General features: G+C 44.4%; 1 protein-coding gene across 3 annotated transcripts; it reads right to left on the reverse strand.

Annotated features, from left to right (window-relative positions):
* Positions 1–33,331: 33,331 nt before the first annotated feature.
* On the reverse strand, positions 33,332–230,839 carry LOC143974486 (protein mono-ADP-ribosyltransferase PARP14-like). Of its 3 annotated transcripts, none has more exons than XM_077475944.1 (16): positions 230,590–230,839; positions 211,594–211,688; positions 169,875–169,911; positions 166,883–168,090; positions 150,520–150,777; positions 138,917–139,141; positions 130,693–130,759; positions 115,330–115,473; positions 102,969–103,028; positions 95,829–96,002; positions 82,321–82,515; positions 75,195–75,833; positions 60,237–60,370; positions 57,469–57,646; positions 44,740–45,061; positions 33,332–33,585 (listed from the first exon to the last, which is right to left on the reverse strand). In XM_077475944.1, exons 1-15 carry the CDS (start codon positions 230,759–230,761, stop codon positions 44,772–44,774), a joined length of 3,876 nt encoding a protein of 1,291 aa, XP_077332070.1. In that variant the 5' UTR covers positions 230,762–230,839; the 3' UTR covers positions 33,332–33,585; positions 44,740–44,771. The 3 variants fall into 3 exon arrangements, 2 of the variants coding, with proteins under 2 accessions (XP_077332070.1, XP_077332069.1); XR_013272233.1 differs by lacking the exon at positions 33,332–33,585 and adding an exon at positions 40,708–42,669 and having other exon boundaries at positions 42,705–45,061; XM_077475943.1 differs by lacking the exon at positions 33,332–33,585 and having other exon boundaries at positions 40,708–45,061.
* Positions 230,840–240,467: the final 9,628 nt, after the last annotated feature.

Raw genomic sequence — 240,467 nt, forward strand, 5'->3', positions numbered from 1 at the left:
TGGGAATGCATGCTGAGTTTCACATGTTGTTTCCATTAGAAGACTGTGAGCAAGCAAGTAAGTGTGTCCTATTACAGAAGAGACATAACTCCACGTAATGTTTTTCTATTTTTTTATATCTACGCACATATTTTTATAGATGCATTTGTAAAAAGTTAAATAGATGAGTCCCACTTACTAATGCAGAGTTTTTTGAAACGCATATTACTCGTTTTAGGCAGTGTCTGTATGATTGCTATATACGGTATAGTACTTGTGTCCTTCGGTGGACGTCCTGACAATTACTTTGTGTTCATGATGTACATATAGAGTAATGCAGTTCTGTGATACTCACATATTAATATTATTATATACATATGTTTCTCTACTGTGGTATTTTGATGCTTTTTATTCTCTACATTAATTTATTATTTATTTGATTATTATAATTTTTTTTGCGTTTTCCATATTTTCAATTCTTGATGTGTTTTGTTTCATCCCTAATGAAGGGGATTGTTTGGCCCCAGAAAAGTGTTGGATACTTGTATCTTCCTGTTGTTTTAATCATATCAACAATAAATGACGATGAACTAATAAGATGACTGTCTGGTGTTCTTTTTTTTTATTTCCCTTAAAATGATTGTAAAGTCTCTTTTTTTTTTTATAAACATGTTATACTTACCACCTCTGTGCCCAGATCCTCCTCTTCTCAGGTCCCTCTTCGCTGCCCCTGGCCCCTCCCTCCTGTCGAGTGCCCCCACAGCAAGCAGTTTGCTATGGGGGTAGGGTTGCCACCTGTACGGGAATGACCCAGACAGTCTGGGTTTTGATAGCTGTGCCCAGGGTTTCTCTCCTCCTGAAACCCGGACACAGCAGCATAGGCTCCAGCCAGTGTGGGAAGTGGGTGTTCATACCTCTAGCCCACCTGCAGCATAGCCCCCCACTCCTGTAGCTGAGACTGCGCTCCGTCCTGTGTCCCACCAGCATCCTGACCTCCCCCTGTCGCTGGATGCACACTCTCCAATAGCACCTGCCCTCCTGATGGCTCCTGTCCTGTGTGGCTTCAGTGGTGGGCGTTGCCCTCCATCCACCTCTCCCCCGCCAGTGTGACAATGCCGATCGGGAAATGTAGCCTGCCCTGAATGCGTTCTTTACTGCCAGCAGCAGCATGCTCCCCCCATTTCCCCCTCCTTCCCCTGCTCCAGAATGGCCAATTGATTTTTGGTAGTTTCATTGCCACTAGTGAATACTGACAGTGGTTAGTCGGTACCAGTCCAGTCCCCCTCGCCCCTGTCAATGCAACGCTAGCCTAATGAATCCTGAATGCTGCAGCTCTCTGTGCGCTCTCTTCCCCAGTACCAAGTCTGCCCCCTCCTCTCTGTCATTCCCCCCTCCTCTCTGTCAGCCCCCCTCCTTTCTGTCAGCTACCCCCTCCTCTCTGTCAGCCCCCCTCCTCCTCTCTGTCAGCCCCCCTCCTCCTCTCGGTCAGCTATCCCCCTCCTCTCTATCAGCTAACCCCCTCCTCTCTGTCAGATACCCCCCTCCTCTCTGTCAGCTACCCCCCTCCTCTCTGTCAGCCCCCTCCTCTCTGTCCACCCCCTCCTATGTCCACCCCCCTCCTCTGTCAGCCACACTGCTCTCTGTTGGCCCTCCTGCTAGGAGGCAATTGCGGAGAGGTTGGGTGAGCGGCTCAGGCTGCGGGTCCATCATGGACACACCGCCCGCATGCCTTGGAGCTGGGTGATGTCATCCAGCCACTGCCACCACCTAGAGGCCTCTACTGTCTCTTTCCCCTCACCTGCGGCAACTGGACTGGGTCAGTCCATGATGAGACAGTTGACATCAGTGTTTGCTCACAGGCATATTAGGTATCCACGAGGCCCTTGTGAGTCCAGGGCCTTAGGCGATCGCCTAATTTGCCTAATTAGAGAGCCGTCTCTGCCCCCTTCCCTCTGTCAGCTACCCCCCAAACAGCACGCACCTCCATTGGGGCTAATGTCCTGCAGCCAGTTCACACTGCACTGTCTGTCTGTGCGCTCTCTCTCTCCCACCCAGCCGCTGGCGCCGATTACGCCAGAAACAGTGAATAGAGGGCCACTGGACTGGTGTCCTAGCAACCAGGTATGCTTTTTCAGGAGAAAGCATGGTATTACAGACTCTGTCCCCTAACAGGCTTACACATATATTGCAGCGGCTCCTGGAAGGTAAGGTTTTTTTTTGTCTCTCTGTAATGGAGGTCTCTATTGGGGGGCACAGGCACTGTCTGATATTTAATCTGCTACTTTCCACTGCTCTTCTGACACCGTCCACTGCTCTACTGACACCGTCCACTGCCCTACTGACACCGTCCACTGCCCTACTGACCCTGTCCACTGCCCCACTGACACCGTCCACTGCCCCACCGACACCGCCCACTGCCCCACCGACACCGCCCACTGCCCCACCGACACCGTCCACTGCTCTACTGACACCATTCACTGCTCTACTGACACCGTCCACTGCTCTACTGACACCATCCACTGCCCTACTGGCTGACAGTGTCCACTTTTAAGGTAGGCTAGTTTCATATTTTAACTGACATTTCTTTTATTAATCGAATCATATTTTATGGGTACACAAATGCTTTTGTTTTATTTGACCATACCACTTTAAGTCCCCCCCCCCCACTCCTAATGCAATTTGGCCACAGACACTGTTCACAGTAGCACACCTCATTACAACTCTCTTTGGGTAACCCAAAAGGTGTCCCAGGTATATTACAATCCTATAGAGTGTACTAAAAAATTGCTGTGAGCCGTGAAAGTGTTCGGGTTTGGCTTGAAGAAAAGGTGGCAATCCAACCATGACACTACCTGCCTGGAGTTTGCATGTTCTCCCTGTGCCTGCCGTGGGTTTCCTCCAGGTACTCTGGTTTCCTCCCACAGTCCAAAGACATGCAGGTAGGTTAATTGGCTTCTGTCCAAAATTGGCCCTAGTATATGAATGGGGACCTTGGATTGTGGGCTCCTTGAAGGCAGGGACCGATGTAAGTGTGCAATGTACAGGGATAGGGAAAATTGTAGACACTCACTCAGGTTGAACTGGATGGACTGGTGTCTTTATTCAACCTTACTAACTATGAAACTATGAAACCCTATATGGGGGAAACCAAACCAAGCCACAGCTAAGTGACTTTGATTGACAGCTGTGGGAGCCAATGGCGATGCTGCTGTGTCTCTGGCAATCAGGAGGGAGAGTGCTGGATGGCCGAGGGACTTGTGGACATTGCTGGATAGAGATGGGGCTCAGGCAGGGCTGGCGCTCCCACTAAGCGAACGAGGCAGCCACCTAGGGCGCACTGCCGCATAGGGGCGCAGCTGATGCCCATGCCTCGCCTTACCCTGGTGTTCCCCATGCTCCCGGTAGGGCCGCTAATAGGGGGACCTGGACCGCAAGGAGATCAGTGCGGCGGGCGGGTGTTAAGAATTGCAGAGCTGTGTGTGACTTTAAATAAGTAGAAAAAAATGTGATGCGCTAATCTCAAGACTTTCGATAATCGCAGTGAACCACTAATGTGCAATTATAAAAGGTGCAACCATGCATAAATAAATCAGAGGATACCTCTGTGCATATAATAAAGTGCTAACTAGTGCATAGACCATAAAGTGACTCAATGTGCAAAAAACGCAAATTTAACATATAGACCAAAATACAAATATAAGATGTGGAAACGTATTACAATGTGTATATAATGGAGCAAAAACGGGTATAAATAAAAAGGGAAAAAATTATAAAATATTAAATCCAAGTGACCAGCGTGATTGAAGATATAAATGTCCCATACACAATCCAATCAAATCGTGCAATTCGGTAAACACACTAAATTAAACGTGCAACGTGCTGGGCAGTCAATCCATCCGTGATGATCCGTGCAGATAGTGTAAATACTATGCAATTACCTCACTGCTGTGGGTACACAGCAAAATTAATAATGGACACCAAGATGCTTGCAGGGACGGCTGTATAACCCAATCTTTAGGAGACTTCTCTAACTTCCTCATGGATGGTAGGTAAACTCAGGGGAATGGATTAGAGAGAACCGCCATAGTGTAGTAGTTTTTTAAAATGTATCAATTTTATTAAAAGATTAAGACTACTCACAAGTGAAGTAGAGATAGGCACATTTGACAGACAGCATAAAGCAAACCGGATATGGACGTCACTTCCGGGTTCCTACGCGTTACGTCGTGGAGACTTCAACTGGGATGTTTTCACAGGGTACAGGAAGTGACTTATAGGTGTACTGGGCGGGATTACGCCGCCTATTTCATTAGTATACCGCTGCGCCGCTGTATCAACCCAGTAATGCTAATGGGGGCGGGCCAATTCAAAATAGATGCACTAGGTAACCTCCCATCTAAAAGTATATAACATTAGTGGGCAGCAGCGCAAGGAGGGAGACAGATAAAGAGGCGGGAGGGACGGAACGAGCACTGTACTAGATTTAACTTACTAGGGAAATAGCCTAATGTTAAGTTATGTCAGCTGCAAATAGCGCCGTGTAATAAACTAGAGCGTGCTATCTATCACTCTGGTAGTATAAGGCGATAGAGCACGTCCGGCGGCCATTTTGTTGAAGATAATTTCAAAGTATGTGTGTGGCCATATTTTCGGTGGTCTAACAACCTCTAAGGCAATAGTTTTGTTTCAATTATGACTGAAAACGAAGTTTTATAAAGAAGAGATTTGAGACCACACCAAACACAAAACCAAAATAAATACTATTATATCCTAATAGCTCAGGGAGGATAGTAGTTAATAGGGAAAATTATAAAAATATCCACCTTGTATCTATAAATACAAGTACAAGAAGGTATGCATAGACAGCTGTATTTGTAAGACGGAGAACGATTTTTAAAATAAAATAAAATAATGTCCAAAAAAGGGGGTACTAGGCAAAATATATATACACAAAAGTGCATAATTTTATGGAAACACGGAAATGACGTACATATTCTGGATAATATCAAAACATAGCACATTGATTTAAAAACTTTAAGTAACTCTAAAATGCATAAAATCGTATACAGAATTTAGACCATAAATCTTAAAGCCATGGAAACTTGTTTTAAAAACACATGAGATTAAGATAAAAGTATATAAATGAGTCGCTTTAAAAGATATATAGATAGTAAAATTAAAAATAACAAAACAGAACCTAAAAGACCGTGGCACAAAATCGCATGTAAAAATATCATTGGGGGGCTAAAAATCGCTAATAAAGCAGTTCAAATCGAACTCTATATTCAATCCCCTGGGGGCAAAGGTATCAAGGGTATATATCCATTTGGACTCTATCTGACTCAGGGTCCTCACCTTGTGCCCTCCCCTCCAATGTTTGACATAGGGGACAATGCCCCAGAATTTTAAATGCTTGGGGTCTCTATTATGACGAATAGCGAAATGTTTAGAAACATTATGTTTATCGTACCCCTTCTGTATATTTTGTATGTGCTCTTTAAGTCGAGTTTTTAAAGGCCTTTTTGTGCGGCCTACGTATTGTAAGCCGCAGCTGCACTCTAAGACATAAACAGCGCCTACTGTGTTGCAGCAAATAAAATCTTTAACCTTGTGGGTATTGCCGGTACTTGTCGCTAAAAATTCGAAGACTTTATTTGGTTTACTCGCTCTCGTGCACGCCAGCCACCTTTTGCAGGGGTAGAAACCTTTCCCTGTGAAAAACGTGAAGTTATTCACGGGAGGATCGGGTATATTTTTGACTAACATGTCTCTGAGGCTCGGGGCGCATCTGTAAATAAACTTCGGTGTAGGGGGTAGAACTTCGTGTAAATCTTTGTCATTCAAAGATGTGCCAGTGTTTTTTGATTATTCTTTCTATGTTTTTATATTGGTTGTTATAATCCAAAATTATTGCTCCTTCTACACCTTTTTTATCTTTACGTTGTGTTTTCGTGTCTTTAAGGAGATATTGGCGGTCCATCTTTTCCACTTCTGATATTTTTTCTTGGATTACACACTTATCGTAGCCTTTCTCCTGAAATCTCTGTCCCATGGACTCGGCTTGTTCAAGGAACACTTCTTTTTTGCTGCAATTTCTCCGTAGGCGCATAAATTGCCCTTTAGGGATATTGAAGAGCCAGTTTTGGTGATGGCAGCTTGTCAACGGGAGATAGCTATTTTTATCTACACTTTTAAAGTGTGTCTTGGTTTCTATTCTCCCGTCCCTTTGTGAAATTAGTAAATCCAAAAAGACTATTTCCTTCTCATCCGAATTCCAGGTCAGTATTATATTCAAATTATTCTCATTTAGTTTTTGTTGGAACAAATTAAGACTGGCACTACTCCCTTTCCAAAGTATTAAAATATCGTCAATATAACGCCTATATAACACTAGTTCTTTAGGTGGGTTTGGAAATACTGCGTTCTCTTCCCATCTAGCCATAAATAAACCGGCAACGCTTGGGGCAAATTTAGCCCCCATGGCAACGCCTGTGGTTTGGTGATAGAACGTCCGGTTAAACCAAAAATAATTGTTTTTTAGACAAAAGTCGAGACATTTGACTAGGTATTTTCGTTGAGAGCAAATGAGGTCAGAGTAATTTCTCAAACCCCACTTAACGGCCTCGCATGCTTCATGATGGGGGATTATGGTATAGAGAGAAGTTACGTCTGCCGTAACCAACATAAAAGGGCCATCATGTATAAACTCTTCTAAAATCTGCAAAACGTGCTTGGTATCGCGAAGATAAGCCTTCGTCTTCTGTACTGTCGGCTGTAGAAAGTTATCTATATAGGATCCCATCCTTGAAGTAAGGGAGTCTATCCCGTTTACTATGGGCCTGGGTGGAGGGTTGGTCTTGTCCTTATGGATTTTAGGTAAATAATAGATAATTGGTGTTCTTGCTGCTTCTGGCATCAGGTATTGAGCTTCTTTTTTACTCAAAATTGCTTTTTTCAAACCCAGGTGTACTACAAGCTCAAGCTCCTTTCTTCCTCTGAAAATGGGATTTTTTGGTAAAATGGTATAAGTCTTAGTGTCACTCAGCAATTTTGCCATATTGTCGTTGTATTGCGTTTTGGACAAGACCACAATACCTCCGCCTTTGTCGGCTGGACGGATCACTATATCTTTCCGCTCACTGAGGCGTTTCATGCCACATCTCATATAGTTAGGTTCTGTATGTTTCTTAGTGTCAAGGTTTTTTAAATCTTCTACAACAATTTTCTTAAAAACGTCTACAAATTTATTATTGCCTATTTGGGGGTTAAAAACAGATTTATTCTTAAAAGTGCTATGTTTGATGTCATCAGATAGGGGGGCATGAGTAGTTCTAGGATTGCTCAAGAAATATTTTTTCATATTTAAGCCCCTTATGTACTTCTGAATGTTTACATAGGTCTCGAATTTGTTCAGATTCTTTTTAGGTGCAAACTTGAGGCCTTTGTCCAGTACTGCCAATTCTTCCGTTGTTAACGAGATACCACTCAAGTTGAATACTCCTTCTCCTTTTATTCTCTTTTTCGCTTGAGTTCTCGCTCCTGCTCTTCTTCCTCTCTTCTTTTTGGACTTAGTTCTCTGTCTCCCTGCACATCCCTCACCCTCGGAGGATGATGATCCGGGCCTTTCCCCCTCTCCCTTACATTGGCTTTTACATGCTGGAGGGAGAGGGACAGATCAGTGTGACAGGCAGCTTTTACATGCTGGAGGGAGAGGGACAGATCAGTGTGACAGGCAGCCAATAGCAATCCTCTTCTGAGACTGCTGATTTGCTCCGCCTCCCACCACCTTTTGTGGTTGGACTGGATGGGCTTGTGTCTTTTTTCAACCTGACTAACTATGTATCTATGTAACCTTCTTGGCCAATCAGTTTACTCAGCCCACCACATTTGACCAACAGATGCCAGTGGCCAGAGCAGGGATAGATGGAGAGGATCCGACCTACCTGAGCATGAAGAAGGTATGATCATGTCACAGGCTCACTGGTAATGCTGGCTGCAGAAGTCTAATCATCATCATCATCACCATTAGTGACTTCTCCTGTCATGTGTACTGAATAGGCAATGTTACACTGATCCAGGATCCCATATCTTCTCACACTTTTTCTTATCTTTGTATTTATTTAGACTGCACACAGGACAGGTTAATGATGATTAGACTTCTGAAAGATGGCTTCAACTTCAGCTGTATCTATAGAGCTATGTGTGTCTGATTCCCCATCAGTCATCCATGAGTAGTTTGTTCCTTGTTATCTTTGAAGGAATGAACTGGTCAGGCTGGCATCTTCACAGACCTGTTAACCATTTACTGTCCTGCTGTGCTTGATAATTGACTGTTATGCCCTGTCACACGGTTGGAATTTCTGACAGAAAATGTGCGATCGGATCCTGTTGTCGGAAAATCCGATCGTGTGTGGGCTCCATCAGACTTTTTCTGCCGGAATTGCCGACACACAAAGTATGAGAGCAGGATCTAAAATTTTCCGACAACTAAATCCGATCGTTTAAATTCTGATCGTGTGTAGACAATTCCGACAGACAAAGTGCCATGCATGCTCAGAATAAATTAAGTGACCACAGCTATTGGCTACTGGCCAGTTTATAGTCCCGACATATGTGTTGTACGTCACCTTGTTAAGAACGATCAGATTTTCCGACAACTTTGTCCGACCGTGTGTATGCAACATAAGTTGGGCACAAAATCCATCTAAAAAATCCAATGGATTTTGTTGTCGAAATGTCCAGGCATAGTAGGGAGTGAGGGAAAGTCTACCTAGACATGGTGGATAGTGAGGAATGGGGGGCTCAGGCATGGTGGGTGGTGAAGGATGGGGGGCTCAGGCATGGTGGGTGGTGAGAGAAGAGGGCTGCAAGTGCAGTGGGTATAAAGGCAAGGGAGGCGGCAGGCACAGTAGATAATGAGGATGCAGTGGGTGGTGATGGAAGGAGTGCCTAGGCACAAGTGGTGGTTAATTAGGGCAGGACTGTAGAGAACATTTTAATGTAGCATACAGGGCAAGGGGCTTCATAATCTAGGGCCCACCAAAATCCCCACCACCAGGCCCATGATGCTCTTAATCCAGCCCGAAGGACTAGGGTCACAAAGGTCGCACTTGCAATCAGGCCCTGGTGTTCCGTCACTAATATATTATTTTTTTAATGGCACACAGTGAAATAATTAAAAAATGCAATTAAAAACAAAACAAAAACACTGTGACAGGTTGTCACACAATACACACTGGGATCTGTAAACAAAGAGTGTATTGTGCTATTATTAAATGACGCCGCACAAAGCCATTTCAGTTTTTTGTTTGGGGGGGGGGGTGCAAGTAGCTGGTCTTGCCTAGGGTGCAAAACAGTCTAGCACTGGCCCTTGGCTCAGGTAAGCAATAGGGGGCTGAGGGGGGCTGCTGCATACAGAAGGTTTTTTAATGTAATGCATAGAATGTATTAAGATGAAAAACCTTTTGCCTTTACAAACACTTTACAAGGGCGTTCCGCCCGCTATTTTTTTTTTTTTAAGTCAGCAGCTACAAACACTGTAGTTGCTGACTTTTAATAAGGACATTTACTTGTCCAGCGAGCCTACGAAGACAGCCGCCCGAGGCCGATCCATCCATCGGATCGACTGCCGGCGCCTCCATCTTAACGAAGGGAAACAGGCAATGGAGCCTTGCAGCTTCACTGCCCATTTCCTACTGCGCATGCACGAGTCACGCGGCGCTTTGTGAATGGCCCCGTTGTTTTCTGGGACACACACATGTCCCAGAAGGAAACGGGGCTGCTCACCGAAGAGGAGGAAGCGCCACAGAATAGGAAGAGGCAGATTAGGAAGACTGCCTAGTAACAGCGGTTTCAGGTAAGTTAAAATATATTTATTTCTTTTTAATATATATATTTTTTATAGGTAAGAGTTTTAATGTCATTTTTTATTTTAGGGTGGCCCTCCACTTTAAATTAATAGTTCAGATTTAATCAGACACAGCCAGACAACTCAAAAAAAAAAATGAAAAAATAGGAGAGCGCCACTCAAATGCTTTAATCAGTAGTAGAACATAATAGTATAACTTACATGTATAATGCAAGGAACTGTACACAAACGGAAAGCTGTAGTCAAAAGCGTGTGTCCACAAGTTCATATTTCCCTGTTTTAATAACCACAAGATGCCGGGGGGGGGGGGGCGCTATGTCTCACATAGGAAAATGGAAACAGCGTGGAAACAGCGTGTGACGTCAGTGAATGGAGGAGAAACACAACGCATTTCAGAGCATGCGCGAGGTCCGTGGGGCACATGCACACTCCTTTCTCAAGTGTAGGAATAGGGGAGGATGGAAAGACGGCACTTAAATACTGCATCTTAATAGGGAATACAGCTGAATACATGGCAAGTGTGTAGAGCATAGATAAGACAAGGAAATTATTAATAATGATAATAGTACTAATTATGCTGCATATTCTACTAAAAATAAATAAATAAATGAAAGTGCATAGTAGATGATAATTAATAAAACAATAAAACAACGTCAGCATGGATGTGTGCCCTAAATACAGGAAAACCTGTATCAAAGAAACACTGGCACCAACCCATGCTGATCGGAAAAAAGGTATTTTCATATACAATCTATCAAGAACCAAATATCCAGGTCAGATCCACCTTCTCCATACAATTCAGTTTCTGGTGAGTTAGACTCAGAAGACTCTATTGAAAGCTCCATTAGTGTCCATGATTGTTGTATTGATCCCGAGGAACTTACCATTGACCCAGGTTGGGAATTATTTACACAACATTTTCAAACATCTCCCCCGGTCGTAAACACTGGTTTACAACCAAAATCATCTTTTTATCCTACTAAATCCAAGGGACAATATTTGGAGGCTTTTTATAGAGTGGTAACAGCTGACCTTCAAAAATGATGTCAACAATCAGCCAATAATCAGAAATATCGCTTTCACAATCTCACCTCTGGAGAAAAAACTTCACTCAAACAGTTTTGAGACAATCCAGTTCTTGTTATTAAACAAGCTGACGGGGGGGGGGGGGGGGGATTGTTATTCAGGATAGAACTACCTATGTGGCTGAGGCAACAAGGTTGCTTTCGAATACCAAGACATAAAAAAATTGCCCAATGATCCCCTGCCCTATTTTCGCATTGAAGCTGAGACCTTAATCCAAAAAGCCATTATAGATCAAATTATTGATAAAAAAGAGGCAGCTTTTTTGTGCAAAGATTTTTATAGTACGCCGTATTTTTACCATCTGCCTAAAGTGCACAAAGATGCATCCCACCCGCCTGGTAGACCAATTGTAGCATCTACGAATAGTGTCATCAGCGGGTTTTCATTATATATTGATTCCTTTTTGCAACCTCTGGCTCAGAATCTGGCGTCATATATATATACGGGATTCCATACACCTCTTGGACCTCTTGTCCCCATATACTTGGAATGAGAGCTACTCTTGGTTATCTCTTGACGTGAATTCTTTATACACGTTAATGCCACACAATGTAGGTCTATCAGCAGTACAGTATTTTCTGACCTTGGATCCCCAAGACAAGCCTCATTCATTATGGAGGCTACCGATTTCTGTCTTATTCACAATTATTTTCAATTTGAAGCTCAGTTCTACCTCTTACACCAACCTCACCATGGGTCTGTGGGAGAACCAATACATATGGAATAACAATCCTTTTGCTAAACATGGGGTGTTTTTTGGTCGATACATTGACGATATCATCATTATTTGGGATGGTACTCCATCCCAGGTTGACGATTTTGTCACTCACTGCAATGCCAATGACCTGGGTCTTTCTTTTTCCGCTGTCTGGTGCAAGGAAAGCTTAGCTTTTCTTGATCTCGAGCTCAATCATAAAGATGGCAACATTTTTACCCGTAATTATACTAAACCAACTTCAGGCAATTCGTATCTCCATTATGATAGTTGCCACGATCCTCTATGGGGGAATAACATCCCCAAAGGACAGTTCTGCAGGCTTAGACAGAACTTTACCAGGGACTGTGATTATATATCACAGAGCTCACTCCTTAAAGACAAGTTAATTGAAAATGGTTATCCCTTACAATTGATAGAACAGGCATATACTACCTTTCTTCCTGGTAGGAAACCCAAGGTTGCTAAACCTCTGAAGGAACCTGTTGTACGTTTCATTACAGGGTTTCACAGGCAATATAAAAAAATGGAACGTATTCTTGTGAAACATTGGAATATCTTAAAGCAGGATCCCCATTTGAGTTCTACTTTGAGTGATAGACCTAAAGTCACTTATAGGAGGGCCTCCACACATAAAATAGCACCCAGCAAGCTAAAATGTAAACGTGATACAAATCCCCTGTGTCTTATTCCACTCAAAGTGATGTATAGGTGCAATAAGCCCCTGTGAAAAACGTGCCGTCAATCATGGTAAAAATTTTTACCCATAAAGGAATAACTTACCAGTTTGATCAATTTCATAATTATGTTGTCTATTGTTTGACATGTCCATGTAAAATGTTATATGTAGGTCGCACCATTTGTCCACTTAGGCAACGGTTCGGTAAGCACCACCAGTTTGTGGAATTGGGTTGTGACAAACATAGTGTGCCGCGGCAGTTCTTAGAGTATCATGATCGCTCCACGGTGGGCCTCCGGGTGTGGGTCATTGAATCCATACCCTGTGGCCTTTCTGAGGCAGAAGGGCTTTCGAAATTATGTGAACACGAAACGTTCTGGATCTTTACCTTGGACACTCTTGCCCCTAATGGCCTCAAAGAGGAGCTTGAGGTACACACCATTCTTTAAGTCCGCATAATGTTTCAATGGATAATTCTCCACATACAACTATATCGGTTTACTTACACATACGTACATATTTCCTAGTTGTTATTTCATACATCCCTCGTATATATATCTTTTAGAGGTGTCTCTTGCTTAGGATCCCTCATACTTAGCTTTTTAATTTCTGATAAGTTTTTTAATATGATTTTTAAATTAATTTTAAACTATATTTGGATAGACCTTTTCATAGGTCTATTTTATTGCTGTTTTTTTCACCATGTCAGTGCATTTGATCTTGTCAGTGTGTTTGTTCGTGTATATATATGCATTTTTTACACATTTTTCATTTGTTATTTTTCTATCATATCTATTTTTATTTTTATTTTTTTATTTCTATATTTATTTATTTTTATTCTTACTCTTATTTTAATTTTTATTTTCATTCTGATAGTTTGTTTTTTTTGTTTCATATTGGTTAAACACTACCACTTTAACAATTGCAGCTTGATATCCTCCGTTTCCGATAAGCGTGGGTTTGTGCCGGTGTTTCTTTGATACAGGTTTTCCTGTATTTAGGGCACACATCCATGCTGACATTGTTTTATTGTTTTATTAATTATCATCTACTATGCACTTTTATTTATTTATTTATTTTTAGTAGAATATGCAGTGTAATTAGTACTATTATCATTAATAATTTCCTTGTCTTGTCTATGCTCTACACACTAGCCATGTATTCAGCTGTATTCCCTATTAAAGTGGTTGTATACTCTTTTTTGTAACTTTTACCTACAGGAAAGCCTATAATAAGGCTTACCTGTAGGTAAAAAAAATATCTCCTAAACCTGTACGGTATGACTGCAGCGGCGCATGCGCACGAGGGGATTCTCGGCCTGAAAATCCGGTAGTGGCCGGCGGCCGGAAAGAAATCTCCCGCGCTCATGCGCGGGAGTGACAATATCGCGGCTCCGGCCACTCACAGCGCCGGAGCCGCGATACCCGGAAGAAACGCAGAGGGAGCATGTCAGCTCCCTCGGCGTGGATCGTGCCAGATGTCGGGGCCTCGTTCTAAGATAAGTATTTCATAATGAGCTAGTATGCGGTGCATACTAGCTCATTATGCCTTTTGCTTTGCAGGTGTTAAAAAATAAAAAATAAAAATAGCGGGTTTACTACCGCTTTAAGATGTAGTATTTACGTGCCGTCTTTCCATCCTCCCCTATTCCTACACTTGAGAAAGGAGCGCGCATGTGCCCCACGGACCTCACGCATGCTCTGAAATGCATTATTTTTCTCCTCCATTCACTGACGTCACACGATGTCTCCACGAGCCGCTCTGCATTTTCCTATGTGAGACATAGCCGGGCTCCCCCCGGCGTCTTGCGGTTATTACAACAGGGAAATATGAACTTTTGCTCCTTGCATTATATATGTAAGTGATACTATTATGTTCTACTACCGATTAAAGCATTTTTAACTGAGTGGCACTCTCCGTGACAGTGCATGCATCTATTGCCTATCTATCAAGCAAGAACCAGTGATTGGACATTTCTTACATCCCAAGTACTTTTAACTTTTTCTGTTTGGCCTTATAATTACTTTATATTTATGCCATTAATGTTTTTTTTTCTCTTGCATACATTTTATTAATTGTTTAATCCCTAATCATTTTATTCCCATTGGTTTGCTGTGCGCCAGCACCCCCTGTTGTTGTTTTTCTACAGCCAGACAACTAGCTAGTAGGGATGAGGCCGATGTTCAAATCGAACGTAAGTGCAACGTCACATGGAAGGTGGCGGGGTCACCCGTTTACGTCACTGGGTGGCCTCGCCCTCCTCTATATAACAGCTGTCACCAAGAAGAAGTGTCTCTCGCAGGGAGCCTCTCATGGAAGCGGAGCTGTTGCAGCTTTTTTTTAATACTTTTTTTGGGTCGTCGGCAGCGTGAGATGGATTTACATCGCGGGACATTTTATTTTTTTATCTTTTAATAAAGGACTTGTCCCAAAGTGTCTCCTGTCTTTTTTAAAAATTTTTACACTTTTTTGTGAAATGGTAAGGGTACAATGTACCTGTTACCAATTCACATAGGGGGGAGGCTGGGATCTGAGGGTCCCCTTGCTAAAGGTCGCTTTCAAATTCTGATAAGCCCCCGCCTGCAGACCCCCACAACCACCGGGCAAAGGTTGTGGGGATGAGGCCCTTGTCCCCATCTACATGGGGACAAGATGTTTTGGGGGAATGCCCATGTTGAGGGCATGTGGCCTGGTATGGTGCACTCTCGCCCCCCCTTTTCCTGTGGTCTGCCAGGTTGCATGCTCGGATAAGGGTCTGGTATGGATCTTGGGGAGACCCCTACGCCATTTTTTTTTTAAATTTTGGTGCATGGTTCCCATTAATATCCATACCAGACCTAAAGGGCCTGGTATGGATTTTGGGGGGACCCCCACACAATTTAAAAAAAATATTGCTTTGGGGTTCCCCTTTAACATTTATACCAGACCCAAAGGGCCTGGTAATGGACTGGGGGGGGAGAACTCATGCCATTTTTTTTCAATGAGTTTTATCTATATTGCCAAGACCCAACAATTCATTACAGCTGCAATCAGTTTTAAATTACTTTTTTCCTTTAGAAATATCATTTTGTGAAGGGACTGTTCTAAACATGGGAAAACTGCGCCACTTTACAGGCATACTATAGACCCCCCCCCCAGGCAGGATATTTAAAGGAATATTTCATTTTTATTGTTTCACTTTAAGCATTATTAAAATCACTGCTTCCGAAAAACTGAAGTTTTTAAAACTTTTTTTTGCATTAATAAATGTCCCCTGGGACCGGACCCGAGTCCCCAAACTATTTTTATGACAATAACTTGAATATACGCCTTTAAAATGAGCACTTTTGATTTTTCATGTTCGTGTCCCATAGACTTTAGTGGTGTTTGCGTGTTCGTCCAAATTTTTTGCCTGTTTGCAAGTTCTGGTGAGAACCGAACAGGGGGATGTTCGGCTCATCCTTACTAGCTAGCCTCCAACTTTTTTTAGGAGACCAACAATGGTAGTCACTGTACATCCCTTATGGGCAGTGTTTTTTAAGCTCACATTTTCTGTTTTGCTACATAACAAATAATGAAATAATCAAAACTGGATCAAAAATGCATCAAAATGTCACACTATAAAATCACACTGAAAATCAGATCAAGTCACAGTTGCACAAGTGTGAACCTAGTGTTAGGTGTCCTATTTTAACAACAAAAGTATACAACATTCAATGTTTAACTGGATTTAGTTCCTTCTGGTCCCTTGAGAGCTTTCAGCATTGTTTTGACATTTTCATGTCCTGGTTTGAAAAAAGAGATCATGTTTTCCTTCCAAATTCTAAAAATGAATAATTAATAGGGTCTTTGCATTTTATACATTTATACATTATGTCCATTAAATAATCAACCATGGACTATGGCCTAATACTAAGACTAATATTAAACCTACCTTAAAATGACCTCCCATGCCAAGAGGTCAGATCTGGATGCTGCTTCCATCTTAATCCGTCTTGCTTCCAGGTTCACTGGCTCCGACTCTGTGACTGGCTGTAACCGCGATGATCGATCGCGCTGCCCATCACAGCAGAGGGCTCTGAAGAGCATATGCACCAGTAATGTCACTGGCTGCATGTAAACTAAATATCTCCTAAACAGTGCATGTTAGGAGATATTTAGATTACCTATAGGTAAGCCTTCCTATAGGTAAAAGGTCCCTTCTTAAGAGCTAAACTAGCCAGTGTATCCATTAAGTTATATATATATATATATATATATATATATATATATATATATATATATATATATATATATATATATACACACACTCACTTAACTGGTCTCAATAACACCCACAGGAAGCAGTGAGATCTGAGGCACTGACAAGGTCAAAGGTCCACTTTAGTGGTACAAAAACATGTATAAATCGTGTATGAATCAAAAAAAATGTAAATAAAAACTAGAGATGAGAATATGGCCCACTGCATACACAAACTAAGGAGAATATGTAAGAAAACAAATACAAGTATGGCCATACCACATGTGAAGGTGTTGCCAATAATATCTAACTCCTGTGCATTGTCCAAAGATGGGGAAAATTAAGATGTGGCCATGACTGGTGGATGAACAGTGCACTGTTTTGGTTGTGACACTGCCTTTTTGTTTTTGTTAGCATGGTCCCAGCACCTAGTGCTTGACTAATGGCTACATTCCAGCAGCCATTAGTCATGGCCACATCTCTGTGCATTCTACTGTTGAATGGTTTGCAGCTGACCCTGGCTTGTGTTCCATCAGCCACCATTTATGACCACAATAGGGTTGCCAGCTTTCAGTAAACTTACAGTTTGTAAAATCAGTAATTTTTACATCTGGCTCTTAATGTCTATTACGGACATGCAGAGTGTGGACAGTTGCAAAAATTACAGATTTTACAAAATGTTTGTAAATTTACTGAAAATTGGCAACCCTGGGCCACATCTTCATTTTTCGCCATTTTTAGACAGTGCACAGGTGTAAGATATTATTGGCATCACCTTCACATGAGGTAGGGCCATACTTATTTACAAACTTAGCTTGTGTATGCAGTGGGCCGTATTCTCATCTTTATTTTTTATTTAAATATATTTTTTGGATTCATTCATTGTTTGTATACCACTAAAGTGGATCTTTGACCACCTCAGTGCCTCAGACCTCACCACTTCCTGTGGGCGTTATTGAGACTAGTTGAGTGAGTATATATATTCCTTAACCACTTGCCGACCGCCGCACGACGATATACGTCGGCAGAATGGCACGGGCAGGCATAAGGGCGTATATGTAAGTCCCTGCCTTCCCGCGGGTGGGGGGCCCGATCGGGCCCCCCCGGTGCCTGCGGCGGTCGGCATTCGTTCGGGAGCGATCCCGGACGAGGGGACGGCCATTCATTCATGGCCACCCCCTCGCGATCGCTCCCAACGAATGAAAATCCTCCGTGACATCACTTCCTCTCCTGTAATGTAAACACAGGAGAGGAAGTGATGTATTCTCTCCTCCGTGTCGGTATTTTTCGTTCCGGCACCGAGGAGAGAGCATCGGTGAGTTGCACCAACACACCACACATATACACAGTAGATATATATATACAGTAGAACATGCCAGGCACACTCACACCCCCCCTTTACCCCCCGATTACCCCCCCAATTACCCCTGCCCCCCCAGTCACAGTGACACCAATTGCATTTTTTTTTTTTTTTTTTTGCATTGGTGTCATTTGTGACTGTAATAACTGTTAGGGCAGTTAGGGTTAGCCCCCTTTAGTTCTAATGTGCCCCCCTAACCCCCCCAATAAAGGTTTAACCCCGTGATCACCCCCCGTCGCAAGTGTCACTAAGGCTGGGTTCACATTGCAGCGGTTTATGAGAACGGATGTGATTCGCACCGCACTGCAGTGCAAATCACATCCGATCTCTGTGCGATTCGAGTTCAGCCATACAGATAGTATGGCTGAATTCGCATCACACCCGCCGCACCCGCCGCAAATTCGCACGGGACCCTTTTTTTGGTCCGCAGCAGAATCGGATCGCATGGGTGTTCACACCAAGCGATCCGAGTTTGCAGATTGCACTGCGATATGCGAACTGATCTGGGGGTGTCATTAACATTTCACTGACACTCCCAGCAGTTCGCATAGGGCAGTGTGAACTGCCGCCGGGAGGCATGCGATGCGGGAACCTGCCGCGGATTCGTGGCGTTCCCGCATTGCTCCAGTGTGAACCCAGCCTAATAAGCGGTCATTTTTCTGATCGCTGTATTAGTGTCACAGGTGACGCTAGTTAGGCAGGTAGGTATTTAGGTTCGCCGCAACTTTTTATAGCGCCAGGGACCCCCATATACTACTACCCCTGATTGCCCCCTAGTTAACCCTTTCACCAGTGATCACCATATAACTGTTACAGGTGACGCTGGTTGGTTAGTTATTTTTTTATAGTTTCAGGGCACCCGCCATTTATTACCTAATAAAGGTTTAACCCCTTGATCACCCGGCGGGTGTCATTTGTGACTGTAATAACTGTTAGGGCAGTTAGGGTTAGCCCCCTTTAGTTCTAAGGTACCCCCCTAACCCCCCCAATAAAGGTTTAACCCCGTGATCACCCCCCGTCGCCAGTGTCACTAAGGCTGGGTTCACATTGCAGCGGTTTGAGAACGGATGTGATTCGCACCGCACTGCAGTGCAAATCACATCCGATCTCTGTGCGATTCGAGTTCAGCCATACAGATAGTATGGCTGAATTCGTGTCGCACCCGCCGCACCCGCCGCAAACTCGCACGGGACCCTTTTTTTGGTCCGCAGCAGAATCGGATCGCATGGGTGTTCACACCATGCGATCCGAGTTTGCAGATCGCACTGCGATATGCGAACTGATCTGGGGGTGTCATTAACATTTCACTGACACTCCCAGCAGTTCGCATAGGGCAGTGTGAACTGCCGCCGGGAGGCATGCAATGCGGGAACCCGCCGCGGATTCGTGGCGTTCCTGCATCGCTCCAGTGTGAACCCAGCCTAATAAGCGATCATTTTTCTGATCGCTGTATTAGTGTCACAGGTGACGCTAGTTAGGCAGGTAGGTATTTAGGTTCGCTGCAGCTTTTTATAGCGCCAGGGACCCCCATATACTACCGCATAAAGCCCCCTGATTGCCCCCTAGTTAACCCTTTCACCAGTGATCACCATATAACGGTTACAGGTGACGCTGGTTGGTTAGTTATTTTTTTATAGTTTCAGGGCCCCCGCCATTTATTACCTAGTCCCACTGGTGTACCCCTAAATTTAGGGGTGTCTACTTTCCAAAATGGGGTCATTTGGGGGGGGGGGTTTGTGCCATCTTGGCATTTTATGGCCTTCAAAACTGTAACGCCCTTAGAAAGCCTGAAGGCGGTGCTTGGTTTTCGGGGCCCCGTATGCGGCTAGGCTCCCAAAAAGTCCCACATATGTGGTATCCCCGTACTCAGGAGAAGCAGCAGAATTTATTTTGGGGTGTCATTTCACATATGCCCATGGCATGCGTGAGCAATATATCATTTAGTGACAACTTTGTGAAAAAAATAAATAAATAAAAAAGTTTGTAATTTTCCCGCAACTTGGGGCAAAATATAAAATATTCCATGGACTCAACATGCCTCTCAGCAAATAGCTTGGGGTGTCTACTTTCTAAAATGGGGTCATTTGTGGGGGTTTTGTGCCATCTTGGCATTTTATGGCCTTCAAAACTGTAATAGGTAGTGAGGAGTGAAGTCAAATATTTACGCCCTTAGAAAACCTGAAGGCGGTTCTTGGCTTTCGGGGCCCCGTACGCGGCTAGGCTCCCAAAAAATCCCACACATGTGGTATCCCCGTACTCAGAAGAAGCAGCAGAATTTATTTTGGGGTGTCATTTCACATATGCCCATGGCATGTGTGAGCAATATATCATTTAGTGACAACTTTGTGAAAAAAAAATAAAAAAAAATTAAAGTTTGTAATTTTCCCGCAACTTGTGGCAAAATATAAAATATTCCATGGACTCAACATGCCTCTCAGCAAATAGCTTGGGGTGTCTACTTTCTAAAATGGGGTCATTTGTGGGGGTTTTGTGCCATCTTGGCATTTTATGGCCTTCAAAACTGTAATAGGTAGTGAGGAGTGAAGTCAAATATTTACGCCCTTAGAAAACCTGAAGGCGGTTCTTGGCTTTCGGGGCCCCGTACGCGGCTAGGCTCCCAAAAAATCCCACACATGTGGTATCCCCGTACTCAGGAGAAGCAGCAGAATTTATTTTGGGGTGTCATTTCACATATGCCCATGGCATGTGTGAGCAATATATCATTTAGTGACAACTTTGTGAAAAAAAAATAAAAATAAATTAAAGTTTGTAATTTCCCGCAACTTGTGGCAAAATATAAAATATTCCATGGACTCAACATGCCTCTCAGCAAATAGCTTGGGGTGTCTACTTTCTAAAATGGGGTCATTTGTGGGGGTTTTGTGCCATCTTGGCATTTTATGGCCTTCAAAACTGTAATAGGTAGTGAGGAGTGAAGTCAAATATTTACGCCCTTAGAAAACCTGAAGGCGGTTCTTGGCTTTCGGGGCCCCGTACGCGGCTAAGCTCCCAAAAAATCCCACACGTGTGGTATCCCCGTACTCAGGAGAAGCAGCAGAATTTATTTTGGGGTGTCATTTCACATATGCCCATAGCATGTGTGAGCAATATATCATTTAGTGACAACTTTGTGTAAAAAAAAAAAAAATATTTTTTTTTTTGTCATTATTCAATCGCTTGAGGCAAAAAAATAAAATATTCAATGGGCTCAACATGCCACTTATCAATTTCCTTAGGGGGTCTACTTTCCAAAATGGGGTCATTTGGGGGGGTTTTGTACTGCCCTGCCATTTTAGCACCTCAAGAAATGAGATAGGCAGTTGTAAACTAAAAGCTGCGTAAATTCCAGAAAACGTACCTTAGTTTGTAGATGTGACAACTTTTGCGCAAACCAATAAATATACAGTTATTGACTTTTTTTTTACCAAAGACATGTGGCTGAATACATTTTGGCCTAAATGTATGACTAAAATTGAGTTTATTGGATTTTTCTAATAACAAAAAGTAGAAAATATCTTTTTTTTTCAAAATTTGCGGTCTTTTTCCATTTATATCGCAAAAAATAAAAATCGCAGAGGCAATCAAATACCATCAAAAGAAAGCTCTATTTGTGGGAAGAAAAGGACGCAAATTTTGTTTGGGTACAACATTGCATGACCGCGCAATTACCAGTTAAAGCAGCGCAGTGCCAAATTGTAAAAAGACCTCTGGTCATTTACCAGCAAAATGGTCCGGTCTGAAAGTGGTTAATGAATATGCTGACTAGCTTAGCTCTGAAAAAGGGAGTACACCCCAGAAATGCGTCAGTAGCCGACCTAGCAGCGTTGCCTGTTTAGTCATGCGATTTCTGCACTACTACATGGTGTCTCATGGTTTTAATTCTTTTGTACCTTTTACTTATGTAAGTACCCATTTTTTTATCTTTCACATTTTTCTATATTAAATCTCTGGTAATGTACTAGGCGTTTGTGCCCTCTTGTGTGTTTTCTTTTTCCTTTTAAAGCATGTTCATCCCTAACTATCCATACTCGTGCCATTGTTTAAGTTACTTGATTGTTTTGGAATAATAAGTTGTTTAACTCTCTAGATATTTGACATTTTGTTTGTGTTTTTCTGTTTTTTTATATCTATACATATATTTTTTATAGATGCATTTTACTCTGTTGAATAATTAGTCCAAACGCACATAAGGAGAGAGCTTTTTGAAACATACTGTATATTACATTAGAAATAGGTTGTGCCTGTAATATGTGTATACATGTGCCCCCTGGTGGACATCCTAATAACTGCTTTATATTCATGATATACTGTGTATAAATATTGTAATTTAATTACAGTATTTGATACACACATGCTAATTATATACACATTTATACATTTTTGGGGTATTTTATTGATATATATGCTCTATATTAATTACATATTTTAGATTTTTTTATTTATTTATATAAACATCAAGTCTTTTTGTTTTATTTGTAAGATCTTGAAATGTGTTGGCAACCTTGTATCTTCCTGTTTTTGTTCTGTGTCTCAGTTAGAATTTAGATAACACATTAAGTAATAAATTAAACATCTCTTCATCTAAATATCTTTGTTGGGGGATAATTTGTTTATATTTAGATTTTATGTTTAAATTTGTTTATATTTAGATTTTATGGTTTTTTTTGTTTTGTTTTTTAACTAAGTCTGAATTTTGGGGATTTTGGTTAGGTTTACACTACATGGGTTTCCCAGTCCTTGCATTTGCATGGACGGGCACATCCAACTAATTTATTTGAATAGGCTGCTGTACCTATGGAAAGCACAAAAAAGGTCCCTGCACCATATACAAAATTGCAGCTGCAGGGAAACTGCATAGTGATATGAGGTTCCCAGCATGGGAAAACACGCTTTGGTTTCCAGGGCATAGAGGTGCCATTCATTTCTCCCCCGTGTGTCTGCCAACAACAGCACAGTTTTGATGCGGGTGCAGGAAAGAGTGCAATTACATGCAGTCCCATACCTGCATATAGTGTGAACCTATCCTTGAGGTTAATTATAATTATAAAGCAGCCATATTAGCATAGAAAAAAAACTGTAAAAGAAGCAGCATAAAGTGGTTCTAAAATCAAAAAGCTTTTTACCTTAATGCATTCCTTGTCCTTTCACAATGCCCCCCCCCCCCAAATACTTACCGCTGCTGCTGCAGCGCTGCTCCTCTCATTTCCTAGTGTGGTGGGAGCCATAGGCTCCTGCTGCTGTCATTCAAACTCTTGTGAGGAGGGAGGGGGTCTGGCTTAATGTCTCTGTGTATGTCTATACACAACCTGTTCACAGGAGACCACCAGGAGAGACACATACGCTGAATATCTCTATGCTTAAGTGTCTCCTTGTATACTAATTGGATGAAGGATATCTGTTTCTGAGACTGTCCTTGTGCATACGCCCAGGATAATGGCGATCTCCGATGGCCAAAATATTGTGTTTGATGCTGTTTTTAATTATATGGAGTGTGCCGCAAGCATCTGATTGCTGCAATTAGTCTCTGTATCCAAGTTACCCCTGAGGAAGGAGCTGCTCTCCAGGACTTAGACTGGGAGAGAATATTGGCATCAATGGGCACAGAACAGAAATGGGAATACTTCAAAAAGACTGTTTGTTTATTCCCATGGGCAATAAGTTTAAAAGGCTAAAACTAAAACCTATGTGGCTCATGGCCAAAGTTAAAAATGCTATAAACTATAAGAACTATAAGAAAAGAGCTTTTAAAAAAATATAAAAATGAAGGAACACTAGTGTCATTTACATGTTACAAAGAATATAACAGAATATGTAAAAAGGAAATCAAGGATGCAAAAATTCAAAACGAAAGACAGATTTCAAAATATAGTAGGACAAACCCCAAAAAATTCTTTAAAGATATTAATAGTAAAAAGGTCAAGTCTGAGCATGTAGATCCTTTACAAAATAAGCTAGAGTGGGTGACTGGGGACAAAGAGAAGGCTAATTTATTAAATACTTTCTTCAGCTTTGTGTATACAAAGGCGCATGGGGGAGCGCATGTCCATAATGGGGTTGGTAGTGACACAGCCCCAAATCCACAATGGCTCAAAAGTGATATGGTCCAGAAATATTTGGACCGAATAAAGGTGGATAAAGCACCTGGACCCGATGGCATCCACCCACGGATCCCAAAAGAATTGAGCTCTGTAATTTCAAAGCCATTGTATCTAATTTTTAGGGACTCATTAATGACAGGAATAGTACCACTGGATTGGCGCAGGGCCAATGTGGTGCCTATATTTAAAAAGGGAACAAAGTCTTTACCAAGTAACTATAAACCTGTTAGTTTAACTTCTATAGTTGGGAAGATACTGGAGAGATTAATAAACAACCACATAGACGAGTTCTTGCAGGAAAAAAATATTTTAAGCAACAGACAGCATGGATTCATGAAAGACAGGAGTTGTCAGACAAACCTGATTTCTTTTTATGAGGTGGTAAGTAAAACCTTGGACAGAGGGGTGGCGGTGGACGTGGTATACTTGGATTTTGCAAAAGCGTTCGATACAGTTCCGCACACACGGCTCATGTGTAAGGTAAAGTCTACAGGTTTGGAAATATCAGCTTGTAAATGGATAGAAAACTGGCTAAAAGACAGAATTCAGAGAGTAGTGGTTAATGATTCTTACTCTGAATGGTCTAAGGTTATGAGTGGTGTACCCCAAGGTTCAGTGCTGGGACCCTTACTTTTTAATATCTTTATAAATTATATTGAGTCTGAGATCAAAAGTAACATTCTGTCGTTGCAGATGACACCAAGCTATGCAGTTGAATAACCTCCTTCCAGGATGTCTCCAATTTACAAGCCAACCTCAATGCTCTGTGTAATTGGGCGACTATGTGGCAGATGAGGTTTAATGTTTATAAATGTAAAGTTATGCACTTGGGGCCTAAGAATATGCATGCATCATACATACTAAGGGGAGTACAACTGGGGGAGTTGAGAACTGGGGGAGTGGAGAAGGATGTGAGGGTTTTGGTAGATCATAAGCTCAATAATAGCATGCAATGCCAAGCTGCAGTTTCCAAATCGAGTCCTTTCTTGTATTAAGAGAGGTATGGACTTCAGAGAGAGAGATATAATTTTGCCCCTGTTCAAATCATTAGTAAGACCTCATCTGGAATATGCAGTTCAGTTTTGGGCACCAGTTCTCAAAAAAGGATATCGAGGAACTGGAGAAAGTGCAGAGAAGGGCAACCAAACTAATAAGAGGCATGGAGGAGCTCAGCTATCAGGAAAGATTAGAGGAACTGAATTTATTCTCTCTTGATAAGAGATTAAGGGGTGATATTATCAACATGTACAAATATATAAGGGGTCCATATAGTGAACTTGGTGTTGATTTATTCACTTTACAGTCAGCAAAGCGGACAAGGGAGCACTCTTTACGTCTGGAGGAAAAGAGATTTCATCTCCAAATATGGAAAGGTTTCTTCACAGTAAGCTGTGAAAATGTGGAATAGACTCCCTGCAGAGGTGGTTCTGGCCAGCTCAGTAGATTGCTTTAAGAAAGGCCTGGATTATGTCCTAAATGTACGTAATATAACTGGGTACTAACATTTATAGATAAAGTTTTTCCCCTGCTTTAGCAAATTGGATCATGCTCTGCTGGGGTTTTTCGCCTTCCTCTGGATCAACTGTGGGTATAGAATTGGGTATATTGGATTATTGTATGATATTATTATTATTATAATTTTAATTTTTTGTGGTTGAACTGGATGGATGTCTTTTTTCAACCTGACTAACTATGTAACTATCGCTTGTAGACTCTGAAACGCGTCAGTGAAGGATCAATTTTACTATCATCTACTTTCACTACTTGTAGTATCATTTATGGTTGACTCTATGATTTATGTCTTTACTCATGTATTTTCAATAAATGTTGACCTTTTCCTATTATACTATTTTGTGACTCTGTATAAGTGCCATTAATGTCCTACCCCAAGGGGAATCCTATTTTTCTCTATATAACAATCATTGCTATTTCTTTATTCTTTACTGTGTATGTCTATAGACACACACATCTCATCTCAGGAATAAGCACCCAGAGCAGGGAGAAGCAGAGAGCACTGGCAGGGGACTACAAAAAATGAGGTAAGGGACCGCTCTGCGTGATATCATTTCACAGAGCGGGTAAGTATTTTCATTTTAAGACAAAAAATACTTTAATATTACTTTAATCTTCACCTTTCCAGAGGGAATTGTAATACATTTTTGCTATTTTGGAGAGCTCTGGCCACTGATTTTTTTCAGCTCTGTCAGATATCTAGTTCCTCTCTGGGCCTTGTGGTTTCCCCTTGGTGACCCCCTTACATCTCTCCTGTATCCTACGACATAGCAGTGTTAGGTGTGACCTCAACAAGTCACCTATTTGTCAGGTTATGTTACCGTTTCCCAATTGTTAGTTAGAGTTCTTATCCAAGCAAAGAGACACGGAGATATTATTCAGTATTTCTGCTCAGAAGTCCGTCGTTAACTCTGACTGTCTCTGACTGACTCTGGCTCTGAGGCTTCTTTATTACATCTTTTATAGACAGAAAAGAGCAAACATCAGCAGTGTAAAAAAACAACATTTTCAAAGAAAAGACAATTCTCTGGGTGTTATCAGCTGATAAGACAATCTTCTGGGCGTAGACTGCTTTTTAGGGCTGATGCGGCCTCTTCTTGATGAGTATGTGACAATAGATGACGAATCCTTATTTTACAAAGAAGGATAGAAAAATACATGTATTTAGTAAGACATACGGTCAACCATTTTGTTTCAACATATACCTTAATCCTTACATTTCCCCCTTTGACATCACCCCTCCCTCTTGTCCTGGGTCCACCTGAACAAGTTCTAGTCGGCCTATATCCAGAGTACTCTCCCTGACCGCGAGTTGTCAGAGGGGTATACACCCATCCCCCTGGACAGTACCAACATCTAAAATTCAGGAAGAGTGGCTTTTCTGACAGATGGGTGATGTCAAGAAACTAAATCTACCTATCTTCACAAAAGTTCCATCTTTTCCGCATCATTTACCTTGGCTTTCTTGCAAAAGCACATGAGCAGTTTAAAGCATACATAAAAGAAAAATACGAATAAGAGCACCACTATAATCGTCATTGCTGCCTTCTTAACCCAAGAGAATAACCCTGAGAAACTAAAAGTTCCACCAAACGGATCCCAGTCGCGACCAATATTTCGGGCCTTCTCTTGTAAATTCTTTACTTCCGTACGGTGTTGTGCAATGATGTCATAATAGTCAGGTACCTCAATGCTGGTGTTATGTATCCAAGTACAGCACTCATAGTCCTCAGTAGTTTCACAGAGTCCTGTCAGTGCTGCACTCATACTTTCAATTGCTAATTCATGTAATTCTAATTGTTGTCTGATGGCTCTGGTCTCCAGATTTAACTTAGTAATGCCATCAGAGTTTTTCTCCAAAACATCATTAATAATTCCTGTATAGTTATTTAGTCTTTTCATTAAGTCTATACCCCATCCTGTCCAGGACGGGAACCAAGCCCATGCCATGTCCTTCTTCAGGAATATTTCTCTTTTACTACGATACCTGAGGGGATATCTAGGGTGCATGCTAGCTTCTAATAGGTGATCACCTCGTTCATCACCTACTACTCCCATTACTGGTACTAAACTTGCGAGGTAGCACCATCCCTGAGCTCTTCTAGGTATCCAAGTATAACATTTATCCTCACAACAGATGTATATATTGTTTCCTAGAGCTACTGATCTTGAACTGATATCATTTCTATAACGAGAGGTGTATCCATAGAGGGATAAGTTGGATACTAACCACCTAACATTATTATCCACAATGTTAGTGAGGAAGTCAGATAATGTCTGGTGTGTGCTGGAATTACTGGGGTAGAAGCTTCCATTTAATATGACAATGGACAAATTAAACTTGCTGTCTTGGCATTCTCCATTTCCTCCTGTTGTGTTCCCTAAGTTGAAACACCAATCAGGGAAAAAGGCGAGGCCATTTGACTTAAACATTACTGTCTCGCTGGTATTTGTTCTAATTATGTTAATGCTACTGTTAGCAAGATCAGTATAGTTTATAGGAACTGCCATCAGTGGTATACTTGCTGTGCTGGGGTGTAATTTGCTACAAATCCAACATTTCTCATATCCTGACTTCTGGGCATAAGCATATTTAAACTTCAGTAATAACATTTTTTTTAGAAAATCCTTCATCCTTGTGTATTTTATTCTGTGAGGTAACCAAACTATTAGCCAGGATTACTGAAACAATAAAAAGATACATGTTGTCATTTGCCAACTGGCTCCTTTTTACAATGAGAAGCGTGGATCCAGGTAGGTTTCCCTTCCAATTTCACTGAGGTTGCTGTAATCAATAGCACCTGGAAAGGACCTTCAAACCTTGGTTCCAGTGTCTTTCTGGTATGTTTCTTTACATACACATAGTCTCCTGGTTGTAGATCGTGAGTACCTGTGACAGAATTAGGGTCTGGAAGAGAAGAATACACACTCTTGTGGATTTTAGTCAGACGCTGTTGCAACTGTATTACATACGTAGTTAAACTATCACATTGTAATTGCATACTTTGAGGAAAATATAAACCTAATCTAGGTGCACTTCCAAACAGTATTTCATATGGGGATAACCCTGTTTTTCCTGTTGGAGTATACCTTATGGAGAACAAAGCTAAAGCTAGGCACTCAGGCCATGGTTTGTTCAACTCCTGCATAGCTTTTTGTATTTTCAGCTTGATTGTACCATTTACTCTTTCTACTGATCCTGAACTCTGTGGGTGGTAAGGAGTATGAAAACTTTGTTGAACCCCTAACATTGCCATCACATTTTGCATTATTTCTCCCGTGAAATGTGTCCCCCTATCTGATTCTATTGTTTCTGGGAGACCAAACCTAGGTATCAGCTCAGTAATCAGTTTCTTGGCGGTGGCTTTTGCCGTAGCTGATTTCACAGGATAACTTTCGGCCAGCCTGAAAATAGGCAGATGCACACGAGAACAAATTCAAAGGGGCCGCTCTTAGGCATTTGTATGTAGTCAATCTGCAGTCTCTGAAAGGGATATTGGGCCCGGACCTGATGTTTACGTGGGGTTTTCACTCTCTGTCCTGGGTTATTAATCAGACAGATTTGGCATGCAGCACAGTAGTTCCTTGCAGTACTACTGAATCCAGGGGCTAGCCATCCTTGGCTTACAATCCTATACATAGAATTGGAGCTGACATGAGTGGGTAAGTGGACAGCCGCTGCCATTGCGGGGTATAGAGAAGCGGGTAGACATATTTTGTCTCCTTCTCTCCATACATTGTCAAGGCCTGGTGCAGCTCCCTCCTTAACCCAACGGTCCTTCTCAATAGCCCCTGCTTGTTCCTGTAGTTCCATTAGCTGCTGCCATGTGGTTTCGGGCATACTCACCTGTACCGTGGCTAAGGTCTCAGGGCTTACTTCCCCTAGAGCTGCCTTCTTTGCAGTTAAATCTGCAAATGCGTTTCCTTTTGCCTCAGTTGTTTTTGCGCTCGTGTGTGCCGCTATCTTCATGATGGCTACTCTTATAACCTTTTGAAGATTGTTCAGGACTCTTTTGATTCCTTCACCATGTTTAACAGGTGTGCCTGCTGCTGTAAGGTAACCTCTAGCTTTCCATATGTGGCCATAATCATGTGCCACACCGTAGGCGTATGCGGAATCAGTGTAAATGTTCCCTTCTTGTCCCTCCAAGTGTTCTAGGGCTTTCTCTAGAGCGGTTAGTTCCGCTTCTTGTGCCGACATGTGTGCTGGTAGTGACTTTGCCTCAATTACCTGTGTGTCCGTTACCACAGCATAACCTGTGTGATATTTACCTTTGTCATCGGCAAATCTACTACCATCTATGTACAGTGTGTGTTCTGCATTTGCAATGGGTATGTCTGTGACATGTGGGAACCCCGTGGTTTCTTGTTCCATAAGTTGAAAACAATCGTGTTCATCAGATGTTATGTCCTGAAACGAAAGTGTGTCAGAATCCTGAGTATCTTGTGCTGTGTCTACACCATTATCATCATTACTCCCCCCTGTCAAATCTGTCTGTAATGGTAAAAGCTGTGCTAAGTTAAAAGAAGTGCATCGCTGAAAGGTAACATTGGGGGGTAGGAGCAAAGTGCATTGTAGACGCAGCTGCCTTGCCATTGATATGTGTTTTGGTTGGACCTGTGACAAGATGGCGTGTATGTCATGTGTGGTATGTACCACTACAGGATTGTCTAAGACAATTTCTGAGGATTTGTCAATGATAATTGACACTGCTGCAACTGCTCGTACACAGGACGGTGATCCTCTAGAGACAGGATCGAGAGCCGCCGAGAAGTATGCTACCGGCCTTTGTTTGATGTGTTGTTGTGCCAACACCCCTGTTGCGTGTCCCGTGATTTCAGCAATGTACAAATGAAATGTTTTGGTATAATCAGGGATCCCGATCGCAGGTGCCGAAATTAGTAACCTTTTTAAGGTGCTAAAAGATTCATGACCTGCTTCTGTGAGTACATAGGGTACTATTTTCAAGCAATCATATAATGGCTGCATCAGAGAACTGGCATGTGGTATCCATTGTCTACAATATGACACCATTCCCAGAAACATACGAAGTTGCTTAAAGTTGCGTGGGATATTCATTTGTCTTATGGCCTGGACTCGGTCTTCAGTGAGATGTCGAGTACCCTGGGATATACAGTGGCCCAAAAAGACAACCTTTTTCTGACATACCTGTAACTTAGTTCTATTCACCTTGCACCCTTTTTCAGCCAGGAATTGTAACAATGAGAGAGTGGCTTTTAAACAAGTATCGTTATCCGGACAACATAACAATAGGTCATCTACATATTGCAACAATACACAAGTGTCAGGCGGTAGCCATTCTCTATTTTTACTTTTTAAGGTTTAGTCAGTCAGTGGGGCATCGGACAAAAGACCGTCATAACCACTTATGGGTATGGTGTCACGGGATGTCATGTGTGGAGGGACTACTGAATCAGACAACAGACTGCGTGACGCTCCTGTGTCAACCAAACAAGGAATATGTTTACCTTCCACCTTCATCAACATGTGGAGCATTTTGTTCTCTGATTCAGCTAGGACTGGGGCAAGTCATGCGGTCGGATCGTCCCTATCATTGGTACGCCTCTGTCTGTAGTCCCTCGTGTCTCTGTCCGTGTTTCCTTCCTGTTCGTCTTTTATCCTTTTCCTACAGTCTCTTTTTATATGTCCCACCTTGTTGCAGTAATAACAGGTAAGAGGTTTACGGGAGGAATTCCCTCCTTCATTGACCCGGGCAACAGTGTTAACTCCCGGTGTCCTTCTGGGTTTAGTTTCTGCTAAATCAGCCTCTATGCCTTGTGCTTTCTGCAACAATGTTCCTCTGTCCCGTATGGCTCTCCATTCGGGAGTACATGCCTTCAGTTTGTCACCTATTTGGGTTACTAGTCCTTCCATAAACTGTCGATTGAAAGCCCTAATGGTGACGGGTAAGGCTAAATCTAGACCTTCGTCAGCCATCATGCTTTCCATGTTGAGGTAAAATTCTGTAACAGTCTGACCTGGGGCCTGTTTTATGGGCGCTGTCGAACCCCTTTCCTGCTGTTTCCCTTGGCAAAATTCTCGTAACTGAGCAATAATCAGGGGTCTAGAGTCTATATGACGAGGGTGTATTCCTGGTGGATCTGTCGCTGGATCCCCTTGTGGTCTATGTGGAGCAATTTCATTCATAAATTGATTAAACATCGTCAGTGTCATTTTATGTCTACACAAATCTTCCCCATCTTGCCAAGTTGCTTCATGTGTGTCTAGTAATTGTGTCACGAATCTACAGAATGCGGCAGGTTTTGCTACGGGATCAGGAGCATTCTGTATTAATGCCATAAGAGTGTCAGCCGACCAAGGTGTCCATGTCCTCAGAACGACTTGTCGGGTCACTGTAGGTGGCTGTCCTGCTTGACCCGCATTTGGATTATTTACTTGTATTACCCTAGTCCGACTATGGACTGGAGCTACGGGCTCTGGTCTTTGAGCGCCGCAATGCACACATTCCTGTGCCCAGTCTGTGTTCTGGATACCGCATACTCGGCATACCCATCCTCTTCCTCTTAAGGAAGGATAAAGTTTTGGTCTTTCATTACCTGGTGTGGTAGTGTTATAAGGAGGTGGAGTATCTCCCGTATTAACCCTATCGCCGGGAGCAGAAGGAAGACTTTTGTGTCGGACCTTCATATCCCATCCACCCTTTTCCTGACAATACTCCCATCCCTCCTCTTCAGCCCTGTTGGAAACCTTAATTAAACATTGTATTTGTGATACCCATCTGTTCTGCAATATCTCTCCCTGTCTGTCTTTCTTTATTTCTTCCCAACCTTCTACACTTAATCCATTTTCTCCATCCATCCCCAATTTCTTGAGAATCCTATTTGTGCCCTGTGCCTTATCCTTCCCATACAACATTGTAATTATGTCTTTAACAGCATAACATTTCTGAGATTCCTCCTGGGGTTTACCATGTGTCTGGCCCATTTTGACAGTCCTGCCTAGGTGGCGTTTGGATCACTTACTAAGTGTCTCGTTGCCTTCTCCTCCTAGGGTGCCAAAATTCTAAAAACCTCTCCTGGATGAGATCGAATTACTTTATATGCTAGCCAACTGACAAATATTATGACCAGACTGACAGCTACAACATATACAAGCATTCCCTTTTGGTGGCCAAACACATATGACTAGGTCTCCGGGACTTTGTGGAGACCTTATTTCCGTCCCATTACCATGGAATCTCTCAGCATTCGTTTCTTATTCCTGCTTTATCGAGGCAGTCAGGACTTATACTTTCAACCCGTTTTTAGGCTCATGAATCAAAAAGCGTATATCAAACTTAAGTGTCGGACCCCCAAAGTACTCTTACGAGTTAAGGGCGCATTCCGTTACCCATTGGGATGATATATGTTTCAATTCACACCATACAAACAGGGCTTATCTCATTCACAACAGACAGATGACAAGTAGACAGACAAGAAACAACGGTAACATAAGCAAAAATATTAAGTTCAAGACCCGCTTACTACAGAGGTTGGTGTTTACCTGAAGAACAATTCAGACAGATCAGGTGGGCACAAATCTAAGAAGCACAGAGTTTATAAGAAAATAAAGCTTTTCTTACCTGCGCAGGATTTGTCTGTGGTTCTTGATGTGCCCGACCATTTCGTTCCGTCCTTATGTTCGTTCGCCTCTTGTAGTTTCTTCAGCGAGTCCCTATTCGCGGCGCCAGAAATGTTAGGTGTGACCTCAACAAGTCACCTATTTGTCAGGTTATGTTACCGTTTCCCAATTGTTAGTTAGAGTTCTTATCCAAGCAAAGAGACACGGAGATATTATTCAGTATTTCTGCTCAGAAGTCCGTCGTTAACTCTGACTGTCTCTGACTGACTCTGGCTCTGAGGCTTCTTTATTACATCTTTTATAGACAGAAAAGAGCAAACATCAGCAGTGTAAAAAAACAACATTTTCAAAGAAAAGACAATTCTCCGGGTGTTATCAGCTGATAAGACAATCTTCTGGGCGTAGACTGCTTTTTAGGGCTGATGCGGCCTCTTCTTGATGAGTACGTGACAATAGATGACGAATCCTTATTTTACAAAGAAGGATAGAAAAATACATGTATTTAGTAAGACATACGGTCAACCATTTTGTTTCAACATATACCTTAATCCTTACAGCAGTCAGCAGGAGAAACCACTGCACCCATGTCCCATAACTGTTGCTGTCTAAAATGCTAGTGGAGATTTGAGCAGTATTAAACCCAAAATCAAACATTTATTATATTGCAGCTTACTGATTCTTCAATGTGATGGCTGTATTCGTTTTATTTTTTAGGCTTTCTTTCTGTTCAATCAGCCAGCAAGTCTGTTGTTTTTCAAAAGCATAAGCTCTCCAGCAGAATATATCAGTTTCCAGAGATAAAACCACTTAACACTGGCAGGGGTGATTAAAATGATCATCTTTTATTTATTCATGCAAAACCTTTATCCCAAAAGGAAAAAAAAAATGTTTGCTGCAATTGTTTATAAAGTGTGAGCTGGAGTGTGGCTTCAGTTTGCTAATGTATCTAAATCTGCTAATACATTTAACGTTACCCTCTTCCTCCCTAAGACTAAAAATACTGCTGTCTGCTGTGTCTCCTGTTCTTATTCATCCAGAGTTTTGTCTCACTAATGCCACGTACACACAACCGGACTTTTTGACAGCAAAGGTCCGACGGAACGAGCCCGTCGGACAATTCGATCATGTGTGGGCTCCATTGGACCTTTGCTTGCCAAAAATCTGGCGGACTTTAGAAATAGAACATGTTTTACATTTTCCCACCGGAACTCCGCCGGACCGAGAAATTTGTTTGTGTGTATGCTAGTCCGACAGACAAAAACTGACGTTAGGGCAGCTATTGGCTACTGGCTATGAACTTCCTTATTCTAGTCCGGTCGTACTTCATCACGTTGGAATCCTTCGGACTTTGGTGTGATTGTGTGTGGCCAAACCGTTCATTTCGAAAGTCCGTCGAAACTCCGCCGAAAGTCCGCTGGACCTAGTCTGTCGAAAAGTCCGCTCGTGTGTACGTAGCATAATACTTGGGTGTATTGCTGGCCAGATCATCAGGGAAAAAAGCAAGTAAACAAACAAAAAATAAATAAAACTGATGCAGCCACCACTTCTAATTGGTAAGCTGCAATATATTACATTTTGGGTTTTGGGTTTAATACTGCTTGAGGTTTACCAAAGCTTCCCTCCCAAACATAAGTCTGTAAGGAAGGAAGAGCTGGTGGCATCATTCTCAGTGCTATTGTAGACATGGACCATGTGCCTGCTCCAATGCTTCTTTTTCTCTGTAGATAGGATCCCCAGCATATTAAGAAGAGTTTGGTCCTGAATCTTTCTCTTGGGGATCACTCTCAAGAGTGACGTAAGAGCTGGGCTAATTCCAACTCAACGTGACTGAAGTCCGCAACTGCATCACTTTGCCTGGCTACAGAACTTTTTTCATTCTATATAGCTTTCAGACTTTTCCTATCCCTTCATCTGGGGCATTCCAATCTTGAGCCTTGCTCTGGTACACTGTCCGCAACATGTGTTTATGCATTCTGGAGAGGCTTTGATCTTAGAGACATAAGGGGTGAGGAGCCACAGAACTAGTTCTGTGTTGGTCCCCACTATCATTGTACTTCTATTGGCTCCTGGAGGTCGAGAACACATGATTGCCAGAGTGTCAGAAGCATCAGGTTGTCCTACCACCGATGGGTCGAATTCAAGCTTGCTGTGTGACTGTTTAAACACCCACAAATTTACGTGTGAATGAGCTGGAAGGATGCTGCTGCTGCTGAATGCAACTAAGGCCTCATTTACAAGTGCAGCAGGCAATATTGCTGCTCTGAAAAGTGATCTCTGTGTGCTTGACAGGTGGTGAGGAGGAGATATTTATTTTCATACATTAGGGGACACAAAGCCATAGTACTTACTATGTGGGTTATAGGGCCACTGATAGGTGATGGACACTGGCACGCCCTAAGGCAAGAAGTGTACTCCCTATATAAACCCTCCCACTACTGGGAGTCCTCAGTTTTTTCACCAGTGTCTAAGTTGTTGGTCACGAGTAAAGATGTGCTGAGCTCCACGGGCTAGCCATGCTGACTGGATCTGTTCAGATGTCCTTTCATGGGCTAAAGAAATGGTACCCGGGCCTCCTGTCTGAAGAAACAAGGTTTTTCTTGCAAATGCTTTTCTTTTTAGAGAGCTGGACCCTGGGATCCAGTACATTTTGGTAGTGAGGCCATAAAGTTTTACTGGCAGGGTGCTGTTGCAGGTCCAGGATTGTGGGTAACCTCTAGGTTCCTCTGTTCCTGAAGGTTTCGGAGCCCACCGTGAAGGGTGAAGATTGGGTTTATCTCAGATAACCCTGCAGCGAGGAAAGGTAAGTGGAGATTTTTTATGAATTTCTCCTTTTAAGTTATAATGTTGTCATGCCTATGTGTCACCACTGGGGGCTGTATTGAGCACTCACCACCTGATGCTGGAAACAGCGCTGTGTTAGAAGACTTCATTTCTCCTCTCCTCCAGCCACAACAAGCAGAGCCTCCAGTAAGAAAGGGGGGACTGGTTCTTCTCCTGCGCCCCCAATGTTGCAATCTTCCCCTTTGGGGGACCTATATGCCAAAAGCATTCTCTTTTTTGAAAGAAAAATACGACAGACCGCGCGGCCACTCAGCGGTAGTTTATGCCCCCCCAGCCGCCATGTCAGCTGTTTGCAAGGCGCCTGAAGCCGCTGCTCGCGTGGGAAAACACGTTCTTTTGAAAGATGGGGGGAGCCATCATTAGCGCGGGGGGCTGGGCTAACGGCGTCAGACGCCTGCCACAAGTGGAGGAAGTTGTTAAAGCACTGTGTGTGAAGCTGCTGCTGGTCATGAAGGGACACATGAACTGGAGATTGGCTTACTTCAGGTTGGTGACACAGGCATTTCTTCCTTTGACACATTATTACTTTACCAGGCTAGGTATTAATAGCAACTTATAGCGCTGAACTATAACCTAGCAATGTACATTCTTTTTGGTAGTGCCTCGGCTTTTGTGCTTCAGGCTATGAGTGGAAAAGGGACTAGGAACTCCTCTAAAGGGTTCTAAAGGGGTCAATAGTTTCACAATAAACTAAGTCCATTTCCAAAAGAATGTCATCCTCCTCTGAGCCCTTGTACACATGGTCGGACATTCTGACAACCAAATCCGTTGGATTTTGTCTGACGGATTTTGTCCAAAACTGTGGCATACACACGGTCGGACAAAGTTGTCGGAAAATCCGATTGTCCATAACGTGATGACGTTATTTCATTATGACAGGACTACATTCAGGCTAGTAGCCAATAGCTTTGGTCTAGGAATTTGATCTGAGCATGCGTGGCACTTTGTCCGTCGGAGTAGGCTACACATGATCGGAGTATGTCCGATCGGAGCATTTTGTCGGAAAATTTTACGGACAAGTTGGAAAACTTGGTCCTTCGGATACTCCGACAGAAACAGTCCGATGGAGACCACACACAGTCGGATTATCTGACAAAACGGTCCTATAGGACACATTCCGTCGGAATCTCCGACCATGTGTACAAGGGCTGAGAGTGATGCGGCCAGTTGCAACTGCACTAGACACTTCAGTCCCTGTATATATCACACAAGAGGTTTTTTCTCTTCTACCATTTGTAATTTGGAAAAGAAGATTGATGCTATGATATCTCTCCATAGTGGGTCTAATCATAGCAGATCCACATCCAGTGCTCAGGACCCTCTTATTGAGGTGCAAGGGGCAGGGGATCAGGAAGATCTTCCAAAAGATTTGGAAGATACTAATATATCCTCTTCTGAGGATACTAATATAGAGGGAGTAGCATCACAAGACAGGTTGCTTGTGCACTGTCTTACTAGTTTGGTTCAAATCTTTTTTTGCTGCCTGCAGCACAAGCTCTTGATGAACCCACCTCTGCTTTGGGATCATTTAAACCTCCCCATCTGGGGATGTCTTTCCCATTCATTCATGGCTAAAGAAGCTTATGTATTCTGAATGGGAACATCCAGATAAACAATATTATCCTCCTAAGAAATTCTCCACAGTTTATCCTATGGAAGAGGATTTCTATAAGAAATGGATGCTGCAATTGCCTCAGTGAACAAAAGTCTCACTTGTCTGGTGGATAATGCGCTGATGTTAAATGATCCAACAGATAAAAAGTTGTAACTTCTTTCCAAAAGCAATATGTCTTTAGCAAGTTCAGTAGCGCAGCCGGTTCTTGCAGCAATTGGTGTATCTCAGTCCATTAGGAACAGTTTGTGGAGATACTTGAGATTAGTGTATCAGGCGCACTATGTTTTCCAGATGCCCCCTGACAAGGACCCCTTCCCATATTGAAGGTATGTGTCCGGATATAGTTTAGAATGGATGCAGACCATCCATGCTGCATGCCTGGATAAGGCGTTGGTATGGACTTTTTTTTTTTGAGACCTCCCATACAAATCATACCAGACTCCTATCTATCAAAAGCGTGTCAGGGATGTGCTGGCCATAGTGCAGCTGAAGCTCCTAGGCAGACATGCATGCGCAAATGTACATCTGCAGGTCCCCGTCTTGCCAGGCATAGGCTAACACATATGCGCGGAAACATTAAATTTGCGCACAAATTATCCATTAATGCTTGTACCAAATGGCCTATATAAGGGCAGAAGCTGCAATAGTGCATTGCTGTCTGATCTGCAGCTTTACCCTATATACCTGTACCTGTGATCTCTGTTTGATCCCTGTGTTTGATCCGGCTTATCCTGACCTCGGCTTGCCTTAAATACTTTGTTATATTTTCTATCTGTCTTATATCCTGTTGCCAACCTCTGCCTGCACCTTGACCATTCTCTGCCTGCTGTTTATGCTAATACCTGATCCTTTGTTGCTAACCTGGCTTGTCTGGCTCTGCATCCAGTTATCCGTCTGTCCTGCTCTGCATAGTGCATGGTTATGCTGTCCTACATCTGCTGTGTGTCTGAATCTGCTGTTCTTGTTGCCATCAGCTGCTTCAGCCATCCAGCCCAGCTCAAGTGACACACCTGCCACATACTTCTGCAACCAACGGTAGATCTTGCAGGCACTCTTACCTCACCACGCTCTCGTGGCCACTGTCGCAACTCCAGTGGTCCTTGAGCTGGGGCTGTGCGAGAGGTCCCCCTCTACACGTCAGGCTTTGCTACAAGGTACGTGACAAAGGGTCTGGTATAGATGTTGAGGGGAATCCCCAGACCACTTTGTTTCCAAACAGAATTAACCAGCCAGGGAATATCATTCATTTTTTGTTAATGTCACTTTTCCTTTAGTATAACATACAGGTGTCCCACTTCACAAGCAGGTCTGAACAGTATTAAAAAAAAATGTTTTGCATTGGTACATGTTCTCAATGGCTGGGCCCAGCTACCCATGCCTTTTTTTTCCTCCCAAGAGCTTGCAAATTGTCCTTGTAAAAAATTACAGGGGTTGGCCCCCATGGACTTCAGTGGGGTTTATCGCTATGTTCGGGGTTCACAAATAATTAAAAATTTGTCAAACATCAAGCAAATTTAATTTTTCTCTGTTCACGCATCAGTATTAATGAACATGCAAATAGTATACCCTTAGATACTCTCTCTTTTTACATATCTATAGACTGACCTATCAGCAAGATGTGTTTAGAATGCACAGCTCTGCTACTTACACATACCCTGAAAACCTAGGGGAATTATTACATTACACCAGAGTGTAAAGAGATCTTTCCCACAGTTCATGGGGTATTCTTCAGACCTCTTCCATTCATTCTCAATCTCCTGCACTCTTTCATTACTCTTCTATAACTCCATCAATGCCTGCTTTCTTTACTAGCAATGATCCTCTTCCATCCACGACTAATCTTCTTCCCTTTGTGATCACTCCCCCTACATTCGATCCATACTTTCTCTCCTTTTCACTAGGATTAATCTCCTCCAATTCCATCTATACTTAACCTTCTATCTGGTCATTCTTTCACTATAACAAAATTACTACAAAAATAAACAAAATAGAAAATATGCCCACCCTATAAACGATTATGTTTAGAAACTACAACACATTTAAAGTGGTACATGGTTTAGCAGATATTTGCCAAAATACAGGCACTGCTGTCTACGGGGCACTGAGCGTGTCGCTGTCAACGGCAATATGTCGCGAGTGGCGACTCCCATGCGTATGTGCGGGAGTGACGTCATTGTGGCTTTGTCGAATGACAGCGGCGGAGCAGCGAGACCCACCGAGAAGATGGATGCTTCAGACTACAGGGGACAGCGGTGACCTCGCTGGCTCCTGTGTCAGGTAAGTGACACATAATGGACTACTATGCGATGCATAGTAGTCTATTATGCTTTACCTTTGCAGGGAATCAAAGAGGAAGTAAACCGATCAGGGTTTACTTCCTCTTTAAAGGTTATTGTTAAATGACAGCATGAATAGCATGTTCAATCTTTTTATGCAACGGGATTCTATCGCATGTGTATTTTCTTCTACAGATTGCCTTAGATTGTCCAACAGGAAAAGGCAAGAGAAAAAGTGCAGAAATCTATTAAATCAATGGAGGGAGAAGAGGATTGAAAATAATAAAAAGAGAGAAAAAAATAAATAGATCAAAAATTATCTAAAAAAAAAGATTATATATATATATATATATATACACACATATATATATACATACATACATATATATATACATACATATATATACATACATATATTTATATATATATATTTATATATATATATATATATATATATATATATATATATATATATATATATATAGTACTCAAGTGTGCCTGTCTTGTGGAAAGCACATTTCTTTGCAAATTTAGATAGGACTGAGATATACAGTATTTAATCGGTAGAAGGGGGAACATGACCCAACCAAACTATGTGCCCAGCTTTTCAATATTGTTTTTTATATATTTAATTACATTTTTCCAATCTTCACTACAAGAAAGTGTTATTTAGAGAGAATATTTTTTTGACATATTCACATGAAATTGTGTCTTTAATGGGTTGCTGTTATGTATAACGCTAAAATAAAATCAAACCCTATTTCTGCAATCATTTCCTATCAACTTGAACCCTGCTATTGCATTGACTGTGTACATTTGTGACATTTGTGAAATAAGCTATAGAAAGCAGTAATAATTATTTCTGAGATCTGGAACTTTATTTAAATGCCATTAAACAGAACCATTGCATCACTTTTACATTGCTTAGACAAAATTGCCCTTAGGTCCCGTTCACACCTGAGTGATTTTCTGCTTGAAGATTGTAGCTCTAAAAATGTTTAACAAGCCGAATCCATTCATTTCAATGGCCCCTGTTCACATATGAGCATTTTTTTGGCAGATTACAAGCGTTTTTGGTCCCATAGACTTCAATAGAAACGCCTTACATGAGCTCTTTACGAGCGTAGTTTCTTTTCTGCTCAAACAGCGGCACTACATCGTTAATTTCCTCTCCCTTTCCTCCCCCTAGTGCTTTCTATTGGCTAAACAAAAATGCCTGAAGCTGTGAAATGCTTGTTATACACTTCTAAAACGCTTTAAAAACACTTATAAAAAGCTTATAAAAAGCTGCAAAAATGCTTCAACCACTTGCCGACCAGGACAAGCAGATATACTATGGCAGGTTGGCAGTGCTACCTGTATGGAGGCTCGAGCAGGCACAGTTGAGGGCAGGCGCACGCCCCCGGTGGCATGCTATTGCTCTCGCTGCACGCTGCGGGATCGTGCCCGCGAGTCGGGCGGACTCAATGTTCCCCGGTGACCCACGATCGCCTAGTACAGTGGCAGAACGGGGATCTGCCAGTGTAAACAAGGCAGATCCCTGTTCTGACAGGGGACATGTCAGAGATCTTCTGTTCCCAGTGATCGGGAACCGCAATCTCTGTCATGTCCCAGTGAGCCCATCCCCCTACAGTTAGAACACACCCAGGGAACAAACTTAACCCCTAGTGTTAACCCCTTCCCTGCCAGTGTCATATTTACATTGATCAGCACATTTTTATAGCACTGATCAATGTAATAATGTCAATGGTCCCCAAAAAGTGTCATTTTGGGTCAGATTTTTCCACCACAATGTCGTAGTCCCGCTAAAAATCGCAGATCGCCGCCATTACTAGTAAAAACAATTAAAAAATAAAAGCCTCTAAATCTATGCCATAGTTTGAACTTTTGCGCAAACCAATCAATATATACTATACCTATTGCAATTTTTTTTTTTTTACAAAAATATGTCAAAGAAAATATATTGGCCTAAACTGATGAATAAATGTTTTTTTATTTATTTTTTGGGGATTTATATTATAGCAAAAAGTAAAAAAAAAAAAAAATTTCAAAATTGTCGCTCTTTGTTTGTTTATAGTGCAAAAAATAAAAACCGCAGAGGTGATCAAATACCACCAAAAGAAAGCTCTATTTACGGGAAAAAAAGGATGTAGCGTATTTATCGGCGTATAACACGCAATTTTTTTTTCACCTTAAAATCAGGGGGAAATTGCGGGTGCGTGTTTTACGCCGATCCCCCGCGATTTCCGCACGATTTTTGGGATCTGGGCGGCATGCAGCTGCCTTTGGCCCTTCTCGCGGCTTTCGGCCGTACTCGGCGGCTTTCGGCAGCCTCGGCTGTACTCGGCGGCTTTCGGCCCTTCTCGCGGCTTTTGCCCGCCTTTGGCCCTTCTCGGCGGCCGAAAACCACAGAGAAGGGCCTAGAGCGCCCGAAAGCTGCCGAGTACCGCCGAGTACGGCCGAGGCGGCCGAAATCCGCCGAAAACTTCCGGGCGCCGCCAAGATACACAGGACATGTCGGCAACGCCATTTTTAAAAACAAAAGCTGACTCACTGAGGGAACAACGATACACAAGGCTGCAATGACGGACAAACTGCATGATGGACAGGCTGCATGACAAGGCTGCATGATGGACAGGCTGCATGATGGACAGGCTGCAATGACAAGGCTGCAATGATGGACAGGCTGCATGACAAGGCTGCAAATGACACTGACAAGGCTTCAGATGGACACTGATAAGGCTGCATTGATGGACATTTAAATGTAAGGTTTTTTTCCTTAAATTTCCCTCCTAAAAGTTTTTTTCCTTAAAATTCCCTTCTAAACTTGGGGTGCGTGTTATACGACGGCACGTGTTATACGCCGATAAATACGGTAAATTTTGTTTGGGTACAACGCAATTGTCAGTTAAAGTGATGCAGTGCCGTATCGCAAAAAAAGGCCTGATCATCAGAGGGCAAATCCTTCCAGGGCTGAAGTGGTTAAAAAAATGCCAGAAAAACACCAGTAAATTCCCACACTCAAATGTGAATGGAACCTTAACCATAATATAGAATACAAAGAATCAACAATACTGTTTACATATATAAGTTTACATCTAATTTCTTGTATAGACATGTGCATGATGAAAAAATGTGTCTAGTTTCATTTTGATTTGTTAATCTAGTTATTTTGTTTAGTTCAATTCGGTTGATCCGTTCAACTCGTATTCGGAATTTATATTTGGAATTTTCTAATTTTCTTATTCTTTTATCTCCAAATAACGAAAAATTTGTCTGAATATTCATTTGGAACTAAACAAACTGCACATGTCTAGGAATGAAATACAAAAGAAACCACCATAACCATAACATTTGAAAACAAAGCATTTTAATGATATGAGGATAATGAACAAAGAATTTATCTAGTTGAGGGTGTTCTTTCACTCAAACAAAACATTTAGTCAAGTCAGTTCTGGGCAAAGTGCAAAATGGGTCCCCAAGGAATTCCCTTAATTTGCAGGGATTGTCTCTGACTTCCTGTTTATATGGGACAGGAAGTGAAGGGGAATCTCTGCAAATCACACAATTCATATTGTTATTGAATGTTATTAAAAATTACCTTCCTTTTCAATCTACAGCCGATGTAATTTTCTGAAAATGAAATGTAATATGGCTACCTGGAGGCTTTCTGTACACAGATGATATATAGCATGCCCCCAGAAACAGTCTGGCTTGTGTGATTGGCTCACTGATTTTCCCAGAAGTCTACACTAAGTCTGACCATAAATTATACAATTTTCTTCTACAATTTTAGATTTAACAAAACCATATAATATGAGGTCAAACCTAAACCCTTTCAATGTGTATGCAAACAGGCAGGCCCTTGACCTACATAGCTAGAGGTAAATCTAAAGGTAATTTAATAAGAAAATTGTATAATGTATGGCCAGACTAATTCTGGTCATACACTATACGAAAAATCGTCCGTAATTCGGTCATTTAGACAGTTTGTTCATTTTTAGACCAGTTAATGGGCACAAAACTGATAATCGTTGGGACATTGAGCCGAAAAAACTAAGGACAAGTTTGGAAATGTTCTGCCGAAGGAACGATAAATTGAAAGGTTAATGTGTTTCCCGTCCGAACTGTCTGCACTAGGTATATGTAAAAAAATGAACAAAAAATGCATTCATTTATGTCCGCTGAACAATCATTACATGATGGCACTATCGTTTGCGCTCACGGCCGAATGTTAGTTTTTCGAAAATGGGTTCGGCCAATTTTTCATGTATGGCCAGCATAAGATACGAGTCAGATTTTAAGCACCCCCTGCAATAAAAATGTCATTTTTGATGTGATACTCCCAATAAGAACAGGGATGCAGGCTCAGCAGCTTTCCTCATTAGTGCCCTGCAGGTGCACAGCTGATTGATAATTATGAAACCACTCCCATTAGATTCACTTTCCCACATGGACACAGAGGAACAAACAGTAATTTCTTCAGAATGAAAAAAGTTAGGAATCTGCAACAAAGTTTGTTAAAATCCTTGTGATGTACATAGATCACCCAGAGGAGAATGTTTTTTTCTCAACAAAAGTGGAGTTACTCTTTAAAGCGAAGAGTAAACCACATAGATATTATTACTTTGTGACACAATGAAATCTCAATGAAATACATTTAAAATAAATCTGACATTTCCCATCACATTCCTTCTCTATTGATTTGTTCCCCACTCCTTGGTCTACTGAAGGATTGTTGAATTCAGGGGTTAAAGGTTAGAAAAAAGTGAGAAGTATAAAAGTATACCATTGTAAAATGTCTACCTTTAGAGAAACCAAAGATCACACTGTGCTAAAGAAACAAGAGGCATCCTTTTAATGCGGCCACATATTGTCAGGAACCTACCTTTTTATTTTTAAAGGTCTACTTAAATATGTTTATTTAAAGGTAATGAGGTACTCTGGATATGCTTGGTCATCATGAAACACAACAAACATAGCTGGTTTGTTTTGGTCATCTGTTAAGCTGTCGTAGACATCAAAAGTATAATTGGCTTGGCAGCGGGGTGCGGTCCTCATACCACTTTGCCCTTTTGTATGCTTACCAACTAGCACTTTTGTTAGATACATAAATCTCTCTCCAGTGTTTGGATCTGGGGGAGAGTATTGCTGTTGAGCTGAATAACTAGCATCCACAGCAAAATATACTCCATTTCCATAGCGAGCAGCTGCAAAAATAAAAAAATAAACACAAAAAAAGCATTATTTAGATTAGAAATTAGAAAAGTTTTTGTCAGAAATAAGCAATGGGATTAAGCTCTGCGGTCATTTGTCGCAAGATGTCAAGGCAACAATCTCATTCATGCTTCCTTTACCAAATTGTTGCCTGAAACAAGATTATTGCCATAATGGGAACGTGTTCGGATAGAACATGCCATTACTTACTAGATTTTAAAGACTCTTCAAATCGTTAGAGTAAAGGCCATACATTATCCAATTTTCTTTGTCAATTTCCTTTAGATTTACCTTCAACTATGTAGTGCAAGGGCCTGCCAGGTTCCATACAAATTGAAGGTGTTTAGGTTTGGTCACATAGTATAAAGTTTTGGTAAATCTAAAGGAAAATTGAACAAGAAATTTGTATAATGAATGGGCATCCTAACAAGGGATGTTATAGTCCCGACAAAGCCTGTTAGTTACTAAATTCTTAGGAAATGCCTTTTGAGCCCCTTAAATATGCTGCCATTTCCTAAGAAAACCACTTGCCAACTGTGTCAGATATACTGTGGCACAATGGTTCTCTTGAGCGAAATCTTGTATGGGTACATCCTAACCATTTTTGGCATACAGAGAGAGAGCGCGCATGGCCAGCGGGCACAATTACCACTGGCCATGCATAATCTCATGCACGAGCGCCAGCACGGGGATTTGTGTGTGTAAATAAATCCCTGTGCTGTCAAAAGAGAGGAGCCATATCGTTTGTTCCTATTAAGTAGGAAAAATGAAATGTCTCCTCTCCTAGTCACTCCCATCCCCACACAGTTAGAACACACTGAGGGAACACACGGTTAACCCCCTGATCGCCCCTAGTGTTAACCCCTTCCCTGCCAGTGACATTTACACAGTAATCAGTGTTTTTTTATAGCACTAATCGCTGTATAAATGCCAATGGTCCCAAAAAAGTGTCAAAAGTCTCCCATGTGTATGTCGCAATACTGCTAAAAATCACAAATCACAGCAAAAACCAATCAATATTCGCTTATTGCGTTTTTTTGTTTTTTTATCAAAAATATGTAGAAGAATATATATTGCCCTAAACTGAAGAAATGTGTTTTTTAAAAAAACCTTTTGGGGGTATTTATTATAGCAAAATGTAAAAAATATCAAATTTTTTTGTTTATAGCGCAAAAAATAAAAACCACAAAGGTGATTAAATAACACCAAAAGAAAGCTCTATTTGTGGGAAAAAAAGGATGCAAATTTTGTTTGGGTACAGCGTCAAACGATTGTAATTGTCAGTTAAAGTGACACAGTGACAAATTGTAAAAAGTGCTCTGGTCAGGAAGGGGGTAAAATCTTTCGGGGCTGAAGCGGTTAATAATAAACTTTTATATAGACATACACTATATGAATCATGTGCTTCTGTAATTGCTAATATTTGAAAATGCTGCTCCACGTTAATGATCATAGCACACTGAACAAGCTGCCTATGTTTGGAAAGATCCTACACTCTTTTAGGATACTTAAAGCGGAGTTCCACTCAAAAGTGGAACTTCCGCTTATCTCCCCCCGATGCCATATTTGGCACCTTTCAGGGGAAAGGGGGGGATAAATACCTGTTTTTGACAGGCCGCAGCGCAATCTCTCGGAAGTTCAGCTCCTTCCGCCGCCGCACCAATTAGAAAGCGTACCACGCTTCGCGGATGCACAGTAGGGAACCGACTGTGAAGCTGAAAGGCTTCACTGTTGTGTTCCCTTACCAGACAGACAATCCAAAGATCGGCCGGAGTGCTGACATTGCGGGTTCCTTGGACAGGTAAGTGTTCATATATTAAAAGTCAGCAACTACAGTATTTGGAGCTGCTGACTTTTAATTTTTCGTGGGGGGGCTGGACCCCCTATTTAATTTAAGTTTTAAAAACGGTAATTTTTTCAGGAGAAGTGATTATAATAATGCTTAAAGTGAAACGATAAAAGTGAAATATTCCTTTAAATTTCAACACCTGGGGGTGTCTATAGTATGCCTGTAAAGTGGCGCATGTTTCGAACAGTCCGAGAGCAAAATTACATTTCTAAGGCCCCTTTCACACTGGATTAGGGGCGGCGTTGGCGGTAAAGCACCGCTATTTTTACCGTCATATTTTACCGTCATATTTGCGGACGTATTTGGCCACTAGTGGGGCACTTTTAACCCCCTCTAGCAGACGAAAAAGGATTAAAACCACCCGCAAAGCCTTGCTGCCCCATTGATTTCAACGGGCAGGAGCGGTGGAGGACCAGTATACACACCGCTCCTTCACCGCTCCAAAGATGCTGCTAGCAGGACATTTTTTACTGTCCTGCCAGTGCACCGCTCCAGTATAAAAGCCCTCGGCTTTCACACTGGAGTGAAGGAAGCGGCTCTTTCAGGGTGCTTTGCAGGCACTATTTTTAGCGCTGTAGCACCTGCAAAGTACACCAGTGTGAAAGGGGTCTAAAGGAAAAAAAGTAATTTAAAACTACTCGCAGCTATAGTGAATTGTCGGGCCCATGGAGGCAGGTCGGTCCCTTTTTTTTTCTTTTTTGGGTACATTGGCGGAGCAAGAGAAGAATAAGAAGACTTTGTGGGGAGTTTTTTTTTTTAATAAAGGACTTATCCCAAGCCATGTCATGTCATTTTTACCATTTTCACACTTTTTTTGTGAAACGATAGGGGTACATTTGTACCCCGTTACCAAACCAGATGACCAGGAGCTGTTTCTAAATTGTTTGAAAAAGACTAAAATCAGACTATAGAGTCTCTTTGCGATGCAATAACGTCACATTAAAAGCACTAAGAGAGTAGTGATGGACGAACTTCCGACGGGACGTTTCGCGAACGCGAAACGCGAACGGGCACAAACGTTCGCGAAAACGACCGTTCGCCGCGGGCTCCATTGACTTCAATGGGAGGCGAATTTCGCAAACCTTTAGGTCGAATTTGCGGCCACGGGGTAATTATTAGGGGGTAGCACGTAGTCCCACCACCTGGACAATAGCATAATACATGTATGAGGTGAATTTGGGATCGATAACTACAAGCATTTTTTTTTTATTTGGGAAATTGTTCTGACAATTCAGGACTATGGAGCTAATGAAGGCAATGGAGGAGAGGGAAGGTCAGGGACCAGGGTAGGCAAACAAGAGGGTGCAGGAGATACAGAGCACTGACAGCAGCACCGTAATACAGAGCACTGACATCAGCACCGTGACATACAGCGCTGACAGCAGCTCCGTGACATACAGCGCTGACAGCAGCTCCGTGACATACAGCGCTGACAGCAGCTCCGTGACATACAGCGCTGACAGCAGCACCGTGACATACAGCGCTGACAGCAGCTCCGTGACATACAGCGCTGACAGCAGCTCCGTGACATACAGCGCTGACAGCAGCTCCGTGACATACAGCGCTGACAGCAGCTCCGTGACATACAGCGCTGACAGCAGCTCCGTGACATACAGCGCTGACAGCAGCTCCGTGACATACAGCGCTGACAGCAGCTCCGTGACATACAGCGCTGACAGCAGCTCCGTGACATACAGCGCTGACAGCAGCTCCGTGACATACAGCGCTGACAGCAGCTCCGTGACATACAGCGCTGACAGCAGCTCCGTGACATACAGCGCTGACAGCAGCTCCGTGACATACAGCGCTGACAGCAGCACCGTAAGCAGCCCCAGGAGGAAGTCAGCACAGCACAGGGATGGTGTGATCCCCTCATAATAAGAACCCCCAGGAGGAAGTCAGCACAGCACAGGGATGGTGTGATCCCCTCATAATAAGAACACCCAGGAGGAAGTCAGCACAGCACAGGGATGGTGGGAACCCCTCATAATAAGCAGCCCCAGTAGAAATATGACACCGCTCAACCTCTTCAAAGAGGAGGGTAGGGGCATATAGTACGGTGTGCTTTTTTGGGTCAGGGAAGTGAGCCAAATGAATTAAGAAGGTCTGTGTGCTTGATTCCAAAAATTGTTTATAGACATATACATGGTCTACTGATCACATGTGTTGAATTCCTCCGAGATCCATGCCTCATTCATTTTTAGAAATGTGAGGTAGTTAACACTGTGGTGAGCTAGGCGAGTACGCTTATCGGTCACAATCCCCCCTGCTGCGCTGAACGTCCTTTCGGACAGGACACTGGATGAGGGGCAAGCCAACAGTTCGATTGCAAATTGGGCAAGCTCTGGCCAGAGGTCAAGCCTGCCCACCCAGTAGTCTAGGGGTTCATCACTCCTCAGAGCGTCCACATCGGCCGTTAACCCAATGTAGTCGGACACCTGACGGTCTAGGCGTTCCCTGATGCTGGATCCGGATGACACCTGTCGATGGGTCGGCTGAAAGAATGACCTCATATCCGAAGTCACCAACACATCTTCAAACCGGCCTCTTCTTGCAGGCGCTGTTGGATTGGTACCCGCAAATCCTTCTCTGGGAGTGGGAATTGCTCCTCTGCCAGCGCACGCAAAAGCAGAATGCAGCATTTCTCGAAGCAAGGCCTGGAAGTGCTGCATTCTGACAGCCCTCTGCGACGGCGGTAACATTTCCGCCATTTTGTGTTTGTACCGGGGGTCTAAGTACGTTGCCACCCAGTACTGGTCCTTGACCCTCATGCTTTTTATACGGGGGTCCCTATTAAAACACTGGAGCATGAAGGCCCCCATTTGCACTAAAGTGGAAGCGGTGTGGTGGCCTGGCTCCTGCTCATCATCCAGGATAATGTCGTCCTCTTCATTCTCCTCTCCCCATCCTCGCACAACAGGGATCCCAGAAAGGTTTAAAGCATGCTCTTCTTGCTCCTGCTCATCCGCCCCGGCACCATCCTCCTCTGACTCCTCATCAGACTCCTGTTGTTGACTTGTCTCAGATAGAGTAGCCCCCCCTGGGAATTCATCCAGCATTGCGACTTCCTCATCTTCCCGCTCCTGCTCCTCCACAGCCTGATCAATGACACGACGCAATGCACGCTCCAGAAAGAAGGCATAAGGTACCATGTCACTGATGGCGCCATGGCTGCGACTGACCAGTTTGGTGATCTCCTCAAATGGCCGCAGAAGTCTGCATGTGTCGCGCATGAGCAGCCACTGGCGCGGTGAAAAAAAACCCAGCTCCCCAGAACCGTTTCTTTCGCAGAGTTCATACAGGTAGACGTTAACTGCACGTTTCTGCTGGAGCAGCCTATCAAGCATATAGAAGGTTGAGTTCCATCGCGTCGGGCAATCGCAAATAAGACGTCTGACCGGCAGATGGTGTCGCCGCTGAATGTCAGCAAGGCGAGCCATGGCCGTGTAAGATCTTCTGAAATGGGCCGAGATTTTCCTTGCCTGCCGCAAGATGTCCTGGACCCCAGGGTATTTGACAAGGAATCGCTGCACGACCAAGTTTAAGACGTGTGCCATGCACGGCACGTGCGTGATTTTGCCCTGTTTCAATGCGCTAAGCAGATTGGCACCGTTGTCACACACCACTTTACCAACTGTCAAATTGAGCGGTGTTAGCCACTCATCTGCCTGTGAACGCAAAGCTGAAAGGAGTGCCGGGCCAGTGTGGCTCTTTGCTTCCAGGCACAACAGACGCAGCACGGCATGGCAACGTCTCACCTGGCATGTGGAATAGGTTCTGGGGAGCTTGGGCGGTGCAGTGGAAGAGACGCTAGCAGCGGAAAAGGAGGAGGCAGCTGAGGAGGAGAGGGAGGAGGATGGAGTAGGAGGAGGAGAAGAAGAGTCAGGCCTGCATGCAATCCGTGGCGGTAAAACCAAATCTACACGGGTGCCACGGGTTACATGCTTGACGGCCGTCAGAAGGTTCACCCAGTGGGCAGTAAAACTGATATACCTTCCCTGCCCGTGTTTGCTAGACCACGTGTCTGTGGTCAGATGTATCTTGGCACCGACACTGTGTGCCAGAGATACATTCACTTGCCGCTGAACATGGCCATATAGCTCTGGGATGCCCTTCTCTGAGAAATACTTCCTTCCTGGGACCTTCCATTGTGGTGTTCCAATGGCCACAAATTTGCGAAAGGCCTCCGAGTCCACCAGTTTATATGGCAGTAGTTGGCGGGCTATGAGTTCTGACAAGCCAGCCGCCAACCGTTGGGCAAGAGGGTTATCCGGCGTCATCATTTTTTTACGCTCAAACATTAGGCCCACGGAAGCCTGCCTTTTTGCAGAAAAATGTGAGCTTGGCGTGATGGAAGGTGGAGTGGAGGACAATTGTGAGGAGAGAGGAGAAGGAGAAGTAGAAGACGAGGCTGGACGGTGAGAGCCTGCAGTGTGGCTTTGTGTGTTCCGTTGCTCCCACTGGGCTCGGTGATGGCTGCTCATGTGCCTTCTTAAGGCGGTCGTCCCTAGGTGAGTATTGGGCTTACCGCGACTAACGCGTTGACTGCAAAGATTGCAGATGGCAACGCTATTGTCAGCAGCGGACACGTTAAAAAAAGCCCACACTGCGGAGCCATGTGCCGGTGTCCTGGGAGCGCCAGATGTGACCGTACATGGTCGATGACTCGCTCCTGATACATTTGCAGTCTGCTTTGTCCCTGCTGTGCAATGTAAGTCATTGCTGCTTCTCCTCCCTATCTGCTGGTCCATATCTCCCTCTGAACTCCCCTCCTCTTCCTCTCTTGTGGGCACCCACGTGACATCACTAGACACGTCATCATCAACGTCACCTTCCCCACCGCTATAAGTAGAGTAGGCAGCAACACCGGGGACCAACCTCCTCCTTGGGCTGATCTGGGTACTGGCGTCAGACTGCTGAGTAGCGCTTGTTGCTACCTCCTCTTCCTGATCCAATACCAAGAGTGGCTGCGCATCAGAAATGTCCTCTTGATATGGATCGGAAAATAATTCCAGTGACTCAAGCGGAAGGTATGTGGTGGTGGTGGTGGTGGTCGTGTTGTTGGTGGTAGTGTCTTTGGGGGTGCACATAGCAGAGAGTGAAGAAGAGGGTGCAGATCGAGAGGATGAGGAGGGTGCAGAAGAGTAAGGCTGAGCGAGCCACTCAACCAAGTCTGGTGCATCCTTTAAAGTAATTGAACGCACCTTCTGCAACTTCCCACTTTGGCTCAAGCCTGTTGCTCCTGCCCTACCCCTACCACCCCTGCGGAAGGGCCTGCCTCTTCCTCTGCATGTCATTTTTTAAATGACCCTGTGACAAAACTCTTAGTCCCTATACCGCTGAAGGACTGCTGCAGTATAGGTGAGCGGTCAGCAGTGGTGCACGTCAACCCTATCTATTGTGGACCTATAGCGGTCCTTACAGAACAGCAGACTGTACCGCACTCAAGCCTATGTACCGTAGCACCCTATACCAAGTTACCAGTCCTTATAAGAACTTTTGTGGACCAAGCAGGTTGTGTGTTAGTGATTAGCAGACTGTACGTCAGTCCCTATACCAATGAAGGACTGCTGCAGTATAGGGCAGCGGTCAGCAGTAGTGCACGGCAACCCTATGTATTGTGGACCGATAGCGGTCCTTACAGAACAGCAGACTGTAACGCACTCAGGCCTATGTACCGTAGCACCCTATACCAAGTTACCAGTCCTTATAAGAACTTTTGTGGACCAAGCAGGTTGTGTGTTAGTGATTAGCAGACTGTACGTCAGTCCCTATACCAATGAAGGACTGCTGCAGTATAGGGCAGCGGTCAGCAGTAGTGCACGGCAACCCTATGTATTGTGGACCGATAGCGGTCCTTACAGAACAGCAGACTGTACTGCACTCAGGCCTATGTACCGTAGCACCCTATACCAAGTTACCAGTCCTTATAAGAACTTTTGTGGAACAAGCAGGTTGTGTGTTAGTGATTAGCAGACTGTACGTCAGTCCCTATACCGCTGAAGGACTGCTGCAGTATAGGTGAGCGGTCAGCAGTGGTGCACGTCAACCCTATCTATTGTGGACCGATAGCGGTCCTTACAGAACAGCAGACTGTAACGCACTCAGGCCTATGTACCGTAGCACCCTATACCAAGTTACCAGTCCTTATAAGAACTTTTGTGGACCAAGCAGGTTGTGTGTTAGTGATTAGCAGACTGTACGTCAGTCCCTATACCAATGAAGGACTGCTGCAGTATAGGGCAGCGGTCAGCAGTAGTGCACGGCAACCCTATGTATTGTGGACCGATAGCGGTCCTTACAGAACAGCAGACTGTACTGCACTCAGGCCTATGTACCGTAGCACCCTATACCAAGTTACCAGTCCTTATAAGAACTTTTGTGGAACAAGCAGGTTGTGTGTTAGTGATTAGCAGACTGTACGTCAGTCCCTATACCGCTGAAGGACTGCTGCAGTATAGGTGAGCGGTCAGCAGTGGTGCACGTCAACCCTATCTATTGTGGACCGATAGCGGTCCTTACAGAACAGCAGACTGTAACGCACTCAGGCCTATGTACCGTAGCACCCTATACCAAGTTACCAGTCCTTATAAGAACTTTTGTGGACCAAGCAGGTTGTGTGTTAGTGATTAGCAGACTGTACGTCAGTCCCTATACCAATGAAGGACTGCTGCAGTATAGGGCAGCGGTCAGCAGTAGTGCACGGCAACCCTATGTATTGTGGACCGATAGCGGTCCTTACAGAACAGCAGACTGTAACGCACTCAGGCCTATGTACCGTAGCACCCTATACCAAGTTACCAGTCCTTATAAGAACTTTTGTGGACCAAGCAGGTTGTGTGTTAGTGATTAGCAGACTGTACGTCAGTCCCTATACCAATGAAGGACTGCTGCAGTATAGGGCAGCGGTCAGCAGTAGTGCACGGCAACCCTATGTATTGTGGACCGATAGCGGTCCTTACAGAACAGCAGACTGTAACGCACTCAGGCCTATGTACCGTAGCACCCTATACCAAGTTACCAGTCCTTATAAGAACTTTTGTGGACCAAGCAGGTTGTGTATTAGTGTTTAGCAGACTGTACGTCAGTCCCTATACCGCTGAAGGACTGCTGCAGTATAGGGCAGCGGTCAGCAGTAGTGCACGGCAACCCTATGTATTGTGGACCGATAGCGGTCCTTACAGAACAGCAGACTGTACTGCACTCAGGCCTATGTACCGTAGCACCCTATACCAAGTTACCAGTCCTTATAAGAACTTTTGTGGAACAAGCAGGTTGTGTGTTAGTGATTAGCAGACTGTACGTCAGTCCCTATACCGCTGAAGGACTGCTGCAGTATAGGTGAGCGGTCAGCAGTGGTGCACGTCAACCCTATCTATTGTGGACCGATAGCGGTCCTTACAGAACAGCAGACTGTAACGCACTCAGGCCTATGTACCGTAGCACCCTATACCAAGTTACCAGTCCTTATAAGAACTTTTGTGGACCAAGCAGGTTGTGTGTTAGTGATTAGCAGACTGTACGTCAGTCCCTATACCAATGAAGGACTGCTGCAGTATAGGGCAGCGGTCAGCAGTAGTGCACGGCAACCCTATGTATTGTGGACCGATAGCGGTCCTTACAGAACAGCAGACTGTAACGCACTCAGGCCTATGTACCGTAGCACCCTATACCAAGTTACCAGTCCTTATAAGAACTTTTGTGGACCAAGCAGGTTGTGTGTTAGTGATTAGCAGACTGTACGTCAGTCCCTATACCAATGAAGGACTGCTGCAGTATAGGGCAGCGGTCAGCAGTAGTGCACGGCAACCCTATGTATTGTGGACCGATAGCGGTCCTTACAGAACAGCAGACTGTAACGCACTCAGGCCTATGTACCGTAGCACCCTATACCAAGTTACCAGTCCTTATAAGAACTTTTGTGGACCAAGCAGGTTGTGTGTTAGTGATTAGCAGACTGTACGTCAGTCCCTATACCAATGAAGGACTGCTGCAGTATAGGGCAGCGGTCAGCAGTAGTGCACGGCAACCCTATGTATTGTGGACCGATAGCGGTCCTTACAGAACAGCAGACTGTACTGCACTCAGGCCTATGTACCGTAGCACCCTATACCAAGTTACCAGTCCTTATAAGAACTTTTGTGGACCAAGCAGGTTGTGTGTTAGTGATTAGCAGACTGTACGTCAGTCCCTATACCAATGAAGGACTGCTGCAGTATAGGGCAGCGGTCAGCAGTAGTGCACGGCAACCCTATGTATTGTGGACCGATAGCGGTCCTTACAGAACAGCAGACTGTACTGCACTCAGGCCTATGTACCGTAGCACCCTATACCAAGTTACCAGTCCTTATAAGAACTTTTGTGGACCAAGCAGGTTGTGTGTTAGTGATTAGCAGACTGTACGTCAGTCCCTATACCAATGAAGGACTGCTGCAGTATAGGGCAGCGGTCAGCAGTAGTGCACGGCAACCCTATGTATTGTGGACCGATAGCGGTCCTTACAGAACAGCAGACTGTAACGCACTCAGGCCTATGTACCGTAGCACCCTATACCAAGTTACCAGTCCTTATAAGAACTTTTGTGGAACAAGCAGGTTGTGTGTTAGTGATTAGCAGACTGTACGTCAGTCCCTATACCGCTGAAGGACTGCTGCAGTATAGGTGAGCGGTCAGCAGTGGTGCACGTCAACCCTATCTATTGTGGACCGATAGTGGTCCTTACAGAACAGCAGACTGTACCGCACTCAAGCCTATGTACCGTAGCACCCTATACCAAGTTACCAGTCCTTATAAGAACTTTTGTGGACCAAGCAGGTTGTGTATTAGTGTTTAGCAGACTGTACGTCAGTCCCTATACCGCTGAAGGACTGCTGCAGTATAGGGCAGCGGTCAGCAGTAGTGCACGGCAACCCTATGTATTGTGGACCGATAGCGGTCCTTACAGAACAGCAGACTGTAACGCACTCAGGCCTATGTACCGTAGCACCCTATACCAAGTTACCAGTCCTTATAAGAACTTTTGTGGACCAAGCAGGTTGTGTGTTAGTGATTAGCAGACTGTACGTCAGTCCCTATACCAATGAAGGACTGCTGCAGTATAGGGCAGCGGTCAGCAGTAGTGCACGGCAACCCTATGTATTGTGGACCGATAGCGGTCCTTACAGAACAGCAGACTGTAACGCACTCAGGCCTATGTACCGTAGCACCCTATACCAAGTTACCAGTCCTTATAAGAACTTTTGTGGACCAAGCAGGTTGTGTGTTAGTGATTAGCAGACTGTACGTCAGTCCCTATACCAATGAAGGACTGCTGCAGTATAGGGCAGCGGTCAGCAGTAGTGCACGGCAACCCTATGTATTGTGGACCGATAGCGGTCCTTACAGAACAGCAGACTGTACTGCACTCAGGCCTATGTACCGTAGCACCCTATACCAAGTTACCAGTCCTTATAAGAACTTTTGTGGACCAAGCAGGTTGTGTATTAGTGTTTAGCAGACTGTGCGTCAGTCCCTATACCGCTGAAGGACTGCTGCAGTATAGGGCAGCGGTCAGCAGTAGTGCACGGCAACCCTATGTATTGTGGACCGATAGCGGTCCTTACAGAACAGCAGACTGTACCGCACCCAAGCCTATGTACCGTAGCACCCTAGACAGACCAAGTTACCAGTCCTGATAAAGAGCTTTGTGGAACAAGTGAGTTGTGAATGATTAGCAGACTGCAGCAGAAGGGCAGCAGTCAAGTATAATATTCTTTCTATATTTGGAAGAAAGAATATTATACGTGTACAAGCCTATTACCGTACCACTGATACCAGTCCTGAAAAGAACCTTTGTGGAACTAATAGTAACAGCAAGTCTTTAAAATTATCCTCACTGCCTGACACACTGCTTCCTGCCTGTCCCTATACAAATTGGCAAAAAAGAGTAGGCTGGAACGATTAGCTGGAACAGCTCTTTTGTGGACCTGATAGTAACAGCTAATGATGATGATGATGATGATGATGAAGAAAGACTAATCTGGCTGAGCTGTCCCTAAAATAGCAGCATACAGCGCTCTGTCCCTTTATCTAAACTGACAAAAGAAACTCAGGCTGCTGACCTAACACCTATACCAGTCCTGAAAAGAACTTTTGTGTACCAAATAGCTAGCGTTTTCTCTGTCCCTACTCCACACAGGATCCTTTCCCTACAGTGACAGAAGAAAGAATGTAAAATGGCCACCGGATCGGGTGTATTTATAGGTTAGGGGGAATGTCCAAGTGTCCATGAGCTGTCATGTCTCAATTGGTTGTCCTGTAACACATGATAAACGTGTCACGAAAGGTTAAAGTTCTTGTATACATTAAACACGTAAGTCCGCCGGGGCGAACGACGGAAAAAGGCGTTCGAACCCGCGGACGGCGAAAGTCGGAAATTCGCCGCGAAACGACCGCCGGGCGAACCGTTCGGCCATCACTATAAGAGAGATCAAGGATGGCTTGTTTTAGTACTCTTTTGATATATGACATCTATATGTAAAACATAAGTATTAGTCTGAAAATGCTTCTTACCATGCTGACCCGCAAAACTCCTGTTAAAACCACTGTAGTTAATAGACTGACAGTTCTGTGGTTCAGTGCCATGGAATAGATAACGCTCATTAACACCATCAGGCCCATTCTTCATGATCATGAATTCTTTCCTCATTTCGTAAGCTATGTGTTGATACTTGTTCTGTATCCTCTCAATCTGACAAAGAATTTGTTTAAAAAAATGTTTTACTTGGAAACGTTTTTTGAAGCATACTTTTTGGCATAATCTTTTTCCATAAACTCTTTATTAAGACTTCACATTTCCGCAATACAACATATAAGCAAAAAAAAATATATACATTGAGGGGTAGTACATCAAATCTTCAACAGATAACGTGATCACAATGTATACGTAGGCATGAGAAGTACATATGGTCTGGTATAAACTAGTCACCAGAAAATAACACTGGAAATAGAAAAACAGTAGCTGAACATAATGAGGGAAAAAAGAAAACACAGAAATAGGGAGTGAAAAAAGACTCAAGCTCCAATGTAATTTCTGCTTGTATATCTTTAGGTCCAGCTAGGTAATAGATCTACACAAATTGCTTCTCGAGAAATCAAGCTGGCTATAGCTATCAAAATGGTTCCCCCTTGCCTATCATGCAAGGGAAGAGTAAGCCACTGGTAGTAAAAGGATGTGTCCCAGGGGTGAAGAACAGGAACAATAAGGCGCGTTGCACAAAAGTCTTTATTAGACCCTACACTGAAGAAAGCAATAAGAGAACTGAATCAGGGTAAGATAACAGCTGGAAGAGGAGTAAGAAGGAAAGGGTAGAGACAAATAAAACATTGTGGAAAATAACAAAAGAGGCCACCCATCACTCCCCACCACTTGTCCCCACTTCATTCCTGGACTGTCCAAGTGTGCACAACGAGAGTAGGGAAGCCGTGGAAAAGAGCTAGGTCAGATCACAAAGCTAGTCTATCACGTGTGCCAAACCCTAAGGGTCCTCAGTCTAATAGGGACACAGTCGCGCACCCTACTTAGTGAAGGCAACCAGGGCACACATTTCTTTTAGTAAGCCATTGAAAGAGACCAATTTATTGTTACTTTTGAAAATACACCATTAACTATGTTAACCCTTGAAAATGTATTATTGGTTAACATGAAATAATATTCTGCTTGCCACTGAAAGTAAAGAAAACGAATCATGTAAAAAGGTTCATCAGGTTACATTGCACAAACCTGTAAAAATTAACTCTCCAGCCAATAATGTATAAAGAGAAGATACTGAGCCAACTGAAACTATTTAATACAAACTGATTTAGGTAAAATTAAGTTTAAAAATATTTTTTGTTTGATAAAAAAAAAAAAAGATCCATGCGGCTAAAGAGAATGCAAAGTGGTTTGTCCCTTGTTTAACGCATTTTATGCATTTTATAGTTGTTTACTGCTTTGAATAATCTGAGTAGTCTGGATAGTTAGATCTGCTGTTCACATGCATTAACAAAACAACATTGATAGAATCACACATCTCACCTCTTTAAATGCAGGCCTTTCTGTTCAGAACAAACAACATTTAAAGGTCACTGTAAACATCCTTATTCCTTCAATTATTTCCTAAGGCAGGCTATAGATGGTGCGAATTTTCACGATTCTCCAATCAACACAGATAGTACTGACATGGGAATCACTCCAGGCGAACCATTGTCTGCTCCCGGCGGGGGGGGGGGGGGGGGGGAGTTGTCCCTATCGGAAGAAGGCAATGATTATTGCTAGCAGCTATAGCAGCCACTAGCGATAATCGCAAGTGAATCCCGCAGGCTGGTTGTACCCAAAGTGATCGATTGGTCACATTGGTACATTTAGCCTACCCTCCCACGGTTTGAATCGTGGCCGGTTCCTGCTGAATTGACTGAGATTCTAAACGACTATGGCTGGCCTAACCCTAAACACTTATGGCACCCTTACTTTTGTCCCTTTTTGAACCTTAATCGTTAAAGCCCCCCCCCCCATAAAAAAGACGTTAAGGCTGGGTTCACCCTGCAGAATACTCCAGCTCACAGCAGGGGTCTGGTTCGTCCCCATTCACCATTTCAGGTCCGATTTCAGCCTGAATTTTTGGCTGAATTTGGATTTGAAATTGACAAAAAGACGCACAGGACTCCTGTGCAATTCGCACTGGAGCTGCTGTGGAGATGTGTGATCCAGCTCCATAGAGAGCCAGTCACAATCTCCTGTTATGCGAATTGGATTCGGGGAGACCCACATCCAATTTGCCACAGTGTGAACCCAGCCTTAATATTAGGAAACTTACCTGTCCAGGGATCTCACAATGTTGGCACCCCAGTTGATTTTTAGATCGGCTCTCAGGTGCTGCTGCTGCCACCATTCGTGGTAAGGGAAACCGACAGTGAAGCCTTTCAGCTTCACAGGCGGTTCCCTACTGTGCATGCGCAAATTGCATTGCACATTCTATCTGTCCCAGCAGCGGGGGGGGGGGGGGAGAAGGAGAGGGTGAAACTTCCAAGAGACGTCGCCGCTGCGCAGTCTCCCTGTCAAAAAAAAAGTACCGGTACCTGTTCCCTCCTCCCCCCTGAAAGTTTCCGGAAGGGGGGGGAGCAGATAAGCGTAAGTTCTACTTTTGGATGGTACTCCACTTTAACCTACCTACTAACTGAAAAGTTTAGTTACCCCTTCCTTTTTTTTTCCATATCGAATTTCACCAGTAATTCACTAAAATAAATGAATGGATTCAGTAAATTTGCAATGTTGAATAAATATGAGTGGTTAACATTGTTACCTTCACAATAGGTGTTTGGACAGTTCTGCTGTAAAGGTCTTTAACCTTGTTATATTCCTCAGAGTTTTGAGCCAATTGCACTGCCTTAAGCAACAGTCCACTCATGTCATCCCAATGCTCAGGCAGATTGGTTTCTGAAAGCAAGAAAGATCTATTAATATGTTTCATGTGTAAGAAATGAATGCTACCGTTCGAGCCTTCATTTTTTTTTTATTGTATTTGCTTGTTTTATTATTTAATTTGCTAGGTAACTGCATTGAGTACAGTAAACTGATATTCCCACCACTTTTGCCCCCAATGAGTGTAATTGTTTTTTACTAAAATATTAGTTGTGGTTACTTCTCTTCACAGGCCTGCTTAAAGACCATTTCTAGGTAAAACGTAACGCCTTAATTTGTGTGTGGGGGACAAAAAATTCAGCGCTGCAGATGTGCCTACTAGCCCCTCACGGTTCCCTTGTGCTAATATATCACCTTCATACTCTCTTCTCAGAGGACCCTAACATAGGAAGTGTCCACTCAATGCAGGCAATGAAAGTGAAACCCAAAGAAAGACCTACCTCCTGTACATGGAGTAAAAGAGAAAATTCTGGACCTAAATATCATGCAGATGCAGATTTAGGAAATGGCAGCTATAGCAGCCACTAGACAGAGCCCCTGCAGCCACACTGTTTTTGAATTGTGACAACGGGTGAGGGGAGAAGATCAGGGGCATACGGGCAGGTGTATTATTGTAACATGTTACACCCTAAGTATGGGTGTAACATTTTACAAAGGTGTGAACCATTTTACAAAGGTGTATCCTTTAGCCTCATGTACACTGCTGCTGTTACACGGACGTTTATGAGCAGATGGGCATTTTTTTCAGTTGCCCCTGAACTCTCCTCTGTTATCTTATCAGTACTTGTACACAGGGTCATTTATAGTGGTTTCTAGGCAGTTGAGTTTAGAAGCATTTTTCGAAAATCAATAAAATGCATTCAGAACGGATGTTCCGAGGCATTTGAAACACCAAATGCCTGTAACAGCTTGTAAACGCGCGTGAACGGCATAACTTGCATTTAGCCGCGTTTTGTTTACAGGCTTTTTTCATTTTTGACTGTGCAAAAAAAAGCTTTTAAATGTAAACGCAGCTAAACGTGGCATGTAAACGCAGCAAAAACTGACATTTTTAACCACTTGGCGCCCACACTACCTCTATTGACGTCATGGGCTTTCAGTGGTTATATCTAAATGATGCCTGAGGCCACAGACATCATTCAGATATTGCCGTTTTCAGCCGGCGATTCCCTGCACCATAAGAATGATCATAGTGGCTGTTCCGCTGCTTGATCGTTCTTACGGGCGGCGGGAGGGGACGCCCCCCCCCTCCCGCCGCCCTCCGGTGCTTCTACCAACTCACCGTTTCCATCGGTGAGTCAGTCACAGGATCCGCCAGCCCCAGCAAGTAATCATAGAGATTTCCGGTGGACTAGATTGTCCCCGGAGTCTCTATGATCGCTCGGAGGCCGGGCGCGATGTTATAATGTCACGCCCGGCCTCGGTATTCAAATTAACGGCGCCGATCTGGCTAGGAAGCCAGGATCATTTTTTTTTTGTTTTTTTCTTTATTCTTCCCAGCCTAGAGGTGAGATATGGGGTCTTATTGACCCCATATCTCACTGTAAATAGGTCCGATCGTGCCATATTCCTATTACAAGGGATGTTTTCATTCCTTGTAATAGGAATAAAAGTCATCAATTTTTATTTTTTTTAAGTGTAAAACTAAAAAAATAAAAATAAAATTAACAATAATAAAAAAAAAAATTTAAAGTGCCCCTGTCCCCGTGAGCTCGCACACAGAAGCGAACGCATACATAAGTCCTTCCCACATATGAAAACGGTGTTCAAACCACACATGTGAGGTATCGCCGCGAACGTTAGAGCGAGAGCAATAATTCTAGTCCTAGACCTCCTCTGTAACCCAAAATATGTAACCAGTAAAAACATTTTAAACGTCGCCTATGGGGATTTTTAAATTCCAAAGTTTGGCGCCATTCCACGAGCGCGTGCAATTTTGAAGCGTGACATGTTGGGTATATATTTACTCAGTGTATCCTCCTCTTTCCCATTATGCAAAAAAATTGGGCTAATTTCACTGTTTTTTTTTTTTAAGCATGAAACAGTTTTTTTTCTGAAAAAAACGTGTTAGAAAAATTGCTGCACAAATACCGTGTGAGATAAAAAGTTGCAACGAGCGCCATTGTATTCTCTAGGGTCTTTGCTAAAAAAACATATATAATGTTTTGGGGTTCTATGTAATTTTCTAGCAAAAAAATTAGGAACTTTACATGTAGGAGAGAAATGTCAGAATTGGCCTGGATGCGAAGTGGTTAAACTGTCAAGTTAAATCATTCAGGAGAGGTTTTAAAACATCCCATGTACATTAAGCCTTAAACTGCTTAAAATGAATGTGACAAGACATAAACAGGGGAGATGCCTTGTTTATTTCTTTTTGAAAGGTGCAAGCTCCAGAGTTCTCCTTCTTATCATTGAGGGCAGTTCACACCACATGCAATCCAGTGTGTTTATTTTTCTGCATTAAAAATGCATGGACAATGGGTTACATAGATTCAGATGGTATAGTTCTGACCATTGCAGTGTGATCTAGTCCAGTCAACAAAAGAAGAACATGCTGCATTTTTTTTTCAATGGAACTGTAAGGCCGCGTACACACGCGCGGACTGTTGGCCCAACCTTGTCCGCTGAACAGTGTTTGGCCGGACAGTCCGCTCGTGTGTGGGCTTTCAGCGGACAGTTTCAGCGGACAGTTGGACGGACAAGGTTTTACGGAAATTCCGAAAAACTGTCCGCTGAAACCTTGTTTCAACGAACAGTCCGCCCGTGTGTAGGCTTGTTCGTCAAACTAAGTTCCGCGCATGCTCAGAAAGGATTTTCAAGCCGAAAGTTATAATGCAGTGTATAGGACGTCGTATTTTGCGTCCCGTCGTACGTGCCGTTCACGTCATCGCGCACGGTTTCAGCAAACTGTTCGTTCGTCGTGTGTGGCCATGTCCGTCCATGCTAAGTTTGAGCGGACTGTTCGCTCAAACTGTTGGACGGACAAAGTTGGGCCAACAGTCCGCGCGTGTGTACGCGGCCTAAGAAGTCACAAAGAATCGCATGACAAAGGAAATCACATTGTTTTCAATGGTGTCCTGTGATTTCAGCCCCATAGACTTCTATGTTAACTCATAGGAGTCGCATCAACATTAGATAAGAAGCTATTTCTATTAGTAAGATACGATTTTTTTTTTTGATTTTTTTTAAACCCTCTCTTCTCCTCTCAGGTCATTTTTGCTGCCTAAAAACTCCCATGCAAAGCACATTTCATTCACACGCGAGCATAACAGAAAAAGGTGTTCCCCAATCTCACATTTTTTGCGCTTTTTTCATGCGTAAATGCTGGTTGCACATAAGGCAGCCCATTCCCTTGAATGGGCTACCCCACGTGTGAAAAAAGCCCATAAGGGGCTCTAGAACATTTTTGGTCATGGAGGGTTGCATGTTTTTTCAGTGCACATTTTGGCATGATTGGAGCGTTTGGTCCGTGTATGGTCACACGCACACACGTGAGTAGTGTGGAGAGACGGATCCGGCAACTTCCCACACTGGCATCATCCGGCGTGTGGGCGTGGATGTTGGGGCTCATAAAGGCGCATTGAATGACTGCAAGGGTGGCGGCCCCTTCTTGGGGGTACATAGCTTTTGAAGCAGTTCACGGTTTGTCACCCTTGCTTTGGTGGGATTTGTTTGAAGTCACATGCCCATGGGCTCTATTGATGTTTGTATGTATCTTTTATGCACATATATGTTTTTTCAGGGGTCTCATTTCTGCTAAGATACCCTTATTCTGGAAATATTCACAGCACAACCCCCAACTACAAGCAAAAGATTGATATCTGCGAGGTGACCGTGAACCTGGCCTCTGTTTTTAAACCCCGGGTTTCTTTACAGGATGTTCAAGCACATTAGTTTGGTTTCTGCAACACAGACAACTATAGATATCTATCTTTACATTTAATACTCCTTCCCTCCTTTACCATTACTTTCTTCATCTTTTCTTTTCCTTTTTCTTTCCCTTTCTTTTTTCTTCCCCTTTCCCATTTCCCCTTTCTTTTTTCCCCTTTTCCTTCTTTTTTTGTTCTCCCTTCTCCCTCCCCCTGTCTTCCTTTCTTTTCTTAATATTCCTAGGTTCTCTACTGTTATGGAATATCTACTTATTGTGTACAGTTTTAAGAGTGCTTTTAGTGTCCGCTGTGGAGGGGATTACCTTCGGGTGCCTTTGCCATGCTGCATTCACCACCCACTGGGTTTTCTGGGTTAGCAATGTATGCTTCTAAAAAAAACCCTAATCTATCTGCTACCTACCAATTTTGTTTGTTGTTTTTTATTCCTCACTTTTGTTATTGTGTAATTGTTACAGCCGATTGAATATAAGATTATTATTATTAAAATGATTTACTATTTTGTAGATGACATTGATGGTGGACTCCTCCTGAGGAAGCGTACAGACCGCAAAACATGTAGAGGACCATGTCAAGGTCTACTACATTTGGTATTCACAGTATCTATCGGGGACTATTGATCCTGTGAAACCAATGATGCATGGCTGTAACCATTGTTTTTAGAAATTTTGAGCTTGTATGCTACTTTTTTTCAAAAAAATAATTCTATTAATAAAATATAAAATTTTATCTGAACTACTATCAAATCCTTGGGTACCAAGATAGTCCATTTTTATATTTTTGGCCACAGGCATGATTTAGGGTAGCCCTAGGCTTCCCTTTCCATTATTGATCACTTGTGGATGATGGCACCCTACCCTATGAAAGATCACCCTTTCTGAGGCACACCTTTTTACAGTTACGCTCAGGGGTGAATGCAATGTGCTTGGAAGTTTTGAGGCACCAAGGATGACCTGGGAGGAGAGGCATGGGTTAACCACTTACCTTCTGCGCACTTTTACCCCCTTCCTGCCCAGGCAAATTTTCAGCTTTCAGCACTGTTACACTTTAAATTACAATTGTGCAGTCATGCAACACTGTATCCATATAGAACTTTTATCCTTTTTTTTCACACAAATAGTGGTTGTATTTATTCACCATGGGGTTTTTTGTTTATTGCTAAACAAATGAAAAAAAGACTGAAAATGTTAAAAAAAATTATAAATTTTATAGTTTGTTAACATTTTGAAAACAGGTAATAATTTTCCTTCACTGATGGGCACTGATGAGGCTGCACTGATGGGCACTGATGAGGAGGCACTAATGAGGCAGCAATGATAGGTGGCACTGAAGAGCACTGACAACTGATGAGGAGGCACTGATTGGCAGCACTGGTGGGCAATGGTGGGACTTCACTGATAATCAGGACACTGATAATCAGTGCCGATGTCCCTTTAACATAAGCCAATTATCAGCTTTCTTCTTTTCTCCTCACACTGCCAGCATGAGGAAAGAAAAGCTGATAACCGACTTGTGTTTACATCCTGTGATCAGCTATTACTGGCTGAGAGCTGATCACACGATAAAGGGCCAATGTGACTGGCCCTTTACTTCGATTTATGGTCAGCTGAGTCCGGGGGACTCTGCGATCGCAGAGCATGCCGCCCGCAAGCTGCAGGGGGTGCGCATGCAGAGCAATCATGGGGGGATGTCTATGAACACCCCCCCCCCCCCCCGGCAAACTAAGCCCGCGCTGTAGCCATATTTCTGCTATAATGTGGGCATGTGTGGCCTGTGCTGCCATTTTTATTTTGTAAGCCAATTTTAATATGCAAGATTTTTTTTAAATGAATGCGCAAAAAGCTTTTGACATTACTACACCATGGACGACCTTCCTTTTTTTCTTTTGCCTTTGACATCATGGATTTTGGAGCTATTTCCATTAGGACAAGAGACTGCGGAGACCAGGAGCTACTGCAGTGACCCCCTGGACATTTGAAAAGAATTTAAGTTACCACCTGAACGGCTATCGATGCACCACTAGACCCGTTTTGGGTCAACCTTTAAGGTAAGAGGCTGGTACCACTGGGGGAGGATTCTGCCAAGTGTATATGTGATTTCCTTATACTTTAAAAGTGGACTCCCACACCTGCCCTTTTCCCCCTCATCCCTAATTGTCCATATAGGAAAATACTTATCCAGGAAAAATAAGAGACAGAACATTGGTTCTAATCAACTTGGATTATTAGGTCTCTTTTAGATTGCACTTTATTATTTGTACAAGGCATTGCACTTTATGAATGGTGCAACTTAATATTAGAGTATTAACTTACCATCCTTGTATTGATATATTGGACTATTCACACTAATTTTTGGACTGCACTTTACTAGTACTGCACTTTATTTGAATTTTTGGAATATTATTATCAAGACTTCTATTATTACGTTTTTTGTATTATTACGATTATTGCACTTTAATTTTAGGTTTATTTGGATCACTTTGTGTGAAGTTATCAGAACTTTCTTGAATACCATTTATCACTATTTATGGATATGCTTAATCCCTGTTGAGACTTGGTTTAGACATATCTTAATTTATTCAATGTTTTGCTTTGTTGGCTTTTAATTAGTGCTACTTCATTTTGTATACACTTATCTCAATGATATCCTCATATTTTCCAAGTCCCTGGAGAGCCACCACACAGATGTCTGTCGTGTGCTTCAGAAACGAATGCTGTGTACACACGGTCGGACTTTCCGGGAAAGAAAAAGTCTGACGGAATAATTTCATCAGATATTCCAATCGTGTGTGGGCTTCAGCTGACTTTTTTTCGAAAATTCTGACGGACCTAGAAATAGAACATGTTTTAAATCTTTCCGACGGAATAAATTTCTTATTCGGGAAAACTGTTCGTTTGTATGCTGTCCATATGGACCAAAAACGACGCAAGGGCAGCTATTGGCTACTGCCCATTGAACTTCCTTTTCCTAGTCCCGTTGTACATGTTGTACGTCGCCGCATTCTAAACGATTGGACTTAGGTGTGATCGTGTGTAGACAAGTCCATTTCAGCAGAACTCAGGTGGAAAAACTGTCAGAGTTTATTCTGACGGAAAACCGGTCGTGTGTACGCTGCATAATAGAAAACAATCTTATTGTAAACCGGAGAAGTGCGAGTTCCATCGTGAACAGGTTAAATGGCTGGGCTATGTTATTTCCATTGCTGGTTTTGCGATGGACCCACAGAACCTTTCGGCAGTCCTACAGTGGCCCTGACGCATGGGTCCTCTAAAGCGTTTCCTGGGCTTTGCCAACTATCATCGGAAGTTTATCCGTATCTTCTCGTCTCTGGTCAAGCCCTTGACTGATATGACCAGAAAGCTGGTCTACGGAGTCCATTAAGGCCTTTGAGAGTCTCAAGGCTGCCTTGTTTTCTGCTCCTGTGTTGGCAAATCCTGATCCTATGTTGCCTTTTATCCTAGAAGTTGATTCTTTTGAGACTGTAGTTGGCACCCTTCTGTTTCAACGTCATAACTCTGAGAGCGCTATGCATCTCGAGATTACGAGATTGGTGACAGAGAGCTGTTGGCGATCATTTTAGCCCTGAAAGAATGGAGACATCTCCTTGAAGGTACCACTGTGCCAGTTCTTATTCTTACTGACCATAAGAATCTCAAATTTTTGTCTGAGGCTAAGCGCCTCTCTCCCAGAAGGGCGCGATGGGCTCTTTTCTTGATGAGTTTTAAATACATTGTCTCATTCTTACCCGGTACTAAGAATGTAAGGGCTGATGCCTTGTCACGTCAATTTTCCTCCACTTCCAAGTTGGAGTCAGTTCTGGTTCCTGTGATTTCTCCTGATCGTATTCTGGCTACAGTTTGCACGAGTTTTACTTCTCCTTTCGGTGACAAAATTCTTGCTGCTCAGGTCCATGCTCCTCCCGAGAAACCTTGTGACCGCTGCTTTGTCCCAGAGAGTCTCTGTACGGCAGTGGTCCCCAACCTTTTTGGCACCGGGGACCGGTTGCATGGAAGAAAATTGTGGCAAGGCCCGGGGTGGCGGAGGTTAGGGATGGCACGCGAGGGGTAAGCAATTTTTCGCGGGCAATTTGTCAGCGCATTATTTCTTTATTACTGTTATTACATTGTAGTATTAAATGAAATTTTTCAACTCACCATAATGCAGAATCAGTGGGAGCCCTGAGCGTGTCACTTGCCATGTCGCCTGCCACCATAGTTACATAGTAATGTTGAATAAAGACACCAGTCCATCCAGATGTAGTAAAGCCGCCACAGATGAAGGCAGGGCCCCCACAGAAGAAGTTAGCTCCCCCAATAGATGAAGGTAGCCCCCCCAAAGATGAAGGTAGCCCCCCCAATAGATAAAGGTAGCCCCCCCCACAGATGAAGGTAGCCCCCCCACAGATGAAGGTAGCCCCCCAATAGATGAAGGTAGCCTCCCCAATAGATGAAGGTAGCCCCCCCACAGATGAAGGTAGCCCCCCCACAGATGAAGGTAGCCCCCTCACAGATGAAGGTAGCCCCCCCACAGATGAAGGTAGCCCCCTCACATATGAAATTAGTGCCCCCACTAGGCCCTGCACACTCCATGCACACAGGTGACCCACTCCCAGTCAGTCCCCACTCACACTGACCCTATCACTGGTAGTGTTGTCATACTCGCCCCCCCCCCCCCCCCCCCGCGCACCTCTCCTCCAGAGCTCAGTCATGTTGGTGAGTGTTCAGTGATGAGGGCTGAGGATTAGCAGCAGGTAAGTATATGGAGGGATCAGAGGGGAGGGGGTGGCTCCCTGCTCTCCAGGAAGAAGTGTGCACTGGTCTCCTCTCAGCTCTAGCCACCCTCAGCCCCGTTACCAAGGGACACCAGTGGCTTCCCTGCTACTGTGGGCTGTCCTGGAGGTGATGGTGTGCCTCACCTTCCCCTATGACAGAAAGACGTAGTGAGGCCAGTGAGGAGGGGGCACGTTCATTCACATCGTACGGGGAGTGTCCGTGTGAGAGACAAAGGGAGGGTCCACTGTGCATAACAAACACAGCGCTCAGCAACAGACAACACTAACTGCTGTGTACAGGAGGTGAAGGGAGAGTACGTGACCACACTGAGCAATGGAATGCGCGCTTCACTCTCACCATCCCCGACATTGTTCATCCACTCCGAGGAACTTCACATTCTACAGCTGGCCGCCGGGCTCTCTCATGCCACCCGTCCGCACCCACGGCCCGGCTGCAGAAGAGCCACGGCCCGGTAGTGGGCCGCGGCCCGGGGGTTGATGACCCCTGCTGTACGGCATGCTCCAGACTTACCATTCTCCCAAGGCAGCTGGCCATCCTGGAAAGAATCAACTCATTTGGGCCATTTCCCACAATTCTGGTGGCCTAGTCTAAGGGCTGATGTAACTGCCTTCGTAGCTGCCTGTTCCATGTGTGCTTGGAGTAAGACTCCACGACACCTTCCAGTGGGCCTCCTACAACCCATAGCCAATGGAGAGAGGCCCTGGACCCACCTGTTTATGGATTTCATTGTGGAGTTACCCATCTCCAAAGGCAACACTGTTATCCTTATGGTGGTTGACAGGTTCTCAATGATGCGTCATTGTATTCCACTTAAGAAGCTGCCCACTTCTAAGGAACTGGCTTCCATTTTTTTGTTCGGGAGAACTTTCGCTTACACGGGCTACTCAAGGTGATTATCTCGGACAGGGGTAGTCAGTTTGTCTCCCGGTTCTGGCGAGCCTTTTGTGCACAGTTGGGAATTCAGCTTGCTTTCTTCTCTGCGTATCACCCGCAGTCTAATGGGGCTGCAGAATGAGCCAATCAGTCCTTGGAGCAATTCCTGCATTGCTATATTTCTGACCATCACAACAACTGGTCAGACCTATTACCATGGGCTGAGTTTGCTCACAACAGTGCCTTGAATTCTACTTCCCGATTGTCTCAGTTTATTGTCTCAGTTCACGCCTCGATTTATTGGGTCTTTCCGTATCCTTCGCAGGATTAACCGAGTGGCTTACGCGTTGGACCTTCCTCCTAGTATCCGCATCTCAAATGTGTTTCATGTCTCCTTATTGAAACTGTTGGTCTGCAACCGCTTTACCACCTCGGTGCCACGTCCTCATCCAATACAGGTTGAGAGCCATGAGGAGTATGAGGTAAAATCCACTGTTGACTCCCTTAGGTTCTGTGGGCACATACAGTACCTGGTGCATTGGAGAGGTTACGGTCCGGAGGAACGCTCCTGGGTCTCATCCTCGCACGTACATTCTCCTGCACTTTTCCGTGATTTCCATAAATGTTTTCCCCTCAAGCCTGGTGGTCCTCCGAGGGGGAGGGGTTGTTGAGGATGGGGGTACTGTCAGGGCTGCCTCAGCCCTTGCTTCTCTGAGCTGGCCGCTCAGTTGTCAGCTAATTGCCAGCTCTCATCTCTCTCCACAGTTGACCAGCTGTTGTGGATCTTCTCGCCTACTTAAAGATCTCCAGCTCACTTCATTCCTGCCTTTGCCTTGGTCACATCACAAGAAACCATCTTCTGCGTTCCTGTTTAAAGACTGGCTTTGCTGACATCCCTTCTGGCCGCTTATCCTGCTTGCTGTTCCTCTGCTTGGATCCCTGACTTCTGGCTTGGCTGATTACCCAATCTGGTTACTGAACTCTGGCTAGGCGGATTATCTGATCTGGCTACTGAACTCTGGCTTGGCGGATTATCCGATCTGGCTACTGAACTCTGGCTTGACTGACTACCCAATCCAGTTACTGGACTCTGGCTATGCTTTGACTACGCTTACTCTATTTACCTATACAGTATTAATAAACAAGTGTGATTTTACTGTACTTTTGTCTCGGTCTGATCCATGGTTTCTGACACACTGTGACTGGCCAGAAAAGATCAAAGATAAGATAATTGCAGGCTTCATTTTACAAAAAAAATCATATCCACCCCCATGTATAGGTTATACTCATGCACACATTTTGGCTTCTGGATGGGGCCTCTTCTTCTCTGCAGTTCCACCAAGGTGTTATCATGCATTGTGGAAAGGAAGTAGACATCTCTTTTTTTTATCTCTCCAATTCAGCGCTAGTACCTCTTCAGTCCGCATACTGGCCATTTCCCCCTGTTTCAATTTCTTGGCGACCAATCTCTGTAGGAAGCCATTGCGGTTGGTCCGTGCTGTCCCACAGGCCACAGACCTCTTTTGGTACAAATGGCGGAAAAGTGGGAGACTAATGTAGAAATTGTCTACATATAGGTGGTAACCTTTCCCAAGAAATGGTTCAATCAGCTGCCAGACAATTTTGCCACTTGTTCCCATGTAGGTAGGGCATCCAGGGGGGTTTAGCTGTCTGTCTTTTCCCTCATAAATGATAAAGTCATATGTAACCCTTGGCCCTGTCACACGCCTTATAAAATTTTACCCCACATCTGAAGTGTGAAGTGTACTAGTGTGAAGGTGAAGTGTACTAGGGATTCATCTACACAAATATTTATATCAGGGGTAAACATCTGCTTAAAGCTGGCGCAAAAAAAATTGATTAGGGGCCAAATTTTAAAAACATCATAACTGGGGTGATTTTGAGGTGGGTATTGGGCAATGTTATTGAAATGTAAAAATCTCATAATCCATCTCGTAACGGGTTCTAGGCATCATTGACAAATAGACTGGCATGTGGTAGATTGGGTAGACCAGTAGGCATGGAGTTATTTTTTTTTTTTGTCAGCCCCATGTTGAGGATTAGGCCAGGGAAAATGTTTAATTCTTCCACAGTGAGGGGTTTCCAAACAAAATGACAGGCATATGAAGAATTTGGATTGTTGGCTATATGTTGGCTGGCTTGCTCCACAATGTAATTTAGGAGATCATCAGTAAAAAATAAGTGAAAATAGTAAATTGGGGTTACATTTTCTGACTGTATCTGAGGGCCTGGCTGGGCTGTAAAAAGGGGAATTTCAGGTTCTACTGACATATCGGGAAGCCATGTTGGATACAGTAGAACATCTGGGAGGCTAGTACGGGCCCTGCCTCATTGATTGGTTGCTCTGTTGCTAGCATCTGGCCTATCCTCTAGGAAGGTTGCAGAACTGCTGGTGGATGCCTGCCTATCCCGGAGTGCTGCACTGCTGGTGAATGCCCTGGAGTTCTGCACTGCTGGTGGATGCCTGCATATCATCCTGGAGTGCTGTTCTGCTGGTGGATGCCTGCTGGTGGATGCCTGCTGGTGGATGCCTTGGAGTGCTGCGCTGCTGTTGGATGTCTGCGCCTGCTCATATCTCCCGATTCTCCTTGTTAGAATTCTATCTTCCTCAGTTTCCATCTTGGAGCCACTGCTTTCCACTGGCTCATAGTCGCTATCCGAGTCTGATGGAGAGAGTTCCCCGCTACTCTCGTCCGACATACTCTGGAGTATCTGGAGAGCCTCCTTGGTATTTTAGAATCTTTTGGTCATGTTGGCGGGCAGATGTGCCAGATGGCAGGCAGATGTGCCAGATGGTGGGTGGCAGATGTGTTAGATGGCAGGCGGCAGATGTGCCAGATGGCGGGCGGCCATGGCAGATGGTGGGTAGCTAGATGTGCCTGATGTTGGCGGGCAGATGTGCCTGATGTTGGCGGGCATATGTGTCTGATGTTGGCGGGCAGATGTGACAGATGGCGGGCAGCAGATGTGCCAGATGTTAGCGGGCAGATGTACCTGATGATGGCGGGCAGATGTGCCTGATGATGGCTGGCAGATGTGCCAGCTGTTGATAGGCAGATGTTCACTGTATGACAGGTGTTTTCACTGTTTTGAGGACACCGTGTTTTGGGGGACACTAGCTGGGTGATCAGTGTGTAAACAGCAGACAAACAGCTAAAAACTCACTGATCTCCCAGCTGCAGCACAGATCTCTCTTCCTCTCCTTACTGACAGGCTCTGTGTGAGGAGAGGAAGAGATGAGAGCAGTTACAACCACTCTCTATTTACATTAAATGACAACTGTGACTGGACACAGTCGCCATGTCATCAGGAGGGCCAATCACATTGCACTCTGGTCTTATTATTATTATAAAAGATTTATAAAGCGCCAACAGTTTGCGCAGCGCTTTACAACATGGTGCACTTACAATACAAATCAATACAGGAGGGATCAGAGATCAATCTGTCTTGTACTACTCTCTTGTCTCTGGGGCATGATCCCCTGTGATTAGACACAGCCATAATGCGGATCAGGAGGGCAAATCACAGTGCCCTCCTGCTGTTTCCGAGATGCGGAGTGTCTGGGGGACACGCACGCATCGGGATTACGCCTGCACCAACCCTGCTCCCTCTGAAGGACGTTCAGGAACTTCCAGTCAGAAGGAGTAAGTTCCCACCTGGCCATTTATGTGCAGTGGCTGGGTGGGAAGTGGTTAACCAGTGCTCTGCTGGACACTGATGGAAGTCAAAAGACTGCTCTAACTGCTGATGAGAAAAGGTATTTAGCAGTTTATATGTACTAAAATTATTGCATCTCCATGTTTTGTGTGCTGTGGGAGACCAGATATAGTTGTAGTGCCCCCCTGGATCTACTGGGAGCAGAAAGGTACCTCCAGATACAGGGAGTGGACTTGCATACACCACAGGGCTGGGATCATGGCTATAATGGGAAGTTTGAACAGAATATAGGCACCAGTCACTTTAGGTATTTTTCAATGCTTTAATTAGAACTTGATAAAGATTGTAGGAAAGGGGTTGAGGGAAGGCTTCAGATACCATTTTTGGCAGATCACTTACAGACTCCTTGAATCAGAGGACCTGGGTAGGTCTCTCACACAGACCTAGCAACCAGTAAGTACCTGGATAAGCCTCTCTCACAGACCTAGCAGCCAGTAGATGCCTGGATAAGTCACTCTCACAAACTTACCAGACAGGAGCATGTTACCTTGATTGGATTGTAGAACAGCTTGACAGTACCAGAACTTTTAAGCCGACTCGGCGTTACTGTAAGGGCAATTAGATATAGGTGTGTCCTCCAAATGAGTTACTAGGCCCTTCTGAGAGACCAGCCTTCATCCTGGTCAAGAGTAGTAGGCCCCAGATAGGATTCTGGACCTACTGCAGAAGATGCAGCGATACAGCCTCAGGCCAGAAGGGCCCCAAGGTAAGAACTGACTAGAACACATGGCATCTGTACAATAAATACCCCTTCCCAGAATGCACAGCGGCCAGGGACCTTCTACTGGGCTGTTTCCAGAAAAAGAATATTCATTACAACTCAACCTAGTTGTAATTCTCACACTGTCCCGTGGTACCAGTGACACCTACTGGAAACAGTGGGGAATGCACAACCTAGTCAAGTTTAGAACAGAACCAAATAAACTATGTACAATCAATCTGAGCTGTTTGCAGCTCAGCCAAAAACAAAGTTTACACTATAGCCCCTTATCAGTGGCCATCAGTGCCACCTTATCTGTGCCCATCAGTACTGCCTTATCTGTCCCTTCAGTGCTGCCTTATCTGTGCCTATTAGTGCCCATCAGTGCAGCCTATCAGTGCCCACCAGTTCATCCTATCATTGCCCACCAATGCAGCCTATCATTGCCCACCAGTGCAGCCTCATCAGTGCATATCAAAGAAGGAGAAAAACTACCTGTTTTCAAAATTTTCTAACAAACTATGAAACAGCTGTGATTATATACCAGCAAAAGAAAGCTCTATTTGTGTGAAAAAAATGCTAAACATTTTATTTGGGTACAGTGTTGTATGACCGTGCAATTGCCAATTCAAAGTGCATCAATGCTGAAAGCTGAAAAATTGTCTGGGCAGGAGGGGGTTTAAGTGCCCAGTAAGCAAGTGGTTAAGGTGAAAAGAGCATATCACTATAAGTCACACACCACTATGTACAGTATACATATTGACAAAAGCCTTTACAATCAGAAGTAAAATTTAAAAGGAATAAAATAAATGTACTATAATTATAAACCTATGGTTCAAAAAACGTACCATTTTTTAAGTCTTGTCGAATAACTTTGACTTCTGGGCTATCCACCTCAAGTGTTGCTGTCATTTTCTCCAGATTAACCTTTGCTTGTTTGCCATTATCAAGTGTTACTGTTACAACTCCTGTCTTTGCAGTCTGGTATCTATTTTCTAGTAACTGGTTAGCTTCAAGACTAAATGGGTAGGAATCCTCGTCATCTGTATAGCCCCACTGGACCAGAAGCCCAGATTGTTCCGTAGTCACCTTTTGAAGCCTTTCACTTATAATGGTGGTAAGCTTGCTTTGTACCTTCAATGCCACTTCAAGAATATCCTTTTCACAGCCATTTAGGAAAATGCAGTTTTGCAGTTTGTCTAATATCATATTTACTTCAGGTTTTTCATTCACCACTGAGAAGACTTCCTGAATCTCTTTCAGGGAAAATGTTTTCAGAAGCGCTTGTTCAATTATCTCCTCCTTGTATTGTTTATCGAATTCTTCTTTAAGACGCTGTTGTATTTCATTAACATTGTCCAGATTATCTGTCACAATAACCAACAAGGTTGGAGGAGGTGCAGGAACAGGATGCTGAAAAACTGTTATATCATGTATAGCATCGCATCCAGGAAGCCACAACTGTTTTAATCGAGAACTGAGCAGATCTAGAAATAAGATACAGGGAAATAAAATAAATACATAGTGGTTTGAGTGAACCCTCTCTTTTTTTTTTTTTTATAAATGCAAGGTCTGCCAATGTGTCTGCCCCCACCTCATGTTAACCAAACACTGCATTTCAGAAATAAAATTTTAAAAAACACACTGAAAACAGATTTCATGGTAAAGGCAGAGAGACTCTGCAGCTGTCCCTGCTGTGCCAAAATCGGGACACAGCCTGGGACAAAGCCAGCATGGGACAGCTTGCGTAATAAAGGAACTGTTGGCAAGTATATAGAATTGATCCCTTTACAGAGCGGCTGGAAGGAGAAAGCTGGCAGCGCTGCAGGGGGTTCCACAGGAGTCACAAGACTGAACAACCATCCCTCCTGCTCGCCAGGTGCTTAGATCCCTCTGTTGGACTGATGGAGCTCAGGCCTGGGACAGAAGAGCCAGCTGTACTGCCTTATCAGCGGCCCTGGCAGAGACTATTCCTATACTGTATCTATACTACATACACGTTAACTGGGAATGTTGTTAAGTGCACCAACGCTCTGAAAGGACCCCAATGATAGCCGGCAGAAGAACATCTTACATTTTATTCTACAGGGTCCCTGCTTTCAGAAAATGTATCATTGTTTGGTAGTTAAAAGGAAAAGTATGGCCAAAGCTCTTTTGGCCATAATTGTCCTATGGATCACAGCACTTTGTTCTGCACTCTGATTCAGATTCAGCCGACAGCAGGTCAGCAGACATCATGAAGCTGTTCCAGGCTCCACAGGGATTCTGACAATGTCTGGACCTGCCCAGATGCCTGACTGGCATTTGGCTTAGTCTCTCAGTACACCACTAAGAGACTGAGACAGCCGCTTCTGCCTCCTGCACAGCCTGGCACTCCAGTGAGCCCCAGGGGGAGAGCAGAAAGCCCTTCTCTTCTCATGGAAGACCGAGAACTGAGTGATCAGTGGTCTTTATTCACATAGTTCTCTGTGTAGAGGTGGCGGAGGACAGATGCAGCATTGGATGGATGCTGCACCCACTTAGGTGAATATGAATCCCCTTCTGCATTTTCAGAAGGCGAGGTCCGCAATGGCAGTCAAGAAATGCACTTGTTCAAATGTAAAAGTGTGACCTTACAGTACAAAGGACATATTGATGAATTTAAAATTGTATTAAACCTTAAAAAGAAAACTATAATGTACTGCAGTGTGTATAAAAGGGGCTCCTGCGCTCTATGACAAAAAAGTGGAAGATAGCAAAAGGAATGTTCTAGCAGGAGCAGCAAGCACTCTATGAGTGAACTCTCAATATTAAAGAAAAAAAGGGGAAAGGGTGTGTTGCGCTTCCTAAATACCAACAAAAACGATTACAATAACTATAAAACACATAATATTAAAAAACTTATAAATACTTCTTAAAGTGTTCTGTGAGCAGCACTTAAAACTTAAAAGGGTGTATTACATTGAACATCTAATGTATAGTGTTCTTATGTATTATTCCTGTGTTTTAAAAGTAAGCAAAACAGTGCTTGAGACCATAGGGTGCATAAATTAAATAAACATCTGTGATATCACTACAACTAAGTAATAAAAAGAAGTATATGTAATAATCTAAGTGATCAAAATCATATAAAAAACTATAAACACATAAAATCGGTGATCTAAAACGTGTAGAGAAAACAGAGGAATGTCCCAATTACATTCCTTAGTGAAAGAAACAAAATAGCAGCAAAAACGTGAATTTCAATAAAGTGTCCCATACACAGTTCAATCATGCAACTTTCAGATGTGATTTCACAACCGCAAAAAAAGGTGCAATGTGCCAGGGCAACTCTCCTCCAATGGTGTTCCGTGCCGGTTATACTAAACAATTACCTCACAGCTGCAAGGTATGCAGCAGAACAACTAATGTTGCAGGGAAGACTCAGGGGGGTCAGCAGGGCTGTGGATGGGGGCTTCTGACAGTGCCGTTCTCCCTTGTAGTTGTGGCCAGTGTAACAATGCTCAAAACAACAGGTAAAGGAGATCCTCCATAGTGTAGTATTTCAATCAAATATTTTATTAAAAATAGCTAAAATTACTCACATAGAAGAACGAATAAACGAGCACACAGCTTAACAGATCTGAGCGATTTCCTCAGGTACAAACGTCACTTCCGGTCTCCTACGCGTTACATCACGTATGGACTTCAACTGGGATAATTATGAGAGGAACAGAAGTTGCAACTACTAAAGGGTGTCCTGGCCCTAAACCCTCTCTCCTACTGTTCTGTTCAAGAGAAAATAAATCTCTTTGCATTCAAGAAGTGTCTGGCGCCCATGAATATACATTGCACTACACCCACCATGCCTTGTAACCCAATCTACATAGAAGGATGTCAGCTGTCCCTAACTCTGGAGGTAACTATTAAGCCCAAAGAGGCCCGGGACGTTGCTACATGTACTGTACATTAGGAGCTTTGGCAAAAAAAAATCCCAAAAGCGCCTAACTCAATTATTAGGAGCTATTAGCGTACATGAAGACTAAGCTGAACTCCAGCTAACACTTTATAAGCCGTTACAGCAACAGTTTTTCTTCTTTTAGTACAAAAGTTTTTTTATAAATTAAGAAAAGCTGACCATAGTTAGCATCCATCTCAGGGGTAAATGGTTTGTCTCAACCCTCTGTTACTTTATCTGGTCAACTTGGTCTGTTAAAATAAGTTGAAAAACAAACTAACTGGCTGGATCCCCAGATGAAAATAAAGGGATAAAGCCACCACAGGATTGGTAAACTTCATTTTACAATTTATTTTTTGTTTTGGGATTTACTTTCAATCTTTTTATTTGATATAACCAGGTATGATAATAAAAAAAAAAAAAGAACATTGAGACATGAGCAGAATAAATCAATCTTGAGGTTGACATGTACATGTTTCGCATTACTAGTGGCAAAGATAACTATCTTAAATGTCAACTAGAAGGGTAAAACCGTCATATTAAAAGTAAACGTACAACTGGATCTATTATTGAGAGACAAAACAATCCCCCTTTATGGGAGTTTTCACCAAAATCCCAGTTGGTTCCTCACAACTAGATGAGATCCTGCTCAGGATTCTCAAATACCTGTCCCAAAAAATTACTTTCTAAAATAATAAGGAGAGGTAACCTTGCAATAAGGGCCCGAAGAGGAAAAAAAGGAAGGATAGTCCTTAAAAAAGAGTAAGAAAAAGAATAGATGAGTTTAGTAGGTATTAAGCATCATGGTTTCTTTCTGGATAGACAATAGCATGAGGGGTTACAGGGGCTGGTTGATGTATATCCTGCACTGTTCCCACACTGTCTCAAATGCTTTGTTGTCTGTCTTCTCCTGGACCATTATCCATGAGATCTTTTGTTTGGCAGCTGCAAATGACACCGATTGTTTCTTCCATGCTCAGGCCAAGGTCATCTTGGCCCCTAACAATATAAAGTGAGTGAGTTTTAGAAGATGTTTCGAGCCTCCAATTGGCTTGCTATTAAGCAATGCAATCTCTGGTGTTTTAGGAATTGCAAGGCCAGTGACCTTGCGCAACAAACAGAATCTATTCCAGTAGCCCCTAATGCATTGACATTCCCACCAGGTTTGGAAGAGAGAACCAAAATAGCCACATCCCCTGAAACATGGAGGGGAAGCCTGGTTAAATTATTACCAGTCGGGAGGGGACACGGTACCATTGCGTGAACAACTTCACACTTGCTTCCATTTAGTAGGTATCCAGGTCAGGTAGTCTATAGTGTGCCCAGGGACCAAATGCCTCTCCATATTCACCCAGTCTGGTCTATGTCCTTTAGAATAAATGATAGAAAATTGGGCTGCTTGATAATATTGGCAGAAGTGAGGGACTTCCAGTCCCCCTTGATATAGTACAGCTTCTATATAGGACACTTTTAGGGCATATGGAATTCCTTGCATACCTAAATAAAGCCAATTACCTTGGATTGATATTTCTGGAGGTGAGATTTCTGGAGGGGAATTGGAAAGGGAGCAGAATAGATATAGTATCCTGGGTAGTATGGTCATTTTAATTGATGGAACCCTCCCTAGCCAGGAGATGTCCCACTTTGCTCAGTTAGATAAGTCGTTTACCAGTTTTTTTGTAGAGGGGGGGTAGTTGGCATTATTGAGCTTGTCAATACTAGCTGCCAGATTGAGGCCCAGGTATGGAATAGATGTAGTACTCCAATTAAATGAAAAGCTGTTTTGTATGCGTTCCACCAATGAGGCCGGGGTATAGACACTCAGCGCCATGGATTTAGCAATGTTCACATAAAGGCCAGAGATTTTCCCAAGGAGTTTGAAAATGTTTGGGGTTGATATGAGGGGCGAAGTAATAAAAGAAGCAAGTCATCCGCAAAAAGTGCACATTTGTGGGTGTGGGGGCCACATCTTACTCCATGGATACTCTGATTAGACCTTATCGCTATGGCCAGGGTTTCTATTGTGATGGCAAATATTATGGGCGATAAGGGGGTATCCTTGTCGAGTTCCTTTTGAGATTGGGAAGAATTCTGAGAAGTGACCAAGCAATTTAACTTGGGGCACTTGGGTTAGAATAAAGTGCCCTCAGAAGCTCCATGAAATGCAGCCCAAACCCCCATCTATCAAGCAATTCGAACAGATATGGCCATTCTACTGTGTCATAGGCTTTCTGCAGGTATACTGAGAGCAAGAATCCTTCCTGATTATTGCCTCCATTGCAATTCGCTATCAAAATTGAAATAACGTTCACCGCTCTGCGTATTTGATCCAGGCCCTGTCTTCCAGGGATGAAGCCCACTTGATTCTTATGGATATAGTTCCCAATAAGGGCTGACAGTCTGTTAGCCATGGTTTTAGTCAAACTTTTAGGATCATTGTTGATCAAGGAAATGGGTCTATAGTTGCTAATACTGTACCTGAGCTATCTTTTCCTGGTTTGGGAATGACTGATATGTAGGCCATTTTAACTGCAGTATCAAGTTTAGAACCCGCCCGGAGAGAATTAAAGAAACAAGTCAAACACGATAAGAGTGAGGATCCAAAGGTCTTATAATATTCTGTGGAAAACCAATCAGGTCCTGGCGCAGATCCCTTCTTAAGATATTTAATAACCTCAAAGACTTCAGCTTCACCTATGGGTTTTTCAAGGTCTGCCCTGTGATCCCTTTTCAATTTGGGGATGGGAATGTCATTCAAGAAATCAGAGGATGGACTCCATTGTTTGTCCTGTAAAGTTTAGAATAAAAATCGTGGAACTCAGTCATAATCCTATGTGGATTCTGCGTGAGTATCCCTATGGAGGAAAGCACTTTTGGGAAGGAGAAGGACCTGGGGCATCAGCCTGGCAGCCAACCTGGGGCCTATTTTATCCTTGTGGAGGTATAATCTCACATCCGACCATCTAAGGTTTTTTCCGCCTGCTTGATGAGAGCCAAGTTTAGGGACAAGCAACTGGATTCCAAAAGCGCTCGGGATGTAGGAGTGGGATTTCCTCTATGGTCCTTGGAAAGTTTATATAACTCTTGTTCCAACTTTACTATATTGGCCTTTCTTTCTCGTTTGAGTTTGGAGGCTAGTTGGATGAGCTTGCCCCCAATGACAGCCTTGTGGGCCACCCAAAGTGTTTCAGGAGAGATTACTTGGGTGGCACAGTGGTGAAGTGGTTAGCACTCTCGCCCAACACTGTAAAGAGGGTTGCTGGTTCGAATCCCAACTGCGACACTACCTGCCTGGAGTTTGCATGTTCTCCCTGTGCCTGCGTGGGTTTCCTCCAAGTACCACGCTCCAAAGACATGCAGGTAGGTTAATTGGCTTCTGTCCAAAATTGGCCCTAGTATATGAATGGGGATTGTGGAATCCTTGAGGGTAGGGGCCGATGTGAGTGTGTAATGTACAGGGATAGGGACAACTGTAGACACTCAATCAGGTTGGACTGGTGTCTTTATTCAACCTTACTAATAAGTAACTTTTTTTTTTTTTTTTTACGTAACTTTCTTTTTCCATTGAGGTACAGTGAACCCGGTTGCTTAATAGTGACTCATTTAGGAGCATTGGAACATTTCTTCATAGTCCTGAGAATTCATAATTAGCATTAGGACCATTGAGTGATCTGATAGTGGGAGACTGATGAATGATCTGGTAACCGTTGGAATTGCCATGGCGATATGGTACATTTTTGCGTAGGTTTGGTGTGGCGTTGATTGGTTGGGGATTAAATACCACTTCTAATTTTAATTTTTAATAAAAGGAAAATTTTTAGGAATGCATATCTTCTGACTGGGACAGAGTTGTAGATTTTAAAATACTATATACTGTAGCTATAAATATATGACCTTTAAGGCTTTTTCTTTCTTTGTATCTTTTATTTTTTTTTTTCAAAACTGCATTAGGAAAAGGAATTGATAACATATTAGTACTTCTAATAATAATAATAATAATTCTAATAATGTCTAATAAGTGTTTGCTGAGGCCTAAGACCTAGCATTCTGTAACTCACCTACTGGCTTCCAAGAGTCTCCTGACGCAAATCTAAAATGTTTCCTCAACTGTGCGCGGAATATGTGGTAGATGTGTGGGCGACTTGTAACCAGACGAACACAAGTCAAAGAATTTGTGTTTCTAGTCCTGGCAAATAAGGCTATTGCATTCACAAAATAGTTTGCCACTTCAAATGGATTAAATCCACATTCACCTACAAGAAAAAGAAAAGAAAACAAGAGACCTATTGTTCAGGTTCAAATGAAACTATTTGTATACTTTGTTTCCCATTTAAATACACAATTTCCTCTCACAGCAAGCAGCAGGTTAAATAAACTTAAACATTACTTAAAATAGAAATATACTGTATATTTGATAGCAAGCACACACTCATATATTTGTGAGCACTTTCTTTTCTCAACTTGGGATTACAGTGGTACCTTTAAAGTCCATTAACCTTTCCCCGTTTTACCTGCAGCTCTGCGCTTATGACCTTGGGGCCTGCGGCAGAGTACTCTTATGTGAGAGGTTGCAGAAGCCTGGGTGTAGATAACATCATGGAGCATGTCCGACTGGGCAGAACTACAGAAGGAACGTTTGCAAAGTGCAGCATTATACTAATATGTATCACCCTCTAGTGTGCTCATAAGAAAATGTTCAAACGTCACTTCCACCCATAGCTCTTAAAGGGACTTTTTTATTTTATTTTTAAATGACAACATTTTATTTAGTTATTTATTTTTTATTGCATTTTAGTGTAAATATGAGAGCTGAGGTCTTTTTGACCCCAGATCTCATATTTAAGAAGTGCTGCATTTTTTCTATTAGGGATGTTTACATTCCTTGTAATAGGAATTCAAGTGACACAATTTTCATTTTTTTTAAGAACAGTATAAAAAATAAATAAAATAAAAGGTAAAATAAACAAGGGAAAAAAAAAAAAACATTTAAACGTGCCCTGTCCCAACGAGCTTGTATGAAGAAGCGAACACATACGTGAGTAGCGCCCGCATATAAAAACTGTGTTCAAACCACATATGTGAGGTATCGCCGCGAAGAGGCTCGGTCCTTAAGTAGTTAATCTCACTTTTTGTAAGGTCATCTCTATATTCATCTGTATCTCAGTGCCCATTTACCTGAGACCATAGAAAGTTTAAAGTTCAAATTCATACCTGTTGATTAGAAATGGGTGAACTTTTGCTCGGCCCCAACTTTGCCGTTCGCGAACATTCAAATTTGCGGGTAGATCAGCAGGATGTTCGCCCGCCGAGCACCCCATAATGCACTGTGCACTTGCACCTGACCACTGGCACAGATTGGAGTAAGTGATGATTACTTTCTCCAATCACGGCTCAGTACTCATAGTCCCACCCATGCTATAAAAGGTAACTTCCCATAGCCAGCTCTTGTAGTGTGTTGCAGTGGAGATAGACAGAGCAGGTTTTCTACTAGCAGTTGGCATATTCACTGTTCACTTATTGTGATTTTGAGTGTATAGTGTGTGAGAATAGTGCATCAGTGTAGTCTGTTAGTGTAGTACAATGTTTAACACAGCTTTACATAACATTTAACTCTGAGTGTTTTGTGTTTAGTATAGTGTGTCAGTGTAGTATTAGTGTAGTGCAGTGTTTAACGCAGTATTACATAACATTTAGTGCTGTATACAGAGCTGCTGTATACCCTCTTTTATTTTTATTTTTTCATCCGTGCCTACCCCCTTTTTCTTAAATTGTCAGTTTTTCTGACTGTAAAGCTGGTGTTCCCCTTTATGTTTTTTTTATTGTTTTTGTATAGTTTTTACATTTATGTCAGTCCTTAATTTAAAGTAAAGTACACCAAGCACCACTTTTCTTTGAATATAGTGTATCCAATTACACATTTCCCAGTATCTATTAAATTTAGGTAATAAGTGCCGCCATCATGTCCGGGAGGCCAGCAAGGAGAGGCAGATGTTCCTATGCCACTATGAGGGGGCCATAAGCGTCTGTGTCCACAGGCAAAGGTGGATGTGGTCCGTCCTCAGGCAGGGCACCTTTGTCTCTGTTTTAGTGATGTTACCTGTACTATCTAGCCACAGCATGCAGAGGAGGTGATGGACTGGCTTACTAAACCATCCTCATCCTCTATCACCCAAGATAGCACTAGTGTACAGTCCACCTCAGCTGCCAGAGCAGCTTATACTGCCTCTGTGTCCACAGCTCCTGCCATAGCTCCAGCATCATGCATAGAGGAGTCATCTAATTTATTTGAACACAGCGTCAGCCACTTGCTTCTTGAGAATGCACAGATATTACTTGATACTGATGTCAGTTCTGAGGTAGAGGAAGGGACTAATATGAGACTACAGAGAAGGTAGAACACTGATAAACAACAAATTGGCAATCAAGTTCCCCAGCCACAGCATATTGTCAAGTTGGCTCCAGCGATGATGAGGATTGAGGGGATGCTGATGAGGTCACTAACATGACATGGGTGCCAGATAGCGCAGAGGAGGAGAGTGAGGGGGAGAATCAACCCCAACGAGGCAAGATGTCCTCAAGAGACAGGCATCATGGAAGAGTAGAGAGCAGCCCCCCCATTCCATCAGATTGTGAAGCTGTTATCTCCCGACCCACTTCTCAGAGCTCAGCTGTGTGGGCCTTTTTTTTAGCACATGTACAGCTGACTGTACTGTTGCAATTTGCAATCTCTGCCGCAAGCAGATCAAGCATGGCAAAAACACCAGCTGTTTGGTTACCACATGCTTGACAAGGCATTTAACCTCCCATCACTCAGCCCATTGGCAACAGCACCTGAGAGCCACACACAAGCAACACAATTCTTCTCCTTCTCACCTCTCATGTCTAACCCTGTCATATCTCATGACCTCTCAGCAGCCTCCACTCACAGGGATGATGGTATAGCAAAGGATGTCACAGGTCCTTGCAGGACATCTTCCAGCAGCACACCACCTAAGCTGTAGCTGATAGCAGGCAAATTTCTCTGTCCCAGCTACTGCAGCGCAAAAAAAATAAAAATACACTCCTTTCCACTCACTTGCCCAGTGTCTAAATTCCAGCTTGTCAAAATCGCTGCCTTTACAACTCCTACCTTTCCGTGTGGTGGATTCTGACCCTTCTGTGAATTTGCACAATGTGCTGTACCACCATGGCAGGTTCTCAGTTGCCATTTCTTTGCATGCAAAGCCATTCCGTCTCTGTACCATCACGCGGAAAGCCACATTTTAACATCGTCGGGCAAGGCAGTAAGTCGCAAGGTCTACCTTACTGCTGATTCGTGGTCCAGTAAGCATGGTCAGGAACTATATATTTCATTGACAGCACACTGGGTAACTCTACTTGCAACTAGGAAGGATGCAGGACAGGGATCAGTGCTGGAGCTTATTTTTGTAGCCACGTCTCCATACAGCTGGTGATGATGATGGTGAGATCTGTCAGCTCCACCCCCATCCTCTCCCTCCTCCTCCATCTCCATGTTCTCCTCTGCTGGATTGTCCTATGAACCACAAGTACCCCCTAAGCGTTCGAGGAGCCATTCAATGAGTCAGGCTAAAAGATTCCCATGCAGTGCTTCAGCTGGTCTGTCTAGGGGACAAGAGCCACACAGGAGCAGAGATTCTTTCAGCTCTGCAGGGCAGGCTCAGAGGTGGTCCATGCCATGGTAGCTTGAGCCAGGAATGGTGGTGTGCGATAATGGCACTAACCTTCTCTCCATCCTTCGAAAGGGAAGGTTGATACATGTGGCACATGTCCTCAGTTTGGTTGTGCAGAGTTTCTTAAACATGTACCCAGGTGTGCAAGATCTTCTAAAGCAGGCCAGAAGAGTTTTTAGCCATTTCAGGCGGTCATAAACAGCCAGTGTTCGGTTGGCTGAAATTCAGCGGGAATTCCACCTGCCTGTAAACTGCGTGATTTGTGACATGCCCACCAGGTGGAACTCAACTTTGGCAATGCTGCAGTGGCTGCATATGCAACAGAGTGCTGTCAACGAGTACCTGTTTGAGTACAGCACAAGGGCAGGCTCAGGGCACCTCTGCTCTCTTTTCCCCACGCCAATGGCTGCTGATAAATGATGCATGCACTGTACTGTCACCATCTGAGGAGGCGACATGGATGGTGAGCCGTGACAATGCGTGCATCAGTGATACAATCCCTGTTGTGTTCCTGCTGGGGCATGCTCTGCGTGGCATTATGGTCAGGAAACTTGAGGCAGAGCAGAAGAAGAGGAGGACTTCCTTTCCTCTCAAGGCCTGCTTTATGCAAACACCATTCTTGCGACACCACAGAACATACAAGAGGAGAGGGAGGAAGAGAATGATTCTGTCAGTTTTGGAGGCATAGAAGCAAAGGAAGACCTACTTCAAACCTTACGAGATGGTTTTCAGTCCTCAGAAATCTGGGGAGTAGTACGTGGCTCAGAGAAGGCCATTCCAGATACTGTAATCCTTAGTGACACCCCGAGGAATCTACTTCTCATGACTCTGCAAACTTGCGGTGCATGGGCTCCCTTATTTTTCAAATCCTGTGAAAGAACCCGGGAATTTGGAGCATCAAGGATAAGGATCATTATTGGTTGGCAACCCTCCTTGAATACTGTTACTTGGGGCAAGTCTTTGAACTCATCCAGCACTTGCAGAGGAAGCATATGGTGAAATGTGCTTCAGGACTAGGAGTTTATGTAACACCTTTTCAGACTCTTGTGGGTTACAGTCTCATGGAAAAGCTAGTTTTGAGGCTTCTGTTGGTTAAAAAAGGAGTGGTAGAGGAGGGGGCCGTCTCAGTGATGCATTTTTTAAAACATTTTTAGTCCTCAGCGCCCAGGGCTGTCAGCTTTAAGATCCCAATGGCAACCTCTGCATCATATAGTGCCTTGCAAAAGTATTCACCCCCTTGGCTTTTTACCTATTTTGTTACATTACAGACTTTAGTTCAATGTTTTTTTAATCTGAATTATATGTGATGGATCAGAATACAATAGTCCAAGTTGGTGTAGTAAAATTAGAAAAATATATACATACAACTATGTTTCACAAATAAAAAAAATCATAATTGACATGTGCGTATGAATTCATCTCCTTTGTTATGAAGCCCATAAAAAGCTCTGGTGTAACCAATTACCTTCAGAAGTCACATAATTTGTGAAATTATGTCCACCTATGTGCAAGCTAAGTGTCACATGATCTGTCATTACATATACACCCCTTTCTGAAAGGCCCCAGAGGCTGCAACACCTAAGCAAGAGGCACCACTAACCAAACACTGCCATGAAGACCAAGGAACTCTCCAGACAAGTAAGGGACAATGTTGTTGAGAAGTACAAGTCAGGGTTAGGTTATAAAAAAATATTCAAATCTTTGATGATCCCTAGGAGCACCATCAAATCTGTTATAACCAAATGGAAAGAACATGGCACAACAGCAAGCCTGCCAAGAGACGGCTGCACACGAAAACTCACGTACCGGGCAAAGAGGGCATTAATCAGAGAGGCAGCACAGAGACCTAAGGTAACCCTCGAGGAGCTGCAGAGTTCCACAGCAGAGACTGGAGTATCTGTATATAGGACGACAATAAGCCGTATGCTCCATAGAGTTGGGCTTTATGGCAGAGTGGCCAGAAGAAAGCCATTATTTCCAGCAAAAGACAAAATGGCACGTTTTGAGTTCAAGAAAAGGCACGTGGGACACTCCCAAAATGTATGGAGGAAGGTGCTTTGGTCTGATGAGAGTAAAATTTAACTTTTTTGGCCATCAAAGAAAACGCTATGTCTGGTGCAAACCCAATACATCACATCACTGAAAGAACACCATCCCCAGCATCATGCTGTGGGGATGTTTTTCAGCAGTCGGGACTGGGAAACTGGTCAGAGTTAAGGGAAAGATGTATGGTGCTAAATACAGGGATATTCTTGAGCAAAACCTGTACCACTCTGTGTGTGTGATTTGAGGCTAGGATGGAAGTTCACCTTCCAGCAGGACAATGATCACAAACACACTGCTAAAGCAACACTTGAGTGGTTTAAGGGGAAACATGTAAATGTGTTGGAATTGCCTAGTCAAAGCCCAGACCTCAATCCAACAGAAAATCTGTGGTCAGACTTAAAGATTGTTGTTCGCAAGCGCAAACCATCCAACATGAAGGAGCTGGAGCAAGGAGCAAAAATCCCAGTGGTAAGATGTGGCAAGCTCATACAGACTTATGCAAAGCGACTTGGAGCTGTGATAGCTGCAAAAGGTGGCTCTACAAAGTATTGACTTTAGCGGGGTGAATAGTTATGCACATTAACTTTTTCTGTTGTTCTGTCCTATTTGTTGTTTGCTTCACAATAAAAAATAAAACATCTTCAAAAGTTGTGGACATGTTCTCTAAATTAAATGATGCAAATCCTCAAACAATCCATGTTAATTACAGGTTGTGAGGCAACAATCACAAAAAAATGCCAAGGGGGTGAATACTTTTGCAATGCACTGTAGTGAAAGATTATCTAGGGGCAAAAACAGATATGGAGAACTTTCCAGTAAACGATCCACTGGGTTTCTAGGTCATGAGAATAGACCACTGGTCAGAACTTGCCCAGTATGCAATTGAGCTGCTGGGTTGCCCTGCATCCAGCGTGCTTTCTGAACAGGGATTCAGTGTTGCAAGAGGATTTGTGACAGATAAAAGAGCATGTCTGTCCACAGATTCCATTAGCCAGCTGACATATGTAAAAATGAATCAGTCCTGGTAGATTAGCAGCAGCTATCAAGTGATGCCAATGTCACAGATTACGTTTTATTGGGATCTCAAGTCTCTGCAAGACAGTCTAGATTGCCTAGCTTTGTGGGTGTTGATTTTACCTTGAAGAAATTTTTTAGTATAGAGCACAATTAACACCAAATGACCAATTTTTCCACACCTGTTTGACAGGTGCATCAAATTTCTAGTTTTTACAGCAAAGCCAATTCTTGCTTTCACCAACAGTACCTCTAGAAGGTTACGGGGTTAAAGCACCACCAAAACCCAAAGACCAATATTTCCGCACCTGTTACTTCTATCCAAAGTCTATGAAAGAGACACCAGACTTTATTTTTAAAAAAAAATGTTAATCTTGGCCTAAGTGTACTATAATTTGGCTTCTTCACATAAGGCTTGCTTACTGTGGTGCAAGACTGTTATTTCCATCCAAAGTCGGCCAAAGAGACGCCAGAATTTATCCCCAAAATCTCTAATCTTGTTCCGAGTGCACTAAATTGTGGCCTCATCATACAGACTAGAAAAATGGACTTCATGTTTTAAAGAGGATCTCCTACGTGGATTATATAGGTATTTATTTGCGATGTATACCAATTGTTTATTAACCTTGTTACTATGCAATGTTTGATGTATATTCTGCTTACAGCAGATTATCTCTAGTATATTACAGTACATTATATATGGATATATATTTATGTTTGTCTTCCTTTTCATAATAGATAAAAAACCTTCTGAAGAAGACCCCCGAGAGGGTCGAAACGCGTAAAGGGTCCATATTATCCATCTTTTATTGCAATTATAGTTACAACAGGGTTTAAGTGTTATAAACTTTGTATGCATATGTAATACTGTATATTTTTATTCATATAGTGGAGCCCAGTCCTTGACCACTGTGTCGCCTGTTTAATCCTCTTTTTTATTAAATAAAACATTTATATTACTAATTATCTGCTTTATGTCGGCACTTATTATACATATCTACTAGCATTCACAGGTAATATATGCTGTAAAAAACCCCACTCTGGGGATATCTTTTCTTTTTTTTTTCATCATACAGACTGGCCCCCCAAGCCATTGTTTACTAAATAAAGAAAGCTTGAAGAGAAAATCAGTTAAAATGCAATTTACTTTTCTTTATAAATGTCAGTTTTGCTGCAGCAGATTTTGTGCTTTGCTGAAGCAGGTTTTGTGCAGACGTGCCACTTTACAGGCACTATATTTAAAGCGGTTGTATAGTCTATTTTTTTACTTTTACCTACAGGTAAGCCTTATTATAGTAAAAAAAAAAAAAATATCTCCTAAACCTGTACGGTTTAGGAGATATTCCCCATGCAATGAGCCACTGACTGCAGTAGCGCATGCGCACAGGGGATTCTCGGCTGAAAGCCCGGCAGATGCCGGACCTTGCAGGAAACAAGTCTGACGACATCTCGGCTCCAGCACTGGGAGTGGCCGGAAAAGACACGCTGAGGCAACATGTCATCTCCCTCAGCGTGGACCAGGTGAGTTACTGACGCCACGTTCTAAGGTGAGTATTTCATAATGAGCTAGTATGCGGTGCACACTAGCTCATTATGCCTTTTGCCTTACAGGGGTATTAAAAAAAAGTGTCAGTGGGTATACAACCGCTTTAAAGGAATTTTTAATTTTTATTGTTTGACTTTAAGCATCATTAAAATCACTCCTCCTTTAAGAAGATATTTTTTTTTCATTGGTACATGACCCCTAGGGCACTACCTCAGCTCCTATACCCTTTTAATAACTTGCATATAAGCCTTCAAAATGGAAACTTTTGATTTTTCATATTTGGGTCCCATAAACGCTTTCGATGTTCGAGAGTTCAGGCACGAACTGAACCGGGGGGTGTTCGGCCCATCTCTACTCTTGATTATTTGAGAAATTTAGAACCGTTTTGAGTCTTCTTCACTCTAGTTGTGTTATCCCAAAGAGTCAAAGTATTCCTCCAAGTTCTTATCTTGGATTACAGAATAATTTGTGTTTATGTTGTGGAGATAGACGGGTGGGAGGGCTTGAGTGGGAAAATTGCTGAGATGTACTGTATGTTTCTGTCTTTTTTTTTTCCCTTGACATACTTTACTTGCTTCTATAGTATGTCCTGCAGGCAGCCTGTGACATTCGCCCCTTAGCGTGACTGGACCACACCCCTGCCTTTTTGAAGAGGGAGGTGAAGTACATTTATCGTAGCCCCATAACCATGTAAAGGGTAAATCCACTTTCATGAAAATGAAATATAGCAAATAATAACAAATATTATAGCATATACAATTGTTACAGAAATCATATTGTCATTTAATGGTAATAAAAATGACCTTTTCCTTTCCATAAATTCAGTAAGTCGATGCAATATGGCTCCTGGAGGCATATTGTGTACACAGAAATGTAATTTCCTGCTTGTGTAAAGAACTCTGCACTAAGGCCAGCCATAGACAGAGCAAATTTCCTGTGGTTGCAGGAAAGAAATTAGCTTGTTTTCCCCCATCAACACACAGTGTTGACAGGGGAATACCTCCAGGGGAGCCATTGTGTTCTCTTGGCAGCTGTGGTTTTCCCATGGCTTTGGTAAATTTAGCCAAGGTATACATGAAGCCTAAAAGTGAAGCAGCTGCATATAATAAATTAGTCACTCCCATTCTACTAGGGTGGCACAGTGGTGTAGTGGGTAGTACTCTTGCCTAGCAGTAGAAAGGGTTGCTGGTTTGAATCCCAAGCACGACACTACCTGTCAGAGTTTGCATGTTCTCCCTGTGCCTGTGTGGGTTTCCTCTGGGTACTCCAGTTTCCTCCCACACTCCAAAGATATGCTGGTAGGTTAATTGACTTCTGTCCAAAATTGGCCCTAGTATATGAATATGAGTTAGGGACCTTGGATTGTGGGCTCCTTGAGGGTAGGGTGCGATGTATGTGTGGAGTGCTGTGTAAATTAATGGCGGTATATGGGTACCTTAATTAAATAGGGATAATTGTGGACATGCACCCACACTCACTCAGGTTGAGCTATATGGACTGGTGTCTTTATTCAACCTTACTAACTATGTAACTATTCAGAATCCACTGTACAATGTACATTGATCACCCAAAAGGAGAATGTATTTTTCTCCACAAAAGTAGAGTTACTCTTTAGTAAAAGCAGGAATTTATTCAGGTGTTTAGAAGGATTTTCTTTCAATAGTGTGTCATTTACATGCATTTCTCTTTTCCCACAATTTCTGACGGAGAGGGGCAGGGAGGGGCAAACAAGATGCTGTGCAATAAGCAGGGGATTAACATTGGGGCTTGTGGAGCTGAATCTCCAGGCCCCACCTCCAATATAGGCCCATGCCGGTGGCTTATAAATATCTGTGTGCCTTCTTGAAGGAAGAGGAGCCCTCTGTGCCCTGCACACATGGAGGAGACAAGTGTTAGGCACTGCAGCCAAGGCTCTTCTCTGCAGATGTCTGACTCCTATCACAGGATCTGTTCCACTCACACAGATCCTCTGTGTCTGGGAGCTGTCTGGGGGAGGGGCGCTGATGTTCTCCTCACCAGCAGGAGCCCGGGAGGAAGGACGTCTCCTATGATGTTGACATAAGGTTAGTACATTTGTTATGGTGGTGTTGTGTAATTATTGTGCTAGGGGACACAGTGCTGCTTCCCCCCATGTCATGTGCTCTCTTGTGCCCAGTGCCCCCCATGTAATGTGCTCTCTTGTACCCAGTGCCCATCATGTCATGTGCTCTCTTGTGCCCAGTGCCCCCCATGTAATGTGCTCTCTTGTACCCAGTGCCCACCATGTCGTGCTGTGCATTGCAGTGCCCACAATGCAATGTGCTATGCCCACCATGGCATGTGCTGTGTAATGCAGTGCCCACAATGTCGTGCAGTACCCACCATGTCATGTGCAGGCCCACCATGTCATGCTGTGCCCACCATGTCATGTCATGTGCATTGCAGTGCCCCATGTAATGTGCTGTACCCAGTATGTCATTTGCTGTGCATTGCAGTGCTCACTATGTAATGTGCAGTGACCACCATGTCATGTGCTGTACATTGCAGTGCCCACCATGTAATGTGCTGTGCATTGCATTGCTTTTCATGTGATGTGCAGTGCCCACTATGTCGTGCTGTGCCTTGCAGTGCCCACCATGTCATGTGCAGTACCCACCATGTCATGCTGTGCCCACCATGTCATGTCATGTGCATTTCTGTGCCCACCCTGCCATGTGTTGTGCTCAGCATGTAGTGTGTTGTGCCCACTGTGTAATGTGCTGTGCTGTTCAGCAGTGCCCACCATGTAATATACTGTTCCTAACATGTAATGTGCAGTTGCATTGCCCACCATGAAATGCGCTATGCCATGCGGTGCCCACCATGTAATGTGCTGTGCCATGCAGTGCCCACCATGTAATGCACTGTGTCATGCAGTGCCCACCATGTTATGTGCAGTGCCCACCATGTAAATTGCTGTGCAGTGCCCACCATGTCATGTGATGTGTTGTGCCCACCATCTCAGGTGCTGCGCCATGCAGTGCCTACCATGTAATGTGCTGTACCCACCATGTAATGTGCTGTACATTGTCCACCATGGCATGTGTCGTGCAGTACCTACAATGGAATGTGCTGTGCAGTGCCCACTATGCCATGTGCAGTACCCAACATATAATATGCTGTGCCCACCATATAATGTACAGTGCCCACTTGTAATGTGAAGTGCCCACCATGTAATGTGCTCAGCTGTGCCCACCGTGTCATGTGCTCACCTTGTGCATGTTCTGTGTTGTGCCCACTATGCAATGTGCTGTGTTGTGCAGTACCAACCATGTTATGTGCTGTGCCCACCATATAATGTACTGTGCCTACCTTGTAATGTGCTGTATTGGGCAGTGCCAACCATGTAATGTGCTGTGCCCACTATGTAATTTGCTGTGCTTTGCCCACCATTAAATGTGCTGTATCCATGTATCCACCATGTAATGTGTTGTGCCAACTATGTAATGTACTGTGCTATTCCCCCCCCTTCCCCCCCGTGTAATGTACTATGCTGTGCTGTGCTGCCCCCCCACAGACTCACCCACTCACTCTCACCCCCGTCTCTTTTACTCCTTCACGCCCTCTATCTCTCATCCCCTCTCTTTCACCCTGTTCTCTCTCTCGCCCCCTTCAATCCCCTCTTTCCCACCACTCTCTCTATCTTTCACCCTCTCTCTTGTCCTCTCTCTCTTTCACCTCCTTTCTCTCTCTTTTCCCCTTCCTCTCATCCCCTCTCTTTCAGCCCCCATCTCTTTTTCACCCCTCCCCCCCCCCCCCCGGTCTCTCTTTAATTTAATTTAACAAAAAAAAATAGCATTTTCATTTTATTTATTTTCATAAAAAGGCCCACCAAAATCCTTAGCACCAGGCCCATGATGCTCTTAATCTGTCCCTGGCAATATGCTGTGCATTCACCCAATGCCCTCCTTATCAACCAATAATATCAACAGTTGTTAGGATGCCAGTGACTGGTCTACATAGTGCCCAAGTTTGTAATGCTGCACAATAAAAACCTGTTGGCTTTGTGTAACAAAAAAGCTTGATACATTCAGGGCAATTTTTAGGCATTTTGCCAAGGCACCCCTGAAGAACCCAGAAGGCACCCTGGTTGAGAAAGGCTGCTCTAGGGGAGCAGAGAGTGACTGCATGCATAAAGATACAAACTGAAATGTTATGATGTCCTCTATTCATGAACTAATATTATTTTTTATGGTAGCCATTTTATTTCAATTGTATATATTTTATTTGTAACTATGCCTCGTGCTCCGCCTTTAATTGGTTTACCTAACCAATTAGTCTACATGTCAAAGCAGTTCTGTTTTAGAGTTGAGAAGGACAATACTTTTATATTTGCTGCTTCAAGTGTTTTTCTGGAACTTGCAGTAGTGACTGCAAATGCATACATGAGTAATAAAGAAATCAAGTAAATTAGAGAAGTTCACATCTGATAGGACATTAGAAATATAGATAAGACATCAGAAACGTATGATCATATTATTTTGAAACATCACATTTAATTTACATATTACTAGAGACCTCAGACCAACAGCATAGCAAAACATTTCACAGTAATGGACCTTAGTCCATATATAACTTTGATAAATGGCCACTGCTCCAACATATTATGCTGTGCTGTTGGCCTGTGCTTGATCTGTAATATTAATTAAAAAACATATATTCAATATAAGCTATATTTTCACTACTTTATCAAATGAATCCAACTAGATCTGAACGTGCCTCTATCTAAAACCTAACCACAGCAGATAAAGCTGGCTTTACCATATTGTTTGTTTTGTATTAACATAATATTTTTTAATGCTTTTATCTTAGTGGCGGTTCACACTAGTGCGATGCGAGAACCCTGCGAATCAACTGCGGGTTCCCACATCGCACTTGACATGCACGGCAGTTCACACTGCCATATGCGATCTCATGGGGAGTGTCATTATATGTTAACGACACCCCCATTTCAGCTCGCATATCGCACTGCGAAATGGCAGTTCGGACATGAATCGGATCGCATATGTGTGAACACACATGCGATCCGATTCTGGTCCGAACAGAAAAAAGGGTCCTGTGCGTGTTTGGACCGAATGCAGTGCGATATCAGCCATACTATCTGTATGGCTGACATCACACCCGCACAGACATCGCATGTAATGTGAACAGCCATGCGCTGCGAATTACATGCAATGTCTGGCATCGCGCTAGTGTGAACCGGCACTTAATTAGAAAAATACAATGCCCATGCATCCAAATTATCTCTTACCTGTGCCAATGGCGGGAATGGCAACAGATTTTAGACCCACATTTTCGCTCTGAAGTAAGATATCTGTTACAAGTTTAGGAATGTTCTCAACGTTGTTTTTACAATTACAGTGTAGAATCCACTTGCAGGGTAGATCTCCAGGTCCTGTCATAACAATTTCTTTTCTTGTAGCACCTAAAGATTGTAAAATCAAGCGTAAAATTGTTAGATGTCCCTAACGGGGGCACAGACAACAATAAAGACCATGTTCTAATATCAAAATTTTTATAAAAAAAAAAGAAAAAAAAAAGCATTCTCTATGAATGGAGAAGGCAAGACCATTCAATCATCTACCTGTCCTCCATTCTTAGATTGATTGATTGTTTTTCATTCATAGAAGCTATAGGAACAAAGTAAGAGGTGTTAAGGACAGGACTCACCAAGGTGTCCCACGCCAACTCTACAGTGAGAACTGAGTGAACAAACACCACTGATCAATCTTCTCCCCCTCCGCTCTGAGCAGGGTGCTGGGACTATCAGTCTCCAGCTCTCTGCTCCTCCAGTGCTCACTGGAGTGCTGGGCTGTGGAGGGGGTCGTGGTGGTGGGGGGGCTGGCTAAGGTGCTCATGGAGTTAAATTGTCTGGTGCCGAACTATCAGAGTGGGCACTGACCTAAGTCACATAGGCTTTTCTAGGTTACTAGTTGTTAATTAGCTTACTGTTTAACCACTTGCCTACTGGGCACTTAAACCCCCCTCCTGCCCAGACCAATTTTCAACTTTCGCTGCTCTCACATTTTGAATGGCAATTACTCAGTCATGTAATACTGTACCCAAATTATTTTTTTTCCTTTATTTCATACAAATAGAGCTTTCTTTTGGTGGTATTTGATTACCTCTGGGTTTTTTATTTTTTGCGCTATAAATTAAAAAAGACCAAACATTTTGAAAAAAAAAAAACATTTTTCTTTGTTTTCTGTGATAACATTTTGCTAATTATTAATTTTTTCTTCATAGATTTTGGCCACAATTTATCATATCTTTGGTAAAAATAATCCAAATTAGTGGATATTATTTGGTCTTTGTGAAAGAGTCTACAAGCTGTGGTGCAAATCATACAAAATTGATCACACCTGATTTACTGGTGGCCTATATCATTTCTTGCGACCCTAACAAAGCCAGGAAAGTACGAATACCCCCAAATGACCCCTTTTTTGAAAGTAGACATTCCAAGGTATTTAGTTAAGATGCATGATGAGGTTTTTGATGTTGTCATTTTTTTCCCACAATTCTTTTTTCCACAAAATTGTCATTGTAATAGGTTATTTCTCTCACATGGCATGTGTATACCACAAATGGCCCCACAAAATGCATTCTGCTACTCCTCCTTACTATTATGATACCACATGTGTGGGACTTTTTCACAGTCTAGCCACATAGAGAGTCTCAACATACGGGGAGCACCATCATGTGATCTAGGAGCATAAATTACACATCTAACTTGTTGACTACCTATTACACTTTTGAAGGTCCTGAAGCAGCAGGTCAATGACACATGACACTGATGTGGCACTGATGACAGATGGCACCGATACGTGGCACTGATGGCACGTGACACTGATGTGGCACTGATAACAGATGCCACTAATACATGGCACTGATGACACGTGACACTGATGACAGATGGCACTAATATTTGTCACTGATTACACGTGACACTGATGTGGCACTGATGACATGTGACACTGATAACAGATGGCACGGGACACTGACAGGTGGCACTGATGACAGATGGCACTGATACGTGCCACTGAAGACAAGTGACACTGATAACAGATGGAACGTGACACTGACAGGTGGTACTGGGGACAGGTGGTACTGGGGACAGATGGCACTGGAGACAGGTGGCACTGGAGACAGATTGCACTGATAGGTGGCACTGGGGACAGATGGCACTGACAGGTGACACTGGGGACAGATGGCACTGATAGGTGGCACTGGGTACAGATGCCACTGATAGGTAGCACTGGGGACAGTTGGCACTGACAGGTGGCACTGGGACAGATGGCACTGATAGGTAGCACTGGGGACAGTTGGCACTGATAGGTGGCACCGGGACCGATGGTAATGATAGGTGGTACTGAGGACAAATGACACTGACAGGTGGAACTGGGGACAGATGGCACTGACAGGTGGCACTGGGGATAGATGACTGTGACAGGTGGCACTGATAAGTACTGTGGGCAATGTTTTCACTCACTATTTAGCACAGGAGGAAGAGCCGGCAATGAGAGATGATCTCATCTGTTTACTTGTACACTCCGATCGAGTGCTAAATGGCTGCTGTGATTGGCCATTTAGCAAGATCTGTGATTGGCTGCATCCAAGGGACACGGCCAACAAAGATTTCCCACAATGCACACCCGCAGCGGCATGCAGGGAGGAAGTAAACGGACGCCCTCCCGGCAATTGAGCGCCGTGCTATAGACGTCTTTAGTCTATAGCGTGGGCGCCAAGTGGTTACTTAGTTTACTGTTTGTTTATGTTGGCTGTTCATTAGATGTACTGATGGTATTACTGTTTACAATTTGCATTGTTTAGGAGAATGTGATCAAGCTCTTACCTGAATTTGTGTGGTATATGTTCTGTGTGAATTTACAATAAGTCAGTTCCAGTTTGCACCTAAGCTAGTGTTGTCTAGTTCTTGGGTGCAATGCTCCACTATAATACCTAGTTCCTGGTTCCAGAGTGAAGGAAGCTGTATCTTGGCGGAAGCACCCAAGCGGGGTGTCAGGTGGTTCATCACAGGTATGTTTTTCTCAATTTACTTTATTCTATTGTAAGGCTCTCATGATGCCTCCAAACTTCTAAGCAGGAGCAGGTGGGAACATGGCTTGTGGATATTTGGGGAACAAGTATGAGGAAATGTGCTTAACATCTACTCTCCCATCTATTCTGATTGCATAGAGCCTATAGAACACCAGCTCAACTACATCATTGTGGAAGAAGAGATTCCTCGTTATGTCCAAAATGTGAAAGAGACACCGGGGATTTACTCCCCATGTTTTGTAGATGCCAGAAACTGTTTTGCTTTTGGCCAGATATTCTTGATGCTATATCTCTTGTGTATATTACTGCATTCCTTTGAGACCCTATTATTTGCTTACTGGGAGTTCCAGATGATGAAACCCTTAGAGCCCATTCACACAGGGGCAACACGACTTGTAGGCGACTTGAGTCAGGCAACTTGGACACGACTTGAGTTAAGATCACAGCACGAATTGGGACGACTTCAAAACGACTTGTGATGACTTCAAGCCCGACTTGGGACGACTTACAAGTCGCCCCAGGCCAGGCGACTTTTGCCGAGGCCAAGCAGAGAATGAGCTCAAGGGGGAACTCCACGGCAAATTTCTGAAAAAAATTTGGCGTGGGTTCCCCCTCCGAGAGCATACCAGGCCCTTAGGTCTGGTATGGATTCCAAGGGGAACCCCCTACGCCGAAAAAACGGCGTGGGGGTCCCCCCCAGATCCACACCAGACCCTTATCCGAGCACGCTACCCGGCCGGCCAGGAAAGGGGGTGGGGACGAGCGGGCGGCCCCCCCCTCCTGAGCCGTACCAGGCCGCGTGCCCTCAACATGGGGGGGGGGGTGCCTTGGGGGAGGGGGGGCGTGCGGCCCCCCCACCCCAAAGCACCTTGTCCCCATGTCGATGAGGACAAGGGCCTCTTCCCGACAACCCTGGCCGTTGGTTGTCGGGGTCTGCGGGCGGGGGGCTTATCGGAATCCGGGAGCCCCCTTTAATAAGGGGGCCCCCGGATACCGGCCCCCCACCCTATGTGAATGAGTATGGGGTACAATGTACCCCTACCCATTCACCTGTGGAAAAAAAGTACAAAAAAAAAACACAACACAGGGAAAAAATATTTTATTGCACAGCTCCGGGGGTCTTCCGTCTTCGGGGGTCTTCTCGCCCGACTCCTCCGCTATCTTCTTGTAGCTCTTTTACTAGCGGAGGAGTCCGGCTTTCTTCCTCCCCGCCGCCGGCCTCTTCTCCCGACTTCGGGGGTCTTGTCCCCCTCTTCGGTTCTTCTGCCGGGCCACCGCGCCTTCTTATAGCTCTTTTGCAGGCGGTGGCCCGGTCTTCTGTCGTCGCCGCCGCCGCCGCCGCCTTCCGTTCTTCTTCTTCTTCTTCTCCAGGAGATGTTGACACGACGCTCTCTCCGGCCGGAATGCCAGAGCCGCCCTGCGCTGCCACTTATATAGGGACAATGGGGCGGTGTCACATGGGTTGATGTCACATGGGTTGGTCACATGGGTTGATGTCACATGGTAAGGGGGCGGGGTCACCATGTGACATCAACCCATGTGACCAACCCATGTGACATCAACCCATGTGACACCGCCCCATTGTCCCTATATAAGTGGCAGCGCAGGGCGGCTCTGGCATTCCGGCCGGAGAGAGCGTCGTGTCAACATCTCCTGGAGAAGAAGAAGAAGAAGAACGGAAGGCGGCGGCGGCGGCGGCGGCGACGACAGAAGACCGGGCCACCGCCTGCAAAAGAGCTATAAGAAGGCGCGGTGGCCCGGCAGAAGAACCGAAGAGGGGGACAAGACCCCCGAAGTCGGGAGAAGAGGCCGGCGGCGGGGAGGAAGAAAGCCGGACTCCTCCGCTAGTAAAAGAGCTACAAGAAGATAGCGGAGGAGTCCGGCGAGAAGACCCCCGAAGACGGAAGACCCCCGGAGCTGTGCAATAAAATATTTTTTCCCTGTGTTGTGTTTTTTTTTGTACTTTTTTTCCACAGGTGAATGGGTAGGGGTACATTGTACCCCATACTCATTCACATAGGGTGGGGGGCCGGTATCCGGGGGCCCCCTTATTAAAGGGGGCTCCCGGATTCCGATAAGCCCCCTGCCCGCAGACCCCGACAACCAACGGCCAGGGTTGTCGGGAAGAGGCCCTTGTCCTCATCGACATGGGGACAAGGTGCTTTGGGGTGGGGGGGCCGCACGCCCCCCCTCCCCCAAGGCACCCCCCCATGTTGAGGGCACGCGGCCTGGTACGGCTCAGGAGGGGGGGGCCGCCCGCTCGTCCCCACCCCCTTTCCTGGCCGGCCGGGTAGCGTGCTCGGATAAGGGTCTGGTGTGGATCTGGGGGGGACCCCCACGCCGTTTTTTCGGCGTAGGGGGTTCCCCTTGGAATCCATACCAGACCTAAGGGCCTGGTATGCTCTCGGAGGGGGAACCCACGCCAAATTTTTTTCAGAAATTTGCCGTGGAGTTCCCCCTTCAGAGCTGATAATTCTGTCAAAGTCGCCTCCGTATAAACGGAGATCCGACTTGGAGGCGATCTCCATTTAAATCAATGGGTACCGGTCGCCTACAAGTCGGATAGAAGTAGTACAGGAACCTTTTCTGAAGTCGGAGCGACTTCAGTAGTGTGCATTAAGACGGCTCTCATTCACTTACATTGCTTTTTAAATGTTGTCCGACCTGAGGCGACCTGAGGCGACTAGGGGCGACCTGAAGTCGGATCAGGAGTTGCCCCTGTGTGAATGGGCTCTTACTCTCCAGATACATGTTGTTGTTCTTGGGCTACTTTGTATTGAACATAAACATATTGCTTGCTTCTCCTCTCGTGTCCTCACCAAAAAATATTGGGTTGATCAAGTGAATTGTGTTCTTATACAAAAGAAACAAATTTATCAGCATAGGAATGCAATGCGGAAATTCTATTTCATGTGGCAAAACTGGCTGGATACACTGAGTCTGGCCCCAACCCAGGGCTCAAGTCCTGCAGGAACGCATGGGAACGGAGTTCATGTACTTTTTCCACAACAGGAACTCAGTTCCTGTTAGCAGCTGTGTCCTGCAAGACTTTGAAGTATTTGAGCTGTGTGGCAGGTGTTACACCAGCAGCTGCCGACACAGCTCGCAATAGTAAGTGCCGCACACCTAACCATTCAGACATTGCCAGTAGGGGGCCCCATGACAGCTTCCGCTTCGATCTACCTGTCAATCACATCTAGCTGACGGGTAGATCAGGTCTAGGTCTAGCTGATGGGTAGATGAGCTATTCTGCTCACAGGATATGCAGGGAGAGAGGTGAGCTGAGGGAGGAACATCAGTTTGGGGTGGTAAGCTGAGCACAATAGCTGGCAAAGTTTAATGCCAGGAGGGAAGTTTATGTGGAAATATGTGAAGGGTTGGAATAGCAGCGAGTGTGTGTTGGAGCCCTGCAGAGTTTGCAGCCCCCCCAAGCTAACATACATCTCCTAAGCAGAAATACATCACTATCTCCCCAAGCATTCTGTCCAGGAAAAGTGCAGTTAATTTATGACCTTTCCGTTTAACCCTGTGTTATCCAAACTCTGTTCAATGGAAAGTGTAAACTCACCACATAAACACTCTATACAAAATAAAATTACCCAATAAAGTTCAGAACACGATGTTCACATTTGCATGGAAGCACAATTGAATGAATGCTGATTATTCAGAGAATTACCGTATTTATGTTTAATGAGGATTGTTTTTTTTTATGTACTAACAGTTAAGCTTCATACACACAATACAAAAATTGGATGAAAAATACCACTTTTGAAGCATTCGTGCATATGAGCGTATCATTTTTTTTTTTTGGTGGGGGAGTGGATCTTGGGTGGGAGTTCCCACACTTTTTTCCCCAGGACTTGACCCCTGCCCCAACCCCATTAGTACTTGATAGGCTTCTACAGATGTGAAATCTCAAAGGTTAAGTGACTATGGAAGTTAGTGATAGGACAGGTGCCACATGACCTGATTCTCTATTCTTGCTTGGAAAAACATATAGGATCATATTCATGTGCTTACTTTAGTGTTTCTTGACATAGTCCAGCCACGGCTAGGGGCTAATTTTTTGTGTTTTTTTTTTTACCTGTTATTTTTCTGGTTCCATGTTGTCACGGTGCTTTTGGATTAATACAGTATATGTTTGTGTGATATCTCATGTCAAAGGACTCTGTAACTGGAATTGTAAACTCATTTTACTGCTGATTGATTCTGTTTGCACCACTCTTGTATTTTCAATAAAACTTTTTCTTGATATAAAATAAAAGTACACCTGCACAGAAAAAGTGCTTATGTGCTTACTTTACTTGGCAGATTGTTGTCATTTTGCACTTACCATCTTTAGCTTCTTGAACAATACTTTGTCCTGCTGCTGTAAATATAGCATGAGCCACAGCTGTAAAATACACAAAATTAAGTATATTATTTATTTTATTATTTAATAGTTTCATAGTTTGAAAAAAGATACAAGTCCATCTAGTTCAACCAATAAAAAAACACAAACACATACACATAGAAAACATCCAAAATAATCTCTTTCTCTCGCTCTCTCTCTCTCTCTGGAGCCTATGCCTTTTTTAATACAGAAAAGTATTTTGCTAGCCCCTATATCATTTAAAAATAAGTTTAAAAAAAATACGGCTCCCAATATATAGTCTTGGGGTATACCGTTAACCACTTCAGCCCTGAAAGGATTTACCCCCTTCCTGACCAGAGCACTTTTAGCAATTCGGCACTGTGTCGATTTAACTAACAATTGCGCGGTCGTGTGACGTGGCTCTCAAACAAAATTGACGTCCTTTTTTTTTCCCCACAAATAGGGCGTTCTTTTGGTGGTATTTTATCACCCCGGCGGTTTTTATTTTTTGCGCTATAAATGAAAAAAGAGCGCCAATTTTGAAAAAAAACACATTATTTTTTTACTTTTTGCTATAATAAATATCCCCCAAAAATATATAAAAAAACTTTTTTTTCCCTCAGTTTAGGCAGATGCGTATTCTTCTATTTTTGGTTAAAAAAAAATCGCAATTGATTGGTTTGCGCAAAAGTTATAGTGTCTACAAAATAGGGAATATTTTATAGCATTTTTATTAATATTTTTTTTTTACTGGTAATGGCGGCGATCAGCATTTTTTATCGTGACTGCGACATTATGGCGGACACGTCGGACAATTTTGACACATTTTTGGGACCATTGGCATTAATACAGTGATCATTCCTATAAAATTGCATTGATTACTGTAAAAATTTCACTGGCAGTGAAGGGGTTAACCACTAGGGGGCAGGGAGGGGTTAAGTGTGTCCTAGGGGAGTAGGGATGAGCTTCGTGTTCGAGTCGAAGGTACGTTCGACTCGAACATTGGCTGTTCGTCCGTTCGGCGAAATCCGAACATTTTGGTCCGTTCGTGTCAAATTCGCGTGGCGCTCACGGCCCACAATGCACTGCGATGGCGCAGTGCATTGCTGGCTCATGATTGGCCAAGCATGCACTGTGACCCCGCATGCTTGGCCAATCGCAGCGCCAGCAGCGAGGAGAGCCATGATTGGCCACAGGCAGGATGCCTGTGGCCAATCATAGCTCAGGCTGTGTAGTGCACGCCCCACACTATATAAGGCTGCCATTGCGGCGGCCTCGTGTAGTGTGTTGGCGTCTGAAGCAGTGGGTGTTCTGTGTACCTTTAACACAGTACACACCGATCGTTTTCGGCTGATTTCCTATCTTGCTGTTGTGTAGTGGCTATTGACCGCAGTATACACCACTATATTCACCTCACCTATATAGCTAGTGATCTATCTTTAATAATAGAGCTTGCAGTCAGTAGTGTTAGGAGCTTGTGCGTGCTGTCTGCGTGCTCTGTACCCAGTACATACTGCTATATCCACCTACATGGCTGTTCTCTATTTGAGCCCAATTGCCATCTGCAGGAGTTATTGGAAGTTGTGTGTGCCTCCAGCACAGCACAGTATACATCTGTATATACCCCTTTATCTCTGGTGTTCTATAAAAAAGGCATCTGCAGGAGTTAGTGGGTGTTGTGTGCCTCCAGCACAGCACAGTATACACCGCGATATTCACCTCACCTATATAGCTAGTGATCTATCTTTAATAATAGAGCTTGCAGTCAGTAGTGTTAGGAGCTTGTGCGTGCTGTCTGCGTGCTCTGTACCCAGTACATACCGCTATATCCACCTACATAGCTGTTCTCTATTTGAGCCCACTTGCCATCTGCAGGAGTTATTGGAAGTTGTGTGTGCCTCCAGCACAGCACAGTATACATCTGTATATACCCCTTTATCTCTGCTGTTTTCTGGTTATTGTCTGCGTGCCCTGACCGCAGTATACACCGCGATATTCACCTCACCTATATAGCTAGTGATCTATCTTTAATAATAGAGCTTGCAGTCAGTAGTGTTAGGAGATAGTGTGTGCTGTCTGCGTGCTCTGTACCCAGTACATACCGCTATATCCACCTACATAGCTGTTCTCTATTTGAGCCCACTTGCCATCTGCAGGAGTTATAGGAAGTTGTGTGTGCCTCCAGCACAGCACAGTATACATCTGTATATACCCCTTTATCTCTGGTGTTCTATAAAAAAGGCATCTGCAGGAGTTAGTGGGTGTTGTGTGCCTCCAGCACAATATAAACTACCCAACTGCTGTTTTACCCAACTCCCTTCAGGCCATTACCATGTCTGGAAGGCCAGCAAGGAGAGGCAGACAGGCGCGAGCCGATAAAAGAGGGCAAGCAGGCTCTGTGTCTAGAGACAACAGTGCTGGTCGTGGACGCGGTGCATTGTCATCAGCACGTGGCCATGGGACATGCTTGTCCTTCTTTTCGGCAGCTGGACATGTTGAACCGCAACATGCCAACGACTTGGTAGAGTGGATGACCAAGCTCTCTTCATCCTCCTCATCCTCTCTCACCCAGTCTCAGGGTAGTAGCAAAGCAGCTGCCAACGCATCGTCTTCCCTCCTCTCAATGTCATCATCAGTGACTCCTTCCCTAGACCCACCACGTCCTCCTGAGGAGTCTCCTGAACTCTTTGAGCACAGTGTTGGGTACATGCTCCAGGAGGATGCCCAGTGTTTTGTGGGCTCTGATGATGACACTCAGCTAGAGGAAGGCAGTAGCGTGAGCGCAGAGAGAGGGGATGCTCAAGAAGGACAGCAATCTGGCAGTCATGTTCCACAAGCTGCAGCATACTGCCAGGTTTGCTACAGCGATGAAGAGGGAGGGGATGATGAGGGCACTGACTCCACGTGGGTGCCTGGAAGGAGGGAGGAGGAGGAGGAGGAGGAGGCACATGTCCAACGAGGCAGGATGCCCTCAGGGGGCCAGCTTAGGGGCAGCACACCGACTGAATCACACCGCAGAGCTCCGCCTGTGCAGAGCGCTGCCTCTGCGCGTTATTCTAAAAGTTCTTTGGTGTGGGCCTTTTTTGAGACAAGTGCATCAGATCGCACCACTGCTATTTGCAACATATGTCTCAAGCGTATCTCACGTGGCCAAAACATCAGCCGCTTGGGCACCACATGCTTGACCAGACATATGTTGACCTGCCATGCAGCTCGTTGGCAAGCGTACCCCAAAGACCCACACCAAAGAACAAAGCGGACCTCTCCTTGCTCCTCATCAGCTGGCATCTCCAACCCCACTAGACCTTCAGTCCTCTCTGAAACCTGCTCTGAGAGGAATGAAGGTGTAGAATTAGGTGTGTCACAGCCAAGTGCTTCCGGGAACTCTGCTAGCGGTACACCCACGTCCGATTATAGCAGGCAAATGTCCCTGCCCCAGCTGCTGGACCGGCGGAAGAAGTTTACTCCCAGCCATCCACATGCCCAGCGGTTGAATGCTAGCTTGGCTAAATTGCTAGCACTTCAACTGCTGCCTTTTCAGTTGGTAGACTCTGCCCCCTTCCGTGAGTTTGTACAATGTGCGGTTCCTCAGTGGCAGGTCCCCAAACGCCACTTTTTCTCACGGAAGGCGATTCCGGCTCTCTACCGGCATGTGGAAGGCAATGTCCTTGCCTCGCTGGACAGGGCGGTCAGCGGTAAGGTGCATATTACCGCTGACTCATGGTCCAGCAGGCATGGACAGGGACGTTACCTGTCTTTCACGGCCCATTGGGTCACTCTTCTGGCTGCTGGGAAGGATGCAGGACAAGGTGCAGTAGTGTTGGAGGTTGTTCCGCCACCACGCCTCCAGAATGCTACTATTGGTTGTGACACACCTCTCTCCTCCACCCCCTCCTCTTCTTCTTCCTCCATGGCCTCTTCCAGTGCTCTGTCCTCAGAACCAGCGGTGCTCCGTAGGCGTTCCAGGGGCTACGCAAGTACACAGGCAAAACGATGCCATGCCGTGCTTGCGCTGGTTTGTTTGGGGGACAGGAGCCACACTGGGGCGGATGTTTTGTCAGCTCTGCAGGGGCAGGCCGAGAGGTGGTTGACGCCACGCCAGCTTAAGCCAGGAATAGTGGTTTGCGACAATGGCACCAACTTCCTCTCCGCCCTCCGACAGGGACAACTGACCCATGTGCCCTGTGTAGCTCACGTCCTTAACCTGGTGGTGCAGCGGTTCTTGGGCAGGTACCCCGGCTTACAGGATGTCCTGAAGCAGGCCAGGAAAGTCTGTGTGCATTTCCGCCGATCATTTAATGCCTGTGCTCGGCTGGCTGAGCTCCAAAAGGAGTTGAACCTGCCCAAGAACCGCCTTATATGTGACATGCCCACCAGATGGAACTCAACATTGGCCATGCTGCAGCGGCTGCACACGCAGCAGAGGGCCATCAATGAGTACCTGTGCGACTACGGCACCAGGACAGGGTCAGGGGAGCTTGGTTTTTTCTCACCGCGCCAGTGGGGCATGATCAGGGATGCATGCACTGTCCTGTCACCGTTTGAGGAGGCCACAAGGATGGTGAGCAGTGACAGTGCATGCATCAGTGACACTGTACCTCTTGTCCATCTCTTGAAGCATACGCTGCGTGGAATAATGGACAGGGCACTTGAGGCAGAACAGAGACAGGAAGAGGAGGACTTCCTTGTCTCTCAAGGCCCCCTTTATCCAGACAGTGTTCCTGCTGTGCCACCCATCACACAGGAAGAGGATGAGGAGGAGGAAGAGGAGGAGGAGGATGATTGTGTCAGCATGGAGGTGGAGGCTGGCACTCGGCATCAGCAGCAGCAGCAGCAGTCTTGTAGGGATGATTTACAGTCCCAAGAAACACGTGGACTTGTACGTGGCTGGGAGGAGGTAGCTGCGGATCATGTTGTCCTTAGTGACCCAGAGGACTCCGGACCGAATGCCTCAGCTAACCTACGCTGCATGGCCTCCCTGATCCTGCAAAGCCTGCGGAAGGATCCTCGTATTCTTCGGATCAAGGAGAGGGACCATTACTGGCTGGCCACTCTCCTTGATCCACGGTACAAGGGTAAGGTTGCCGACCTTATCTTGCCATCGCAGAGGGAGCAGAGGATGAGACATCTCCGGGAGGCCTTGCAGAAAGGTCTGTGCAACGCGTTCCCAGAGACTGGGAGGTTACAAACTCCTGGTCCTGGACAACGTGTTGCTGAGGCATCGGTCAGAAGGAGCGGTGGAGAAGGTGGCCGTCTGACTGATGCTTTCAGACAATTTTTTAGTCCGCAGCCCCAAGGTATGATCGGTTCCAGCACCCATCGCCAGCGTCTGATTTACATGGTGCAGGAATACCTAGGGGCAAGGTCAGACTTGGACACCTTTCCCACCGAAAATCCTCTGGCTTACTGGGTCTTGAGGATGGATCACTGGCCAGAGCTTGCACAGTATGCAATTGAGCTACTGGCCTGTCCTGCATCCAGCGTTCTTTCGGAACGCACCTTCAGTGCTGCTGGTGGCTTTGTTACCGATCACAGGGTGCGCCTGTCCACCGAATCAGTTGATCGACTGACCTTCATCAAGATGAATCAGTCTTGGATCACCCACAGCTACCAAGCACCTGAAGCTGATGTAACCGAATAATTTTTTTTTAAATGCCACATCCCTTCAAGACTGCCTATGCTGATGCTGAGTGACTGTCCTGTTATGTTGATTGTCTATCCTCTTTCTCCTCCGCTGATATGTTGGAAGAACATTTTTGGTTCTGGGTGATGCCAGCAGCCCAATTTTTCTGCCCCTGTTTAACAGGGGCGTTTAATTACAATTTTTGATGCAATGCTTTGCAGCAGGGCTAATTCCTGCAATAAAACTAGAGTATATGGCAGAGGTTGCAGTGTGGTGGCACCAGCACCAGTGCCTAAGGCCCAATTTTTCTGCCCCTGTTTAACAGGGGCGTTTAATTACAATTTTTGATGCAATGCTTTGCAGCAGGGCTAATTCCTGCAATAAAACTAGAGTATATGGCAGAGGTTGCAGTGTAGTGGCACCAGTGCCTAAGGCCCAATTTTTCTGCCGTTTAACAGGGGCGTTTAATTAAAAATTTTGATGCAATGCTTTGCAGCAGGGCTAATTCCTGCAATAAAACTAGAGTATATGGCAGAGGTTGCAGTGTGGTGGCACCAGCACCAGTGCCTAAGGCCCAATTTTTCTGCCCCTGTTTAACAGGGGCGTTTAAGTACAATTTTTGATGCAATGCTTTGCAGCAGGGCTAATTCCTGCAATAAAACTAGAGTATATGGCAGAGGTTGCAGTGTGGTGGCACCAGCACCAGTGCCTAAGGCCCAATTTTTCTGCCCCTGTTTAACAGGGACATGTAATTACAATTCTTGATATAATATTTCACAGGAGGGCCCCTTCCTGTGCCCACCCAGAGTAACGGTGAGGACTTATAGTGTTGTGGCACCAGCACCACAACCACCAAAGGTCAATTTTTCTACCACTGTTCAACAATGGCATGTAATTACAATTCTTGATATAATCGTTCACAGCAGGGCGCTCCAGCGCCCACCAAGAGTCACTTTGAGGGCTTACAATGTTGTGGCAAAACCAACACCTTGTTCCGCCATTTCTGCAGAGCATATAGGGCAGGCCCCTACTTTCAAACATCCAATTTACAAACATCTCCTACTTGCAAACGGAAGGAGACAACAGCAAGTGAGATGAAAAAAGATTGACGACAAAACAAATTATACAGGACTGGAGCTACACTTTAAAAATGTACCAGTTGAAAATTACAAACAGATTCAACTTAACACAACAAACCTACACAGTCCCTGTCTTGTTTGCACCGCCTGTATACTGCTGTTCTGAGTATATAGGTCCTGGGGGCCACACACATTTCCTTTTTTAATATGGGTACGGGGTTCCCCTTAATATGCGAACAAGACCCAAATAGGCTGGTAATGGGCAGGGAGGGCTACCCATGCCATTTTTCTCAATGATTTTCAACCATATTGCAGGAACCAGATATAACATTAAAACCGCAAGCAGTTTTAAATGGTGTTATTTCCGTTAAATGTCATTTTGTGCAGGGACTGTTCTAAACACGGGAAACACGTGGCACCTCACAGGCATACTACAGACACCCCACAGGCACCATATTTAAAGGAATATTTCACTTTTTATTTTTCACTTTAATCGTCATTAAAATCAGTGCTCCCGCCAAAACGGCCGTTTTTAAAACTTTTTTTTGCATTGACCCATGTCCCCTGGGGCAGGAGCCAGGTCCCCAAACCCTTTTTAGGACAGTATCTTGCATATTAGCCGTTAAAATTAGCACTTTTCATTTCGAACGTTCGAGTCCCATAGACTTCAATGGGGTTCTAACGTTCGTTCGAATTTGGGGTCCGTTCGAAAGTTCTGGTGCGAACCGAACCGGGCGGTGTTCGGCTCATCCCTATAGGGGAGTATTTCTAACTGTCTGGGGGATGGGCTGTGTGTGACGTGACACTGATCGCTGCTCCTGATGACAGGGAGCAGACGATCAGTGTCCGGTCATTAGGCAGAATGGGGAGATGCTGTTTACATCGTTCTTGGGTCCAGCGGGCACAGTCACGGAGCTCGGGGCAAGTGAGCGTGTGCAGGCTCATGGCGGTAAATTCAAAGTAACGTGCGGGTACGTTACTTTGCCCAGCCGTGCCATTCTGCCGATGTATATATGCCGACAGTAGTCGGCAAGTGGTTAAACTTAGGCTATTCAGAGTATGAATCATTAATCACTACTCTCTGAATACTGTCTTTTTAGATCTTTTCTATCAAACTGAAGTTTCTAAGCCCGTAGACTTTAATTTACACTTTAGCCATGTATAGGGAACTATGTCAAATGCTTTGGCAAAATCAAAGTATACTATGTCTACACTGTTTTTAGCTTTTTTGCACAATTGTCATTTGATATTGTGTTTTTAGCATTGAGTGTTTTAATATGTTTTTTGCTTACTACCTCATAAAAAGAAATTAGATGTGTTTGACTACTTTGATCTTTCATGGATTCATGCTGTTTGTTGCTTAAAATATTATTCTCTAGCTAAATGTTTTCTATATGGTCCTTTATTAAAGTGGAGGGCCACCCTGAAAAACAAAAATACATTAAAATTTAGCAAAAAATCAGTAAAAAAAAAATGAAACATTTTTTTTTTAAACTTACCAGAAATGCCTGTTGCTAGGCATATCGTCCTAATCTGCCTCTTCCTCCTCCGCGGTGATCTTCGCTCTTCTCTCCTCCGTGCGGCGTCTTCTGGGTAATGGGGCGCTGTGTGTTCTGGGAACTGTGTGTCCCATAACACAGCGCGCCCCATTCACAAAGCGCTGCGCGACTCGCACATGCGCAGTAGGAAACGGGCAGTGAAGCCACAGGGCTCCACTGCCTGTTTCCCTTCGTTGAAATGGCGGCGGCGGGACCCGAGGGACGGGTCAGCCTCGGGCGACTGACATCGCGGGCGCCCTGGAAAGGTAAGTATACTTATTAAAAGTCAGCAGCTACAGTGTATGCAGCTGCTGACTTTTAAAATTTTTTTTTTAAAGCTGGCCCTCCTCTTTAACTTTTAAGTATCTTCTCGACTATAGAAGCTAAACTAAATATTCTGTAGTTAGTTGGTAAAAGCTTTGATTCTTTGTTAAATATAGGCATCACATTGGCTTTCTGCAATTTCTGTGATACCATGCTTGTCATTAAAGTGTCTCAATATAATATTATTATACTGTCATCCAACAGCCAACTCAACTCTGCTTTATACAGTATCTCACAAAAGTGAGTACACCCTCACATTTTTGTAAAAAATGTATTAAATCTTTTCATGTGACAACACTGAAGCAATTACACTTTGCTACAATGTAAAGTAGTGAGTGTACAGCTTGTATAACAGTGTATATTTGCTGTCTCTTCAAAATAACTCAACACACAGCCATTAATGTTTAAACCACTGGCAACAAAAGTGAGTACACCCCTGTGAATTGGGCCCAATTAGCCATTTTCCGTCCCCGATGTCATGTGACTCATTAGGCTTACAAGGTCTGAATGGGGAGCAGTTGTGTTAAATTTGGTGTTATGTCTCTCACTCTCGCATACTGGTCACTGGAATTTCAACATGGCACTTCATGGCAAAGAATTCTCTGAGGATCTGAAAAAAAGAATTGTTGCTCTACATAAAGATTACCTAGGCTATAAAAAGATTGCCAAGACCCTGAAGCTGAGCTGCAGCATGGTGGCCAAGACCATACAGCGGTTTAACAGGACAGGTTCCACTCAGAACAGGCCTTGTCATGGTCGACCAAAGGGGTTGAATGCATGTGCTCAGCATCATATGCTGGGGTTGGGAAATAGACGTATGAGTGCTGCCAGCATTGCTGCAGAGGTTGAAGGGTTGGGGGGTCAGCCACTCACTACTCAGACCATACGCCACACACTGCATCAAATTAGTCTGCATGGCTGTTGTCCCAGAAGGATTACTGGAACCATGTCCTGTAGTCTGATGAGACCAAGATAAACTGATTTGGTTCAGATAGTGTCGAGCATATGTGGTGGCAAACAGGTGAGGAGTACAAAGACAAGTGTGTTTTGCCTACAGTCAAGCATGGTGGTGGGAGTGTCATGGTCTGGGGCTGCATGAGTGCTGCCGCCACTGGGGAGCTACAGTTCATTGAGGGAACCATGAATGCCAACATGGACTGTGACACACTGAAGCAGAGCATGATCCCCTCCCTTCAGAGATTGGGCCGCAGGGCAGTATTCCAACATAAAAACCCCAAACACACCTCCAAGATGACCACTGCCTTGCTAAAGAAGCTGAGGATAGAGGTGATGGACTGACCTCCAGACCTAAACCCTACTGAGCATCTGTGGGGCATCCTCAAACGGAAGGTGGAGGAGCGCGAGGTCTCTAACATCCACCAGCTCCATGGTGTCATCATGGAGGAGGGAAAGAGGACTCCAATGGCAACCTGTGAAACCCTGGTGAACTCCATGCCCAAGAGGGTTAAGGCAAGTGCTGGAAAATAATGGTGGCCACACAAAATATTAAAACTTTGGTCCCAATTTGGACATTTTTACTTAGGGGTGTACTTTTTTTGCCAGTGGTTTACATTACTGGCTGTGTGTCGAGTTACTTTGAGGGGACAGCAAATTGACACTGTTATACAAGCTGTACACTCACTACTTTACATTTTAGCAAAGTGTAATTTCTTCAGTGTTGTCACATGAAAAGATATAATAAAATATCTACAACAATGTGAGGGGTGTACTCACTTTTGTGAGATACTGTATACCTATACCCTGAAATCTTCATGCTGTTAATTCAGATAACTAGATTTTTTTGTAAAACTGGAAGCTGCTATTGGGATTAAAAAAAAAAAAAAAACAATGGTAAAAATAAGCTACATGAATGATTTAAATGAACTCAAACCGGCTTCTAAAATTGCTAGTGGTTCATTGATTGGAGTAAAAATTGATAGCTTAACATATTATACAAGTGGTTTCCTATGGTCTAAGCTTTACAAGCAACATGTAATTAATGATCACATACATTGGGGGCATTGTGCAATCATGGTCATTTGTGTGCGATTTGTTGCTGCTTGATCTGTTTGTTCAGTGAGTTTCTAAGAATCACCCATGTAGTCCTAGTCTGAACTGCTGAACTTGGCTGGATTTATGGCCCATACAGACCAAGGAAACCTTGTTGGTGTGCTGTGAGGTCATGCATTGTGAATGACACTCCAATACAACTATCAAATGCACCTGTACGCACACTGTAACAAGCAATAATGCATATGTGTTGTGGCATGTTGTGCTCGTCCAATACACCTATCTATTCAGGAGATGTCAGGATGCCATTTAGGGTGTTCCAGCTCTTCTCCTCCGCTCATCCCCACTTATCCCCACTCACCCCTTCCCATGTGACAGTAGGTGGGGAAGCCTCTTTCCGCACCCTCTGTCACTGATCAGCTGTACTGGGCTCTGCTCAATTGGCAGGATCTTTAATTCACAGGAATCCAGGAATTAATAAACTATAAGTCCAGTCTGCTGGCTTGTAGTTATCAATGAACTATGAGGGCGCTGATGAGCACCCTTGTAGTTTATTGACACTTCCTCCAACTTTCAAACAGCCCATACAGATGTATGAGCAAAAAAACTGTAAAACTGAGTAAGTGTCTGCAGGAGTCTCATATTGCACCGAGATCCAGCGGTCATCGGTGCAATGCTTTGCAGGCTCCTGGGTGAAAAATGATAAATGCACATTATTTTTCTGCAAAAATATATGCATTTTTAAAAAATTTCCTAAAAGGTGTATTATCACTTAAATTTACCATGTACACAGATTCTCAGGTATTTAAAAGAGAAGTATGGGACTTTTTTTTTCATCCCATATTCATATTTACCTAAGTGGATGCAGCGTCGGACCGATGCCGCATCTGTCCCCCGTCGCCTCTTCACTGGGAACCGAGCCACCGAACACCGCCGATGGCTCGGTTTCCTCACCTCACTGAAAGACTGAGATTGCCATCGGTCCTGGCACCTGGCGGATCCAAACTTTTAGAGTTGGGATGACGCTGTGCCTGTATTGATCTTAGTGACATAAGCAGAGAGCGGACTTCAGACCGTTCTCTGCTGAAAATGGGTCACAGGAGTGAAAAACGAATTGCACTCCTCTGACCCATAGGAGAAGCCCAGCCAAATGAGCTCAGGCTGGACTTCTCCTTTAAGCTATCAGAGGCCTAATGTTTTGCCAAATCTTTTAATATAGAAACTGAGATGAGCAAGTTCTGCATCATTTAGTTATTAAATATAAAAACAAAATTTAGAAGGAATGCAAATACATATTTAAACCTCCTTTTTTACTATAAAGAATAATGACACTATTTTAAGAGCCCTTTCACATTGAGCCATGGGCCTCTTTACCGTCGTTTTAGCGGCGCTATTTGGCCGCTAGTGGGGCGCTTTTAACCCCCGCTAGCAGCCGAAGAAAGGGTTAAAAGCGCCCCGCTAGTAGCCGCTTTCCAGGCGCTTTGGCAGTGGTGGGTGGAGGGGAGGTGGAGGAGTGGTGTATACACCGCTCCTCCACCGCTCTGAAGATGCTGCTTGCAGGACTTTTTCTAACGTCCTACAAATGCACCGCCTCAGTGTGAAAGCACTCGGCGCTGCAGGGGAGGCGTTTTTCAGACGCTTCAGCCCTTTAGCGCCTGAAAAATGCCTCAGTGTGAAAGGGGTCTAAGGGTGCCGTTTTATTCTTGGGAGCCTTTATACAAGAAATTGTACAGATAAATTATTTTGCTTTAAAAATGATAACTCACATTCTCTGCTCCACTGACTGAAGTTGGTGGAGTTCACAACAGCATCGGTTCTTTCTTTTGTAATATCATTGTATATTACATCTATTGACATATTCCCTGCTTTCTCTCGATGGCACTGACCAAAAGATATGTTGTTAAAGGAACCTGTCGGTAAAGGGAATAATGTTTTATCTATGCTTTGTTTGCCATACCGTTATTTTTTAAAGAATAACTTGTGATGTAATCTGAATAAATAATAATCTTACAAACAAATAAAATTTACAAGTAGAAAGTGCGTTATTGACATGGACATTTCAGTTTCTGAGTACAGACAAAATAAGCATCAAATAGTTGAGTTGAAATCTATGTATACAGTCTTGGAAAAATATTCACATCCCTTTAAATGTTCCACATTTTGTCATGTTACAACCAAAAATGTAAATGTATTTTATTGGGATTTTATGTGATAGACAAACACAAAGTGGCACAGAATTGTGAAGTGGAAGGAAAATTATAAATGGTTTTAATTTATTTTTTTACAAATAAATATCTGAAATGTGTGGCGTGCATTTGTATTCATCCCCCTTTAGTCTGATACCCCTAACTAAAATCTAGTGGAACCAATTGCCTTCAGAAGTCACCTAATTAGTAAATTTAGTCCACTTGTGTGTAATTTAATCCCAATATAAATACAGCTGGTCTGTGAAGCCCTCAGAGTTTTTTTTTAGAGAACCTTAGTGAACAAATGGCATCATGAAGGCCAAGGAACAAACCAGGCAGGTCAGGGATAAAGTTTTGGAGAAGTTTAAAGCAGGTTTAGGTTATAAAAAAAACTATCCCAAGCTTTGAACATCTCACAGAGCATTGTTCAATCCATCTCCAGAAAATTGAAAGAGTATGGCACAATTGCAAGCCTACCAAGACATGGCCGTCTATCTAAACTGGCAGGCTGGGCAAGGAGAGCATTCCTCAGACAAGCAGGAGGTAACTTTGAAGGAGCTGGAGAGATCACAGCTCAGGTGGGAGAATCTGTCCACAGGACAATTATTAGTCGTGCAATCCACAAATCTGGCCTTTGTGGCAAGAGTGGCAAGAAAAAAGTCATTGTTGAAAGAAAGCCATAAGAAGTCCCATTTGCAGTTTGCAAGAAGCCATGTGGGAGACACAGCAAACTTGTGGAAGAAGGTGCTCTGGTCAGATGAGCTAAAATTTATTTTTTTTGGCCTAAAAGCAAAATGCTATGTGTGGCAGAAAACTAACACTGCACATCACCCTGAACACACCATGAAACATGGTGGTGGCAGTATCTTGTTGAAGGCATGCTTTTCTTCAGCAGGGACAGGGAAGCTGGTCAGAGTTGATGGGAAGATTAATGGAGCCAAATACACTGCAATCTTAGAAGAAGACTTATTAGAGTCTGCAAAAGACTTGAGACTGGGGCTGAGGTTCACCTTCCAGCAGGACAACGACCCTAAACATACAGCCAGAGCTACAATGGAATGGTTTAGATCAGGGGTAGGCAACCTTAAAGAGGTGGAGATCTACCTTAAAAATACGGAAGAAGTCAAAGATCACTGGGCATAGCGTCGCTCAGTGTTGCCTCCTCACACCTGATTTAAAGCTCTAATTGCCATACTACCATGTCGCAATCACATGCATTGCACAGCAATCATAGGTTTCAATAAGGTGGTGAGGAGACAACATATCACCATCTTACTACTTATAAACACACAGATCACTTTTCAGAGGAGCAACAGTGCCTGCTGCACTTATGAATGAGCACTTAGTTGCATTCGGCAGCGGCACCCTTAGGGCTTGTTCACATTTTAAGTTGGGGGGGGGGGGGGTAAAACAGCAAGATATAATAGAAATCTATGGCTAAGTACAGAAAACCTGCAGGAAAGCTGCAGGTACACTACAGCTACAGGTGGGGGTAAACTGCAGCACATCAGTGTGAAAGCAGCCCTATACTATTATGCCCAGTGTATTGCTTCACATTGTATTGCCCAGTGTATTGCTTCACACTGTCCTGAAAATCTACAATTCATTGTAATTGATACTAATGTTATCTTTTTGTAACTTAAATATTGATACAGTTGCATGTTGACCTGCCCAGAAGAAGCAGACAAGAAGTCTGCGAAACACGTCGGCTTACTGTACATACAAGCATCTCTCAAGCTTTTATGGACTGAGTATCATTTTTGGTCAACTTTGTATATGGCCTAGTGCTACCATTGATTAAATTTGTATATTGTGTATAATTTGTAATAAATTCATATTTTATTATCATCCATTGTGTATGTACTTACCTCAGAGACAGGGACATTTCTGGGAAAGTCCCATCACCTCATAGGGGAATGGTACTCTCTCTAATTTTGTTTTAACTACCTTTTCAGGGCAGTGGATATGACAATCTGTCCCTAGAATTAATCCAACAACCTACTTTTATATATAGACTTTCAGCTGTAATTGCAGTGAGAGGCGGTTCTACAAAGTATTGATTTAGGGGAGCTGAATACAAATGCACGCCACACTTTTCACATATTCATTTGAAAAATAAAATTTGAAAACGTTTATCATTTTCCTTCCACTTCACAATTATGTGCTACTTTGTGTCGGTCTATCACATAACATCCCAATAAAATCTATTTATGTTTTTGGTTGTATAATGACAAAATGTGGAAAATTTTGAAGGGGTGTGAATACTTTTTCAAGGCACTGTAAAAAATTTACTTTGCGAATGTCTAAGCATTTGTGCAAAATTGACAAATAATAAGCATAACGTTTGTAATGTGTGTAATGCCAGTTTCTATTTGTTGCTTTTGTTGCACTTTACAGACCAGCAGAGAAACTGGACTAACACGATAAGCTAAGAACATTCGAACCAGAAAGGAAAAAACATGAGGGATACCTCTGCACTGTGTAAAAATCTATGGAAATGCCAATGGCCAAATGAATGGGTGTTTGACCAAGCAATCCTGCAGCTGCAGTATGAAGTAAAACGTTTAGCATTGCTACCACTGCTAAATGGTACCGCGTCCTGCTCAGGCCTCCTGGTTGTTATGGTGTTTTGTGAAAAACCCACACTTTTATTTTATTTTATTTTTTATTTTTTGTGGAGTCCCTCTTAAAATCCATACCAGACCTAAAGGGCCTCATATGAATTTTGTGGGGATGCAGTTTTTTTTGTACACGTTTCCTGCCCCTTTGTTACATTCACCTGTCAGCCATGAATCCTCAGCTGACAGCTGAATGTGCCAGGTGCAGATGCGATTCTGGTTGTAAAGAGCCCCCAGTAGGAAGCTGTCACATTTAGCAAAGGTACTTGTACCACTGTTAACTGTATCACTTTCCACTGCAGCTGGAAGTTTTCTCAGCCAATACCCATTCCTATAGGATTGTATCATTTTTTCTTTTATTGGTTGTGGCTTTTTTCAGCCAGACTAATTATGTAACTATTCATACAGTCATTCTCACAGGAATCTCCATAGACTGTTTACATGAGGCAAAGGTCTCTCTCAGTCTATATCCTCTTCTGGTTGAATTTTGTTAGCCTTATAGTACAGGGGGTCCCCGAGTTATGAACCTCTGACTTGCGAACAACTCCTACTTACGAACGGCAGGTGGCGCCGGTGGGCACATCGGAAAACACGGGGAAAACATCGGAAAACGGCCTTGGAAAACAGCGGAAAACATCGGAAAAGCCGTTCTGCACATGTGTGTCCGAATTACGAACAAATCTGATTTGCAACTTGGGGACCCCCTGTATTAGACTTTTTTCTCTATTGGTTGAATGGTCTTTAACTCTTCTGGTCCACTTAAAGTGTTATCAGAGGCTTGTTTATTTTTTAAGTAACAAACATGTCATACTCATTGGTTTTGCACAGAGCAGTACTGAGCCCCCTGTTCTTGGGTCCTGCCTCCTGTCGAGTGCCCCCAGAGCAAACCGCTTGCACCTGAGCTGCTGCTCTGCATGTCTGATCACGCACAGAGCCATGGCTCAGCCTTGTCCCCTCTCTCTCCTCACTGACAGTAGGAGCCCAATAGCTCCTGCTTCTGCCTCAGCCAATGAGGAGTGAGAGTCCCCGGAGAGCAGAGGCTCTCGTACACATCGTGGGATCAAGAGGGGGCCCAGGTAATTATTGAGGGGGCTGGGGGGTTGCTGCACACAGGTTTTTACCTTCATGCATAGAATGCATGAAGGTAAAAAACCTTCAGCCTTTAGAACCACTGTAAGGCTATTTTATCTTATGAACAGTAAGGAACATGGCTTTTTTTCTGGTGGAATTTGCTGGAACACTGTTCCTTCACCTATGCCAGACACAAACATGGAAGCAGGCACGAATGGGAGACTGCATAAGCCAGCGATCGTATATAGTCCTGGCTGCAGCAAAAGAGAGAGAGAGAAAAAAAAAGAGCTGTACAGCCTTTCTTGGTAAAGTTTTCATGCAGGATGGGGTTTTGTTAATGCTGCTTTGGATGTGAGTCTGTGAGTGTCTCTAAACTGGAAAGGATTGTCTCTATGCTGGATATGATATGGGCCTGCCTCTTTGCTGGTCATGGGGCTGTCTGCTGAATATGGAGCTGTCTATTTGCTGGTTATTGTAGTTGTCTCATTGTTGGTTATGGGGCTGTCTATTTGCTAGAGATGAGGCTCTGTATTTGCTGGAGCCAGTTCACATATCTCTGTTGCGGCTGCGGAGCGGATTTCACAGAGGTCCCTGTGCGTCTTTGGCTCCCCCCCCAGATTCGTCCCTGAAATGGAAAACAGGGACGCACAGAACCCCTGCTGTGAGTCGCATGCGGCTTAGATGTGAACCCAGCCTCAGACCTGGCAGTCTGAGGGCTACGAGGAGGTATTTAATACTTCTTAGCCAGTACATCTATGTTATGGAGTGTCCAGTTTATTTAATCTATTAAACTGAACATTGCTGTGCAATAGGAAATGTTAATATAGTAGATAATGATGCACTGTGTGGTCTTCGTGTGTAACCTGTGGTTGTACACCCAGCTTAGTTACTCAATCAGTTTCTGGGATTCCAAGTTAATTAGATATGACTTTCACTCTGTTGACATCTGTTGGGAAACAACAGGTTTTTGGTGTCAAAGTTGCTCACCTATACCTCTGCACTCTGTGTGTTACTCACCTCTAACCCCTGCATCACTTACTCTTGAAAAAGAGCAGGTAGGCTTACATTTTATTTAACCATATACCTTATGCCACGTACACACAATCGGAATTTCGGCCAGCAAAAGACAGATGAGAGCTTTTCATCGGAAAATGCGACCGTGTGTATGCTCCATAAGAATTTAGCTGGCTGAATTCCCGCCAGCAAAAATTTGAGAGCATGTTCTCAATTTTTCCGATGGAAAAACTTTTTATCGGAAATTCCAATGGTGTGTATGCAATTCCCACATGCAAAAACTCATGCATGCTCAGATTCAACTATGAGACGGAAGCTATTGGCTACTGGGTATTGAACTTCCTTTTTCTAGTCCCTATGTGTTGTATGTCACCGCGTTCCGATCGTGTGTATGCGGCATTAAAGATCCCCCCTCTGTTACTGAAATTGGGCCATGCCCACGATTTTTCACTGTGTGTAATACCTAATTTCTCTACTTAAGCTGGGTACACACTGTCCAAAAATCAGCTAGTTCAGCAGGAACCGATCAGTGTGTACAGCAGTCTGACGGAAGCTGGTCTAATAACTGGCTTTTTTTGAAGGGACATGTTGGAAAACCAGCACCTGATCAGCACTCGCAGCCAATGGTTAATCAGTGTACTGTGGGGGGGGGGGTGGGGGGTCTGTCAGACTCAGAATACAATACCACAGCTGGGGAGAGCGCCGCACCAGCGTTGGTTGTGTTAGTACTGTGATCTGTCAGTTTTTTCTGTTCAACTCGCTGAGGGATACCTTGAACATCAGCCTCTTGTTTTAAAAATCTGTAACCAATTGTTTGAAAACATATGAAAATGTTTGTCATTTTTTTGGGTGTGGCTACTGTGACGGTATGTGAGGTAAGATGAGAGAGAGAGAGAGAGAGAGAGAGAGAGAGAGAGAGAGAGAGAGAGAGAGAGAGAGAGAGAGAGAGAGAGAGAGAGAGAGAGAGAGAGAGAGAGAAGAGAGAGAGAGAGAGAGAGAGAGAGAGAGAGAGAGAGAGAGAGAGAGAGAGAGAGAGAGAGAGAGAGAGAGAGAGAGAGAGAGAGAGAGAGAGAGAGAGAGAGAGAGAGAGAGAGAGAGAGAGAGAGAGAGAGAGAGAGAGAGAGAGAGAGAGAGAGAGAGAGAGAGAGAGAGAGAGAGAGAGAGAGCTCTGGCTGTTGGACTAAAAAAAGGTTGCTTTTCCAATATATTTTGTGGGTGACGGGGACCAGCTCTGCACTGTATAGAGAGGAGATTATTTTTTTAGTTAGCGCCGGACGGCAAGGATTTAATTTACTGTTTGTTTTGTTTTTACTTTGCAAAACCTCCTGCAAATAAACCTGGCATCTGCCAGATTTTTAAGAAAGTGCCTGTTTTGCTGATGTTGAGAGAGTCGCTGTCCGCCAGGGATGGCCAAAAGAGCAGTGGGCGGGTCTGTTGGCCCCATTTCTAACAGAAGAACCCCAAAAGGCATATTTTTCTAGAACAAGATAAAGCCCAGGACTATAAGATTCTAAAGACAGAGATACTTGCACGTTTGGTGTGATCGGGTAAATGGAATCACCATTTATTTATAAACAATTTTGTCATGATTATCAAAAGCATGTATTCTGATTAAGCAAGTGTATTTGTTGCAAATGTTCAGGATGTGTGTGGATAGCTGTCTTGATTGTGTCCAAGTGCCGTTCACACCTCCAGCTGTGAAGGGGCATTTTCCCAGAGAGCTTTGGAAGTGATGTCTAGGTGCCAAATGACCATCTGTTTATCAATGTAAATACAATTACAACTTGATTAGGCCTTTAAAGAGACTCACAAGACCCCCACCCGCTTTTAGAATTGTATGTTTTAAGGCTCCCAGCCTCAGAAGAGCAATTACTTCACCATGTCTACTGTATATGCTTGCTCCCCTGCCTATGGCTAAAAACTATAGGCTTGAATATTAAATACATCTTTTTGAATGTGGTTCAGCAGTCAACATGTTATTGGAATCCCCTAAGTTCTGGGATTTCCCTATCAGGTGTCACCATGGCAGTCCAGGCCCAGCGAGTGCATCAGTGGTCCTTCTCCAGCAGAAAGCTGCCCCGTTCTCAAATGTTTGGCCTGGTCCACCTAATCAGGAAGTGGTTGCAGCCCTTGAGAAGCCAAGTGGGTAATGGACCAGTGCCTGCGTTGCCCTGAGGAAGTGGGTTGGACAGGGGGACCCCAAAACTGCGGACTTGGTGAACCCATCTACGCCCCACTTCGGTTTGTCTAGGGGTGCAAGATCTCCCAGCGGTTCTGGTAAGACTGTTTTAGGGTTCGAAAGCTTGGGGAAATTTGATAAGACTGTTGTTACAGATGAGGCTGGCCAAAGAACAGTCCAAAGACTGGCCAAAGAAGCCAGGAAGGTCTTTGGGACTGTTAAGAGGACTGGTGGTAGAGCTTATACGATGTTTTCCTTGCCTTGGATTAGGGCATATTGCTGCAAACTGTCCTATAAATGACAAACCAATGCAATGCGATTATGCTTATATGAAAAAACGCATTTCTCTGTTTGCACAGGTCACATGTACTGCATCGTGTCAAAGTCGCATTGAAAAACAGATGTGTGTTATTTCAGTGGATGGAAAGCCACTGACAGCCCTGCTAACTCTGTTAGTGCGGTGACCCTAGTCAGGAACAATTGTTATAAACCCCACAAAACTACACCCCAGTACTATTGGGGTAATTTGCATCCATGGGGACACACAGGACTACCAGAAAGCTGTGGTTGAGGTTGATACCCCCTGGGGTAGCCTAACACATTCAGTGGGGGTGGTACCTTCACTGCTTCATGAAGTTTTAGTGGGGAGAGATTTTACCCATTTTGGAGATTATGGGAGAGCAAAGGGAGGCTGGTAGATAGAGCTCCCCCTGCTGGGGAAGCACGGAAACTTTCAACGGAACCCTTTTTGCCGAAAGGAAGGGGGTGCTGTTGGTGGGATTGAGGAAGCTGGAGATCCTCTTCTTTTCCATCTGGGGAGCCAGAGGACATGGAAGCTAGCTCCCCGTTCGAGGGTAACGAGCAGGAGAACACCTCTGACCCTGACAAGGAGAGTAGCCAGAATGTGCTACCCGACTTAGAGGTCAGGAGAGAAGATTTCTGTACCGAGCAACTGCGAGATGCCACCCTCATGAGAGCCAGGGAAAACGTTAAGATGTTGGATGGGGAACCCGTAGATCCTGACTGGGGGGTGTCTTTCAATTAAAAACTTATTTTATCAAGTGGTAAAACGTGGAGAGGAAGAGATAGAACAGCTACTGGTTCCCAAACCCTTCCGCAGGGTGGTGCTATACATGGCCCATGGCCATGTAATGGGGGGACATCTCGGTATCGAAAAAAACAGGGAGAGAATCACCCAGAGATTTTTCTTGCCCAGGTTGCATGCAGATGTCAAGGGGTACTGCAAATCGTGCCCCGAATGCCAAATGTTGGCACCGTCGCCCCATTTTCGCAGCCCTCTTGTCCCTCTACCAATAATCGAGGTCCCATTTGAGAGGATTGTCATGGACCTGGTGGGGCCGGTTGTGAAATATGCCTGGGGTCACCAGCATATTCTGGTGATCCTAGACTATGCAACGAGCTATCCTGAGGCCATACCCTTGTGCAACACCTCCACTAAGACTATCGCCAAAGAATTGGTTCAGGTGTTTAGTCGAGTGGGGATCCCAAAAGAGATCTTAACCGATCAAGGTACCCCATATATGTCCAGGGTTACCAAGGAACTGTGTAGATTATACAAAATCTCCCATCTCCGTACCTCTGTCTACCACCCCCAAATGGATGGTCTGGTCAAAAGGTTTGATAAAACTTTGAAAAGTATGCTGAAAAAAGTGGTCGACAAAGATGGGAGAAACTGGGATTTTTTGCTACCATATCTCATGTTTGCCATACGAGAGGTTCCGCAGGCATCCACAGGCTATTCCCCCTTTGAGCTTTTGTATGGTAGACATCCCAGGGAGCTGCTACATGTCGCCATGGGAAGCATGGGAAACATGGGAAGGTGAGGACACCCCATATAGAAGCATCATAGAGCATGTCTCCTTGATGCAGGATCGAATCGCAGCTGTCTGGCCCCTGGTGCAAGAACATATAGAGCGAGCCCAGGAGGCCCAGAGGAGGGTCTATGACCGGGGTGACAAGGTCCATTTTTTCAGCCCCAGGGACAGAGTGTTAGTACTGGTTCCCATGGTGAAAAGTAAGTTCCTAGCCAAGTGGCAGGGTCCCTTTGAGGTTGTTGAAAGGGTGGGGGAGGTAAACTACAAAGTCTGCCAGCCAGGGAAAAGGAAGGCGCACCAAATTTACCACGTGAATCTCTTAAAGCCCTGGAAGGACAGAGAGACTTTACTGGCCACGTCCACGCCTCTAATAGACCGGGTACCAGTGACACCTGACGTCCCCATAACGGATAGGGTATACTGTCACAGAACAGGGATGGGGAGGATTACCCAGTTGTATACCTGAGCCGGAAGCTGAACAAGTAAGAAAAGAACTATGCAACCGTAGAAAAGGAGTCTCGCCATTGAATGGGCCTTAGACTCCCTGAGGTATTACCTACTGGGGAGGTAATTTCAACTGGTCCCCGACCATGCTCCCTTAAAGTGAATGTGTGACAACAGGGAGAAAAATGGCTGTGTGACAAGGTGGTTCCTGGCTTTACAGCCCTTTCGGTCTATGGTGGAACACAGGCTAGGAAAGTTCCAAAACAATGCAGATGCCCTCTCTTGCGTGCGCTGTATGGTTGGGTCAAGTGCTCAGCCATAGGGGCTTGAGCAGAGGGGGAGGATATGTGAAGGTATGCGAGGTGATATACACGATAATTGGTACATTTCACCTCACATTTGTGCCATTGTAAGGGACTAAACCAAAATCCGGCCAGGTTTTTCCAGCCTCTGTGGCAGGCTGGGTTCCGGTCTGGATGTTCAAGTCCACTGGAGTCCACAGTCAGCTGGACTTTAACCACTTGCTTACTGGGCACTTAAACCCCCCTCAGTCCCAGACCAATTTTCAGCTTTCAGTGCTGATGCACTTTGAATGACAATTGCGCGGGCATACAACACTGTACCCAAATTAAATTTTTATCATTTTTTTCCCACAAATAGAGCTTTCTTTTGGTGGTATTTAATTACAGCTCGGAGTTTTATTTTTTGCTAAACAAACAAAAAAAGATGCAAAAAAAAAAAAAATCATGTTTAATAGTTTGTTATAAAATTTTGCAAACAGGTCATTTTTCTCCTTCATTGAAGTGCGCTGATGAGGCGGCACTGATAGGGTGTACTGGTGGGCACTGATGGGCTGCATTGGTGGGCACTGATGGGCTGCATTGGTGGGCACTGATGGGCTGCATTGGTGGGCACTGATGGGCTGCATTGGTGGGCACTGATGGGCTGCATTGGTGGGCACTGATGGGCTGCATTGGTGGGCACTGATAGGCTGCATTGGTGGGCACTGATAGGCTGCACTGGTGGGCACTGATAGGCATAGTTAAGGCGGCACTAATAGGCACAGATAAGGAGGCACCGATGGGCACAGATAAGGCGGCACTGATGGGCAAAGATGGGCACAGATAAGATGGCACGGATGGGTGGCACAGATGGGTGGCACGGATGGGTGGCACGGATGGGTACTGATAGGTACCACTGATAGATGGGACTGATGGGCACTGATAGGTGGCACTGATAGGTGGCTCTGATAGGTGGCACTGCTGGGCACTGATGGGCGGCACTGCTGGGCACTGGTAGATGACACTGATGGGCACGGATATGTGGCACTGGGGTGCAGCACATTTGTTAAGGGAGATTGTGGGCACTGCTGGGTGGCACTGTGGGCACTGCTGGGTGGCACTGCTGGGTGGCACTGTGGGCACTGCTGGGTGGCACTGTGGGCACTGCTGGGTGGCACTGACGGGGGGCACTTACTTTTTATTAATGTGGCACTGGCAAGGGGCAGGTGGGCACTGGCAGGTGGGCACTAGCAGGGCTGGCCGTGATCGGGACTGATGCCGGCTTTTTTTTTTCTCCTCGCGCTGACAGCGAGAGGAGGAATAATAGCCGATTACCGGCTCCTTTATATCACATGATCAGCTGTCATTGGCTGACAGCTGATCACGAGATAGGGATCGACCCCTTGCACGGATCGGTGATCAGGCGAGTCTCGTAGACTCGCTGATCACAGAGCGCGCCGCTCGCGCCCCTCAGGGGGCGCGCAGGCCACTCGTGCTTGGGACTACGTCAATAGACGTAGTCCCGGAAAAGGGTCTCAAGTGGTTAAATATCCAGCACAGCAGTGGCTGATTTTGGAGACTCAGGAAGGAACCAGAGAGAGAGAGAGGAAGGAGCTCTGGCTGTTGGACTAAAAAAGGTTTGCTTTTCCGTATATTTTGTGGGGGACGGGGACCAGTCCCGCACTGTATAGAGAGGAGACTATTTGTTTAGTTAGTGCTGGACAGAAAGCATTTAATTTACTGTTTGTTTGTTTTTACTTTGCAAACCTCCTGCAAATAAACCTGGCATCTGCCAGATTTTTAAGAAAGTGCCTGTTTTGCTGACTGTCATTCAGGAAAGGTGATCCCCACAAGCTAATTCCCCCACACTACAAATAGGGACATGATTTTTAGTCAGTGGGATCTCCTCCTTGAGGGTAGGGACTGATGTGAATGTACAATATATATGTAAAGTGCTACGTAAAATTTGTCAGTGCTATAGAAGTACCTGTAACAAATAAACAAATATGCCAACCCTGACCTTGTAAAACAACCCATTCAGTTCAAAATAGAAGTGAAAGGCAAAACAATTATGTATACATATAGAAATGGAAAAAATATATATTTATACATTTTTATATATATTTATTGATCACATAATCACTGTTCTCAGCTGCATAAGCTCGGGTAGGAGAAGCAGTACCACACTGAACTTCCTAGTGAATGCCTGTGTAGGGTGGTGGGGGGGTAGTCAGGATGAGTCTGACCACGGTGTGTTCTCCTGCTTAGTTTGGTCACCTGAGGAACTGGCAGGAACACCAGGGAATTCACACAAAGGAAACAAAACAAAGAGAACAGGATACTTTTTCATATAAGTACATGGTACAGCAGCCCATATCAGGAATATAAATGTTTGGCTTTACATATTCTTTAACAAAGGGACTGGATGTAACTAGACATGTGATACCAGAGCCGGTGCTGGGCTATTTTGCACCCTAGGCAAGACCAGCTACTTGCGCCCCCCCCCCCCCCCCCACCAAAATAAATAAATAAATGAAAATGAAAAGTACAATTTAAAAAAAAGTAGAAAATATTAAAACATCTAAATATAAAACTGCCAGTGTGACAGGTGATGGTGGAGGGCAGTGTGACAGGTGATGGTGGAGGGCAGTGTGACAGGTGATGGTGGTGGAGGGCAGTGTGACAGGTGATGGTGGTGGAGGGCAGTGTGACAGGTGGTGGTGGTGGAGGGCAGTGTGACAGGTGATGGTGGTGGAGGGCAGTGTGACAGGTGATGGTGGTGGAGGGCAGTGTGACAGGTGATGGTGGTGGAGGGCAGTGTGACAGGTGATGGTGGTGGAGGGCAGTGTGACAGGTGATGGTGGTGGAGGGCAGTGTGACAGGTGATGGTGGTGGAGGGCAGTGTGACAGGTGATGGTGGTGGAGGGCAGTGTGACAGGTGATGGTGGTGGAGGGCAATGTGACAGGTGATGGTGGTGGAGGGCAGTGTGACAGGTAGAAGAACTTCACTCACTGTATTGGATGTTAGTGTCAGCTTCTCAAGAGGCAGGCATGTTGCATGGAATCCTAGCTCAGCAATAAACAGCCCGTCAGAGCAGCCAATCATGGAGTCATATGCTTGTGGATACACGACCAATCAATAGCAGGGGCGGACGTTCCGTGTGGTGGTGGGCGTGGCCAATAGCTACCAGTGTACTTTTCTGTCCCAGAGCTCAAGTCAGGGTCGAGTAGAGGCAGGAGGGTGCCTGTGAATGTATTGTGACCTGTTAAGTGTTCCTGCCCCGGGGCGGGACGGGACGGGACGGCCTTCCCCGTTATTAGAATGGGATTCCCACACTTCTCTCGCTCCTCCCATTCAGAAAACAATGAGAAACGGCCCGAAGTGAAGGCAGATGGGAGGGGGAGCGGAGCGCCCACAAACATGCCGCTCTCTGTGTGTGTGAGTGGAGCTGACGCGGCCGGCCGTGCTAGTGTGCTGTCATTGCGCAAAGTAGGGAAACCAGTGGTCCTGGCTGCGCCCTAGGCGGCAGTGCGCCCTAGGCGGTTGCCTACTCTGCCTAGTGGTAGCACCGGCCCTGTGTGATACAATCTGTTGCTGACTTCCTTTTTGACTATGGATTATAACTGTTCACTTCGAGATATGTAACACCCTCTAGTGTGTGCTAGATGTAAGATGGGTTTTTGCTGTATAGGTTTGTTAGTGTAGGAAAATTTAGTTCAGCTCAGTGCTAAGCCTGAGTTGTAAATCTGGGTCAGGTTTCAATGAGTGAGGGCTGGATGACTCTTCCTCACAGCTCTTCTGGTGCCTCCCCCTGGTCTAGCAAGAAGGTTGTTGAAACTTCCAGAGCTGGGTGAGGAGAGGTGAGGAGGGGCTGTTTGGAATATTTATGATTGCCTCAGCCAATCCCCAGTAGGGGGCTGGCAGGGGGCAAGTCTTACCTCATAAATAGGCTTGATCCATGCCAGCAAGGGCAGTCAGGTGGAAGATGGAGATGTAGTGCCGTGGAGACTGTTGGGGGGCCTTCGGGGTAACCCCTAGTCTGGGGGGGGGTGACCTTGGACTGGGGCTCGGCTCCTGGTAGGATCCTGCCATAACACATCGAGGAAGCCCTTCCTGGAGGCACGGCAGCAAGTGTGAGGTCAGTGTGAGTACAACAGCCCTACTGGGAACTTGCAAGGTAGGAGACTCCCACATGTATCCAGTTCACCCTGAAGACAGCGTTGTGCCAAGTCTTCATCCCTTCCCTGGGAGATCTCCTGACAGGCGGGTGGGCTGGTGAAGAGTCAGCAGGGTGTGAGTCGGTCTGGAGCAGTGTTTCTCAACTCCAGTCCTCAAGGCGCACCAACAGGTCATGTTTTCAGGATTTCCCTTCAGAGGACTGTGGAGGAAAGTTAGTCTGGACAGTTAGTGAAAGGGGCAGATGCAGCCAGGTGGGTTGGCAGTGCCTGAAGAGGTGATGCTGGGACCAGTAGCCACAGGAGGAGTAATACAAGCTGATCACTGTAATTTGGTACACTATAAGGGGCTTTGAGTTCCTGCCTGCAAAGGGCCATTGCTAAAACTTGACTGTGCCTGTCAGATCCACAACTGTATATACTGTATATAATTTTTTTAAACCGTTTAACCACTTGCCCCCTAGAAGATTTACCCCCCTTCATGACCAGGCCATTTTTTGCGATACAGAGTTACTTCAACTGACAATTGCGCGGTCATTCAACTCCTTCAACCTCCTTATTTTTTGCGCTATAAACAAAAAAAAGGCCACAATTTTGAAAAACAAAATATTCCTTACTTTCTGCTATAAAAACACATCCAATAAAAAAATAGAAAAAAATCAAATTTCTTCATCAATTTAGGCCAATATGTATTCTGCTACATATTTATAGTAAAAAAAACAAAAAAACAACAAAAGTATATATTGATTGGTTTGTACAAAAGTTATAGCGTCTCTATGGGATATTTTCATTTATTTATTTATTTTGTGTTACTATTAATGATGGAGATTAGTGGCTTATAGCAGGACTGCAATATTGTGGCGGACAAATCGGACATTGATCAACACTTTTTGGGGACCAGTCACACTAATACAGTGGTCAGTGCTTAAAAATATGCACTGTCACTGTACTAATGACACTAGCTGGGAACGGATTAATATCAGGGGCAAGAAAAGGTGTTAAATGTGTTCCTAGCCAGTGCTTGTGTACTGTGGGTGCGGTGCTTTTACTAAGGGAAGGCAAAGAACAATGTCCCTGCTTTACAGGAACACTGGATCAATGCCTTCCCTACTGACAGAACGTCAATCTGCCATCTTACATAGGCAGATCGCATGTGTAACGAACAAATGTCAAGTACCGGCTAACATTGAGTATAGTATCAATAGTACCCATCCATTTAAAAAAAAAAAAAATACCGCTTTCTTTGTTTTTCTACCTCTCTACAAATGTTTTATACATTGTACCCTGCCAAAATACTTATTAAAATTAATTTGACAAAAGATTACCTCCATTTTCATTGCACAAAATCAGTCGGTCTCCCAAATTCATGTCCAGCAGAGTCTCTCTGTAGATCTAATATAATAAAGAAGCATTCATTTGTTTATCATAACAGTGCTATATCACAGTTCAAAAATAATAATAAGTATTCTTTATTCTTCAAATACCAGTGGATTTAAATGCAATGTGCTCTACTAATTTCCTGGCATTTTAGATTGGAGCAAAAGGTTGACATTTATATTGTGCTATATATACACACATATATATATTAATTTTCGATATACAGTATCATGGAATGCACCCTGCACAGGTGTGAGCAGGGCTCACATGGAGACGAGTTTCTGTGGCAAAGCATATTGGCCCCTTTTCAGATGGAGCAGAATCCGTCAAAGCAGGTCCATCTGCTCAGTGGGGGTTCTTTTCACTCATCCACACTCAGCAGGTGGATGACAGGTCCGTGTCCTGTGCACAGCAGCTGTCGAACAGTGCCACCCTTTGATGGATGCTGTCCGCGGCATCACAAACATTAAAAACATTGAAACCAGAGCAAGGAAAAGAAAACCTATATGAAACACAACATAGAAATACCTGCCTGGAAGCCTCCCTTGGTTACACCGGATGGGGCATTGCTCGCTGGCCAACTCTATTTCAACATCAGAGTGGTCATCCACTAGGGATTATTCAATGGCCTCAGGTGTCTTGGTGATATCATGGGTAGGCATGGTTGGGACATTCAGGTTCTCAGTCCCCTCCAGCAGCTGGTTGCTCAGATCAGGTCACACCTTCTGGGCCAATGAGGTCCGTCAGTGTTGCTTCTAGGGGCAGTTGGGACTTTGTATATCAGAGACTGATTTGAGGAGCCAGGGTCCTCCCAGTCGGCCAACAGACTCAAGGGAGAATCTCTGCCCAGTACACAGAGTCTTACATGTTCCAATTTCATGTTGGCTTCGGGGCCCTCAGACACAACGTCATACACAGGGGATGGAGGAAATGGTTGCACTTCCACTCAATATAAGGTGGTCTCCCACTAGGGCTCCAGCTTACTTCCGCCCTTGAATCTTGGATTTTTCACTAACACTTGGTCCTGCTCCCTCATTGGGACCTGCCAGTACCCACTAGCCAAGTCCAAGATGGAAAAGTAATGTGCCTGGCCTAGTGCCATGAGTGATTACTACCCTTGGTAGTGAGTAGACATATCACTAGGTATAGGCATTGAGCTTGCAATAGTCCACATGGAAGCGCAAATTGCTGTCCTTCTTTTACACCAGGACAACGGAGGTGGCCCACGGACTGTGGCTCTCCATGATTATCCCAGTTTGCAACATATTGTGGATCAAGTCTTTGACCTCTTGGCAAAAGGCAGGTGGTATGTGCTGGTATCTCTTCTGAATAGGGGATGTACTCCCTGTATGTATCAAATAGTCTATGGCTGTGGTGCAACCATAATTGTCAGGGCCAGCAGAAAAGATGCACAGGTGTGTCTACAACAGCTGATGATGGAGGGGGTGCTGGTGGGGAAGTTGGTACTCCTGGAAGGGTATGGTCAACTGCTCCAGCAACTGTTGGTACTGTTAAGAGGTCATGGCGGAATGCAGGTCCCAAGTTGATTAGCTGAATTAGCCCCCTACCCTGATGAACTTTGGATAAGGTGCGAGCCATCAAATATTCTCTTAGAACCTCCAAGGTCTTTGTTAGTCCCCACCATGACCATGGTCCCTTGTCACTTTTTGTGAGCCCTACAGGCAGAGACCAGACTACTTCTTGAAGAGGGGCTAGCAATAGTTTCTTCTTTGGGTGAGTACATACAATGCCTACTCGCTTGGTCTGTTGCTAAGCCAGGCAGTCCGCAGACCACGGCCCCATTAGGACTGATTCACTTGTTCGACTTCTGCCAATAAATGGGGTAAGTCCAAGTTTTTCAAGACATTCATGCCCAGGGTTATAGGTATCAAGGAAACAACCATGGGCGACCATGACCCCCACCTGTTCCACCTTGTGGTTGAATATTTGCACCTTAACCCAGGTGACTCCTTTTGGTATGATGGGCAAATTGTCAGCAGCCTGCAAGGACAACCATGATGAGTCCAATTGGCCCCAAACCCTTGAACATAAAAGTCCTATTCCCTGATGGTACCTTTGGATCCACTGTCAATTAAGCAAAGGACCAGCTGACCTTTCGAGTACATGACAAGCAGAGTTGGCAGCGGGTGACATAACGTGACAGGACGTAAAGCTGCATACAGGGGAGGAGCTTATGCACGGACGTCACCCACTGCCAACTCTGCTTGTTATGTACTCGATCTGAGGTTGTGCTACTGCCTAATTGTTTTTTATTATTTTGCGCATATGAGCGCCAGATCCTTGTCCTGTTTTTAGACTTTTTTTAATTTTGAATAAAACCTCATGGGGTGCACTTAGAGTGTGTCCTTATATCTTTTCATATCTGTTGGGGCGGCTTCCATTTTTCCATTACTTACCACTGCTGACCTGGAAGCTCACATCTCTGGATCCCCCTGCTGGGCGGCCATTCCATTTGGTTGGATCGAGAATCTCTGAAGCAGCACCAGGAGTTACCATCATCCCTGTGGGGATACATGCACATGCACGTTTGACCTTCTGTTCGCAGAGGTCCGCCGTATCGGGTAAGCGCAGTCTGGTCTATCTGGAGGTCACTGTCACCCATTTAACATGTGGAGTTCACATGCTATTCTCTATCATGAGGAATCTTGATATCAATTCATCTGGATGTGAATTGGACTTTATTATTGCCTCTTGTTTTGTTTGATCTATTGTGCTGCACTTACGACCTTTTTTATAATATGTAAGATAAGAATTTTTCTATGAAAGAAGCTGAGGATGTAAGCATTGTAAAAATTCTGTTCTGAGGCAACACCTGGGAATCATATGGTGTACTAGAATACCAGAAGGTGCCTGAAAGTCACTTTTTTGGGGTAAATTGATGTTCAGAAACACATTTTTGGATTCCAAGTTAAATATATTAATATACCTAAGGGTATTTTGATATTGCAGCTAATTATGAATTGGCACCTTAAAGTGAACCTGGACTTTTAAGTATTTACATATTCTTAACAAGCAGTAAATGAATCTTAAAAATTGCCAGAATAAGCAATAACTGTCATCCCTTCTGTTATCAAGATCTAAAGTACTGTGCGTCCATTTTTTGAAATTCTAGTCCTAAATACCTTTCCTATGTAGCGATGTCCCAGGGCCCCTGAGGCCTAATGGTGACCTCCAGAGTTAGGGACAGCTGACATCCTTCTATGTAGAGTGGGTTACGAAACATTATGGGTGTAGCAAGGTAGATTCATGGGTGCCAGACACTTCTTGAATGCAAAGAGATTTATTTTCTCTTGAACAGAACTGTGGGCGAGAGGATTAAGGCCAGGACACCCTTAGGTAGTTGCAATGTTAATTAGCAGACTCTGAGACTTCTATAGGTAGACAGCCATGCAGGGAAAGGCACCCAGCCAGCACCATATCCGCATGTGTAGACTCACCATCTCCTATGGCAATGAACTTGAACAGTTTCTAACAAAGGTTGCAATTAACTCTTTCACTTCCTCCACAATCTCCCTTTTAGATCTTCATTCAACTGAGCTCCCAGTCTATCACTTGGACCCACTGATCCACTGCCACTGGATCTTCTGAGCTCTTCCAATCTTCTCACTAAGTATCTTCCTCGAGAAGCACCAACGTCTCCCTGCTGGGTCCCTAGCTTGGCAATCACAGATACTCCTCTAGCGCCACCTCACTGGCCTGCTCGGTCCCTGGCTTGGCACAAAAGACTGCTTTGCAGTCTGGCTGGGTCCCTGGCTTGACACATGCTGAAGCTTCCCAATTCTTCACCATCACCGGTTGGTGAGAATACTGCTCTGGTTCTTGCAACAGGTACTCATGGTGATCCCTGGTAACAAGGTGGATGGTTCCCTAGTGGTGACAGCTTCCCCTCTACCGCCGACCATGAAGGGTTCTCCAGCCAGCAGAACCGGCATTTTTGGTTGGACTGCAAGCCAGAGTCCCAACCTGTGCTGCTCTCTTGCTTCTGGATAGGCCCTCAGACAGCCTAACAGCCAGATTTCCCCAGGATAAGCCTCAGGCTCTAGCCTAGCCGCCCAGGGCAATACAACACACATCCACCCAGACAGCCATCCAGGTGGCACAGAACCCCGATCACCTGACCTCACTCAAATAGGCTCTCCCAGCAGGCCAAGGGACCCAAGAAGATCCGCGCCCATTGGCTAAAATACCCCATCTATTCCTAATCTGTCCTTGCAATGCACTTGTCTTATCTAATGCCACCAGATACCTGGCCATCTAGTGACAGAAGAGAGAAGTGCAGCAATTCTAGAATTAGGGTGGAATCAATTGATCTCCTATCAATTGGCCAAGGCAACTATAGGGTGCTACACCTAAATACATTTTCTCTGTTCTGTCACATGTCCTCCTCCGCTCTCCTTCCCCAATTTAAGGAGAGCTGTGAGAGGGGTTGAGATTCCCCTCTGATGTCAACTGGCCAGCAGAGGGAGGCCACCTGACTGCACAGTGGTGCTGTGCAAAAAGGTATTTAGGATTTGAATGGAAAAAAACAGATGTGTATTACTTTATATCTTGATAAAACAAATGGGAAGGGGAAATATTTATAAATGTTATTTTCAAGCCACAGGGAAGAACAGCAGGAGGGGAGGGGCAGAGAGGAGAACTCTATAACACACAGGCTTTGGAATTGACAGGGAGAGACTCAGAGCAGAGAGTGGGATGATGGAGGCATGTAAACTCACCACGTGTCATGGATCAACAGCCATGATTACTTTGGTCAGCACACACAGGGGGACACAGGAACAGGCAGGATCAACCAGGTATTTTAGAGCATAGAAAGAGACAAAGTACACTGCACAAGCACTATGCTATAGATCATGCCCTAAAGGAACAGAAGCATGTGTTTTTTTTCTCTTTAGGGTTACAACCACTCTAATCCTCTAAGCACTCCTGTGCCTCTGCTGTGAACTTTAAGTGGTTGCAAAGGCTACAGATTTTTTACCTTCATACATTCTACGCATGAAGGTAAAAAACCTTCTGGTTCCAGGCCCATCCCGATCTAGTGATGCACACGGGAGCAGCAGTTCTCCCTGCCCTCTCCATCCTCATGGCTGAGACACAGCAGTAGGAGCCATTGGAGGAGGGAGCAGAGGGTGGGTCTGAGCTGTCTTATGGACACACCGAGGCGGCTTGGGACTGAGCATGCACAAGTGCTCCCATAGCAAGCAGCTTGCTATTGGGGTATTCGGAAAGTAGCAGGGGCCAAGAGCACCAGCAGGGAACCTGAGAAGAGGAGGACTGGAGCTGCTCTGTGCAAAATCACTGCATAGAGCAGGTAAGTATAGTATGTTTGCCATTTAAAACAATGATAAATATAAGCCTTTAATATCACTTTAAGGTGGGATTGTTTATCTTTTCTGTGTTTACATTGGAAGGCTGCCAAGTCACTGCTGGAAATGGGGAGAAGAGTGAGCTGAGCTTCTGAAAGAACTTCAAAGTTGTTAGTGCTTGTGCTGTGAATTTTCCTATAACCTGCAGCCACAAGGAAGGCTTGTTTTAACTCTCTTGCTTCCAGGCCCTGCTCTCTAATTTTAACCTTTGGTGGTTGGACCCTTTTTGCCATTCATTTCTTTTTCACATTTCACTTTTTTTTTACTTACAGCTTTGAACGTTTTTAAAATACCCCCAAACCATACCTTTTTTGAAGGCATATGACCCACAGATAAAAAGATGGAGCTGCTAACTTGGCATCGCTCAATATTTGAGCGAAACAAAACAATTTTTTATATAAAAAATACCTTCAAATTATTCTTAACATACACAAACACAACATAACTTATAAAACTCCTGCTAAAGCAAAAACCTTTATTAAGGTAATAAATATTTGACATTTTTAAATTCTGGCTTTTTGTGAAATTGTGAAAATGAAAAGTTCACAACTGTAAATAGGAAACTTGTGTCACAAATCTAGAGGTAGCTTCACAACTATGCATTGTGGTAAAGCCCAATCTACAGTGCTATTATTCTTTTTATGTATTTTATGGTTTGTTCTTTGTTTTGTTTTTTTAACAAGTACTGTCACCAGGGGACTAATCAAGGAAAAATCAGAGTTCTAAACAGACCCTAATGTTTGATTTTGGAGTTGTGAAAAGGGATAGAGGGCAAACAAAGTACACGTTCTCCTTCTCCCCTGCTGTCCATCACTTACTACCATGAGAGTGCTCACTACTGAGCACTTATGTGTTCATTCGCAAATTGAGACGTTTACCAACCTCCACACTCACTATCTTGAATACATCTGATCCTCCCCGCTATGTGCCCATAATACAGTCCCCTCTACAACTTGCAGTCTCTGATAGTACAGGCAGAGGGAGAGCAGTGATCATTGGAGGGCACACAGGAAGCATCATATTGCAAAGGGGTTCAGATTGTGGATACACAGCAGGGAGCTGAAAGGCACAGTCACACGCAAAGCAGCAGTGGCAGGATGAAAATGAGGAGCGGGCTTATATTTGCTTAAAAGGACTGAAATCAGTGGCTTCTCAGCAGCTAATCACAGCTACTCATTATTGAGCAGAGTTTAGGGGACCCTTCTGCTATAAGTTCAAAGTGACTGAAGTGATCATGTGCTTATAGTGTAAGAGAATGCAATGGTTACTGAGCTGGCCAGCTGCTTCTGTAACCCTTTTGCCGCTGACAGTGAAATACTTAAATTATTAACTGCTTCATCAAATAGCCTGGTCACATGTTTACTTAAAGCGGGGTTCCACCCTAAAGTGGAACCTCCGCTGATCGGAACCCTCCCCCCCTCCGGTGTCACAATTGGCACCTTTCAGGGGGGAGGGGGGTGGAGATACCTGTCAAAGACAGGTATTTACACCCACTTCCGGGCATAGACTCCCGTGGGAGTCTACGCCATTTCCTGTCCTGCCACGCTGTCTGCTGGGGGACACACGGGTCTCAGAGACAGCGCAGAGAATTCCTATTGTGCTGCGCGACTCGCGCATGCACAGTAGGGAACCGGGAAGTGAAGCTGATTCGCTTCACTTCCTGATTCCCTCACCTAGAATGGTGACGGCAGCAGCCGAGAGCCGAGCGATCGATCGGCTTCGGCTCCTGGCATCGCTGAAACCCGGGACAGGTGAGTGTCCATTTATTAAAAGTCAGCAGCTGTAGTATTTATAGCTGCTGGCTTTTAATATTTTTTTTTTTTAGGTGTAATCCCTCTTTAATTGTTTATTATATAATTGTTGTGTTCTGTTTACTTCATCTAGTAAGAATTGTTCATAATTACCATCCTCAAGTTTTTCCATACAATTATAAATGATATGCTCTAATGCCCTGTACACACGACCGGACTTTCCAGCAGAAAAGGTCCGACGGAATCATTCTGTCGGACATTCCTATCGTGTGTGGGCTTCTTTGGACTTTTTCTTTCTAAAATTCTGACGGAACTAGAAATAGAACATGTTTCAAACCAGTTCCTATCGAGAAAAAAAGCTTGTCTGTATGCTGTTCTGACAGACCAAAAACGATGCAAGGGCAACGATTGGCTACTAGCTATTGAATTTCCTTTTTCTAGTCCAGCCGTATTTCATCGCGTTCTAAACGATCAGACTTTGGTGTGATCGTGTGTAGGCAAGTCAGTTTCAGCGGAACTCCGTCGAAAAGTCCTTCGGAGTTCAGTCCGATGAGAAGTCTGCTCTTGTATACGTGGCATAAGAGTAGAAGGCATTGAACTAGTTGGATGTCCACTGATTAATTGCAGACATTTATGAATTTTCATAACGGCTAATTTTCTTTGACTCTTAATTCCATTTATATATTTGATGCTTTCCTTCTTGCTTCTTTCATATTTCATATATCAGTGATTATTTCTATGTGCCACTTTTGACAGTTATGTAGCTTTATTTTTTCATGTACTGTATTTCGAATATCAATAACACTGACTCTTTGCTTTAGACTGTTACACAAAAAATACATTATGTACATAGATTTTTCAAGTTGCAATATTCTCTGCAATAATAAACATTTCTAGTAAAGCGTTACTTAGCCCTTATGCTGTAGTTATGGACTATATGATATTTTATGCATTCTACACCAAAGTAACTGATATTTTATATACTTCTAAAGCAGATTTCCTGACTCTGAAAGTTAGAATTCCCATATACTTACAATATAAGGAACCTGATATTCCCAGGGAAATACAATCTCAATTTTCTGTAAACTATGATTTTGTGCACCTTCCACAAACAATTTTATTTCTTCTCCAATCAGTTTTGCTGCTGTTTCTTCGGGAACTTTCAGTTTCAGCCCAGGTCCTATAACTGACATTGTAAGTGAACTCCAATTCTTAGAGTTACAAATCTCAAGCAGTTTCTTAATCCCTTTCTTCAAAGCCTACAAAAAAAGCAGGAAGCAAATTGAAATAGTAGAAATAAACTTTTCATTATATTGGCAGAATCTTATAAAAGAGATCAGATACATGCATCCCAACCTTTTGATAACAGACAGGGGATACCCATTAGCAAAAGTTTGTAGCCAAAAAGCAAACCCCTGTTAACACTGAGAATTAATACACAAAAATTATTGGTTAAACCTACGCATGATTTTTATTTACCAATTTTTTATTTTTTTACCAATTCTATTTATGTATACTTTATAAACATAAAATTCAATCGGCGCAAACAATCACTCTTATAGAAAAATATTGCCAGCTGAACATTGAAGGATTTTTCACACAGCCCCATGACAGTATATACAAGCAAACATAGTGCAACGCAAATTATAAAATACAAATGTAAAGCTACTAGTGTTAAAATTGTAACATCACAATTGTTTGTGAGCCACTGACTGGGATGGATGTGTGAGGAGAGAGCTCTCGCTGGTTCGGGAGATGACCCGCAGCTGTAGCCGATATCCCGTCCCTCCTAAGTTCCCCCCGGGAGACTTAACACTATGATCGAGGAGGAAGCTTGGCGGATGACTGATAATCATATGGCTGAAACGAGGCTTACTTGGCAGTGATCGGGAGTGGGGTCCCGAGGCTGCGGGAGGCTGTGCTGGTCACCCCTTGTGCGCTGGGAGTCAGGGGTCTGTGGAGACGGATTCGGGCGGAAGAGGGATCCTCGAGGAGACGCCGTTACCATGGCTACACGGAGAGAGCGGACGGCACTAGGCAACGAGGCTGCCCGAGGATACTCCGGAGACCTGACGAGATCTGCTGAGGAATAGACAAACTCAGCTGAAAAGGCAAAGACAATAGCTGAATGCAGTACAAGATCAGCCGATCCCCGCTGAGCTCTGTGTATCCCGTGGAAGACACATAGGCGTGAGAGAGCAGGATTTTCAAAAGTAGAAAAATTAAGGAGGCTGTTTAAAATTAACTGAAATACTACAGCTCCTGGAAAAGTGGTGAGTGGAGAACAATAAGTTACCTGAAAGGGGTGCACTGTAAAATATTGAAGAGACATTAGAAGTATGTGGTAAATTATAGACCATATTAAGTGCACTTATTATCGAACATTTCAATGGTTCCTTGATTGAGAGCTGAATTTTAAATTGGCGATAATAATAACAGGAGGCAGGAGGAGGGGAAACTAGAGGGCAAAGGGTAGAAGAAGGTGAGAAGAAAGGTGTTTTTTTTTTTTTTTTAAATAAGTATGAGGTAAAGATTTAATTGTAATAACATAATATATATACATATAGAGTAGCACAGTGAATTTGAGGTAGATATGGAGGTAAAACATTAATGGCTAAATTACTAATGTACCAGGGTGCTTTAAATGATATGATAAAAAGTGTTTTTTTTTAGTTTTTTTTTTGGAAAGATGTTAGATACGGCAAAAGAGGACGTAATACAAAATAACAGATTGTAAATTAATTGAGGCGTGGTATTCACTTTATAGAATAAATGTGGTTAAAGTTTTATAATGATCACAAGAAAACTAGAGTATTAAATATAAAGGATTATGATAGTAAGGTTATACTAAAAATGGAGATGCATTGATATATAGGTGATCAGGGTTTTTTTTTTGGTGAAGAAAAGGTGTAAGATATAGCACACGAGGACAAAATACAAAATAGTAGGTTGTAAACAATAATATATGTGTGTTATTCACTTTACTGATTAATGTTTATAATGATTACGAGAAAATGAGGGTATTATGGAATATAATTTTAAATGCAATGGATTATCATAGCAAATGTTACTCTAAAAATGGAAATGTATTGTTACACAGGCGATCAGTGGGGTGGTGGGTGTTTTTTTTTTTTTTTTCTCTTTTCTTCGTGGAAGAAGTAAGAATAAGGATGAAGGGGGGAGGAAAGGGAAGAGAAATTCCCCTATTTTTTAAAAGGGGAAAAAAAGAGAAAAATTGTTTGTTTTTTTTTCTCTTCTCTGTCTCTCTTCCCCGCCTTGTCCCCCTTCCCCGATATATATTAATATTAAAGAAAAAAGGGAGTGACATACCTGGACTGGAGACACGTTCTATCCCAGGAGGGTCTTTCATAGGGAACTTACAATGTAAGTTTAGACTCGAAGGAGTCAATTTAGGGAGGGTGAGAGAATGAGTGAATGAGCAAGTTGAGTGTCGGAAAGAAAGGGGTTTTGAATAGTGCTTAAGGGTATTAGTGTGTAAAGGGGTATTCCCCCTTTTTTTTCTCTTCTTTTCTCTCTCTCTTCCTCTCTTGTCCTCATCTATGGGTACAGTTAAGATCTGCTCCTTCAATGTTAAAGGGTTAAATAATGCAACAAAAAGATCACAAATCCTACACGTTTTACATAAACAAGGTGTAGGGATTATCTTCCTCCAGGAGATGCATTTATGTTCAGATCACATACCAAGAATTCAGAATAGTTGTTTTCCTACATGGTTTCATGATACATATATTTATTCTAAATCTAGAGGGGTCTCTATAGCAATACATAAATGAATACCTCATCAGGTTATAGAAAATGGATAAACAAGGATTGCAGGGCAATATCGTTAACATTAAATATATATGGTAAAAATTATACATTTATTAATATATTTTTGCCTAATATAGACCAGATAAAGATGGGTATCCATTTATTGAAAGAACTTATGGATAAGGCCGAAGGGTATACCATAGTTGGGGGTGACTTTAATTTTGTTTTTGATCATGATATGGATACTACTGCACTATCAGGATCTCATAGGAATACAGATAAAAAATATTTTTTTAGAAGTACTTGGAAAATATCAATTAGTGGACATATGGAAAATATTACATCCAGGAGAGAAGGACTATACGTTCCACTCAAAAGTCCACAATACATACCATAGATTAGATAATTTTTTGATACATTCATGTGCGGTTGCTACAGTTTCTTCCTCAGAGATAGGTACTTTTCTTTGGTCGGACCATGCCTCTATCTTTCTTGAGATTGATATATTAAAAAATCATATATCCAGAGGTACATGGAAATCAAAAGATAATTTATTGTATGATGAACCATGTATCTCTGAGATACAATCAGCAATAAAGAATGTTATACAAGACCATATAAATGATAATACATCATCTCCCAATCAATGGGAAACGTTAAAGTGTATTGTGAGAGGCTCCTTGGAGAAAGGAAATAAAGTAAGATTGCTTCAACAACAAATTGCAGAATTAGAAAAGCAACATAAACAGATTCCAGAAAGGGAGACTTTAATGATATTAATGGATAAGCGATTAGAATTATGTACAATATTAAATGAAAAAACATTAATAAGGGATAAGGGACAAAAATCGTACCTTGCACTATCAGCAGGGTAACAAACCTGGTAAATTATTAGCTAGAGCTCTACGTCAACAAAAAAATACCACAGCTATTGTCAAAATTAAAACAGAAACGGGGGACATGATACGAATCAGAAGCTATATTGAAAGAATGTCATATTTATTAAATAATTATTTATTTCATAAATAATAGAACGCAATCCTGAAGTATTTCGGAATAATATAAGGCAATATATAGAAGATACAGCTATAACAACTTTAACACAAATGGAAATAGAGCAATTAGAAAATGAGTTTTCTGAAACAGAAATTCGGAAAATAATCGATACATTAAAAATAGGCAAAAGCCCAGGACCGGTGTCAGGTCCCCTGAGACCAGGTCACAGATGCACTCCGTAGGGGTCGGAACTGCACCGCTAGGTAGTGGGCCTTAGGACTGACTGCTGTGGATTGTACCCAGGGAGATTCAGGACACAGGTCTACTGGATCACTAACACAGATCCCAGTAGGAGCTAGAGCATAGATTCCCCAGGGTGTGGAGTCTTAAAACCAGCAGGTGTTCACCAGAGCCTCCAGTGGTGAGGATGGAATTCGCTGCAGTTTGGCTCCAGATCGCAGCCTCTAGGGTCTCACAGCTCACACTCACGGTAGACTACAGGAGAAGGAAGCAGCAGGCTGGAACAACAAGGATAGTAAGGGGATAAGGCAGAGGTCAGGGCAACTAGCAGACAGGAACAACAGAGTACACGCCAAAGGTTCAGGGTCACAGGCAGACAGGGATGGTCGGGGACATGCCAAATGTCAAGGTCATAAGCAGACAGGAATCATTGAGAACAAACGCCAAGGTCGGTAACAGAGACAAACATAGAGCACACGGCAAGCAGAAAACAGGAAGCCAAACACACAATGGATACACAATGGTTGATCAGCACCGCTGGCTTGCAGTGCACAGGTTAATATAGGGTTCCCTGATAGGGCTTGGGGTGGAGCCATGCTTAGAGGAAAGGTTATAAAAACCACCAGGTGGAAGTGGCTGGCTTCTTAGTCTGAACACATGAGGAGAGGTAAGCAAACAGAGGAAGATTACTGCATAACTATGACAGCCGGATGGTTTCACTCCTTGTTTTTATAAAATATTTAAAGATCTGTTAGTTCCAATTATGAAACGCACATTTAACTCAGTGTCCCTATTCCAACCATTTGTTCAGCAGAGTATGCAGGCATATATCTCACTAGTACCTAAACCGGAGAAAGATCACACATTATGCTGGAATTATCGGCCAATTTCGCTGGCAAATATCGATCTTCGAATATATTCAAAAATTATCGTGAATAGATTGACAATATACGCCTTGACCAGGTGGGATTTATAGAAGGCCGAGAAGCACAAGGTAATACTCTGAAGACCGTGACACTGATAGAATATGTGCAGAGGAACGCCATCCCATCCTGTATTCTCGCAATTGATGCAGAGAAGACTTTTGACAGGGTGGGATGGCGATTCTTTGAGGAGGTGCTGAGACAATGGGGGGGGGTGGGACCAGTATTAATGGAAAAGATAATGGTTTTATATCGGAACCCAACTGCTAAAATAAGAGCAAATGGGGAGACATTGGAAATTGTCACAATAATAAATGGAACTCGGCAGGGCTGCCCCCTGTCTCCAATATTGTACGTGCTAGCCACGGAAAACACCTAATAGTGATTTGGAATAATAAAGACATACATGGAATAAAAGTAAATATTGAGGAATATAAAACATCAGCTTATGCTGATGATTTGTTATTGTATATTACGAATCCAATCATGAATACCAAATCTAATACAGGAGTTTAAGCGTTTTACTGAGCTTAGCAATTTTAAAGTTAATTATCATAAAACTGAAGCTCTCAAAAAGCATGGTTGAATATCTGACGGAGAATATCTGGAGCCAGATGAGGTCGTGCTGACGAAACACGTAGGAAGTGGCCATAGGACGCACACTCTCCACAACTAGCTGCAGCGGCCGGCGGATGCTTTTATTCTTTGGCAATTTTACATTTTATGTAATGTAAGTAATTTTCTAATATAATAAACTTCTTGTGGAAACTGTTTACACTATGAATACTCCTCTTTTTCATTGAGAGCTCAAGTGAGATATTCCCAGCTGATGATAAACGAACCTCCCAGAGAAACACCAGACAGCGACACAGGGGCTTACACTGTGGAGGCGATCCTACCCCTGCAGGGGCAGGGCATCTGGTGAGGGCAATACCCGTATTTTGCACTGGAAACACGCATCGGGGAGCTCTTTTATTAGCGGTTACACATCTCCTGCACAAGTCACTTTAATATTCTTTGGGACTTTTAATTGGACTACTATTAGCATTTTTTGCACTAATAATAATCACATGTATATTGGCTGTTTGGTAGACAGCCTCACCTTTTTTATTATATGCACTTATGTATAAGATTTCTGTTGTGCGATTTCAAAGTGGTATATATTTATATGCACGTATATTGATAGTATTTTTTTTGTTTGTTTGTTCTTCTCCCATCACATTTGGTAATATTGCACCAAAATTCAACTTCAATTATAGGAGACTTTACACTTTGAGATTTTTTTATCTGTACTTTTCATTTTCTATTTCTCATTTTACTTCTTGATTTAAGCATAATATACAAATTAAGCTATAAGGAGCACAATGTCATTCAAAGTTTGTGATTGTTTATGCCTTAAAGGTATAGCGCCAATTCCGATCTTTCCTTCAAAAAATATTTTGAATTTTTTACGCAAAGCCATAGGGAACTTTATATGGGCAGGTAAAACCGCCAGGATAAAGAGGGAAACTTTGATAAGGCTAAAAAGAGATGGGGGCATGGCCCTCCCGGATTTGTCGCTGTATTTAAGATCGGCGTTGGTAGTCAGGATAGTGGATTGGTTTCATAATAAAGAAAGTAAACAATGGGTGAAACTCGAGGAGGAAATTGTGGGAACTGCCTTAACATCACTTCCATGGATAAAAAAGAGAATAGGCCCCCAAAAGAAGAGATGCCGCTTCTAGTGGGATTGACACTGAAAGTATGGGACGGACTGTTAAGACAAGGAATAGGGTCCACTACGTGGGCCCAATGACACCTTTGTTTGATAATCCTGACTTCCCGCCAGCTAGAGAGGCGAACACCTTTCTAAAATGGCAGAGGGGAAAGGCAATAAGGATTATACAGACAATGGAGGAAGATAGGCTTCCCCGGTTTGAAACTTTAGGTAGCGAATATGATAAAAAATGGATGCAATATAGGCAACTGCAGGAATATCTCACTGCCCTGGAAAAAAGGGGGGCACTAAATAGAGAGCCGACAGCACTGGAACTATTATTTTTGCAAGAACAGAAACCAACACATAACTTATCTAATGTATACATATATTTAATATCCAATAATAAAGAAGATGAGCTGAGTTATATCAAAAAATGGGAAAAAGAATTAGGGATAGTTATCCCCAAAGAAAAATGGGACAAGGCAATAACACTAACACATAAGATGCCGGTTACTAGTAAACATCAAGAAAGGAATTATAAACTATTAGTGAGATGGTATAGATGTCCAAAAGATTTATATAGTATTAATCCAGAAAACGATGATACCTGTTGGAGATGCCAAGCTGAGATAGGTACAATGTCACACATTTAGTATTTTTGTCCCAAGATCCAGAGGTTCTGGAAGAAGATTTATAAAATATATCGGGATATGACAGGGATCAATATACAACCAGATTTAAATATTTCTATATTGTCTATGATCCCAGGATCAGTAAAGAGTATAAAGAAAGGGATATTTAAACATTTTATAACAACAGCAAGAACAGTTATAGCAAGAAAGTGGAAAAAGGAGATAGCCCCTTCAATAGATGAATGGATAATAGAGATGGACAGGATGTGTTTCCTGGAGGAAAGAATGTTAACTGAAACAGGTTCGGAGGAGCGGGTAAATTCAACATGGCAAAAATGGGATGAATATAAAAAAACACCACTGTTATTATACATAATCTAGAAAACAACCCGGATGGAGAAGGGGGAGGAGAGTTGGGGAAGAGAAGAGGAGAGGAAAGGGAGGGAGGGGAGAACGGGAGGGGGATAAAGCTTCCCGCCTTTTTTTTTTTTTTTTTGCATGTGTGTAAAGGTATGAATGGGGATAGATTAGTAGAAGGAAAGGTGTATAGATATGGTAATAGATAATTCTGTAATATGAAAAATGATTTGATAATACTTGATATTTTGTGATATGGATTTGTAATTGTTGGATGGATAAAAAAGTAAAAAAATGTTTTGTTAAATAAAGATATAAAAAAAAAAAAAAAAAATTATAACATCACAATAAATACTGTGAACATACAGTATGTCACAAAGGTGAGTATACTCCTCATATTTTTGTAAATATTTTATTTTATCTTTTCACCTTTAGCACTGAAAAAATGACACTTTGCTACAATGTAAAGTCGTGGGTGTACAGCTTGTATAACAGTGTAAATTTTCTGTCCCCTTAAAATTCAACACACAGCCATTAATGCCTAAACCACTGGCAACAAAGTGATTACCCCCCTAAGTGAAAAGTGAAATTAGCCATTTTCTCTCCCTGGTGTCATGTTACTAGTTAGTGTAACAAGGTATCAGGTGTGAATAGGAAGCAGGTGTGTTTAAATTTGGTGTTATCGCTCTCACTCTCCGTACACGTTACGTTTAATGGGACTTCATCACATTACTTGTATGGGAGGAGGAGCCACATCTAATGACGTCACCCATTGCTATCCTTTGGTGCCAAAGGGAGATTGGCGCTTGCTTTGTTTTGTTACATACTGAGAGGATCGTTTGTGAGTGTTTTACCTTTTAATAAACGTGTGCACTTTTAAACAGCAGAGAGCAGCTACATATATTATTTTTCCATATGTATCTGGGATCGAGCTGTTATTCCGGAACCCTTGATGCTTCACATATTATTCCCCCATATGGAACAAGTGTTATTGATCTGTTGGTAATTCCGAGATCCATTATTTGAGGTGAGTGTGCTAATTGTCTGCGGGTGAAGGGATTTACCACCTGGAGTACCATTTTACATCTGATTTCTCTTCATTACATGTGGAATCCTTCTAGCTCATTGCAGGACTTTTGGGCTATATTTTGGACTTTTATTTTGCTGTTTTATATGTTCACAGTATTTATTGTGATGTTATAATTTTGACAGTATTAGTTTTACATTTATCTTTTATAATTTGCGCTGTACTGTGTTTGCTTGTATATTTCTTTATACTGGCTTTTGAAATGTACAAATGCAACCATTTGGGAATTTTATGAAAGGTTTAGCACTGTAAACACTTTTTTTAAAAGCTAAGTTGTGCATTTTATACAGGTGTATTTATATATAGCAGACCAAAATGGGGGACAAATGAGGAGGAAAGAGGGACAGTCTCGGCAAATCAGAAACAGTTGGGAGCTATGCAAACAGTGTACAGTACACTTTCTTTGATCTCTGACTTGTGGAATTGTGGAATTTCTACAGTCCAACAATTACTATATCAAAGCCAGATTTGTAGTAGTAGCAAGTCAAGAACAATGACAGGCAAGCTACATACATTTAAAAAAAGCTACTTGTAGTCTGACCTTAAGCATATCTTATATCTATATCCTACATATCTGAGTAGGACAGAGAGCCAATTACTGGAAAAGGAGGATAAAGAATCTGAAAAAAACATGTCTACAGACATGCACGCACTATACTTACACAAAAGAGACATTTTACATTTTTGCAGCTGTAGAACATCTTGGCTGTTTGCAGAGTGGAATGATAATTAAAACATATTTTCTAACAACCTAGTATACGTATGTCATATTAAACCATAGCCTGTACAGCAATTATATATGCCATACATTTTTTAAAAGTGGAGACTTTATAACCAAACCTGCCTTCATGATGGCAGAGATAATTTATTAAGCATGGATGAGAACAGGACCGCCATCAGGGGGGTACAGCTATCACAAGTGTAAGGGGCCCCCTGTGCACAGTATCTGATGGCTGTGTGGGTTCCTGTGCGTGGGTCCTGGGTCCTTGGTGGCTGTGCGGGGTCCCTGGTCCTTGTGCTAGGTCTCTGGTGGCTGTGCAGGGTCACTGGTGGTTGTGCGGGGCCCCTAGTGGTTGTGCGGGGTTCTTGGTGGCTGCGCAGGGCCCCTGGTGGCTGTGGGGGGTCCCTGGTGTCTGCGCAGGGCCCCTGGTGGCTGTGTGGGGTGCCTGGTGTCTGCGCAGGGCCCCTGGTCCCCGGTGGTTGTGTGAGGACTCTGGTGGCTTTGCAGGATCTCTGGGCTGTGCGGGGCCTCTGGTGGCTGTGCAGGGTCCCTGGTCCCTGTGTGGGGTCTCTGGTGGCTGTGCAGGGTCCCTGTGCGGGGTCTCTGGTGGCTGTGCGAGGGTCCCTGGTCCCTGTGCAGGGTCTCTGGTGGCTGTGTGGGGTCCCTGGCCCCTGTGCGGGGTCTCTGGTGGCTGTGCAGGGTCCCTGGTCCCTGTGCGGGGTCTCTGGTGGCTGTGTGGGGTCCTGGGTCCTTGGTCCCTGTGTGGGGTCCATGGTAGCGTTATATACAGGTGTATGTGGGGGGCTGACATACATACAGGTGTGTGCGTGGGGGGGCTGACATATATACAGGATTGAGGGGGGGCTGAGTGCATACAGGGGAGATGGCCAGTGAGCGGATTTGGTAGGATGGCCCACTGGGCAAGCCCTGGGGAATGTTGGTGGTCAGGCTGGGGGGGGGGCCCAAAGCTATGTAAGGGGCCCAACAATTTCTGATGGCTGCCCTAGATGAGAATATTGCAAACATTCCCTTTAAGTGGCCAGAACTTTTGCTGGCTTATAACTCATGTCCTGGGACTGGGAGTATGCTATAGGCCCCCTAACCTAAGGGAGGAGGGGAAAACGGACCTCCTATCACAATTTGTATGAGCAGCAAGGATGGGAAGTGTTATCATAATGGGGGGGTTTAATTATCCAGATATAGACTGGGCAGAGGGAACCACACATTCGTCTAAGGCTCGCCAGTTCCTAAATGTCTTGCAGGACAATTTCATGGGTCAGATGGTACACGCACCAACTAGAAATAAAGCGTTACTAGATCTACTGATTATCAACAATACAGACCTGATCACAGACGTGAAAATAGGGGGCAATTTAGGAAACTGCAATCACAGGTCAATTAGCTTCAGTATAAATCACACAAATAGGTAACATAAGGGAAATGGATTGAACTGAGATCACAAACAATGTTATTAGCCTTCCCGCTAATCTTATTTAAACTACAAACCCCTATCTCTTATGTATTAAAGATATTTATAGCAAACCTAGAGCCCAAAGGCTTTAATTTATTGGGCTTTACTGCCACAGTGAATGGGACCCAATTATAAATAAAATGCAACACATTTTAGTACATGATTACACATAAAAAATTGACAAAATTGAATTAACCGCTTGCGGACCAGCCGCCGCAGTTTTAATGTGGCAGGTTGGCGCCACTGCGCGAAATCACGTTATTGTACGTGATCTCGTGAGGTCCATATAGCAGGTGCGCATGCGTGTGCCCGCCGCAAGCTCCATGAGTCCTCTGTGGGTCCAGTGGACTTCCCGTGGGAAGAACTGGGAAATATTCCCCCATGCTGCCTAGTGACAGGACACTGATCACCGCTCCCTGTAATCGGGAGCGGTGATCAGTGTCGTGTCACACATAGCCCCTCCCCCCACAGATGAATGGCACGGGTATGCCGTTCCTTCTGCATGATACCACAGATGAACGGCACGGGTATGCCGTTCCTTCTGCATGAGGCCACTGGCTACTGATTACTAGAATATCTCCTAAACGGTGCACATTTAGGAGATATTCATTTAACTTTTAGGTAAGCTTTATTATAGGCTTACCTGTAGGTAAGAATAGAGTGTTTACTACCACTTTAACAGCTACTGGAACCAGGAGTTCAAGATATAATATTACAATGATCATATTTGTAGAGCTTACTGCAATTGATGATGATCCATTTGGTCCATCCCATGGGAGGCAAACGATGAAGATTACAATTTTACAGTTTAGAGGGTAGTTGTTTCCAGGAATTGGTAGTTGAAAAATGCTTCCAGGTTCAAGAGTTTTACGATCATTAAGAGCATTCATAAATAGATTTTTGAACCGATCACCTCCCTTCAGTTGCAGATTTTTAGTAACATTCAAAGCTTCGAGAACCGGATTATTAGATACTAAAGGCGCAACCAGCACATCAGCCTGAAAATCAAATACAAAGGATCTATAAATATTTCTGGCATTGTCACCCTGAATGGAATGTAAAGTAATTATAAATGAAAGTCATTTGAAAAGCACAATTTTTTATTTTTTAAAATAACATGTATGTTTTTCTTACTTGCTTTGTGCAATGGCTTGCAAAGAGCAGCTCCGGTCCTCCTCTTCTTGAGTCCCCCGCCGATGCTCCTGGCCCATTGTGCATGTTCCCTCCTAAGCCCCTGTACACACGGTCGGCGATTCTGCCAACCAAATCCGTCGGATTTTGCCCGTCAGATTTAGTCCAACGGATTGTGTCCGAAACTGTTGCATACACACGGTCGGGCCAAGTTGGGGAAAAATCCGATCTTTCAGAACGTGATGACGTAATTTCATTACGATGGGATTACATTCAGGCTAGTAGCCAATAGCTTTGATGTAGGAATTTGATCTGAGCATGCGTGGCACTTGGTCCGATCAAAATGCTATACACATGATCGGATTAGGTCCGACCAGCCCAGTTGGTCGGGAAATATTTCCAACATGTTGGAAAATTGGGTCGGACGGAGATTCGGACGGAATCAGTCCTATGAATACCACACACATTCGGATTATCTGACGACACGGTCCGATAAGACGCATTCCGACAGATTCTCCGACCGTGTGTACAGGGCTTAAGCCAGCTCTGTATGTCTATTGACACACAGAGCGTGGCTCGGCCCTGCCCCCTCTCTCCTTACTTTCTGTGATTGATAGCAGTGGGGGCCAATAGCTGTTCAATGAAAAGCGAGAGCCTCTACTCTCGTGCACATAGCCAGATAGAGTTTGGGCTCAGGTAAGTATGGGGGAGAGGGGGAAACTGCATGCAGAAAGGTTTTTTTTTCCCTTAGTTAAGCTGGACAGGTACTTATCCTTGCATTCTCTGACAGTTTTTCGCCTGATGCGCTTAATCCTAGAGGATCCCCTTCTTTTGGATTATGCTGAGCATAATGAAGGTGCTGTTATATTTTAATCACTTACTAACCCTGGGTGAAAAAATAGCCAGAACACCCCCTTCCTTCCATACATATAATCAATGTCAGTTTAACAGATTATGTACCCATCTGTGTTGTAGGAGCACTAATAGTGTCTCCCTTATGAATGAAAGTGGTAAATTATGAAGCTCTAAGAAAATAATTCCCTCTCATTCTCATTTTAGTTCGTTTTTATCTTTTATTTATTTTTATTTTTTTCATTAGTAGGAAAGCATTTTTTGTTTTTATTTGTTTTGTTAATTTTTGTAGGATTACATAAAACGTTTTTACAAAAAAAAATATTTATGTAATTTGTAAATAATTTTGTCAAACTTTTTGGTATTTCTATCAGATTCTGAATTAAAGACCATGGTCACCATGACCACTAGTGAGCGGAATCTAGCAGCGGAACACAAAAAACAATACCAATCTGACAAAGTCTCTAACCACTCCACATTCTTTCCAAAAGAAAATGTTTTCGCTTTACACACACTTTATAATTTCATCCAACACAGTAAAACTGTGTCCGTGCATATACAGTGGGAAAAATATTTATTTGATCCCCTGCAAATTTTGTAAGTTTGCCCACTTACAAAGAATTGAAGGGTCTGTCGTTTTTATCATAGGTGTATTTTAAATGATAGAGACAGAATATTAACCAAAATCCAGAAAAAAACACGATACAAATGTTATAAATTGAGTTGCAGTTCAGTAAGTAAAATAAGTATTTGATCCCCAAACAAAACATGACTTAGTACTTGGTGGAGGAACCCTTGTTGGCAAGCACAGAGGTAAGAGCTTTCTTGTAGTTGGTTACCAAGTTTGCACACATCTCAGGAGGGATTTTGGTCCACTCTTTTTTACAGATCTTCTCTAAATCCTTAGGGCTTCTTAGCTGTCTCTTGACAACTTAAAGTTTCAGCTCCTTTCATACATTTTCTATAGGATTAAGGTCTGGAGACTGACTAGGGCACTCCATGACCTTAATGTGCTTCTTCTTGAGCCACTCCTTTGTTGCCAGTATGTTTTGGGTCATTGTCATGCTGGACGACCCATCCACAACCCATCTTTAATGTTCTGGCTAAGGGAAGAGGGGTCTCATCCAAGACTTTTAAATACATGGCCCCATCCTTTGGCCCTTCAATGCGCCAAATTCAACCTGTACATTAGCAGAGAAAAAACCCCAAAGCATAATGTTTCCATTTTCGTGCTTCACTGATGCATGATGCTCTTAGGGTGATAGACAGCATTTTTCTTCCTTCAAACATGGCGATTGGAGTTAATGCCAAAGAGCTCAATTTTGGTCTCACCTGACAACAGCACTTTCTCCCAATCCTTCTCTGACTCATTTAGATGTTCATTGTCATGACTGCCTTCTTGAAGAGGGGGAATCACCGTATTTGGAGGAAGAAAAATGCTGACTGACTATGACCCTAAAAACACCGTTCCTACAGTCAAGCATGTAGGTGGAAACATGCTTTGAAGCTGTTTCTTTGTTAAAGGTACAGGCCAACTTTGCCACATTGAGGGGCCAATGGATGGGGCCATGTATTGAAATATTTTGGAAGAGAACCTTCTTCCCTCAGCCAGAACACTGAAGGTGGGTCATAAATGGGTATGACAATGACCCAAAACATACTGCCAAGGCAACAAAATAAAAAAAAATGTATGGAGAGAGATGAAACTTTGAGTTGCCAAGTGACAGTCAAAAAAACCTTAAGGATTTAGAGAAGGTCTGTAAAGAAGAGTGGACCAAAGTCCCTCCTGAGATGTGTGCAAACTTAGTCACCAACTACAAGAAATGTCTTACCTATGTGCTTGCCAATAGAGATGGACGAACTTCCGGCGGGACGTTTCGCGAACGCGAACCGCAAACGCAGCCAAAAGTTTGTGAACCACAAAGTTTGAGGCAGGCCCCATTGACTTCAATGGCAGGCGAACTTTAAAAACCTACAGGTCATATTTTCAGCCACAAAATACTTACTAGCTGTGCACACATAGTCCCACCACATGGCCACTGGCATAACACATGTATGAAGTGAATCTGGGATCGACAACTACAAGCATTCTTTTTTTATCTGTGAAATTTTGACAATTCAGGACCCAGGAGCGCATGAAGGCAATGGAGGAGAGCAAAGGTCAGGGTAGGCTATGAAGAGGGTGCAGGAGATGATCACCAGCACCGTGATAGAGAGCATTGACACCAGCACCGTGATAGAGTGCATTGACACCAGCACCGTGAGAGCACTGACACCAGCACCGTGATAGAGTGCACTGACACCAGCACCGTGAGAGCACTGACACCAGCTCCATGATAGAGTGCACTGACACCAGCACCGTGATATAGAGCACTGAAACCAGCACCGTGATAGAGTGCACTGACACCAGCACTGTGATAGAGTGCACTGACACCAGCACCGTGATAGAGTGCACTGACACCAGCACCGTGATAGAGTGCACTGACACCAGCACCATGATAGAGTGCACTGGCACCAGCACCGTGATATAGAGCACTGACACCAGCACCGTGATATAGAGCACTGAGACCAGCCCCGTGATAGAGTGCACTGACACCAGCACCATGAAAGCACCATGAAAGCACTGACACCAGCACTGTGATATACTGCACTGACACCAGCACCGTGATATAGAGCACTGACACCAGCACTGTGATAAAGTGCACTGACACCAGCACCATGATAGAGTGCACTGGCACCAGCACCGTGATATAGAGCACTGACACCAGCACCATGATATATAGCACTGACACCAGCACCGTGATAAAGAGCACTGACACCAGCACTGATACCAGCAACTCGCTGCTGGGCCCCAAAAATATGACACTGCTCAACCTCTTCAAACAGGAGGGTACAGACATATAGTACGGTGTGCTTTTTTTGTACGAGGAAGTGAGCCAAATGTAGAAAAAAGGTCTGTGTGCTGATTAAATAAATCGTTTATAGGGATATACATGGTCTACTGGTCACATGTGTTGAATTCCTCCGAGATCCATGCCTCATTCATTTTTATAAACGTGAGGTAGTCAACACTGTCGTGAGCTAGGCGAGTGCGCTTATCGGTCACGATCCCCCCTGCTGCGCTGAACGTCCTTTCGGACAGGACACTGGATGAGGGGCAAGCCAACAGTTCCATTGCAAATTGGGCAAGCTCTGGCCAGAGGTCAAGCCTGCCCACCCAGTAGTCCAGGGGTTCATCACTCCTCAGAGCGTCCACATCGGCTGTTAACCCGATGTAGTCGGACACCTGTTGGTCTAGGCCAGGGGTGTCCAAACTTTTTTCAAAGAGGGACAGATTTGATGAAGCGAACATGCACGAGGGCCAACCATTAAAATTCTGTCTGCGTGTTCGTTCAAGCGCTAATACACTGCCCAGCAAGAATTATCTTGCCTCTGCTCTTTAGGGGTACCATTGGCTCTTAATGGTACCCCACACATTGGAAAATGTGGGGTGCTTTTGGTGCAGTTCAATAAAAAAAAAAAAGATTGGGGACTTCTTTCCCTGCATTTTTGTGGGTAGGGAAGCCCATTGGAATGAATGAGCTTCCCTACACGCAGCCACACAGATGTGAACCAAGGGCTTGTTCACATGTCAGGTTGGAGGGGCAGTAAAACTGCATGGTTAAGCCGTTTTTTTTTTTTTTCCACAAAAAGATTTTTATTCGTACATAACACAAACAGGTACACAGCACATTACAAGGACAAACAAAAGCAGCGTCCTTAATTTTGCGGTACAGTGACAAGGTCTATAGACATTTGTACATAGCTGATTAAGCAAGAACAGGTAGAATACGGAATGTACTGAATCTAAAAAGTCAGGTAACAGAAAAAACAAACATATGAACTACCATCAATTGCATAAATCCAAGAGGCTTTGAGCTAACAGCAATGTGCGGGTAGGAAACATTGAGCAGGAGAACCCCTCCCCCATCGGGCCCTTCCAAGGACCGACTAGGATCAGGGGGCCCGCCTTTAGGAGTATTAAGAAATAAAAGACATAGAAAGCCTCCTAATATCTTTGGTATACAGAGGTGGGGAACCTCCATGTTAGGTAGTGTGCCAATGGGATATGGTCTATGCATGAGGGGCGAAAGAAAGGAATAAAGAAAGGATGAAATTAGGGGGGTGGGTACGGAAGGGAAGGAAGGGCCAGAAGGGGCCGAAATAGGGCTAAGGGGGGATGGAGAAGGAACAGAGGGGGGATTGAGGGGGTAGGGGGGGGAAGGTCGCTCCTCTCCCCAACCCCAGCCCACCAGACAGCGAACACCAGAAATCATCTTGGGTGATTAATATGGAAAACACGACTTGTATCTGTCCGTGGACTTAAAGTGCGTCCAGCATGCCCAGGTGGCGGAAAATTTCTGCGTGCGATCATGAGAAATAGAAATTAGCTCTTCAATCTCTTCAATTTTAGCAACTTTTGTCAACCAGTCTCTGACAGTAGGAATCTGGGAGGAGCGCCAAAGCGCAGGGATGCAAAGTCTTGCTGCATTGACCATATGCATGGCCAAGGACTTGTGGTATGCCCGTCTGGAAAGAGAGGTGTGGTGAAGGAGGTACTGCCCAGCAGTGAAATCTAGTGTGTAAGTGGTGACATGTGCTATTATGGAATGTACCTCCTTCCAAAATGGTTGGAGCTTAGCGCAATCCCACCATATGTGGAGCATAGATCCTTCGCCCTGGTTACATCTCCAACAGACATTTGGGACTGAGGGAGAGAATTTATGAAGTCGGGAGGGGGTCCTGTACCATTTTGTTAATATTTTATAGCCGTTTTCTTGAATAGCAACATTCATTGATCCTTTATGTGCGTATGTGGAGATGGCACTCCAGTCTTCCTCTGTAAACTGTAAATTTAGGTCTCTACCCCATGATGCTTTGGAGGATTCCGTCTGTGGGGATCCCGTTTTGTCCTGTAGAATAGAGTAAAGTAGGGATATGAGGTGTCTTTGTGGCGTGGCCTGGGCGTGAAGGGATTCGAATGGGGTAAGTCGTCTTGTCCAGTCGTCTGAGTGGGGCTTGGAAGTGAAAAAATGCACCAATTGTCTGTAAGTCCAGAAAGGAAAGTCCCCCGTGCGAGACATGGCTTTAAGGGCGTCATAGGATTGAAGTCGTCCTCTGTGGAAAAATTGTTGTGCTAGGATATCGGCATGTGGCCATTCTCTTGAAAGGAACGTTGCCGATTCCCCGGGCAAAAAATCCGGGTTTCCCCTCAGAGGTGTCAAAGGGCCTAGGTACGAGGAGATCTGGTGGGAGGTTACCGCTTTCTTGAAAGCTAGCAGGGATGCATGGATGAGCGGGTGCGTCTTGGTTAAGCCGTTTTTATCACCCCCAACTTTTCCCCCTTTAGCTGCAGAGGGAACAGCTGGGAGTGTACACATGATATGGCTGCAGCTGGAGGTATACCCAGGGTGAATGGGCCTGCACTGCAACTACCCCGCAACTGTATGGATTGCACAGTTGCGGTATAGTGATGCTGCATTTACGGGCTTAAAACCGGTGGTGAGGAGGCAACATAATGCCTCTTTACCACCTTTCAAATGCCTCTGAAAAGCGATCTGTGCATGGATTGCTTTGCCGAGGAACAGCAGTCCTGGCTGCTATCACACACAAGCCTTACAAAAGCAGTTCTGATGGTACAGGAATGGGGGGTGGTCTGGATTAAAAGTAACATACATACAGACACATGCAGACAAATGCATGCATACATACATACAGACACACAGACATACATACATACATACAGACATACAGACACATGGCCACACACATGAATAAAACTTTTAAAACAAATCTAGCTTGCAGCATAGTACAGTACCTTTCCAGCTTCCTCATTCAGCTGGGTACTGCACTGTAGGGGGAAGCAGAGAGCACAGCACACTCCTCTGCACTTTACTTTCACTTTTGGGGCTGGGGAGCTTCTCACAGTGCTGATGTACAGCTCGGCCGGGGATTGCTCATCTGACAGCCCTGATAGCCAGGCGGGCCGTTCAAAACCGGGCCGCGGGCCAGACTTTGGACATGCCTGGTCTAGGCATTCCCTGATGCTGGATCTGGATGAGACCTGTCGATGGGTCGGCTGAAAGAATGACCTCATATCAGAAGTCACCAACACATCTTCAAACCGGCCTCTTCTTGCAGGCACTGTTGCATTGGTACCCGCAACTCTTTCTCTGGGAGTGGGAATTCCTCCTCTGCCAGCGCACGCAAAAGCAGAATGCAGCATTTCTCTAAGCAAGGCTTGGAAATGCTCCATTCTGACAGCCCTCTGTGACAGTGGTAACATTTCCACGATTTTGTGTTTGTACCTGGCGGTCTAAGTATGTTGCCACCCAGTACTGGTCCTTGACCTTTATGCTTTTTATACGGGGGTCCCTGTTAAAACACTGGAGCATGAAACCCCCCATTTGCACTAAACTGGAAGCGGTGTGGTGGCCTGGCTCCTGCTCATCATCCAGGATAATGTCATCCTGCTCGTTCTCCTCTCCCTATCCACGCACAACAACAGGGATCCCAGAAAGGTTTAAAGCATGCTCTTCTTGCTCCTCCTCCTCCGCCCTGGCACCATCCTCCTCTGACTCCTCTTCAGACTCCTGTTATTGACTTGTTTCAGATAGAGTAGCCCCCCCTGGGAATTCATCCAGCATTGCGACTTCCTCATCTTCCCGCTCCTGCTCCTCCACGGCTTGATCAATGACACGATGCAATGCACGCTCCATAAAGAAGGCATAAGGTACCATGTCACTGATAGCGACATGGCTGCGACTGACCAGTTTGACCATCACATGTCTGCAGAAGTCTGCATGCATCGCGCATGAGCAACCACTGGTGCGGTGAAAAAAAAACAACTCCCCAGAACCTGTTCTGCCGCAGAGTTCGTGTAGGTAGACGTTAACTGCACGTTTCTGCTGGAGCAGCCTATCAAGCATATAGAAGGTTGAGTTCCATCGCGTCGGACAATCGCAAATAAAACGTCTGACCGGCAGATTGTATCGCCGCTGAATGTCAGCAAGGCGAGCCATGGCCATGTAAGATCTTCTGAAATGGGCCGAGATTTTCCTTGCCTGCCGCAAGATGTCCTGGACCCCAGGGTATTTGACAACGAATCGCTGCATGGCCAAGTTTAAGACGTGCGCCATGCATGGTAATTTTGCCCTGTTTCAATGCGCTAAGCAGATTGGCACTGTTGTCCCACACTACTTTACCAATTGTTAAATTGAGCGGTGTTAGCCACTGATCTGCCTGTGAACGCAAAGTTGAAAGGAGTGCAGGGCAAGTGTGGCTCTTGGCTTCCAGGCACAACAGACGCAGCACAGCATGGCAACGTCTCACCTGGCATGTAGTAGGTTCTGGGGAGCTTGGGCGGCGCAGCGGAAGAGACGCTAGCAGCGGAAAAGGAGGAGTCAGCCAAGGAGGAGGGGGAGGAGGATGGAGTAGGAGGAGGAGGAGAAGAAGAGCCAGGCCTGCATGCAATCCATGGTGGTAAAACCAAATATACACAGGTGCCACAGGTTACATGCTTGACGGCCGTCAGAAGGTTCACCCAGTGGGCAGTAAAAGTGATATACCTTCCCTGCCTGTGTTTGCTAGACCACGTGTCTGTGGTCAGCTGTATCTTAGAACCGACACTGTTTGCCAAAGATACATTCACTTGCCGCTGAACATGGCCATATAGCTCTGGGATGCCCTTCTGTGAGAAATACTTCCTTCCTGGGACCTTCCATTGTGGTGTTCCAATGGCCACAAATTTTTGTAAAGGCCTCCGAGTCCACCAGTTTATATGGCAGTAGTTGACGGGCTATCAGTTCTGACAAGCCAGCCGTCAACCATTGGGCAAGAGGGTTATCTGGCGTCATCATTTTTTTACGCTCGAACATTTGGCCCACGGAAGCCTACATTTTTGCAGAAAAACGTGAGGATGGCGTGATGGAAGGTGGAGTGGAGGACAATTGTGAGGAGAGAGGAGAAGGAGAAGATGAGGCTGGACGGTGAGAGCCTGGAGTGTGGCTTTGTGTGTTCCATTGCTCCCACTGGGCTCGGTGATGGCAGCTCATGTGCCTTCTTAAGGCGGTCGTCCCTAGGTGAGTGTTGAGCTTACCGCGACTTATGCGTTGACTGCGAAGATTGCAGATGGCAACACTATTGTCAGCAGCGGGCACGTTAAAAAAAAGCCCACACTGCGGAGCCATGTGTCGGCGTCCTGGGAGCGGCAGATGTGACCGTGCATGGTTGATGCCTCGCTCCTGATACATTCGCAGTCTGCTTTGTCCCTTCTGTGCAATCTAAGTTCTTTCTGTTTCTCCTCCCTATCTGCTGGTCCATATCTCCCTCTGAACTCCCCTCCTCTTCCTCTCTTGTGGGCACCCACGTGACATCACTAGACACGTCGTCATCAAAGTCACCTTCCCCACCGCTATAATTAGAGATCTCGAAGTAGGCAGCAACAGCGGGGACCAACCTCCTCCTTGGGCTGATCTGGGTACTGTCGTCAGACTCCTGAGTGGCGTTTGTTTCTACCTCCTCTTCCTGATCCAATGCCAAGAGTGGCTGCGCATCGGAAATGTCTTGATATGGATCGGAAAATAATTCCTGTGACTCAAGCGGAAGGTATATGGTGGTGGTGGTGTTGGTGGTAGTGTCTTTGGGGGTGCACATAGCAGAGAGTGAAGAAGAGGGTGCAGATCGAGAGGATGAGGAGGGTGCAGAAGAGTAAGGCTGAGTGAGCCACTCAACCAAGTCTGGTGCGTCCTTTGACGTAATCGCACGCACCTTCTGCAATTTGCCACTTTGGCTCAAGCCTGTTGCTCCTGCCCTACCCCTACCACCCCTGCGGAAGGGCCTGCCTCTTCCTCTGTCTGTCATTTTTTAAATGACCCTGTGGCAAAAGTCTCTAGAGAAGTGCAGTATGTATGTGGAAGAAGGTATATAACACCCTGCTTCAATCTAGAGCTGCCACGACGCGTCGATGTAATCGACTACGTCGACTAAGAAAATTCGTCGGCGTGCGTAAATGGCGTCGACGCATCACGCACGTGTCATCTCGCGGGTAAATGGCGGTAAATGGCGGTAATGGCGGCGGCAGCTGCTGCTCCTGCTTCCACTCCCACTCCCGGGAATGGGGAAAAAAGTTCCGGTGCAGCACGAAAATCCAGACCACGACTTTCAAAGGTATGGGAATTCTTTAAACAGAGGCCAGATAAAATGGTCCTTTGTTCCCTCTGCAAAACCGAACTGGCGTACCACGGCAGCACTACTGCGATGCACGAGCACCTCAGAAGAAAACATCCTGGCGCACTATGGCCTCAAACGGACGAGCCATCTTTGTAAGTACTTACTACTTACTTACTAGTATTTTGTTCATTTTGGGAGTAATTTGTGGTCAATATTTATTAATATATTATTGCTCATGCTGCTACTGCTAGTAAGTAAGATACATCATTATTAGTGCATGCTCAGGGGCCAGGGGTATTTGTTGCTGTGCTGCTTTGCTAATTTCTTTTTAGTGGCCATCTCATGTTTTTTTTTAATGTTTCACATTCACAAGGCACTTTTTGCACTGCAGCCGTCTTGCTGATCTGGGGATCCCTCAGGGCATGGTTTGACAACTTCCTGCAATGTATGAGCTGAGAGAAGAGATGCCATGCTTTTCTTCCAATACACAGAGCAGCAACAATATAATATTAATTTAATTGCAGACAGACATTTACTACACTACCCGTGCCCTCTTTTAAATATGCAGTACAAGTACATTATTAGCAGCATTGAGCATTCATGTTGGTTAAACTTGGTTCAGGTTCCTAAATGTTAATTATTATTGTGTCTTTTTTTTTCTCAGGAAGAGGCAAAGCTGTGTACAGGAGTTCTTCTTCCATAAAAAGGATGTCACTGTTTGCTCACCCCAAATGGCCGTTGCATATACCAATAGCATACTCAACATGATTGTAAAAGATATGAGACCAATTTCCATTGTAGACGGTCAAGGATTTCGTGAGATGATCAACACGTTTTACCCAGGATACACACTTCCCTCCAGGTCCCATTTCACTAAGCTGATGGAGAAGAAATATGAGGAGAATTTTGAAAGATTGAAAGCATCATTCAAAGATGTGAAATCAAAAATAGCTCTCACCACAGACGCATGGACCAGCATTGCCACAGAGGCATACTTGGGTGTCACATGCCACTTCATCAATGAAGACTGGAATCTTACATCGTACAATCTGACCACTATGCCACTTGAAGATCGGCACACAGCTGAAAACATTGCTAACTGGGTGGAAAAAGCAGCTGAAAAGTTTGAGATATTCATGGCCAATGTAAATGTAGTTGTCCATGATAACGCTGCAAATGTTGTCGCTGCTCTGTGTATTTTGGAAGAAAAGCATGGAATCTCTTCTCTCAGGTGTGCTGGTCATACATTGCAGTTAGTTGTCAACCATGCCCTGAGGGATCCCCAGATCAGCAAGACCCTGAGGGCTGCAAAGTGCCTTGTGGAACATTTAAAAAAAAAGTGAGCTGGCCACTACAAAGCTTAAAGCAAAGCAGCAACAAATGGGTACCCCTGAGCACACACTAATAAATGATGTATCCGTAAGATGGAACAGTACTTTACACATGATCAGCCGCCTGCTTGAACAGAGGTGGCCTGTGACTGCAACTCTTTCCGATCCTGATGTCACACCACGAGGGAAGCGCTTCCTAGATTTAAAACATGATCAGTGGAGCTTACTTGAGGAAGTGGAACAAGTCCTGAAGCCATTTGAGTGTGCTACTGTTTTCTTGAGTGGAGAGTCCTATGTGACTGCTTCTGCTCTACCTCCTCTGGTAAAGGGCCTCCAGAAATCCATACAGAGCACAATTTGCGAGACAGCAGCAGTTAAAGCTTTCCAAAGTGTTGCTGCACAGGAGATGACATCAAGATGGGAGCGGGAAACTAAATTCAGAGATGATGGTGGAGAAAATATATGTCTTATTGCAGCAGCCCTGGACCCCAGATTCCGCAAACTAAAATTCCTGCCAGCAGAGGACAGTTTAAAAGTTCACCTCAAGGTCCAAGCTCTTGCTCTTGAAGTGAAAAGAAGATATGAGGAAGAGCAAACGCAACATCGATGTGAGGAACAACGGTCAACCAGTGCAGACATGACATTTTCTGAGAAGAGGCAAGTGTCTCTGTTAGACACTTTGCTCGGTTCTTCAGATTCAGATGACCACCACAGTAATGGCGAGGATGACACTGGTCACATCCAAGATCAAGAAACCCACAGTGAAGTTGTGCGGAATGAGATACACATGTATTTCAGTGAGCAGGCTATTCTATAAAGGAAGAAAATCCGCTGAAATGGTGGAAGGAAAATGAAAAGAGGTTTCCCATCTTGGCCATGCTGGCAAAGAGTTACTTGTCTGTGCCTGCAACATCAACCCCATCTGAAAGGCTTTTCTCAGTTGCTGGCAACATTGTGACTAAAAAAAGAGCAAGCCTAACATCAGAGCATGTTGATATGCTAACCTTCCTCCATTGCAATGCTAAAATATAGCATTGTAATGGAGGAAGTAACACAGGCCCCCATACTTTTGCACTTGTCATGACTGTGTTGTGTTCTTGTTGGGCTGTATTAGTGTATTTATGTTGAGATGGCTCATGGCTGCCTTCAGTGTTGTATTGGCCATATTTTTGCACAGCCACAGTGTTGAGCAGTGCTTTTGGTGGGCTTGGTTCCTCCATGCTTCCTTCCTTGAAAACTATTACCTCCTCAGGTATGTTTTACATTACAATTAAAGTAACACACCACAAAAATACTGCTCAATCAGCACTCTGACTCTACAATAACACTATATATTCAATCATCAATGATTACAATTACATAGTGTTATTGTATGTTGACCAGCATTTTTGTGGTGTTAAACAACACTTTAGGTCAAGAGGCATAATGCCATATAAATTCTGCCTAACACTTTGCAAAAGATGCATTCTGAAGGCATGTGTGGTTGAGGAGTAGTAAGGTAAGGTTACCCAGCACAATGCCTTCTGAATTCATCTTTTGCAAAGTGTTAGGCAGAATTTATATGGCATTTTCATGCCTCATGCCCTAAAGCGTTACGTTTTATTTTTGGGAACTTGTGTTTTTGCACAGTGTTGAGCAGCAGTTCAGACTTCAGACTCAGAGCAGCAGTGCTTTTGTTGGATATGGCTCCTTCTTGAAAACTATGTTACCTCCTCAGGTATGTTTTACATTACAATTAAAGTAACACACCACAAAAATACTGCTCAATCAGCACTCTGACTCTACAATAACACTATGTATTCAATCATCAATGATTACAATTACATAGTGTTATTGTATGTTGACCAGCATTTTTGTGGTGTTAAACAACAACACTTTAGGTCAAGAGGCATAATGCCATATAAATTCTGCCTAACACTTTGCAAAATATGCATTCTGGTCTGAAGGCATTATGTGCGGTTGAGTAGTAAGGTTAGTTAGTACCACACATTGTTGCACATGCACAATGCCTTCTGAATGCATCTTTTGCAAAGTGTTAGGCAGAATTTATATGGCATTTTCATGCCTCATGCCCTAAAGCGTTACCTTGTATTTTTTGCCACTTGTGTTTTTTTTGCAAACACAGTGTTGAGCAGCAGTTCAGACTCAAGCAGCAGTGCTTTTGTGGATATGGCTCCGCCTCCTTCTTGAAAACTATGTTACCTCCTCAGGTATGTTTTGCATTAGAATTAAAGTAACACGACACATAAATACTGCTCAATCAGCACTCTCTACAATAACACTATGTATTTAATTAAATCAAAGATGATTACAATACATAGTGTTATTGTATGTTGACCAGCATTTTTGTGGTGTTAAACAATAACACTTTAGGTCAAGAGGCATAATGCCATATAAATTCTGCCTAACACTTTGCAAAAGATGCATTCTGAAGGCATTATGTGTGGTTGAGTAGTAAGGTAACACACAATGCCTTCAGAATGCATCTTTTGCAAAGTGTTAGGCAGAATTTATATGGAATTTTCATGCCTCATGCCCTAAAGCATTACCTTTTTATTTTTGGGCACTTTATTTTGGTATATTATGTCTTTCATGTGTTTTGTACACACTACACAGTGTTGAGCATGAGCAGCAGTGCAGAGCAGCAGTGCTTTTGTAGCATTTTTATATGGCATTTTTTTTAATGCTTCAGGCTCTGAATTAATGGCAATGGCATAACCATTATTCGTGCCTGATGCTAAAGTGTTGTTTACATTTTATTTTTGGCACTTTTTTATACTGTAAAAACTTTACCACATTGAAGTACTTTTTGGAAAAAATTTAATAAAAGTTGAAATATTATATTTAGAAGTTGTACGTATCATTTTTTTGTAAAGTTATCCAAAGGTTTATTATCTAATCACAAAAAGAACACACTAGATTCATTAAAAAAAAAATAAAAAATAATCGGATAGTCGTTGACTAATCGAAAAAATAATCGATAGATTAGTCGACAGACAAATTAATCGTTAGTTGCAGCTCTACTTCAATCTGTCGTTTTTGGGGGCCACTGGTCTATCACACCAGTTATAATACTTTTTTTTTTATTGCGTTTGTCACTCTTTGTAGTATTGCTGCAGAACCGCTCAGCAAGCACAATGCTGCACAGTGGAAATGCACTATACTATGCTTTCTATATGTGCAAGTATTTTATACATGTATTACACACCTATATACTGCACACCAAATAGTACACCTATACCAGTTCTTAAAAGGACCTTTGTGGACCTAGTAGCTAGTGATTTACAGACTGTCCCTCAGTCCCTACACTGATAAAACACTGCTGCAGAATAGGGCAGCAGTCAGCAGCAGTGAACCACAACCCTATATATTGTACACCTATACCAGTCCTTACAAGGACCTTTGTGGACCTAGTAGCTAGTGATTTGCAGACTGTCCCTCAGTCCCTACACTGATAAAAGACAGCAGCAGAATCGGGCAGTAGTCAAGTATAATATTCTTTCTATATTTGGAAGAAAATATATTATATGTGTACAACCCTATATACTGTACACCTATACCAGTCCTTAAAAGGACCTTTGTGTACCTAATAGTAATAGCTAGTGATTAAACTGACTGTCCCTGCTCCACACAGCGTCCTGTCCCTACACTGACAAAAGACAGCTGCAGAATCAGTCAGCAGTGCACTCAGCAATCACCAGCCCAGCAGTGCACCAGAATCCTATATACTGTATACCTATACCAGTCCTTAAAAGGACCTTTGCGGACCTAATAGTAATAGCTAGCTAGTGATTAAACTGACTGTCCCTGCTGCACACAGTGTCCTGTCCCTACACTGACAAAAGACAGGCTGCTGCAATCACCAGCACAGCAGTGCACTGAACCCTATATACTGTACTACACCTATACCAGTCCTTAAAAGGACTTTTGTGGACCTAATAGCTAGCAATTTGTGTCACTACAGTCTCTCCCTGCTCCACACAGCATCATGTCCCTAAACTGATATAAGACAGAATGTAAAATGGCCGCCAGATCAGGTCTATTTATAAGGTAGGGGGAATGTCCAATTGTCCATGTGCTGAAATGTCTCAGTTGGCTGTCCTGTACCCCATGATGGATGTGTCATCATGGGTCAAAGTTCTTTCACACTGTAAACACATATGTGCAAACAGCGGCAATAGTCCGCCGATCAGGCGAATCGCGAAAACGCAAAATTCGCCGCAAACCGACCGCCGGGCGAACAGTTCGGCCATCCCTACTTGGCAACAAGGGTTTTTACACCAAGTACTAAGTCATGCTTTGCTTGGCGATCAAATACTTATTTTACTTACTGAACTGCAACTCAATTTATAACCTTTGTATTATGTGTTTTTTTTCCTGGATTTTTGGTTGATATTCTGTCTCTATCATTTAAAATACATCATGATAAAAATGATAGACCCTTCATTTCTTTTTAAGTAGGCAAACCTACAAAATCTGCAGGGGATCAAATAATTATTTTCCCCACTGTAAGTATAGTAAGGTACATACCTACAGTCTGTGCCCTGGCTTATAAATAAAAGCATTATATTTGACTTACCTTTTTATTCTCAAGTTTCCCATGACTCAGTACAAGCTGGACCACTGAAGGTTTATTTTCTTTTGTTTTTGTCTGTGTCTTGGCTGTCCCATAATTTTCTGCTTGTGGTGTTTCCCCATCACAAGATGCATCTCCTGTCAGCTTTACTTCTTCACTTTGGTTTACATCTTCTGTACATCCAAGTGCATTCTGATCATTGCCAGCACCCTCTCCTCTGTGATCCCCATTTTCAGAGTCACAAACAAAGATGCGACATTTGAAAGTGTCCTGAAATGAATCTAGTATTTGCTTTCCTTCCTTTTTAAAAAAAGATGCTGCTCCATGTTTGGTAATACATAGATTATTTACATGTATCTTCTGAATAAATTCTTGAAGAGTAGCTTTACATTTGGTCACTTCATCTTGTGGACCAATCAAAGTCACAGTCTGTCCCGGAGGCTCTGAAACCTGAATGGTAACTGCCAATTGGTCACCTTCAAAGCTTGTTAGCAAATTCTCTATATTTTCTACAACTATGCGGTGTTCTAGATCAACCTCCTCTTTGATAAAGGCTTTCTGCCATAAATAGTGCTTACAGGCCTTGCTTCCTTCCTCTACTGCCTTAGTCAAACCCACTAAAGATAAGGTGTGACCTTTGCTATCACTATCCCCTTGCAGAACAACCTGAATATCTCCAGAACTATTTAAGTTGTCCAATAAATGTTTCCAGGCTTCCTGTGAGATAACCTGCTTTTCTCCTGATGCAATGCGAATAGTATCCACTTTAAGACTTTGTTGTAAAGTAATTTCAGCTTGGTCAAGTAGAGTATCAGAAGATGCATATATACGTAAACCCCTTAAAATATCTAGAAATGCAAGGCCTTCAAATATCTTTTTGGATATTTCTACACTATCCGAACAGAGAAGAAAACCTCCTATAGCTGGGGAGACATCAACTTTGCGTTCTCTGACTGTGGCAATCATATTTTTGATTTGAACACGTGCCTGTATTAAATCACCATGCCCAGTTAACTTTAACATCTTGTTTTCACAATAAATTTTTAAGGATGAAAAAGATGTGCAAATTTCATTTGAAATTCTGTCTTTTATGACTGCATACTGAAAATTGCTGTCTAGGGGAATAATAGTACTCTGCTCTAGTGGTATGTTTTCTGAAGAATCTTCGGGTATGCTGGCAGCTGCAAAACCATCCCCATCTTGAAGAATGTCTAATAAATATAAAAAAATAAAATAAAAAAATAAATAACATATCTAGAAACACATACTGACTGTTCATAAAATGTGGTTTGGCCTACTATCAAATGTTTATATTCAGTTTCTAATCTAAAATATTGTTATAATGTTGACAGCCTTCTGACTATACAAGATCATTATTTTGAGCAAAACCACATTTTTAATTTTAATTTTCTGTACAAATGTGCTTTGTGTTTGCTGACAGAAGGTATGAAACTACAGAGTTCAATAACTTTATTTACAACACTGCAAGAAGATTCACAGAATAGCAGCTATTCAGAGATCTTTCAAACAGAGTAACACAGGAACGTTATGGAAAAAGCTTCTACTTTACTCGTTAAGGACCATATGGCAACAGCAGCTTAAAGTGGCACTAGTAAGAACTAGCTGAATTTGTAACCCATTTCGGTAATGTTACCAAGGCTGGCAAAAATGCCCGCCTAATGGAACTGCCACTAGAAAAGTGCCCTTAGGTATTATTGAATCCCCCCCCAAGAGTGCATCTAAGATGCAAGGGCTTTCAGGCCCAGACAGAAGTAATTGAGAGGCTTGTTAAATGCTATTTAGCATAATTGTTAATTTGGACACATTCATGTACCTAATGGGTTGACTTTAAATACATGTTGATAGCTATTGTAAAGCATTATGGTACCATTTATTTTGCCAAATGCACTTTAACCTCTTGATGCTGAAGTAACACATATATGAGTTACCTCACTGCACTGTCTAATTGGGCAACTAAGTGGCAAATGAGGTTTAATGTTGATAAATGTAAAGATATGCACTTGGGGGCTAAGAATATGCATGTATCATACATACTAGGGGGAGTAAAACTGGGGGAATCCATAGTGGAGAAGGATCTGGGGGTTTTGGTAGATCATAAGATCAATAATAGCATGCAATGCCAAGCTGTGGTTTCCAAAGCAACTAAAGTTCTTTCTTGAATTAAAAAGAGAGGTATGGACTCTAGAGAGAGAGATATAATTTTGCCCCTGTACAAATCATTAGTAAGACCTCATCTGGAATATGCAGTTAAGTTTTGGGCACCAATTCTCATAAAGGATATCAGGGAACTGGAGAAAGGTGCAGAGAAGGGCAACACAACTGATAAGAGGCCATATAGTGAATTGCTGTTGAGTTATCATCACAGAGAGCAAGGGAGCACCCTTTACATCTAGAGCAAAAAAGATTTAATCTCCAAATACGGAAAGTTTTCTTCACAATAAAAGCTGTGAAAATGTGGAAGAATCTCTGCAGAGATGGTTTTGGCAAGCTCCATAGAGTGCTTTAAAAAAGGCTTGAATTCTTTCCTTATTGTACATAATATAACTGGGTAGTGACATTTATAGGTAAAGTTGATCCAGAGAAAATGCCTCTGCCTCCCGGGGATCAGGGATGATTTTTTCCCCTGCTGTAGTAAATTGGAGCATGCTTTGCGGGGGGTTTTCGCCTTCTTCTGGATCAACTGTGGGTGAAGGATTGTGTATATAGGATTGTATGATTGATATATATATATATATATATATATATATATATATATATATATATATATATATATATATATATTTACTTTTTTATTTTTTCTTAGCTGACAACACTATGTCCACAATAAAGCAAGCTCTATCACATGAACAAGAAAAGTCAGTATTACTTGTCATAAATGTCAACTTAACAGCATTAATTCAGCTTGAAAGTATGAAATCACTGTTTGATCCACACATATTTCAGTAAGGTGGTAGTCAACATATTGTGTACTTACTAGACTGCTCTTCTGTAGATTGTGATGGCAAGTTTGTCTGTGGGGAAAAAAAGTATTACTGTTGTAAAATATTGCTGTTTGTTCAGTTACTCAGCAGTATCAATCAATTACTACAATGTGTCCCCCATTTTCTTCAGCATGTGTTTATTTGTAATGACAATGAGTTGCCCAGAGTATAGAACCCCTTGCAGCCACACACAGTACTATTGATGAAAGCCACTTTTGCAAATACCAACTTTAAATGAAGCATAATGTTCGGAAATGCCCAAACAGCAATTTGCTGTGAATTTTTCAAGCACCCATAATGCTTTCTAGTGTCTACATCCTTTAACCCTAGCTAGCAAATTTAGAAAAGTCAATAATTGGGGACATTGTGTGTTGGTATATGTATATCTAACTATATATATATATTCCCCTCTTTTTTGGGGTTTACTATTAATGAGGTGTGGAGGTGGGATGGATAAAAAAATATATAAATTTTTTTTTTAAAATAAAGCCTCTTTTTTTATACACAAAGGCCTGTCCAGGTGGTTATATATATAAAATTTAAACTGCTCCTTTTTTTTTGTAATTGGGGAAATTATGAAATAAGTAATTGGGGAAATAAATAATTTAACCTCCTCACTATTAAACAGGGGGCTCAAAGCGGTCTTGGTGTCAGCAAATGTAAGGTGCAGTAGTAAGAAGATGGGGAGAACTGACAAAACACTTAGGGAGTGCTGTTCCTTACTTCTGTCATTTGCAGTCTTGTGGACTTGTGTTGACTTGACATAAGAAATCTGCTTTTTTACCACAAGGCTTAAAATAGTGGGATTTTGTTCACAGGAGTGGTATTTTAGGGTTTTTATTTCCTTTTGTGGGTATTTTGTTTATGTTGATAGGGCCTTTCTGAACTTTGGAGTGCATGTCCATCTGTTCTTGGAGCTGCCTTTTGTTGACAGCACTGCGCTTCTTAATTTTAAAGGAAAATAAATTTTAAAGAAAAAAAAATTTAAATGCAAAAACAGCATGCACCTGATGTTATTTCCTCTTCCCCTTGACTTTACCATTAAGGTCATCGACACAACCATTGCTCTCTCCACAAACGTCAAGGTGCTGGGTGTAATCTGAGACTCTGACCCCACATCCAATTATTGGCTACATCTTGTCGCCTCAACCTCCGCAACATTTTCAGAATTTGCCCCTTCCTGAGTAATGATACCACAAAAAAAATGTATTCACTCTTTGGTTATTTTTTGCCTACTACTGCAACTCTCTCCTCACTGGCCCTCCTCCACACAGGCTATCCCCCTTTCAGTCTACTATGAATGCTGCTCCTAGACAATAAACCTTACTAACTGATCCATGACTGCTTCTCCTCTCTGCCAATCCCTTCACTGGCTTCCCCCTCTTCGGCGGTCTTGCCGGGCCTCCGCTTTCTTCTTCCAGCTCTTTTACTAGCAGTGGCCCGGTCTTCTGTGGCCACCACCGCCGCCTTCTCTTCTTCTTCCTTGAGATGTTGACTCGACGTTCTCTCTGGCCGCAATGACAGGGACGCATTGTGCGGTGACTTATATAGGGACAAGGGGCGGGGTCACCGGGTTACCCCACCCCCTTATGATGTCACAGTCCCACTAGTAAAAGAGCTGGAAGAAGAAAGCGGAGGCCCGGCAAGAAGAACCGAAGAGGGGGACAAGACCCCCGAAGTCAGAAGAAGAGGCAGCGGCGACAGAAGACTGGGCCACCGCTAGTAAAAGAGCTATAAGAAGATAGCGGAGGCCTGGCAAGAAGAACCAAAGAGGGGAACAAGACCCCGAAGTCGGAAGAAGACCTCCGGACGGCGGCGGCGATGAAGAAAGCCGGGCTTCTCCGCTAGTAAAAGAGCTAGCAGAAGATAGCGGAGGATTCCGGCGAGAAGACCCCCCAAGACGGAAGACCACCGGAGCTGTCCAATAAATTATTTTAAAAACATGTGTTTGTGGTTTTTTCTTTACACTTTTTTCACCAGGTGAATGGGTAGGGGTACATGGTACCCCAATACTCATTCACATAGGGTGAGGGCCGGTATCTGGGAGCCTCCTTATTAAAGGGGGCTCCCAGATTCCAATAAGCCCCCCGCAGACCCCGAGAACCAACGGCCAGGGTTGTCGGGAAGAGGCCCTTGTCCTCATCAACATGGGGACATGGTGCTTTGGGGTGGGGGTGCCGCAGGGCCCCCCTTGCCCAAAGCATCCCCCCAATGTTGAGGGCACGCGGCCTGGTACGGCTCAGGAGGGGGGCGCTCGCTCATCCCCACCCCCTTTCCTGACTGGCCAGGCTGCATGCTCAGATAAGGGTCTGATATAGACTTAGGGGGGACTTCCACTGTGTTTTTTTAGTGTAGGGCTTCCCCTTTAAGTCCATAGCAGATGATGGGGCTAGCGAGGTGTCAATCTCGCCAATGGAGGCAGCGACATTGACCTCCTTAGCTAGTCCAGTCTACCTGGAGCTGGGTTCAAAATGAACAGACTTTTCTCCATGTGTGGGCAAGTCCATTCATTTCAAAATTCCGGCGGACTCCCGCCATAGTCTGGCGATTTGTCCCCCGGAAAAGACCGGTCGTGTGTGGGCAGGTCCGCTCGTTTGGAAAGTCCGGCGGTTTGTCCGCCGGATAGTCCGATTGTGTGTACGCGGCATAAGGAGCAGCTGGTAGTGAGATCAAAGGTCTAATAATGTGTTAAAGCAAATCACATGACTACTGCTCCTCTCCAATCAACAGTGTGTTCAATTAAAGTGAGGTGATTGGTTACAAATTGTCAACAGATGTGTAGATAACAAATGAGAAGAAAATAGTCTAGCTATAATACAACACTTGAGATACAAAACATACAAAGACTATCTTGACACTGATCGGGTAAATGGAATTACCATTTATTTATCAAACATTTAGTTATTATTTTCAAAACATGTATTTTGATTAAGCAGATAAACTTGTTACAAAGGCCCAGGATTTATGTAGAAGCTGTTTGTGTTTGTGGTCAAATGCCATTCACACTGTCACGCTGTGAAAAGGAATTTTCCCAGAGAACTCTGGAAGGGATGTATAGGTGCTAAATGACCATCTGTTTATCAATGTAAATAACCAACAAATTGATTAGGACTTCAAAAGAGTCAAGGTGCCAAGTTGCCAAGGTGCCACCCCCTTCAGAATGTATAAATTGTATCACAGGGTTCTCTGTCATTTCACAGCAATTATTTCACCATGTACTGTATACGTTTACTCCCCTGCCTATGGCTGAAACTATAGGCTTGAATATTAATTACATCTTGTTGAATGTGGTTCAGCAGTAGGGATGAGCCGGACACCCCCGGTTAATTTCGCACCAGAACTTTCGAATGGACAGAAAATTTGTACGAACTTTAGAACCCCATTGAAGTCTATGGGACTCGAACGTTCGAAATTAAAAGTGCTAATTTTAATGGCTAATATGCAAGATACTGTCCTAAAAAGGGTTTGGGGACCTGGCTCCTGCCCCAGGGGACATGGGTCAATGCCTAAAATGTTTTTAAAAATGGCCGTTTTGGCGGGAGCACTGATTTTAATGACGATTAAAGTGGAAAAAATAAGTGAAATATTCCTTTAAATATCGTGCCTGGGGGGTGTCTATAGTATGCCTGTGAAGTACCACGTGTTTCCCGTGTTTAGAACAGTCCCTGCACAAAATGACATTTAACGGAAATAACGTCATTTAAAACTGCTTGCGGTTTTAATGTTATATCTAGTTCCTGCAATATGGATGAAAATCATTGAGAAAAATGGCATGGGTAGCCCCCCCTGCCCATTACCAGCCCCCATGTACGGATATTAAGGGGAACCCCGTACCCATATTAAAAAAAGGAAATACGTGTGGCCCCCAGGCCCTATATACTTAGAACAGCAGTATACAGGCGGTGCAAACAAGACAGGGACTGTGTAGGTTTGTTGTGTTAAGTTGAATCTGTTTGTAATTTTCAACTGGTACATTTTTAAAGTGTAGCTCCAGTCAAAAAATCTATTTTTAAGCTTTTTGGAAAACATAGGGAAGGGTTATCACCCCTGTATAATTTTTTTGCCGTCCATCTTTTTTCATCTCACTTCCTGTTGTCTCCTTCTGTTTGTAAATAGGAGACGTTTGTAAGTTGGATGTTTGAAAGTAGGGGCCTGCCCTATATGCTCTACAGAAATGGCGGAACAAGGTGTTGGTGTTGCCACAACATTGTAAGCCCTCAAAGTGACTCTTGGTGGGCGCTGGAGCACCCTGCTGTGAACAATTATATCAAGAATTGTAATTACATGCCATTGTTGAACAGTGGTAGAAAAATTGGGCCTTTGGTGGTTGTGGTGCTGGTGCTGGTGCCACAACACTATAAGTCCTCACAGTTACTCTCGGTCGGCACAGGAACGGGCCCTGCTGTGAAATATTATATCAAGAATTGTAATTACATGCCCTTGTTAAACAGGGGCTGAAAAATTGGGCCTTAGGCACTGGTGCTGGTGCCACGACACTACAACCTCTCCCATATACTCTAGTTGTGGTGCAGGAATGAGCCCTGCTACAAAGCATTGCATCAAAAATTGTAATTAAACACCCCTGTTAAACAAGGGCTGAAAAATTGGGCTGGTGGCACTGGTGCTGGTGCCACGACACTGCAACCTCTCCCATATACTCTATGTCATGAAAATCGCATGAAGAGATTGTCCTCCAGGTCTTCTGATTTACGATCGTCGCGGGTACGCACGATCGTACGAACGCCCTTACGTTCGTACACAGGTGCGTGTGCGCGGGCACGTGCGCGGTCGCGTGCGTGCGTCCGTGTTGGCGCCAAACGGCCTATTTAAACTAGCCTCTTGCCAATAGTCTTTGCTGTCTGCTCTACAGCGTTATACCTGTGAGACCTGATCCGTAGTGTTTGTTCCTGTTTGACCCGGCTTACCTGTGACCCATCTGCTATCTGCCTGCACCCGACCCCGGCTTGTTGTGACGATTCTCCTGCCTGCTCCCTTGTACTTCGCTTCCAGTCTGATATCTGACCCGGCTTGCTTTGACCATCCGTCTGCTTAAGGTGAACCTGCTCATATTGAACTGTGTCATCTGCTACAAATAACCTGCTTGTATTGAACTGTTCACCTGCTGCAAGTGCCTGCTCATATTGAACTGTTTACCTACTGCAAGTACCTGCCTATATTGAACTGTGTCATCTGCTACAAGTAACCTGCTTGTATTGAACTGTTCACCTGTTGCAAGTGCCTGCTTATATTGAACTGTTTACCTACTGCAAGTACCTGCCTATATTGAACTGTGTCATCTGCTACAAGTAACCTGCTTGTATTGAACTGTTCACCGGCTGCAAGTGCCCACTTCCCTGCACTGCTTTTCATCTGCTGCAAGTTACCTGTTCCATTGAACCGTGTTTTCTGCTGTTAATTACCTGCTGTTCCATTCGCTGTGATTACCTGCTCCACTGAACTTCACCTACCCATTCTACTCATCTGTTGATCCTGCCAGGCACCTGTACCCCTCCTTACTCCTGTGTTCCCTGTTACATTGCCAGGAGACCGGTAGTAGGAGTCGTAAGGGAGGCCTCTTTCCGCAATCCGGGCTCGCTACTAGAAGGTACGTGACAGTAGCAGACAGCCAATGTCTGAGCCCGAGCGGGGAGCCTCCGCCATGGAAGAACTTTGTCAACACCTGGCAGGACTTTCTGAGGCAGTTAAGGGCCTTCAGCAAGGCTACACCCGGCTGGAAGAACGGGTAATTGCTCTTTCCAACCCCTCCGGATCCTTGGGGGCCCCTCAACCATCAGTTTCTGCAGCTGAAGCAGGTCCAGCACCTACAGTTGTGATGTTACCACCAGAACCTAAAGTTCCCACACCCGAGCGATTTTCTGGGAATTGCAGTGGCTTCAGGGCCTTCCGCAACTCCTGCGAATTATATTTCGCCCTCCAACCATGGACCTTCTCTTTAGAGGCTACCAAGGTGGGTTTTGTGGTATCTTTACTCTCTGGAGACCCCCAGACCTGGGCCCACCGCCTGTTAGAACAGAAGGACGCAGCGTTGGCTAATCTTACTACCTTTTTTGATACAATGGCTCAATTATACGAAGATCCCCAACTTTCAGCAACTGCAGAAACTGCCTTGCGGACCCTCCAGCAGGGACGAAGGGCGGTGGAAGATTATGTGGCCGAGTTCAGGCGATGGGGCGCGGATACGGACTTGAATGATGCTGCCCTCCGTCATCAGTTCCGCATGGGACTCTCTGATTCTTTGAAGGATGAGCTTGCTAGAGTCGGTGTTCCACAGACCTTAAACGCACAAATTGACTTGGCGATACAGATCGATCGTCGTCTGAGAGAGAGGAGAGCTGAGAGGGCCACTGGTTTCTCTCGTCCAACCTGGATGCTTCCAAAGGCCCCAAGCCATTTACATCCAGCACCTGCCGCCCGACTCACGTCTGACACACCTGAGCCTATACAACTTGGAGTCTTGCGGCCATCTCTTACCCCCGAAGAACGTCAACGTCGGTGGAATAACAATTTATGTTTCTATTGCGGGGAATCTGGACATTACGTCAGGAACTGTCCTATTAAACTTTGTAAGTGTCCATCCATGCCTCCTGATCTCCCAGACTCTTTAATAAAGTTTTCATCTCACCTTATCATTTCTGTCTCCTTTCAGTTCCCAGGAAAGACTTTACAGACACCCGCCATTATTGATTCCGGGGCATGCAGCTGTTTTATGGATTCATCCTTTGCTGCCCAACATCAGATTCCTCTCCTACCTAAGACCCGTGGACTCTCTATTCATTTGGCTGATGGCTCTGCTATTAAATCTGGTCCTGTAACTCGAGAAACTGCACCTCTACCTACTGTTATCTCTGGTTCGCATCAAGAACTTCTCCGGATGGACATTATCACCTCCCCTCTTTTTCCTGTAATCCTTGGGATGCCCTGGCTACAGGCCCACAATCCAACCATAAATTGGGCTACAGGAGAAATTACCTTTTCTTCACCTTATTGCCAGAAGTTCTGTGGTTCATCCGGTTTTCTGAGACCAGCAACTTTATTATCTATTGACTCAGAGATCGATTTACGTCAAGCCATTCCCGAAGTCTACCATGAATTCCTGGACGTGTTCAGTAAACAAAAGGCAGAGGTGCTCCCGCCCCACCGAGCTTATGACTGCCCCATTGAGTTACTTCCTGGAGCCAAAATTCCGTTTGGAAGGGTTTTCCCCTTAACAGAGGAGAGGAGAGGAGAAACTCAAAGAATACCTCGAAGAAAATTTAAAGAAGGGGTTCATTCGCCCGTCTACGTCCCCAGCAGGTGCAGGTATTTTTTTTGTCGAGAAAAAGGACCACACTCTCCGACCCTGTGGGGACTACCGTGAATTAAACAACATCACTATAAAGAACCGGTACCCTCTCCCTCTATTTCCAGAGTTATTCCAAAGACTGGGAACTGCTACGGTTTTCACTAAACTCGATCTCCGCGGGGCTTACAACTTGATCCGTATCAAGGCCGGAGATGAGTGGAAGACTGCTTTCCGTACCCGATTCGGACACTTCGAGTATTTGGTGATGCCCTTCGGTTTGTGTAATGCTCCCGCCACCTTCCAATACTTTATCAATGATGTGCTCCGGGACTTTCTGGACTTATTCGCTGTCGTTTACTTAGATGATATTTTGATTTTTTCTTCCTCCCTTGAAGCCCATCGCAAGCACGTCAAAAGCGTGTTGGGTCGGCTCCGCCAACACGGACTATATGCAAAAGCAGACAAGTGTTTGTTCGAACAGGAAAGTACAGTGGTGTGAAAAAGTGTTTGCCCCCTTCCTCATTTCCTGTTCCTTTGCATGTTTGTCACACTTAAGTGTTTCGGAACATCAAACCAATTTAAACAATAGTCAAGGACAACACAAGTAAACACAAAATGCAATTTGTAAATGAAGGTGTTTTTTTATTAAAGGTGAAAAAAAATCCAAACCATCATGGCCCTGTGTGAAAAAGTGATTGCCCCCCTTGTTAAAACATACTATAACTGTGGTTGTCCACACCTGAGTTCAATTTCTCTAGCCACACCCAGGCCTGATTATTGCCACACCTGTTCACAATCAAGGCATCACTTAAATAGGAGCTGCTTGACACAGTAAGGTCCACCAGAAGATCCTTAAAAGCTACACATCATGCCGAGACCCAAAGAAATTCAGGAACAATTGAGAAAGAAAGTAATTGAGATCTATCAGTCTGGAAAGGGTTATAAAGCCATTTCCAAAGCTTTGGGAATCCAGCGAACCACAGTGAGAGCCATTATCCACAAATGGCGAAGACATGGAACAGTGGTGAACCTTCCCAGGAGTGGCCGGCCGCCCAAAAAGACCCCAAGAGCGCAGCGACGACTCATCCAAGAGGTCTCAAAAGACCCCACAACAACGTCCAAGAAACTGCAGGCCTCACTTGCCTCAGTTAAGGTCAGCGTTCATGCCTCCACCATCAGGAAAAGACTGGGCAAAAATGGTCTGCATGGCAGAGTTCCAAGGAGAAAACCACTGCTGAGCAAAAAGAACATCAAAGCTCATCTCAATTTCTCCACAACACATCTTGATGATCCCCAAGACTTTTGGGACAACATTCTGTGGACCGATGAGACAAAAGTGGAACTCTTTGGAAGGTGTGTGTCCAAGTATATCTTGCGTAGAAGGAACACTGCATTTCATAAAAAGAACATTATACCAACAGTAAAATATGGTGGTGGTAGTGTGATGGTCTGGGGCTGTTTTGCTGCTTCAGGACCTGGAAGACTTGCCGTGATAAAAGGAACTATGAATTCTGCTGTCTACCAAGAGATCCTGAAGGAGAATGTCCGACCATCTGTTCGTGTACTCAAGCTGAAACGAACTTGGGCTCTGCAGCAGGACAATGATCCTAAACACACCAGCAAGTCCACCACCGAATGGCTGAAGAAAAACAAAATGAAGACTTTGGAGTGGCCTAGCCAAAGTCCTGACCTGAATCCTATTGAGATGTTGTGGTATGACCTTAAAAAGGCTGTTCATGCTCGAAAACCCTCTAATGTAACTGAATTAGGACAATTCTGCAAAGATGAGTGGGCCAAAATTCCTCCAGGACGCTGTAAAAGCCTCATTGCACGTTATCGCAAACACTTGGTTGCAGTTGTTGCTGCTAAGGGTGGCCCAACCAGTTATTAGGTTTAGGGGGCAATCACTTTTTCACACAGGGCCATGATGGTTTGGATTTTTTTTCACCTTTAATAATAAACACCTTCATTTACAAATTGCATTTTGTGTTTACTTGTGTTGTCCTTGACTATTGTTTAAATTGGTTTGATGTTCCGAAACACTTAAGTGTGACAAACATGCAAAGGAACAGGAAATGAGGAAGGGGGCAAACACTTTTTCACACCACTGTATACCATTCTTGGGGCTGATCATTTCTAGTAAGGGTATAAAAATGGACCCCCAGAAGATTGCTGCGATTTTGGACTGGCCGACTCCTGTAGACAGGAAAGGAATCCAACGTTTTATTGGATTCGCCAACTTCTATCGCAAGTTTATTAAAGGTTTTTCAGCTATTGTTGCACCCATCACACAACTAACTAGACAAGGAACCCGTTTTCATTGGACCTCTGAAGCTCAAAAAGCATTCGAGACTCTCAAGGGACTTTTCACCTCCGCTCCTATTTTAAGACATCCAGATTCCTCCCTGCCATTTGTTTTAGAAGTGGATGCATCCGAAATCGCCGTAGGAGCTATATTATCCCAAAGACAAGGAACTAAGGCCTTGCTTCATCCTGTGGCTTTCTTTTCGCGTAAGTTATCAGCAGCCGAGAAAAATTACGATGTTGGAGACCGGGAGCTGCTGGCGATTAAATCTGCATTAGAAGAATGGCGTTATTTGTTCGAAGGAGCTTCTCATCCAATTCTAATATTTACCGATCACAAAAACCTGGAGTACTTAAGATCTGCAAAAAGACTAAAACCAAGACAAGCCAGGTGGGCACTCTTCTTCTCCCGGTTCTCTTTCCATGTGACGTATCGCCCAGGGTCTAAGAATATAAAACCAGATGCCTTGTCACGGATGTTCCACAAGTCCCAGGAAAATTCTCCTCCAGATACCATTCTCGCTCCTGGGAATTTCCTTCTGCTTCAGGAAGATCTTCTTTCCCGGCTTAGACAAGCCTCCATGGGACAAATACCTTTTTCAGAACCAGAACTACAAACCAGGGGTGGGTTACTGTGGTATAAAGACAAGATCTACATCCCCGAAACTCTGCGGGTATCTGTTCTAGAGCTGTGTCATGACCACGCACTCGCCGGACATTTTGGTATCACTAGAACCATTGATTTGGTACAACGTACTTTTTGGTGGCCTCAGTTACGGGAGGATTGCAGGAAATACGTGAACACCTGCACTACGTGCATTAGAAGTAAGAACTGTAAAACTAAGGCCTGGGGCCTCCTTAAACCGTTGTCTGTTCCGGACAGGCCATGGAAAATGCTGTCTCTAGACTTCATTGTTGAATTGCTTCCGGCAGACGATCATACCACTATCTTTGTGGTGGTCGATCGTCTGTCAAAGATGGCACATTTTATTCCCATGAAGGGTACCCCTTCAGCCTCTGAAACTGCACAAGTGTTTATCAAGGAAATAATTAGGCTCCATGGGGTACCAGCCAATATAGTTTCGGATCGAGGAGTACAGTTCACCTCTCGATTCTGGAAGTCCCTCTGCAAGGCCTTGAATATTGAGCTATCTTTCTCATCCGCCTATCATCCTCAGTCCAATGGGCAGACTGAGAGGACGAACCAAACTCTCGAACAATATTTACGCTGTTTTTCCTCTTTTGCACAAGATGATTGGATCTCCCTGCTTCCAGTAGCTGAATTTGCGTATAATAATTCTCTCCATTCCGCCACCAAACAGACACCCTTTTTTGCCAATTATGGCTTCCACCCTTCATTTTTACCCAACTCCCTTCCTGAATGTTCAGTACCAGAGGTCCAGGAAAAGATGAACTTTTTCTCAACCAACAACAAACTTCTGCAAGAAACAATGACTAGAACTCAAGAGCACAACAAGGCAACTTTTGACAAGAAGAGACGAAGGGAGTTAGTACTGGTACCTGGTGATTTGGTGTGGCTATCCACGTTAAACTTGAAGATGGCGTGTCCTTCAAGGAAACTAGGTCCCAAGTTTTTAGGACCTTTCTCAGTCAAAAGGAAGATTAACGAAGTTGCTTTTGAACTAGAACTTCCAGACACACTAAAGTTTCATCCAGTATTCCATGTATCCTTATTGAAACCTTTCACCCCCAATCCATTTCCTAACCGAAAAACCACTCCTCCTGATCCGATCTTGGTTGATGGTGAAGAAGAATTTGAAATAGAAGCCATCCTAAAATTCAGAAGAAGAGGAAACCAGAACCAGTTCTTAATCAAATGGAAAGGATATGGCCCTGAAGAGAACTCCTGGGAGCCCGAGGACAACATTCATGCGAAAAACTTGATTCAATCCTTTAAAAGGGCCCATCCGGAAAAGTTTGCCCGAAAGGGCATCCGGAGGCTGCCCCTTGGGAGGGGGCAATGTCATGAAAATCGCATGAAGAGATTGTCCTCCAGGTCTTCTGATTTACGATCGTCGCGGGTACGCATGATCGTACGAACGCCCTTACGTTGGTACACAGGTGCGTGTGCGCGGTCGCATGCGTGCGCCCATGTTGGCGCCAAACGGCCTATTTAAACTAGCCTCTTGCCAATAGTCTTTGCTGTCTGCTCTACAGCGTTATACCTGTGAGACCTGATCCGTAGTGTTTGTTCCTGTTTGACCCGGCTTACCTGTGACCCATCTGCTATCTGCCTGCACCCGACCCCGGCTTGTTGTGACGATTCTCCTGCCTGCTCCCTTGTACTTCGCTTCCAGTCTGATATCTGACCCGGCTTGCTTTGACCATCCGTCTGCTTAAGGTGAACCTGCTCATATTGAACTGTGTCATCTGCTACAAATAACCTGCTTGTATTGAACTGTTCACCTGCTGCAAGTGCCTGCTCATATTGAACTGTTTACCTACTGCAAGTACCTGCCTATATTAAACTGTGTCATCTGCTACAAGTAACCTGCTTGTATTGAACTGTTCACCTGCTGCAAGTGCCTGCTTATATTGAACTGTTTACCTACTGCAAGTACCTGCCTATATTGAACTGTGTCATCTGCTACAAGTAACCTGCTTGTATTGAACTGTTCACCAGCTGCAAGTGCCCACTTCCCTGCACTGCTTTTCATCTGCTGCAAGTTACCTGTTCCATTGAACCGTGTTTTCTGCTGTTAATTACCTGCTGTTCCATTCGCTGTGATTACCTGCTCCACTGAACTTCACCTACCCATTCTACTCATCTGTTGATCCTGCCAGGCACCTGTACCCCTCCTTACTCCTGTGTTCCCTGTTACATTGCCAGGAGACCGGTAGTGGGAGTCGTAAGGGAGGCCTCTTTCCGCAATCCGGGCTCGCTACTAGAAGGTACGTGACACTCTAGTTGTAGTGCAGGAATGAGCCCGGCTGCAAAGCATTGCATCAAAAATTGTAATTAAACGCCCCTGTTAAACAGGGGCTGAAAAATTGGGCTGGTGGCATCACCCAAAACCAAAAATGTTCTTCCAACATATCAGCAGAGGAGGAAGAGGATAGACAATCAACATAACAGGACAGTCACTCAGCATCAGCATAGGCAGTCTTGAAGGGATGTGATATTTAAAAAAAAAATTATTCGGTTACATCAGCTTCAGGTGCTTGGTAGCTGTGGGTGATCCAAGACTGATTCATCTTGGTGAAGGTCAGTCGATCAACTGAGTCGGTGGACAGGCGCACCCTGTGATCGGTAACAAAGCCAACAGCAGCACTGAAGGTGCGTTCCGAAAGAACGCTGGATGCAGGACAGGCCAGTAGCTCAATTGCATACTGTGCAAGCTCTGGCCAGTGATCCATCCTCAAGACCCAGTAAGCCAGAGGATTTTCGGTGGGGAAGGTGTCCAAGTCTGACCTTGCCCCTAGGTATTCCTGCACCATGTAAATCAGACGCTGGCAATGGTTGCTGGAACCGATCATACCTTGGGGCTGCGGACTAAAAAATTGTCTGAATGCATCGGTCAGACAGCCAACTTCTCCACCGCTCCTTCTGACCAATGCCTCAGCAACACGTTGTCCAGGACCAGGAGTTTGTAACCTCCTAGTCTCTGGGAACGCGTTGCACAGACCTTTCTGCAAGGCCTCCCAGAGATGTCTCATCCTCTGCTCCCTCTGCAATGGCAAGATAAGGTCAGCAACCTTACCCTTGTACCGTGAATCAAGGAGAGTGGCCAGCCAGTAATGGTCCCTCTCCTTGATCCGAAGAATATGAGGATCCTTCCGCAGGCTTTGCATGATCAGGGAGGCCATGTAGCGTAGGTTAGCTGAAGCATTCGGTCCGGAGTTCTCTGGGTCACTAAGGACAACATGATCCGCAGCTACCTCCTCCCAGCCACGTACAAGTCCACAGGTTCCTTGGGACTGTAAATCATCCCTACAAGACTGCTGCTGCTGCTGATGCTGAGTGCCAGCCTCCACCTCCATGCTGACACAATCCTCCTCCTCCTCACCCTCTTCCTGTGTGATGGATGGCACATCAGGAACACTGTCTGGATAAAGGGGGCCTTGATAGGCAAGGAAGTCCTCCTCTTCCTGCCTCTGTTCTGCCTCAAGTGCCCTGTCCATTATTCCACGCAGCGTATGCTCCAAGAGGTGGACAAGGGGTACAGTGTCACTGATGCATGCACTGTCACTGCTCACCATCCTTGTGGCCTCCTCAAATGGTGACAGGACAGTGCATGCATCCCTGATCACGCCCCACTGGCGTGGTGAGAAAAAACTGAGCTCCCCTGACCCTGTCCTGGTGCCGTAGTTGGACAGGTACTCATTGATGGCCCTCTGCTGCATGTGCAGCCGCTGCAGCATGGCCAACGTTCAATTCCACCTGCTTGCTTGCTTCAGGACATCTTCAGGACATCCTGTAAGCCCGGGTACCTGCTCAAGAACCGCTGCACCACCAGGTTAAGGACGTGAGCCACACAGGGCACATGGGTCAGTTGTCCCTGTCGGAGGGCGGAGAGGAGGTTGGTGCCATTGTCGCAAACCACCATTCCTGGCTTAAGCTGGCGTGGCGTAAACCACCTGCAGAGCTGACAAAACATCTGCCCCAGTGTGGCTCCTGTCCCCCAAACAAACCAGCGCAAGCATGGCATGGCATCGTTTTGCCTGCGTACTTGCATAGCCCCTGGAACGCCTACGGAGCACCGCTGGTTCTGAGGACAGAGCACTGGAAGAGGCCATGGAGGAAGAAGAAGAGGAGGGGGTGGAGGAGAGAGGTGTGTCACAACCAATAGTAGCATTTTGGAGTAGCATTTTGGAGGCGTGGTGGCGGAACAACCTCCAACACTACTGCACATTGTCCTGCATCCTTCCCAGCTGCCAGAAGAGTGACCCAATGGGCCGTGAAAGACAGGTAACATCCCTATCCATGCCTGCTGGACCATAAGTCAGTGGAAATATGCACCTTACCGCTGACTGCCCTGTCCAGCGAGGCAAGGACATTGCCTTCCACATGCCAATAGAGAGCTGGAATCGCCTACCGTGAGAAAAAGTGGCATTTGGGGACCTGCCACTGAGGAACCGCACATTGTACAAACTCACAGAAGGGGGCCGAGTCTACCAACTGAAAAGGCAGCAGTTGAAGTGCTAGCAATTTAGCCAAGCTAGCATTCAACCGCTGGGCATGTGGATGGCTGGGAGTGAACTTCTTTCGGCGGTCCAGCAGCTGGGGCAGGGACATTTGCCTGCTATAATCGGACGTGGGTGTACTGCTAGCAGAGTGCCCGGAAGCACTTGGCTGTGACACACCTAATTCTACACCTTCATTCCTCTCAGAGCAGGTTTCAGAGAGGACTGAAGGTCTAGTGGGGTTGGAGATCCCAGCTGATGAGGAGCAAGGAGAGGTCCGCTTTGTTCTTTGTTGTGGGTCTTTGAGGTACGCTTGCCAACGAGCTGCATGGCAGGTCAACATATGTCTGGTCAAGCATGTGGTGCCCAAGCGGCTGATGTTTTGGCCACGCGAGATACGCTTGAGACTTATGTTGCAAATAGCAGCGGTGCGATCTGATGCACTCGTCTCAAAAAAGGCCCACACCAAAGAACTTTTATAATAACGCGCAGAGGCAGTGCCCTGAACAAGCGGAGCTCTGCGGTGTGATTCAGTCGGTGTGCTGCCCCTAAGCTGGCCCCCGGAGGGCATCCTGCCTAGTTGGACATGTGCCTCCTCCTCCTCCTCCTCTCTCCTACCAGGCACCCACGTGGAGTCAGTGCCCTCATCATCCCCTCCCTCTTCATCGCTGGAGCAAACCTGGCAGTATGCTGCAGCTTGTGGAACATGACTGCCAGATTGCTGTCCTTCTTGAGCATTCCCTCTCTCTGCGCTCAAGCTACTGCCTTCCTCTAGCTGAGTATCATCATCAGAGCCTACAAAACACTGGGCATCCTCCTGGAGCATGTACCCAACACTGTGCTCAAAGAGTTCAGGAGACTCCTCAGGAGGACGTGGTGGGTCTAGGAAAGGAGTCACTGATGATGACATTGAGAGGAGGGAAGACGATGTGTTGGCAGCTGCTTTGCTAGTACTCTGAGCCTGGGTGAGAGAGGATGAGAAGGATGAAGAGGGCTTGGTCATCAACTCTACCAAGTCTTCGGCATGTTGCGGCTCAACATGTCCAGCTGCCGAAAAGAAGGACAAGCGTGTCCCATGGTCACGTGCTGATGATGACGATGCACCACGTCCACGACCAGCATTGTTGTCTCTAGACACAGAGCCTGCTTGCCATCTTTTATCGGCTCGCGCCTGTCTGCCTCTCCTTGCTGGCCTTCCAGACGTGGTAATGGCCTGAAGGGAGATGGGAAAACCAGCAATTGGGTAGTGTATATTGTGCTGGAGGCACACTCAGCACCCACTGCTGCAGATGGCAGATGGCTCAATTAGAGAAGAGCTATGTAGGTGGATATAACGGTGTATTCTGCGGTCAGGGCACGCAGACAGCACGCACAATCTCCTACAGCTGACTGCAAGCTCTATTTAAAAAGAGCAAAATAGCTAGCTATAACCCCTTCCCGCTGAGCGTACGCAGATCTGCGTACTCGGCTTCCGGGGGGCATCCCGGTACCGTTTTTTACAGCGGGCGATTGGCTTTCCAGCCATAACAACCGATGCGGCTAAAAGCCGCTCGGCTGTTATACCGGAGGAGCGGGAGGGGACGTCCCCCCCTCCCGCCGCCTCTCGCCGCTGTTACCGGTGCTCCCGCTCGATCGGGAGCACCGATTAGCGATCCGTCGGCTCTGGCTGCTGGGGAGGAACTGGAACGAAGCCGTAATCGGCTTCGTTCCAGTCTCCTCATCGTAAACACGGAAGCGACGTCATGACGTCACTTCCCGTTTACTCGGCTGCCAATGGCGCCGGTTTTAAAAAAATATCCGGTATTCAGAATCGCCGTTTTCGGCGATCTGAATACATTGAAGTGTAAAGGAGGGGTGGGGGGTCTTTTAGACCCCCGATCCCTCCATAAAGAGTACCTGTCACCACCTATTACTGTCACAAGGGATGTTTACATTCCTTGTGACAGCAATAAAAGTGATCAAATTTTTTTTTTTTTTTTAAACAATTTAGTCATTTTAAAATAAATAAAATAAATAAAAAAATAAAATAAAAAATGTTCAAAGCGCCCGCCGTCCCCGCGAGCTCGCGAAGCAAAGAAAACGCATACGGAAGTCGCGCCCGCGTATGTAAACGGTGTTCAAATCACACATGTGAGGTATCGCCGCGATCGTCAGAGTGAGAGCAATAATTCTAGCAGTAGACCTCCTCTGTAACGCTAACTTGGTAACCGTAAAAAATGTTTAAAGCGTCGCCTATTGAGATTTTTAGGTACCGTACTTTGTCGTCAATCTACAAGTGCGCGCAATTATAAAGTGTGACATGTTTGGTATCTATTTACTCGGCGTAACATTATCTTTCACATTACGCCAAAAAATTGGGCTAATTTTACTGTTTTTTTTTTTTTTTATTCATGAAAGTGTCCCTTTTCCCAAAAAGTTGCATTTAAAACACCACTGCGCAAATACCGTGTGACATAAAATATTGCAACAATCGCCGTTTTATTCTCTAGAGCCTCTGCTAAAAAAATATATATAATGTTTGGGGGTTCCAAGTAATTTTGTAGCAAAAAATATGGATTTTAACTTGTAAACACCAAATTCCAAAAATAGGCTTAGTCATGAAAGAGATATAGATGGATATAGCGGTGTATTCTGCGGTCAGGGCACGCAGACAGCACGCACAATCTCCTACAGCTGACTGCAAGCTCTATTTAAAAAGAGCAATATAGCTAGCTATATAGGTGGATATAACGGTGTATTCTGCGGTCAGGGCACGCAGACAGCACGCACAATTTCCTACAGCTGACTGCAAGCTCTATTTAAAAAGAGCAAGATAGCTAGCTATATAGGTGGATATAGCGGTGTATTCTGCGGTCAGGGCACACAGACAGCATGCACAATCTCCTACAGCTGACTGCAAGCTCTATTTAAAAAGAGCAAGATAGCTAGCTATATAGGTGGATATAACGGTGTATTCTGCGGTCAGGGCACGCAGACAGCACACACAATCTCCTACAGCTGACTGCAAGCTCTATTTAAAAAGAGCAATATAGCTAGCTATATAGGTGGATATAGCGGTGTATTCTGCAGTCAGGGCACGCAGAAAGCACGCACAATCTCCTACAGCTGACTGCGAACTCTATTTAAAAAGAGCAAGATAGCTAGCTATATAGGTGGATATAACAGTGTATTCTGCAGTCAGGGCACGCAGACAGCACGCACAATCTCCTACAGCTGACTCCAAGCTCTATTTAAAAAGAGCAAGATGTCTAGCAATATAGGTGGATATAATGGTGTATACTGCACTACAGAAGAGCAAGAACGCAAAATTGGCCGATAACGAATGGTGTATACTGTGTTGAAGGTACACAGAACACCCACTAACTCCTACAGACGCCAACACACTACACAAGGCCGCCGCGCAGCCTTATATAGTGTGGGGCGTGTACTACACAGCCTGAGCTATGATTGGTCACAGGCATCCTGCCTGTGGCCAATCATGGCTCTCCTCGCTGCCGGCGATGTGATTGGCCAAGCATGCGGGGTCACAGTGCATGCTTGGCCAATCATGAGCCAGCAATGCACTGCGATGGTGCAGTGCATTGTGGGCCGTGAGCGCCACACGAATTTGGCACGAACGGCCCATAACGTTCGGTATTCTCTGAACAGCCGATGTTCGAGTCGAACGTATGTTTGACTCGAACACGAAGCTCATCCCTATTCAGCAGTCAAAATGTTATTGGAATCCCCTAAGTTCTGGGATTTCCCTATCAATTGGTCCTTCGCAGCCAGCAATGATAACTCTACAGACATCGCAAAGAAATGGAACAACACCAGCTGGGAATTCACTTCTGCTGGTGAAGGTAAGCTAACTTTTTGCTTACTGTGACTTTCCCTTGTGCTGTGCCTATTTCTGTAAGTTGCTGTCATGGAGTACTCTTTCCAAGAACCTTGACTGTTGTATTTTTTATTTTTATGTTTCTTTTTACTTTCAATGCTATCTATACTTATTACTGTCCTTGCGTGAGTATGTTCTGTGTGAATGGCTTGCCCTATTTCAGGTGCAATGTGTGCTTAGCTAGGATTTCTGCAGTTCCTATGTCTGGGTGACTGGCATGGTCAGAAATCAGATCTTTGGACTTAAGTTATCATTCATAGGCTGTGGCTGATAAGGTACTATGTGTGGTAAGGCCCTGGTTTATTGCTGAGGGTGACAACTAGTGATGGACGAACTTCCGACGGGACGTTTCGCGAACGCGAAACGCGAACGGACACAAACGTTCGCGAAAACGACCGTTCGCCGCGGGCTCCATTGACTTCAATGGGAGGCGAATTTCGCAAACCTTTAGGTCGAATTTGCGGCCACGGGGTAATTATTAGGGGGTAGCACGTAGTCCCACCACCTGGACAATAGCATAATACATGTATGAGGTGAATTTGGGATCGATAACTACAAGCATTTTTTTTTTATTTGGGAAATTGTTCTGACAATTCAGGACTATGGAGCTAATGAAGGCAATGGAGGAGAGGGAAGGTCAGGGACCAGGGTAGGCAAACAAGAGGGTGCAGGAGATACAGAGCACTGACAGCAGCACCGTAATACAGAGCACTGACATCAGCACCGTGACATACAGCGCTGACAGCAGCTCCGTGACATACAGCGCTGACAGCAGCTCCGTGACATACAGCGCTGACAGCAGCTCCGTGACATACAGCGCTGACAGCAGCTCCGTGACATACAGCGCTGACAGCAGCTCCGTGACATACAGCGCTGACAGCAGCACCGTGACATACAGCGCTGACAGCAGCTCCGTGACATACAGCGCTGACAGCAGCTCCGTGACATACAGCGCTGACAGCAGCTCCGTGACATACAGCACTGACAGCAGCTCCGTGACATACAGCGCTGACAGCAGCTCCGTGACATACAGCGCTGACAGCAGCACCGTGACATACAGCGCTGACAGCAGCTCCGTGACATACAGCGCTGACAGCAGCTCCGTGACATACAGCGCTGACAGCAGCTCCGTGACATACAGCACTGACAGCAGCTCCATGACATACAGCGCTGACAGCAGCTCCGTGACATACAGCGCTGACAGCAGCACCGTGACATACAGCGCTGACAGCAGCTCCGTGACATACAGCGCTGACAGCAGCTCCGTGACATACAGCGCTGACAGCAGCTCCGTGACATACAGCGCTGACAGCAGCTCCGTGACATACAGCGCTGACAGCAGCTCCGTGACATACAGCGCTGACAGCAGCTCCGTGACATACAGCGCTGACAGCAGCTCCGTGACATACAGCGCTGACAGCAGCTCCGTGACATACAGCGCTGACAGCAGCACCGTAAGCAGCCCCAGGAGGAAGTCAGCACAGCACAGGGATGGTGTGATCCCCTCATAATAAGAACCCCCAGGAGGAAGTCAGCACAGCACAGGGATGGTGGGAGCCCCTCATAATAAGAACACCCAGGAGGAAGTCAGCACAGCACAGGGATGGTGGGAACCCCTCATAATAAGCAGCCCCAGTAGAAATATGACACCGCTCAACCTCTTCAAAGAGGAGGGTAGGGGCATATAGTACGGTGTGCTTTTTTGGGTCAGGGAAGTGAGCCAAATGAATTAAGAAGGTCTGTGTGCTTGATTCCAAAAATTGTTTATAGACATATACATGGTCTACTGATCACATGTGTTGAATTCCTCCGAGATCCATGCCTCATTCATTTTTAGAAATGTGAGGTAGTTAACACTGTCGTGAGCTAGGCGAGTACGCTTATCGGTCACAATCCCCCCTGCTGCGCTGAACGTCCTTTCGGACAGGACACTGGATGAGGGGCAAGCCAACAGTTCGATTGCAATTTGGGCAAGCTCTGGCCAGAGGTCAAGCCTGCCCACCCAGTAGTCTAGGGGTTCATCACTCCTCAGAGCGTCCACATCGGCCGTTAACCCAATGTAGTCGGACACCTGACGGTCTAGGCGTTCCCTGATGCTGGATCCGGATGACACCTGTCGATGGGTCGGCTGAAAGAATGACCTCATATCCGAAGTCACCAACACATCTTCAAACCGGCCTCTTCTTGCAGGCGCTGTTGGATTGGTACCCGCAAATCCTTCTCTGGGAGTGGGAATTGCTCCTCTGCCAGCGCACGCAAAAGCAGAATGCAGCATTTCTCGAAGCAAGGCCTGGAAGTGCTGCATTCTGACAGCCCTCTGCGACGGCGGTAACATTTCCGCCATTTTGTGTTTGTACCGGGGATCTAAGTACGTTGCCACCCAGTACTGGTCCTTGACCCTCATGCTTTTTATACGGGGGTCCCTATTAAAACACTGGAGCATGAAGGCCCCCATTTGCACTCAAGCGGAAGGTATGTGGTGGTGGTGGTGTTGTTGGTGGTAGTGTCTTTGGGGGTGCACATAGCAGAGAGTGAAGAAGAGGGTGCAGATCGAGAGGATGAGGAGGGTGCAGAAGAATAAGGCTGAGTGAGCCACTCAACCAAGTCTGGTGCGTCCTTTAAAGTAATTGAACGCACCTTCTGCAACTTCCCACTTTGGCTCAAGGCTGTTGCTCCTGCCCTACCCCTACCACCCCTGCGGAAGGGCCTGCCTCTTCCTCTGCCTGTCATTTTTTAAATCACCCTGTGACAAAACTCTTAGTCCCTATACCGCTGAAGGACTGCTGCAGTATAGGGCAGCGGTCAGCAGTAGTGCACGTCAACCCTATGTATTGTGGACCGATAGCGGTCCTTACAGAACAGCAGACTGTACTGCACTCAGGCCTATGTACCGTAGCACCCTATACCAAGTTACCAGTCCTTATAAAAACTTTTGTGGACCAAGCAGGTTGTGTGTTAGTGTTTAGCAGACTGTGCGTCAGTCCCTATACCGCTGAAGGACTGCTGCAGTATAGGGCAGCGGTCAGCAGTAGTGCACGGCAACCCTATGTATTGTGGACCGATAGCGGTCCTTACAGAACAGCAGACTGTAACGCACTCAGGCCTATGTACCGTAGCACCCTATACCAAGTTACCAGTCCTTATAAGAACTTTTGTGGACCAAGCAGGTTGTGTGTTAGTGATTAGCAGACTGTACGTCAGTCCCTATACCAATGAAGGACTGCTGCAGTATAGGGCAGCGGTCAGCAGTAGTGCACGGCAACCCTATGTATTGTGGACCGATAGCGGTCCTTACAGAACAGCAGACTGTACTGCACTCAGGCCTATGTACCGTAGCACCCTATACCAAGTTACCAGTCCTTATAAAAACTTTTGTGGACCAAGCAGGTTGTGTGTTAGTGTTTAGCAGACTGTGCGTCAGTCCCTATACCGCTGAAGGACTGCTGCAGTATAGGGCAGCGGTCAGCAGTAGTGCACGGCAACCCTATGTATTGTGGACCGATAGCGGTCCTTACAGAACAGCAGACTGTAACGCACTCAGGCCTATGTACCGTAGCACCCTATACCAAGTTACCAGTCCTTATAAGAACTTTTGTGGACCAAGCAGGTTGTGTGTTAGTGATTAGCAGACTGTACGTCAGTCCCTATACCAATGAAGGACTGCTGCAGTATAGGGCAGCGGTCAGCAGTAGTGCACGGCAACCCTATGTATTGTGGACCGATAGCGGTCCTTACAGAACAGCAGACTGTACTGCACTCAGGCCTATGTACCGTAGCACCCTATACCAAGTTACCAGTCCTTATAAAAACTTTTGTGGACCAAGCAGGTTGTGTGTTAGTGTTTAGCAGACTGTGCGTCAGTCCCTATACCGCTGAAGGACTGCTGCAGTATAGGGCAGCGGTCAGCAGTAGTGCACGGCAACCCTATGTATTGTGGACCGATAGCGGTCCTTACAGAACAGCAGACTGTAACGCACTCAGGCCTATGTACCGTAGCACCCTATACCAAGTTACCAGTCCTTATAAGAACTTTTGTGGACCAAGCAGGTTGTGTGTTAGTGATTAGCAGACTGTACGTCAGTCCCTATACCAATGAAGGACTGCTGCAGTATAGGGCAGCGGTCAGCAGTAGTGCACGGCAACCCTATGTATTGTGGACCGATAGCGGTCCTTACAGAACAGCAGACTGTACTGCACTCAGGCCTATGTACCGTAGCACCCTATACCAAGTTACCAGTCCTTATAAGAACTTTTGTGGACCAAGCAGGTTGTGTATTAGTGTTTAGCAGACTGTGCGTCAGTCCCTATACCGCTGAAGGACTGCTGCAGTATAGGGCAGCGGTCAGCAGTAGTGCACGGCAACCCTATGTATTGTGGACCGATAGCAGTCCTTACAGAACAGCAGACTGTACTGCACTCAGGCCTATGTACCGTAGCACCCTATACCAAGTTACCAGTCCTTATAAGAACTTTTGTGGACCAAGCAGGTTGTGTGTTAGTGTTTAGCAGACTGTGCGTCAGTCCCTATACCGCTGAAGGACTGCTGCAGTATAGGGCAGCGGTCAGCAGTAGTGCACGTCAACCCTATGTATTGTGGACCGATAGCGGTCCTTACAGAACAGCAGACTGTAACGCACTCAGGCCTATGTACCGTAGCACCCTATACCAAGTTACCAGTCCTTATAAGAACTTTTGTGGACCAAGCAGGTTGTGTATTAGTGTTTAGCAGACTGTGCGTCAGTCCCTATACCGCTGAAGGACTGCTGCAGTATAGGGCAGCGGTCAGCAGTAGTGCACGGCAACCCTATGTATTGTGGACCGATAGCGGTCCTTACAGAACAGCAGACTGTACCGCACCCAAGCCTATGTACCGTAGCACCCTAGACAGACCAAGTTACCAGTCCTGATAAAGAGCTTTGTGGAACAAGTGAGTTGTGAATGATTAGCAGACTGCAGCAGAAGGGCAGCAGTCAAGTATAATATTCTTTCTATATTTGGAAGAAAGAATATTATACGTGTACAAGCCTATTACCGTACCACTGATACCAGTCCTGAAAAGAACCTTTGTGGAACTAATAGTAACAGCAAGTCTTTAAAATTATCCTCACTGCCTGACACACTGCTTCCTGCCTGTCCCTATACAAATTGGCAAAAAAGAGTAGGCTGGAACGATTAGCTGGAACAGCTCTTTTGTGGACCTGATAGTAACAGCTAATGATGATGATGATGATGATGATGAAGAAAGACTAATCTGGCTGAGCTGTCCCTAAAATAGCAGCATACAGCGCTCTGTCCCTTTATCTAAACTGACAAAAGAAACTCAGGCTGCTGACCTAACACCTATACCAGTCCTGAAAAGAACTTTTGTGTACCAAATAGCTAGCGTTTTCTCTGTCCCTACTCCACACAGGATCCTTTCCCTACAGTGACAGAAGAAAGAATGTAAAATGGCCACCGGATCGGGTGTATTTATAGGTTAGGGGGAATGTCCAAGTGTCCATGAGCTGTCATGTCTCAATTGGTTGTCCTGTAACACATGATAAACGTGTCACGAAAGGTTAAAGTTCTTGTATACATTAAACACGTAAGTCCGCCGGGGCGAACGACGGAAAAAGGCGTTCGAACCCGCGGACGGCGAAAGTCGGAAATTCGCCGCGAAACGACCGCCGGGCGAAACGTTCGTCCATCACTAGTGACAACTGCTTGAAGCCTTAGTACCAATTTTGAATGAAATTTGGTTTTCCTTTTCTCTTTTGCGTAGTTCTCCATAAAACTACACAATGAGCAGAAGTACTATCTCTCCTATTCTGCATAGTGCCTATAAACTGATGTGGAAGACTTTAGGGAAGCAGAACTGTCAGATTCTATACTCTAGAATTTCTTATTACTGTACTGACTGTACAATTTGTTGGAATATGTGATGCTGTGTGTGCTGCATGAGTGGCTTGTCTAAGGGAGTGCATTTTACATTTTTGGTCTGTTTTAATCTTTCTAGGTGACCCCATTCAGTTTGTGTAACTGAACCCCTATTCAGTTGTGCGCCTGTCATGTGTGCTGCCATGTATCTTGCATATAAGTGGACTGTTTCTATTTAGAAAGGAGTGTGTTTTTACATCTTAAATCCAGAGTTTCCTTTTTAGCAGTTTTGGTCATAATAAAAAAAATAAAAGTAATGAATGTATTACTACATGTATGTCAGTGTTACTACATTAAGTGTTAAGATTATTATTAAGATTTTAAATTAGACCTGTCACATATAGTCAGCTTTTCTGCAGATCTGTCTCCTCTATTCCCAAAGATCAGCAAGTATGCTGGCATTACATAGTAGGTGAGGTTGAAAAAGACACACAACTCCATCAAGTCCAACCTATGTGTGCGATTAATGTATTGGTATTGCCATTTAGTTCCAATGCTTTAACTTATAAGGTCTGCGGTTGTATCTTGTCCCACAAAACTTGTTTTAAGACTAGATTAGACCTCCTGTTAATTGAATTAGCTACATGCCCAGCCAGTACTACCTTTTCAAGCAGAAGTAGATTGCCTTAGGCTTTGAATAATAATGTATCAAGCAAGTCTGCCTTTGTGTCTACAAGTCTATTTTAAGCTAGTTTCCTGTTCGGTGACACCATGCAACTTCACTACTGTTATAGATTCCTGTGTGACTGTTTACATGGCTAGTAAAATTTCTAGCTGTCTTATGTGTCTTTGTGTATCTGTCCCCAATGTCTGTCTGTCAGCTACTCCCTACTGTTTAGTGATCCCAGCACATCAGCGTTGCAAGGGATTCTCATTTGTCCATTGGCCATTAGTTCTAGGTATCTGCCTGTCTGGGTGAGTAAGGGGACTGCAACCAGGGAACTGTTTGCAGCACAAACCAACCATCAAGAGCTCTGGAGAAGGCAAGGCAATTCCTTAGACTCTGCGCCTCGGCCCTTTCAAGGGCCCTCACCTGCGTTCTCCCCAGATAGTACCATTGGGTATCCTTCTTGCCTTAGAATCCTTCTACACATCAACTGTATCTTGTGTACCTGACTTCCTGTGAACCTTGAACCCCAGTACTGCACTATACTCCTGTCATTCTTGTAAATCCTGTATTCTGTGCTCTCTCGTCTATGTTCCTGTAGGATCACTGATCCAAGCCATACGTGATAGGCCCCCCTCTGAGAAGCCTATTGTTCATAATAAATGAATGTTGAATTCAGGATAGTCTACACAGTTTTGTTTAAATTACATTTGAATAATTTGAATAATATTTTATATATAATAATAATATTTTATGTTAATATGAGAATGGTTTCTCCTTGTATTAAGACGTTTTTCTTTTCTTCTAGATATTATTACCTCTAGAACATAGATTTACTTCAGCAGTAAAAAACTCAACGGCTTTATGGGCATTTTTGTTAATGATCTAATGTTGGACTAACAATCTGACATCATCTTCAAAAATATCCTCCCTCATTCCTTGGCTTTATGATATCAGTCACAAACAGCATTGATGGAAAAGAGTGCTTTCAAAAGTTTTTTAGATGTCTGAAGAACTTTGACACTTATCATGTCAGCTGTCTAAAAAAATCAAAACTCAGTAATTGCAAAAAGATCTGCACACCTACTGGAAGTTTCTTGTCATGTGGACTGCGATAGTCCTGAAGAAAAGAAGATTATGTATGAACAGTGTATGCCTTCTTAAGGTGCTACAGTGGAGTCTTAGGGACTAGCTGTCAAAGTTACAGAGGAGGAATCAACTAAAGACTTGGCGTTCAAACATTGTTAGACCCATGTGTAATTTTTATTTTAGACATTTTTGTACTTTTAGATTTTGGTTTAGCCTTGACAAAGCAAAATTAAATTTTTCTGCAGAAGTAAATTTGGTTCATAAATTAGGAGGAATATGAACTAGAAAAATAGATTTTTAAACTAAGATTAGGCAGTTGGAGGGAGATGTTGGAATTTAGAAACGATTGATAGGAATTGGAATTGTATCTGCTTTTTTTTAAAATGCCATTTATGTTATGTTTTGTTAGTTATGTGGTCAATTTTTAATTTGACAAAGAGATGGGATTGATTGGTAAATGGAATCGCCATTTATTTATCAAACATTTAGTTATGATTACCAAAACATGTATTTTAATTAAGCAGATATACAGTGGAGCAAAAAAGTATTTAGTCGGCCACCAATTGTGCAAGTTTTTCCACTTAAAAAGATGAGAGAGGCCTGTAATTGTCATCATAGGTATACCTCAACTATTAGAGACAAAATGTGGAAATAAATTCAGACAATCACATTGTCTGATTTTTGAAAGAATTTATTTGCAAATTATGGTGGAAAATAAGTATTTTGTCAATATCAAAAGTTCATCTCAATACTTTGTTATATATCCTTTTTTGGCAATGACAGATGTCAAACGTTTTCTGTAAAGCCGCGTACACACGGGGCGGACTGTCTGGCCAACTTAGTCCATCAGACAATCTGACGGACAGTCCGTCATACTTTCGAATGAACGGACTTGACTACACACACCACTTTTTGAGCGGACTAATACGGCGTACTAAGTCCGCCATACTATCCGCCCTACTTTTGAAATGAACGGACTCGCCCACATACGCGGAGGAAAGTCCGCTCATTTCGAGCACGTCTCCAGGTAGGCGGGGCCCGCGAAGGAGACGTCGCTGACCCCGCCGCCTGGAATGGACTTAAAGGGGAACCCCAACACCGGAAAAAATCGCGCGGCCCTCCCACCCCAAAGCACCTTGTCCCCATGTTGATGAGGACAAGGGCCTCTTCCCGACAACCCTGGCCGTTGGTTGTCGGGGTCTGCGGGCGGGGGGCTTATCGGAATCCGGGAGCCCCCTTTAATAAGGGGGCCCCCGGATACCGGCCCCCCACCCTATGTGAATGAGTATGGGGTACAATGTACCCCTACCCATTCACCTGTAAAATAAAAGTACCAAAAAAAACACAACACACGAGATAAAATACTTTATTGCACAGCTCCGGGGGTCTTCCATCTTCGGGGGTCTTCTCGCCGGACTCCTCCGCTATCTTCTTGTAGCTCTTTTGCTAGCGGAGGAGTCCTTCTTTCTTCCTCGCCGCCGGCCTCTTCTCCCGACTTCGCGCGCCTTCTTATAGCTCTTTTACAGGCGGTGGCCCGGTCTTCTGTCGCCGCCGCCGCCTTCCGTTCTTCTTCTTCTTCTTCTTCTTCTCCAGGAGATGTTGCCTCGACAATCTCTCCGGCCGGAATGCCAGGGACGCACTGCACGGCCACTTATATAGGGACAAGGGGCGGTATCACATGGCTTTATGTCACATGGGTTGGTCACATGGGTTGATGTCACATGGGGACTATGACATCGTAAGGGGGCGGGGTCACCATGTGACACCAACCCATGTGACATAAAGCCATGTGACACCGCCCCTTGTCCCTATATAAGTGGCCGCGCAGTGCGTCCCTGGCATTCCGGCCGGAGAGATCTTCGAGGCAACATCTCCTGGAGAAGAAGAAGAAGAAGAAGAACGGAAGGCGGCGGCGACAGAAGACCGGGCCACCGCCTGTAAAAGAGCTATAAGAAGGCGCGGTGGCCCGGCAGAAGAACCGAAGAGGGGGACAAGACCCCCGAAGTCGGGAGAAAAGGAAGAAAGCCAGACTCCTCCACTAGCAAAAGAGCTACAAGAAGATAGCGGAGGAGTCCGGCGAGAAGACCCCCGAAGACGGAAGACCCCCAGAGCTGTGCAATAAAGTATTTTATCTCGTGTGTTGTGTTTTTTTTGGTACTTTTATTTTACAGGTGAATGGGTAGGGGTACATTATACCCCATACTCATTCACATAGGGTGGGGGGCCGGTATCCGGGGGCCCCCTTATTAAGAGGGGGCTCCCGGATTCCGATAAGCCCCCCCGCCCGCAGACCCCAACAACCAACGGCTAGGGTTGTCGGGAAGAGGCCCTTGTCCTCATCAACATGGGGACAAGGTGCTTTGGGGTGGGGGGGCTGCGCGGCCCCCCTTCCCCAAGGCACCCCCCCATGTTGAGGGCACGCGGCCTGGTACGGCTCAGGAGGGGGGGCGCTCGCTCGCCCCCCTTTCCTGGCCGGCCGGGTAGCTGCTCGGACAAGGGTCTGTTGTGGACTTGGGGGGGACCCCCACGCCGATTTTTTTCGGCGTTGGGGTTCCCCTTTAAGTCCGTACCAGGCGGCGGGGCCAGCGACGTCTCCTTCGCGGGCCCCGCCTACCTGGATACCCGCTCGAAATGAGCGGACTTTTCTCCGGGCGGGAAAAGTCCGCTCATTTCAAAAGTACGGCGGACTGGCACACACACGGGCGGATTGTCCGCCGAAATGCGAGTCCGATGGACAGTATTACGGAAATTCCGAAATACTTAGTCCGCCAGACTGCACGCTGAAAATGTCCGCTGAAGCCCACACACGAGAGGACTGTCCGCTGAAATGTGTTTCGGTGGACTAAGTAGGCCAGACAGTCCGCCCGTGTGTACGCGGCTTAAGTCTTCACAAGGTTGTCACACACTGTTGCTGGCATGTTGGCCCATTCCTCCATGCAGATCTCCTCTAGAACAGTGATGTTTTGGGGCTGTCGCTGGGCAACACAGACTTTCAACTCCTTCCAAAGGTTTTCTATGGGGTTGAGATCTGGAGACTGGCTGGGCCACTCCAGGACCTTGAATTGCTTCTTATGAAGCCACTCCTTTGTTGCCCGGGTGGTGTGTTTGGGATCATTGTCATGCTGAAAGACCCAGCCACGTTTCATCTTTAATGCCCTTGCGAATGGGAGGAGGTTTGCACTCAAAATCTCATGACACATGGCCCCATTCATTCTTTCATGTACACAGGTCAGTCGTCCTGTTCCCTTTGCAGAGAAACAGCCCCAAAGTATGATGTTGCCACCCCCATGCTTCACAGTAGGTATGGTGTTCTTTGGTTGCAACTCACCATTCTCTCTCCTCCAAACACGACAAGTTGTGTTTCTACCAAGCAGTTCTACTTTGGTTTCATGTGACCATACGACAGTCTCCCAGTCCTCTTCTGGATCATCCAAATGCTCTCTAGCAAACCTTAGATGGGCCCGGACATGTACTGGCTTAAGCAGGGGGACACGTCTGGCACTGCAGGATATAAGTTCCTGGCGGCGTAATGTGTTACTGATGGTAGTCCCAGCTCTCTGCAGGTCAATTACTAGGTCCCCCCGTGTGGTTCTGGGATTTTTGCTCACCGTTCTTGCGATAATTTTGACCCCACGGGGTGAGATCTTGCGTGGAGCTCCAGATCAAGGGAGATTATCAGTGGTCTTGGATGTCTTCCATTTTCTAATTATTGCTCTGTACGATTATTTTTTATTTTATTTGTACGATTACTTTTTATTTTATTGTACGATTATTTTTTATTTTATTTGTTTTTAAGGTTGAACTGGATGGACTCGTGTCTTTTTTCAACCTGACTTACTATGTAACTCCCACAGATGATTTCTTCACACCAAGCTGCTTGCCTATTGCAGAGTCAGTCTTCCCAGCCTGTTGCAGGTCTACAATTTTGTTTCTGGTGTCCTTCAACAGCTCTTTGGTCTTCACCATAATGGAGTCTGGAGTGTGACTGAGGTTGTGGACAGGTGTCTTTTATACTGATAACAAGTTCAAACAGGTGCCATTGATACAGGTAATGAGTGGAGGACAGAGGAGCCTTTTAACCACTTCAGCCCCGGACCAATAAACACCTTAAGGACCAGAGGTCTTTTTCCAATTTCGCACTGCGCTGCTTTAACTGGTAATTGCGCGGTCATGCAATATTGCACCCAAACGAAATTTGCGTCCTTTTCTTCCCACAAATAGAGCTTTCTTTTGATGGTATTTGATTGCCTCTGCGATTTTTTTTTTTTGCGATATAAATGGAAAAAGAGCGAAAATTTTGAAAAAAAAAGATATTTTCTTCTTTTTGTTATAAGAAAAATCGAATAAACTAAATTTTAGTCATACATTGAGGGCAAAATTTATTCAGCCACATGTCTTTAGTAAAAAAAATGTCAATAAGCGTATATTTTTTGGTTTGCGCAAAAGTTATAGCGTCTACAAACTAGAGTACATTTTCTGGAATTTACACAGCTTTTAATTTATGACTGCCGATCTCATTTCTTGAGGTGCTAAAATGGCAGGGCAGTACAAATATCCCCCCCCCAAATGACCCCATTTTGGAAAGTAGACACCCCAAGGAAATTGCTGATGGGTATGTTGAGCCCATTGAATATTTATTTTTTTTGTCCTAAGGGATTGAATAATGACAAAAAAAAAAAAAAAAAATTATTTTTACAAAAAGTTGTCACTAAATGATATATTGCTCACACATGCCATAGTTATATGTGGAATTGCACCCCAAAATATATTCCGCTACGTCTCCCGAGTATGGGGATACCACATGTGTGGGACTTTTTGGGAGTCTAGTCGCGCACGGCACCCCGAAAACCAATCACCACCTTCAGGATTTCTAAGGGTGCAAATTTTTGATTTAACTCCTCACTACCTATCACAGTTTCGAAGGCCATAAAATGCCAAAATAGCACAAAACCCCCCAAAATGACCCCATTTTGGAAAGTAGACACCCCAAGCTATTTACTGAGAGGCATGTTGAGTCCATGGAATATTTTATATTTTGCCACAAGTTGCGGGAATATTACAAACTTTTTTTTTTTTTTGCACAAAGTTGTCACTAAATGATATATTGCTCACACATGCTATGGGCATATGTGAAATGACACCCCAAAATACATTCTGCTGCTTCTCCTGAGTACGGGGATACCACATGTGTGGGACTTTTTGGGAGTCTAGTCGCGCACGGCACCCCGAAAACCAATCACCACCTTCAGGATTTCTAAGGGTGCAAATTTTTGATTTAACTCCTCACTACCTATCACAGTTTCGAAGGCCATAAAATGCCAAAATAGCACAAAACCCCCCCAAATGACCCCATTTTGGAAAGTAGACACCCCAAGCTATTTACTGAGAGGCATGTTGAGTCCATGGAATATTTTATATTTTGCCAAAAGTTGCGGGAAGATTACAAACTTTTTTTTTTTTTTGCACAAAGTTGTCACTAAATGATATATTGCTCACACATGCCATAGTTATATGTGGAATTGCACCCCAAAATATATTCCGCTACTTCTCCCGAGTATGGGGATACCACATGTGTGGGACTTTTTGGGAGTCTAGTCGCGCACGGCACCCCGAAAACCAATCACCACCTTCAGGATTTCTAAGGGTGCAAATTTTTGATTTAACTCCTCACTACCTATCACAGTTTCGAAGGCCATAAAATGCCAAAATAGCACAAAACCCCCCAAAATGACCCCATTTTGGAAAGTAGACACCCCAAGCTATTTACTGAAGGCATGTTGAGTCCATGGAATATTTTATATTTTGCCACAAGTTGCGGGAATATTACAAACTTTTTTTTTTTTGCACAAAGTTGTCACTAAATGATATATTGCTCACACATGCTATGGGCATATGTGAAATGACACCCCAAAATACATTCTGCTGCTTCTCCTGAGTACGGGGATACCACATGTGTGGGACTTTTTGGGAGTCTAGTCGCGCACGGCACCCCGAAAACCAATCACCACCTTCAGGATTTCTAAGGGTGCAAATTTTTGATTTAACTCCTCACTACCTATCACAGTTTCGAAGGCCATAAAATGCCAAAATAGCACAAAACCCCCCAAATGACCCCATTTTGGAAAGTAGACACCCCAAGCTATTTACTGAGAGGCATGTTGAGTCCATGGAATATTTTATATTTTGCCAAAAGTTGCGGGAAGATTACAAACTTTTTTTTTTTTTGCACAAAGTTGTCACTAAATGATATATTGCTCACACATGCTATGGGCAGAAGTCAAATTACACCCCAAAATAAATTCTGCTGCTTCTCCCGAGTACGGGGATACCACATGTGGGGGACTTTTTGGGAGCCTAGCCACGTACGGGACCCCGAAAACCAAGCACTGCCTTCCGGATTTAAATATAAAATGCTACCAAAAAACCTGTTAGCGATGGCAGGGATCAGGCCTGACTCTGCGATCGCTGCAGTTATGTGTTTAGTGTTTTGTAAGTGACAGTGATCGATCGATACTGCACTTGGGTGGGCTGGGCAGAGGGGCAAAACGCAGGTGCTAGCAGGTATCTGGGCTGATCCCGCTAACAATGCGTTTTTTTGGAACCCTAAACTGCTGGGGACGCTAGTATAGATCTGATCAGATCAGATATTGATCTGTTCAGATTCTATAGCACTACGGGAGGTGTATGCTTTGCGTGTGGGTGTTAGCGGTACTGGCACTAACCTAGCGCTGCCTGGGGCGACGCAGACCCTGACCCTAAAACCTAATTGATATCACCCGCCGGGTGATCAGGGGGTTAAACCTTTATTGGGTAATAAATGGTGGGTGCCCTGATGCTATAAAAAACAAACTAACCAGAGTCACCCGTAACACTTATACGGTGATCAGTGGTGAAAGTGTTAACTAGGGGCAATCAGGGGGTTCAAATTTTTATTAGGTAGTATATGGGGGTCCCTGGCGCTATATAAAAACCTGACGGGGAACCTAAATAACTAACTGGCTAACCAGCGTCACCAGTGACACTTATACTGTGATCGCTGGTGAAAGGGGGTGAAAGGGTTAACTAGCAGCAATCAGGGGGTTAAAACCATTATTGGGTAGTATATCGGGGTACCTAGCGCTATAAAAACCTGGCGGTGAACCTAAAAAAATAACTAGCTACCTAGCGACACTAGCGACACTGATGCAGCGATCAGAAAAATGATCGCTTAGTGACACTGGCAAAAGGGGGTGAAAGGGTTAACTAGCGGCAATCAGGGGGTTAAAACCATTATTGGGTAGTATATCGGGGTACCTAGCGCTATAAAAACCTGGCGGTGAACCTAAAAAAATAACTAGCTACCTAGCGACACATGCAGCGATCAGAAAAATGATCGCTTAGTGACACTGGCAAAAGGGGGTGAAAGGGTTAACTAGCGGCAATCAGGGGGTTAAAACCATTATTGGGTAGTATATCGGGGTACCTAGCGCTATAAAAACCTGGCGGTGAACCTAAAAAAATAACTAGCTACCTAGCGACACATGCAGCGATCAGAAAAATGATCGCTTAGTGACACTGGCAAAAGGGGGTAAAAGGGTTAACTAGCGGCAATCAGGGGGTTAAAACCATTATTGGGTAGTATATCGGGGTACCTAGCGCTATAAAAACCTGGCGGTGAACCTAAAAAAATAACTAGCTACCTAGCGACACTAGCGACACTGATGCAGCGATCAGAAAAATGATCGGTTAGTGACACTGGCAAAAGGGGGTGAAAGGGTTAACTAGCGGCAATCAGGGGGTTAAAACCATTATTGGGTAGTATATCGGGGTACCTAGCGCTATAAAAACCTGGCGGTGAACCTAAAAAAATAACTAGCTACCTAGCGACACATGCAGCGATCAGAAAAATGATCGCTTAGTGACACTGGCAAAAGGGGGTGAAAGGGTTAACTAGCGGCAATCAGGGGGTTAAAAACATTATTGGGTAGTATATCGGGGTACCTAGCGATATAAAAACCTGGCGGTGAACCTAAAAAAATAACTAGCTACCTAGCGACACATGCAGCGATCAGAAAAATGATCGCTTAGTGACACTGGCAAAAGGGGGTGAAAGGGTTAACTCTAGGGGCAATCAGGGGGTTAAATCTTTATTGGGGGGTGATAGGGGGCTACCCTGGACCTAACACTAACTGTCCTGACAGTTTTTACTGTCACAACTGACACTGAATGCATTGATCAGTAAAGAAATGATCAATGCAATCAGTGACACTGTGACTGGGGGGGGGGAGGGGGGGCGGGGGGCGATCGGGGGGGGTTTGTGTGCCTGTGTGTACCTACATGTCAGTGTAGTGTTGGTGCACACTTACTATTAGTCTTCTCCTCGTAGTCCGGTCAAAAAGACCGCCCCGAGGAGAATGACATCACTTCCTCCTTCCTGTGTAAACAATACACAGTGGGAGGAAGCTTCTCATTGGCCAGGAGCGATCCAGAGGGGGTGGCCGAAAACCAACGGCCATCCCCTCATCACGGAGCGCTCCTGGAGCGAACCGGACCGCCGTATCCAACGGGAGGGGGTCCGATCGGACCCCCCACCCGCTGGAAGGCAATCACGTACATCTACGTGATTGTGCCTGCCTGTGCCATTGTGCTGACGTACATTGGCAATACGGCGGTCCTGAAGTGGTTAAAGAAGAAGATACAGGTCTGAGAGAGCCAGAAATCTTGCTTGATTGTAGGTGACCAAATACTTATTTTCCACCATAATTTGCAAATAAATTCTTTCAAAAATCAGACAATGTGATTGTCTGGATTTGTTTCCACATTTTGTCTCTCATAGTTGAGGTATACCTATGATGACAATTACAGGCCTTTCTCATCTTTCTAAGGGGGGGAACTTGCACAATTGGTGACTGACTAAATACTTTTGTGCCCCACTGTACTTGTTACAAAGGCCCAGGATGTATGTAGAAGCTGTTTATGTTTGTGGTCAAATGCCATTTACACCTCCAGCTGTGAAAAGCCATTTTCTCAGAGAACTCTGGAAGTGATGTATAGGTGCTACATGGCCATCTGTTTATCAATGTAAGCTACAAAATGTATTTCCTGAGAAAATGCGTGGGAATGCTGAATTGCCCCCCACTTCAGAATGTATAAATTGTACCACAGCGTTCTCTGTCATTTCAGAGCAATTATTTCACCATGTACTGTTTAAGTTTGCTCCCCTGCCTATGGCCAAAACTATAGGCTTGAATATTAAATACATCTTGTTGAATGTGGTTCATGTATAGATTAAAGAATCATATTGCTTGATGTGAAATATAAAGACTATACATAAAAGATGTGCACATTCAGGGCCGGCTCACACTACTGTGTGGTGCGAGATCACATGCGATTCGCACCACACTGCAAATCACATGCGATGTCCATGTGATGCAACTCCAGCCACACAAATAGCATGGCTAAATCGCATCCTATTCAGAACTAAACTCGCACAGGACCCATGCAATCCGATTTGTGCCCGAACAGACAGCTCACAGTTTGACACGCAAGCTGAAATGGGGGTGTCACTAACAATTTATTGACACTCCCCAGCAGTTCACATATGCCAGTGTGAACTGCCATGCGAGTCGGTGCGATGCAGGAACCCGCAGTAGATTCGCAGGGCTCCCGCATCACAGCAGTGTGAACTGGGCCCCAAAGTGTATCACAAGCAATGAGCATAATACAATATCCATTGCTCTAGGACTTTTTTAAACTTTGTCTATTGGTGTGTGGGAGGACACCTCAGCTTGGACTCCCTGACTGTAAACTTCCAAAGTAAGACTTTGTTTCCCACAGTTCTGAGCCATACAATCTTTGACCAAACCACAAAATAAAGCTTTGGACCCTTTTGAGAAATCCTTGATGTGCTGATGATATTCCTTCACACTGTACAGAATGGGGAACCTCTGCGGTGCAATCCACTCCTGTTGCTATGGGAGAAAGACTGCTGGCAACATCCCCCTTAATGCTAGAGGCCGTGCCACCTAGAAGAGGTACATAATATCGACAGGCTGCTTGTTACACTTCTGTTACTCTTGGCAACTTCTTTTGTCTTCTTCTTTTTGTCTTCACATTACTCTACTCCATACTGATGTCTTCATACTCCAATGTGTACTTTTAACTGTGTGTGTGTGCCGGTTACTTACAAAACACCCCATTCAGTAACTTCAGACCAGGCAAGGACAACTTTTTAATATGCTTTACTTAGGAAAGATGCAAGTACACATTTCACAGTACAGCATTATTATTTCCTATTCCCAAACTATAACTACAGGCTTGTGTGTTGGCCCAGCATACGTGAATTGATGCAGTCCAGCAAGAATAAGTCTTTCAGAGGCATTTCATTTTTGGTATCTAAAGGCCAAAGCCCGAGTTAAGTCTCTGTTACAAACCATGACTAGCGACATTCTCCTACTCCTGTGGGTCTTTTTATCCATCTACATCCCTCACGGGCCTCACAACCCAAGATTGCACTGGAACTCCTTGTTTTTTCTCTCTCTTGTGGGCTTTCTCCTACAGAGCTGATGACGACTCCCCAGGGGGGACTCTCTGCGGTCGAACCACTGGCCCAATTCATATCACACAGGGCAAGTGGGCCACACTCAGCCAGGATCCCACCAAAAAGCCTAAAAGACTGGGCAAAGTATTAACCCCAGCCATCCCTGTCAGGACAGCGCCCACTGACTGTGTCAGCCTGCTTACAATGTGAGCCCCAGAAGCTTCTTGTAAACCTAGTCCTTTTGGGGAACACCTTCTCAGTTCAAGTTTAATGGGTTTAATGGGTTTACCATTAGGGATATCAGGTCATAGGGCTGCCACGCATACCCAGATCTATGACCCCCAAACTCAAACATGCCTGCAGCCAAAGACCCTGACAGACAAATACTGTAATAGGAAGAGTTGTCATGGACTGATCTCTGCAATCCCTATCTGTAAAAGGGGTAGAGTCATGGAGATCCCCAGACTGTATATCAACTAGCTTAAATGGGGCTACATTAAGGCCTGGTTCACACCTATGCAGGTTGCAGTTTGCATATTCCAGGTGCATTTTGCATTTTTCAATACACGGTTTGATCTATTGAAGTCTATGGAACCAAAAAACTGAAAAAAGCCCCTGGCCCTTTCAATAAAATGCACAGATGTGAATGTGACAAATAGGAAACCATGTTAAATGGACCATGTAAAGTGATTTGATTTTTAAAATGAAATCCGGGGACATAGTTTACCATTTCCCAATTTAAAAAAAAATATTTAATAAGTATATTTTCCTCAAATGATATATGTAGTGTATGTGTTTATGGGATGATTGTATGATATATATATATATATATATATATATATATATATATATATATAATTTCTCAAATTTCGTCCATGAGATTAAAAAAAATGATACCCAAAGATAACCAAATGTTAAGAAGATAAGATAGAGAAAATACTTTTCAATTAATATTTTGTATTTTATTCTTTTTATGTTCAGGGGTGCACTATGTACAGAGTGCAGAGTTCCGGGGTGTGATTTGTGCAGAGTCCAGGGGTGTGCTTTGTACAGAATTCAGGGGTGCGCTACGTACAAAGTTTAGGGGTGTGCTATGTACAGAGTGTAGAGTTCAATGGTGCGCAATGTCAGTGCAGTGGGTGAGGGAAATAACTGAAACCGATCTTTTGTGGCTCTCACTGCAGCAGCTGCAGCAGGAGATGTTAGCTTTTAGCTGTTGTAGTGAGAGCCATAAAAGATCAGTTTCAGTCAGGACTTTTTTCTCAGAGACTAGGGACGGTACTTATATCCCCCTCCCCCTTCCCCCAAAGAAACCATCTATTGCTCACCACTGCACACCTCTTTAAAGACAGGAGTTGTCAGACAAACCTGATTTCTTTTTATGAGGTGGTAAGTAAAACCTTGGACAGAGGGGTGGCGGTGGACGTGATATATTTGGATTTTGCAAAAGCATTCGATACTGTTCCGCACACACGGCTCATGTGTAAGGTAAAGTCTACAGGTTTGGAAACATCAGTTTGTAGATGGATAGAAAACTGGCTAAAAGACGAGTAGTGGTTAATGATTCTTACTCTGAATGGTCTAAGGTTATGAGTGGTGTACCCCAAGGTTCAGTGCTGGGACCCTTACTTTTTAATATCTTTATAAATGATATTGGGTCTGGGATCAAGAGTAACATTTCCGTCTTTGCAGATGACACCAAGCTATGTGGTGCAATAACGTCCTTACAGGATGTCACCAATTTACAAGCAGACCTCAATGCTCTGTCTAATTGGGCGACTATGTGGCAGATGAGGTTTAATGTTGAGAAATGTAAGGTTATGCACTTGGGGGCTAAGAATATGCATGCATCATACACGCTAGGGGGAGTACAACTGGGGGAATCCATAGTGGAGAAGGATCTGGGGGTTTTGGTAGATCATAAGCTCAATAATAGCATGCAATGCCAAGCTGCGGTTTCCAAAGCGAGCAAAGTCCTTTCTTGTATTAAGAGAGGTATGTACTCCAGAGAGAGAGATATCATTTTGCCCCTGTTCAAATCATTAGTAAGACCTCATCTGGAATATGCCGTTCAGTTTTGGGCACCAGTTCTCAAAAAGGATATCGGGGAACTGGAGAAAGTGCAGAGAAGGGCAACCAAACTGATAAGAGGCATGGAGCAACTCAGCTATGAGGAAAGATTAGAGGAACTGAATTTATTCACTCTTGATAAGAGGAGATTAAGGGGGGATTTGATCAACATGTACAAATATATAAGGGGGTCCATATAGGGAACTTGGTGTCGAGTTATTCACTTTAAAGTCAACAAAGAGGACAAGGGGGCACTCTTTACGTCTAGAGGAGAAGAGATTTCATCTCCAAATACGGAAAGGTTTCTTCACAGTAAGAGCTGTGAAAATGTGGAATAGACTCCCTGCAGAGGTGGTTATGGCCAGCTCAGTGGATTGCTTTAAGAAAGGCCTGGATTATTTCCTAAGTGTACGTAATATAACTGGGTACTAAAATTTATAGGTAAAGTTGATCCGGGGAAAATCCGATTGCCTCTCGGGGGATCAGGAAGGAATTTTTTCCCCTGCTTTAGCAAATTGGATCATGCTCTGCTGGTTTTTTTTTGCCTTCCTCTGGATCAACTGTGGGTATAGAATTGGGTATATGGGCTGGTATATGTATGTGTGTATATATGTGTATGTATATGTATGTATATATATATATATATATACATATATATAATATATATATATATATATATATATATATATATATATATATATATATATATATATATATATATATATATGTATGTATATATATATATTTATATGTGTGTATATATATATATATTTATATGTGTATATATGTATATATATGTATAGTATATTTTATATTATTTATTTTTATTTATTTTTTTTGGTTGAACTGGATGGACTTGTGTCTTTTTTCAACCTGACTAACTATGTAACTATGTAACTATGTAACTTACCTCTGCACCTACCCCTTCAATAATCACCTCTGTACCCCTGATCCACAGCTCATCTATGGTCCCCCATCCACAGCTCACCTTTTCTCCACCAGTCCACAGCTCACCTCTTTGCCCCCAGTGCACAGCTCCCCTCTTGTCCACCACTCCCCTTTTCTCCTCCAGGCCACAGCTTCCCTCTTGTCCCCCAGTCCACAGCTCCCCTCTTGTCCCCCAGTTCACAGCTCCCTTCTTGTCCCCCAGTCCACAACTCCCTTCTTGTCCCCCAGTCCACAGCTCCCCTCTTGTCTCCCAGTCCACAGCTCCCCTCTTGTCTCCCAGCCCACAGCTCCCCTCTTGTCCCCCAGTCCACAGCTCTCTTTTTCTTCTTTAGTCCACAGCTCCCCTCTAGTCCACCATTCCACTGCTCCCCTTTTCTCCCCCAGTCCACAGCTCCCCTTTTTCTCCTCCAGTCTACAACTCCCCTCTTCTCCCACAGTCCAGAATTCCCCTCTCCTCCCCCAGTCAACAACTCCCCTCTTATCACGCAGTCCACAGTTCCCCTCTTGTCTCAAAGTCCACAGCTCCCCTCTTTTCCTCCAGTCTACAACTCCCCTCTTCTCCCACAGTCCAGAATTCCCCTCTCCTCCCCCAGTCAACAACTCCCCTCTTGTCCACCAGTCCACAGCTCCTCTTTTCTCCTCCAGTCGACAGCTCCCCTATTTCTCCTCCAGTCCACAGTTCCCCTCTTGTCCCCCAGTCCACAGTTCCCCTCTCCTCCCACAGTCGCCAGTCCAACTGTGCACTACTGTCCACAGTTCACAGTTTACCTTAGCAGCTTCAACAAACCTGTAAACAACCCACCTCTGCATCTGCAGTCCACGTTTTACACCCTCAGTCAACAACTAACCTTTGCATCCGACACTACAGCTTATCCCTGTCCCCCCTCCACATTTCACTTCTACACCCCCATATCTATAACTTACCCCAATCCACAGCTCTTTTCAACACCCCATCTTTATCTCTACACATCCTGCCCTCCCCACCCATCACCAATGAACAACACCTCCAAACTCCTCATAATTGTTTCTCTGCACAACCCACCCACCCCCCCCCCCATTCTCTCGAAAACTCTTACCTCTGCAAAAATAACAATCCCCCATTAAGCCCCCCACCACTTTCAGCTCCGCACAACACCCCCAACCCACCTTTTCCCTCATAGCTCTTGCCTGTCCAACCCTCCCCCCCAGCTCTTACCTATTCACAATCCTCCTCCCTAATCCACAGCTCTCACCTCTTTACAAATCCACCCACCCCTAGCTGTCACCGCTGCAGTACACCTCCAACCTCCCCACATCTGCCCATTTCTCTGCAAAACCACCCCCCAATGCTTCCCTTTGCAGCTCTCTCACAGCTTCACAGTGATGCAGCCGCTGTGATACATGTCTGACAGGTGGGGACAAAAGTCGAGGACACCCATCAACACATGCCCTGCCCGATACCCAGAGCTAGTACACAGAAGCAAGTAGAGGAAGTGGTGAGCAGTGCAAAAACTTCCTCTACCGCTGTGTCAGTTTGCAGAGGACAGAGCTGTCAGACGTTCTAGATAAAAATAATTTTTACTGGCAATTTATCCAAAACGAACTCTGCCACAGTAAATGTTTACCTTGCTAATTAAACAAAATCTGCAAAGGATATGTACTAATGTTTTAATCAGCAAGGCATACTTTCCTGTGGCAGGGTGAGCTTTGGACAAATTCTCAGATTTTTTTTCAGTTATTTTCTTTTTCTCAGTTGGCAAGCACCCAAATTTAAGTGGAAATCCATTAAGTGATCCTTGATAAAGCAGGATGAATAAAAATCTCAATCAATTTTATAAATTGTTCAAGCAATATGCTATATGTTTGTCTCTTTACCTTGGTTTCAGGGACAGCTATATTTTCCTGCAGATACCAATTAGATTTTCTAGTAAAATTTTAAGTAAAAAGTACTATACCTTTTCCTGATTGCCATCTGCTTCCATTGTGAAATCTATCACTTCCCCACAAAAGTCTTTCTTGTGATCTGCATAATTTAGGACTCTCTCCATCACTATCATGCAAACAAAAAGGTATAGTCAATATACAATGATGATTTTTTTTTTTTTTCACCAACAGTCTCAATTAGTCTGGCATTAATTACTCTACCACACTGGATACCCTGGATTTCCTTCAGATATTTCCTGTATTTTGCATTTCACTGAGTGCAAGATTTTAGGCTTACCAAGATGCTTTGGAGAAATGTATGACAGAAGGGAAGGTGATTAATGTAATATATTTATTCTACTACTCAATTAGTACAACTGTTCTTTGTAATAGAGTATAATTCTATTCAATATATTTTAAAGCTAAATTATAGGTATGTATATTTTTGTATAGTTACAAAAGTCCAGGATCAATGTAAGTATGTATGTGTAGCAGCTGCCCTGCATCTCCCGTGGCCATGCCAAGCTGACTCTCACTAAGACCCCTTTCACATGGGGCCGGGGGGCGGTGCCGGTGGTAAAAGCTGCGATTTTTAGCAGTGCTTCACCACCAACTTCTTGCCGTTATGCAGCCACTAGTGAGGCGCTTTTATCCACCCGCTAGCAGCCGAGAAAGAGTTAAAACCACTGCAAAGTGCTGCTGCAGCAGCGCTATGTTGGCGGTATAGCCACGCTGCCCCACTGATTTCAATGGGTAGGAGCGGTGAAGGAGCGGTGCATACACTGCTCCTTCACCCTCCAAAGATGCTGCTAGCAAGACTTTTTTTTACCATCCTGCCAGCGCACTACTCCAGCGCCAAAGCCCTCTGCACTTTCAGGGCACTTTGCAGGTGCTATTTTTAGTGCTGTAGCGCCTGCAAAGCACCCCAGTGTGAAAGGGGTCTTAAGGGGTCTTAATTTCCCCCTTTCTCTCCTCTTCTCACTGTGCAGAGAGACTCCCACACACAGCTGCTCACTCTGCATCCTCCCCTGCTTCCTCATTAGCAGGGAGAAGGGAGACAATACACAGCCACCTGAACTGCACCAACACATTGTGCAACATGTAGTCCCTAACACAATCGGTCCAGTGGTTTCCTGTGGGAACAGGACTACACATTCTCTGGCAAGGAGATAAGTGAGGACTCCATGTTTTCTGACTGAGAGCTGGAGAGACACAGCACGAGGCAGGGGAAGACAGGACCAGAGGGGCTGCTGTAATCCTCACCATGTGCTGATCCTTCCACAGCTCCAGAATACTTCCAAGTACACTTTGTTTATCCTATTTCCAAGTGCACTCTGTTTATCCTGCTCAACAGGACATCAAGTGCACCAATGCCAGGCTAGCCGAAGGACCTTTTTGCTATCCTTTCAATATAAGTGATATAGTAATCATGGTGATTATTCCGAAGGAAGAAGTCTTACATTTATTCTTAAAGTGATAATTTGCCGTGAGGTCTTTTGCTTCATCTGTTCATTGCCTGGGTCTGTGATTTCAGTATGGTATGTATGGGTCTTCAATAAGTATACCTTCTGGCTTACCACAGTTTGTTTTTCTTTTCTACTGCTGTGTTTTGCACTAACACTGCTTACTAAGTGTGCAAGAGGATTTGGGACTGTTCTTGGGGTTGAGAGGCAAAGTATGGAACCAAACATACTTAAGCAGCTCCTTGGGGGGGAAGGGGGGGACCTGGAAGATCCAAGTGGAAGCCAGAATTCACTGAGTTAGACACTGCTACTACAGCACTAGCTTCTGGGTCCCATGCTGGGCAGCTGCCCTGCTGCTTAGTGAACACAGGAAGTCCCTAATTTGCCACAGGTGACACAGGTGCCCTTCAGGGAACACTATGACTTTTACTAAAGAATGTAAAGCATTCTCTGATTGGACAAGGTGAAGAGGAAGGATTGTGATGTCATCATCTCCACCTTTTCCAATAAGAATGCTTTTAAACCATTAAGAAAATGCAAAGTGCACCAGAGGAAAAGTTTACTGTTCATTTCTGAATTGTTAATGTAGCGCCTTAGAATTACTATGCATCCTATATCCAGACAGGGCCATCTTTAAGGCAGGGCAAAAGGGGCAGCTGCCCTGGGCCCTGCCATTGTTGTGGTGCCCAAAGCAGCTGCCTCATACTTGCCAACTATCCCAGTTTAAATTCCCTTGTCCTTTGTATTTTTTGTCCTGTGCTGTGTCCCAATATCTCAGTGTGAAGTGCTGGTACTAGTGCTACCCAGCTCTGCCCTATTGTTGTGTACAGATGACTCACCTGCAAACCCTGTGTTTTATATGTAAATAACCGGCAGTCATATGTAAATAGAGGCAGCATTAGCAAGTAAATAGCTGCGGCCCGCGGCATTGATATGTAAATAAAGGCGGTAGTCATATGTATATCATGCTCCCCTGCAGTGAAGAGATGGTGTGCTGTAACCTCTAGCAACCAATCAGTGAGAAGTATTACTGTACAGTAATCTCTAGCAACCAATTAACAAGCAGAAACCTCTAGCAACTAATCAGTGAGCCGTAATGTGTGCTGTAACCTCTAGCAACCAGTCAGTAAGCAGTAATGATATGCTGTAACTGCTGACAACCAATCACAATTGCTGCCTGATCTGATACAGTAAACTGATTTTAAGTCTAGCTATTATTTATTGTATGTCTCAGAGCAGGTGGAAAGTGAAATTGCATTGGGGGAGGGAGCCCGAGAAAATTTTTGCCCAGGGTCCAATCAGTATTAAAGACGGCCCTGTATCCAGAGACCCTCAATAAGGTCCAAGGTGGGCTGCCTCCCAATAAGATTAATAGTGTGCCTGATCACACTGAACTGGATGGACTTGTGTCTTTTTTCAACCTGACTAACTATGTAACTATGTAACAGCAAGTACCCATTTGGATTGACAGGCCATACCTCCGGTTGAGGTCTTACTCTGCATCTTTTTTACAAAGTAAAAATGTCTATACAGTAAGTTGGCTTTTCTGTTCCCACTTCCACTCTGTATCTTTATTATATTGTAAGACATATTTTCTATTTCACGTGTACACTGTGGAAATGAATAAATATCTATGGTTAAGGAAAAAAGAAAATGCAAAGTGTTCTCTGAATGGCACCCGAGCAACCTCCTGTGCTCAATAAGTAGAAAGGCAGCCACTCTCCATGGGAAACTAGCAAATAAGCTAGCATGATCACTGTAGTAGCAGTGCCTGCTACAGACATTTCCAGCTTCCATGTGAATCTTACAGGTATGACATATGCATGCTTACATTGGTCCAAGCAGGGCCAATGTAACTATGCAAAAATATGCTTGCCTGGAATTCAGCATTAATTATGCATTAAATGTATAATTTACATGTGCATATTCTATCATGTTTTAGGGGAATGATCACCATCATTTCTTTTTGATGCAAAAACTTGGGCATTCTAGACTGATTGACATGTTACCCCACATTATAACAATCATTATCCTTATTTCTGTGTCTCTGTGATCAGGATTGCATGACATTGCCTTCTTTATGTATATCTGTATTTAATATACATCTTTCTTATGCATGTAAATGAAAAGTGTAATAAATAACGACAAACTATGCTAACTTAATATTTTCTACATCATAACAAAAAGAAGCAGGTGGGCTACTAAGGCAAATGAATATGTGCGGATATTACCTTATCTAGAAGTATTCAAAGTGGCTAAAGTAACTAACATTATAATATCATTCACCAAAATAAGCAAAGAGCGGATTTTAATTGTTGAACTGGTATCTTCTGTTTATTTTTAAACTTCATTCCGGTGGTAGGGACCTGACTTGCTGGTTAGAAGCTAAACAGTGGGAACCTTGAGTGGAAAATTTTAAATAATGCATTTAGGTGGCAAAAATATGAATGCAATCTACTCACTAGGGGGTGAACCTCTTGGGGAATCTAGGATGGAAAAGGACCTGGGGGTCCTAGTAGATGATAGGCTCAGCAATAGCATGCAATGCCAAGCTGCTGCTAACAAAGCCAACAGAATATTGGCATGCATTAAAAAGGAGATCAACTCCAGACATAAAACGATAATTCTCCAGCTCTACAAGACTCTGGTCTGGCCGCACCTGGAGTATGCTGTCCAGTTCTGGGCACCAGGAAGGTTGCACTGGAAATGGAGCGAGTATAAAGAAGGGAAACAACACTAATAAAGGGTCTCAAGGATATTAGTTATGAGCAAAGGTTGTGAGCACTGAACTTATTCTCTCTGGAGAAGAGATGCTTAATAGGGGATATGATTTCAATATACAAATACTATACTGGTAACCCCACATATAAAACTTTTTCGCGGAAGGGAGTTTAGTAAGACACGTGGCCACTCACTAAAATTAGAAAAAAAGAGGTTTAACCTTAAACTAAGTAGAGGGTTCTTTATTGTAAGAGTGACAAGGATGTGAAATTTCCTTCCACAGGCGGTGGTATCAGTGGGGGGGGCGCTGGGCGGCATCAATTGTATCAAAAAAGCTATTACCGTATATACTCGAGTATAAGCCGAGATTTTCAGCCTCTTTTTTGAGGCTGAAAGTGCCCCCCTCGGCTTATACTCGAGTCATCGCTGTCTGTCTGCCCGATCAGCGTGTCGAGCAGACAGACAGCGGCCATTCTAGGATTCAAAGGCCGCGCCTCCGTCTCCGCCTTCGCCTGTGATAGGCGGAACACTGAATTTCCCAGCAGTCTGTGTTCCGCCTATCACGGACGTCCTCTCATCCTCGTCCGTAGTATGAGGATGAGCGGACGTCCATGATAGGCGGACCACTGACTGCTGGGAAATTGAGTGTTCCGCCTATCACGGACATCCGATAGGCGGAACACTCAATTTCCCAGCAGTCAGTGGGAAATTGAGTGTTCCGCCTATCACCGACGGAGGCGCGGCTTTTGAATCCTAGAATGGCCACCGACGAAGAGCTGCGGGACGGGCCGGGACGCAGGCCGGGACGGGACGCAGGCCGGGACGCAGGCCGGGACGGGACGCAGGCCGGGACGGGACGCAGGCCGGGACGGGACGCAGGCCGGGACGGACACAGGCTGGACGGACACAGGCTGGACGGACACAGGCAGGCTGGACACAGGTAGGCTGCACGGACACACACACACACACACACACACACACACACACGGATGCATGCACACACAGGGATGGATGGACACACACGGATGCATGGACACACACACACACACACACACACGGATGCATGCACACACACAGGGATGGATGGACACACACACACACGGATGCATGGACACACACACACACGGATGCATGGACATACACACACACACACACGGATGCATGGACACACACACACACGGATGCATGGACACACACAGGGATGGACGACACACAGGGATGGACAGGCATGTCTCACCCTCGGCTTATACACGAGTCAATAATTTTTTCCAGTTTTTTGGGGGTAAATTGGGGACCTCGGCTTATATTCGGGTCGGCCTATACTCGAGTATATACGGTAGATAAGCACCTGAACGACCGCAACATACAGGGATATAAAATGCAATACTGACCTATAATCACACACATAGGTTGGACTTGATGGACTTTTGTCTTTTTTCAACCATACTTACTATTTAACTATGACACACCGATACTGTGTTCTCTGTGTACTGTGTTTATCTCTGTGAAACACTACGCTTCCGGGTTCAGTGCTGGGCAAATGCTCTCCTGCTTAGTGAACGCAGTAAGTCACTCATTTGGCACAGGTGCCATGCAGGAAACACTGAAGGGTGCTGTGCAAAAAAAAAAAAGTCTCCATAATCCATAATAGACCCTTATTCTAGATTTTTAATGGGGTACCCCATGCAAAAAGTGGAAATGAAAATCGACACCAGACCCTTATCAAAGCATGCAGCCTGCCTGGCAAGGAAAGCAGGGGCAATAAACATGTGCCCCTCCAATCCTGAACCATACCAGGCGACATGTCCTCAATATAAGATGGCTACCTGCAACCCCTACCTTGTGGGGGGGGGGGACCTGACAAAGCACCTTGTCTGCATGTTGATGCATGTTGATGTGGTAAAAGGCCTTTCCCCATACCCCTGGCCCAGTGTTTGGGGGGGGGGGGGATGATCAGAATCTGGGATCCATATTGTCTGTTTTTTCCTGGGCTCCCCCTCAAAATTTATATTAGACCATTATCAAGGATAAAAGTTTGGTGTGATTCGTTCTACTTTAATGTGTATTGCAGTAAGGCAGCCTGCTATTTTGAATGGGCTGCTTAATGCACTGCAATACAGATATGTCAAGATACTTTTGATGAATTAAATTGCAGCACACCAATGCATGTAGTGTTATTGCAGCACACTGGAATGAACAAGCCATTAATATGAAGGCTGACATTGCTGACCTCTCCTTAAAATTCTGTTCACCTCGCTGCCAGCCTTGTCGAGTAGCTTTAGTATTTTCAGATCCTCTAACTTAAAATAAAGCTTTGATATCAGAAGATTTGGACCTCGCATTAGGATCTACATTTTGCAATCACGTGTTATGTAGGGTTGCCACCTCATCCCTTTAAACTGGAACACATATTAAATACACAGGTTCTATGGCTGATTTAAGCTGGTAATTAAACTCACTTGGTGCCTTATCTGCATTAAATTAGCCTCAGAACCTGTGTAATTCATATGTGTTTGGCTTTATAGGTAAATTTGATCCAGGGAAAAAACGATTGCCTCTCAGGATCAGGAAGGCATTTTTTCCTCTGCTGTAGCAAATTGGAGCATGCTTTGCTGGGGTTTTTCACCTTCCTCTGCATTGACTGTTGGTGAAGGATTGTGTATATGGGATTGTATGATATATATATATATATATATATATATATATATATATATATATATATATATATAACTTTTATTTTTATTTTTGGTTAAACTAGATGGACTTGTGTCTTTTTTTTCAACCTGACTAACTATGTTACTCTGTAAAGGGATGAGGTGGCAACCCTAGTGTTATGCAAAGTGAGGTAGAAACCTTCAGCATGTAGAGATTGCAATACAGAAGTTCACAAATAAAAAAAGTCTGTCATTTTTTATTTTTTCACAATTCCCCTGCTTAATGTAAAAAAAACACATTGATATTGACATAGCTGTGAACTAGCCACATACTAACAAATGGCATTTTATATTTTCATGTAGGATTCAGACAGGTATGATTGGCTAGAATTGGGCTACAAAATGGAAAATTTATATCAAATACTTACCGTAATTTTCCTTTCCTGATGGACTCCATGGCAGCCTACGTATGGGTTAATCCCCGCCTCTCATACCTCATAGGACCCCACTCCCATAAATCTTTGCTTCTAGCCAGAGACTGTGTTCCGTAACTTAGCCTACTCCAGCAAACGGGAGGGAACTCCTGCTGCCATGGAGTCCATCAGGAAAGGAAAATTACGGTAAGTATTTGATATAAATTTTCCATTTTCCTGACAGACTCCATGGCAGCCTACGTATGGGAAATAACTAGCCATACACACCCGAGTGGGCAATTGCTGGACAAAGAAAAAAAAAGGTTTAATTGGCACCGTCAACAGATAAGACATTCAAACCAAAATTAACCGAAGACAAGGACGCTGGTTCTACACAATAGTGCGTGATAAATGTATTGATTGACGACCATGAGGCCGCTTTACAAATCACTTCTGGAGAAACGTGACGGGCAGCCGCCCAGGATGTAGAAACGCTCCTAGTAGAATGAGCTGTCACTGCTTCTGGAGGAGCCAAGCCCCTAGCCTTATAAGCCCCTTGGATGGCCTGAACGATCCAAGCTGCGATAGTTCGGGAAGAAGCACGTAAACCCTTATTCTTTCCGTAGAAAAGGATGAACAGACGATCAGATTTCCGGAAAGGAGCTGTGGCTTTCAAATATTGTTTCAAAGCATCCCCAACGTCCAAAGGATGAATACCAGAATCTTCAGAGGCCTGAAAGATTGGAAGGACAATCTCCTGATTTTCATGAAAAACGGATGACACCTTCGGATTTGACCCTAACATAGGGATCAAAACTGCTTGATCAGGGAAGAAAGTGAGAAACGGCTCCTTGCAGCCCAGAGAACTGATCTCCGAAACCCTCTTGGCTGACGTAATGGCTACTAAGAAGGCAGTTTTACAAGAAAGTTCTTTAATAGATACTTGATCCCCATGATGTAAATCTTTCTCTGAAAAGTAATCCAGGACAAAGGGGAGATCCCACTTAGAAAACCTCGGTTTCCTCTGAGGTCTGAGCCTCATTGCTCCCTTGCTCCCTTGAAGAACTGTTTTGTGAGAGGGTGCTTGGCCCAGGAGACACCTGAAAAGGCAGATATTGCGGAAACTTGGACCCGCAAGGAGCTCACCGATAAGGACAAGTCCAGGCCTGTCTGAAGAAAGCCAATAACATCCCTTATCTTCGGGTCTTTACACGAACCGTTGGTTGTGGACACATAGTCTGCAAATTTTGACCAAATTCTCTGATAGACCCTGTTGGTACCTGGTCTTCTAGCATTCAGTAAAGTAGCGATTGCCGTGTCGGGACAACCTAACGCTTCCAGCCTTTCCCTTTTAAAAACCATGCCATCAGATGGAGCTGGGATGGACATGGGTGAAGAGTCGTTCCCTGTGACAAGAGATCCGGTCTGGAGGGCAGAGGAACTGGGTCCTGGAAACTGAGCTGCCACAAGAGTGGGAACCACGGCCTGTTGGGCCAATACGGAAGAACCGCTATTACTTTGACCTCTTCCCACCTGAGCTTCGCCAGAAATCGGAGAATGATCGGAGTCGGGGGAAAGGCATAAGCCTTGTGGAATCTCCACTGGTCCGTCAGGGCATCCACCCCCCCGAAGGCCTGAGGGCAACAACACTTTGTGTAATATTTCTCCAGTTTGAAATTGCACGGGGAGGCAAACAGGTCCACTTCCGGTAGGATCCCCAGAGACAGAATCCAATCGAATACCTCGCTGTGGAGAGACCATTCGTTGTTGTCCAGGGAGAATCTTGAAAGAAAATCTGCCTGGACATTTTGAACTCCTGGTAGATAAACCGCCGTCAGATCCGTCAGATTGAACGGGGCCCAGGACATAATCGGGCTTACTTCCCTCAGTAAAGAGAGACTGCGAGTACCCCCCTGTCTCTTGACGTAGGATACAGCTGTTGTATTGTCCATTCGAAGGAGAACTAAAGCTCCTGACGTCAGGTGAAGAAAGGCTTGCAGTGCTTGGAAGGCGGCTCGTAGTTCCAGCACGTTCGATACCACGCTCTGGGCAGGGAAATCCCAACTGCCTTGGGCTACTTCCGAGAGACAGAGAGCACCCCAACCTCTGCTGCTGGCATCCGTTGTCACTGTGACCCAGGAAACAGGTGCTATGGAATGACAATGAAGAAGATTTTTCTGCTGTAGCCACCAAGGGAGACTCTGCCGCATGGAAGGGGTTATCTGGACGAGATGATCTCGAGCCCTTGGATCCCACTGTTGGAGGAACCCTTTCTGAAAGGGACGCATCTTCCATTGTGCCCACTTCACCATAGGGGCTGTGGCTACCATAGTGTCGATTATCTTTTGACATTGAGAGACCCTGAGGAGAGACGATGACATTGCAAGCCGAATCCTGTTTCGGATCACCGGAATTTTCTTCAGGGGTAAGGAGATGGTGCTCATTACCGTATTGAACTGGGCTCCGAGAAAGATTAGAGACTGTGTTGGCTCTAGATGGCTCTTCTCCTTGTTCAGGAGCCAGCCGAACTCCGTTAGGGTAGAAATAACCTGTTCTCGATGAGACAACAGTTGCTCTTTGTCTTGAGAAAGTAGGAGCAGATCGTCCAGGTAGTGATGTAACCGGATGCGTCTGATCCTGATTAAAGCCACGACCGCCAGTAAGTGTTTTGAAAATACTTGAGGCGAAGTGGAGAGCCCGAACGGGAGACATGTAAACTGAAGATGCACCTGATCTACTGCAAACCTGAGGTACTTCTGGTAATCTTCTGCAATCGGTACGTGGAAATAGGCATCCTTGAGGTCTATTGAGATAAGCCAGTCGCCTGGTTGAATAGCCTGGCGTATTGTCAGTAGAGACTCCATTTTGAATTTTTCCTTTTTTATGAAGGAGTTTAGATGTGTCAGATCGATGACCGGTCTCCAGGAGCCATTCTTTTTGAGGACCATGAAAAGAGGGGAGTAAACTCCTTGAAACCTTTCCTCGGCTGGAACCGGGATGGCGGCTCCTTGAGCCATCAATGATTCTGTGTATGATACGAGAATCTGTCTTTTTTTCTTCTGAATGAGGAACAACCGTTGGGATAAACTGGTGAATGGGTGGATTGTTGAAGACCCATGAATGTCCTGAGGAGACCGTTTTGATGGTCCAGTAGTCCTGAATCGAGACTGCCCAGACATGCTGAAAACGGAGTAAACGAGCCCCGACTTGCTCCGTCTGGACAGACCCCATATAAAAAAGGACTTCGAAGCCTCCCGACCACCAGAAGAAGAGGCTTTTGAGGACTTTTGACCTGAAGGCTGGCTTCTTTTCCAGTTTTTCCTAAACTCGCGTCCAGGTCTGTAACGACGTGCGTCCCTAGCACGTTCCAGTTCTTGCCTGGAGAGAACACTTCTCTGACTCATGAGGCGGCGATCCTGGGGCAGAAAACCCGATTTACCCCGGTAGCACGGGTAATAGCTGAGTCAAGCTTGTTCCCAAAGAGGGAAGATCCCTCGAAAGGAATTTTACACCATGCCTGCTTAGAGGCAGGATCCGCAACCCATGGGCGCAACCACAGGGCACGTTTTGCCGTGACCGAAGAGAGCATTACACAAGCTACCAGACGGATTATGTCAAGGGATGCCTCCCCCAGGAACGCCGAGGCCATCTTCAGTTCATGCACTGGTGAGCTTTTGACCAGCTCTTCAGAAATGCTTCCTAAGGTCGTACCTATATCATCAGTCCATGATTCCATGGCCTTAGATAACGCAGCAAGGGCTAGGGCTGGTTTACAAGCCATGCCTGCAGTAATGTAGATGCGCTTGAGGTCTGTATCTATCTTCCTTTCCAGACCATCTTTGAAGAAAACTGAATCTTCCAGAGGGAGAGTAACATGCCTCACCAACCTCATCAAAGCGGCATCAATAAGAGGGGCCGACTCAAGATGTTTGACCTCATCGCTCTTGAAAGGATACATTTTTGCTACCTTAGAGATCAAGGAATTTTTCCTCTCAACCTTGTTCCACTCATCAGAAATAATTTCACCAAGTTCTTCCAAAAAAGGAAAATTTGGGCGGTCTTTCTTGAGATGCTTGAAGTATTTCCTCTGCTTAGAGGGAGCTTCCACTGGTTCATCCCATTTTAAAGCATCTTTGACTGCTCTAACCAGGAACGGAACCTGAGAAAATTCAAAACCTGCGCCAGGTTCATCCGTCTCCACCTCGCTATCGGAGGATCCACTAATAGAAAGACTGTGATGAGAGGGACCTGGAGCCTCAGGATCAACCACCTCAGTAACTAGGGCTGGGAGCGAAGGAGGATTGGAAGTATGGCTGGAATCCGACTTGTTCATGGATTCTTGGATCACCTTCCTGACCAGAGCCTCCACATGCTGATCTTCAGATCCTCTTTCCTTCATAGCCCGAGAGTAACATAACTTGCAGAGAGATTTACCCTCTGGGACCTGAGTTTTACAACCCCAGCAAGTCCTTTCCACAGGACGGCTGGAATGGCGATAAGAATGGTGTCCAGAACCAGACTTTGAGCCTTCCTTCCTATGTCTGGAGGATGATCCGGTATGTCTAGTGCTTGAAGACGAATGATGGCGTTGTGACCTAGACTTGTCACTATCACTGTGTGCCAAGACTTGAGATTCAGACCTAGAGGGGCTGAAAAAAAAGAGTATAAATGGTTAACTTGCTCCAGAAACCCAAATACAAACAGGCAGAGGGAAAAAAAATTCCATCCTACCTGTGGCATTAGGGTTGGCCACTAGGGGGCGGTGACACATCCATCGCAGCTGAGATTTAAAGCGGGAGTCCACCGGGACTCCGCGTTTTTTTTTTTTTTTTTAAAAGCCAGCAGCTACAAATACTGCAGCTGCTGACTTTTAAATAGTGACACTTACCTGTCCAGCGCGCCCGCGATGTCGGCACCCGAAGCCGATCGCTCGCTCGGCTGCCGGGTCCCGCCGCCATCTTGGGTATGGGAATCAGGAAATGGAGCCTTTCGGCTTCATTTCCCGGTTCCCTACTGCGCATGCGCGAGCCGCGCGGCGCAATCCGGACGGTCCCCGCTGCCTCTGGGAGCTGTGTGTTTCCCAGCAGGCAGCGGGGCACTTGCTGAAGGGGGCGGGCGCTTGCGGAACGTACGCCCCGTTCCGCAGAGAGCTAGCCCGGAAGTGGGTGCAGTTACCTGGATTATCCAGGTAACTGCACCCCCCTCCCCCCTGAAAGGTGCCGATTGTGGCGCCGGAGGGGGGGGGATTCCGATGAGCGGAGGTCCATTTTAGGGTGGACCTCCGCTTTAAATGGCTAAAACAAACACAATTCAAATAAGCATGTAAAAGGTAGGAACATAGAGAGAGCAATGATATGCACAATACCACAAAATAATACTCCCCCCCCCCCCCCCCCCCACCTTGAGCAGAAAATCCAAGAGCACGGGAAGTAGCTGCCTTGCTTGGAAACCTTCCAAAGTATAGCTGTCTCTGACAGCTATTTAAATCTGCCGCCATGATGATGTCATTACGTTAGCAGCGCACCTGCGCTGTAACTACCGCCACTCCTACGGCGTCCGCGCGCATGTGCGACCGCCGCCATTTTGTCCCAACTGCGTGCGCGCTAACCAAGCCTCGATCTCAGTCAAAGCCACGCAGCTGCGCAGAGAGAGCGAATAGTGGCAGACTGGAACGCAAAGCGTTCCAGCCGCCATGGCTACACCGGAGCAGGTAAAGACAAACAAACACACAAAAACAGGCTGCCATGAAAATGTTATACATCACCACACTGAAGCCAGCACAATCCATCCTGGGACTGGGAGGGTCGATACACTCTCTGCACGATCGGCACATTAATAAAGGGCCTCCCGCTAATAGCTAGGACGAATGGCCATGATGCAATCTGTCAACCAATGGATGACTTTAAGATCTTCACAGCATCGCTCTTCAGTGCCTGTGTCCTCCCTGCTAATAGCTGGGAAATATGGACTCCGAGAATAACCGCCATCATCATCAACGTGCAAACCACCAGGATAGGATTAAAGCTTCCGACAGGTAAGAAAAACACCTTGGTCCTAGGAGGAGGACAAAAAAGGAACACAGTCTCTGGCTAGAAGCAAAGATTTATGGGAGTGAGGTTCTATGAGGTATTAGAGGTGGGGATTAACCCATACGTAGGCTGCCATGGAGTCTGTCAGGAAATGACATTTTAATGGTAAGGAGAGGTTTTAAAGGAGAGATCCAGAAAGAAAAAACATTTTTGTAGGTTTGAATAGACTAGGGAATGATTGGAACCACGGTTATGATGGCCACCTGATTGATGTGCAATTCGAACAAATACACAACAATTGAATAGCATAAGTTTCCTTTTGATCAATTTGGACTCCATTTCGATTTGGATCCAATTTGGGTCAATTCACTGTGGTAGAATATTATTGATCATTAATGCTAATTAGTGGCACAGATATACTTTGTTCAGGAATACATTCATCATAGGTGTCCGTAGCCCATTGCCTTAGGATGTGCACCCCAAACCTCAAACACACACATGCGTGTGTGTATGTATGTGCATATATATATATATATATATATATATATATATATATATACACACTTATCAATATATGTAAACAAACAAATGTTAATTAAAATGTATTAAAAAATGGACAGTATAAGTAGATCAGTGAATGAGAGCAGTGAATGGTGTCAGTAGAACAGTGGACAGTGTCGATCCATAGGGCAGAGGTTGGTGTCTGTAGAGCAGTGGACAGTGCCAGTAGAGCAATGGATGGTGTCAGTAGAGCAGTGGATAGTGGCAGTGGAGCAATGAATGGTGTCAGTAGAGCAGTGGACAGTGGCAGTGGAGCAATGGATGGTGTCAGTAGAGCAGTGGATAGTGGCAGTGGAGCAATGGATGGTGTCAGTAGAGCAGTGGACAGTGGCAGTAGAGCAATGGATGGTGTCAGTAGCAGGGGGAATCTGTGCTGCACGCGGTGATTAGGATGTGCCGGGCACACCTGGCAGACCCTGTGCGCATGCCTATGACAATCGTATTTTAATCAATGAGGTTACATAGTAGAAACAGAGTGTAGTTACAAGTGTACTTCACAATCATATTTTAACGATCAATTAAAATATACTTCCCTGTCTGTGGCATATTGACCACATAGGCCAGTGAGGGCGAACCTTGGCACCCCTGAAGTTTTGGAAATACATTTGCCATGACGCTCATGAACTCTGTAGTTGAGCATTATGGGAAATGTAGTTCCAAAACATCTGGGCTGCCAAGGTTCACCATCACTAACATATGCTGTTGACTATAGATGGATTATTCAAATTGGAACAGATCATTTAGAAAATAAATCAATAATTTACCAAATTGTGAATAACCACTATTAGGTAGAATAACCCTCTTTACTTCTCTTGGTGACCGTTATTAGCGGGATTGAAAGTGATGAAAAATCTAAAACGTTTGAGTTCCCACCAGGAAATAAAACAAAAGTAAATACTCTTAGGCCGCGTACACACGGGCGGACTGTTCGTCCAACTTTGTCCGCTGAACAGTGTTTGGGCGGACAGTCCGCTCGTGTGTGGGCTTTCAGCGGACAGTTTCAGCGGACAGTTTGACGGACAAGGTTTTTCGGAAATTCCGTAAAACTGTCCGCTGAAACCTTGTTTCAGCGAACAGTCCGCTCGTGTGTAGGCTTGTTCGTCAAACAAAGTTGCGCGCATGCTCAGAAAGGATTTTCACGCCGAAAGCTATAATGCAGTGTATAGGACGTCGTATTTTTCGTCCCGTCGTACGTGCCGTTCACGTCATCGCGCACGGTTTCAGCAAACTGTTCGTCCGTCGTGTGTGGCCATGTCCGTCCATGCTAAGTTTGAGCGGACTGTTTGCCGAAACTGTTGGACGGACAAAGTTGGGCGAACAGTCCGCGCGTGTGTACGCGGCCTCATGGGTAAGGTTTAGGCCAGATGCGGATTAGGGCATTCACCTAAATTTGTAGAGATTTCCCTTGACTTTCTGTTTATTGTTATTTGTGTCCTCATTAAAATTGATTTGTAGTTGTGATTGACCAATGACCACAGTCATTACCAGAAAAATTGAGATAGAAAGAAACGGCCTATATCCAGGCACTAGGGGGAGGGCCGGCATGACGAGGGTGGGGGGCAGTGAGGCTCGGTCTGAGCGTCGCTGGCGATGGCGAGGAGGCAGGCCAATGGGCGGCAATAGTGACGCAGCAGGGGGCGGAGTCGGCACGCGGAGGCTCAGTTCGCGCCGCGATCGTAAGGCGGAGGAGAGTTTTTCCCACCCTCCCTCCCTAATTGAAGCTTTATTTTGTCAGAGAGACGTGGCAATTGGGGTGGTTTCTTTTTCTGGGTGGTTCTTTGATCATTCCTTGGATACTCAGGGAAGGTTAAAAATGTTGTTGTCTTAGCAGCGTTAGCTCTTTGGGGTCTTTGAAGGCGGTTCTGAGAAATAATGGAGGTTTAAGGGGGTTGGGCACATATGGAGGTATGTGTGTCCTTTCCCTTAAAATGTTAACAATGGAATGGAGAAGGTTGTATCTGGAAGGAAGTTGCTGGTTTGTCCCTGAGCTTGCGTAATACACGGCGGGGGGCCTTTTTATGGTTTACCGATACAACTGGTTGGTTGAAAATTCTAATTTACCTTCAAAGACTTCTAGATCAGAAAAGTGTTAATGCTGATGTATATATTTGGTTTATAATGTTTGTTGTAAAATGTATTTATATGCATTAAGTTATGTTTCAGAGTATTTTTTGTATTTCATATGTTTTGTAATAAAAAAGGGCTGCTATGGCCATTCGACTCCAAAAAGAATGTGTTGTCTGGTCAATTGTTAGATAAGTCTAAGCCCTCATACACACGGTCGGACATTTCGACAACCAAATCCGTCGGATTTTGTCCATCGGGTTCTGTCCGTCGGATCTTGTCCAAAACTGTTGCATACACACGGTCGGACAAATCCAATCTTTCGGAACGTGATGACGTAATTTCGTTACGATGGGACTACGTTCAGGCTAGTAGCCAATAGCTTTGATGTAGGAATTTGATCTGAGCATGCGTGGCACTTTGTCCGATCGAAATTCTCTACACATGATCGGAGTATGTCCTATCGGACCAGTTGGTCGGAAAATATTTCCAACATGTTGTAAAATTTGGTCCGACGGAAACAGACCGATGCATACCACACACAGTCGGATTATCCGACAACACGGTCCGATAGGACACATTCCGACGGATTCTCCGACCGTGTGTACAAGGGCATAGAGGGTATAGGTGGTCCTTAAAAGAGCCTCACGAGTAAGCACATCCCCTAGTCAAGCAAAAGATCATGGTTGTCACCAGAATAGGAATAAAGGGGGTAACTTCTAATGGAAAAGGGTGTGGGGGTGTGGCTTAGTGGGATATGTGACAACTTCACAGCTCAAAAAACACATTTTGGGAAGATTCGGATTTCTCACTGATTGAAAACAAATGCCAATGACAACAAAAAGCCTGAAATAGTACAAATTGCTATCCATTCTACACTAACTTTAATTTAACTTTGAATCATAACAGTAAACAGGTGTTCTCCTCCCTATCCACTGTATCCAACACCAAAAAAAAAAGAAAATTGTGTTTAGTTATAGGTCAAACTTTAACTCCTTGCTGACATTAACTGAATTTGAATAATAAAGTTATTTTGTTTATACATACTTTGTGTCCTGTTGTACTGGGCCCAGACCTCATCATCTAAACAGGAGGGCCCAGGGCAACTTTATTGTTAATTTTTTCCTAAATCAAGAGATGTATTTTACTAGAGCACACCCTCGCTCCTACTTGTTTACCAGGGCTTAAATTACATTTCCCTGGGACCCATTAGTGCAACAGGGGAGCCCAAGAAGTGGGACTTTTTTTTTTTTCATTTTCCAGACGTAGGGGGGTAAAGTCAGTGCCACTCTTTCGCTGCACCCCAGAGTGGAGGGTAGGGTTGCGGGGGGCCCCTGTCAGAAAGGCCGTACAGGGCCCCATGATTTCTAACAGCAGCCCTGTACATACTTGACGCCAGTGTTAATTTTGTCGACTAACACGACTAAAACATTTTAGTCTACTAAATGAATATTATTTTAGTCTACTAAAATAGACTAAAACTAAGATGACTAAAATACGACCAAAACTAAAATGGCATTTTAGTCAAGACTAAGGCTGGATTCACACCTATGCATTTTTACTGCTTTTTGCATTTTGCAGATTTGCACTACAGAACGTGTTCCATAGGAAACCATGGTAAATGGACTGTAGTGCAAATCTGCAAAATGCAAAAAGCACTAAAAATGCATAGGTGTATATCCAGCCTAAGACTAAAACTAAATTGAAATTTAACTTCAAAATGAACACTGGTCTGTAGTGCATGTTCATACCTCAATGTAATAATAAATAACATATTAGATTTTTCACTCCAGCAGTATATAATGAATTTGCAAGTTGTGGAGAATTGTTAACTAATGCATTACAATTGAATTACACTCATTAGATTTTAGACGACTAAAATGAGTTTCAGTTGACTAAAATGTACTGGAGATTTTAGTTGACTAAAACGTAGGACATTTTAGTCGAATAAAATGTACTGGAGATTTAGTCGACTAAATACGACTAAAACTAAAACAATTGCAGAAGACTAAAATGCCATTTTAGTCCTAAGACTAAGACTAAAACTAAATTTAAATTTGCTGCCAAAATTAACGCTATTGACGCTATTTAACCCCTTCCCGCCGAGCGTACGCAGATGTGCGTACCCAGCTTCCAGGGGGTATACCGGGGTGATGCCCGCACCTGCAGGCATCATCCCGGTAACGTTTTTTTTCAGCGGGCGATTGGCTATCCAGTCATAACAACCGATGCGGCTAAAAGCCGCTCGGCTGTTATGCCGGAGGAGCGGGAGGGGACGTCCCCCCCTCCCGCAGCTGTTACCGATGCTCCCGCGCGATCAGGAGCACCGATTCCACATCCGCTGCCTCCGGCTGCTGGGGAGGAACTGTAACTAAGCCGTAATTGGCTTTGTTCCAGTATCCTAATAGTAAACATGGAAGCGACGTCATGACCCTCCATAAAGAGTACCTGTCACCACCTATTACTGTCACAAGGGATGTTTACATTCCTTGTGACAGCAATAAAAGTGATCAATTTTTTTATTTCATTTTTTAGTCATTTTAAAATAAATAAAAAAATAAAAACATTTTTTTTAAAGCGCCCGCCGTCCCCGCGAGCTCGCGAAGCAAAGAAAACGCATACGGAAGTCGCGCCCGCATATGTAAACGGTGTTCAAATCACACATGTGAGGTATCGCCGCGACCGTCAAAGCGAGAGCAATAATTCTAGCACTAGACCTCCTCTGTAATGCTAACCTGGTAACCGTAAATTTTTTTTAAAGCGTCGCCTATTGATTTTTAGGTACCGTACTTTGTCATCAATCCAACTCATGAAAGTTTCCCTTTTCCCAAAAAGTTGCGTTTAAAACACCGCTGCGCAAATACCGTGTGACATAAAATATTGCCACAATCTCCGTTTTATTCTCTAGAGTCTCTGCTAAAAAATATATATATATAATGTTTGGGGGTTCCAAGTAATTTTCTAGCAAAAAATATGGATTTTAACTTGTAAACACCAAATGCCAAAAATAGGCTTAGTCATGAAAAGGTTAACAAGTGATTAAATCTCTCGCTATTAAACCTTAGGCCTGTATTGGTTTTATTTTCCTTCATCACAAGTTATCTTACAAGTACTTAGACTTACCTTCCCTTGTCTTGTAGCTCACCCTGTACTGGGTGGGGTTCAGCTGAGTTATGTTACAATCTCCTCCACCAGATTTTCTCTTCATAGTAAAATAGCGTCTCTGCTCTTTTTCTTGTCGCTGGTTCAGTGCTTTGTTGTATTTAACAATTATGGAAAATGGATAGTCACCCATGTTTTCTCGGTGCCACAGACAGCGTTATATGCTGTTTGTGAAGGAGCGTCTCTAATAAAAATGAAAGTGAAAGCTCTGTGTTGAGACTATAGAGGAAATGAGACAGCTGAAACCAGTCAGCCTTCTGTGTTTACAGATATAGCATGAGCAAGAAAAGTCCTGATTCTTTTCCAACCAAAACTAAAAATGTAATAATCAGATCGTCGAATATATTACACCTTAGCAGTCTTAACCATAGCTCCCAACTGTTCCTGATTTCCAGGGACTGTCCCTGATTTGGAACAAATTCCCTCTGTCCCTTTATCTTCCTTCCATTTGTCCCTAATTTTGGTCTGATCTATATAGCTGTATATAAAACGCACTATTTATCTTTCAAATAGTGTTTCACAGTGCGGAACTTTTCATCCAAATTCAAAAAATTTCTGCATTTGTAAATTTCTAAAGCCAGAATAAAGGAATAGTAGTGGTAAAAAAAAAAAGTATGTGGCTTTAACTAATATTTTTTTTTGTATAATTTTCCTTTAAGGGGTGTGGCAGGGGGTATTTCCTACATACTTTGCTAATAGGTGTCTCTCATTCCTATGTTGGGTTTGTCTTAACTCTTTTGAAATATCAACTTGCATGCTTGAAAATATAAACATTCATAAACAGTTGCAAAATATCTACAACAGTGAAGTGAAAATACATTTTTACTGGGACCTGTACATTTTAACCACTTGCCGCCCACCCACCGTCAAATGACGGCGTAGCGGCGAAGCTCTCGTTCTTGGACGACATCATATGACATTGCCCAGTATAGCCGCAATCATGCGCCCTGGGACACGGCTGCGGCTCTTTGCTTATGTAATCGGCTCCAATCCCAGCCGATCACATGTAAACAAGGAAGTGACGTTTATCGGCTCTCCTCGCCTCACACTGACAGATTGTTAGGTGAGGAGAGCCAATCAGCAGCATCTCCTCACAGGGAAGATGTGTAAAGGTAATCAGGGCACTTACTTACAATGCAGTGCCCATTAGTTATGTTACTCCCTGCCCATTAGTGACACCAGCCTGTACCCATCAGTTACACCAGTCTGTACCCACCAGTTACACCAGTCTGTACCAACCAGTTACACCAGTCTGTACCCATCAGTGAGGCCACTCTGTGCTCATCAGTTATGCCAATCAGTACTGCCTTTCAGTGCCCATCAGTGCCGACTATCAATGCAACAAGCAACAAAAGTCCTTGAATTTGCCAATGAATCTGACTTCCAAGACCAGGTCATCCCTGGAAAGGGGGATTCTAGATACCAGGAAATCCTTCTTTCAGATGAATTGGAAGGTCTTGAGGACAGATGCCAGTTTTTCAGGCTGGGGTGGTGTTCTAGAGAACTTCTTAGTTCAGGTAACATAGTCATCTGAGTAGGGAACATTGACAATCAATACCTGGAACTTTGGGTGATTCTGCCTGGCTCTCCTACACTGACCTGTACCATCTTTGGGGTCTGCCTGTCAGGGTGCAACTTGGCAATTCCACAGCTGTGGCATACATTAAACATCAAAGAGGGGCAAAAATTGGAGCTGATCTTGTCATGGGTAGAACCTAATTTTCCAAGCCCTTCACATGGAGGCGTATGGAGAATCATGTCTGCTTTGCGGGATCCCAGATGTGGATCTCTTGGTAAACATATTCAATAACAAACTAAAGATATTTGTGTCCTGAATGGATCCTCAGTCATTTCCATTAAATGCACTGGTAAAATCTTGATAGTTTTTTTTCTGATCTATGCCTTCCCACCACTGCAGTTCTCTTGGGATCTTCCAGATCAGCCAGGACCATGATCCAACAGGCAGGCCTATAGATTTCAGTATTATTATTGTTGTTATTACACAGGATCTATATTGTGCCATCAGTTTGCACAGTGCTTCACAAAATTAATAGAAGTTATCTCACTGAAAAAAGTCTGTGTATGTAAAAAAAAACTCTTCATTCTGTATTAATTTTTCCTCTTAAATTGGGGATACTAAAATGTGTTGCATAACATGGCAGTAACCCTGAGGAGAATAATAACACTTAATATTGAATCAGTTTATTCCAGCATACCCCATCAAAAAGGGTTTAAAGAAAATTCAGCACTTGCTGGATGAGACGGATGTAAGTGTAGCAAGGTCTCTGGCCTTGTCCAGTCTAATAAGAACTTTCCCAGGCCAAAGATAGCTGACATTATTCTGTATGTGGTGGGTTGTGAGGCATAGTACGTGCAAGGTGGACAAAGTTATTGGGCGCCAGACACTTCTTGGATGTAAAAGATGTTTTATTTCTCTTAACAGTCCTTTTCATATTTTTGGGGAAAAGAGGGTTAGGGTCAGGATACCCTTAAGTAGATTCAATTGGCAGACTCTGAGACTATAATAGGAGGACAGTCATGAAGGGAAAGGCCCCCAGCATGGCACCACATCTGCACATGCAGGAATACTGTCTCCTATGGCAACAGTCTTTAACAGTTCCTAACTCAAACGTAACACTGAAACACTGAGCTGCCAGTCTCTCACTGGACTCTCTGATTCACTCACTCTGAATCCCTTGAGCTCCTCCAATATTTGTGTTGGTATTGCGGTGATATCACCTACCCTTCCCTGCTGGGTCCCTAGCTTGGCACTCCAGATACTTCTCAAGCTTCACCCCTGCTGACTGGTTCGGTCCCTGGCTTGACTCACAAGGCTGCTCTGCAAGCGTCACCTCCGCTGGTTGAGTCACTGACTTTTTCAACATCTGAAGTTTCCAGATTCTCCACCATGCCTATTTGGTGAGAATGCTGCTCTGGTACTTGCTTCAGTTACTCACTGTGGCCCAGGTAATAAGGTGGTTGGTCCCTTTGTGACGACAGCTTCCCTTCTAGCTCTGGCCACTGACAGGTTCTCCAGCCAGCAGAACCGTCACTTCTGGTTGGACTGCAAGCCACAATCCCAACCCTGCGCTGCTCTCTTACTTCTGGATAGGCCCTCACATAGGCTAGCAGCCAGATGCCCCCGGGATAGGCCCAATCTTTGGCCTAGCAGCCCATGGTACACGGCACACATCCACCCAGACAGCTGTCCAGGAGGCACAGAATCTAGATCCCCTGACTCCACCCTGGCCCAGTGGCTGAGATGCTCTATATACCCATAACCTGACCTTGAGTTGTCCTCCTTATATCTAGCACCACCAAGAGCCCAGCCACCAAGTGAGAGAAGCACGACCAGGCCAAGCTTAGGGAGAAATCAATGGATCTCTAGCAATTGACCAGGGTAACTTCTCCTGGCAAGTAAATTTGTGAGGAGCATTTCTGACTAAATCCCAGGGTGCTACATAAGTAAAAGATTATATAACATCTTTTTCCAATTTGTTGAAGTTCCTGTTAACTCATAATGAGTTTAACAGCTTCCATTTCATGCAAATAAAGAGTTTCGCTATAGAAACCAAGTGCGCTCCGGCCTATGCAAACCTATATCTGGGGGCTGAGAACAGAGTATTTCTGTTGGTGATGGGCATGCACATCTGTGCTGAGTAATAATCTGTCACATATATATATATATACAGTATATTGCGGACCTGCTGCTAACAGCTTTGATCCTAAATTTCTGATCAAAGGGATACAGTGAGGCCGAATGTTTGAGTTCTAAGCCCTTGTACACACGGTCGGAGAATCCGTCGGAATGTGTCCTATTGGACCGTTTTGTCGGATATTCCGACTGTGTGTGGTATGCATCGGACTGTTTCCGTCGGAATATCCGTCGGACCAAATTTTACAACTTGCTGGAAATATTTTCCGACAAACTGCTCCGATCGGACATACTCCGATCATGTGTAGAGAATTCCGATCGGACAAAGTGCCACGCATGCTCAGATCAAATTCCTACATCAAAGCTATTGGCTACTAGCGTGAACGTAGTCCCATCGTAACTAAATTACGTCACCACGTTCTGAAAGATCAGATTTTCCGACAACTTTGTCCGACCGTGTGTATGCAACAGTTTCGGACAAGATCCGACGGACAAAATCCGACGAATTTGGTTGTCGGAATATCCGATCGTGTGTACAATTTGTATTTGATCACCTCTGTGATTTTTATTTTTTGCTAAACAAATAAAAAAAGACCGTAAATTTTGTAAAAAAAAGTTTTTATTATGTTTCTGTTACAAAACTTTGTAAATAAGTCCCGTAAACGGGACTAAACATGGAAGTTCAATAGCCAGTAGCCAATAGCTGCCCTTGCCTTGTATTTGGTCCGTCGGACTAGCACACAAACTGTTTGCATGCTAGAAAGCCGAGTCTGTCGGACAAATTTGAAACATGTTTTATTTCTAGGTCCGGACTTTTGGGAAAAAAAACTCTGCTGGAGCCCACAAACAATTGAATTGTCCGACGGATTCCGATCCGCCGGACCTAGTCTGCCAGAAGGTCCGATCGTGTGTACAGGGCCGGTGCTACCACTAGGCAAACTAGGCAGCCACCTAGGGCGCACTGCTGCCTAGGGGCACTTGGCCGCTGGTTTCCCTCCATGTCGCATGCTCTGCAAGCTTCAGCATGTAACTCAGTCTCAGGCAGCTGTTCTGTCCGGCCAGTAGTGTAATTAGAGGTGCAGCGCTAGCGGAAGAAGATCCAATGCTTCCTGTATAGCGGCGCCTTCTGTCACATGGACAAGGCAAAGGGGGTGGAGTCAGGAGTGGAGCCAATGGGGGTGGCAAAATTAGGTTTTGCTAGCTTGTCAAAAATCCTTGCACCAGCCCTGCGTGTGTACAGGTCATTACACTTCCCTAGTGGTTAACCTCTTCACTGCCAGTCACATTTACAGAGTAATCAATGCATTTTTAACCCCTTGCCGCCGAGCGTATGCAGATGTGAGTACTCGGCTTCCGGGGGTTATACCGGGATGATGCCCGCACCTGCAGGCATCATCCTGGTACCATTTTTTAGAGCGGCGATTGGCTTTGCAGCCATAACAACCGATGCGGCTAAAAGCCGCTCGGTTGTTATACCGGAGGAACGGGAGGGGATGTCCCCCCCCTCCCGTCGCCTCCTGCCGCTCTTACCAGTGCTCCTGATTGATCGCACATCCGCCGTTTCCAGCGGCTAGGGAGGGACTGGAATGAATCTGTAAGTGGCTTCATTCCAGTCTCCTAATTGTAAACACGGAATCAACGTCATGACGTCACTTCCCGTTTACTCGGCTGCCAATGGCGCCGGATTTAAAAATATATACACTATTCAGAATCGCCAAAAACGGCGATCTGAATAATTTGAAGTGTAAAGGAGGTATCGGGGGGCATGCCCGCATATGTAAACGGTGTTCAAATCACACATGTGAGGTATCGCCATGATCGTCAGAGTGAGAGCAATAACTCAAGCACTAGACCTCCTCTGTAACTCTAACCTGGTAACCGGAATTTTTTTTTAAAACGTCGCCTTTTGAGATTTTTAGGTACCGTAGTTTGTTGTCATTCCACGAGTGCGTGCAATTATAAAGTGTGACAAGTTTGGTATCTATTTACTTGGCATAACATTATCTTTCACATTTTGCATAAAAAATTGGGCTAATTTTACTGTTTCATTTTTTTTAAATTCATGAAAGTGTCCCTTTTCCCAAAAAGTTGTGTTTAAAACACCGCTGCGCAAATACTGTGTGACATAAAATATTGCAACAATCGCCGTTTTATTCGATTGATGGTGGCACGGAACAGCCGCTACTGTGCGCCCAAGGAATCGCGCATTGTGGTGGCACCTTGTTGCTAGGACACGGTGCGACCCCAATCCTTGTAAAGTGCTGCGTCCGCGGCTCTTTAACCATTTGGTCGGCTGTGTCCAATCACAGCTGGTCACATGTAAACACGGAGATGCCGATAATCGGCGCTCCTCGCCTCACACTGACACAGTGTGAGGAGAGGAGAGCCGATCAGCAGCATCTCCTCACAGAGGACATCTAGGGATGTAATCAGGGCACTGATCATCAGTGCCCTGATTACAATTAAGTGCCAGCAATGCAAACAATGCCAGCAATGCCACTGCTACCAATCGGTGCCCACAATTGGCACCAATCTGTGCCCACAAGTGCCAGCAATCAGTGCCCACAAGTATTGTAGAAAAAATGATCCACACTCCGGTTGTTGCTCTTAAAATGCCTGCATAATAATAATAATAATAATAACAATAATATGCACATGTATGTGCACATATGCATGTACACATACAGTGGTGTGAAAAAGTGTTTGCCCCCTTCCTCATTTCCTGTTCCTTTGCATGTTTGTCACACTTAAGTGTTTCGGAACATCAAACCAATTTAAACAATAGTCAAGGACAACACAAGTAAACACAAAATGCAATTTGTAAATGAAGGTATTTATTATTAAAGGTGAAAAAAAATCCAAACCATCATGGCCCTGTGTGAAAAAGTGATTGCCCCCTAAACCTAATAACTGGTTGGGCCACCCTTAGCAGCAACAACTGCAACCAAGCGTTTGCGATAACGTGCAATGAGGCTTTTACAGCGTCCTGGAGGAATTTTGGCCCACTCATCTTTGCAGAATTGTCCTAATTCAGTTACATTAGAGGGTTTTTGAGCATGAACGGCCTTTTTAAGGTCATACCACAACATCTCAATAGGATTCAGGTCAGGACTTTGGCTAGGCCACTCCAAAGTCTTCATTTTGTTTTTCTTCAGCCATTCGGTGGTGGACTTGCTGGTGTGTTTAGGATCATTGTCCTGCTGCAGAACCCAAGTTCGTTTTAGCTTGAGTACACGAACAGATGGTCGGACATTCTCCTTCAGGATCTCTTGGTAGACAGCAGAATTCATAGTTCCTTTTATCACGGCAAGTCTTCCAGGTCCTGAAGCAGCAAAACAGCCCCAGACCATCACACTACCACCACCATATTTTACTGTTGGTATAATGTTCTTTTTATGAAATGCATTGTTCCTTCTACGCCAGATATACTTGGACACACACCTTCCAAAGAGTTCCACTTTTGTCTCATCGGTCCACAGAATGTTGTCCCAAAAGTCTTGGGGATCATCAAGATGTGTTGTGGAGAAATTGAGACGAGCTTTGATGTTCTTTTTGCTCAGCAGTGGTTTTCTCCTTGGAACTCTGCCATGCAGGCCATTTTTGCCCAGTCTTTTCCTGATGGTGGAGGCATGAACGCTGACCTTAACTGAGGCAAGTGAGGCCTGCAGTTCCTTGGACGTTGTTGTGGGGTCTTTTGTGACCTCTTGGATGAGTCGTCGCTGCGCTCTTGGGGTAATTTTGGGCGGCCGGCCACTCCTGGGAAGGTTCACCACTGTTCCATGTCTTCGCCATTTGTGGATAATGGCTCTCACTGTGGTTCGCTGGATTCCCAAAGCTTTGGAAATGGCTTTATAACCCTTTCCAGACTGATAGATCTCAATTACTTTCTTTCTCAATTGTTCCTGAATTTCTTTGGGTCTCGGCATGATGTGTAGCTTTTAAGGATCTTCTGGTGGACCTTACTGTGTCAAGCAGCTCCTATTTAAGTGATGCCTTGATTGTGAACAGGTGTGGCAATAATCAGGCCTGGGTGTGGCTAGAGAAATTGAACTCAGGTGTGGACAACCACAGATATAGTATGTTTTAACAAGGGGGGCAATCACTTTTTCACACAGGGCCATGATGGTTTGGATTTTTTTTCACCTTTAATAATAAACACCTTCATTTACAAATTGCATTTTGTGTTTACTTGTGTTGTCCTTGACTATTGTTTAAATTGGTTTGATGTTCCGAAACACTTAAGTGTGACAAACATGCAAAGGAACAGGAAATGAGGAAGGGGGAAAACACTTTTTCACACCACTGTACATGCATACACGTAAAGACATATGCATAAGAAAGCACATCATAAAATTAAAAAAAACATTAAATAAAAAAGATGAAAATAATAATACAGGTATGTGAAAAGAAAACAGAAGAGAGAAAAGAGAAGAGAGGGAGGAGTGCCCTCAAGTGCCAGCAATCAGTGGTGACCAGTGATGCCAGTCAGTGCTGGCTATCAGTAGTGCCCATCACTGGTGCCCATCAATGCTCATCACTGCTGCCCATCAATGCCACCCATTAGTGCTACTATCTGTGCCGCCTATCTGTGCCCACCAGTTCCGCCTATCTGTGCCCAGTGCACCCATCAGTGCCGCCTATCAGTGCTCATCAGTGCCACATATCAGTGCCACCTATCAGTGCCCATAAGTTTGGAATATTCATGCCACCTCATAAGTGCTGCCTCATCAGAGCCCATCAGTGCTTCCTCATCAGAGCCCATCAGTGCTACCTCATCAGTGCCCATCAGTGAAGCAGAAAAATTACTTATTTACAAAATTTACTGACAGAAAAACAATTTTTATCAAAATTTGGGTATTTTTTTCCAATTTGTTTGAATAAAATGATAAACATTTCACATGGTTGCAGTGTAGCATGACCGTGTAATTGTCAAAGTGTGACAGTGCTGAAAGCTGAAAAATGGCTTGGGCATCAAGGGGTGTAAGTGCCCTGCATTGAGGTGGTTAATGTAGAAATATGTAAAATAATGCATTTGGGTGGAAAAAATATGAATGCAATCTATACACTGGGGGGGAGAACCTCTGGGACAATCTAGGAAGGGAATGGACCTGGGGGTCATAGTAGATGATAGGCTCAGCAATGGCATGCAATACCAAGCTGCTGCTAACAAAGCAAATAGAATATTGACATGCATTAAAAAGGGGATTAACTCCAGAGATAAAGCGATAATTCTCTTGCTCTACAAGACTCCGGCTGCACCTGGAATATGGTGTCTAGTACTGGACACCAGTCCTCAGGAAGGATGTACTGGAAATGGAGCGAGTACAAAGATGGGCAACAAAGCTAATAAAGGGTCTGAAGGATATTAGTTAGGAAAGGTTACGAGCACTGAACTTATTCTCTCTGTAGAAGAGACGCTTGAGAGGGGATATGATTTAAATTTATAAATACCATACTGGTGACCTCACAACAGGGATAAAACTTTTTTGTGGAAGGGAGTTTAAAAAGACACGTGGCCACTCAGTAAAATTAGAAGAAAAGAGGTTTAACCTTAAACTATGTAGAGGATTATTTACTGTAAGAGCGGCAAGGATGTGGAATTCCCTTCCACAGGTGGTGGTCTCAGCGGGGAGCATCAATAGTTTCAAAAAACGATTAGATACGCACCTGAACAACCACAACATACAAGGGTATACAATGTAATACTGACATAATACTGACATATAATCAGACACATGGGTTGGACTTGATGGACTTGTGTCTTTTTTCAACCTCACCTACTATGTAACTATGTAGCTATGTTTTGTTTTATTGATTCGTTTTTGGAATTCATTTAGTTTATTAGTTTTCAAACAAATTCTTGGATGTCAAAGGTCGGCCCATCGCTAGTGAAAGTCTTTTTGCCATGACACAAAAACTTACAGGCCTTGCACCTGCTCAGTTTAAATTTATATGATTCGATCATATTAAGGAACAGAGGAATGTCTTTAACCTGTCGTTCACTATGAATCTGACTAGGTGCACTCATGCTTTTAATGTTTGCCCCTCTGAAAACCACCCTTGACCTTTCAGGGAGTGCCGGAATAAGAGTCCTGCAAGGGAATGTGTGTCCACTACATGAGTGAACTTAATTCCATAAGTGTTGGAGTTACACAAAGGACACAAAACTAGCAACGGTTTCCAG

This window comes from Lithobates pipiens, unplaced genomic scaffold (assembly GCF_037356315.1).
Source record: "Lithobates pipiens isolate NorthernLeopardFrog02 unplaced genomic scaffold, aLitPip1_a1.2 Scaffold_13, whole genome shotgun sequence".
In the NCBI taxonomy this organism is placed as follows: domain Eukaryota; kingdom Metazoa; phylum Chordata; class Amphibia; order Anura; family Ranidae; genus Lithobates; species Lithobates pipiens.

Coding starts and splice junctions, on each gene's coding strand:
- LOC143974486 (XM_077475944.1), bottom strand. CDS start 230,761: ATGGGTGACTATCCATTTTCCATAATTGTTAAATACAACAAAGCACTG. Junction 169,912..211,593: donor CAGATGGCAATCAGGAAAAG/GTATAGTACTTT, acceptor TTTTCCCCACAG/ACAAACTTGCCATCACAATC. Junction 168,091..169,874: donor ATCTACAGAAGAGCAGTCTA/GTAAGTACACAA, acceptor TATATTTATTAG/ACATTCTTCAAGATGGGGAT.